The following is a 288,358-nucleotide window of genomic DNA, read 5'->3' on the forward strand; positions in this document are numbered from 1 at the left end:
AGAATTCTGATTTGCTTTTGTTTGCTGACAATGCAAAAAAAAAATGCAAATTAATTGTCCACTTCATTGTTTAAAACTTCAAGAAGATTTACATCATCTGGAAAAGTACTGTATTCAAAATCGGTTGAAACTTAATCATGAGAAATATAAAATGATATCATTTTTTTTAAACAAGAAGAAAATATCATTTCAGTACAAATTTAGTAATAACAACAGTCTAACTCCCATTTCACAAGCTAATGACCTTGGTGATTTATTGTTATAACCTATCGTTTAATGAACATATTGAAAATATTTGTAAGAAAGCATTTCAAAGATTGGGTTGCATTACTAGATATCTAGAGAATTTTCAAACTTAGCTTCCTATCGATTGCTGTATGTGTCTATGGTACGCCCTATACGAGAATACTGTACACCTGTTTGGAACCCTTCTCATCAGACCTCTATCCATACATTAGATTCAGTACAACATAAATTTCTTCATCTAAATTCATTTAGAGCAGGATTCTCATATGATAATGTTGATTATACATCCCTACAACAGTCCTTAAATCTGCATAGCCTGTCACAAAGCCATGAATTATTGGATACACTCTTCATTTTTAAATTGCTTCATTTCTTGGTGAATTGTCCACAACTCCTTGCAAGAATTAATGTACCGGTACATGTACCAGACAGATGCACAAGGTTCAAGAATACATTGTCTACAAATTGGCATAGAATTAACTACGCATTCAATGGGCCAATTGAACGAATGTCAAGATCTCTAAACAAAGTGGATATTGATATATTGATATATATTAACTGATCATTGTCAAAATTTAGAAATCACTTACATAATCTCCAGAATTGACTATTACTTTCCTGTGCTTACTTGTAATATAACCTGTGTATATATCTGTACATATTTTTCTACTTATACTCCATTTATTGTGTTTTGTTTTGTTTATTCTTCTCTACTGTTATGTAAAATGGTATTACCATTAATAAAGTATTATTATCGTTAGAAGAACGAGAGAAGTGGTTGAACAAGTGGAGTGATGAATTGAAAGTGGATGTTAATGGTAATAAGAAAATGTTATATGGGATGATGAAAAATAGAAAAAGAGATAAAGAACACTCCAAATACCTAAGAGATGATAATGAAAATCTAATCACTGAAGATGAGAAGATCAAAGAGACTTGGAGGACTTACTTTGATGAATTACTAAATGTGAATTGCATGCAGCCTACACAAAAAGACAGTACTGGTACTATCTCATGCAAGTCTGCCTCTGATAATGGGTTAGACTTAACATGTAGTGATGTAGAATATGCTGGCAATGCATCAAAACTGGAAAATAAGCTAGTGCTGATGAAATTAATGGAGAAATGATCAAGGCTATGGGCATTTCTGGAAAACATTGGATCTACAGACTCTTTCGTAAGATCTGGAAAGAAGGGGACATAGGTACCAGTCGATTGGAAAACAGGCATCATAATTCCAATTTTCAAGAAAGGAGATAGAAAGAAATGTTTCAACTATAAAGGCATCACTTTAACATCTCAAGTTGGTAAACTTTATGAAAGAATTATAGAGCGTAAAATCAGACCCTTATTGAAGAGAACCTCTTCGAAGAACAGTATGGATTCAAGAATGGGAGATCAACAACTGATTTAATCTTTACAGTCCGTCAGTTAATGGAAAAATACCACGAACACAACTGAGATTTGTGGTTAGCCTTTCTGGATGTCAAGAAAGCATTTGATGCTGTGAACAGAGAGAAGGTGTGGGAAACACTGAAGAAAACTAGAATACAGGATGACATGATACAAAGGATCAAGAATTTGTATGAAGACACCCGAAGTAAAGTCAAAACACCTGTGGGAATGACTGAAACCTTTGATATAAAATCTGGGTAAAGACAGGGTGGTGTTTTGTCTCCTCTTCTTTTCATCACTGTGATGAACGAGATTCAGAGAAAAGTTCACCAAACCATTGGAGGTAAGAAAATGAAAGTTATCTTTTTTGCAGACAATATATGCTTATGGGGAGACTCTAAAGAAGACCTTCAAGGACAAATAAACTCCTGGACAGAAGCTGCTAAAGAATATGGACCCATCCTCAGCCAAGAGAAAAGTGAGGTTATGGTCATGAAGAGATACAGACAACCAATGGGACACATTGAAATGGAGGGGAAACAGCTACAGATGAACCTTCAATTCAAATATCTTGGAAGTGTTATCTCTGATACTGGTTCTATAGACAAGGAAATTTCCCACAGAATTCAGGCAGGTAGCAACTTTTACAAAATAGTTAAAGACATAATATGGAACAAGAAAATACCAACAAAATGTAAGAGAGTCATATATGAAACCTCTTACGTACGATACCAATCCTAACCTATGGTTGCGAAACATGGACCATGAGAAATAAAGATGTTAGTAGAATCCAGGGAGCAGAAATGAGATTTGTCCGTAACATGATTGGTAAAACACGGAGGGACAGAGTCCGTAATGAGGAAATTCACAAGCAAGCTCAAGTTGTAAGACTGCAGGACAGAATAACAGCGCAGCGACTGAGATGGTATGGACATATACGATGCATGGGAAATAACAGATTACCGAAAAAAAAAGTATGATCTAAAACTTGAAGACAAAAGACCAAGAGGGCAACCAAGACTCAGGTACAAGGACATGGTGAAGATTGACATTCAACAGCGAGGACATACTTTGAAAAGCATCGAAGAAGGGGGGAAGTTCAGAGACCGCAACTGGTGGAGAAGCCTCATTCGCCGACCCATCGCTTAAGATGGAACGACGTGGGATATGTATGTATGTATGTATGTATGTATGTATGTATGTATGTATGTATGTATGTATGTATGTATGTATGTATGTTGTTGTTGTTGTTTGAGTCATCAGTCCATAGACTGGTTTGATGCAGCCCTCCATGCCACCCTGTCCTGAGCTAACCTTTTCATTTCTACGTAACTATTGCATCCTACATCTGCTCTAATGTGCTTGTCATATTCATACCTTGGTCTACCCCTACCGTTCTTACCAACTACACTTCCTTCAAAAACTAACTGAACAAGTCCTGGGTGTCTTAAGATGTGTCCTATCATTCTATCTCTTCTTCTCGTCAAATTTAGCCAAATTGATCACCTCTCACCAATTCGATTCAGTATCTCTTCATTCGTGATTCGATCTATCCATCTCACCTTCAGCATTCTTCTGTAACACCACATTTCAAAAGCTTCTATTCTCTTTCTTTTTGAGCTAGTTACCATCCATGTTTCACTTCCATACAATGCCACGCTCCACACGAAAGTCTTCAAAAACATCTTTCTAATTCCGATATCAATGTTTGAAGTGAGCAAATTTCTTTTCTTAAGAAAGCTCTTCCTTGCTTGTGCTAGTCTGCATTTTATGTCCTCCTTACTTCTGGAATCGTTAGTTATTTTACTACCCAATTAACAATATTCATCTACTTCGTTTAAGACTTCGTTTCCTAATCTAATATTTCCTACATCACCTGCCTTCGTTCGACTGCACTCCATTACTTTTGTTTTGGACTTATTTATTTTCATCTTGTACTCCTTACCCAAGACTTCATCCATACCATTCAGCAACTTCGAGATCTTCTGCAGTCCCAGATAAAATAACAATATAATCGGCAAATCTCAAGGTTTTGATTTCCTCTCCTTGGACTGTGATTCCCTTTCCAAATTTCTCTTTGATTTCCTTTACTGCCTGTTCTATGTAAACACTGAAAAGGAGAGGGGACAAACTGCAGCCTTGCCTCACTCCTTTCTGGATAGCTGCTTTTTTTTTTCAAAGCCCTCGATTCTTATCACTGCAGCCTGATTTTTATACAGATTGTAGATAAATCTTTGTTCTCGGAATCTGATCCCTATCATCTTCAGAATCATAAATAGCTTGGTCCAATCAACATTATCGAATGCCTTTTCTAGATCTATGAATGCCATGTACGTGGGCTTGTCCTTCTTGATTCGATCCTCTAAGATCAGACGTAAAGTCAGGATTGCTTCAAGTGTTCCTACATTTCTTCTGAAGCCAAACTGATCTTCTCCCAACTCAGCTTCAACTTGTTTTTCCATTCTTCTGTAAATAATACATGTTAAAATTTTGCAGGCATGAGATACTAAACTAATGGTGCGGTAGTTTTCACACCTGTCAGCACCGGCTTTCTTGGGAATAGGTATAACAACATTCTTCCGAAAATCAGATGAGACTTCTCCTGTCTCATACATCTTGCACACTAAATGAAATAACCTTGCCATGCTGGTTTCTCCTAAGGCAGTCAGTAATTCAGAGGGAATGTCATCAATTCCAGGTGCCTTGTTCCTACTGAGGTCACTCACAGCTCTGTCAAACTCTGACCTCAAAATTGGGTCTCCCATTTCATCAGCATCAACGGCCTCTTCATGTTCCAGAACCAAATTATCTACATCTTTACCTTGATGCAACTGTTGGATATGCTCCTGCCATCTTTCTGCTTTGTCCTCTTTCCCTAGAAGTGGCTTTCCATCTGAGCTCTTAATATTCATACAACTAGATTTCCTTTCTCCAAAACCGAGCTCGATAGCTGCAGTCGCTTAAGTGCGGCCAGTATCCAGTATTCGGGAGATAGTAGGTTCGAACCCCACTGTCGGCAGCCCTGAAAATGGTTTTCCGTGGTTTCCCATTTTCACACCAGGCAAATGCTGGGGCTGTACCTTAATTAAGGCCACGGCCGCTTCCTTCCAACTCCTAGCCCTTCCCTGTCCCATCGTCGCCATAAGACCTATCTGTGTCGGTGCGATGTAAAGCAACTAGCACACACCTTTCTCCAAAGGTTTCTTTGATTTTCCTGTATGCAGCATCTACCTTTCCCAGGACCATACAGCCTTCGACATCCTTGCACTTCTCCTTCAGCCATTCTTCCTTAGCTAGCTTGCACTTTCTATCCACTTCATTCTTTAATCGCCTGTATTCTTTTCTGCCCTCTTCATTTCTAGCATTCTTGTATTTTCGTCGTTCATCAATCAGGTCTAGTATCTCCTGAGTTATCCACTGATTCTTAGTTGATCTTTTCTTCCTTCCTAACATTTCTTCAGCAGCCCTACTGACTTCATTTTTCATGACTCTCCACTCTTCCTCTATAGTGTTTCCTTCAGCCTCTTCATTTAGTCCTTGTGCAACATGTTCCTTGAAACAATCCCTCACACTCTTTTCTTTCAACTTGTCTAGATCCCATCTTTTTGCATTCTTTCCTTTCTTCAATTTCTTCAACTTCAGATGGCATTTCATGACCAACAAGTTGTGGTCAGAGTCCACGTCTGCTCCTGGGAAAGTTTTGCAATCCAACACCTGGTTTCTGAATCTCTGTCTAATCATAATGAAGTCTATTTGATACCTTCCAGTGTCTCCAGGTCTCGTCCACGTATACAGCTGTCGTTTGTGGTGTTTGAACCAAGTATTGGCAAGGACTAAATTATGATCAGTGCAGAATTCAACCAGCCGACTTCCTCTTTCGTTCCTTTCCTTTGTCCCAATCCAAATTCTCCTACTGTACTACCTTCTCTTCCTTGGCCTACCACTGCATTCCAGTCTCCCATCACAATTAGATTCTCGTCACCTTTTACATATTGTATTAAATCTTCTATCTCCTCGTACATTCTTTCGATTTCTTCATCATCCGCTGAACTAGTAGGCATATAGACCTGCACTATTGTGGTGGCATTGGTTTGGTGTCTATCTTGACGACAATAATTCTTTCACTATGCTGGTCATAGTAGTTTACCCGCTGCCCTATTTTCTTATTCATTATTAAACCAACTCCTGCATTTCCCCTGTTTGATTTTGTGTTGATAATTCGGTAGTCGCCTGACCAAAAATCTTGTTCTTCCTACCAACGTACTTCACTTATACCAACTACATCTAACTTTAGCCTATCCATCTCCCTTTTCAGATTCTCTAACCTACCACAACGATTCAAACTTCTAACATCGCTCCGACTCGCAGAATGTCAGTATCCATCTTCCTGATGATCGCCCCCTCTCATGTAGTCCCCACCCGGAGATCCGAATGGGGGACTAATTTACCTCCGGAATATTTTACCCGGGAGGAAGCCATCATCAGTACATCATTCATACAGAGAGCGCTGCATGTCCTTGGGAGTTAGTTACGGCTGTAGTTTCCTGTTGCTTTCAGCCGTGTAGCAGTATCAACATAGCTAAGCCATTTCGATGAACCATTCGTTAGTCTGATCTCTCAACAGATACCCATCCGATATGGTTGCACCTGCGGCTCAGCTATCTGCATCATTGGGACACGCAAGCCTCCCCACCGCGGCAAGGTCACATGGTTCGCAGAGGAGGGTATCTATGTATGTATGGGTTATTCCAAACTTAGTCTGTCATAGTGCAGAGCTTCTTTCGTCAATAGGAGTACGGTAGTTATGTCTGAAAGAATGTGGGTTTCCCAACCTGTTCCAATAATAACCATCCCTTTCTGCCACTCACAACAATCAACAAGGCTTTTGAAGTAATTAGCCATCTCTGAGAACCCAGTAGTCAATGAAGATGCGATAACAAAGACATCTTCCTTATCTAAACTCTAAATACTGTAGTTTCGTACCGGTTTATAACTCTAGGCAGTCAGTGTAGCTAACTAGGCTTACAATGGACGGTTGAGTTGTAAATTATTAGGTCCTAAAACGAGATTATTTCTTAATATTGTGACAGTCAGTGTGTTTTCGTTACTATAATTGGAATATGCATTCGTTGTGTGCGTGCGTGTTCATACCATATAAGTGTATTTTTTAATTCCTTCAGATTTGAAAACTAAATTGTGCAACTTATTATTATTATTATTATTATTATTATTATTATTATTATTATTATTATTATTATTATTATTATTATTATTATTATTATTATTATTATTATTATTATTATTATTATTATTATTGTTGTTGTTGTTGTTGTTGTTGTTGTTATTATTATTATTATTATTAATATTATTATTATTATTATTATTATTATTATTATTATTATTATTATTATTATTATTATTATTATTATTATTATTATTATTATTATTATTATTATTATTATTATTATCATCGTAGTCATTACTGTTCATTGTAATAATATACAACATTGTTCTACGAAATAAACTTATAACTTTCCTTATTAGGAAATGAGGGAGGGGGAGTTTCTTGGTGCCTCTACTGCCTGCGTCTCTTCGTCTAAATGAAGAAATAAGCCAAAATTTCTGAGGAGAAGAATTTCTATCATTTGTATTCTGAGTAAAATAATGCAGCTAAAAATTTGCATTTGAATGTGACATAACAAATAAAAATCGTACCCAAATTATCAGTTGATATGTTATCTGGTTCGTAAGCAGAGTATTTATCACTGTCATCTATTTTTGAACCTGCTACTCCAGATAAAATATCCAAGATATCACTATTATTGAGCTGGCGTGAGGACATGTTTGCACAGTAACACAGCTGACAGCGCGACATATTTGTCACGCTCAGCACCCGGCACATCGAATGCTTCGGTAGAGGTCACGGCAAGGAGAAACAACCCTTTCTATTGTTTCAGTTTGAACTTCCCAATAACTGATGCATTCTAGTGGACACTAGATAAACCTCCAAGCAAGGGACGGGAACTGTATGGGATAAATGCAGCTGCATATAAACATGTGCGAAAATCATGCCCGTATGGCATACAGGCGCCATCCACAACCATGAAAAGAGTGTGCCCGTATCCCATACTCAGCTCACAAATGCTTCTTTCGATAGTAGTTCACAACAAGCTTGCCTCGCACCCAAGCCTAGGACAGATGTATGTGCAAATCAATCAATCAATCAATCAATCAATCAATCAATCAATCAATCAATCAATCAATCAATCAATCAATCAATCAATCAATCAATCAATCAATCAGTTGCCATTGATCTGCATTTAGTACTGTCACCCAAGTGGCAGATTCCCTATCAATTGTTTACTTAGTCTTTTCTTAAATGACTTCAAATAAGTTGAAAATTTGTCAAGGATCTCCCTCGGTAAATTATTCCAATCCTTAACTCCTCTTCCTATACACAAATATCTGCTTCATTTTGTCCTCTTGACTGTGTATGGAACTCAGCAGACGTCTGTGTGTTACCAATAGGAAGAAACACTGTGCAGTAAGTTGGTTCTTGTCCGTCCCCGCGGTGTACTGTAGGTGGCAACGCGTCCACCTGTCACCCGGCAGCCCCGGGTTCAATTCCCGGCCGGGTGAGGATTTTTAATTGTAATGATTAATATCCCTGACCTGGAGACTGGGTGTTTGTGACGTCCTTAATCTTTCTTTCCTCACACACAACATTCCACGCTATCACCATTCCAATTACACGCAGATTCATACAATATGGTGCCAGTAGGGGCAAAAGATCCACATGGGTCGATGCCCCGAACAAATAGCATTTTGAAAAGAAAGAGAAAAAGAAGTTGTTTCTTGGTTCAAATGCTCTCCCTGTATGACACTATGAGCAATAGTTTCCAGACTTTGACTGGAACACTTATTAAAACTATTCTGAAGTTACTATTCTCATATTTCTATGGCTTTCATTCAGCATTGTCATTCTGTAAGATTACCATGATCATTCAGAATTTGCCAGATGTCAATTGGGAAGGAAATGCGAACGACAGGAAGCATGACCAACAAATGGCAAATAAGTTAATATGGGAAGGACAGCTGATTCAGAAAGTGATGGAACCAACCAGAGGGAAAAATATCCTGGATGTGGTGCTGATAAAACCAGATGAGCTCTATAGGGAAACTGAAGTAATAGATGGTATTAGTGATCATGAAGCTGTTTTTGTGGTAGTTAAAAATAAATGTGATAGAAAGGAAGGTCTTAAAAGTAGGACTGTTAGGCAGTACCATATGGCTGATAAAGCAGGCATGAGGCAGTTTCTAAAAAGTAGCTATGATCGGTGGAAAACGGTAAATAAAAATGTAAACAGACTCTGGGATGGGTTTAAGGTAATTGTTGAGGAATGCGAAACAGGTTTGTACCATTAAGGGTGGTAAGGAATGGTAAAGACCCACCTTATTATAATAGAGAAATAAAGAGACTAAGAAGGAGGTGCAGACTGGAAAGAAATAGAGTTAGAAATGGCTGTGGAAGTAAGGAGAAATTCAAGGAACTTACTAGAAAATTGAATCTAGCAAAGAAGGCAGCTAAGGATAACATGATGGCAAGCATAATTGGCAGTCATACGAATTTTAGTGAAAAATGGAAGGGTATGTATAGGTATTTTAAGGCAGAAACAGGTTCCAAGAAGGACATTCCAGGAATAATTAATGAACAAGGGGAGTGTGTATGTGATGATCTTCAAAAGGCAGAAGTATTCAGTCAGCAGTACGTAAAGATTGTTGGTTACAAGGATGATGTCGAGATAGAGGAGGAGACTAAGGCCAAAGAAGTAATAAAATTTACGTATGATAACAATGACATTTACAATAAGATACAAAAGTTGAAAACTAGAAAAGCGGCTGGAATTGATCAGATTTCTGGGGATATACTAAAGACAATGGGTTGGGATATAGTACCATATCTGAAGTACTTATTTGATTATTGTTTGGTCGGAGGAGCTATACCAGATGAATGGAGAGTTGCTATTGTAGCCCTGGTGTATAATGGAAAGGGTGATAGACATAAAGCTGAAAATTACAGGCCAGTAAGTTTGACATGCATTGTATGTAAGCTTTGGGAAGGCATTCTTTCTGATTATATTAGACATGTTTGTGAAATTAATAACTGGTTCGATAGAAGGCAATTTGGTTTTAGGAAGGATTATTCCACTGAAGCTCAACTTGTAGGATTCCAGCAAGATATAGCAGATATCTTGGATTCTGGAGGTCAAATGGACTGTATCGCGATTGACCTGTCTATAGCATTTGATAGGGTGGATCATGGGAGACTACTGGCAAAAATGAGTGCAATTGGACTAGACAAAAGAGTGACTGAATGAGTTGCTATATTTCTAGAAAATAGATCTCAGAGAATTAGAGTAGGTAAAGCTTTATCTGACCCTGTAATAATTAAGAGGGGAATTCCTCAAGGTAGTATTATTGGACCTTTATGTTTTCTTATATATATATAAATGATATGAGTAAAGGAGTGGAATCGGAGGTAAGGCTTTTTGCGGATGATGTTATTCTCTATAGAGTGATAAATAAGTTACAAGATTGTGAGCAACTGCAACGTGACCTCGAAAATGTTGTGAGATGGACAGCAGGCAATGGTATGTTGATAAACGGGGTTAAAAGTCAGGTTGTGAGTTTCACAAATAGGAAAAGTCCTCTCAGTCTTAATTACTGCGTTGATGGGGTGAAAGTTCCTTTTGGGGATCATTGTAAGTATCTAGATGTTAATATAAGGAAAGATCTTCATTGGGGTAATCACATAAATGAGATTGTAAATAAAGGGTACAGATCTCTGCACATGGTTATGAGGGTGTTTAGGGGTTGTAGTAAGGATGTAAAGGAGAGTGCATATAAGTCTCTGGTAAGACCCCAACTAGAGTATGGTTCCAGTGTATGGGACCCTCACCAGGATTACCTGATTCAAGAACTGGAAAAAATCCAAAGAAAAGCAGCTCGATTTGTTCTGGGTGATTTCCGACAAAAGAGTAGCGTTACAAAAATGTTGCAATGTTTGGGTTGGGAAGAATTGAGAGAAAGAAGAAGAGCTGCTCGACTAAGTGGTATGTTCCGAGCTGTCAGCGGAGAGATGGCGTGGAATGACATTAGTAGACGAATAAGTTTGAATGGCGTTTATAAAAGTAGGAAAGATCACAATATGAAGATAAAGTTGGAATTCAAGAGGACAAACTGGGGCAAATATTCATTTATAGGAAGGGGAGTTAGGGATTGGAATAACTTACCAAGGGAGATGTTCAATAAATTTCCAATTTCTTTGAAATCATTTAGGAAAAGGCTAGGAAAGCAACAGATAGGGAATCTGCCACCTGAGCGACTGCCCTAAATGCAGATCAGTATTGATTGATTGATTGATTGATTGATTGATTGATTGATTGATTGATTGATTGATTGATTGATTGATTGATAGGGAACAGATAGGGAATCTGCCACCTGGGCGACTGCCCTAAATGCAGATCAGTATTGATTGATTGATTGATTGATTGATTGATTGATTGATTGATTGATTGATTGATTGATTGATTGATTGATTGATTGATTGATTGATTGATTGATTGATTGATTGATTGATTGATTGATTGATTGATTGATTGATTGATTGATTGATTGATAGGGACCCTAGATGTCCAAAATTCCCAGGACAGCTCCAACTTTTTTGTATTTTTGTAGTGTTGCCCTGAGGAATTATATCTGAGATGTTAAAAGTCCCAGTATACGAACCTATCAAAATGGAATAAAAATCCAGTTAAGTACAAGCAATGAATTTCATTATTAAGCCTATATTGATGGATATGACTTATTTTCTTAATTAAAGTTTTATTGACCACCTAATAAATACAATATTTTTTTTACTGGGACTAGTTTCGGCCAATGTAAATGGCTGTCTTCAGCTATTCATAGCAAGATAGTATAAAGAAGGACATAGTGTCATTAAAATTGAATGTCTTAATACAAACGTCTAGTAGAGCTAAATCTTAAAAAAGCTATGATCGCAAAAACACACAATTAAAATATTTAGTATGGTCCATATACAAGGATTTTTTATCTTGATGAACAATTGTTAATAAAAAATGACATTAATCTATGATTGTCCGTTGGTGCTCATAAAAAGAGTAAATTGTGAACATGAGAGGATGTAATAATGCACTCTCGTGAACACTGAAACTGCTGCATTTAAATTATCACAGTGTTGAGCTTGAATAATGAGTTTCAACTATATATGAAGGTCTATCAAATATAAATAGGATTTTTGTTCCTGAACATCAACAGTCGGTAGGACTGGCCCCACCCTTCTGCTATACTTAGGCGGGACCATTAGGAGTGGGGAGAGCATGCTGTTAGATATTTCCTGCTGTTTCATCAGTAACGCTCACGATGTTGGAGCAACAGGTGCACCCCTCCACTGCGCAACGCATAATTATAAAATTTCTTGCTCGTGAAGGAGTTATATATGTTGTATGTTGGGTATTCAGCCCAAAGGCTGGTTTGATCTTCTGCAACTCTGCCAACAGTTGTCATAAATAGCCTAGGCGTCACTGAAGAGGCGTACTAGGGAAATGAGGAGTGGGGTAGTTTTCCGTTGCTTTCCTCACAGAGCCAGCCGTTGCTATTACATATCAGTCTGCCAAGCCCACTGAAATGCATGCACCAACCGACCCTATGAGTGATATTTTCACACCATTCATAACAGGGACTGGCTGCATAAGGAATGGTATTACTAGCATCACTCATACCTCAGTCACTTTCATATTGTCAAAGCCAAGGATGAGACTGAGACAGGTCAATGAAAGTAACAAATTTGATATAGCCCATACCAGAAGACACAGTGCACAGTAAACACTACATCTCACCAGCAAAGGCATGAAGGAGTTACAGTGGCGGAAAATTGCCAGAGATTAACCGCACAGTTTGCTTGTCAAACATTGTCAAGGACGCGTGTGTTTACCTGGCATAAAAAGTTCAAAGAAGAACGAGAACGTGTGGAAAATCAGCAACATGATCGCCGTCTTTGGACCAACATTACAGATGAAAACATTTGTGCGGTTAAAGACATTATTGGCGACGATCGACGGGCATGAGCTATGCACAATTAATGCTGCTTATTACTGCGAGCTGTTGAACAAGGCGAGGGTTGCATATTGCCGCAAAAGATGAGACCAACCTATTCGACAGGTCATACTCCTCCTTCATAATGTGCAGCCCCATGCTGCAGCTCTAACCGTCTCCAAACTACAGGAAATGGACTGGACTACATTTGATCATCCTCCTTACAGCCCGAACTTATCACCCTGTGATTTCCATTTGTTCGGACCACTTAAAGAAACTCTAGGAGGGTAAGGATTTAAAGATGACGAGACTGTGGAAGACTTTGTGCACAACTGACTGGTGACATGACCTTGTTCTTTTTACGATGAGGGCATCAAAAAGCTGCTCATATGCTGGAATAAATGCATTTCCAAATCAGGAAACTATGTGGAAAAATAAATTGTAATTGCTTTGTGTTTTCAATAAATGAATTTAAGTAAAAAGTAAAATCCATTTTATATTTGATCCTCCCTCATAGGCCACTGAAAACACTTACAAATATGCAGTGTGCTGTACATGTGAATGAATTACTTTGATCAACCTTCTTTTTTTAAAATATAATGTTGCTGTATTAGACCGAGGGTTATCCTGATGTTTAAGAAATTAAGTCAAGTCCGTCCGTAAGGAGGATATCCTTTGAGGTTCTGGTGGTACACCTTGTGCAGCTGTTAGGCTCTTCAGACTGCCAAAACGTACTTTGAGTAAATATAATTAGAAATATTCTGCAATATGTACTGCACAGTCCTGCTGAGTGAATTGTTTGGGTATACTGCTTACGCTACCCATGTATCTACAGGTTCTAAAAATGGTAGCAAATAAATCTTACTTCAGAAACAAATCACAATGTATTAGCGGTAAGGTAAGGGTGTGTTCTGCCCGAAGGCCGGTCCGAACCTCCGCAGAGGTGTACCTGAGCCGGAGTTTACGTACGGTAGGGTGACCAGTTCCTTTCCGCACCTCTATTCCCTTACCCCCCCCCCAACCAACAGCGCGTGGCAACCCATCCACTTCTCAACCATGCCCAATGTTGCTTAACTTCGGAGATCTCATGGGATCCGGTGTTTCAACACAGCTACGGCCATTCAATGTATTAGCAAGATTAACATTATATGTATTAATTACATAGGAAGCAATTTATCTTCTATCCACAGTAACCAACGAGTATACAGTGACAGAAAAGGTCTATAGCAACAGTAACAAAAGAATATTGTGAATCAATAACATCACATCTTCCCATCTTGATATGTTGGTGGACAAATCAAAAAGTACAAAACAAACAATACATAAAATACAAATAAAATATGGGAAGAGGAAGAAGTACAACAAAATTGACAAACTTCTTGGACAACATCCTGACTAATCACAAATTCAGATTTTTGGGAACTTTGATTTGCCTGCCACTTCTGATGCTCCTTAGTACTCCTTCCCTCAAGGAAGGACCAGATGATTCAGCAATCTTATTAGGTACCTTTATCTCGTCCATCCATTCAGCAAAGACTTCTAAAGGATTAATGAGCCTTCTGGATCGGTCTAAGCAAACGCACTAGGAGAGTAACATTATCCTCACTTGCCAAAATCTGAACAAACCATCCCAATGACCAATCTATCCGTTCTGCATTGTCACTTGTTATTAGGACTATGTTAGCCTGTCTGGTGGCCATGATTGTTAAGATGTTGAGGTCTATGTGGTCTACACTGTGATTAGTCGGTTTGAGTCCTGTTGATCAGAAAAAATTTCACCATCAGAATGTCGGCCGGCAGGGTAGGGGAGGTGGTGTTATACAATTTCTAATCACTTGATTGCATACCAAAAGCCTGGATTAAATTCCAAACCTCTCCACAGTGCTCATATGGAGTGAGGGCATATGGCGCTGTTGATGGTGATTTGTCCGTCAGAAGGAGACGTAAAATTTTGACCAGACCCCTTGGTGTTATTCAACAGGAGTAGGCTACGTGCCAACACTGGTTTCACCTTCTCCCTGCCTCATTACCATCATCCCACATCCAGATATGCAAGTCGCCAAAGGACATCAAATAGAAAGACCTCCACCAGGCGAGCCAAACATGTCCTCGAACACTCCCAGCACTACGATAAATAAAAAATTAAAAAGAGACTATTTCCCTTGTTTTTATTTCATTTCTACTGCTTTTACTTGTGACCTCTGGATTAAATGGCCTAAATACTCTGATCTGAATCTTTTTGCAGAGATCTGTCCTTATCTTCTGCCTCTACGGCAATCTCTTGTTGAGGCAATTTTCCTCAATTAAATCACACTTTGACACTTGACTTTCAGAGATGTCATGCAAGAACAATGCTGGTTATGGTGATGAAGCAATTCTCCATCAGTCCCAAAAATATAGGTTAATGGTCTGGAATTTACAAGTGATTCTGAGTTAGAACAGTGGGCATTTCTTCATAGGAATGCAAAACTTTACCTATAAATTTTTGTAGAATGTGCTCATAACTCCAATTAACCTTTCCAAAATCCACCCAACTATGGACTTGCAGGGGGAATAAACTTCCATTCAATTTTTCTAAGCTACTGTACTGCACAATACAATCCCAGTCAATTGATTCAAGCTCATTTGAAGCTCAAGCAAAATTTTTACCATTATCTGAGTAAATCACTGCTGGTCTCCCACAGTGAGCAATGAATCATCTAAGGGACTCCAGAAAGTTTTCTGAAGACAGTAACAACAACAACAATTCAATATATACTGCCCTACAAATTGCACAAATAAATAAAGCAATCCTGGTTTTTGCACCACCTTTCAGATAATAGGGGTCCAGCCAGGTTAATGTCAACCCCTTAAACACAGCTGAGCCTTTGATTCAGCCTTATGGCAAAGGTGCTATTTAAATTATGCCCTACTTGTCTCAAACAAATTACACATTTTGACAGTAATTTTTTTCACCCTGGCTTTCAAAATCCATTATCATTCCCTCAAAATATTAAACAGGGGTCTGGATGTCCATATGTAAATTATTTTTGTATCCGTTCTTAATCGATACACTGTCCGGCTCCATGGCTAAATGGTTAGCGTGCTGGCCTTTGGTCACAGGGGTCCCAGGTTCGATTCCTGGCAGGGTCGGGAATTTTAACCATCATTGGTTAATTTCCCTGGCACGGGGGCTGGGTGTATGTGTTGTCTTCATCATCATTTCATCCTCATCACGATGCGCAGGTCGCCTATGGGAGTCAAATCAAAAGACCTGCGCCTGGCGAGCCGAACCCGTCCTGGGATCTACTGGCACTAAATGCCATACGCCATTTCATTTTCATCGATACACTACAGGACAAGAGGACATCAGAATGACTGGTGCATAAAAATACTCATTGTCTTGCCTGTTGACTAGTTTTGTCTTCAACCTAAGAATGCCTTCTTCATGCTCGAATACACTTAGGCTATGTAAATATTTGTCATCCTGTAATGAAATTTCCCCTTGTACAAGCCAGACGACTAATTTTGCAGCCAAGCAAATTTCTTCACATTGTAATTCTCCACTTCGTTTTGTAGACTTTGTATTCTGGGAATTATGCACGACGATTCATTGTCCACTGTGGGAGACCATCCACACAAACATTAAAATCATTTTGTCATAGCTCGAGAAATATCTGCACTACCAACTAAGATCATGGTATTCACACTGTTCACTGTACTTTTCCTTAGGACTGTTTCACCAGTAACAGGTAAACGACTCCATCACAAGACAACTCGGGCCAATGACCTTAGATGTTAGGCCCCTTTAAACAACAAGCATCATCATCAACAAGACAACTCAATGAGTGTGACGATTCATTTACTTCTCAGGAGATCAGCTGTTCATCCACTAGTACCTATCCCTAGGGCCACTCTTGTACAGGTTTTTTCTCAAGCCAGTCTAGTCACTCCCACCATTTCATTGTCAATAGCTTATCTGCCTGTCATCCTCTTGAAGCAAGATCCACAGGGTTTTGGTGGCCAGGCACATGCTTCCACAATTCAGGCCAACTAAACTGCTCCTATCAGCACTCCTGTGAACTAACAACAAAAGAGCATCACCCTTCATCGCCACTCTTGTCACGGAAGAAGAAAAGAGCATCACCCTACACCAAGTATCCATCTCTACTGTCTGGTGTCAGTTTCCTACAGTTGTAATAAAAAGGGTATTAACAATATTTTCACAGCAGTGTCTTCTTCTGTTCATAGTAATCAAAACTTTGCAACATTTTTGTAGCGCTACTCTTTTGTCAGAAATCACCCAGAACAAATCAAGCTTTTTTTCTTTTGATTTTTCCAGTTCTTGCATCAAGTAATCCTGGTGAGGGTCCCGTACACTGGAACCATACTCTAGTTGGGGTCTTACCAGAGATTTATATGCCCTTTCATTCATATCCTTACTCTTCTTCTTCTTCATCCATTCCCTTTTCCAGTTCTCTCTGGGTAGGGTAGTGTACCAAAGCCCTCCACCTTACTCGATCTTTCCACCACTTCTCTTCTAGTACTTTATTGCTATCGACTCCTCTATTTGCAATACAGTCCACAACAGAGCTCCTCCATCTCATTCTAGGCCATCCCCCTAGGCCTCTTTCCAGTCTCTGTATCCATGAATGTTCTCTTTGATATTCTCTCTCCTGGCATTCTCATCATGTGTCCAAACCATTTTAGCTTTGCTATATCAATCTCTTCTTGAAGTTTACACACTCCTATGCTTCTCCTTATTTCCTCATTTCGTATTCTATCACATCTTGTCTTCCCTGTATGCTCCTCAAGAACCTCATTTTAGCTGTTTTTATCTTACTTTGGTTCCACTTAGTCAACGTCCAGGCTGCTGAAGCATAGGTCAGTATACGTTTATAATAGGATGAGTATAAAACCTTCTTGCACTTCTTTGGCACATCTTTGTTCCATGCAATGTCTCTCACACTCTGGTAGAAACTTGCAGACTGCTGTATTCTTAAAACAATTTCTTCATCCAAATTTCTATCTTGTGACATCACGCTGCCCAAATATTAAAAAATGTTCACTACTTCAAGAGGTTCATTTCCTATTTTTATCACTCCCCTGGATTTTCTGTTACCTCTCGTCATGATCAAAGTCTTGCTTTTCGCAGTACAGATCTTCATTCCAAAATTAATTATCTCCTCATTCCATAAATCAACTTGTGTCTGTACTTCCTCTTCATTATCTCCCCAAACTACAATGTCATCAGCAAAGAGCACAGACTTTACTTGCTCACCCATCATCTTCTCCTTGATGTTATGTAGAATTCTATCCATGATGATAATGAAGATGGCAACCCTGTCAAGGCACTCGGAAGCAGTGGGTTAATCACTTGCTCTTCTTAAATAATCTGATTATAGAAACCGATGCGAAATTACAAAACCGGACAGATAATCTGACGATGACCTTTGGCATGAAGAGGATAACAAAAATTGGTTTCTGGAATGTGAGGACCTTGAGGGAGAAAAGCAGACTAAAACAAGTGACACGAGAAATGAAGAACTACGGGCTGGACATTCTGGGATTGAGTGAGGTGAGGTGGCCAGGATTTGGCGAGATACAGACAACAGATGGAATTACATTTCTATATTCTGGTGGTGACGGTGAGGACGAAGAGCACAGGGATGGAGTGGGGTTGCTGCGCAGTAGAAATGCAATGAGAAGTCTTATGGAGTGGAAGCCAATTTCCAGTAGGCTATTGACTGCTAGATTCTCAAGACCAAGATCAGGAATGTGACCATTATCCAATGCTGTGCACCTACAGAACAATCGGAGTTGGAAAGAAAGGAAGAATTCTACCAAATGTTGCGAGATGCCACAATGAAAAAAAGTAAGAAGGATATTCTCATAGTTATGGGAGACTTCAATGCGAAGGTTGGCTCAAAAAATGAAGGATTGGAACATATCATGGGTATACACGGTCTTGGCGAGATGAATGAAAATGGGGAAAAGTTTACGGAATATTGCGCCAGCCAAGACTTGGTGATAGGTGGCACGGTGTTCCCGCATAGGCGGTGTCATAAGGTCACGTGGGTTTATCCTGATCAAGTCACGGAAAATCAAATTGATCACATTGCGGTGAGCAGGAGGTTCAGAAGGAGTTTGGAAGATGTTAGGAACAAGAGAGGGGCGGACATTGGCAGTGACCATCATCTTGTTGTCGCCAACTTCCGTATAAAGATCGTGGCAGTCCACCAGAAGTTCAACACTCGGCACTAGAAGTTTGATGTTGGTAAGCTAAAGAATCAGCAGATGTTGGAACAAATTCAACTGGAACTTAGCAACAGATTCCAGGTGTTGGATTCCGAGATAGAGAAGGATGTGGAGACTGTATGGAGTGAGGTGAAGAACATCTTTGTGGAAACAAGTGAGAAGCAGCTCGGGTACAAAAACTACCTGCGGAAGGAATGGATATCTGATCAGACCTGGGACAAGATAAATTATAGGAAGGAGATAAAGGCCAAACTAAATATATGCAAAACTAGACAGCGGAAGGCTCAAACACAAGCTGAGTATTCAGTGGCAGATAAGGAAGTAAAGAGGAGTGTGCGAAAGGATCACAGGAAGTGGATTGATGAGCAGGCAGAGAAAGCAGAACAAGCGGCAAAAACGGGGGATATAAAGGAGCTTTATGGTATCACAAAGATGCTTTCGAAGAAAGGTTTCAATAAAACTAGGCCCGTGAAGAGTAAGACAGGTGAGATCCTCACTACGTGCGAACAGCAGCTGAGTAGATGGAGGGAACACTTTGCGGAGATTTTTAATAGAGATGTGGGACTGGAAAATGAGCAGAAAGGAGAAGAAGGTGAGGAAGAAGCAGAAGGTGATCCAGGCATCGGCCTTGACTCTCCAACCCAGGGTGAGATACGGACAGCATTGAAGCAAATGAAAAATGGGAAGGCACCAGGTCTGGACAACATTCCAGTGGAAATACTGAAAGCAGACCTTGATACTACAATCAAATTGCTGCACCCACTGCTGGAGAAGATATGGAAAGAGGAAAAAATACCGACCGACTGGAAGAAGGGGCTGATAGTCAAGTTACCGAAAAAAGGGGACACAACAAACTGCAACAACTGGAGGGGTATCACCTTGCTCTCCATTCCAAGCAAAGTACTGTCGTGAGTCATCCTGAATCGCATAAAGGATTCAATAGAAAGAAGACTCTGTAAGGAACAGGCGGGATTTTGACAACATCGTAGCTTTGTGGATCTCATCAATACACTTCGGATCATCATAGAACAGAGTGTGGAATGGCGGAGTATCCTCTACCTCGCATTCGTGGACTTTGAGAAAGCCTTTGATTCTGTAAATCAAAGAATTATGTGGAAGACCCTCAAGGAATACAGAATTCCATCAAAGATTATCAACATCATGAAAGAGATGTATGAAGGGTATGAGTGTCAGGTTCTTCATGAAGGGAAACTAACAGAAAAGATAAACGTCAAGTCTGGAGTGAGACAGGGGTGTGTTCTTTCTCCCACTCTGTTCCTGCTGGTCTTAGACAGTGTGATGAAGAAGGTAATAGGAGGACGGAAGAGGGGTGTTCAATGGGGGATGAGAGACAGGCTTGAAGATCTTGACTTCGCAGACGACATTTGCCTTATGGCGCAGCGGTACTGGGACATAGAAGATAAACTGAGTAGGTTGCAGAAGGAAGCAGAATGTGCAGGTCTCATGATCAACACAAATAAGACCAAAGAGATGAGGATAAATTCGGATATCATGACCAGCTTGACAGTAAATGGAAAGGAAATTGAGCGAGTTGAATCCTTCCTCTACCTTGGAAGTATAGTTACAACGGATGGGGGAGCAGAGGAAGATGTTCAAAGCCGTATCCGGAAGGCAAATGGTGCGTTTGTCCAGCTCTATCCCGTGTGGAAGAATAGAAACATCTCCAGGAAGACTAAGCTTCGCCTCTTCAACAGCAATGTAAAGTCGATTCTTCTATACGGCTGTGAAACGTGGAAAGTTACAAAACAGATCAATAACCAGCTACAGGTGTTCATAAATAGATGCCTGTGACGCATAACAAATGTGAGGTGGCCAGACATAATCTCTAATGAAGATCTTTGGACCATGACCAATCAGCAGCCGATTGACATCCAGATCAAGGAGAGGAAATGGCGCTGGATCGGCCACACATTAAGGAAGCCGGATGGAGCTGTTGAGAGGGCAGTGCTGGACTGGAACCCTCAAGGTACCAGAAAGCGAGGTCGGCCAAAGAAGACCTGGAAGAGGACGATCGAAAAGGAAATTGCAGAGGTTGACAAGACCTGGAGCGAAGTGAAGAGAATGGCCAGGAACCGTACTGTGTGGAGAAATTTCGCCAAGGCCCTATGCTCCAGAGGGAGCAACAGGAAATAAGTCAAGTCAAGTCACTTAGTGAGATAGCAATGACATTTCAGGTACAAGACTTAGAAAAATCCAAGATTTCAGCCCCTAGTTTTTAAAATTTTTGAGCTCCCAGCTCAAATTTTACAGACGAGCAAAAATTTGTTCAAAGGGCAGAAATTCCCTAAATTCATGGAGCACTTGCTCCCAAGATACAATATCTAGCCTTCAAAAGGCATACAGTAATCTTACTTTGGAACAGAGCTAACAGGCTCTCAGTTTTCAAGCCTACTCTAGGCAACACCAAAAATATCTTACACCTTTTGGCCTTCCATGGCCCAACTTACAAATTGAAACAGGGGTATCTCGTACCCAACCTATAGGGCCTACGTGTAAAAAGAAATAACAGTTAAATAAATGGCCCAAACACAAAATTAAAGGAGGCGAATGCTTGCACTCCTAGATATGAACACTTAAAACCTAAGGGGCAGTAGGCCGAAGAAACAGGGGCTATTCCCAAACTATGGAGGTGACTCGTATAAGAATAAATTAAGACATTACGAAAGGGAAGAAAACCAGTTACAAAACGTAGTCACCTCAAACCAGTATGAATGGGAGCTCGAGAGAGTACATCACTCTCTATCCCCGATTTACTGTTAAAGATTTTATGAAGTTTTTACATTAGCTAGCAGAAGTTACATCTGTAGGAAAACTAGGTTACATAGTTAAAGATTTGGACATTTCCCTCAGGTTAAACTGCGGAGCTAGCAAGAAATAAAGATGTTATGTGGCCATTACTTTGTCGGTGTACTGCTGCCTGATGAAAGAGGCGCCTCCTGCTTGACACACACACTAGGTTAGATAACGATCAATTGGCCAAGAGACGTGAAAATCCGCAGTTTATAAACCCTCGGAGCAAGTTCAAGACCTTTCACAAATAAACCAGCCACACCCTCTCAATTTATTGGTTGATTTAAAGGTTACACTCAAAATCGAAGAAGAAGGCTGTGATAGGTTGAAAATTAATTACAGAAATTTGGGATTCGCTAGATTCAAAACTGGCAGAAAGAAAAGATCAATATTGCCAACCCAAAAATAAATGGACATCAATTAGTAAAAAAAACACTTATGAATACCAAACTTCTTTAAATCAAAAGTTCTTTCACTTCACACCAGGGTGCATGATCATAGTTTTTTTGCAGTGACATCTTGTGAGTAAAGGTTTAAGTAGGTCTAGTTTCAAGTTCACAGTTCCTCCAGAAGAGGAGTTCTTTTAGGTGCAAGATTTAAATGTGCGGTGTAGAGGTGTACCTCCCAGTACAATAATAACTGAATATCTATTTATTTTAATGAAATCATTGAAATTATGAAATATTTTCGCTGAAGAAGAGAATTATATGTTCTCAAAACATGTACGAGTAATTAACATATATCAAATCATTTTTTTATTAGTATTGACAAGGCTGATTCTTTATCTCCTGTTTATTCAATGCAGTAAGTTTACGAATGAGAGGGTGTCAATTTTCCGAAATGTCGAGTTTTATGGAATAAGGGGTGAGTTATTCACAACTCATAATATTTTACTGCATATTACGCTAGCCAGCCCCGTGGTGTAAGGGATAGCATGCCTGCCTCTTACCGAGTGGCCCCGGGTTCGACCAGGTCAGAGATTTTTATCTGGATGTGAGGGCTGGTTCAAGATTCACTCAGCCTATGTGATTACAATTGAGGAGCTATCTGATGGTGAGATGGCCGCCCCAGTCTAGGAAGCCAAGAATAATGGCTGAGAGGATTCATCATGGTGACCGCACAACACCCCATAATCTGCAGGCCTTTGGGCTGAGCAGTGGTCGCTTGGTAGGCCATGGCCCTACAGGACTGTTGCACGGGGTTTGGTTTGGTTTTGGCATATTACTCTAATGAAAGTTCTAGCACAATACAAGAAATAGAAAAGTACAACATATCCTAAAATTGTTTTAAAAAATCTACACACAAAACTGAAGAAATTACTAGTTCTTTGTAGGCTAGTGCAACTATTTCACTATCTAAAAGTTCACAGTTTTCATCCTGCCCCATCCATTCAACAACATCACCACCAGTAACATCTTTGCAGCCTGGGGCAAGTCCACTATTTCACTATTTTCTGTCTGTTCTCTGCTTTCTTGAAACTCGTTTCCTGAATGGTCCAGCAACTTTTTCCAGGAATGAACGAGGCTTATATGCTCAATTTCATTCCAAGATTCAGATATCCACCCCACTATGGCAATGTAAATTTAAATCTTATAGCAGTTGTATAGTATTATTTGAAGTATATGAGTTGATTATGTGTGTAGGTACAGAAGATATTATGAGTAGAATTGTGTAAATAATATAAATTTATTAAGGATGAGCTGTGTGTTTAATAGAAAAATTGTTAATGTAAACTGTATAATACTGTATTTTAGGAAAATGTCTTCTTTTCTTTTTAATTTAAAATTTAATGCTTGAGATTATGTATTTTTGTGTATCATTTGCCACCAAGACAGACACCTCATTTGCAAATAAAGTGATTTTGATTTGATTTTGATTTCAAAAGCTTCTTCTCCTTCTTTCTGAATTAGTTATTGGCCATGTTTCACTTCCATATAATGCCATGCTCTAGACAAAACTCTTCAAAAATATCTTTCTAATTCCTGTATCAGTATTCGAAGAGAAAATTTATTTTCTTAAGAAAGGCCTCCCTTGCTTGCACTATTCTGCATTTTATGTCCTCCTTACTTCTGCCACTAATTTTAATGATTTTATGGTAAGAGGAGTGGAACTAAATGAGATCACAGATTTCGTCACATTGTGTCAGCTGGAAAAGTGATTATGATGACGACGACGACGATGATGATGACGATAATGATGACTTTCACTGTCAGGGTGAGTCAGTGAGTTCTAATAGTTAATCCCTGAGTAAAGAGATATAGCAGTGAAGAAAATTATTTCAACAAGCAAGCGATTTTCTGCCATTCGTCTCTCTTTTTTTTGACAAAATATCTTAGTACAAACATTAACTGCAGCTCTTTGCTTCCCTATGAAATGCTGGAAGTTCATGTACTTTTAGTTTTTAAATGCCCTTTTTCCAGTTACAGTATCATGCTTCAATGTGAACCATAGTAAAAATAAGTTAAGGAGCGTATCCCTATAGTATGATATGGTTTTGTGATAGTGCCAAAATGATATACTGTGTATCACATTGCATGTAATAATAAAGCACAGTAATAGTAATAATAATAATAATTAACAAATCAGTGTACTACGTACCGAGCGTCATGCGTTAACAATTACGGGTAAGTTATAAATAGAACCCAGATTATATGTAATATAAACAAGAGAAATATGTACATAAATATGTAGCTAAAATTGACAAAATATGTACCGATAGTTAAATATACAATAAATAAAAAATATGTCACTTAATATCTAAGGAAACAAAACCGAAAAAAGTTAAAAGTGCAGATGTTATTCAACCCTACATTTTATTTGGAGGCACAATTAATAACTACAGTAAGTAGTTTTCCAAATGTTCTGCAGTCATGGAATGCCTTCTGTCTGTTGGGATGTTCCTATATAGAGAAAACGACCTTTTGACTTCACACGAAGTCACTGGCGCGTATTTCAAATTGCCCGGCAAAGAAATATTTAATTGTACACTTGCTCAAGCAAGGAAAGTCCTTATTAAGCAAGAAGAAATTTGATCTCATCAAACACAAATATGCTTATTAGGAAAAAGTTTCTGAAGACTTTTGTGTGGAGTGAAGCATGGGCAATAACTGAACAAGGAAGATAGAAAGAAAGAAAGAAGGAAAGAAAGAGGCACTTTTGACATATGGCATTAAACCGAGGAATGGCGAAGGAATCACAAAAGAAGAGTCACTAAATCTGAGAGGAGAACAACGTGACAAAGTTGTGTACGGGAAGATTGATAGACACAACTCGAGACACCCAAGACTTGCATCGTCAACATAGCTAAGGAATGCGATTCTTTGACAGAATACATTTTAATTTATTAAACTATTTTTAGATGTTAGAGATGTACAGGATTTTTAAACTATTTTCAGGTGTTTAATTAAAAAACTCAAATTGATGTAAAATTAGTGAAAAAAAGTGTGTTTTCTTTCAAATGTTTAATATCCTTCAAAATATTTAAAATATGTACTATTTATCAAAATATTTATTATGCATCAAAATGTGTAAAAATATGTAACCTTAAACTCCTGGAATAAAGGTCCTTTTAGTGTGATTTGCCAACATTTTAGTTTTTCTTGTTGCTACATATATGCGAACAGAATATGTAATTATTTATAATCCGGGCTCTAGGTGTAGTTAATATTTAAAACAACTGTACACTGTATCATGTTTTGTATAACAGTGGTGATTGGTGTTTTACAGCAAAAAAACCAATGTTTTGTGTAATGTGGAAACTTGTCTAATTTGGAAAAAAAAATTGATCCCTTGTGATTCCGCATTGAACAAGTTTTACTGTACAAAAGAGCACATAATTATGGGATGAGGTATACAACATTTAACACCGATTCCTCCATACTAGAGTCCATTCAAGGTTGAGAATGTGACCATTTTCATGCATTCACTTCTTTTGTCTTAGAATAACGATCATGATTTCTAAATATTTTAATTCTCCGTATCAGAGTGGCGGAACGAAATAGAGCTTTTAGAATGAGAGATAAAAAACTGGTTAAGGTTTAGAGTTGATTGGTTTATTTATCATCAAGGGAGTCAATATTAATACAGAACTATACACCAGTAGCGGCGATTGGTGGAGGAGGTGGGTGGGGGGGGAGGAGTGGTAGCAGCCCCCTCCCTCCTTTGTGGAGAAAACATTACATTTTTATTCCATTTTAGTCAGCTGAAACAAGGAATTGGTGAAAGTTGTATTGTATAGTATTGAATCAAAATCTAAAAAAACTATTATTACCTATTGCCCTTTAAGTTGCTAAACTGTCGACATTACCTCCCCGTCGAAATTTGCTCAGAGAGCTTAAAAATTTACCATTTTGACGCTTTTTTATCTTTTTCAGTTTTGATGTATATTACCCCTGTCCCCCGTCCCCCTCTGCTATATCCCACAAAACCCAAGTACTTTCTGCTGTCTGTATAATTTTGCCCCCACCTCACAATTCTAATTCCTAATCACCGATTCTGCTATACAGTGCAAAAATGTTTGGAACATCAAGGATAGAACAATAAAGATACAGAAGGTTGTGTATTGTATCACAGAGAGACACAACCTGAAAATGAAAACTTTTACAAACTGAAATGTTCTTGTCCAACCGAGCTGGATAGCTGCAGTTGCTTAAGTGCGGCCAGTATCCAGTATTCGGGAGATAGTGGGTTCGAACCCCCCTGTCGGCAGCCCTGAAAATGGTTTTCCGTGGTTTCCCATTTTCACACCAGGCAAATGCTGGGGCTGTACCTTAACTAAGGCCACGGCCACTTCCTTCCAACTCCTAGCCCATCCCTGTCCCATCGTCGCCATAAGACCTAACTGTATCAGTGCGACGTAAAGTAAGTACCGGTAGCTAGTTTTTGTCCAATACCGGTATTTGATGCAAATAAACAGTGATAATGAAGAGGTTACAATTTGTGTTAGTTTCTAGGTGTATACTAATTAAGTCAGAAGTGAGAGGTGAGGAAGTAGTCTATTTACGATGAGATTTGTATCAGAGAGGATGAGAGGGTTGGCAGCCATGGCCTACTAGGAACTATTCCGGTATTCGTCTTAGTGCAGGAGAAAGGAAAACCATTACCAGGACAGCTGACGGTAGGGACCAGCTCCGCCTCCCGAATAAAGAGACGTAGAGCCGTGGCCACCCCTCCTCTTCTCTGTTCGCCCGTCGGAGTGCAGAACTGTCGGACCACAGACCAGCCGAGGCCACTTGGGGGCCGAGAACCACTCTGCAACCGCCGACCTTCTATCTGGACAACACTATAGTGTTCTAATGTAAAGTAGGCCTGCTATAGTAGAAATGAGGCACGACCAACTCGACAGGTTATATCAATGAGGTATAGAGTAGGGAGTCCGGCTCCATGGCTAAATGGTTAGCCACAGGGGTCCCGGGTTCGATTCCCGGCAGGGTCGGGAATTTTAACCATAATTGGTTAATTTCGCTGGCACGGGGGCTGGGTATGTGTGTCGTCTTCAACATCAATCCATCCTCATCACGACGCGCAGGTCACCTACGGGAGTCAAATCGAAAGACCTGCACCTGGCGAGCCGAACATGTCCTCGGACACTCCCGGCACTAAAAGCCATACGACATTTCATAGAGTAGGGAAAGGAAAATTACAACAAAAGTAAAAACCACAGGCTTGATTTTGTAATATTCGCAACTTATTGATGAAGTACAAACTCTTATTTAACAAACATACGGGAACGGTATTTATTTGTGTTACCGGTACCTGAAAAGTCGATAATCTTTCACACATCACTATAAAATAGCGAGAGGAAACTTCGTTATTGATATAGTTGCAAATAGTTCCCCGGAATTAAGCTCAAAAGATGCTGCGGTACGGTACTGGTATTTTTAAAATTTGTTTTATTATGAGGACGCTGTTCTAAGAAAAATAATATTTCTCCAATAGTTCGCTTCGTGGTAAGCGTTGCATCGTCTCTAAACACTTAACTCTGTTGACGAAATATTGACTACTTCGTTTCTTACGATGTTGTGCAGTTCCTCTACTTTTCGCGGGCTTGATTTGTAAACTTCGTCGTTTTCCGCCATTACTGATTATTTCGTCCAGAACGGCCCTAGCGAGTACCTCTAGGGGTACGTGTACCACTGATTGAGGAACGCTGGACTCGATGAGATGAATGCCACCAGTCACACGCAAGCTGACAAGCGGTATCGTTTCCCTTACAACTTTCTGTTCTTCATTTTCTCCGCGCTACACATCTATTGTGCGGAGAGTAACCAAATACGAGCAGGCCTAACTGAGCGATCTTTCGGGGATCGGTCGTTCGTACTATTTTCTTTTATCGAATTGTAATTTATTTCAATGGGAAGAATGGAAGATATGGTTATAATAAAAACAAGACCGCCGTATAACCACACTCCAACGGTTGAATCACAGTAGGGGGTATCATGTGACCATAACCGGAAATGAAGACACATTCTCTATCATGGCCTTGACGATCCTGCTTGCTTCATGAACATGAACAGTTCAACAGTAACTATAGCGGCGTAGCCAGGATCGGCCGATGGGGCGATGAGGGGGTTATGGTTACAAAATGATGACAGAGACAGAACATAATGGAGACGCTTGTGCGTGTGTGGTGCGCGCATACATGAGTGTCATTATAAGGTCACTGATATGAGTGAATTATGTTGATATTCAGATTGCAGTACACTGCAAAACCTTATATTAAAATACAGAACAAGAAGAATATGATCAAGATCAACAGTTTTAAAGCGATTGGTATATAAAGATTAAATGTAAAATCCAACTTTCGAGGCTTCCTAGAAAATATAATCAAGAGCTGTGTTGGTTTTATAATTATATCTCTGTGAATGTTCAAAAGATACAGCCCATTCAGTCGACTTTCGTTTGTGTGTCCGTTTCTCTTTACTTTCTTTTTTTTTTAACTCCATGGCGGTGGAGGGATGGGGGATCTAACCCCCAGTAACCCCTTCCTGGCTACGCCCCTGACCAGCTTCAATAATAAATCTACTCCGGTGTGCAGAACATGTAGAGGCTGAGGTGAGACTATTTTCCCCTGGCTGTGTGGTCAGCCTGGGCCGTGTAGGTATTTGTTCTGTCCCCAGAATCCCTGTAACTCACTCACAATACTATCCTCCACCACAATAACGCGCAGTTTCCCATACCGTACACGGCAGAGACTGCCCACCCTCATCGGAGGGTCAACCCCCAAGTCTGCATCCGGCTGTAACAGGGACGTAGCCAAGAGCGTAGGGGAGGGGGGCAATAGGGGTTCTTACCATTGGCGATCATGGGCCCTTGTTTGAGACTGGCATTGCTGTCAATTTCTTGTGTGAGGCTTCAGGTTCCTATTCGATCTTCCTTGGTCAGTACCGGATTTGGAAATCTTTCAGTTTCACAGCCTTCCCTTTCCTTTGTCGATACCTTCATACAGTGTTCTGTGGAAGCTGAACCACTGAGACGTTACTTTCCACCTCGAAAATCTCCCTTGAATGGAATGGGATTCAAACCACAGCCACCTAAATGAAAAGATAGCTATATTCATGCGAAGTCCAGTCCAACTTCTTGGCTGAATGGTCTACGTTGTGGCCTTCGGTTCAGAGGGCCGGGGATTCGATTCTCGGCCGGGTCGGGGATTTTAATCGCTTCTGATTAATTCTCCTGGCTCGGGGACTGGCTTTTTGTATTTTTCCCAACATTCTCATCTTTATATTCAGACAACACACCACACTACCGACCACTACAGAAACACGCCATGGTGATTACATCCCTCTACATAGGGTTGGAGTCAGGAAGGGCATCCGGCCGTAAATAGGGCCAGTCGCACCCGTGACCCCACAGATGTGGGAAAAGCGCCAGAAGAAGAAGTCGTGCTAAGTCCATCGGGTAAGTTTATTTTCTGGTATGCGCATTAGTGTCTAACTGGGGAGGAAGCGTCCAAAGAGATTACAAAGAAGATGACATTGACCTATCTAAAGCATTTGATAGGGTAAATCATGGGAGACTACTGGCAAAAATGAGTGCAATTGGACTTGACGAAAGAGTGACTGAATGGGTGGCTATAATTCTAGAAAACAGAACTCGGAGAATTAGAGTAGGCGAAGCTTTATCTGTCCCTGTAATAATTAAGAGGGGAATTCCTCAGGCCAGTATTATTGTACCTTTATGTTTTCTTAGCCGGCCCCGTGGTGTAGGGGTAGCGTGCCTGCCTCTCACCCGGAGGCCCCGGGTTCGAGGTCCACTCAGCCTACGTGATTAGAATTGAGGAGCTATCTGACGGTGAGATAGCGGCCCCGGTCTAGAAAGCCAAGAATAACGGCCGAGAGGATTCGTCGTGTTGACCACACGACACCTCGTAATCTGCAGGCCTACGTGCTGAGCAGCGGTCGCTTGGTAGGCCAAGGCCCTTCAAGGGCTGTAGTGCCATGGGGTTTGGTTTGGTTTGTTTATGTTTTCTTATGTAGCCTATATCAATGATATGTGTGAAGAAGTGGAATCAGAGATAAGGCTTTTTGCAGACGATGCTATTCTCTGTAGGGTAATAAATAAGTTATAAGATTGTGAGCAACTGCAAAATGACCTCGATAATGTTGTGAGATGGACAGTAGGCAATGGTATGTTGATAAACGGGGTTAAAAGTCAGGTTGTGAGTTTCACAAATAGGAAAAGTCCTCTCAGTTTTAATTACTGCGTTGATGGGGTGAAAGTTCCCTTTGGGGATCATTGTAAATACCTAGGTCTTGATATAGGTCTAAGGAAAGATCTTCATTGGGACTTTTAAAACTGCGTGGATATAGATATGGTTTAAATTTCTTACATGTAAACATTCTCAGATATTACAGTATACTTGCGATGCTTCTCTCCAGCAAAAAAGAAAGCCCTAAAAGCATAAATACGAGAGAAATGCGTGATAAAAGAGGACGATGTTCAGGTGCAGTTAAGTGCCACAAAATCAATATACTGTTCATATTAAGTCTTCTAACAACATAGGTTTAGAAGGAGGGCACGTATATTTCGCTATCTTTCGTGTAAATGACCAGGACTTTAGTATAGTTCTGCCCAACGACCGAAAATGTCCTCTCTCGTACGAAGCGGATGAGCGAGTTTTTAGGCCTAAAAGCGTTGGCGAGATTTTGGGATAAAGTAGAAAAAATATTTGTTATCGCTGGTTTAGATGCTGGCTTTCTAAACCCAAGTTGGCATCTTCGAGCCTGGCTCAGCCCGATGATACTTGAAGATGCTCAAATGTGTCAGCCTCTTGTAGATAGATTTACCGGCTCATGAAAGAACTCCCGTGGGAAAAAAATCTGACGCCTCAGCGTCTCCGAAAACCGTGTAAGTAAGTAGTGGGACGTAAAGCCATTATTATTATTATTATTATTATTATTATTATTATTATTATTATTATTGTTATTATTATTATCGATGTTTTCTAAACGCGATTACAAGTGGAAATATGACACTCAGTTGTGGTTTCAGCCTATTATGGAGTTTCTGTTTAGCTTTTCCTGAAATGTATTAATTGCTTTAAGATTTTAACTTATAACACGATTTCCGTTAATGGAAAGGGAGAGTGGGAAATTATATGGTTGAAGAGAACAGAAAAAGTACTTATAATAACTTTTACAATTTGTTTTACATCGCACCGACACAGATAGGCCTTATGGCGATGATGGGATAGAAAAAGACTAGTAGTGGGAAGGAAGCGCCCGTGCGCTTATTTAAGGTACATCCCCGGCATTTACCTGGTGTGAAAATGGGAAACCACGGAAATCCATGTTCTGGGCTGCCGACAGTGGGGTTTGAACCCACTATTTCCCGAAAGCAAGCTTACAGTTGCGTGGCCCTAACCGCTCAGATATTTACATGGTGTAGGACATCTAGTCTCTAAATTTTAAAATCTGGTAAGGTATAAATGGGGATTGCTACACGTATTGTGCGAAGGGAAAGCAACAAACTGTACCGGTATATAGAGAAAATATATTCAATACCTTTTAATGCTATAAATACACACAGAAAGTGAAAAATGAAGCACAATTCCAAGCTACCATGCACATCTTATCTTATTTGTACCAATTTGCTTTATGTCGCACCGACACACATAGATCTTACGGCGACTATGGGACAGGAAAGGGCTAGGAGTGGGAAGGAAACGACTGTGGCCTTAATTAGGTTCCAGCCCCAGCATTTTCCTCGTGTAAAAATTGGAAACCATCTTCAGGGCTCCCGACAGTGGGGTTCAAACCCACTATCTCCTGAATGCAAGCTGACAGCTATGTGACCTGAAGCCTACAGCCACTCACTCGGTATCATGCACATGATTTTTCTGGATATTCGCTTCCAGTGAAAGGAAAATGTCATCCCTTATATTTCCTAATACATTAATTTCAGTCTTCAAGGGAAGATCCAAAGAATCTCATTCACGCCGACAGGGGAATCACTCGCGAAGTCAGCCCAAGTAGGCCAATTCATGACAATAAGTGTCAGGCAAAGTATTATTTTATACGCACGGAAATGAATTTCAAGGAAACGTACCTGTGAAATGATACGCCACTGCCCTTTGTGAACCTCTCTATGCAGCCATAAGCTGCACAGGAAACTAGCATTTTCCTTCAGAGAAGTATATACTTGAATTTAGCGGGAAGCTCCAGTATTGACAGTGCCAAACAATCCACCTTTTGCCAAACAGCGCGCTCGTTCAACTTCGCACGCGACTGCAGCGCCAATGCTACCTCTAGTGTATTATTTACTAACTCTATGGATGGCATCAGGTATCAATTGTAGCAATCTATTTATATAAAAGCAAGTCGGTCTGGAGCGATGTATATATAAATATTTAAAAATGAAAAAAGACGTGAATTAATGAGGCACTTCCAGAAATCTCAGAAATTTGAAACTTGGTACAGAAGAAGCTGATGACCCCAGGATCCCTAGAAAAATAGAAAATTCTCAAAATTCCCTGAAGGGGGCACGCTGGGGGGCCTCAAATTTTGGGCTCAGCATAAGAACGTAGTCGTATAATTTATCCAAAGCAACAACCTATGTTTCGTGGGCTTAAACATTTTCAAGAATTTTCCACTTTTTATCCCCCGTTCCCCAAAATCAAGATGACGGCACAACCTGCCAGACGAGGTAGAAAATTGAAATTTGATGAAATTATAGCTTTTGGTCCCTAACCGACGTAAAAATTCCAAGATGTTACAATTTTTTAACTTTTTACTCTCAAAGATATCGAAATATGGAGACAATTTTAATGACTATGCAGACATTCCTTTTGAGCTATTTGTTGGCTAAACGGTAAGTCGTATCACAAAACGGATGGCACAATCTCCCCTCAATTCGGAGTGATCTACAACTTTGGTCCTTTGACATTTTGTCGTATCTCTCTCCGTTATACGTTAGATTTGGCCGTGTTTCTGGATTGTTCGTAAATTTGGTGATTTTTACAAGTATATTTCATTGTTTTACACACTTACAGGAAAGATAGGATCATCAAATTCTACTCGAATATTGGCCCACCCAGTAGCCGTATTTGTGCCAATTTGTATGTTTTAGGCTGTTACATATCTGAAAAGTAATTCTATATGTGAAGATCTTACACCAATTTCACCCTATTCAATTTTTCTAAAACAATCTTACCTTTAAATAGATGAGATAATTGAACATATCATAGGCCCACACACTTAGTTCGCTAAATGTGGCCAGAAAGTTGCGTCTTATTGTACAATCCGTTTTTCGATTTGACGTGCCGTTTAGCAGCAGTTATTCTGTAAATGAAGGTAAACATCCATATACTTCCGTATGACGACTATATTCTTTCATTGACGTCGATTTGTGGCTATCTAGAAAGGGTTTGTCTGCCATTGTTATTAAATACTTTGCAAATCGATAGTGACTGTCAGAAGGAGGGCGTCTGCTATTGTAATCCCTCCTCCCCACATCGTTTTTGACAGGCAATATGAATGGGGTCGTACTCCATCTCTTGTGCACTATTTTAATGCATAATTTCCTTCTCGATTCGACTAGCAGAAGACAAGGGAGCGTGCAATTTTGTTCAAAACTCTTTTACCTGATCCTGTTTGTCAGTAGGCAAGGGTGTCTTCCATTATAACAAATTTACCCATCTAAAATGTGACTGACTTTAGGCATAGTGGCCTGCTCTTATAATGGAAACTCACCAACTCAGTGTGACTGGCAGTAAGCTGACTGGCATTAGAAAATGCGTCTGCCATTATAATGATAAGAACGCAACTCACTTTTGACTGGCAGTAAGGAAGGTCCTTGCAAATATAATAAAAGTTCCTCAACAGTAATCTATCTGAAAGTAGGAAATGGGGTCTGCCATTGCAATGAAAGTGATTTTGGCAACGAACTAGGCAATGGAGCCTGCCGTTAAATGAAAATTACCAACTTCTTTGTGAATTGCAGTAGACAAGTGGACTTGCCGTTATCATCGCAATTCCGCACATCACTCTTACGTACATTGGAAACAACGTCTGTGGATTTCACAATGCTGTTTCTCGGATAAAGCCAAGACACATCCAATTTAAAAATCTTATTCACTTCATGTGCAGTAATTTAATTCGATATCCATATACAATGTAGAGTACCGTAGCGAAGCACGGGTACATTTGCTAGTGAACTATAAAGGCTTCTATCTAGCTAGCTAGCTATCTACCTATCTATTGTACAGATGTGGTACGGTACACTATCTATCTATCTATCTATCTATCTTTTTACCGGGCGGGCCTTTTCTTCTCCTGCTTCTGAATTTCAAACCCCCTTGGGCCTCCGTGTAAATGTCACTGTTTGACATACCCATGCTTAGTAATTTCCTGAAATGTTTTGCGCTCCATGCAAATGTCAACACATTCCATCTCTGTACAATCGCGATGACAAGAATTCCGGGTGGAAAAGGAAACAGGTAACGTTTGGGCGACCATTTTGGCCAACCCTGAGGATGAAGGAGAAGTAACCAAAGCAACGTCACATGTGTTCGTCTTCCAGGAGATGTGGCTTGCGACGTTGCGACAGAGGCCACTTCCAGATAGAGGAGGTGACTAATACTAAAGAAGTATTAAAATTTACCTATGACAGAAATGTCATTTACAGTAAGATAGCCGAGCTGAGTCGCTCAGACGGTTATGGCGCTGGCCTTCTAACCCCAACTTGGCAGGTTCGATCCTGGCTCAGTCCGGTGGTATTTGAAGGTGCTCAAATACGACAGCCTCGTGTCAGTAGATTTACTGGCACGTAAAAGAACTCCTGCGGGACTAAATTCCGGCACCTCGGCGTCTCCGAAGACCGTAAAAGTAGTTAGTGGGACGTAAAGCAAATAACATTAATTAATTATACAGAAAGATACAAAAGTTCAAAACTAGAAAAGCGGCTGGAATTGATAAGGTTTCGGGGGATAGGCCTATGCTAAAGACAATGGGTTGGGATATAGTACCATACCTGAAGTACTTGCTTGATTATTGTTTGCATGAAGGAACTTTACCAAATGAATGGGGAGTTGCTATAGTAGCCCCTGTATATAAAGGAATGGGTGATAGACATAAAGCTGAAAATTACAGGCCAGTCAGTTTAACATGCATTGTATGTAAGCTTTGGGAAAGCATTCTTTCTGATTATATAAGACATGTTTGCAAAATTAATAACTGGTTTGATAGAAGGCAGTTTGGGTTTAGGAAAGGTTATTCCACTGAAGCCCAACTTGTAGGATTCCAGCAAGAGATAGCAGATATCCTGGATTCAGGAGGTCAATTGGACTGTATTGCGATCATGGGAGACTACTGGCAAAAATGAGTGCAATTGAACTTGACAAAATGATGATGATGATGATGATGATGATGCTTGTTGTTTTAAGGGGCCTAACATCGAAGGTCATCGGCCCGACTTGACAAAAGAGTGACTGAATGGGTGGCTCTGTTTCAAGAAAATAGAACTCAGAGAATTAGAGTAGGTGAAGCTTTATCTGTCCCTGTAAAAATTAAGAGGGGAATTCCTCAAGGCAGTATTATTGGACCTATATGTTTTCTTATATATCAATGATATGTGTAAAGAAGTGGAATCAGAGATAAGGATTTTTGCAGATGATGTTATTCTGCACAGAGTAATAAATAAGTTACAAGATTATGAGCAACTGCAAAATGACCTCGATAATGTTGTGAGATGGACAGTAGGCAATAGTATGATGATAAACGGGGATAAAAGTCAGGTTGTGAGTTTCACAAATAGGAAAAGTCCTCTCAGTTTTAATTACTGCGTTGATGGGGTGAAAGTTCCCTTTGGGGATCATTGTAAAATACCTAGGTTTTAATATAAGGAAAGATCTTCATTGGGATAATCGCATAAATATAATTGTAAATAAAGGGTACAGAGCACTGCACATGGTTATGAGAGTATTTAGGGGTTGTAGGAAGGATGTAAAGGAGAGAGCATATTTGTCTCTGGTGAGACCCCAACTAGAGTATGGTTCCAGTGTATGGGACCCTTACCAGGAACTGGAAAAAAATCCAAAGAAAAGCAGCTCGATTTGTTCTGGGTGATTTCCGACAAAAGAGTAGCGTTACAAAAATGTTGCAAAATTTGGGCTGGGAAGACTTGGGAGAAAGGAGACGAGCTGCTCGAGTGAGTGGTATGTTCCGAGCTGTCAGTGGAGAGATGACATGGGAAGATATCAGTAGACGAATAAGTTTGGATCGTGTCTTTAAAAGTAGGAAAGATCACAATATGAAGATAAAGTTGGAATTCAAGAGGACAAATTGGGGCAAATATTCGTTTATAGGAAGGGGAGTTAGGGATTGGAATAACTTACCAAGGGGGATGTTCAATAAATTTCCAATTTCTTTGCAATCATTTAAGTAAGGCTAGGAAAACAACAAATAGGGAATCTGCCACCTGGGCGACTGCCCTAAATGCAGATCAGTAGTGATTGATTGATTCCAACTCCATTTTTTCGGGAACTGATTAAGATGTACCTATGGTTAAACATTCTGGCTATTCTAGCTTTTCCTAATCAAGGAAAACAATTAATTAACTGTAATTCAATTGCGATGTAATCCCACCCCAATATGAAAATGAAAATAAAAATCCACAGCCTGTTTTCAGTCATTCGACAGGTTCAGGAATGGAATTAATGAAGCCCCATCTAGCGGCGAGGATAGGAATTGTGCCAGCTGCCGAAGCCTGTCGCACTCCTCTGGCCACCCTAATATATGGCATTTGATTGTTTGATCAGTGCTGACAATAACTTCATAGGAACTGTTTTCCAAATGCACATGCGTCTCTGATAATCATAATTATTTAATGCCAGATTATTTTTACTTTGGTTTTTGATGATAACAAGTATTATTGCTATTGGTGGTAGTAGTAGTAGTATTTAACAGGGCCTATATTGACGAAAATAAGGGTCATTCTTTCTTACAGTGGTTGAGCGTGATGCCATTTGATAATGAAGTCATAGTCGAGACCGCTAACATTTCAGCCAGACCTCGCACACAAGAATTACAAAGACACTGGAGAATTTGACTCTCAATGAGTTGACATACAGTACACATTACGTCTGGTTGCCTTGAAGGAGGCGTGTGGTTCCTCCCTTCGTTCCCCTCTCCCTTCATTGTCGAGCCAGTGGGACGTGTGGGCAGGCGCGAAAGCAAGTACCTTCCCCTCCGCGTGTGTTTCGTTCATGCTAGATATCTTCGTACTTCCGTTTTTTCCACCTCCCCTCACTCTTCAGATGTGTGCATGTGTTACCGCGTCTGATGGATCTGACCAATGAGAGAGAGCGTGTAAGCAGGTACTGGGTGGTTCTGAGGGCTGTACTGATTTATTGCCTGAAATGAATATTTCTGGCCACGAGATACTAAAGATTTCGAGTATACAAGTGTCACAACTTCCTTGTGGAGGTGTATCGCCAACCACAAACATTTCCGAGCAATTTTCCGCAATCTTGCTTGGTCAGTATTGCCGGAAAATGTGTTTCCGGGAAATATTGAGGCAAGTTTAAGAGTACTGTACATATTTCCCGAGATTGTTGCCTGTCTAAATGCGCCTTTATTCCACCAAGGCAACAGTTTCCCCGCCCGACTTTGACGAAGGAGGACGTCTTTGCAGACTAAAAAGGTCTATTTAAACTTAGTAGTGAGGTGAACGTGACGTGTCCGTCACGTAATCCCACCGCCCATGATCTCACAGTGATTTCCATTCACACTACAAAAACATGGCATGATCGGTATCAGTCAGTGTTTTCTATAGTAATAAGTACCACGGAAAATGGCGAAATTCTCGGAAGCTGATTTATGGATGATTGCTCTTGTTTTGGATGAGGAGGATGAGCAACAAGTAAGAAAAAGGAAATGGGTACATCAGGTCTGTAAAAAGAGAAGAACACAAGGGGAATTTGCCATTTTTTTAATGAGGAATTGATGGACGATGGAACAAAGTTTCACGAATACTTCAGAATGACAGAAAATGCATTTAACATATTGTTGAGCAAACTGTAATTCAACCTGAAAAGAAAAAAAAATAATAAAGAAAAAAACAGGACACAAAACGGAGAAAGGCCATTTCTCCGAGGGAACGGCTCGCAGTCTGCTTGAGGTATTTAAGGTAGAAGAGCATTACAGTAGCCTATAAATTTTTAATTTATATTTTGAAAAAAAATACATTTCAACTTAGACTAAGTTTACAAATATTTTCACATTTTTCTATTAAATAATTTGTTTTAAACTTAACCTAAAGTGTTAATTTACAAATACTGGGCAACATAAATTAGTATTTTAATAAAGGTTTACGAAAAAAATTTCATAATTTAAAACAACTCGTCTGTAAAAATGTATTTTTGTTCAACTTCGATATGTATTTATTCCTGTGCCAAATTCTCAAAATGCTGTTGCACTGAATAGTTTAGGGAAGTTGTCGGTTGCTTTTGACCAGTAGTTAAATCTTGATTTTCATTCACTACAACACATTCATTGTAGATTCCTGCAGGAGAATACTGTCCAGATTATGTTGGAGTAGAGTAATGAGAAACTGCGGATGATCCTCCCATGAGCATTTTAAACTCGTACTTTTGCACAGCGGCAAATATATCTGCTTTAGCGCAATGCCAGTAACGTGGGGGCAGCTTTTTCAATGCTGGAGCTATTCCTGATAAAAATGCGTCAACAGGATCTGGTGATTGGATTGAAGGAGAGCCCATACTTCCTTTTTCTTTTATAATATACTCCATAACAGCAGTAGCGGTACTTTCAGGAGGATTCTTTTTTTGTGATGACAGTTTTAGTTTTTTAGATTGAGTAGAGTGCCGTAAGGAGGCTGTCTGTGTCGGAGTAGACAACGTGTGACAATGCGACTGCTCATTCACTGGACTGTCGACTTTTGTAGCAAGTTGTTGTGTCTCATTATTTTCTGTACTATAATTTTCTTCATCTCCTGACAGTTCCTGGTTTCTTACCTCGTCACCATTGTTGCTCCTGGTCTCCCTCTTATTGAAGAATTCTTTCAAAAAACTCAGCTGCTCTGAATATTTGTAGAATTTTCTAGATTTCTCCTTCTGACCACTCACAGTAGCATGTTTCTTTAGAGACTTCCTAAAATTGTCCCTCAGGTTTCCCCATCTGGTTTTACAAGACTGTCCTGAAAATAAAACCACTAGTTATATTGATTTATATTTAGAAAATCGTAATCAAATCTATAGGTTCTGTTGTAGGAAAAAATGCATCGAGCTGTACAAGTATATGAATTAGAGAACAGGAACACAGTAGGCCTAAGTATAATTTTTATTCCACTGATAAATATTTTTATTGTTATTGTTTCTTTTTCAGGCATTTGGTCACTGGGGGATGCGCTAATCACGATTTCCTTTAGCTATCGCATTGGCCATAGTACAGTTTACAAGATCGTGCGAAAAACCTGTAAGATTATTACTGAAAATCTTATGGCAAAATTGTTGCCTACTCCAACACCAGAAATGCGGAAGAACATAGCTAGTGGTTTTTATGATGTATGGAACTTTTCTAACTGTATTGGTGCTCTGGATGGTAAACACATTGCTATCCAGGTCCGTCCGCACTCTGGAACATTATTCTATAACTAGCAAATGTACCCGTGCTTTCGTCCCACTCCCCTCGACTCGTCCATCACGGCTTGCTGCTGTATGTCGGTTAGGAGGGGGGACCGGGGATATAGTTGTCCTTTAGCCTTTTTTTTTTTTTTTTTTTTTTAGCATTTTGGCATTTGGTCCGTAAGACCATGCTGCCAGCTCTGTACATTTAGAAAACAGGAAAGTCAAAGAGCAACATCTTTACAACATGGGACCGTTAATGGCATTGTGACTAATTGGTGATGGAAAGCCACGGTACAGGAACTCTGGTTGGATGAGAACAGTTTAACTACAGACTACAGAACAAACGTATCACAATGTTAAGTTGGCTTCACTTAAAAATTTGGCTATTGCTTGATATATACGGATGTCATAGCTGCTGAACAACGACGAAACGGAAGTGGGAAGTGGAACTTTCAGTTGTATAAGTGTTTGATATAAATTGGTCACTTGTGGTTTGTATCTAGTGCATCCTAAAATTGTATGGTTGAGGTCTGCTTCTTGATTGGGGTCAGAGGGACAATTTGGGGAGTCTATGACTTTGAGTCTGAACAGATGACTGGGGTAAGATGCATGTCCAAGTCGCATTCTGATAATTGATGTCATATGGCGGCGAGTTAAGAGATAGTAGACTGAACCATGGTCTCTGTGGGATGTGTCTCTGGATAGCGGCGTAATGCTTGCCTTTGATGCGTTGAGTTGTTGCCCAGTAATTTGACCATTCTTTGTAAGCCTGTTCCTTGATGTGGCTTTGGAAGTCCGTGTATGGTAGACGTAGTGCTTGGAACTGACCTTCTGTAATGCTCTGCTTTGCCAGTTGGTCTACGGTTTCATTGTGTATAATTCCAGTGTGACCTTTGATCCACATAAGATGAACTTCTTTTCCGTTTTCCTTAGCTTGGTATATGCAACTTAGGATGTCCATGATGTATTTATTCGAACGCGTGTTCCTGCATGGGTGTTCTAGTTTTTGAAGTGCACTCTTGGAGTCCGTGAGAATTAATATACTGCTGAAGTGCTGGACACCGTACGTGATGGCTGATTTAATGGCAAGTATTTCAGCTGTGAATATTGAAGCTTCGTGTGGAAGGGAGAACATTTTGCTAGTGTTGAGTGCAGGGCAGTAGTACGCATATCCGACTCCTTCATTGGTCTTAGACCCATCTGTGTATATTTGAGTATAACTGCCCCAATAGTCCTTTAGCCTTCGATCCGTCATATCGGCACTGCTATCAACCATGCGTTACTCATCGTATATACTTCCTCTCCTCATATTTCTGACTTAATTATATCGATAACAGAGTGCTGGTATTTCACACCCGTCTACTTCTACATCCTTGTTAGAAAGACACTGCAGGGATGATGATATACATTAGCAATATCATTTTCTTTTAATTGGTAGATCTGCTAAAATGAAATGCAATCTTTCAGGTTTAGTGTTCTTTCTTGTTGGTTGAAATCGAACCCGTGATCATGGGTCGGACACCACAACTGATCTCCCGAGGAAACTAATTAACCAGTGAATGATGGGTACGACCGCTGTAAAATTCAACATTTGTATTTAATAATAACAATAATAATAAGAATAGTGCATGGAATCTGTATAGGCTTGTGGTGACCTAATGAGAATAAAATGAATGGCGAAGACGTCATAAACGCCCAGTCCCCAAGCCAGGGGAATTAATAGTATGAGGGGGTTGATTCTGAAAATTGAACCGCGGCCATCGGACCAAAGGCAAGCATTCTATTCATTTTGGTACAAAGTCGGACTTTAATTCGCCAAACCTTAGGCTACTATCTCCATTGATCAGGGGTTGAGCATTGACAGTAGCAGACGCCAGGGCAGTAGCTTGTGAAGCAGCCTTGACAACACAGCAGGCTTCTCCGTTGGCTATTGACTGCAGCTCAAAACGCTGAAGGCTTGCCGTTCACTAAACCAATCATCGAAAAGGTGTAACGTAAGTCTAGTGGTAGCCCACGTCTTGATCCCAGCATACGCCACTGATTGCATCCATATTCCGATATTTTCCTGGGCCAAAAGTTATACATTTTCATAGCTTGGAATATTTCCTCAAAGAAAAGAGTGCCCAGGTTTCGGGATTAGCACTCGCATACATACTGAGTAATTAAGGAAGAAAGTAATACAGTTGAGAAAGTTGAAATTAATAGAAAATAGGATTATAACTGAGGACAGCCGGATGAGGACAAATATGTAAATACCAAGTGGATGTACTGGAAAATCAAATGGCCCTCAATAAACAATGATGGTATGAGTTACGGATATAAGAAAGCGGTAACAGAGGAGAAATTTGGGCGCAGGGATTCTTAGGTAAACAGATAAGAAGATGACTAATGGTGTTATTACTTAAGCTATTCGAGGATGGTTATAACCTCCAACGATATTCCGCCAATATCCCGCAGAATGGCCGATTGACGTCTCTGTTGCATTCTACCCAAGGAACAACCACGAATTTACAGGAATGATGACGAAAATGACAATACGTTACTTCCCTGCTGGCAAGCAGTCAGAGACGTTGCCATGGTAACCTGTAGGTTCGTTGTCTGTCTGTCGGTCACTCAATGCAGAGCATGATACCCGCGAAAATAACAATTTTTTCCGTCATTTGAAGAGTAAGGTAGGTAAATTATGAACATAACAAAAGTTGTTTATAATGAAGGGACGTTTCATATACAGTCTACGGAGTTTACAGAAAAGCAATAGTATAAGAGAAAATGGAGGAAAACCGTTCTGGTTTTCCTATAAACCCCCCGTATATTCAAAGATTTTAAAATGATATGCATATCAAAACCTTCTCCGGGATAAGTATACATTAAATACACTGACTGACAGAGCAAATGCAACACCAAGAAGGAGTGGTTCGAAAGGGATGAAAGTTGGGGAAAAAAACAGAGACGGCACGGACGAATAATTGATGTTTATTTCAAACCGATATGCAGGTTACACAATGCGCACGGCATCGACTCAGTAGGATGTAGGACCACCGCGAGCGGCGATGCACGCAGAAACACGTCGAGGTACAGAGTCAATAAGAGTGCGGATGGTGTCCTGAGGGATGGTTCTCCATTCTCTGTCAACCATTTGCCACAGTTGGTCGTCCGTACGAGGCTGGGGCAGAGTTTGCAAACGGCGTCCAATGAGATCCCACACGTGTTCGATTGGTGAGAGATCCGGAGAGTACGCTGGCCACGGAAGCATCTGTACACCTCGTAGAGCCTGTTGGGAGATGCGAGCAGTGTGTGGGCGGGCATTATCCTGCTGAAACAGAGCATTGGGCAGCCCCTGAAGGTACGGGAGTGCCACCGGCCGCAGCACATGCTGCACGTAGCGGTGGGCATTTAACGTGCCTTGAATACGCACTAGAGGTGACGTGGAATCATACGCAATAGCGCCCCAAACCATGATGCCGCGTTGTCTAGCGGTAGGGCGCTCCACAGTTACTGCCGGATTTGACCTTTCTCCACGCCGACGCCACACTCGTCTGCGGTGACTATCACTGACAGAACAGAAGCGTGACTCATCGGAGAACACGACGTTCCGCCATTCCCTCATCCAAGTCGCTCTAGCCCGGCACCATGCCAGGCGTGCACGTCTATGCTGTGGAGTCAATGGTAGTCTTCTGAGCGGACGCCGGGAGTGCAGGCCTCCTTCAACCAATCGACGGGAAATTGTTCTGGTCGATATTGGAACAGCCAGGGTGTCTTGCACATGCTGAAGAATGGCGGTTGACGTGGCGTGCGGGGCTGCCACCGCTTGGCGGCGGATGCGCCGATCCTCGCGTGCTGACGTCACTCGGGCTGCGCCTGGACCCCTCGCACGTGCCACATGTCCCTGCGCCAACCATCTTCGCCACAGGCGCTGCACCGTGGACACATCCCTATGGGTATCGGCTGCGATTTGACGAAGCGACCAACCTGCCCTTCTCAGCCCGATCACCATACCCCTCGTAAAGTCGTCTGTCTGCTGGAAATGCCTCCGTTGACGGCGGCCTGGCATTCTTAGCTATACACGTGTCCTGTGGCACACGACAACACGTTCTACAATGACTGTCGGCTGAGAAATCACGGTACGAAGTGGGCCATTCGCCAACGCCGTGTCCCATTTATCGTTCGCTACGTGCGCAGCACAGCGGCGCATTTCACATCATGAGCATACCTCAGTGACGTCAGTCTACCGTGCAATTGGCATAAAGTTCTGACCATTCCTTCTTGGTGTTGCATTTGCTCTGTCAGTCAGTGTATGACGTTTGGTCGAGATCTGTCCAGCCGTTTCGCCGTGATGGTGGAACAGACAAACAGGCAAACAGACACGAAAAATAAAAACCACCTATTCAGTCTCGAGTTGACCTAAAACAGATGAATATCTGAAAAATTGGCAAAACAAACGAAATTACAGACAGCGGACCCCCTACAACTTTATTTATAAAGAATACAAAAAAATCATTTTCTATTGTTTGACAGCACAAACACCTGTGCTATTGAAATAATGCACGGAGTGAGGCAAAGCTGTGTTCTCCCTCCACTCCTCTTCAATATTTACTGTGAAAGGGTATTTTCTGAAGCATTAGAAGGAAATCAGGAAGGCATCGTTGTTAATGGGATCACAATACATAATCTGCGATATGCAGATGATACTATTCTGCTTGCAAGAAGTGCTGACGATCTGCAGACATTACTAAACTGTGTGGTCGAACACGGTGCTGCAACAGGTCAGCGTTTAACTACGAAAAAGACCAAAGCTATGATAATAAGCAAACATGTCATTTAACCTGTTAACTTGACAGTAGCTGACACATCACCGGAGCATATCCAACGCTTTAAGTATCTCAGCAGTGTACTTGATCACAGCTAGAACAATGCTGTTGAAATCAGGTCCCGGATCGAACAGGCAAGGACTTCATTCAAGAGAATGAGCAAACTTCTCTGCAACAGGGACTTAAGATCAATCTCCGTCTCCGTTTACTTCGGTGTTGAGTATTTTCTGTCTATTTTTATGGTGCCGAGACTTGGGCCCTAACAGAGAACAACACCAAAAAACTTCAATCTTTTGAGATGTGGTGCTAGCGACGTCTGCTCAGAATATCTGGGTTGACAGAATACGTAACACTGAAGTACTCCAACGCCTGAACAACGAGCTAGACGTCAAAAGGAAGCAACTTGTGCACGTTGGCCAGATCATTCGAAATGATAAATATAGACTCCTTCAGCTTATCTTACAAGGTACAATTGAAGAAAGGAGAAGTGGGGGAAAAAGGAGAATATCTTGGCTACGGAATCTACAAGAATGGTATGGGCTCAGTACTCCCACTCTGTTCCGAGTTGCTGAGAACAAGAACCGGATCGCCCTGATGACAGCCGACATCCAATGACGATATGGTAGAAGCATAAAGGTTATTCCACTGAAGCTCAGCTTGTAAGATTCCAGCAAGATATCGCAGGTATCTTGGATTCAGGAGGTCAAATGGACTGTATCGCGATTGACCTGTCTAAAGCATTTGATAGAGTGGATCATGGGAGACTACTGGCAAAAATTAGTGCAATTGGACTTGGCAAAAGAGTGACTGAATGGGTGGCTATATTTCTAGAAAATAGATCTCAGAGAATTAGATTAGGCGAAGCTTTATCTGACCCTGTAATAATTAAGAGGGGAATTCCTCAGGGCAGTATTATTGGACCTTTATGTTTTCTTATATACACTGACTGACAGAGCAAATGCAAGACCAAAAAGGAGTGGTCAGAACTTTATGCCAATTGCACGGTAGACTGACGTCACTGAGGTATGCTCATGATGTGAAATGCGCCGCTGTGCTGCGCACGTAGTGAACGATAAATGGGACACGGCGTTGGCGAATGGCCCACTTCGTACCGTGATTTCTCAGCCGACAGTCATTGTAGAACGTGTTGTCGTGTGCCACAGGACACGTGTATAGCTAAGAATGCCAGGCCGCCGTCAACGGAGGCATTTCCAGCAGACAGACGACTTTACGAGGGGTATGGTGATCGGGCTGAGAAGGGCAGGTTGGTCGCTTCGTCAAATCGCAGCCGATACCCATAGGGATGTGTCCACGGTGCAGCGCCTGTGGCGAAGATGGTTGGCGCAGGGACATGTGGCACGTGCGAGGGGTCCAGGCGCAGCCCGAGTGACGTCAGCACGCGAGGATCGGCGCATCCGCTGCCAAGCGGTGGCAGCCCCGCACACCACGTCAACCGCCATTCTTCAGCATGTGCAAGACACCCTGGCTGTTCCAATATCGACCAGAACAATTTCCCGTCGATTGGTTGAAGGAGGCCTGCTCTCCCGGCGTCCGCTCAGAAGACTACCATTGACTCCACAGCATAGACGTGCACGCCTGGCATGGTGCCGGGCTAGAGCGGCTTGGATGAGGGAATGGCGGAACGTCGTGTTCTCCGATGAGTCACGCTTCTGTTCTGTCAGTGATAGTCACCGCAGACGAGTGTGGCGTCGGCGTGGAGAAAGGTCAAATCCGGCAGTAACTGTGGAGCGCCCTACCGCTAGACAACGCGGCATCATGGTTTGGGGCGCTATTGCGTATGATTCCACGTCACCTCTAGTGCGTATTCAAGGCACGTTAAATGCCCACCGCTACGTGCAGCATGTGCTGCGGCCGGTGGCACTCCCGTACCTTCAGGGGCTGCCCAATGCTCTGTTTCAGCAGGATAATGCCCGCCCACACACTGCTCGCATCTCCCAACAGGCTCTACGAGGTGTACAGATGCTTCCGTGGCCAGCGTACTCTCCGGATCTCTCACCAATCGAACACGTGTGGGATCTCATTGGACGCCGTTTGCAAACTCTGCCCCAGCCTCGTACGGACGACCAACTGTGGCAAATGGTTGACAGAGAATGGAGAACCATCCCTCAGGACACCATCCGCACTCTTATTGACTCTGTACCTCGACGTGTTTCTGCGTGCATCGCCGCTCGCGGTGGTCCTCCATCCTAGTGGGTCGATGCCTTGCGCATTGTGTAACCTGCATATCGGTTTGAAATAAACATCAGTTATTCGTCCGTGCCGTCTCTGTTTTTTCCCCATCTTTCATCCCTTTCGAACCACTCCTTCTTGGTGTTGCATTTGCTCTGTCAGTCAGTGTATATATACATGATATGAGTAAAGAAGTGGAATCAGAGGTAAGGCTTTTTGCAGATGACGTTATTCTGTATAGAGTAATAAATAAGTTACAAGATTGTGAGCAACTGCAATGTGACCTCGATAATGTTGTGAGATGGACAGCAGATGTTGATAAACGGGGTTAAAAGTCAGGTTGTGAGTTTCACAAATAGGAAAAGTCCTCTCAGTTTTAATTACTGCGTTGATGGGGTGAAAGATCCTTTTGGGGATTATTGTAAGTATCTAGGTGTTAATATAAGGAAAGATCTTCACTGGGGTAATCACATAAATGGGATTGTAAATAAAGGGTATAGATCTCTGCACATGGTTATGAGGGTGTTTAGGGGCTGTAGTAAGGATGTAAAGGAGAGGGCATATAAGTCTCCGGTAAGACCCCAACTAGAGTATGGTTCCAGTGTATGGTACCCTCACCAGGATTACTTGATTCAAGAACTGGAAAAAAATCCAAAGAAAAGCAGCTCGATTTGTTCTGGGTGATTTCCGACAAAAGATTAGCGTTACAAAAATGTTGCAAAATTTGGGCTGGGAAGAACTGGGAGAAAGAAGACGAGCTGCTCGACTAAGTGTTATGTTCCGACCTGTCAGCGGAGAGATGGCGTGGAATGACATTAGTAGACGAATAAGTTTGAATGCCGTCTTTAAAACTAGGAAAGATCACAATATGAAGATAAAGTTGGAATTCAAGAGGACAAATTGGGGCAAATGTTCATTTATAGGAAGGGGAGTTAGGGACTGGAATAACATACCAAGGGAGATGCTCAATAAATTTCAATTTCTTTGAAATCATTTAAGAAAAGGCTAGGAAAACAACAGATAGGGAATCTGCCACCTGGGCGACTGCCCTAAATGCAGATCAGTATTGATTGATTGATTGAAGAAGGAGATTGTTTTGTTGGCTCTTGTAGACGTTCACTGTAACTGCGTTGCAGTTGATGTAGGGGCATACGGTAGTGAGGGGGAATCTTTGCTAATTCAAATTTAGATCAAGCACTTCAACAAAGATCTTTGTACCAGAAAATTCTGTGATACGAAATACAGGTATTCAAGTTCCATACGTTATTGTCGCTGATCTGATGAGGCATTCCCGCTTAATTACTACATGATGTGACCTTATGCGAGGGGTAGTTTGGATGATCGTAAGCGAAACTTAAACTATCGTTTGAATCGCACGAGGAGGGCATCAGAAAATAGTTTTGGTATTCCGGTTCTACAATAGGCGTATTCAGGCTTACACAGAAAATGTTAACGTAATTCTTGCCACGTGCATATTGCATAACTTTGTTAAAAAATATGACAAAATGTGGAGTCGAGGAATGAGGAGAGCACACTATAACATTTAGAATTCCTAAGTGAGAAAGCTTCGTCACATGCATTTCGGGTCAGAGAGTTATTCAGAGAATACAGTACTTCAATTCTGAGATGGATCCCTCTCCTAGTTACCAACTCTCTAAAAGAGAATAAATACATATAGGTGGATCTAATAACTGTTTTCATGGATCTCATAAGTTTGTATGTTAAAAAACATTAAATTTACTGTAAACATGTAGGTATGTTTACTGTAAAATATAATAAATTTAATTAAGATAGTATTTACTTACCGGCTGTTTCCATTTCCTCTCCTATTTTACTCCATATATTATTCTTAAAATTCGTGTCCATGTACTTGGGGTTGGACGGATCATACAGCACAGGGTAATTGCGCACTAGTTCAATAAGGTTCTCATCATTCATGTTTAAGTTAAAAAAAATTAAAAAACCTTTGAAAATTAGCTTTAACTTTGAAATAAGCCAGTGTCACGGCCATGAAATGATATGAATATCGGCGGGGACTAACCTGACTGTCACTGTACGGAGTCGGCGAGAGCACTGACTGGCTGCACTGTCACGGCCAGGCACCGGGCGAGCACGGTACGGCACCACTCAGTTTCCTAGAAGAATATTTCAGGCTCGCCGGTAGAAGCACGTGACTATCACGCTACGGTGACGTCACTGCTATGTGTAAGTACGGTAGACCTTGTAGCAGCAGCGTGCATTCTTATTCAGCATGCTCATAGGAGAAAACGGCCCCCGTGGTAGAGGCGAGAATTATTCATTCAATAAAATCAAGTACAGCATGAATTGTTTGAGAAGTTGTTGGCTGACGACAAAGCGCATTTCAAACATTTTACACAGATAAGCCTGGAATATTTTGAATTTTTGTTAGAGAAGGTTCGACCGATGATCGCCAAGTCCGATAGCAATTTTCGTGAGACAATACTGTTGTTGATGGTGCTGGTGATGGTGATGGTAATGCTTGTTATTTAAAGGGGCCTAACAACTAGGCCCGTCATTCCCAACTCTGTGGTCCGGGAACCTCTGAGCGAAATTTTATTGTACACACACAATTCATAGACCATTATTCTAAAATTAATTTAGAACAAGTCTTTTTTTTTTTTTTTTTAGAATTTGTTTTACGTCGCACCGACACAGATAGGTCTTATGGCGACGATAGGATAGGAAAGGGCTAGGAGTGGGAAGGAATCAACCGTGGCCTTAATTAAGGTGCAAGCCCCAGCATTTGCCTGGTGTGAAAAAGGAAAACCACGGAAAAACATCTTCAGGGCTGCCGACAGTGGGGTTCGAACCCACTATCTCCCGGATGCAAGCTCACAGCTGCGCGCCCCTACCCGCACGGCCAACTCGCCCGGATGTTTTCACTGTGGTATAACTTTCTTTTTTCTTTTTCTATCGCTTTGCTCACATCTGTGAAGTCGCGGGTGCGAATTGTGTCGCAAAAGTAGATTTGGCCCTGTTTTACGGCCGGACGCCCTTCCTGACGCCAACCCTGTATGGAGGGATGTAATCACCATTGCATGTTTGTAGTGGTTGGTAGTGTAGTGTGTTGTCTGAATATGAAGAGGAAAGTGTTGGAACAAATCCCCGGGTCAGAAGAACCCGGGACCCTCTGAACCGAAGGCCTCAACACTGACCATTCATCCAGAGTCGGACACTGTTGTATAACTTACATATAGTATATGTAACTCTTGGCCGACAAATGGTACAAGTTGGGAGTATCTTGTGAAGACCTTGTATCACAACTCCACATGTATGATCGACTTTTGGGTCCATGACATCTATACTCTACAGTTTCTAGAAAGAAATACTGCGTGCAATGCTTTTCGTGACAACATATCTGTGTGAGTATACCATTTCTGCTCTCACACAAATGAAAACGAAGCACAGAAACGGAACTAATGTTGAGGCTGATCTTCGGTTCACCCTGAATGAAATGGTAGTTTAGGGGAAGGCGCCTAAAATTGAATTTTTAAATGCCTATGTTATTGGTCCTATTGAAAAATACTACTTAACATAAGTTACAGAGAATACGATTTCCGATCATTTGTGTTTTATTTAGTTTAACCGTACCGACTATGATAAGAGTGGCATTTCAGAGTCGGAAGAAAAGTAAATGTGAAGGCCTCCAATATAGAAAGCTCGTAAAATTGATAAACAATAACATTACACTGACCATTGTTTGTTGTGATGTTCTTTGTCTCTTCTGCTGCCACTCACCTCCGATAGATCGGATTACTGCTGCGTACCAAGTATAACAGCCTGCCTGAATATTGGCGGGAAATAGCTGGAAAATTGGATAACTTTCTTCTTTAGCGTACCATTTCTCTGGTTCATACGTTTTCTGATACTACTGGTACGTAACGCATTGGTCCATCATAGTACTCCAGCTATTCGATCCCTACTCTGAGGCACTGATTGGAATGAGCAGTGTGCACACTTAACGGCTGTCTGCTGTTATTCCAGCGTTGGAACTTTGGACTGTTAGATAGGCAGCATAGTACTGTTCGTTAAAACTGAGATAAAGTGTTTTCTTCATTTGATCGAGCATTTCATATTATAGCATTGCTTTTCATCGCGACATTCCTACTGACGGCATTGTAATGACCTATGTTGATTTCAGTTGGGAAAACCACTGATGGTGTAAAAAGGCAGGTGGAGAGTGAGTGTCTGCCATTATAATGAAAACTCCCCAACTTGATCGTGGCCGATTGTAGGCAAGAATGCCTATCATTACAATGAAAATTCCCTAATCCAGCATTCACATGAGAAAAGACATATGGTGACTTCCCCGTCATGTTTCTGGGGTAACATTAAGACCTATGCAATTTAATACAATCTTACTCACAACGTGTACACTACTTAACCTAGAATTCTGTATACAGTGTAGAATTCCGTAGTGAAGCACGGGTACATCGGCTAGTTACTTACAAAACTAAATTTACCTGCTTGTTCACATTAATATGCACAAGACTGTATCTATGATTTGACCCAGTTTCACGGCCGGATGCCCATGCAGATGACAACACCATGTGAAGGTATATAAACAATATTGCGTATTTCTGTGGTGGTCAGTAAAGTGGTGTGTCTGTGTAGATGAAGATGTGTATTGAGCCAAACACAAACACCTAGTCCTTGAGCATAGGAATTAACAATACACAGTTAAAATTCCTGAACCGGCCAGGAATCGAACCCAGGGCACTCTGAACTGAAGGCCACTAAGCTGACTGGTCGGCCAAGGATTCATACAAGACTACAAACAAACAAACAAACAAGTAAACAAAAAACAAACAAAATATACTAGTAAATACTAGTATATGCGAGTATATATTTACTAGCATAGTATATTTTAAATATTTATATCTACATATCCCGGTCGAATGACGGGAAACAGGCTGTGGGTTTTAATTTTGTTATCATTTATAATTATTTTCAGATAGTTACGAGAGTTTTAAAGACAGATTAAATGAAGTTATTTAAAACATAAGTTCTGCACTGTCAGCACCTCCTTATCCCGTAGATAGTGTATCACGTGTGAGAAGCAGCGCGACCTCCCACGCTGACGACGACATGCTTGCGGCTACAACCAGAGAAGTGTGAGCTGCAGTGATGAGTCATCTACAGGCCAAACAGTAGCGGCGATTGGCAACTAGAAGTGGAGGCGGGCGCACAAAAATGTATAGAGAACAAAAAGTACCGGGACTCTGGGGGATACAGGGGTGGGGGTTAAACAACAAAATTGAAAAAAACAAAGCGCTACAAAATGGTAAGTGTTTGATGCTCTCTGAGCGAATGTCGACACAGAAGTAAACGGTTGACAGTTTACCAACTTAACTGCGGTAATAATATTCTTTTTGAGATTTTGATTCTTTCTTCTTTTTTGCTATTGGCTTTACGTCACACAGACACAGATAGGTCTTATGGTGACGATGGGACAGGAACGGGCTAGGACTGGGAAGGAAGCGGCCGTGGCCTTCATTAAGCATTTGCCTGGTGTGAATAGGGGAAACCACGGAAAACCATTTTCAGGGCTGCCGACAGTGGGGTTCGAACCCACTATCTCCCGAATACTGGATACTGGCCGCACTTAAGCGACTGCAGCTATCGAGCTCGGTGAGATTTTGATTCTATAGGCTACAGTACAATAGAACTTTTACCAAAGGAACAATTACAAATACACATGTATTACACTTAAAGAGAAGTTCGGCGTGATTTACAATAGGAAGATCATTATTAGTATTTGACTACACGCTGAGTATCAGGCACTAGATGGAACTACATAGACATTACACACATTGAATGAGTGACGCTGCCAAACTGACGAATACGCACGGCAAGTGACAAAAATATGGCAAAAGCATATCCCTGCAACCTTTCATCACAGCACATGCTAGAAAGCTAGATGTTGCTGCGCGAGACTCCACTAATTGCTGGGGCGCTGCACGAATCGGTTAACCGCGACGCATTTTGTGCGTATTCCGCTAAGTAAATGATTAATTAAAGAAAATATAGAAAATAATCAGGTGACAAGCCAACAGGGTTTGTATATTTTTAATTCCTAGTTTTAGGCGACTAAAATGAAACAAGTTTTTTTGTACCGAAAATGGAGGAGCAACAGTCCCCCGCACCCCTACCCCTCCTAATCCCAACCACTGAGGCCAAAGACTTCAGTATTGGTGCTGAAATCGTCTGATCGACTTGCACTTCGCCGGAACAATGCAAAAACAAGAAGACATGAATATAACAACTCGGGAGCGTAGGTTGGTGATCACGGGTTCTCTAGGTGAGACAGCTATTGTCTCCACTTGTGTCGGACTCATTTTAAACGTTCCTATCCGACCTCTCTTGGTCAACTCTTGTTCTCTTCCGATCCCGACAATATTCAGTTTTAAGCCCTCTCCTTTGTTTTGTCGATAACGTCATTCTTCGAAATTCTGGGCATCTTCCACTTTCCCTCAGGATAGGATGGCATGGAAGGCTGCATCAGACCCGTCTTCAGCTTATCCCAATTATTTCTGGGGTCGCTGGAGCTACCCAGACTCTTTTTTTTTTTTTTTTTTTTTTTGCTATTTGTTTTACGTCGCACCGACAGAGATGGGTCTTATGGCGACGATGGGATAGGAAAAGTATAGGAATGGGAAGGAAGCGGCCGTGGCCTTATTTAAGGTACAGTCTGGTGTGAAAATAGGAAACCACGGAAAACCATCTTCAGGGCTGCCGACAGTGAGGCTCGAACCCACTATCTCCCGATTACTGGATACTGGCCGCACTTAAGCGACTGCAGGTATCGAGCTCGGTATTTTGGGTTTTGGCAGGGGTTTGTAAGTCGAAAGACATTCCTGACAGCACGTGATTTTGAGGTAAAAATTTCAACCCAGGATCGACCGGGAATCGAACTTCCGCCGTTAGAGTAGAACGCCAACAGCTAAGCTGCCGCTATAATATAATATAATATAATATAATATAATATAATATAATATAATATAATATAATACAATATAATATAATATAATATAATATACAAGCAAGACTGAATTTCGGTAGAGAATTAAGTGCGTTAATAATAGCTTTCTAACAGACTGATTTAATACTATACAATAAAACTTTCACCAAAGGAACAATAATTACACACGTATTACAATTAAGTCGAAGTACGGCGTAATTATACAATTTAAAATGATTTAGTATTTGACTACACACAAAGTAACCGACACTAGACAGAACTGCACACACACACATGTACTGAGTGAGACTGCCAGACTACTACTACTACTACTACTACTACCACCACCAAAAACGCTCTCACTCCTCCCCTGATGGGGGAGGCGGGCCTCTTAGACGGTAACGCCGTCTCTCAGGCCGGTAGATTTGTTATGGTGAAGGAGAAGCACGGAGAAGGGGAGAAGGTGAGGGGTTTGGCGGCCGTGGCCATAGTATAGGAGAATGGAAAACCACGGAAAACCGTTCTCAGGACAGCCGACGGTTGGGGCCAGCCGTAAGGTCCAGCCCTGTTCCCTCTCCCGAATGCAGAGGCGTAGAGCCACGGGAGAGCCGTGGCCACCCCTCCTCTGCTCGGTTAGCCGGTCGGAGTGCAGAGCTGTTAGACCACGGAGGACCAGTTGTTAGAGCTGGGAGCGGAGCGAGTAATCATCATCATCATCATCTGTTTACCCTCCAGGGTCGGCTTTTCCCTCGGACACAGCGAGGGATCCCACCTCTACCGCCTCAAGGGCAGTGTCCTGGAGCTTCAGACTCTTGGTCGGGGATACAACTGGGGAGAATGACCAGTACCTCGCCCAGGCGGCCTCACCTGCTATCCTGAACAGGGGCCTTGTGGAGGGATGGGAAGATTGGAAGGGATAGGCAAAGAAGAGGGAAGGAAGCGGCCGTGGCCTTATGTTAGGTACCATACCGGCATTCGCCTGGAGAATAAGTGGGAAACCACGGAAAACCACTTCCAGGATGGCTGAGGTGGGAATCGAACCCACCTCTACTTAGTTGACCTCCCGAGGCTGAGTGGACCCCGTTCCAGCCCTCATACCACTTTTCATATTTCGTGGCAGAGCCGGGAATCGAACCCGGGCCTCCGGGGGTGGCAGCTAATCACGCTAACCACTACACCACAGAGGCGGACGGAGCGAGTAATACCGATGAGTAGAGCCCGGATTTCCATGCAAATGCATGTTTTTAAATAAGCTGATTACAATTCTCAAACTTCGCAAATATACGTTTCATGGCTTAACGATTCCAAATACCCGTTCTTTCCCGTGCATGTTTGCATGTTTTGGCCTTTTTAGGACAAAGTTCATGCATGATGCATATTTTGAAGATTTTGGATTTAATAGCGAATATTTGGACGTTTAATATTGCATAATATGACTTTTCTTGTGACTTTGGCGCATATATAATGCTAACTTGATAGTGCCTTCTAGGAATGTTGGTTTGCAGAATTTGGGGCCTTTTTTCCACGTTGTACAGAATGTCTATTACTGAGAAGCTGAGAGAATGTATTCCTGGCATCCTACATGACAACCAAAATTAGTACATAATCCAATTAACCAAAAGCGTTCTTATCTGCAGCTTGAGTAAACATTGACGTAAGCCGGAAGGCCCCACGTCGATCTGTGTAATTCTTGGGACTAAATTGTCCCAGTTATACATTGTTATAAATCGAACCATAAATTGTGCATTACTCATTGACGGCTCATTCTTTCGTCTGTGTTAGACGAACAAAATAAAACTTGTATCGCATTTCTGTGACGCCGCGTTACTGAGCTAGCAGCTGGTTTTGCACAGAACCCTCTTCCGTTCTTATCCTGGATTTTCCTACCGGGAACTGTCACTCGTCACTTTGTTATCGCAGCAGGCAATCAATGTCAGTTATTGAGGAGATACAAATGTGTCTGCCATCATTCCACGGAGAAGTATAACTGCGGCAGCTAGATACAAGTTCAAAAAGTGATCCGTTCAAATCCTGATTTTGATTCGTCAAGCTTATATAAGACGTATTGTAGTGAAAATGTAAAAGACGTACAATTTGACCTCACTTTTTGTGACGTAGAACTTCTGTGCTTAAGGATGTGCTGATAGATAAACGAACGAGCTTAAATCAAGGCAATTTGGAGAAATTAGTTGTTGTACAAATGTTTCAAAAGGACGTGAATTTTGATTGTGCATATTTCCAGTTTATCGTGCATGTTTTGATAGTGCATGAATGCATGCATATTTTGAGATTTGATAGTGCATGGAAATCCGGGCTCTGCCGATGAGTAATCCGGTTGTAGCGGTAGAGCGCACCACCGTTCCCCTCCGCTTACAACTGCAAGTACTCGCGGAGGACCAGAGCAGTGTAGTAGAGATGGGGAATCTGATTCTTTTAGAAGAACCGATTCATTTGAACCGATTCACTAAGATGATTCGTTCATTTGATTCGTTCATTTAATTCGTTCATTCCAATACCGCGTGACGGAGAGCCGAAAGCGAAACCATGGACTCAGATGAACCATTCCGTTATGTTCTTTATAACTGCTACTGCTTTACATGTTTACAGGTTACAAGAAGTGAAATGTTCAAGGTATAATAATAATAATTGATAGCATTTTAATAAGAGTAATATCCTTTTTAGAGGTTACAGTTGAGAAATGCTACACAACTGTCTGACTAATCCTTTCCAAACTTAAGTAGGCCTAGCTACCATTCGAAACTATACGAGAATCGAATTTGAAATTTATAGTAGATATGAACATTTTTGTGGCCATGTTTCACACGTTACTTCACAAGAACAAGAACGTGAGCGGGAACCTTGAAGTAAACTTAACCTAACATTTCGTCACGAGCTGAAAGTTGAGTGTAGCTTAAAGTTCCGAGAAGTGTGTGACTTGAAACTATGTGATAATTTCTTATTTAAAAAAATATATTTTTTCCTGTAAGGTTAGGTTAGAGTATTTGACTTGTGGACAGGACTTTTAGTTCAGGTTAAATAAAAAATAACAGAGTCGTTCTTCACAAGTAGTCATTGATTCAAAAATGTTGGATACCCGATTTGGCGATATGAATCAGAACGAACGAGGAACCAAGGAACGAGTTGCGGCTGCCATCTCTCGATTCAGATTTCGATTCACAAACGAGTCGATTCATTTCGCTCACTGAATCATGATTCAATCGTTCAGTGCTATGATTCGTTCATTTTGAATCACTCGTTCAGAATCTCCCCATCTCTACAGTGTAGCGCACAACACATGTTTAACAAGGGGAGACCACAACATTCGGGTCACGGATTATCTTCAAACGTTGTACACTTTTAGTAGTCCATTAGGACAACATAATGTGCAAGTAGTAAGGCGTACTACGTAGGCGTTTTCGAGAAAATCGCAAGAGAATTTTCGCGTTGAATATGTACCGGTGCATTGCGGTAATGTGCAGGAGGTGGCGAAGGGCGAGTGAATAGCGTTCAAGCTTCGTAATCGCCAGGTCGCTGGATCGAGTCCCGCTCATCGCTTTTTTTTTTTCAACACTGGTCATATTCTTTCATATAGATTGCAGGTCAAAGCGTCCAGGTGCAAAGCGGTTACGGGTACCTTACCCGATTTCACTGTCAGGTATGAGGGATTTCGCAAATCACAACAGGCATACATTTTCAGGAAAACTTTATGCATTGGGTCGTTTACTTGTTCGTTCGTTCGTTCGTTCGTAATCTGTTAAACCACGGAAAACCACTTCCAGGATGGCTGAGGAGGGAATCGAAGCCCCCTCTACTCAGTTGACCTCCCGAGGCTGAGTGGACCCCGTTCCAGCCCTCGTACCACTTTTCAAATTTCGTGGCAGAGCCGGGAATCGAACCCAGGCCTCTGGGGGCGGCAGCTAATCACACTAACCACTACACCACAGAGGCGGACCGTTTACTTGTTGATAATTGTAAATAATATACTTTTTGTAGCCCGCCTCTGTGATGGAGTGGTTAGTGTGATTAGCTACCACCCCCAGAGGCCCGGGTTCCAATCCCGGCTCTGCCACGACATTCGAAAAGTGGTACGAGGGCTGGAACTGGGTCCACTCAGCCTCTGGAGGTCAACTGCGTAGAGGGGGGTTCGATTCCCTCCTCATCCAGCCTCGAAGAGTTTTTCCATGGTTTTCCACTTCTCCTCCAGGCAAATGCCGGGATGTAGAACCCTACCTAACGTAAGGCCACGGCAGCTTCCTTCCCTCTTCCTTGCCTATCCCTTCCAATGTTCCCATCTCTCCACAAGGCCCCTGTTCAACATAGCAGGTGAGGTCGCCTGGGCGAGGTACTGATAACCCTTCCTAGTTGTATCCCCGACCCAAAGTCTTGCGCTCCAGGACACTGCCCTTGTGGCGGTAGAGGTGGGATCCCTCGCTGAGTCTGAGGGAGAAACCGACCCTGGAGGGAAAACAGATTAAGAAAGAAAGAAATTTCATGTAATGATAAAAGTTAGTAAACAGCCAAATAACATTGGAAATCCAATAAAAGTTCATGCAAGTACATTTCTTCATTATATTACTTTTGAATTGTAATATATATGAAAGAATATAACCAGTGTTGTGAAACAAAATGACAAGCGGGACGCGAACCAGCGACTACGGAGCTTGAACGCTAACCACTCGACCAGCGCCGTTTCGTGCTCGCCATCGCAACGCACCGGTACATATACGACGCGAAAACTTCTCTTGCGATTTTCTCGAGAACGCCTTAGTGGTACGCCTTACTACTTGCACATTATCTGGTCCTAATGGATTACTAAATGTGTAAAAAGTTTGAAGATACTCCGTGATCCGAACGTTGTGTAAGAGTATGGTACCTGTATTCAGTCTGTGTTTATTAAATTTGCGTCTATATTTCCTCCGCTTGTTGTGTTTTGTAGATAATGCAAACTCCAGGACACTGCCCTTGAGGCGGTAGAGGTGGGATCCCTCGCTGAGTCCGAGGGAAAAACCGACCCTGGAGGATAAACAGATTAAGAAGAAGAAGATAATGCAAAGTATATTAGATAATAATAATTGTAGTATTAGTTTGATATTTAATCCCATTTTTAGATGGTATTCATGTTTTAGAGTCCGCCTCTGTGGTGTAGTGGTTAGTGTGATTAGCTGCCACCCCCGGAGGCTCGGGTTCAATTCCCGGCTCTGCCACGAAATTTGAAAAGTGGTACGAGGGTTGGAACGGGGTCCACTCAGCCTCGGGAGGTCAACTGAGTAGAGGGGGTTCGATTGCCACCTCAGCCATCCTGGAAGTGGTTTTCCGTGGTTTCCCACTTCTCCTCCAGGCGAATGCCGGGATGGTACCTAACTTAAGGCCACGGCCGCTTCCTTCCCTCTTCCTCGTCTATCCCTTCCCCTCGTCCCATCCCCCACAAGGCCCCTGTTCAGCATAGCAGGTGAGGTCGCCTGGGCGAGATACAGGTCCTCCTCCCCAGCTGTATCCCCGACCCAAAGTCTGAAGCTCCAGGACACTGCCCTTGAGGCGGTAGAGGTGGGATCCCTCGCCGAGTCCGAGGGAAAAACCAACCCTGGAGGAAAAACAGATTAAGATAGAAGATTCATGTTTTAGAATGCTTAAAGGAATTTAATATTTTTTTACACAAATGTGTACCACAAATGCCACAAACAGTCTGATCATGGCAGTTCTTTGAAATTACTTATGATAAAACTCAGAAAAATGCAAATTTTGCGGCCGCATTTACGCGACGGGTGGTGGCGTATCAAATTTGAGGGATCATATCAAGAGGCATCACAAGGATGAAATGAGCAGGTCGGTTTCTGCAGCAGAAAACAACATTACTGTATTAAGCAAAACAGTTATGTTGTGAGAAAAGGGCGGGTGAAATACCTTTACGTTGTCATACCAATAACGTGTTTAAACGTCCCGCTACAGGACATTTACTCGTTAGTTCACTCGGTACAACCGGGTGATGACGTCACAACAACTGCTCCGCTCCGCGCCGCTCCGTCCCCGCGGCTACCAGTCGTTGCTACTTCAGGACCGAGACCCACTCTGCATCTACCGACCACTGCCATTCTGACGCTAAGTGGACTGACGAATGCACACGGCAAGCGTGTGAATCATACCTGTGTCCATGACCTTAGCAAAAATGTACCCCTGCTTCCCTCCCTCATAGCACAGTACTCGCTGGCTTTGCGAGTCCCCAACACTTGCTGTGTCATTGTACAAATCAGTTAGCAGCGACGAACAACATTTCGTGCGTATTTCCGCAAAGTATTTTTCTTAATAATAAGAGAAATTAAATTAAAGAAATGGCTGAAAAGACAACAGGGTTTGTACAAATTGCTTTATTTTATTTCCTAGTTTCAGGTGGCAAAAATGGAACAAAATCTATTTTTTCTCCACAAAGCCCCACACCAATCGCCACCACTGAAGTTCCAGGAGTGACATTTTTTGTTATAATTTATTTTTGTTACCGTACGTTTATTGAAAAACAATTTCTTTTTTCTGGAGTCTTGTTTCTATGGATTTCTTTTCATTGCGATTTTCTGTGATCCATTCACCGAGGTATTTGAATTCTTTTACAGGAGAGATTTTGCTGTTTACCGTGCTGAGTGGCTGAGACGGTTGAGGCGCTGGCCTTTTGACCCCAATTTGGCAGGTTCGATCCTGGCTCAGTCCGGTGGTATTTGAAGGTGCTCAAATACGTCAGCCTCGTGTCGGTAGGTTTACTGGCACGTAAAAGAAGTCCTGTGGGACTACATTCCGGCACCTCGGTGTCTCCAAAACTGTACAAGTAGTTAGTGGGACGTAAAAATAAATAACATTATTATTATTATTATTATTATTATTATTATTATTATTATTATTATTATTATTATTATTGCCGCCTCTGTGGTGTAGTGGTTAGCGTGATTAGCTGCCACCCCCGGAGGTCCGGGTTCGATTCCCGGCTCTGCCACGAAATTTGAAAAGTGGTATGAGGGCTGGAACGGGGTCCACTCAGCCTCGGGAGGTCAACTGAGTAGAGGTGGGTTCGATTCCCACCTCAGCCATCCTGGAAGTGGTTTTCCGTGGTTTCCCACTTCTCCTCCAGGCGAATGCCGGGATGGTACCTAACTTAAGGCCACGGCCGCTTCCTTCCCTCTTCCTTGCCTATCCCTTCCAATCTTCCCATCCCTCCACAAGGCCCCTGTTCAGCATAGCAGGTGAGGCCGCCTGGGCGAGGTACTGGTCATACTCCCCAGTTGTATCCCCCGACCAAGAGTCTGAAGCTCCAGGACACTGCCCTTGAGGCGGTAGAGGTGGGATCCCTCGCTAAGTCCGAGGGAAAAACCGAACCTGGAGGGTAAACAGATGATGATGATGATGATTATTATTATTATTAGGCCTATTATTATTATTATTATTTTGTTGTTGCCAATTTTGAGTTCATTTGATGTTATTTTGATCTCTGACATGAATTTTTAGGTACATAAAAGTCGAAAATATGTTAATTTCAAATCTTGTCTGTCTGATTGATTGCCACGATACAGCGAGACGTAGAATGGTTATTTTTTTTAAATATAGGTGCCATAACCACTACATTCGGATAGAAACAGCTGATATTGGTTTGTTGACTGTCCTGCTCATAAGCCTTATCTATCATGAGATGAAATTACGATAGGCTATATAAGAAAAAGCGAAGTCTCCATTGTTCATGAGGGGATGTACCGATTTTCATTGAAAGATATAAATGGCCGATAAAGAGAGTGGCACACTGTGACTGCAGGCACGCAGTGTTGTTATCTATACTGATATTATAAAGATAATAAGTTTGCAAGTTTGCTTGCACTGTACATGTAGGGCAATCACCTCCTGGGAACCACTCAACAGATATCGGGATTTCTTCCACCATTGTAACGCTCATTTCCTTCAGACAGGCTACATAGGCTACACAATTATACTACTGTCGTGGATAAAAATGTATAGGCAACCGAAGTAAAACGTTAATAAAATATTTATCCTTTGTCCCACATAGAAAGAAGCTACATCAACATTTATCTTGTTTTATTCTACGTTTAATTATGTGGAGTAGAGATTTCCATCGTACCCAGCTAAAAACAAAAAAGTCCACAGTCCTCTCAAGCAAGCAACTCAATGTTGAAAACATCCGAGGGATATGAGCTACGAGTTTTAGGTAAATAAAATATAATAAAATGTAAAAAATGAAATGGCGTATGGCTTTTAGTGCCGGGAGTGTCAGAGGACAAGTTCGGCTCGCCAGATGCAGGTCTTTTGATTTAACGCCCGTAGGCAACCTGCGCGTCGTGATGAGGATGAAATGATGATGAAGACGACACATACACCCAGCCCCCGTGTCACCGAAATTAACCAATTATGGTTAAAATTCCCGACCCTGCCGGGAATCGAACCCGGGACCCCTGTGACCAAAACAGCCAGCACGCTAACCATTTAGCCTTGGAGCCGGACTATAATAAAATGTGTGAATATACTATTTACTATTTATTCCTAAGAATTACAATCCTTTCCTTAATCATTGTTATCTGGTCGATTAGATTAGTAGTTTGCCTTTTTCTACCACTACGAGCGCTAACGTGAGTCAATGCAGAGTTTCACTTGAGCCCCTATAACTACATTCGGTGTGGACATTTTTCAAAAATCAAAAAGCGCCTGAAGGTATTGAACCAAGGAACGCATTACAGAAATAATTATGTAAATAAGTTAATTTGGCTAGGATTTGAATAAAAAGAAAACGAGTAAAGAAACAGGCGATTTTAGGCTGTTTTTTCCGGAACTGCATTTAGGCCAGAAGTGATTTTTTTTAAAAATAGAGCTATTCAAGTCTCACAAGTGGAAACCTTTCCGGGCCTTTAGCCGTGGAACTTCCGGAACAATTGAGTAAATTGCTTAATGTTACGTTTTACGTGGTAAGGGGAAATCTACTAGCCGGCCCCGTGGTGTAGGGGTAGCGTGCCTGCCTCTTACCCAGAGGCTCCGGGTTCGATTCCCGGCCACGTCAGAGACTTTTACCTGGACCTGAGAGCTGGTTCGAGGTCCACTCAGCCTACGTGATTATAACTGAGGAGCTATCTGACGGTGAGATAACGGCCCCGGTCTAGAAAGCCAAGAATAGCGGCCGAGAGGATTCATCGTGCTGACCACACGACACCTCGCGATCTGCAGGCCTTCGGGCTGAGCAGCGGCCGCTTGGTAGGCCAAGTCACTTCAACACCTGTAGTGCCTGGTATTTTTTTCCATGTCCAACGGAGCGCTCAATTAGAAAGTTCATGGCTTTAAAAGTATTGATCTGATCGCTATCAAAATTTAATGAGTCTTAAAGGAAATTGTTGATCTGTATACAAATTTTTAATTTCATGTGATATTTGTGAAAAAAGTCCGCCTCTGTGGTGTAGTGGTTAGCGTGATTAGCTGCCACCCCCGGAGGCCCGGGTTCGATTCCCGGCTCTGCCACGAAATGTGAAAAGTGGTATGAGGGCTGGAACGGGGTCCACTCAGCCTCGGGAGGTCAACTGAGTAGAGGTGGGTTCGATTCCCACCTCAGCCATCCTGGAAGTGGTTTTCCGTGGTTTCCCACTTCTCCAGGCGCATGCCGGGATGGTACCTAACTTAAGGCCACGGCCGCTTACTTCCCTCTTCCTTGCCTATCCCTTCCAATCTTCCCATCCCTCCACAAGGCCCCTGTTGAGCATAGCAGGTGAGGCCGCCTGGGCGAGGTACTGGCCATTCTCCCCAGTTGTATCCCCCGACCAAGAGTCTGAAGCTCCAGGACACTGCCCTTGAGGCGGTAGAGGTGGGATCCCTCGCTGAGTCCGAGGGATAAACCGAACCTGGAGGGTAAACAGATGATGATGATGATTTGTGAAAAAAGTTCTTGTAAATTTTGTGAAACAACTTTTTCTCATTACTGGGTGATCATAACCGTAAAAAAATCGGCTTATTATGAAGCTCATGAGAATGTCAGGCTAAAATTGTTTTGGCTACATGTAATTGTTGATTTTATATTGATTTATATTTAATTGGGTGGTTGTGTGGGAAGAAAAAACCGTACCGGCAGAGCGGTATTGCCAGTTGGCCCAGTAGCTTATCAGGGAAATAGTTATTCAGTTGTCATCATGTCACCACTCATCTGCCTTTAGAGCTGTCGCCCAGGTTGCAGAATCCAAATTAATGATTTACCTAGTATTTTCTTAAATTACTATAAAGAAGGTGAACATTTATCGAATATCTCCCTTGATGACTTATTCCAATCCCTAATTCTTTAACTTCCAATTGCTTTTTTTTAGTGATTGTTGTAGATTGAGTGTGTGTGATGCGTAGAGTGTTTTTCGTTTGATTGCTGTTATATCTATTTATACTAATTAGTAAAAATGGAATAATGTCTGTCTGTTTGTCACGAATAGGCTCGAAGACTGCTGGACCGATCAGGCTGAAATTTGTTAAGGATATAGCTTGAAATCCCGAGTCACGTAAGGCCCTCTACACACGGAGCTACTCATTAGAAACGTGACTGGTTTGTAACCGGGGTCACAAACTGGTTAGTAACTGAATAGTAACTCGGCTCCACACACGAAGCTACTGTACGGCGACGGACACAGCGCTCGCCCGTCCTGTTGACAGGTATTACCACTACAGTCTAAAATGGTCATAACTTCTGAACCATTCATGCAAATAATGTCCTGATAAGGTTATTGTAATCCTTATAAAATACTGGAGGAGGTCAAACAATTTATTTTGGTGAGAAACTCAAGGATAATATCGAAATATTTATTTAATTGTAAGGAGTTATATTTTTTACCGCGGGCTATAGCATAAAATCGCTTCTAGAGGGCAGCCGGTTGGAAATAGATATGTGCCACCGCGGACTTTTTTGTAGAGGTTTCTATGCTCTACATTTCGTCCGCTTACACTTGGGGTCTATCGTTGATGGTTCACGCAGCGTAAGCCAAGAAAGCAAGTGACTTACCGACCGACATTTTTGTTTTTTTCTACGTATTTACTGTATATCGGATCACGGATACATAATATTTTTATAGTGGTTCACTACGTGAACAGTGTTCGTGTTGTCAGTATCTGAAGTAGAACCACTGTACTGATTAAAATGCAGTCAACATATTATGGAAACGTGTGTGGCGCTATAAATTGTTGGCACGTGAAAGAACTCCCGTGGGACAAAATTACGGCACCTCGAGTGTGAAAATGGTAAACCACGGAAAACCCTCTTCAGGATTACCGACAGTGGGATTCGAACCCACTATCTCTCGGATGCAAGGTCACAGCTGCGCGACTCTAACCGCACGGCCAACTCGCCCGGTGGTGCCATTTGACAGCGAAATACAAATGTGAGAGAATGTGTGAGTGCTGAGGAAAGTGTGCTAATAACTCTCAAGTAAGAAAAGTGAACTTCATTTTTACAAACAACAAAAAAAAAATAATAAAAAAAGCTTAGGAAATAATTCTATGCTTTCTCCGTAATGTCCTTTCTTGCGTAATCCTTCAGCGTACAATTGTACAGTACGGGGTGTTTTTCATACTCCCACTAACTTTACGTTGAAAACTTGTTCGCTCGCCATCGTAAAAAGGCACTTGATCACTGGGAACTGAGAAACTAAACTCGCTGGTGACTGGCTCCGCGAGTCACCTGGTACTGATTACAAACTAGTTACTAACTGGTGGCTTTCCAGGAAATACACAGGAAGTGTCACTCAAGTACGCGGCCGGAAACTTCAGTTACCAATCAGTTACTAATGAGAAGCTCCGTGTGTAGATGGCCTTTTTAAGGCTTGCTTTCCACGCCACGCCACTCCACTCCACTCCACTTCTCAGACACTTGCCGTCCACTTCCGTCAACTTACCGGCAACTTCTCGTCCCCACCTCATATTTCCGTCTCGGTTTGAATCTGGCCCATGGACGCGCACATTATCCTTGGGATTTTTATTCTTCCGAAAAGAAGGTTAAAGAACAGTACTAAGGTTCATTGGGTCCATCCATTGAATTCATATCGCCTAGAACGAGGAACTCATCGTTCTTCTAGATGAACGTACCAATGATCTAAAAATGTTCCTTAATTACTTTCGTATGAGTGGGAATTTGTTTGAATTGTTGTCAATCCTTGAAGCAAGTTTACAGCGTCAGGGCACGAACATGAGAAAATGTATTCCGCCGATATTTTGAAACAAAAACTTCAAACTTGTGACGCACACAATGTTGACCGTTTGAACGACAGATTTAGTGAGCTACCAGTATGGCCTTGCTACCTACACCTACCTTCTGTAAATAAGACTGGTAGTTCTCACGAATAAGATTTTTTTTTTTACAAGTTGCTGTACGTCGCACCGACACAGATAGGTCTTATGGCCACGATGGGACAGGAAAGGGCTAGGAGTGTGAAGGAAGCGGCCGTGGCCTTAATTAAGGTACAGTCCCAGCATTTGCCTGGTTTGAAAATGGGAAACCACGGAAAACCATCTTCAGGGCTGCCGACCGTTGGGTTCGAACCCACTATCTCCCGCATACTGGATAATGGCGGCACATAAGCGACTGTGGCTATCGTGTTCGGTCCGAATAAGAAAATGTTATTATGTAATTTAATTGGAAGCAGTTCTTTTGAAATGAAGACTGTTAAAAGGCTTGATTAATTATTTTTCAATGACCCATGTTATTGGAATATCGAAAATTGTTAACATATAACACATATAGCCTATTACTGTAGATATCAACTTCTCTCTCTTTGGAGTTGTCCAGTTCGGCAGAAAGTGGAATCCCTTCATGGGAAACTTCATTCCACATTTGAAGCCTTTTATTTTATTTGAATAGTCTGTCGTTCGTTAATCCCACTGACAAGGCCGATTTTGTATTTCTATTATTAACTTTTCTGTATCTATGAATGGAACCGACATTTTGAAACGAAATCTTCGAACTTGTAGCTCATATGTTGACTGTCTGAACGAGCTAATCTGATTCAGTGACGAGTGAGCTTCCGGTCGCCCAGTGTGGAAGACACTTCAGGCCGGTCGACAGCAGCCTGCTGTTGACGAGAGTGGACGGAGGTTGCGCTACACGAAGTGTCTCGTGTGAACGCTACCGGCCTTTTACCACACCTCTGGTGGAGTGGAGTGGAGTGGCGTGGCAAGCAGTGGATCGTGTGAAAGGGCCCTAAGGGATACTTTTGATTTTGATATGTTTTCACCGTTTCGAACTAGTGAGGGATTTTACAGGGGCATGTCCCAAATATGGGCAAGTTTTGCTCTACATCAACTCCCCCCCTCCCCCTTGTGGGTCGGGACGGTAGAATAACAGCAGAATAACACCCACGGTATACCCTGTCTGTCGTAAGAGGCGACTAAAAGGGGCCCCAGGGACTCTTAACTTGGAAGCGTGGGTTGGCGATCACGAGGCCCTCAGCTGAGTCCTGGCACTGCTTCCACTTGTGTCAGGCTCCTCACTTTCATCTGTCCTATCCAGCCTCCCTTGGTCAAATCTTGTTCGTTTCCGACCCCGACGATAATAGAGCACTCGAGGCCTAGGGAGTCTTTCATTTTAACGCTCTTCGTGGCCGTTGTCTTTCTTTGGCCGATACCTTCATTTTCGAAGTCTCGGCACCCTTCCATTTTTTTCTCTCTGGTTAGTGTTATATAGGGGATGGTTGCCTAGTTGAACTTCCTCTTAAAACAATAATTACCACCACCACCATCTCCACACAACTAAAATAGCAGGCAAACGGTTGACCCTATCGAAAATAAGTACACCGCGTGATTTTAAATTAAAATTTTCATAAGCATTTTCTTCATAACTGTAACGGTTTTCGAGAAAAATCAACTTTGTGATTTTGGTTGTGGTCGCTATCACTCTACCTACCTTGAGGTTTACCGACAGAACTTCTGTGGGACAAAATTCTAGCACAAACAATGCACGTTAGTGAAAACGCGGAAAAAAAGGCTTCCACTACGTGTAATCTTGACACTATCGGACTGCAAGTGAGGCAGAATGGTTAACTCTGTGACTACCCGTCTTTGCCCGTAAAGGCTAGGTCACACTTGGACTTGGAGATTTTATAGCAGCGAGTCAGCTAGCAACGAGTACTCGCTGTTTAAATCGCTCAGTATGACTAAAAAAGTCGCTACTCGCCGTAAGCCCAGCGAGAAGGAAAATCGCTGCGAGAAGAGTTGGACATGTTTAACTTTTCTCGCTGCTAGCTAGTCACGTGATCATCACGCAGTGACTCATCGTCTTGTGTGTCAGCGTAATCGCTGAGACAGGAAGTGCACAGTAGTGAGAAGTTTTAGCTTAAAATACCTTATAAATATACTTTCCAGTGTTATCATTTAAAATTAATACAAAGTGGTCAGGTGATCAGATAATACCATTTCTGGAGGTTTTACGGAAGTATGAGGCCCTATGGGACGTTTCGACCTGTGATTACATAAAAGGAGATCTTAGAGACAGTGCTTGTTCTAAAATTATCAGTGAATTAAACGAGTTGGGATTTACGGTTACGCTAGATGAGGCCAAGAAGATAAAAAACCTAAAAGACGCATACAGAGCAGACATTAGGCTGTCACCACTTCCCAAGCATCGTAGTGTTATTTCCAATTTTGTCCTGCATGAGATCGCCATACGCAATTTCGTATTTTGCTTTACAATAAGTGGTGTAATCATTTCAAGCAAGTCATCGAATTTGCGAGGGCTCATTTTTAGAACATTGCGGTACGCTTTCGGATCTTCTGTAAAAGCTCTTGCATTAGTCTGTTGGAGGCTCCAAGATGACCTCTCCTTTCTATCCAGTCTCCCACCCATTCACGTTTTCTTGTTTTTTTCGTCAACACTATCAATAATTCGCGACTGACCTCATGCACTGTAAGTCTCAACAAACGTCTTGTAACATTACACCGCAATCCAACAGACAACATTATTATAAAACGCCACGAAAATTACACAAAACTCAGCAAACTAGTCTACTGAAACGCAGAAACACAGTGTTATCGCTGCTTGTACCTCTATCTACTACCTCGCTTGAGTCTTTGTAATGTGACATAAATTCTCGTAGCGATTTTACTATCAGCGAGAACTCGCAGCTAGAACTAGCAACGAGAATATCGCCAAGTGGGACCTAGGCTTAAGATGTTATCTCGCTGCTATCCAGTGATTTAGTTGGAACAAAATATTTACAGGAACTCACCTTATAAATTCACCAATTTCCAAATGGACTCGTATTGGGTGTCAAAATCAGCGGCCTCATGCTTCCGACAGGTTCTTTCATCAACTGAACGTCTCCCCTTTCGTAGCCATGACTTGACATATGGTTGCGGGTTAAATATATGCACAGGAAGTCCAACGCTGTTCATGAAAATAAGTCCGCTTGTTCTTGCAACCAGCAGTTTATTTCTCTTTTCGGTGTGGATCTCATTCACGGTACTGAAAGCTCTTTCAGCTTCCGCTGAAGAGATAGGAATGGTTTGTACAGTCTTGATTAAAGGCATCGGCTCCACTGGAGTTTCCTTGGTCTCGACATAATTTCCAAAAGCATTAATGTACTTCCTCTTGTCCGACATGTGCAAAAAGTTACAAAGGTTGCCAACACTCTCATCGCCATAGCAGGTATCCAAAGTAGAAGTGGAGGGCCAATTATTTTTGTACAGTATCTTTGAATAACTGATAACTTTTGTCATTCTCATGTCTCTGCTGACTAGAGCTGAAACAAAGATGAGATGATGTGGAAATATTTTCCATAAGCCTGTTATTTAAATTGTTCACAAGACTTCTGAAAAACGGCTTTCTGTCAATTTTTACAACTTTTTTAGAATCATGCAATCCTATGTTTCTAAACTTTTTGTTTTCTGCTGCTTTAAGAACTGTTCTGTAATATTCTCTAGAAGCTGAGTTACACATAAATTCAAACAATTTTATAGTGCGCTTGATTGCATTTTGAGCCTCTGTCAGATGCATCATACAATAATTGCAATATTTTCTAGAAATTCTACACATATTAACATATTTTCTAGACTTTGGAATTTTTCCCTTTCTTTGGAGTCTCTCTGGTGGTCATTTTTGGCCTCACTAAAATGTTTTACTAGTGCACTATAGTTTTCCAAGACAACTTTTACAGTTCTCTGGCTTGATGCTACCCATCTTATTGTAAATATTTTCCAAACATTCTTAACTCTTTGTTCCAGTGAAGCAGCACAAATGTTGAGTTCCCTTTGATTTTTGGGAAACATGCTATATAAAGAATGCAATTTGTCACAGAAAGAATAGAAGTGGTTAACACCTGTAACTTCATTTCTTGTATCAGAAACGGCCAATTCCAAGTGATGGTTTAAACAGTGCCAGATTGATATATCTGGAAATAACTTTAAAAACTGTGCTCCAAATCCACTTTTTCTTTCTAACATTACAGAGGCCCCATCACATGCTAGACCAACTAAATGTTCTGCCATATGAAGAAAGATTCTTCAAAATCTCTCGATTAATAACATCTGCTGTAGTTGATTCAAGTTCTGCCAAGTCCCAGAAAAAAAGAAACAACTTCAGAATTATCTGAAGGAGCACATCTCAAACAAAATACTGAAACAGATTTTATACTAACTGTTGTTGATTCGTCAATCATAATACTGATTCTCCTCTGATTTTCTGTTATAGATTTTGCTACTTTATTTCTCACTTCCTGTAAATGTGTTCAATAATATTAGCACAACTAAAATTTGTATGAAGAACTCGTCCCCATATCTAAACCATTTAATTGTTGAAGTTCAGCATAAGCCAGTAGGTCTATTTTCTTTTCGCAATTGAGTGTGCTGTTCAAAATACACGAACAGTGGTTGCTATGTGTTTGACATTCATAGTGTCTAAGCAACTTTCAAATATCTTTTTACCGAGCTCGATAGCTGCAGTCGCTTAAGTGCGGCCAGTGTCCAGTATTCGGGAGATAGTAGGTTCGAACCCCACTGTCGGCAGCCCTGAATATGGTTTTCCGTGGTTTCCCATTTTCACACCAGGCTGTACCTTAATTAAGGCCACGGCCGCTTCCTTCCCACTCCTAGCCCTTCCCTGTCCCATCGTCGCCATAAGACCTACCTGTGTCGATGCGACGTAAAACAACTACAAAAAAAATCTTTTTATTAGATTCTGATTCTTCTAACATAGATTTCTTGTGAGATTCCGAATTTTTGTGCTCAAATATTTTTTACGAAGGCTTGTTTGTTGTTGATTAATGTTATTTCCGTTGGGATGAATCTGGCATTCTACCCATACTTTCATTAGCTGAAGTCCTGCCCCTTTAGAAACTCCTAATCCTAATTTACTTTCCTCATTACATATATTGCAGCCTAAATTTTTATTTTCTGCAAATAACCACTTGTTCGCTGACAAAAAATAACGGTACTGAGACTTGCTCTAACAGTCTGGAAAATCTTGTTTTAGGTAGCTGCGTTCTTGAATTTCACAGTCGATGGTAGAAGGTGTAGAACCATAATCTAGATTCTCCCTTGAATCTGCATCACACGTTTCAGCAACATTTAACCCAGGCTCTGTCTTTATACTCACGTCTTTAATGAAACTAATGTTCTCAGAACTCCATTCAGTTTCGTTTTTACTTGAGCCATCACGCACATTTTTAGTATTATTTGATTCTTCATCTTCGTCCCCAGCACGCTTTTTTTGAACCCAGCCACTTCAGTGAACTCATGGTCACACTCACAACTCACTTTCACAGCCGCTCGAAAACTTGGAAGGTACTACGGGGCTACTGATGTTCATTAACTACAGAGAGATTCATAGCAACACACTGAGCAAAACATAAAATAAAACTTGGATTCACACAAACATAACGAGTGGAAGAAGGTTGTTGTGCTCACTTCCCGCTCTCCGAATCCAATATCAGTGTAGCCAACTTTAGAGAACCAGAAAACCGCACAGGAGTGTAAAAGCGACCGTATCTTATGAACATAAAACCGTAAGGTTATATTAGTCCGCTAGAGTACACCCATGACGTTTCAGCGCTATGCATAGATTATAAGATTTTCTTACTGAATGTAAAAATGTTACGTCATTCTAAAGCGGGAAAATATTTTCCGGAACGGCGTTCCGGCCCGTTCCGGTCCAACTAAACCACTGCTGCTATCTATAGTTTGCAAGAAACCAAAGCCGTTTCTAGGACATTTCGTACCACCGGACATTTCGTACCACTTGATCGGCTGATTACCCGCGAAGTGTCAGCTAATGACTTTAAAATATTGAGGAGAGGACATTCCGACCACTTGAAAGAGTGGGGAGTATTGCGAAGTAAAAACCATATCCTAATAATGTATTCATTTGTATATCCATTATCCATTACTGGCGCAGAAGCTACAGCACGGTGCGACTGCTACTGATCTTGATGATGCTTGTCGTTTAAAGGAGCCTAACATCTAGGTCATCGGCCCATTACTACTGATGTTAATCCTCCGTCGGACGCATCTGATCTGATTGGCACACGTGTTAATTCGGTTATCTCGTATTCGTCATTCTCGGGTTCGACTCCTCAGCTGAATGGTCAGCGTTGAGGCCTTCGGTTCAGAAGGTACCCGGTTCGATTCCCGGCCGGATCAGGGATTTTAATCACGAGTGATTAATTCTACTGGCTCCGGGACCGGTTATTTGTGTTTGTGCCAACATTCTCCTCATCATAATCAGACAATACACTGCACTACCAAACACCATAGAAATACGCAATAGTGACTACATCCCTCGACATAGTGTTGGTGTCAGGAAGGACATCAGGTCGTAAAACAGGGCCAAGTCCACATGCGCTACACAGTTCGCACCCGCGACTCCACAAGGTGTGGGAAAAAGCGGTAGAAGAAGAAGAAGATTAGTAATTTGCAGGGACCTAGCAACATCCACCTTGCAGTAGTTTCCTGTTCCCGCGTTGACCTTCAAAGCCCATATCGGCCAGTTCATCAGAATATTTTATTTTACTTGCTTGATATTGAAATAATGAAGTAGTTTATAAATATTCACAACAGGCCCTATCCTTGTGCTCGTCAGGCACATTTCGCCCGAACACGATGTACATATATTTCTATTGTATTACTTTGGTTCAGTATTTATACTTAAAAAATCGACTTTCTTATGATAATATTAGCTGATGTACCCGTGCTTCGCTACGGGATTCTCTGAATGACTGTCTTTGTGGCTTTCCTAACTGAAGTCAACTTAGGCCGTTACAAAAACGTCAGTAGGAATGTAGCGATTATAAGCAATGTTACCATATAGGCCTAAAATACTCGTTCAAATGAAAAACCGCACATTTTCTCACTTTTAACGAACAGTACTACGGTGCCGATCTAACAGCCCAAAGTTCCAGCGCTGGAATGACCAGGCCGCAGACAGCCGTGAACACACCTCTGCCATTATTCCGTTAAATATACACACTGCTCATTCCAATCAGTGACTCAGAGTAGGGATTGAATAGTTCGCATGCTATGATGAACCAGTTTGTTACGTACCAGTAGCATCAGAAAATTTATGAACCAAGGAATGGCATGCTAAAGAAGAGAGTTTACTAAATCCCCAGCTACTTGCCGCCAATATTCAGACAGGCTGTTATACTCGGTTGACTGGTCGAGACGGCCATGCGATTAGGGGCGCGCTGCTGTGAGCTTGTATCCGGGAGGTAGTGGGTTCGAACCCCACTGTCGGCACCCTTGAAGATGGTTTTCCATGGTCTCCCTTTTTCACAGCAGACACATGCTAGGGCTGTACAATAATTAAGGAAAGGACCGCTTCCTTCCCACTCCTAGCCCTTTCCCATCCCATCGTTGCCATACGACCTATCTCTGTCGGTGCGACGTAAAGCAAATTAATGCAGTAGTAATCGTATATATAGGAGATGAGGAGCAACAGAGACACAAAGCACATCACCACAAACAATGGTCAATGTAACGTTATTGTTCTGTATTGTAGGCCTTCACATTTAGTTTTCTTTCGACTCTGTGATATTAGGGGGTCTTACAAAAAATTTTATAGCGTAGACTGTAGTTCCTTATTCCCCGACTTTACATACCGATTTTCTTCTTCTTTCCTCGATGTTGGCCATCTAAGGACCACGGAAAGTAACCATGCGCATTCATCTTAATCCTTCTTTTCTTGACTTCCAATAGTTCTTCATCCTTTCACTTTGCTGTTTCCTCCTCTCTTGTGTCCAGATATTATTATTACCTTTCCTCTTTTCCTTCTCTTGGAAATCATTGAAATTTTGTATCAATCTTCTGAAAGTCTTGTATTATATACAGATTTTCATTGAATTCTGTTTACCCATTTTCTCGTCACTCGACGCTGGTATGGACTTAGCAGCAAAAATCCAAATTCATGAATATCTCTGTTATCATAGCCGGTACGATAAAAGTGTAGAAGACATAAATAATCGGAAATGTAATGCTATATAACTTTAGTTATGTAGTATTTGTCGACATTACCACTAATAACACAAATATTTGAGACGTAAATTTTAAGCCTTCCTCTAAACTACCATTTTACGCATCGTTAATAAAATTATTTATAGTCTAGATTGTATCAACTTATTCCCCGACTTTTCGTACCGATTTTCATTAAGATAGGACCTCTAATAACATAAATATTTGAGAATTAAATTTTAGGCCTTCCCCTAAACTACCATTTCTCTCAGCGTAAATACGATTATTTATAACCTAGATTGTAGGAACTTCTTTCCGGATTTTACATACCAATTTTCATTAAGATAGGACCACTAATAACATAAATATTTGAGAATTAAATTTTAGGCCTTCCCCTAAACTACCATTTCTCTCAGCGTGAATAATATTATTTATGGCCTGGGTTGTAGCGGCCTATTCCCGGACTTTACATACATACATACAGACAGACAGACATACAGACAGACAGAAATTACGGAAAATTAAAAAGTGCATTTCGTTGTTACTATGGACACGACCGATACAGAAATACCATCATTTTTAATTTCTGACCAATGTACAGACAAAACTCTTAACATTGATCAACAATAACATTACATTGACCATTGTTTGTTGTGATGTTATTTGTCTCTTATGCTGCCTTTCCACTCCGATAGATGGGATTACTGCTGCGTACCGAGTATAATAGCCTGACTGAATATTGGCAGGAAATAGCCGGGAAGTTAGAAAACTTTCTTCTTTAGCATGCCATTCCTCTGGTTCACACCTTTTTCCTGATACAGCTCGTACGTAACACACTGGTTCTTCATAGTATTCCAGTTATTCGATACTGGAATACTGCAATGTGCTCTTTCGAATGAGCAGTGTGCATACTTAAGGCAGAGGCTGATTTAGTAGTAGTAGTATGGCCTGATCTAGAATAACAATTTAGTCCTATTCCAAATTATAGCACCACAATTCACTAAATAACTCAAAATTCAACCCTGAAAAGAGCCGTTTCTTTAAAAAGCTTTTTCCTCTTCACTTTTATTAAATTCTACACTCACTTTATTTCAAATTATCAGTGAAGAGGGGGTTTCTCCTCTGGCTTGGAGGAAAAATTTGCCTCAAAGTCAGATAGATTTTTCCGCCGCCAGTGTAGTAAATTGATATTTTCCGACTCATCGGGTACTCCTAGGAAACAGATTGGTAAAAGGGCATAGTTTTTGCCCTGGGAGTCTCCACTATTCGACCCTCTCCTCGCCGAAAAACGACGAAGAGTGTTCACGAATCACAGCTGTCTGCAGCTTGGTCATTCCAGCTCTGAAACTTTGGACTGTTAGATCGGCAGTGTAGTCCTGTTCGTTAAAAGTGAGAAAATTTGTGGTGTTTCATTTGATCAAGTATTTCATATGACAGCATTTCCTTTAATCGTGCCATTCCTACTGACGTCATTGTAATGTATGTTCATTTCTGTTTGGAAAACCACTAAGACAGTCTTTCTGAGGATGTAAAAAGGCAGGTGGAGAGTGAGTGTCTACCATTATAATGAAGACTCCCCCAACCTGATTGTATGCAAGCGGGTCTACCATTACAGTGAAAATTCCCTAACTCAGTCTTCATATGAGAAAAGATTTTCGGTGACTTCCCCGTCGCATTTCTAGGGTAACATTAAGAGATATGCAATTTAATACAATCTTGCTCTCATCGTGTACACTAGAATTCCGTAGCGAAGCACGGGTACATCAGCTAGTATATATATACATATATCATCATCATCATCATCATCTGTTTACCCTCCAGGTTCGGTTTTTCCCTCGGACTTAGCGAGGGATCCCACCTCTACCGCCTCAAGGGCAGTGTCCTAGAGCTTCAGACGCTTGGTCGGGGGATACAACTGGGGAGTATGACCAGTACCTCGCCCAGGCGGCCTCACCTGCTATGCTGAACAGGGGCCTTGTGGAGGGATGGGAAGATTGGAAGGGGTAGGCAAGGAAGGCCGTGGCCTTAAGTTATGTACCATCCCGGCATTCGCCTGGATGGCTGAGGTGGGAATCGAACCCACCTCTACTCATTTGACCTCCTGAGGCTGAGTGGACCCCGTTCCAGCCCTCGTACCACTTTTCAAATTTCGTGGCAGAGCCGGGAATCGAACCCGGGCCTCCGGGGGTGGCAGCTAATCACGCTAACCACTACACCACAGAGGCGGACTACATACATATATAATATGGATATTTGTTTCGGATTTCTAAAGTGTGTCTGTCAAACTCATTACGCCCGCTGGTGTGGAAATGGAATTGCAATTTGACCTCAAGTGGTACGGATTGTCCTGGCGTAAATACTTGGGGATTACGGGAAAACAGTTCGCAGGTAGATAATGACCTAGGTGGTACGAAATGTCCGGACACCGAAAAGCCAAAAATGGATAAGTGTTTCAACAAAATAACTTCAGTTTTGAATAAAGATGAAAGGGGGCCATTTTCTCTTTATTTTTTAAGCTCTTTGAGCGAATTTCGACAGAGAGGTAAAGGTTGACAGTTCACCAAATTAAGAGCGGTAATAATAGTTTTTTTGTGATTTTGATTCAATACTGTACAATAACACTTTCACCAAAGGAACAATAGTACACATATATTACAAATAAATCATTTACTATTTGACTACACATTAAGAAACTGTCAGACTGAGGAATGCGCGCGGCAAGCGGGCGAAACATACCTCAGTGTCCATGACTTGTCAAAAAAACGTACCCCAGCTACCCTTCCTCACACCACATGCAAAGTCTCCACTACTTGCTGTGGCGCTATACAAATAGGTTACCCGCGACGGACGATATTTTGTGCGTATTTTCGCTAACAATTTCGTTAGAAATTAAAGAAAATAAAGGAAAGAATTAGCTGATAAGACAACATGGCTTGTACAAATTGCTTTTTTTTTTTTTTTAATAATTCCGGTTATAGTCGGCTAAAATGGAATAAAAATATAATGTTAAGGCCGCTACTGTGTCGCACCGGCTCAACTATAACACTGCGTTCTTCAATAAGTGGTAATCCTTCTGAATGTTCAAATAACCTGTGACTGGTGGGAGGGGAGGGGAATCGATCCCACATCCTAACCAGAATACGCTTTTCGGGGAGCTCCCTTTTATGGAAATGATTCGTGAGCAGCTTTTATCACAATTTCAGAGGTTGGCAACGCGAGATACGAGCAGCAGGCGCAGAATGCGATAAGAACGAAACGTCAACGTTAGCATGCAGCTATAACAACAGATCTTAAGTGCACAGCTCTTGGTGTTGTGACACTTGCTTACAGGCGAGTTTTCTCTTTCAGACCTTGACTTCTGTCCTGAGGAGTGGATAAACATTTGGCAGTTAGGAGGATTGTTCTTCACATTCAAACCTAAGTTATTACATGTAAGTACATTATTTGTACTATACTAATATCGTAAGTACACGTCCGCCTCTGTGGTGTAGTGGTTAGCGTGATTAGCTGCCACCCCCGGAGGCCCGGGTTCGATTCCCGGCTCTGCCACGAAATTTGAAAAGTGGTACGAGGGCTGGAACGGGGTCCACTCAGCCTCGGGAGGTCAACTGAGTAGAGGTGGGTTCGATTCCCACCTCAGCCATCCTGGAAGTGGTTTTCCGTGGTTTAGGGTTTCCCACTTCTCCTCCAGGCGAATGCCGGGATGGTACCTAACTTAAGGCCACGGCCGCTTCCTTCCCTCTTCCTTGCCTATCCCTTCCAATCTTCCCATCCCTCCACAAGGCCCCTGTTCAGCATAGCAGGTGAGGCCGCCTGGGCGAGGTACTGGTCATACTCCCCAGTTGTATCCCCCGACCAAGAGTCTGAAGCTCCAGGACACTGCCCTTGAGGCGGTAGAGGTGGGATCCCTCGCTCAATCCGAGGGAAAAACCGAACCTGGAGGGTAAACAGATGATGATGATGATGATGTACAAGTACACAAAAGTTTACAAATAATCAAATGGAAATATCCAAATTTGACAACCATTCCAGAGCACATGGTGTCACTTGGTGTAGAGTCTTCAGACCACCGTCAAATGCAAGTGGGCACTCCTGGTTTGGTGTTATTTGTACTGAATATGAGGAATGAATGCTAGATTTTTGGAGGAGTGGGTGGCTCAGACGGTTGAGGCGCTGGTTTTCTGACCCGAACTTGGCAGGTTCGATCCCGACTCAGTCCGATGGTATTTGAAGGTGCTCAAATACCCTAACGCGTAAAAGAACTGCGGGACTAAATTCCGGCACCTAATTTCCGAAAAACGTAAAGTAGTTAGTGGAACGTAAAGCCAATAACATTATTATTATTATTATTATTATTATTATTATTATTATTATTATTAAATAAATTCTTTTATGACTTTTATGTTCGCTTTGGTGTAAGTAAACAAGTTGTTCAGGGCGTAGGTCTCCATTGAGGGTTTAAGAAATCATTACACTTCGCATTAATAGACTATGCGTCCGGCTCCATCCCTAAATGATCAGCGTGCTGTCCCTTGGTCGAGAGGGTCCCGGGTTCGATTCCAAGCTGAACCGGGGATTTTAATTTTCACTGGTTAATTCCGACGGCTCATATCCTTATAGACGCGCAGATCGCCTATACGGCGTCAGCTTGATAGATCTGCACCACGTCTCCTCCGAGGCAAGGCCAACTAGACAGACAGGCCCTAAGGCTCCCCTTCCACTTCGGACGCTACGTCGCACAAGTCGCCAGCCGCTTCACTTCTCGCCAGTGACTTGTAGGCTGATCTGAACCTCGCAGCAGTGAGGCTATCGATGGTATTGAATGATTTAAACGTTGGTGAATATTGTGAATTATGGCCACGCCGTGTTGTATACCTGGTTGTATTTCAGTGTTTAAATTTCCTACTGACTTGTTTCGGAAACAAAAGTGGATCATAGCCATCCATCGAACCGAATTCGTCTCTTCAGCAAGCTCAGTTGTGTGCATAAAACACTTCGACGAAGTTTCGTAATTAGGGACGATTCTGTTAAAAGACCTGATGAGTCTATTTTAACTGTAAAACCTAACCATTTAAAACTCTCAAACGACGCTATTTCTAAGTTCGAAAATGTGCCTGCCTATCTGTCTAAAAATCTTCCAACACCGAGCAAAAATCCTATTCAAGACAAGAAGAAATTGAAAAACGGGAAGAGGAAGGAAAAAAGAAAGCTGAGGAAGAATATGACTAGATCAAGGACTTCGATGACGTTCAGGGTAATTTCAGTATTAAACGCAAATTAGATCTGGACCAAGTTTTCGTCAATTTTAACAGCCGAAGTCTCTGTATTTTGAAAATGTATATGACTGAGGAAAATATTCCGAAAATTGGTACTTCCTTAACATTAAACGAGGCTCTTGATTTTAAAGCCATTAAACATGATATTTTCATGAGTGATAATCCTGATATACGGTACGTGCATTAGGTGACGGGGGCAAGTTATTAAAATGGTCATACTAGAAAAGTATTTATAACTTCCTGTTTAGACCTGCTTGTAACTCAAAAGTGACTGTCCACGACAAAATAGAAGTATAATTTTTTAAGAAACAGTTAAATATAGCCTTTGCAAAGAAAGTATCTTACTCCTGTATACTAATAACATGGCTCACTTCAATATTTTTCGCATTTCCTGGGGCGTAAAAGAAGATAAGACAGTCAACGTTTCTTACAATGCCTCACCCGGTTATTCACAGTCTTTTATTGCAAAACTAGGCACGGGAAATTCGGGTATTGATGATTCACATTGGAATTACTTGAAAAAGAAACTAAAATTGTTAAAGGAGCATGAAAGATTTTGTAACTTGTTGGATGGAGTCTACGTAAAACGTGAGCTGAACTATAAAGGAGGAAAGGTTTTATTTTTTGTTTTTATTTTTGCTAGTGGCTTTACGTCGCACCGACACAGATAGGTCTTATGGCGACGATAGGAAAGGCCTAACAGCTGGAAGGAAGCGACTGTGGCCTTAATTAAGATACAGCCCCAGCATTTGCCTGGTGTGAAAATGGGAAACTACGGAAAACCATCTTCAGGGCTGCCGGCAGTGGGATTCGAACCCACTATCTCCCGATGCAACTTCACAGCCGCACGCCCCTAACCGCACGGCCAAATCTCCCGGTAGGAGGAAAGGTAGAGGGAGTTGCTTTTAGTAGTAAAAGCGGAGAAAATAACACTACATTAGCTACAACTGCACGAACTTTTATGTTGTCATCCAGTCTTTAAAAAAATAAAGACGTTGTTGATTTGTTTCCATGTAAGAACCTAACGTGACATTTCTTAGAAGAACTAACTTTGCAAGTCTTTAAAGTATTAACAGATAGGCCTATAGCTTATAAAGTAGCATGCATAATTTCTAATAATAACAGTGTTAGTAGGAAAATGTTTGAAAAGCTGTGCAAGAGCAATTTACAAACCACTTTTCAAAACCCATTTGACGAAACACAAAAAATAAATAATTATTTGATACTGGTCATTTATTTAAAATCTTAATAAATAACTGGCTTAATTAAGCTGACAACTTATCCTGACTTTGACAACCCTGAGTCAGTCAAAAAAATGTCTATCTGATTCTATCTAGTGCGCCCTTGGCTTGCTCTTGCCCTGGACCAAAAGGTGTTGTACCAGACTCTTTTAGAGCTGCAAAATGTAAACCTGTATACTAATGTTTTTACCTGAGGATTCTCAGAGAAAAATTCTGATTTCGCTTGTCAACAATGTTCTGGAAAACGAAAACGTCATGTTTAAAACATGCAGTGATTAAATAAATAGTTTTAAACATTTCGTTGACAAATTTATATACATCTTTTGTAATATATTATTGAATAACAATAGAAAAGTTACCGTAGACAAACTCATGGCTAAGAAGAAGAAACCCTCAGGAAAATAAAAAATGTATAAACTGAAACCTTTGGAATTGTTAGGTAAGTTTTAAGTTGAAGTTTAATTTCTAAGAAAGGTTTCAGACTATTGTTGTGAATTGCCATAATGTATTTTCCTAGTAACATTACAACTATGTGTATACGTATTATGCGTCCTAATCTTTTACATGACGTCAGCATAATTTTACGTAAAGAAATGTACATATACTGCCCAGCCAGTTTTCTCCCCGCATAAAACTCGTATAGTATACACGCCTAAGTAAAGCCACAATTGAAGGAGTGTTCAATTATTTCGTTAAGGTTGAATAGATGAACAATATCATGGTGAAAGTGAGATCGGGCCCTTCGCTGCCATGCTGAACGCCAGCCACTCTCGTGACGTCACGGCCCGAGCCTTCTGGCCTGTCTATCTAGTGCGGCCCTGTCCGAGGCCACACGCCATTAATTAAATAGACTATGTAAACCACACCGTAAATGTTGGATGAAAACCAGAGTGGTTTCGGCCACAGAGTGACTGTCAGGATCAGATTGTCAGTATGCGCCAGGTAACTAAAAAACGCGTGGGTGGGAACAATGGCAGGAAGATACTCGGAATGAGGAGATATAGGCTAAGTTGGGAGTGAACTCGATTGATGAACCAACCGTGCAGGCTATGTCTTATGGTTGGCGGCCATCTGAATTAGCTGTACAAAATGTGTGACGTGATGTTACCTAGCAACCGTTGATGGATGGCAAGATCGAGACACGTATGTCGTATTCAAGATCAGTCGATTTTCGCAAAGGGAAAAGTTTTCTTTCGTTTTTTAAAAAGTGGTTTATATCGCCGAAGTCACTCGAAATCAAGAACTTTTGCAAATTGAAATATATATTTACCTTTTATTTTTTTGTACATTTTCGGGAACTTCAAAGCTGATAGGACATGGAGAGAGAGAGTGACACATAGGTAGGATTACTTCGTTTACGCGACCAGAGTGGGCTTCGGCTGGTCCGACAGCTCTGCACTCCGACCGACCAACCGCGCAGAGGAGGGCTGGCCGCGGCTCTGCCGTGGCTCTACGCCTCTACATTCGAGAGACGGAGAGGGGCTGGTCCCCACCGTCGGCTGTGCTGAGAATGGTTTTCCATGGTTTTCGATTCTCCTGCACTAAGGCGAATGCCGGGACAGTTCTTAGTATAGGCCACGGCCGCCAACCCTCTCACCTTCTCCGCACGTCTCCTTGACCGTAACAAATCTCCCGATCTGAGACGGCGTCACCGTCTAGGAGGCCCGCCTCCCCCTTCAGGGGAGAAATGAAAACATTTCTGTAATAAGTAAGTAAGTAAGTAATATGTTTTATTTATCCTGGCAAAGTTAGGGATGTACTCCCTTTCTTACACTTAACCAGTCTTAACCTAGAACACTTAATAATAACTACTGATGACAATAATATGATAATATGGACAATAGTAACAGTAATACCATTAACAAAAGTAACCACACTTAAAAAAAATATCATATCATCTATATAATATAAATCGTACGTAAATGGCCGCTAGCTGCTAGTCGCGCGCAAACTTTCTCTCGCAAAAATTGTAAATTGCAGGTGATATAGTGCTTGAAGTGATAAAGAATTACATTCGTGCTGAAGTTCAACGTGCTTGAAGTGATAAAGACGTTATTACATTCGTGCTGAAGTTCAACGTGTGCAGCTAACTACAGTAAACTATCAGTGTTATACTACTAAGTTGTCATAATGGCTCCTAAGAAGCTTCCCCAAGCCAGCCCGCCGCATGGCGCCAGCATACAAGAACTCGTTAAGCAGGCCGTAGCCGTAGCCGTAGCCGAACAGTTACAGCCCCTAATGTTGCAGCTCCAGGAACTAAGAGCGGAATACAAGGAAAGTGTCAAACTATTACAAGATCAGCTTCAGGCTAAGGACAAGGAACTTGTAAAAATTAAAAGCGACTTTAAAAACAAGCAAGATGAACTGGAGCAATACCAGCGCCGGCAAAGTATTCGTATTTTCGGCATTCCGGAAAAGGAAGGAGAAGATCCCGATGTCATCGCAATAAGCATCGCAAGAGATCTTGGTGTCGACCTTGACCTTCGGGACATTGACAGGAGCCATCGCATTGGAAGACGACTGGGTGCGAAGCCACGACCTCTGATAGTGAAATTCGTTTCCTACCGTAAGCGGAGTGAAATCTTCCACAAGAAAAGAGGCCTTAAGGGAACGGCGGTCACAATAAGAGAGGATCTGACTGCAACAAGACTCGCAGTCCTCAAGGAGGCAATTTCGAGGTTCGGTGTACGCCAGGTATGGAGCATTGATGGAGTAATCAATATAAAAATAGGATCAAATAAGTTTAAAGTGTGCACTATGGAACAGTTAAATGAACTAAAGTGATATGCGGGAGAAATGATCACAACATTTTGTTACTTTCTATTGTAGTTTAATTTTAGAGTTAACCTTGTAGTATACCGTAATTTTTAACTTTAACTCTCTATTAGAACGTAATTAGTAATATAGCTTACTTTTGCTTGCCGTAGTGGTAGATTGGTGTTAGTAGCGGTAGACTGGGTTCAGTGCCTTATTTTTGTCGTGTTTATTTCCACTTACATTATTGACACATTGCCATTATCGTATTGATCGCTGTAAATTGTTATTTCCATTTCATTCCCATTATTGTCATATTCATCTCCAACTTAACGGAGAACAACGTAATTTACAGTCCCCCTGATAACGAACTTGAGACAAACGAACAGGCTCCCCTCTTCCTTGCAAACATTCCTCAAAACCTTTCACTTACTCCACCCTCCCCCAATGTCGCTGGAACCAGCTGTGCAGGCAACATACACCTATTGTCATCTGAGCTTTCTTGCCATTCCCAGTCGACAAGGGACATCATTAACCACCAGCTTTCTCCGTACAGTAATGCTTTAAAAATTTGCCATATAAACGCTCAAAGCCTCCTTGCGGAGGAGCGAATGGACGAAATAAAAGCCCTATTTATGCCTCCCAGTTTCCACGCAATATTAATCTCTGAATCTTGGTTAAAACCACATCACGCAATAGAAAGACTGCAGCTGGCGGGTTATACATTTCTTAGATCCGACAGATTAAATAAGCCCTCCGGGGGTACCGCTGCGTATGTTATGACCAGCTTACGCCCTAAAATAATCTGTAGGTCTCCAGGTCCGTACGAGCGAAAACCTGAGTTCATGTTCCTGGAAATAACTGTGAGTGAAGTTAAATGTCTTCTGGGTGTAGTATATAAGCCACCGAAAGCGGGTTTTTTATGCGATCTAGAGACTCAAATACAAGATTTAGTCACTGATTACTCAAATATAATTATAATGGGCGACTTTAACATAAACCTTCTTGAACCTAACTCTCCTCAGACAACCCAACTTTTAACATCATTTAAAGCTTGCAATTTAACGTTTCTCCCTCTCAACGCTACACATCACACAGACACATCACACACCTTAATTGATCTCATTGCCACTAACCAACCTGAATTAGTTCTTCATCACGGTCAAATTAGTGTCCCGGGTATATCGCGACATGATGCTATATTTATGGCCTATTCTATTAAAAGTCCCAAGTTCAAATCGAAAATAATTTCATATAGAGATCTACGAAGAATTGATAAGATTAAACTTTTACAAGACGCAGTTGCAGTGCCATGGCATGACATATTTAAACTTAAAGACATAAATGACAAAGTAACTCTCTTCAATCAACATATGACTGAACTGTATGATAGACACGCCCCTGAAAAGAAGGCTCGAGTTACGCGGAAGCCAGCTCCCTGGCTCTCAGATGAGATTAGAGCACTAATGGCTGAACGCGATGCTACTTATAGACGAGTTAAGAAACATTGCACTCCTGACAATCTACTGAACTATAAGAGGCTGAGAAACGCTACGACCCAACAGATTAGAAATGCGAAACTACGACACGCCCACAGTTTAATTCAACCAAATGTTTCAACAGCTGTGTTGTGGAAATCCATAAAGAGCTTTGGAATTACCAAAGGACGAGACGATGACGAAATAAATATACCCTTGGAAAAACTGAACGATCATTTTTCATCTAACTGCACATTAAATGCAGCGCTGAAACAGGAAGTTCTAGACGGGAATTATGCAAAGACGCGAACAGATAGAGAAAACTTCTACTTCCGTCCAGCAACCCACTCACAAGTCAGGTTTGCTATAAATCGGATAACATCAACGGCAAAAGGAAATGACAGGATAGGAATAGAGATGATAAAAATTATTCTGGATGTGATATTACCTGCACTAATTAACATATTTAACTCTTCCCTTGTAGACAGCACATTTCCCGAAATATGGAAAGCGGGCATTATACGTCCTCTAAAAAAAGTAGCTTCCCCTTCTGAACCATCTGACTACAGAGCCATCTGCATACTTTCTGCTTTATCCAAAGCGCTAGAGTTCATCGCTCATAGACAAATAACAGACTACATGACGACTTACAACTTATTTGACCCACTACAATCTGGTTTTCGTCAAGCACACAGTACTACAACGGCACTACTGAAGGTCACAGAAGACATCCGAGAAGCTATGGACAACAAGGAAGTGACAGTTTTAATACTCTTAGATTTGAGCAAAGCTTTTGACTCTGTTGACATTGACATCTTGCTCTCGAAATTGTATTCCCTCCATTTCTCGGACAGCGCCCTCCTTTGGTTGCATTCCTACCTGCATGGCCGTCGGCAGTGTGTTACAGATAGAATAAACAAATCAACTTGGCGGTCTGTGCAGTGTGGTGTGCCCCAAGGGTCAGTGTTAGGACCCCTTCTTTTTTCCATTTACATTAATGATGTCTCCCAAAACCTAACGCATTGCAAATACCATATTTATGCTGATGATGTACAAATGTACCTCCATACATCTCCAAATCTAATACTTTCCGCCATAGACAAAATCAATCAGGATCTAACATCATTTTCTTCTTGGTCTTTGAGATGTGGGCTTAGGTTAAACCCAGCTAAAACGCAAGCCATCATCCTTGGATACCCAAAACTACTCACGAAGGTCAATCGACCAGAGATTCCATCTATAAGGTTGTGTAATACTAACATACCATTCACGTCATCAGTAAAAGTCCTAGGCATTACTTTCGATGATGACATGTCATGGAAAACGCATATCACGAACATCACCCAGAAAATATTCTCTGCATTGCACATGCTGCGCGGGTATAAATACTTATTTCCTGAAAAACTAAAAAAAATGTTGGTAGAAAGTCTGGTTTTCCCTCATTTCGACTATTGTGACGCGATATATAGAGACGCTCGAGGCAAGTTATTGAGCAGATTACAACGTGGTCAAAATGCTTGTGTGAGATACGTCTGTAACCTACGGTACTATGACCACGTAACTCCTTCATATAACCATCTATCTTGGCCCCGACTAGAGATCCGTCGCACTGTGCATTCCCTATGCCATCTCCATAAAATCCTTCATTCTTCACAACCATTTTACCTTACTTCATATTTCAAATACTTATCCTCTTATCACAGTCTTAACACCAGATCCACTAATAATTCCATCCTTGCTTTACCTACCCACAGAACTGCCATCTATGATAAATCATTCACAGTAATTGCCTGCCGTGAGTGGAACCTCCTTCCCGAAAATATCAGGGGGTTAAGCGCTATTCACACTTTCAAGGAAGCACTTTGGAGACATTTTATGCACCAGTAAGGATCATCTGTAAACTTGATGCTGCTACTTACAACCATTCTATTGTTATGGATGTCCTGGTAGAGAGTCTAAAATTTTTATCCGATTTGTCTTTAAAATCAAATGTTATGTACTTTTTTTTTTATATGTAGGATATTAGTTTTAAGAATTTATCCCTTTTTATGTCTGATTTATTTAATCTTAATTTAATCTTAACTTAATCTTAATTTATTAATTTAATCTTAATTCATTTCATCTTAATGTAATCTCACCATTCTTGTATTATTATTAATTTAATTTGTATTAGACGTAGTTATTGTAATACAATGCAACATATGTATATTTCAGTTCCTGGTTAGATGGAAGAGAAGGCCTGAAGGCCTTAATCTTGCCAGGTAAAATAAAACATTACTAAACTAAACTAATTATGAATAATGAGTACTAAGAGTATAACTATGAATAATGAGTACTAAGAATATAACTATGAATAATGAGTACTAAGAATATCATTATGAATAATGAGTACTATAACAACTACTTAAGAAAAAGTTTAGAAAATATATACATTTCTACAGTACACCGAAATATCGCCTTCAGTTGAGAGGTGAAGAGAAGGATTAGTAAGAAGTAGAAGAAGAGGAAGAAGAAGAATATCTGTGAAAGGAAGAGGGAAATGATGATGAAGAGGCGGTAGGAGTAGGTGTTTTCAGGTCATAATTTGATGATTCATGCATGTTTACCTAGTATTTCGACACAGGCATGTTTAAAAGCTAAGCTGCTGGACATGCTTCTGACGTCCACTGGTAAGAGATTCCATTGTCGGGCTGCGGTAACGGTGAATGATTTCGTGTAGATTGCTGTTCTGTGTACAGGAAGGGATAAACACATGGTGCTATATACAGTACATGCGATTATTCTGTGCATGCCTTGTGTTGTGATAATAGACGCCATTTACCATCTGTATACTGCATGCTTCTCTCTCAGCAATACCCCGCCAGAACAATGCTATGACCGGGCGAGTTGGCCGAGCGGTAAGGGGCATGCGGCTGTGAGCTTGCATCCGGGAGATAGTGGGTTCGAATCCCACTGTCGGCAGGCCTAAGATGGTTTTCCGTGGTTTCCCATTTTCACACCAGGCAGATACCTACTGGGGCTGTACCTTAATTAAGGCCACGGCCGCTTACTTCCAACTCCTAGGCCTATCCCATCGTCGCCATAAGACCTATCTGTGACGACGATTTCTATAATAGGTGTTAGAATGGGGAGAATAGGGCTATGATGATAATCATCATACAACATATTGAAATTACTGATCATGTGATCACGGTACTGTCATTTAGCATTTACGAGTACTTAAATGAGCAACTTTTGCAGAAGTTTTGGTATATGTAATATGTTTTATATTTAGGTAGATTTTAAAAATGAGGTATGCAAAAGGGGCACCATTTCATAGTAAATAGTTACGTACCGTTATATGGTTTATAGTACTGTTCTGAGCTGGAAAAAAATGTACAACATGTTATACAACAATTCTACGCTACAACTGTTATTATAACATGGCAAAAGTGCAACTTGAAAAGCTTAAGACAAACAAAAATCAAGTCTTCATACGTTTACAAGATTGTGGTAGGTATCTCTTCAAATTGCACTTTTATAGAGCGACTGCTGTTCTTGTCAGTAACCTGTCAAGGTCACTGCTACACACTTTGTCGCTTCCCTCCCAGAAAGATAATTTCCTAATAAACTGAAAATGAACACCTACAACCTGTTTTCCAGTCATTGACCGGGTCAGGGATGTAATGAATGAAGCAGATATAGGCTATTAGTACGATGGGGTCGCCACTCCCAAAGTGATTTATTAATGACTGATAGATGCTATGAAATGAGAATGGAGAGTGTTGCTGGAATGAAAGATGGCAGGGAAAACCGGAGTACCAGGAAAAAAACCTGCCTCGCCTCCGCTTTGTCCAGCACAAATCTCACGTGGAGTGACCGGATTTGAACCACGGTATCCAGCGGTGAGAGGCCGACGCGCTGCCGTCTGAGCCACGGAGGCTCTTTCCTAATAAACTACAGATAATAATTGCCATGTGTCGTGTGATTATTATCACCCTATTCCTACATTTCCTATTGGCTATCACGGAAATCGTCGTCTAAAGTTCTCGACTTCCAACTTGTCCACCTCGTAAACTATTACAATTTGTATACTGGATTAAATGTATATACAATGGTGTGCATTAATTTACGTCCACTCTGTATTCAAGTAAGTAGCGATATAGATGTGCCACACTGAACTGGACAATTCAGACAGATTTACAGGTATGTACCGGTACTTCAGTTTACGAGCAAAACAGTCACGTTCTGGTACTGTCTTGTATTAGTGCTGGAATAGAAGAATCTACAGTGTGATAGTTACTGTTCGTTAAACGCACTAACGCAGTGCTGTAGTTAGGCTAGTAGGCTACAGCGTACCGGCTTATAGAAAACAACATGCGCTTGGCGCACCGGTAAGATTTTTATTATTAATTTTTATTTTTACAATTTGCTTTACGTCGCACCGACACAGATAGGTCTTATGACAATGGGATAGGGAAGGGCTATGAGTGGGAAGGAAGCTGCCGTGGCCTAATTAACATTCGAAGTGGCGGTCATTTGTCCTGTAGTGGCAGGGATATTTTACCGGTGTTGCAGACTCTTGGTATAAATTATGCGAAAAATCGTTGACATGCTATACACACGGTACATAAAACAGTGCACCCTTTTGTTCGCAAAAGTACAAGGAATAAGAAGATGATTATACTAAATCAATCATTTAAAAACGTAAGACCAAAAATATTTTGAATTTGTTTATATTATATATTTTTGCAGAAGTTTTGCTATATATAATATGTTTATAGTTAGGTACATTTTTAAAATGCCGCCTCCGTGGTGTAGTGGTTAGCGTGATTAGCTGCCACCCCCGGAGGCCCGGGTTCGATTCACGGCTCCGCCGCGAAATTTGAAAAAGTGGTACGAGGGCTGGAACGGGGTCCACTCAGCCTCGGGAGGTCAACTGAGTAGAGGTGGGTTCGATTCCTACCTCAGCCATCCTCGAAGTGGTTTTCCGTGGTTTCCCACTTCTCCTCCAGGCGAATGCCGGGATGGTACCTAACTTAAGGCCACGGCCGCTTCCTTCCCTCTTCCTTGCCTATCCCTTCCAATCTTCCCATCCCTCCACAAGGCCCCTGTTCAGCATAGCAGTTGAGGCCGCCTGGGCGAGGTACTGGTCATACTCCCCAGTTGTAGCCCCCGACCAAGAGTCTGAAGCTCCAGGACACTGCCCTTGAGGCGGTAGAGGTGGGATCCCTCGCTAAGTCCGAGGGAAAAACCGAACCTGGAGGGTAAACAGATGATGATGATGATGATGACATTTTTAAAATGAGGTACCGGTATGCAAAAGGAGGACCAGTTCATACATAGTAAATAGTTACGTACCGGTAGGCCTATACAGTTTATAGTACTGTTCTAAACTGGAAAAAATGTAGAACACAGGCGATTGTTATTGTGCGGCAATTTTTCGAGGGCATGAGTGGGGCCTCCTGCATGATATTTTGCCCTCACAGCCGAAATTGGGAACAGTTCATTCAGCAATCCTCTAACTATACTGGCCATGAAGTCTCGTCTTGGTGTTCTTCATATACAGGATGTGTGAATCAAAGCTAGAAGATTTGAAAAAAAAAAAAAAAAAAGGTGCTCTCATTACCTTCTGGTCGATCTGGAACAGGTGGCATGGTAAATGCACTTATCCTTATTATCTACACCTCCGATAAAGATATTGTACTTGTGTGAATCAGTAGTTGTTTCAGCCCTTCATTTCCCTTTCGCCTCCTTACAACATTGTCCTCAGCTTGACATCCAGTTGTGAGACAATAAACTGGTTTTCGTGGTTTTTTCTTCTCGAACCAGGAAATGTATCAGTATTGCTAACACGAGCGCATATCAACACTTCATGTTGATATCAGAAGGAAAATTGGCTGGCTCAGCTGACGGCGAGACATACGACCGCTGAGTACGCGCGGGATTATGATGCTACTTTGGCAACGTTTTACATTCCATTAGTACAACACGCTTTTTTTCTCATATTCAATATCTTATTCAGCCTCCCTGAGGAGGTTACAAGTTCATGTCAAATTTACTTAAAGAAACCTACATATTTCTGCCCTTATTTATGCACCATCTTCAGCGGACATTTTTACTGGACACGTTGTGTTGTACTGAGTTGAAAACAGTCTAGACATAGTATAAACATTTTCAATTATGATGCTCTACATATTAAAATTCACAAATAGTGGAATTAAAAACATGTTTGTAACAAATCTTGCGTTTGGATATAACAATCGTCAAATCTTGCTAAACTCTAAACTGAGTCTTATAAAAATGAGATTGGAGTCTTATTCAAAAAGGATTAAAATCATATGATCATTTTTCGTGCATTATACCACAATTTATATTAAATTTTTGTGTACCGGGCGAGTTGGCAGTGTGGTTAGGGGCCGCAGCTGTGAGCTTGCATTCGGGAGATAGTGGGTTCGAGCCCCACTGTCGGCAGCCCTGAAAGTGATTTTCCGTGGTTTCCCATTTTCACTTCAGGCAAATGCTGGGACTATACCTAATTAAGGTTACGGCCGCTTCCTTCCCAGGCTTTTCTTATTCCATCGTCGCCATAAGACCTGTCTGTGTCAGTGCGACGTCAAACAAACTGTCAAAAAAAAAAAAAAAAAATGTGTGTTCTGACAGTACAGTAGATTCACCGAGCTCGGCAGTTGCAGTCGCGTAAGTGCGAGCAGTATCCAGTATTCGGGAACCCTGAAGATGGTTTTCCGTGGTTTCCCATTTTCACACCAGGCAAAAGATGGGGCTGTATCTTAATCAAGACCACGGCCATTTCCTTTCCACTCTTAGCCCTTTCCTCTGTCCCATCGTCTCCATAAAATCTATCTGTACCGGGCGTGTTGGCCGTTCGGTTAGGGGTGCGCAGCTGTGAGCTCGCATCCGGGAGATAGTGGGTTCGAATCCCACTGTCAGCAGCTCTGAAGATGGTTTTCCGTGGTTTCCCATGTTCACACCAGGCAAATGCTGGGGCTGTACCTTAATTAAGGCCACAGCCGCTTCCTTCCCATTCCTAGGCCTTTCCTGTCCCATCGTCGCCATAAGACCTATCTGTGACGGTGCGACGAAAAAAAAATAGCAAAAAAAAACGAGACAGAGAGAGACCTATCTGTGTCGGTGCGACGTAAAGAAACTTGTAAAAAAAGTAGATTCAGTTTATTCAAAACGGTAATTTGAGAAAACGTGTCCTCTTATCTTGCACTTAAAAAAATGATATGGCGTATGGCTTTTAGTGCTCTGACTGTCCGAGGCAAGTTCGGCTCGCCAGGTGTAGGTCTTTTTATTTGAAGCCCGTAGGCGTCCTGCGCGTCGTGATGAGGATGAAATGATGATGAAGACGACACATACACCCAGCCCCCGTGCCAGCGAAATTAACCAATGATGGTTAAAATTCCCGACCCTGCCGGGAATCGAATGCGAGACCCCTGTGACCAAAGGCCAGCACGCTAACCATTTAGCCATGGAGCCGGAATCTTGCACGTATATTTGATTGTATAGAGAAACATTTTTTGAGTGCGTGCAGACAATTCTTGATACTTGTTCTGAAGGTTAAAAAGCCTCAGTAGAATGGAGGAGGTTTCTTCAGAGTTAATACAGCACTGTCAATGTTAATGATTCCGCGTGCATCCTTGTCTGTCATTAGATCTGCCTAGGCCTCCTGTAGCCTGTAGTAGAACGCGTGATGATGGGAGACCTACTGCTGTTCGTGTTTGTACGTCTTTTTTTGCCAATGCAACAGATTGTGGCTAAATCTTACCCATCTAAAGAATTAATCAGTCTTAGAATTTCTTCACCTTTGAGTTGAAAATATTGTTTTAGCTATTACATTTAGGGTTACCAGTCGTACTCATTTTCAGGATGTCTACTTTTTTATTCTCTCCTTTTTCAGCAGAGTTCTCTTTTGTACTCTTCTCTTACGCTAAGTATCTTAACTGACCGACAAATTAAAACTGAAGGAATATATGGAGGAGGTAATGGAGTGATTAAAAGTAGTCTATGAATGAAATAATGTAATGAGATATTCTGACATCGAAAAAAATTATTAAACACTTCAGCCTATTTAGCACATCCATTGAAATGTTTGTTTTTCCATTCTTGAATCTTCAAACTTGTGTCATATTGTTTCACACATACAGACATATTCACCGAAAATACTGTCACACTCTATGGAATTTCTGTAGTATCAACAAAATCTCTAACGACTGGGAAACATTCTTCAAATTAAATTCCATTGACTTTCTTTCGACACGTGCATCCGGTTTACCTTCCCTGTCCTCTTTAAGTATTTGAAGCCGGGTTGAGTGTCTCAGACGGTTGAAGCGCTGGCCTTCTGACCCCAACTTGCCAGATTCGATCCTGGCTCAGTCCGGTGGTATTTGAAGGTGCTCAAATACGCCAGTCTCGTGTCGGTAGATTTACTGGCACGTAAAATAACTACTGGTGGATTAAATTCCGGCACCTCGGCGTCTCCGAAAACCGTAAAAGTAGTAGAGGAACGTAAAGTAAATAACTATTATTATTCTTATTACCGGGCGAGTTGGCCGTGCGGTTAGGGTCGCGCAGCTGTGAGCTTGCATCCGGGAGATAGTGGGTTTGAACCCCACTGTCGGCAGCCCTGGGTTGCGTTCACAAAGTACTACTCTCGAACTCCGAGTAAACTCATAGTTCACTCTATCCGTTCACAAAAGTAATGAATAATAGATAATTTTAATGTTATTTGCTTTACGTCCCACTCTTTTACGGTTTTCGGAGACGTCGAGGTGCCGGAATTTATAGTCCCGCAGGAGTTCTTTTACGTGCCAGTAAATCTACCGACACGAGGCTGACGTATTTGAGTACCTTCAAATATCACCGAACTGAGCCAGGATCGAACCTGCCAAGTTGGGGTCAGGGTCAGAAGGCCAGCGCCTTAACCGTCTGAGCCACTCAGCCCGGCCAAAAGTTAAGAGGTAACTCTGCAAGGTGTTCAGAAAATGCATTCGAGTTAATTCAGATTATATTTTTACTGAGCGTAAATAGGTGGGTAGATTTAACTCGACATGCGCAGTAATGCATTCGTTGGTGGCGGTGAAAAATATTAAAATGCGAGTAAGTAGTATAATTGGACAGTTCGGCCGCCTCCTCCTCCTCCCGCCGCCTCCTCCGCCGCCGCCGCCCGCGGGAAATTTGAATTTTGGCGGGAAATTTGAATTTTGGCGCGAGATTTGTATTTGTAAACAAAGCCACGTGCTTTTTGACAGCTGTCATCGACAACAACGCATTGCTAACCTCACTGCTGCCATCTTGACGGGCCTAAACCTCACTAGTGCCAACTTAACCTAACTAGCGTGAGGTAAACAAAGCCACGTGTTTTTGACAGCCACGTGCTTTTTGACAGACAACAACGCATCGCTAACCTCAGTAATGCCATCTTGACGGGCCTAAACCTCAGTAGTGCCAACTTAACCTAACTAGCGCGAGGTAAACAAAGCCACGTGCTTTTTGACAGCCACGTGCTTTTTGACAGATTTGTAAACAAAGCCACGTGCTTTTTGACAGACAACAACGCATCGCAAACCTCAGTACTACCATCTTGACGGGCCTAAACCTTAGTGGTACCAACTTAACCTAACTAGCATGAGGTAAACAAAGCCACGTGTTTTTTTGACAGCCACGTGCTTTTCGACAGATTTGTAAACAAAGCCACGTGCTTTTTGACAGCTGTCATCGACAACAACGCATCGCTAACCCCAGTACTGCCATCTTGACGGGCCTAAACCTCAGTAGTACCAACTTAACCTAACTAGCGCGAGATAAACAAAGCCACGTGCTTTTTGACAGCCACGTGCTTTTTTGACAGCTGTCATCCGCCATCTTTAAACTACAGAGCACCGTGCTGCCCTCTTTCATCACCTGTCATCGGCAGTGCTGCCATCTTGACAGACCTAAACCTTAGTGCTACCAACTTAACCTCACTAGCTCGAGATAAACAAATCCACGTGCTTTTTGACAGCCACGTGCTTTTTTGATAGCTGTCATCCGCCATCTTTAATCTATAGAGCACAGTGCTGCCCTCTTTAGCTACTTACCTTTGAAATGTGGTGGCGGATAATTTGAAAAATGCTTTTCGACAAGCAGCCATCTTTAATCCAGAGAGAACAGTGCTGCCCTCTATGTGGTGGCGGCAAATTGAAAAATTCCACGTGCTCTTGTTTGGAAACAAACTCACGTGCTTTTTCGACAGCTACCATCCGCCATCTTTAATCTATAGAGCACAGTGCTGCCCTCTTTAGCTACTTACCTTTGAAATGTGGTGGCGACAAATTCCACGTGCTCTTGTTTAGTAAACAAACTCACGTGCTTTTTTGGCAGCTGTCATCCGCCATCTTTAATCTATAGAGCACAGTGCTGCCCTCTTTATCGTAGTAGATGTAAATTCGTCACAGCTGTCATCCGCAGTGCTGCCATCTTAACGGGCTTAAACCTTAGTGCTACCAACTTAACCTTACTAGCGCGAGATAAACAAATCCACGTGCTTTTTGACAGCTGTCATCCACCATCTTTAATCTATAGAGCACAGTGGTGCCCTCTTTAGCTACTTACCTTTGAAATGCGGTGGCGGATAATTTGAAAAATGCTTTTTGTTAGCAGCCATCTTTGAGCACCGTGCTACCCTCTTTTGTGGTGGCAGGCAATTCCACGTGACAGCAGCCATCTTTAATCATGAGAGCACCGTGCTGCCCTCTATGTGGTGGCGGCAAATTCTACATGCTCTTGTTTGGAAACAAACTCACGTGCTTTTTTCTGACAGCTGTCATCCGCCATCTTGCATCACAAACCTCAGTGCTGCGCTCTTTAGCTAGATACCTTTGAAATGTGGTGGCGGCAATTTGAAAAAAATCTATGTGCTCTTGTTTAGTAAACAAAGCCACGTGCTTTTTATGACAGCTATCATCCACCATCTTTAATCAATAGAGCACGGTGCTGCTATCATGCAGGCAATTTTATCACCTGTCATCCGCCATCTTTTAATGAACAGAGCACCGTGCTGCTCTCTGTAGTAGCGGGCAATTTGAAAAGTTCTGTTAGCTGTCATCCGCCATCTTTAATCAAGAGAGCACCGTGCTGCCATCTATGTGGTGGCGGCAAATTCTACGTGCTACGCGCAGCTGTCATCCACCATCTTACATCGCAAACCTCAGTGCTACACTCTATGTGGTGGCGGATAATTTAAAAAGAAAAATTCTACATCAGTCCTCTCTCGACGCTAATTGCACAAGATGGTGACTATACATGACTCCTTAAAGGTGCTTATGCAAGATGATCGCTATACATAGACGCCCTTGGGATGCTTGCGCAAGATGGCGGTTATACAAGGCTCCTTATGAGGGATGCTTGCGCGAGATGGTGGTTGCTCTTATGAGGCGGCTTAAGGATCCATGACTAGAGACGCCCTAAGGATGCTTGCGCAAGATGGCGGATGCAAGATGGCGGCTATACATAGCTCCTTATGAGACAGCCAGTACTCGATACAACATGTGATCAGAACATTGATTGATGTGTTCAGAACACTGTACTCGATACAACATGTGATTAAAACATTGTGTGGTGTGTTCAGAACACTACATAAGTAGAATCGAACGCTGTATTAGGGGATACCTTTGTTTAGATTGAAACATAACAAGACTAGAATTGAACACTGCACATTGATTGATTGATGTGTTCAGAACACAAAATAAGTAGAATCGAACACTGTACTCGATGTCGTTAACTTCAACATGTGATTAAAACATTGTCTGGTGTGTTCAGAACACTACATAAGTAGAATCGAACGCTGTACAACATGTTAGGGGATACCTTTGTTCTAAGAAGATCAGATTGAAACATAACAAGACTAGAATTGAACACTGCACTCGATGTCGTTACATGTGATCAGAACAATGATTGATGTGTTCAGATCACGAAACAAGTAGAACCGAACACTGGACAACATGTTAGGGGATACCTTTGTTCTAAGAAGATCAGCTTGAAACATAACAAGACTAGAATTGAACACTGCACTCGATACAACATGTAATCAGAACATTGATTGATGTGTTCAGATCACGAAACAAGTAGAACCGAACACTGTACAACATGTTAGGGGATACCTTTGTTTAGATTGAAACTAACAAGACTAGAATCGAACACTGCACTCGATGTCGTTACATGTGATCCGATACAACATGTTAGGGGATACCTTTATCCTAAGAACCGAACACTGTACAACATGTTAGGGGATACCTTTGTTTAGATTGAAACTAACAAGACTAGAATCGAACACTGCACTCGATGTCGTTACATGTGATCCGATACAACATGTTAGGGGATACCTTTGTTTAGATTGAAACATAGCAAGCCTAGAATCGAACATTGTTTGATGTGTTCAGTACAACTTCAATGATTAACACACACTGTGCACATATCGCATAGCTAAAAACACACTGTGCACATATCGCATACCTAACACTTCAAATGATTTGCTTAGTACGAAAATAAAAAAATATATACCGCGTAGCTAACTCGTTCATCACACTGCTAAGACGCTTAGTAATTGTGAATACACTCATACGAAAATCAAGAAAGCACACTGCGTAGCCAACTCGCTCGGCTCACTCGCTTAGTATTTGCAACACACACGGATAAGAATGTTCCGAGATACTTACATGTTTTTTAAGGGAGGGTGAAAGATCATAAATTATATGTACACATGTTGTCTCCTCCAAGTTGTAAGATGAAATAGACGCAGTACTGCGAGTTTCCGCTCTAGCTGGCGAACGGAAGTAGCATGATATCTCAGCAAAAAATAATACGCGTGAGCTTGCAAGTCAGACAAAATGATGGATACCGCGATTCAAATCCTGGTAACTTATGCCGTCGGGAAGGGTATCCGGCGAGCATCTAGCTGTAAATCCCCGATTCTCGACAGATTCTTAATCCCAGTTCTTTGACGTCAGGAAGGGCAACCGGTTGAAAACAATTATCGAACACGCATCGTGAAGGCAAGATTGTGCAGCGATATGCTTGTTTAGACTTGCAGATTACGAAAGAAACATAACAAGACTTGAGTCTTAAAACAAATTCTTGCGATTTAAAATCTTAGTCAGGAAGGGCATCCAGCAGTAAAACAATAGTTCGTGATACTGCGATTTAAAATCTAGCAGTAAAACCCCCGATTCTCGACAGATTCTTAATCCGAGTTCTTTGACGTCAGGAAGGGCAACCGGTCGAAAACAATTATCGAACACGCATCGTGAAGGCAAGAGTGTGCAGCGATATGCTTGTATAGACTTGCAGATTACGAAAGAAACATAACAAGACTTGAGTCTTAAAACAAATTCTTGCGATTTAAAATCTTAGTCAGGAAGGGCATCCAGCAGTAAAACAATAGTTCGTGATACTGCGATTTAAAATCTAGCAGTAAAACCCCCGATTCTCGACAGATTCTTAATCCGAGTTGTCAGGAAGGGCAACCGGTTGAAAACAATTATCGAACACGCATCGCGAAGGCAAGAGTGTGCAGCGATATGCTTGTTTAGACTTGCAGATTACGAAAGAAACATAACAAGACTTGAGTCTTAAAACAAATTCTTGCGATTTAAAATCTTAGTCAGGAAGGGCATCCAGCAGTAAAACAATAGTTCGTGATTTAAAATCTAAGAAGTGCATCTAGCTGTATATCCCCCGATTCTCGACAGATTCTTAATCCGAGTTCTTTGACGTCAGGAAGGGCAACTAGTTGAAAACAATTATCGAACACGCATCGCGAAGGCAAGAGTGTGCAGCGATATGCTTGTTTAGACTTGCAGATTACGAAAGAAACATAACAAGACTTGAGTCTTAAAGCAAATTCTTGCGATTTAAAATCTTAGTCAGGAAGGGCATCCAGCAGTAAAACAATAGTTCGTGATACTGCGATTTAAAATCTAGCAGTAAAACCCCCGATTCTCGACAGATTCTTAATCCGAGTTGTCAGGAAGGGCAACCGGTTGAAAACAATTATCGAACACGCATCGCGAAGGCAAGAGTGTGCAGCGATATGCTTGTTTAGACTTGCAGATTACGAAAGAAACATAACAAGACTTGAGTCTTAAAACAAATTCTTGCGATTTAAAATCTTAGTCAGGAAGGGCATCCAGCAGTAAAACAATAGTTCGTGATTTAAAATCTAAGAAGTGCATCTAGCTGTATATCCCCCGATTCTCGACAGATTCTTAATCCGAGTTCTTTGACGTCAGGAAGGGCAACTAGTTGAAAACAATTATCGAACACGCATCGCGAAGGCAAGAGTGTGCAGCGATATGCTTGTTTAGACTTGCAGATTACGAAAGAAACATAACAAGACTTGAGTCTTAAAGCAAATTCTTGCGATTTAAAATCTTAGTCAGGAAGGGCATCCAGCAGTAAAACAATAGTTCGTGATACTGCGATTTAAAATCTAGCAGTAAAACCCCCGATTCTCGACAGATTCTTAATCCGAGTTGTCAGGAAGGGCAACCGGTTGAAAACAATTATCGAACACGCATCGCGAAGGCAAGAGTGTGCAGCGATATGCTTGTTTAGACTTGCAGATTACGAAAGAAACATAACAAGACTTGAGTCTTAAAACAAATTCTTGCGATTTAAAATCTTAGTCAGGAAGGGCATCCAGCAGTAAAACAATAGTTCGTGATTTAAAATCTAAGAAGTGCATCTAGCTGTATATCCCCCGATTCTCGACAGATTCTTAATCCGAGTTCTTTGACGTCAGGAAGGGCAACTAGTTGAAAACAATTATCGAACACGCATCGCGAAGGCAAGAGTGTGCAGCGATATGCTTGTTTAGACTTGCAGATTACGAAAGAAACATAACAAGACTTGAGTCTTAAAGCAAATTCTTGCGATTTAAAATCTTAGTCAGGAAGGGCATCCAGCAGTAAAACAATAGTTCGTGATACTGCGATTTAAAATCTAGCAGTAAAACCCCCGATTCTCGACAGATTCTTAATCCGAGTTCTTTGACGTCAGGAAGGGCAACCGGTTGAAAACAATTATCGAACACGCATCGCGAAGGCAAGAGTGTGCAGCGATATGCTTGTTTAGACTTGCAGATTACGAAAGAAACATAACAAGACTTGAGTCTTAAAACAAATTCTTGCGGTTTAAAATCTTAGTCAGGAAGGGCATCCAGCAGTAAAACAATAGTTCGTGATTTAAAATCTAAGAAGTGCATCTAGCTGTATATCCCCCGATTCTCGATAGATTCTTAATCCGAGTTGTCAGGAAGGGCAACCGGTTGAAAACAATTATCGAACACGCATCGTGAAGGCAAGAGTGTGCAGCGATATATGTAAGAGGTTAGATACTGCCAGTTTTGCGTCAGGAAGGGCAACTCAACAAATTCTTGCGATTTTTTTTTTTTGCTAGGGGCTTTACGTCGCACCGACACAGATAGGTCTTATGGCGACGATGGGATAGGAAAGGCCTAGGAGTTGGAAGGAAGCGGCCGTGGCCTTAATTAAGGTACAGCCCCAGCATTTGCCTGGTGTGAAAATGGGAAACCACGGAAAACCATTTTCAGGGCTGCCGATAGTGGGATTCGAACCTACTATCTCCCGGATGCAAGCTCACAGCCGCGCGCCTCTACGCGCACGGCCAACTCGCCCGGTTCTTGCGATTTAAAATCCTAGTCAGGAAGGGCAGCCGGTCGTAAAACTATGGTGTGAGGCGGGGTGTGCAAAAAAGCCAGCATTAAGTAAGGGCTGTTGATAGGAGGCGTTAAACCATGTGCACGCTCCTTCACCAGGAGAAGCCTACATGCCGGTACCGTGCAGGTTCTTTCGATAGGAGTAGGCACTGTGTGTGTTTTAACCTCTCCGTACAATCATGATATTTTACGTTAGGAACTTACATAGACTAAATGCTACACATTCCGTGGCAGAGCCGGGAATCGAACTCGGACCTCTGAGGGTAGCAGCTAATCACACTAACTACTGCACTACAGAGGAGGACTATTTCAGAATATTTTACAACCTTAATTGGTACTGTGTTTTAAGAGCTTGAATGGTACTCAGCTAAGAAGACGTTCGCGAGTTACAAGCCGCTTATCAGCATGTAGTGTCATGGTTCAAGGCCGAGCCGGAAGATACGTGTACAATTTCAGCTAACACACGCATTCCGCTGCTCGCTCTGCGCTGATACGACTTCATGGACAGTAGAACAAACCTATAGCCTACAGTATGCATGCCTCTCACCCGGTAGTCTCGGGTTCGATTCTCTTGGGAATAAAAATGTGTTTAAATCGCATGAATTTGTTGAGTTGTCCTTCCTGATGCAAAACTAGCAGTATCTAACCTCATACGCTATAGTTTTACGACCGGTTGCCCTTCCTGACAACTCGGATTAAAAATCTGTTTTGTTTTAAGACTAGTTGTCCTTCCTGATGCAAAATTGGCAGTATCTAAGCTCTTACATCATACGCTATTGTTTTCGACCGGTTGCCCTTCCTGACAACTCGGATTTAGAATCTGTCGAGAATCGGGGGTTTTACTGCTAGATTTTAAATCGCAGTATCACGAACTATTGTTTTACTGCTGGATGCCCTTCCTGACTAAGATTTTAAGTCGCAAGAATTTGTTTTAAGACTCAAGTCTTGTTATGTTTCTTTCGTAATCTGCAAGTCTAAACAAGCATATCGCTGCACACTCTTGCCTTCACGATGCGTGTTCGATAATTGTTTTCAACTAGTTGCCCTTCCTGACGTCAAAGAACTCGGATTAAGAATCTGTCGAGAATCGGGGGTTTTACTGCTAGATTTTAAATCGCAGTATCACGAACTATTGTTTTACTACCGGATGCCCTTCCTGACTAAGATTTTAATCGCAAGAATTTGTTTTAAGACTCAAGTCTTGTTATGTTTCTTTCGTAATCTGCAAGTCTAAACAAGCATATCGCTGCACACTCTTGCCTTCGCGATGCGTGTTCGATAATTGTTTTCAACCGGTTGCCCTTCCTGACAACTCGGATTAAGAATCTGTCGAGAATCGGGGGTTTTACTGCTAGATTTTAAATCGCAGTATCACGAACTATTGTTTTACTGCTGGATGCCCTTCCTGACTAAGATTTTAAATCGCAAGAATTTGTTTTAAGACTCAAGTCTTGTTATGTTTCTTTCGTAATCTGCAAGTCTATACAAGCATATCGCTGCACACTCTTGCCTTCACGATGCGTGTTCGATAATTGTTTTCGACCGGTTGCCCTTCCTGACGTCAAAGAACTCGGATTAAGAATCTGTCGAGAATCGGGGGTTTTACTGCTAGATTTTAAATCGCAGTATCACGAACTATTGTTTTACTGCTGGATGCCCTTCCTGACTAAGATTTTAAATCGCAAGAATTTGTTTTAAGACTCAAGTCTTGTTATGTTTCTTTCGTAATCTGCAAGTCTAAACAAGCATATCGCTGCACAATCTTGCCTTCACGATGCGTGTTCGATAATTGTTTTCAACCGGTTGCCCTTCCTGACGTCAAAGAACTGGGATTAAGAATCTGTCGAGAATCGGGGATTTACAGCTAGATGCTCGCCGGATACCCTTCCCGACGGCATAAGTTACCAGGATTTGAATCGCGGTATCCATCATTGTGTCTGACTTGCAAGCTCACGCGTATTATTTTTTGCTGAGATATCATGCTACTTCCGTTCGCCAGCTAGAGCGGAAACTCGCAGTACTGCGTCTATTTCATCTTACAACTTGGAGGAGACAACATGTGTACATATAATTTATGATCTTTCACCCTCCCTTAAAAAACATGTAAGTATCTCGGAACATTCTTATCCGTGTGTGTTGCAAATACTAAGCGAGTGAGCCGAGCGAGTTGGCTACGCAGTGTGCTTTCTTGATTTTCGTATGAGTGTATTCACAATTACTAAGCGTCTTAGCAGTGTGATGAACGAGTTAGCTACGCGGTATATATTTTTTTATTTTCGTACTAAGCAAATCATTTGAAGTGTTAGGTATGCGATATGTGCACAGTGTGTTTTTAGCTATGCGATATGTGCACAGTGTGTGTTAATCATTGAAGTTGTACTGAACACATCAAACAATGTTCGATTCTAGGCTTGCTATGTTTCAATCTAAACAAAGGTATCCCCTAACATGTTGTATCGGATCACATGTAACGACATCGAGTGCAGTGTTCGATTCTAGTCTTGTTAGTTTCAAGTGTTCGGTTCTTAGGATAAAGGTATCCCCTAACATGTTGTATCGGATCACATGTAACGACATCGAGTGCAGTGTTCGATTCTAGTCTTGTTAGTTTCAATCTAAACAAAGGTATCCCCTAACATGTTGTACAGTGTTCGGTTCTACTTGTTTCGTGATCTGAACACATCAATCAATGTTCTGATTACATGTTGTATCGAGTGCAGTGTTCAATTCTAGTCTTGTTATGTTTCAAGCTGATCTTCTTAGAACAAAGGTATCCCCTAACATGTTGTCCAGTGTTCGGTTCTACTTGTTTCGTGATCTGAACACATCAATCATTGTTCTGATCACATGTAACGACATCGAGTGCAGTGTTCAATTCTAGTCTTGTTATGTTTCAATCTGATCTTCTTAGAACAAAGGTATCCCCTAACATGTTGTACAGCGTTCGATTCTACTTATGTAGTGTTCTGAACACACCAGACAATGTTTTAATCACATGTTGAAGTTAACGACATCGAGTACAGTGTTCGATTCTACTTATTTTGTGTTCTGAACACATCAATCAATCAATGTGCAGTGTTCAATTCTAGTCTTGTTATGTTTCAATCTAAACAAAGGTATCCCCTAATACAGCGTTCGATTCTACTTATGTAGTGTTCTGAACACACCACACAATGTTTTAATCACATGTTGTATCGAGTACAGTGTTCTGAACACATCAATCAATGTTCTGATCACATGTTGTATCGAGTACTGGCTGTCTCATAAGGAGCTATGTATAGCCGCCATCTTGCATCCGCCATCTTGCGCAAGCATCCTTAGGGCGTCTCTAGTCATGGATCCTTAAGCCGCCTCATAAGAGCAACCACCATCTCGCGCAAGCATCCCTCATAAGGAGCCTTGTATAACCGCCATCTTGCGCAAGCATCCCAAGGGCGTCTATGTATAGCGATCATCTTGCATAAGCACCTTTAAGGAGTCATGTATAGTCACCATCTTGTGCAATTAGCGTCGAGAGAGGACTGATGTAGAATTTTTCTTTTTAAATTATCCGCCACCACATAGAGTGTAGCACTGAGGTTTGCGATGTAAGATGGTGGATGACAGCTGCGCGTAGCACGTAGAATTTGCCGCCACCACATAGATGGCAGCACGGTGCTCTCTTGATTAAAGATGGCGGATGACAGCTAACAGAACTTTTCAAATTGCCCGCTACTACAGAGAGCAGCACGGTGCTCTGTTCATTAAAAGATGGCGGATGACAGGTGATAAAATTGCCTGCATGATAGCAGCACCGTGCTCTATTGATTAAAGATGGTGGATGATAGCTGTCATAAAAAGCACGTGGCTTTGTTTACTAAACAAGAGCACATAGATTTTTTCAAATTGCCGCCACCACATTTCAAAGGTATCTAGCTAAAGAGCGCAGCACTGAGGTTTGTGATGCAAGATGGCGGATGACAGCTGTCAGAAAAAAGCACGTGAGTTTGTTTCCAAACAAGAGCATGTAGAATTTGCCGCCACCACATAGAGGGCAGCACGGTGCTCTCATGATTAAAGATGGCTGCTGTCACGTGGAATTGCCTGCCACCACAAAAGAGGGTAGCATGGTGCTCAAAGATGGCTGCTATCAAAAAGCATTTTTCAAATTATCCGCCACCACATTTCAAAGGTAAGTAGCTAAAGAGGGCACCACTGTGCTCTATAGATTAAAGATGGTGGATGACAGCTGTCAAAAAGCACGTGGATTTGTTTATCTCGCGCTAGTAAGGTTAAGTTGGTAGCACTAAGGTTTAAGCCCGTTAAGATGGCAGCACTGCGGATGACAGCTGTGACGAATTTACATCTACTACGATAAAGAGGGCAGCACTGTGCTCTATAGATTAAAGATGGCGGATGACAGCTGACAAAAAAGCACGTGAGTTTGTTTACTAAACAAGAGCACGTGGAATTTGTCGCCACCACATTTCAAAGGTAAGTAGCTAAAGAGGGCAGCACTGTGCTCTATAGATTAAAGATGGCGGATGGTAGCTGTCGAAAAAGCACGTGAGTTTGTTTCCAAACAAGAGCACGTGGAATTTTTCAATTTGCCGCCACCACATAGAGGGCAGCACTGTTCTCTCTGGATTAAAGATGGCTGCTTGTCGAAAAGCATTTTTCAAATTATCCGCCACCACATTTCAAAGGTAAGTAGCTAAAGAGGGCAGCACTGTGCTCTATAGATTAAAGATGGCGGATGACAGCTATCAAAAAAGCACGTGGCTGTCAAAAAGCACGTGGATTTGTTTATCTCGAGCTAGTGAGGTTAAGTTGGTAGCACTAAGGTTTAGGTCTGTCAAGATGGCAGCACTGCCGATGACAGGTGATGAAAGAGGGCAGCACGGTGCTCTGTAGTTTAAAGATGGCGGATGACAGCTGTCAAAAAAGCACGTGGCTGTCAAAAAGCACGTGGCTTTGTTTATCTCGCGCTAGTTAGGTTAAGTTGGTACTACTGAGGTTTAGGCCCGTCAAGATGGCAGTACTGGGGTTAGCGATGCGTTGTTGTCGATGACAGCTGTCAAAAAGCACGTGGCTTTGTTTACAAATCTGTCGAAAAGCACGTGGCTGTCAAAAAAACACGTGGCTTTGTTTACCTCATGCTAGTTAGGTTAAGTTGGTACCACTAAGGTTTAGGCCCGTCAAGATGGTAGTACTGAGGTTTGCGATGCGTTGTTGTCTGTCAAAAAGCACGTGGCTTTGTTTACAAATCTGTCAAAAAGCACGTGGCTGTCAAAAAGCACGTGGCTTTGTTTAACTCGCGCTAGTTAGGTTAAGTTGGCACTACTGAGGTTTAGGCCCGTCAAGATGGCATTACTGAGGTTAGCGATGCGTTGTTGTCTGTCAAAAAGCACGTGGCTGACAAAAACACGTGGCTTTGTTTACCTCACGCTAGTTAGGTTAAGTTGGCACTAGTGAGGTTTAGGCCCGTCAAGATGGCAGCAGTGAGGTTAGCGATGCGTTGTTGTCGATGACAGCTGTCAAAAAGCACGTGGCTTTGTTTACAAATTCAAATCTCGCGCCAAAATTAAAATTTCCGCCAAAATTCAAATTTCCCGCGGGCGGCGGCGGCGGAGGAGGCGGCGGAGGAGGCGGCGGGAGGAGGAAGAGGCGGCCGAACTGTCCAATTATACTACTCGAGTAACCTATATTGACATGGCAATGAATTCAAATTATTTTCTAGTTATTGACAAAGAATAAAGGAGATATTTTCGTTTAAATCAGGAAAAATAGGTACCGTTTTAATAATCGGCGGAAATAACATGAATTAATTTTTATAAGAATACCCAGATTATGAACGATCAGCTGATTTATTAACCTCATCTTTCTAAGATTTCCTTGGTAAATGTATAGATAATACGTAACTTTTTAAAATTTTAGATGACCTTCTGACTGAGACCATTTAATTATATGATCATAAATACCACACAGTGCATTTATAACTCTCACGAAACGGATCTGTATGAATCAGGTGCTAAGAGCCAAATTTCAACCAGAAGTTGTTTTCGTGTGTCTTGCAATGGTCTCCCCCGTTCCCCGATTTTGGATTTAGAAAGTTTAGGGCCAATGACTCTGAGTAGATGTTCGAATGCTGATCCCGGCAATCGGAAATGTTGTTTAAATTCAGTTTCGTCGTAGTTGTAAACAACATAATCTATACAACTGGTTGCCCTAAATGGCTTATCGTGCACCAGTGCGGAGCCGATGTATTGGTATTCATCAATGTAATCAGATTGTTCCTACGAGATAAAGAATAACGGGTACTGTTTTAAGGCACAACTTGGTGAGAAAAATAGTAACAACTCATATAGCACGCTGCTATGAAGAAACTCACCTGGAAATTAGACATTAAATTCCTCGCAAATGAGGTTATGGTAAAATAAATAACCTTCCTTAATTGATTAGCCATATTCTGTTACTCCGTATTCACTCCAAGCGTTTACAAATACCGTTACTCGGAGTTGACTTTACTAGTTACTTCGCGATACTCTACTCTACTCCAACTCTACACGGAGTTGTATTTTGTGAACGCAGCCCTGAAGATAGTTTTCCGTGACTTCCCATTTTCACAGCAGGCAAATGCTGGGGCTGTACCTTAATTAAGGCCACGGCCACTTCCTACTCCTAAGCCTTTCCTGTCCCATCGTCGCCAAAAGACCTATCTGTGTCGGTGCGATGTAAAGCAAATAGCAACAATAAAATATTATTATTATTATTATTATTATTAATATTATTATTATTATTATTATTATTATTATTATTATTATTATTATTATTATTATTATTATGTGTATGTTGGGTATTCAGCCCGAAGGCTGGTTTGATCCTCTGCAACTCCACCAACAACTGTCATAAATAACCTAGGCGTCACTGAAGAGGCGTACTAGGGAAATGAGGAGTGAGGTAGTTTCCCGTTGCTTTCCTCATCGAGCCAGCCGTTGCTATGACATATCAGTCTGCCAAGCCCACTGAAATGCAAGCAACAACCGACCCTATGAGCGATATTTTCACACCATTCATAACAGGGACTGGCTGCATAAGGAATGGTATTACTAGCATCACTCATACCTCAGTCACTTTCATATTGTCAAAGCCAAGGATGAGACTGAGACAGGTCAATGAAAGTAACAAATTTGATGTAGCCCATACCAGAAGACATAGTGCACAGTAAACACTACATCTTGCCAACAAAGGCATTATTATTATTATTATTATTATTATTATTATTATTATTATTATTATTATTATTATTATTATTGTTACCGAGTTTTTGTGGTAGTTAAGCATGAAAGAAGGTGCTGGGTGGTGAATAGGTCTCAAGCTACTAAAGAGAAATTAAATTTTAAAATTTAACAAGGTTATATTTTCTTTTCAAAATTAGGTAACAACAAATAGAACAGGTACTTAGTAGCCGAAATACAACTTGAAATGTACAATTACAGGGATTAAAGAATTTGGGCTTCGAGCCCTGAAAACACAATTCTTGAGCAACTAGCTCAACTTTACGATATACCAATTTTAACAAAAGGGGCAGAAGACCCCACTCAAACCCTGGAGCCTTTGCTCCAAATTACACAGCAAAGCCTCCTCGAGGCATACAACTCTCAGTTTTAGAAAAGAGCCACTCGCTCTTAAAGTTAAGCCTCTCCCAGGCCACACCAAACTCAACTTTCAAGTTGTCCTCAAAGGACATATACACAGGGGTAAAATACCCAACCTACTGAGGTCTATTAGGTGAGAAAAGATTAATACATGACCTCTAAAATACAACTTGAGAGGAGGCGAACTTGCACTCCTAATACACTTTGCTTTTAAAACCTAATCTGGCTCTGGGCCACTAACGCAAGGGCTAATCCCATACTACAGAGGTGACTTAGAGAAGAACACTTTACATTACATAAACGAAGAAAAGTTTGAGAAAATAAGTTCACCTCAAAACAAATGTGAGTGGGAGCTCGAGAGGGTTAGCACTCTCTATCCCAATATGTAACTTTACAAGAAAAAGAAGAAAAGAGTAGTTACATTTTAGGAAAAGGTTACATGATGGAAAACGCTTCGAACCCGCCGCGAGAGTTAAACTGCCGACCTAGCAAGAAAAGAAGATATTAATAGGCCATTACCTGGTAGTAGATCGCTGCCGAGGAAAGAGGCGCTTCCCGCCTCCTGCTATGTACTTAATACACTGAAAGATGGAACAGAAGTGGCCTGGAGACCCCAAAATCAGCAGTTTATATCCTCTCGCGGAAGATTCTAGGCGTTAGGGGAAATAAAACACCCTCCCACAAAATCTTTATTGGTTCGGGAAAAGAAACCCCTACATAGAGGAAAAAGAAACACATTATTGGTGGAAAATTAATTAAAGAAATTCGGGATTGGCTAGATCCAAACTAAGGGGAAAAAGAGGGGTATACAGCCAACTTAAACCATAACAGAAAGAAATTTAACAAGAAACAAACTTTTGAAATAAAAATTTCTCCAACAAAATAGTTCTTTGATTTCGCACTAGGTTGCACTATTGTAATTCTTCAGTAGTGTCCTCTAGAAGAGAAAGTTCCCACTTCTTACTTCAAGCGAAACAAAAACACATCAAAAGTGACACAGTTCAAAAACTCAAAATTTTCCACGTGGTGACATCTTCTGAGAAAGTAGAGAATTAATAGAATAGATAAAGTTCAACCTTCCTCCAGAAGAGGAGTTTCAACTGGCGCAACTTTTAAATAAACAGAGTAGAGGTGTACCGCCCGGTACAGACCTCCCCCCCCAAAAGTTCCTCCAAGGGGTAACACAGAAGAACATAAGCTTTGTTTCCAAAATAAGGTCCAAGTTTTGATGTTGATATTAAGATTAATTGCGGAAGCATTTATAAGATTTTAGTAATTTGGTTGGTTGCAATTTCAAAATTTTGTTGTTGCCGGTGCAGTAAAGTTTTTATGTTTGTAGAATTTGTATTTCTGAAGATAAACTTTTAATACTTAAAGGTGAAGAAAAATTTTGCAATGTCCACCAAATATTGTTGTTAAATTCCCAAATGTAATTATTGCTTATGGTGACTGTCCATGTAGTTGATGTAGATTGAGTCGGATGGCCAGACCGGCCGTTGCAGCTTGCGTCCAACGGAGGCCGCTCGGACCCCTCAAGTACCCTGAGATACCGCTCGCCCGCACTATGAGGGGAGCAGAGGTGTTGAAGTACGCCGCGCCCGCGGTGAACAGATACAGGCTGCGGGCATGTAGCAGGTCGTGCGCCGCACATCAGCCTTGGCCGGGAGGAGAGCTCCGGCTCGCCGTGCACATGTCGTCCTCGCTGGAGAGGAGGGGGCCCATCCCCCTCCCCAGTCGCTGCACGGCGCTGCGCGGCTGCGGGGGCGCTGAAACATTAAAGCTAGGCGGCAGAATTGTGTTGGACAATTATTTTCTTTGAGGGTACAGGCTTGTAGAGAGAGTGAGGGGCCAGCGGCGTGCAGATATTCATGGTATTCATTAAGCCACTGTGTAGAGTGGAGCAGGAGACGGGAGCGTGGTAATGGCCGTGGCAAGAACAGGATGGCAGTTTAACGGGTCGGGGCAGGTTTTACATAAGGCTTACATCTAAAACCAAAATATTACAGAAGGGGCAGAATGCCTTAAAAGTGAAACTCAAAAAAAATATAACCTTCATATCCTTTCAAAATAATATGGAGCAAGTTAACACAGAAATTACACCGGTTTCACCTGGGACAGGTGAACTCTAAATATCCTCTCGGTGGCTGGATTACTTAGCAATAAGGTAACCGGCGTAAGAAAATCGAGAATGATACAAGGCCCATGAAATCTGGGGGCAAGCTTGCCCGCGGGAACAAAATTTTTGACCATAACCTGGTCACCTACCTTCAAAGTGGTGGGTCTCCGTCCACGATCATACCTTTCCCTAACCTTTTCATGAGACACTTTAAGATTAGCTTTAGCCTTCTTCCAAAGATCTTTAATGTTGTCCGGATCTATTGTCTCGGGCAGAATGTCATTCAGAGACCAGAGGTTAGAGAGCGGCGTGTTGGGAACGAACTTAAACATCAAAGAAGCTGGAGTAAATTTGTGAGATTCATGAACCGCCGAATTCAAAGCAAAAGCTAACCAATGCAGGGACGTGTCCCACCTAGAATGATCTTCATGATGATAGGCAATAAGTGCGGACCTGAGATTGCGGTTAACCCGTTCAGCCAGAGATGGTTGAGGGTAATAAGCAGATGTAGTTACATGAGAGATGGACAAGTCAAAACAGAATTTACGAAACAGATTTGATGTAAAAGCTTTAGCATTATCAGATACAATGTATTGGCACGGACCAAAAGAAGCAAAAATAGAATTTAGGCAAGTAATGGTGGACTGAGCGGTAGCCAGCTTAGTCGGAAATAACCAGGAAAATCTTGTAAAACCATCTACACACACAAAGATGAACTTGTTGGCATTACCCTTTGACTGGGGGAAGGGTCCCACATAATCGATATACAGGCGTTCCATGGGGCGCGACGCTTGATGAGAAGACAAAAGGCCTACTTTAGTGGACATGGTGGGTTTACTGATCAAACAAGATTTACAAGCTTTTACAAGTTCTCGAATTTCACCGTCCATACCTTTCCATATGAACATTTCACGAATCTTTTCACGAGTTTTAAAGATTCCCAGATGCCCCCCCAATGGGGTCTCATGATAGTATTTGAAGATCATAGGTACAAGAACCGCTGGAACAACAACTTTCATCAACTTATCATGCCTCGAAGGGCAACATAGAACACCATTCCTCAGAACATAAGGGACAACATGTTCCCCAGAAGAAAGGGTTTCCATTATCGGAGCCAGCGTCGGATCTTCACGTTGGTATTTCTCAATATCCCTAAAAAGCATGGGAGCATCTGTTAAGATGGCATTAACACCAGATAGTATGGACTCGGAAGGTGATGAACTGTCGACCGGTTCGTGGGTCTCTACGTCGTTATGAAACATACGGCTGAGTCCATCGGCAACAACATTTTCAGTACCTCTGATATGCCGTACATCGAATTGGAAGGCAGAAATACGGATGGCCCAACGGGCTATACGACCAGTACGACGCGGCCTACCTAAGACCCAGCTTAAGGCTTGATTATCTGTCTCCAGGTCGAATTTGACATGTTCCAGATAGAGACGGAACTTTTCTAAGGCGAATAAGACTGCCAACCCTTCGAGCTCATAGATGGAATACTTGGCTTCTTGAACCGATAGAGTCCTAGATGCATAGGCGATGGGACGCCTCCCTAGTTCAGTCTCTTGAAGAAGGACTGCAGCTACAGCTGACGACGACGCGTCCGTTTGGACGATGAATTTCTTCGAGAAATCAGGCATAGCAAGTACTGGGGCATTACAGAGAGCTAATTTAAGATCTTCGAAAGCGGCTTGTTGAGAAGGTCCCCACTCGAATTTGATGCCTTTCCTACGAAGAAGGTTTAAGGGCGCCGCTCTATTAGCGAAGTTAGGAATAAACTTCCTGAAGAAATTCACCATACCAATGAATCTAGCGATACCTTTGATGTCCTTAGGAGGTTTAAAATCACGGATAGCCTGTGTTCTAGAATGATCGACTGCTACACCATCAGGTGACACAATATGCCCTAGGAATGACATAGAGGGCTTAGCAAAGGCAACCTTGGACAACTTAACAGTTAACCCAGCCTTACGAAGGCGATTGAGAACTTCTCGCAAATGATCTAGATGTTCTTCAAAGGTTTCGGAAAATACGACGACATCATCCAAATAGTGATATAAGTACTCAAATTTGATGTCGGAAAAGACCCTATCTAGTAGCCTAGTGAGCACAGCTGCCCCCGTGGGGAGCCCGAAAGGCACGCGGTTGTATTCATATAAATTCCAGTCCGTGGCAAACGCTGTAAGATGTTTAGACTCTTCGGCAAGGGGAATTTGATTATAGGCCTGATTCAAGTCCAAGATGGTGAAGAACTTGGCCTTACGAAACCATGAAAAGCAAGAATGAAGGTCGGGAAGGGGCACAGATTGCAACACCACCTTCCGATTGAGAGCCCTGTAATCAATGACAGGCCTGAAGCCTCCTTGGGGTTTCGGGACTAGAAAAATAGGCGAAGAATACGCTGACTTAGAGGGCCTAATAATACCATCCTTCAACATCTGATCGATGATTTCTTTCAGAGCCTTCATTTTAGGTGGAGATAGCCTATACGGTGGAAAACGGACAGGAATTGAATCCGTGACCTCAATTTTGTATTCAATAAGGTCAGTAACACCAAGAGTATCAGAGAACACCTCGGGAAACGACTGACACAGTTTCCGAATACTATCAGCCTGCTCCTCAGGTAGATGTCTAAGGTCTAACAACATCTCATCCTGGGTAGGCGAAATAGATGAACATGATACAGAATTACACTTTAACAAGGGAATTCTACAATTGGACGCAAATTTGAATATGCACGACCTACTCTGGAGATCGAGCACAAGACCAGTGTGAGAAATGAAGTCCGCTCCCAATATGATGGGGCAAGACAAACGCTTGGCCACAAACAATTTGATCTTCCATGTAAACTTAAAAACCCGAATTTTGACATGTATGGAACCTAGAATTTCTAATGGAGATGAATTAGCCGAAACATATTGAACAGGAGAAGAGACATAGTCAGGGAGTTTACAAACAGATTTCAATTTAGAATACCAATCAGCCGAAATAATGGAACAAACACTGCCTGAATCTAAGAGAGCTGTTATAGGCTCGTTATTTAACTCAATCTTAAGAAAAGGAACAGGTGCGGGGGTATCCGCCGCAATCCTAAGACACTCTTTAGGGCATTCAAAAGATGAATTTGAAGGCTGGTCGTTCTCTGCATTTACAACCTGTTTACTAGGGGCTAAGTCTCGGGAAGATGGATTAGTCGGCTCAGCCGACGCCACTAGTCACTTTTTATTATTGGAATAGCTGGAATTTGCACCAGAAGTTGAGCAGGAGGGGGTGCTATTTGAGTTTGGGCAATTCTTGGCGATATGTGAGAAGGCCCCACACTTAAAACAGCCTTGTGATGACCCTACTCCATTCCTTGTCCCACTTGACTTGATCAGAGGACACTTATTCCGCAGATGGTCAGGCGACCCACAAGCATAACATTTACGGGGATTGACTGGTCGGCGAGGTGGAGGCCGAGTGTTACTAAAGGAAGGCGGGGGTTCTTTCGCCACACGCAAGGAATCGGCATACCTAACTCCTTCCGCAGAGACGGCTAATGCTTCCAGTTCAGAGAAGGTTTGCGGGCACGCCGCGAAACACAAATATGACCTGTAGGGTGGTGAAATCCCTTCAACAATAGCTTGCACGATCTGATCCTCAGGGAAGTGGAGAGCAAACACCCTAGTATAAAACTTAATATCTTGGATGAAGTCTGCCAGGTTTTCATCCAAGCGCTGTACCCGATAATAGTATTTCTGAATAAGGGAGGACCTGGCCCTAGCCGGGATGAAGTTAGCTAGCAAATGGGCGTGGAAATCCTCAATAGAAGATTGCTCGACAATGGCTCTAACTATTTTGTCAGATAGAACACCAATAGCATAAGGATAGATAATTTGCAAAATTTGACATGGGGAAAGAGAAAACACAAGGGCATGATCCTGAAATTCCACTAGAAATCTTAAAAATGAAATTACGTCACTGGTGGTGTTGACGGAAAACTTAGAGATACCTCTAAGCAACATTGCCAATGGATGAGGCAAGCTGCTGAACCCAGGTGTCATAGTCGTTAAAGGTTTCAAGGGCAAGGAAGTTAATTCAGAGCGGATGTTACTCAATGACGCACGGCGTTCAGATTCGTTGTTCGATGGGACAGAGATAGTTTGAGCAGCAACGGTTATCCTATTGACTTCTCCCTGAGGAGGCTCTTCCTCGTTACCTACATTCACCGTGGCGGGTTGATCAGTTTTGGGAGGAGCTTCGCCGGTTAGCAATTGAGTGACCTTATTAGACAATTCAGAAATAGTTTCAAGGAGCGTATTAGCTTGCTTCCTCTGAACGTCATTCACCTTTAGAGACAATAGATCATTAACTCTATTTGCAAAGTGATACAGCCTGCCTTGCACACGCTTAATTTGATTAGGAGATGGATCGTTTTCATCAAAAAAGCTGACTACCGATGCTAGCCCAGTAATATTCTCGACAATCGTGGAAAGAGAGTCGTCAATTTCTTTCTCTCCCAAATTGGGGATGGAAATGGGCAAATCAAGGGACTCTCTAAGCTTGTTAGTGTCTATTGCAACCGTGCCTCCAGATTGAACGTTTCTGATAGTTAACTCATATATCAACTCCTCTTTGCGCAAGTAGTTAAGGAGGAGAACATCGCGAGGGCCGGGCATGATGACAGAACAATTTTGAAAAACTCAAAAAATTCCAGCAACTGAGAAAATTGTTAGAGTTCGAATCAAAGCAATGTTTAGCCGTCAAAAGGGGCTAAATTGAGACCCATTCAACCACGCTCTGCTACCACTTGTTACCGAGTTTTTGTGGTAGTTAAGCATGAAAGAAGGTGCTGGGTGGTGAATAGGTCTCAAGCTACTAAAGAGAAATTAAATTTTAAAATTTAACAAGGTTATATTTTCTTTTCAAAATTAGGTAACAACAAATAGAACAGGTACTTAGTAGCCGAAATACAACTTGAAATGTACAATTACAGGGATTAAAGAATTTGGGCTTCGAGCCCTGAAAACACAATTCTTGAGCAACTAGCTCAACTTTACGATATACCAATTTTAACAAAAGGGGCAGAAGACCCCACTCAAACCCTGGAGCCTTTGCTCCAAATTACACAGCAAAGCCTCCTCGAGGCATACAACTCTCAGTTTTAGAAAAGAGCCACTCGCTCTTAAAGTTAAGCCTCTCCCAGGCCACACCAAACTCAACTTTCAAGTTGTCCTCAAAGGACATATACACAGGGGTAAAATACCCAACCTATTGAGGTCTATTAGGTGAGAAAAGATTAATACATGACCTCTAAAATACAACTTGAGAGGAGGCGAACTTGCACTCCTAATACACTTTGCTTTTAAAACCTAATCTGGCTCTGGGCCACTAACGCAAGGGCTAATCCCATACTACAGAGGTGACTTAGAGAAGAACACTTTACATTACATAAACGAAGAAAAGTTTGAGAAAATAAGTTCACCTCAAAACAAATGTGAGTGGGAGCTCGAGAGGGTTAGCACTCTCTATCCCAATATGTAACTTTACAAGAAAAAGAAGAAAAGAGTAGTTACATTTTAGGAAAAGGTTACATGATGGAAAACGCTTCGAACCCGCCGCGAGAGTTAAACTGCCGACCTAGCAAGAAAAGAAGATATTAATAGGCCATTACCTGGTAGTAGATCGCTGCCGAGGAAAGAGGCGCTTCCCGCCTCCTGCTATGTACTTAATACACTGAAAGATGGAACAGAAGTGGCCTGGAGACCCCAAAATCAGCAGTTTATATCCTCTCGCGGAAGATTCTAGGCGTTAGGGGAAATAAAACACCCTCCCACAAAATCTTTATTGGTTCGGGAAAAGAAACCCCTACATAGAGGAAAAAGAAACACATTATTGGTGGAAAATTAATTAAAGAAATTCGGGATTGGCTAGATCCAAACTAAGGGGAAAAAGAGGGGTATACAGCCAACTTAAACCATAACAGAAAGAAATTTAACAAGAAACAAACTTTTGAAATAAAAATTTCTCCAACAAAATAGTTCTTTGATTTCGCACTAGGTTGCACTATTGTAATTCTTCAGTAGTGTCCTCTAGAAGAGAAAGTTCCCACTTCTTACTTCAAGCGAAACAAAAACACATCAAAAGTGACACAGTTCAAAAACTCAAAATTTTCCACGTGGTGACATCTTCTGAGAAAGTAGAGAATTAATAGAATAGATAAAGTTCAACCTTCCTCCAGAAGAGGAGTTTCAACTGGCGCAACTTTTAAATAAACAGAGTAGAGGTGTACCGCCCGGTACAATTATTATTATTATTAACGATTTTAACAGAGTGTCATAAATGGTGTTGACGTCTGTCTACCCCTAATTCCCATTTCGTAATACGGGGTCGGGGATGAGGTGAGATGAATTTATGTGACATGTTTTTACGGCCGGATGCCTTTCCTGACGCCAACCTCAGTTGAGGAGCTAATGAAGATGAAATATGGTGATGAATGAAATTGGGTATGTAGGTGGAAGGAATCGGCTGTGATCTATAAATAGGAACTGCCCCGGCATTTGCCTGGAAGCGAAAAGGAGAAACCACAGAAAGCCATTCTCAGGACAGCTGACGGTGGTGCTCGAATTCACACGTCTCTTGATATAAAAGTTGCTGACGTGTTTTTTTTTTAAATTTACTGTAGTTGAGCTACCGCTATCGCAAATTAGAGAATTATAATCTATATTTTCTGTTATTCCTGTTGCGGCCATAATAAAAAACTATACAGTCTTCAGGTTCTTGCAATATATTGTCTGTGTTACCAAATGTTTATATTTAATATACTTTTTTTTTTTTGCTATTTGCTTTACGTCGCACTGACACAGATAGGTCTTATGGCGACGATGGGACAGGAAAGGCCTAGGAGTGGGAGGAAGCGGCCGTGGCCTTAATTAAGGTACAGCCCCAGCATTTGCCTGGTGTGAAAATGGGAAAACACGGAAAACCATCTTCAGGGCTGCCGACAGTGGGGTTCGAACCCACTATCTCTCGGATGCGAGCTCACACGTGTGCGTTCCTAACCGCACGGTCAACTCGCCCGGTATATTAAAATTCATCAGTGGAAATAGAATAAAATAAAATATAATATACGAATTCCAATGTTCAGTAACAATTAAAAAACTAACAATTTCATTTTAATATAAAAAATAACATTTGCACGAACGATGTTTCGCCAATAATTTGAACAAGGTACATGAGGTAATTGAAATTACCATATATCGAAAAACAAAGCTGCTTCAAGTCGTGCGTTGAAGAAACTTCTGCGCCAGCAAGAAATCTGCGTCCCCCAGTGGGTGGGGGCGGTAGAATAATGCCCACGGTATCCCCTGCCTGTCGTAAGAGGCGACTAAAAGGGGCCTCAGGGGCTCTGAACTTTGGAGCGTGGGTTGGCGACCAGGGGGCCCTCAGCTGAGCCCTGGCATTGCTTCCACTTATTTATGCCAGGCTCCTCCCATTTACTCATCCTATCCGACCTCCCTTGGTCGACTCTTGTTCTTTTCAGCCCCGACGATATTACATATGGAGGCCTAGGGAGTCTTTAATTTTCATGCCCTTCGTGGTCCTTATCTTCCTTTGGCCGATACCTTCATTTTTCAAAGTGTCGGAGCCCTTCCATTTTTTCTCTCTGATTAGTGTTAAATAGAGGATGGTTGCCTAGTTGTACTTTCTTTTAAAACAATAATCACCACCACCACTATACCACCACCACCACCACCACCACCAAGAAATCTACAATGATCTCGCGTTTATAGCAGGGTTTCTCAAACTTTTTGTGTCAGAGGTCCCCTTAGTATATCGCATTCATTGTCCACAGCCCCCCTAGCCACAGAACATAATACTGAATTCAATGAACAAATAACGGCATTTTGTAATGTTACCATGTTTGATTGTACCTAATCGTATAATTTTGGGTTAACATTTACTTTCCTTTAAATTTAAATGTAACTTCATTTACATAAATATACTTTATGTATGCATAGAAATTATAAAACATTGTGACAACAGTCTGGATCTGGAAACTTACCAGAGAAAATTCACTTGGTATAGTTGTTGGATTATTGGGACGGATGGCGCTGTTTTCCAAAGACCAAGCGTTTTACAACCGTAGTCACCCGAACCGAAGAGCTTTTATTTTTGCTAGTGGCTTTACGTCGCACCGACACAGATAGGTCTTATAGCGACGATGGGAGAGGAAAGGCCTAGGAGTTGGAAGGAAGCGGCCGTGGCCTTAATTAAGGTACTGCCCCAGCATTTGCCTGGTGTGAAAATGAGAAATCACGGAAAAGTCAGGACTTGCCAACAGTGGGGATCGAACCCACTAGCTCACAGCTGCGCGCCCCTAACCGCACGGCCAACTCGCCCGGTCTGCCAACTTGTACCATTTGTCGGCCAAGAATTACATATACTGTTATGTAAGTTATACAACAGTGAAGACATATTTCCTAAATTTAGAATAATGACCTATGAATTGTGTGTGTACAATAAAATTTCGCTCTCTAAGTACTTACAAATTAGGCCTACATTATTATTGTGGACCCCTTGGATAATCTTCGCGCCCCTCTAGGGGTCCGCGGACCACAATTTGGGAATGGCATGGCAGCATTATTGTGTTTACCGACCGCAATTACCAAGCTGGAGAAAAGAGGCGAGATGTCTGGGAGATAGTTGGCAAGCCTGTTTAATGCACTTACTACGGTGAAATACCGATGATCAAGAATATCCATTACCTTATGAGAGCATCAACATAATTCGCAATTAAAATTGAACTAAAATATCGTTTCCTACGATCTGTATTTCTTTTCGACTCATTTTTGTCGAAGCAATTCGTATCACTAATGCTTCTGGTATAAAAGTTCCTCTCCTTCAGTTGTCCTTTTAGTTTCAAATGTTTCAAGAACTGTTAGAAAGGATTGTATAACATTAAAAATACTGTTGAAACTATTCCGATGAGTATGCTATCTTCAGATATTACTGTGTTCTGGCATGAGCAATCTTATTAAATGCTGACATGCGCGCTGTGGACGGTTACTGCCGGTACTTCCCCCCAATGACAGAATTGGAAATGATTGCTTTGAATTCATTGGTCGAGTGAGGTTCACACAGATGCAATAGGCCGCAGTGCCATTACTCTCTGGTGCTGCGCGTTCCAAGGTTGTGGTGTCAATACAGGATAAGCTGTGCACTTTGTATTGGAGGGAACAGGGAAAGTATGTGTTGCGTCATTAGCGGCAAAGCATGTGATAGCGGATAACAGGTGAAGAAGGCTGGATATTCATTAAATTATCAGTAAGTGAAAAAGGATGTTTTATAAAATGTTATAATCCCAGTGCTTTGTTATTGTGTATCTGTTGTTTTTGCTATTATTCTATGATTGGAAGAGTGTAACCTTGATTTATCAGTGGTTATAAATATTGGAATACGACACCGTCGCAGATTCACTAGATAAAACTCTTACTGAGTGTGTGATATTGGAGTATGGTACCGTTACCTCAACACTAAATGAAGGAATAGGCCTACTGACGGAGGCTACTTGTGGTTGGCTTGTTCATTCATGCCATGTGGGCGAGAGTTCTTGGCAATTTGATTTGGGGATTGATGGTCTTGACACCGATGCTGCTAAGAGTGATCATTCAATCCATCAATCGCTACTGATGTGCATTTAGGGCAGTCGCCCAGGTGGCAGATTCTCTATCTGTTGTTTTCATAGCCTTTTCTTAAATTCTTTCAAAGAAATTGGAAATTTATTGAACATATCCCTTGGTAAGTTATTCCGATCAGGGGGCGCCCGTATGACAATTTGTGTGTGTGTGTGTGGGGGGGGGGGTTGTAGACCTGGGGGTATGTAGTATTTTTAAAATTTTGAAGATGAATGGTGGTAGAATAACACTCACGGTATCCCTTGCCTGTTCGTGGGGGGGGGGGGGGGTACTACCACTTCTACGTAATACTGACTTTTAAATCATTTTCTTGAAAGAAAAACACCTGTCTACATTAGACTTTTGCCTTTCCCTATGAGCTATTGGTGGTGGTGGTGGTGGTGGGGGGATTCGCGGCCCCTTCTTGCCCCCCGGGCATGGGCGCCCTTGATTACAATCCCTAACTCCCTTTCCTATAAACTAATATTTGCCCCAATTTGTTTTGTCCTCTTGAATTCCAATCATAGTAGCCTACCAGTACTGTAGGTACCAGTACCATAATATAATAAAATACGGTACTCTTTCCAAATGACTATCGAATCTGTAAGGTAGCAGTTATGGGGTAGCGACGATACCGTTATTTATTTATTTAATACATCAGAAGCTATTCAGCTTTAAATCTCTTGATCATTACGGACGGTACTGGTAGGTACTTATATACTTTGAACATTTAATCACTTGACAGTTCGGTGTATGTTTACACAACTTATTTGCATTGTGATCAGTTTATTGTCAGATCAGGTGTTGCATTAATTCATTCCTTGAAATGCGGTATAAGGACAGTCGTGTAAGTTGGCTACTTTAGCAGACCCAGAACAACATGCGCAGTGCTGGGTCTATAGTTAATTTTTCTCACAAGGAACTGTATTTATACACTACTGACTACACATTTTTTTAAAACAGGTTGTCAGATTTGTGTGTTTTGTCTCCCAATTCTTACTCAAGTCGAAGGGATATGTCTTATTTTATTGAGGTTATGCAGTTGTCATAATGTGATAATCTGAGAGAACTGTAGACATGAAGGTTATGTGGTTGTATAAATTAGTATGGCACATTTATGTGAGCGTTTTTTTTATAAATTATGTTTAAAGTTTTCCTTTGAACATGCAGGAAACGTGATCCCAATTTCCAAGCAAATTGTCTTATGAGGAATTTGTTTAATTCTGCTGGTACTGTATGTTGTCCTCACTGCCGCTCTTTTGTTAGATTCTTTTGTTGTACTCTTGTCAGTACTATTTATGGCATTGACTTTTATTTTCCTCTCCATGGTCACTTTTGGAAACCGCCACTTCAGTTGGTTCATCAACTGAATGAAACCTTTCTTTAAACCCAATGGTGTGCAGTAAGCACCATGGGCACCCATAGGATAGCTTGTAGGGGGAGGGGCTAGACCTGGGGGTATGTAGTATTTTTAATATTTTGGAAGATGAATGGAGGCTTGTATTCCACGGTAGAATACCACCCATGGTATCCGCTACCACTTCTACGTAATACCAACTTTTAAATCATTTTCTTGAAAGATAAACGCCTCACTATATTAGATTTTTTTCCTTTCCCTGAGAGCTGGGGGGGGGGGATGTTCCCCCTTTCCCCCGAGTATGGGCGCCCTTGGTAAGCACTAAGATTATCCATGCAGCATTCATGCAGACTGTCATACTTAAGTACCTAGGGCCTAGTCTTGCCATAAGTTTTGTCCCTCGTACAAAGGTAGCTAGTACCAATACATTGAGAAACAACAACTTGGACCGGGCGAGTTGGCCATGTGGTTAGGGGCGTACAGTTATGAGCTTGCATCCGGGAGATTAGTGAGTTCGAACCCCACTGTTGGCAGCCCTGAAGATGGTTTTCTGTGGTTTCCCATTTTTACACCAGGCAGATGCTGGAGCTGTACATTAATTAAGGCCATGGCCGCTTCCTTCCCACTCCTAGGCCTTTCCTATCCCATCGTCGCCATAAGGCCTATCTGTGTCGGTGCGACGTAAAACAAATTCCAAAAAATGACAACTTGGCTACAACTGCGTGTATGTCAGTGGTAGCTTCAGCTTTAGCTTAAGAATTGAGCCTTATCAAAATTGCTGAACTTCTCTTCCAAATGAGTACTGCATATACAATTCAAATATTTGCCAAGTGGATCTTTCTGCTACAAAGTAATCTCTATGGTTTCAGCCTTACTTCAACAGAAACTCTCCACTTCTAGGAGTTCTATGAACTGTGCCAAGTCTTGGTTTGTACGGCTGGAGCCTACCTTTAGCTTATAGAATATCAGTAGGAGAAAATCCTACGTGACGTGCTGTCATAAGATTGTCATTCATGTCAATCTTCGGCTGGCGCAGGCTGTTCGCTCAGGTAACCAGACTGTCTACTGGGCTTTCCACACTCACTCAACACTTCATTAAAATAGCAGAAATTGCTTGTAGATGGCAGATGGTTATGATGTCGTACTTGTAGAAAGTTTGCTTTAAATGGCTTCAGGGAATGAGTCCACAGATTCACGGTACTCTTAATTAGTTTAGTTTTTGGTTGATTACATGAAATTAGTTTTTTTCTTCTTTTTTTTCTGGTGCAGTGAGTTAACCATAAATAGTGTTAGTATTTGGTAAAACTTTGCTAATAGGGGTGCAAAAGAGAGGTTAGGAATCAAACATGGTACGACTTGCAAAACATCATAACACGCTGCTAGTAGGAATTTGTTGTTCGTTCTTTATGTGGGTGGCAGTATTTGAGCAAATGTTCTACCAGGTAGCTGATGAAATGGTTTTTCTTCCACCCTGATGTGGGTACATTCCGCAACTTCCTCTCGATTGTGTTTGAGTGCACTGCTGGATCTTTGCCCAGTGAGATGCTTTTCGTTCAGTTGATACACATGTCCACTATCAACAGTGTCCAGAAATTGTTACTTGTAGGATGCTGAAATCCCTTGTCCTGGAGGCAGTTGTAAACCATCCAGTAGTCAGGTATTGTTGAAATCCTGGTCGATATGTATTTCTTATTAATTTTTAGTAACCTTGCGCCATTGCTGGATTCCATGGGCATGAGAAAGAACTTTGTATTGCTTTTCCATGAATTGCGTAAAATCCAGTCCACATATTCTTCTCTTTAGTAAGAGAACCTTACTGAGCAAATGGCTTAAGTGGTTTGAAGTGTAGTTATCAGCTTGCAGTCGGGAGATAGTGGGTTCGAATGACATTGTCGGCTACCCCCTGAAGATGGTTTTCCATCTTCACACCAAGCAAATGCTGTGACTGTACTTTAATTAAGGCCATGATCGCTTCCTTTCCACTGATTGTCTTTGCCTATCCCATCATCACCATAAGACCTATCTTTGTCACTGCAATGAAAAAAACAAAACAAACAAACTAGTAACCAGTATGCTACGAACCATATAACATTTACAGGGGAAAGGTTCCCCTTGAAATAAGTATCCTTTTTGGCCGAGTGCTTGAACTTGCAGGCATGTTTCTGCACACAAAACATGACTTCCCAACACTTCAAATTTGAGATCTCTGCTGGAAACTCCTCAACAATTTGGTTGGTTAATTAACCTATGACTAATTAAAGAATCTGTGAATTTCACTTTTCGTTTACGTAATAAATTAATGCTGCGGATACTGCAGTTGCACCCGGCAAATGAAGACACGTTACTTACAAACTTTGTGCTTTAATTATTTTCAAAGAACGTGACAGCCGTGGGCCACACGATGCAAGCTCTATCAGAGATCGTAGAGTAGCTAAACTGCTCTCCAGCCAATAGTAATACAGAAAATGGTTGCATTTTGCAGTTTGACATGCAGTCTTCATTTTAATTTTTCTGTTAAGTAAGAATTTTTATAGAGGTGGGTGGGTTGGTCCCTGGCAAGCATAAAGGAAGGATCTCTCTTCTCTGCTACTCAAAGTATAGTTTCACATAATTTTTGCATGATTTTCTCTTTCTTGCGAGTAAAATGCTTAATTCAGCAAACCATTTTCAATGCTGTCGTATGAAGACAAAATTAAAGTTAGTGTTAGGTTGGTCTGTGCCTAAAGGCATAATTTTTTTTTTTTTTGGTTTACGGTAACGATAAACACGACAAAACATATTTTGAAGTGATTTTGAAATATCGGCAAAAATTCAGAACAACTTATTTCTCTCTCGTTGATCGTGCGGTGGACAGAGCTGCCAACTGTTCATATAAAGAGCTAGTCCTAGTGCAGCAGCGCTACTTTTGAATTTACGAATCTCGTGACAAAGCCATTGGTCTGGATAGGTTGGGCCATTGGTCTGAATCAAGCAAAGGGGATTAGAAGCCCTGAAACGGCCCTAGGCTTCTAGTATCCCGTGTGACACCTCCATTGGTCTGGATTGGTTAGGGTAGGTTAGTGACAAAGCCATTGGTCTGAATTGGTTAAACCATTGGTGTGGATCAAGCAAAGGAGGTCTGGGGGCGTAAGCCCCGAGGTTAGAAGCCGCGAGCGGTCCTAGGCCTCTTAGTATCCCGCGGGACACCTTCATTGGTCTTCTCACAACACAATAGCAAAGGGGCAAGAGTGTTAGCACGACCTGGGATAATAATAAACAAATAAAATAATATCAGAATACCTACCTATTATCCCGTAAGAAAGGTCGTCGCCGTTTGCGGAAGCAAGGGCGCAAGAGGTCGAGTGAATCAAATAAACAAATAATTAACTAATTGGCTGAAATAATAATTCCTTGATAATTTGAAGGACAAACTTTAATAGGACAAATCATTTAAGAACATCTGACCTTCATAATAATAATAATTTAAATTTCCGAGCAATTAATAAATGAAAAATCAATTCAAAATATAATATTAAAATCAACCTTTAAGAATGAGTGCAGAAAATCTTTCAGAACAATTAATCAATGTAGTTGAATTGAAAATTAAAAATCATTTAAGGTAACTACCACTATCCAATCTGTAATTCAATTCTGAGCACTTAAGAAATGAGAGATGCACTCAAAAATAAAAACTTGAATCAATTATCTCAATATGCAGGCTGAAAACTTCTCCAATGGGTTATCTCGGTTACCACAAACGGAGTAAGAAACAGTTGTAACCCAAAACACACATTATTTCAGGAATCCGGCAGAAATTATGCAATGACATGCAAATAATTCACAATTAGAGCAATTAATTAAATATCCCACAAAGAACAGTAACTTCAATCAAACCAGTCACAAGACCTGGTTAACAATCCTTCCCAAAATCAGATGACAGTCAAGGTATTAATAATAAGCAGACACTCTTGTGTCAAATACAAGGAGCAACGCCCCCTTTACGTTTGCACTCTGTTACACCGAGTAACAGAATGACAACCGCCATGATCAAATTCCTACATAAGTACTGAGTAAATCATCAGAAAGGCTTTCATCCTAAAACTTATTCTTTTCTTTTACTTGCTCGGAAGGCTTGAAAATATTAAAATACTAAAATAATTATTATGATTAAAAGAGGAAATGAAATTAAACCACCATAAGCTTACACAAACACTTCGTGTATAATACTTAGTTGGGAGCTCCGCAACGTAAATATACTTTTACTAACATGGAACCTTAAATAATTGCATTAAGGGAAACATCAATATCTTTCATACCATCGAATTGAAACCCCAAAACTATGAGTATTACATAATGTATTACATAGATATGATGAAGACCAGATTTTTTTTATTCTTAAATTTTTAAGCTCGGAAAGTCCGAAGGTTCAGCAGTAGAATTTCTCACATATCGTAGCGTTTAGTACTGTTCATGTCTCTTAACACAAATAAATAGCAGCTTTCGATGGGGTAGATAAACCAGTATACATATGCTTGAAGTTACTTGCAAGGTCAGGCGCTAGAAGAAATGAAATCTTTTAAAAACCAAAGCCGTTGGTCTAAAGTTATTTCTTTACAGATTGCATTCACTTGTGTATTTATTGTGCAGTTGTGTATTTCTTGTGCGCGGGTTGGTAACGGAATTCATTTACTTCATTGCTAGGCGTGACGTCGTATCCCATTGTGTCTCACCCAATGGAAACAATCTCAGAAGAAACAGTGGAAGCAAGTAAGGAGTTGCTTAGTGCTATAACCTCCTCAAGACAAGAGAGATGGTGCTCTCTAATAGAATATCTGGATATGAAACAAAATAGCCGATGTTCATGGAAAATGGTTAAGAACATCAGCAATGATCGAACTTCACCTCAGGTACTTAAGAGTGAAGTTACATCCAATCAGATTGCTCATCAACTACTACTTAATGGTAAAAGTACCAGGCGGACAAAAAGACTGGAGTTTCAACATGAACTTTTAAGATGAACACCACTCACTTAATACCATTTTCACTGGCTGAACTGCAAGAAGCGATTCACCACATGAAGAATAATAAGGCAGCTGGTGTGGATGAGTTGAGAACAGAACAAGTAAAACATTTTGGGCCTGAAACATTGAAATCGATCCTCTGTTTCATGAATAACTGCGTCACCACTTGCCAGGTTCCAAGGCTATGGAGGAACACTCATGTCGTAGCTATTTTAAAGCCTGGCAGGGAGCCAAATGAACCTAAATCAACCTGTTTCTCTATTGTGCCATATTTTCAAAATCGTTGAGCGAATGGTACTGAACCGTATTTCACATCTTGAAGGTGAAGCTGTTATACCTGAACAAGCAGGAATTAATTCTGGAAGATCATGCTGTGGACAAGTTCTCAATCTGACACAACATATAGAGGATGGCTATGAGCAGGGACAAGTGACTTGTGTTACCTTCACAGACCTTAGCACAGCTTATGATACCATTAGTCATAAGAGATTGGTGTATAAAGTGTATCAAACAAGGGAATATGGTTTTACAAAATTTGTTCAATGCATTCTTCAGAATCGTTTCTACGTCTCTCTTCAAAATAAGAACAGCCACTGGAGAATTCAAAAGAATGGATTACCCCAAGGAAGTGTTCTTGCACCATTATTCTATAACATCTGCACTAATGACCAACCAATTCGTGCCAAAGTCGAGCAGTTTACGCTGATGACACAAGCAGTGAGAGCTTAGGGGAACACATTTGAAGGGGTTGAAGAAAAGCTGACAAAATATCTCGAAGAACTTGCTACATACTGCGAGAACAATAATTTGAGACCCAACCCCAGCAAAACTCAAGCTTGTGCCTTTCATCTATGTAACAAAAAATCCAGTAGAAACTGCACGTGGAATGGATTGAGTATTCCTTGAACACTTTTGTACACCAAAGTACTTTGATTTGAAACTGGACAGAACATTATCTTTCAAACAACACAAGGTGTGAACTAGGAATAATATTATTAGTAAAACTAACAGGCACATCTTGGGGGTGCATACCCTCATGTTCTTTGCACATCTGCCCCAGCCCTCTGCATGTCAACTGCAGAATATGCATCAACTGTATGGAGAAACTCTGCCCATGCTAAGCAAGAAGGTATTGCTGTGAACGAGACTGGTCGCATAATTACAGGGTGTCTGAGACCAACTCCAACAGAATATATCTATCCTACCACAGGAATCGCCCCTCCTCACATAAGAAGGGAAGTAGCAGCAGAAGTTGAATGTCGGAAGCAATCAACTGATCCATGTCACCCCCTTTATGGCCATCAAATGCAGCCTGTTAGACTCAGGTCAAGGAAGAGTTTTTCAAGAACAACCATACCACTTGTTGATACTTACATCAGAGAAACGAAGGCATGAACTGTGGTAACAGCAAGTACATAATCCATCCCTGAGTTTAAAGTAAGAACCTTCTGCAGGTTTTTGCCTTCCGTATCTTGTCTGGAAGACCCTTAAACTACTGTGGACAGTTGTTTCAAAGCGCAAGTCTGACCTAGTTAAGTGGGGCTATGTACAAGGAGACATGACCTGTGATTGTTGACTACTACATGATGAAGAACACCTGGTTTGTCAGCATTTACCATCACCGTGCACAAAGGAAGATATTTTGCAGGTCAATGATAAAGCTGTCCCTGTAGCCGAATGTTGGAAAAACATAATTTAGCATTGTATCTGGGCACGGAAATAATATCAGGCCATAACATGTTGAATTTTAGTGGCTGCAACTGGTGGGAAGAGTGAAGTAGGATGATTACGACTGTAATTCCCTTTTCCTGACAATAATGTATTTTCAATGAAATGTGTCTTTAATGGTTACCCAGTGTGAATAGGACTGGATCATAGATAAATTCTTCAAGTGCTTGAGCCAATGGAAAAATAATTCTTCATTAATCCATCCATTTTTGGAGTATGTATAAAATGTTCTAATAGACTCGCCCTTCTGCAGCTGGAGATTCATGGGGTTCAAGGACAAATAATTGTGGGTGGAATAAACTTACTATAGGACCTCGACGTCAGCAAACTTTGAGATGAGGCACGTACTAACAAAACTGTCTATACATGGCTTCCGTCATCACCTCAGCAAAAACAAGATATACCACTTAAATTCTAAAGGTTTGGAGGTGATGAACTACAACACAAAAATAAACTTCCTTCTATTAAAGTTATTTTTTCCAACTCATGTCCATATTTCCATGGAATTACACTACTTTGTAGCCATTTTCAGCACATAACTTAAGGACAGTAGTGGTAATGAAAATCACTTAAATTCCATAAAATTGTCATTATCAGTAGATCATTTAAGAGGTACACATGTCTCATGGTTTTAGGGCTGATTTTAAAGTTTTTTCATGATAGCTTTTATATTTGTGAACTTGCTGTACTAATTAGCCCATTGTTTATTATTTCAGGAGTTCCAGTATCATCTAGAAATGGCTTACTGGGTTCCACCTACACAAGTAAGTTTCCTCATAATAAGTTGCTTGTAAGTTGAATGTACCGGTATTTGTTTTGATCATAACTTCCATTAAGATAAGTACCATTGTTAATATATGTTAACTATTGTTGAGATATGGTAACTTCGATAATTGCCTTCCATTTATAGAAGTTATATGTTGTAAGTAATTTGTCACCAGTCCCGTGGTGTGGAAGTAATATATCTGCTTCTGTTAACTGGTTTTAGTCGTTCATTGGTTCTGCTCTTGTATTGAGTTTAATGCCTTCAAGTGTTTGTAAGATTCAAAGCATGTCCTTATGTCAGGTTAGCCACCTGAATATGCCTGGCTATTGGTAATGACTACTGCCATTTATTTGTCTGTTTTAGAATGTTGTACAAATAGCCTCGGCTTCGTCTAGTTTTTCATATGAGGACAATGTCATTTGCCTTTTTTTTTCAAGAGACTTTTCACTCATAGCAGAACAAAACTGCTCAGCAGAACAAAACTGCTCAGTCTTAACATGGTTCTTTTTTCCAGTCGCCAATGGTTGCTTTGCCGACACCAAATTCAGTTGATAATTGAGTGGCACTTTTGCCATTGTTCAGTCTTTTTAACACTTCAAGTTTTTCTTTTAACGTATACGAGTTGTGTTGACATTTGCTTGCCACAATGAGAGACAGCAGGGACTAGGAACAGAATGTAGAACAAACTCAGCCCTCACGAAACAAAGCATACACTATTACAGTAGGCACACACATTCCGGGAGATTGCACTAGACACACTGTACTGAGAGTAAAAGGAGGAGTAGGAGGAGTGGGGAGCTCTCATGCTCGTTAGTTGAAGGTCACTGCTTCCATTCTGACTTTCACCAGGCTGCTCGTGTTAGGTAGACACCAACAGTGCTTATAAAAACATTACAGTACAGTAATTGGATTTTGAGCCTCAGAATGTAGTTGTAAAATAAATTACAGCATACTGTTCTAATTTCCTACTTTCAATCATTTTAATACTTAACACATAAACACTAAAAGTCAATATGTTGGTTGTATTTGACGAAAATCCACCTATTCCAAATTTTTGCTAATCTGAACAGGGTTCGGTCCCAATTAGTTCAGATTAGAGGGACTCTACCGTATTTATAATTGTTTACCTAGCTATATCTTAAATATTTTCAACGAACTTGAAAATTTATCGATTGTTTCCCTTGATAATTTATTCCAATCCCTTATTCCTTGTCCTATAAATGAATGAATTATTTGCCCCAATCTGTCTTCTTGAATTCCAACTTTATTTCCATATTATGATTTTCCCTACTTTTAAAAGCTCCACTCAAGCTTATTCTTCTACTTATGTCATTCCACGCCAACCATCAACAGCTCGAAACATACCGCATAATACCAATATAGTTGATCCGTTATTGGACATTATAAATTTTCCAATTAACTCACTCGTGGTTGCCAGCGTTTCGCCCCAGTGTGCTAAGTTTGGCCCAACTTCATGGTAACTTCATATCCTTACTACAATCCCTAAACACTCTCGTAACCATGTGAAGAGATCTGTAACCTTTCTTAAGTACCTCGTTAATATGATTACCCCAATGAAGATCATTCCTTATATTAACACCTTAACACCTTACATTGTTCCCCATGAGGTACTATCACCCCATCAACACAGTAATTAAAACTGAGAGGACTTCTCCTCCTGGTGAAACTTACAGTTTGACTTTTCATCCCGTTTACATTCATACCATTGTCTGCTGTCCATCTCACTACATTGTTTAAGTTCCTCTGCTGTCGCTCACGATACTGCATCTCGTTAAGTACTCTATAACATCACCTGCAAATATCCTTATCTGTGATTCCAGATCTTTACGCATATAATTTATATATATAAGAAAACGTTAAGGTTTAATAATCCTGCCCTGCGAGACCCCCCCCTCTTAATCGTTAGGATCAGATAATGCTTCACCTACACTAATTCTTTGAATTCTGTTTTCTAGAAATGTAGCCACCCATTCAACCACTCTTTTGTCTAGTCCAGTTGCCCTCATTTTTGTCAGTAATCCCCCATCATCTACCCTATCAAAAGTCTTGGATAGGTCAATAGTGATACAGTTCATTTGACCTCTTGAATCTAAAATATCTGCTACCTGGCAAGTTGGCCATGCAGTTAAGGGCGTGCAACTGTGAGGTTGCGTCCGGGAGATAGTGGGTTCATTTTCCATTGTCAGAAACCCTGAAAAATGGTCTTCCATGGTTTCTCATTTTCACACCAGGCAGATGCTGGGGTTGTACCTTATTTAAGGCAACAGCTGTTTCCTTCCCTCTCCTTAGCCTTTCCTATCCCATCGTGTTGGTGCGTCATAAAACAAATTGTAAAATATTGCTATATCTTCCACAAGTGGAATAAATAACCTTTCCTAAACCTGAACTGCCTTCTATGAAACCAGTTCGTAATTTTGAAAGACGTGTCTTAATATAATCAGACCTTACAAACTACACATCAGGCTGACTGGCCCATAATTTCCTGCTTTATGATTGTCACCCTTGCCCTTGTACAGTGGGGTTACTATTGCAACTCTCCATTATTTGGTATACCTCCTTCATGCAAACAGTTATCACATGAGTATTTCAGATATGACACTATATCCCATCCCATCCCATAGCCTTTAATATATCCCCAGAAATCCTATCAATCCCAGCTGCCTTTCTAGCTTTTAACTTTTGTATCTTTTTATAAATGTCTTTATTATCATAGGTAAATTTCAGTATTTCGCCATTGTTAATCGCCTCCTCTATCAGGACATTATCTTTATATCCAACTACCTTTACATATTGCTGACTGAATACTTCTGCCTTCTGTAAGTCCTCGCATGTACACTCCCCTTGTTCATTAATGATCCCAGGAATGTCCTTTTGGGATGAGCCTGTTTCCGCCTTAGGTATCTATACATATCCTTCCGTTGCTCCCTAAAATTCATTTGGCTCCCAATTATGTTTGCCATCATGTTATCCTTAGCCAATTTTTTTGCTGAATTCTATTTTCTAGTGAGCTCCTTCAATCTGTTCCTACTCTTGCAACCATTCCTAACTCTATTTCTTTCTAATCTGTACTTCCTTTTTAATATCTTTATTTGCCCGTTATAATGTAATGGGTCCTCTTCCTGTTGCTCTTTTTCCCCACAGTAACCTGTCTTGTTTCTGCTAATATGTATTCCTATCCTTCTGTGTTTGGTTTGATTTGTTGTTTGTTTCTTTTCATTACTTAGTACTGACTACTTCAGATTCTTTTCTCCTTCGGTATCTTTGCTGTGTTTAAGAGTGCCTTGCTACTATCTGTATTCATCGTTATTACGGTATCTTTTATTCATTCCATTTTTCTTCATTTGAGGCTTTCAAATTAAAATCCTGACATTTCTGCTCTTTTCTCATGAGTTTTTCATATTAAAGGAATCTCGGCATTGAGATCTTCCTTTAGACATGTCAGTAAGTAACATATGCTGACAATTCCTTAGGATTTGGGTCTAAAGACAAGTTACAGTAAATTGAAACCATGACAATTCGTCATGGCTGTGAAATGCAGACTGTGACATTTCCATTGTAGACACAATAAGTTGGGCTAGATTATGAGTGTGGGATTTTGATAAAGAAGAAAAGGATTACAAGAGTTATTAATTGAATTTTAAAAACGGCAGTAGTTATTATGTACCCATACTCAAGAAGGAGTGTTATCTAGTATTTCCCACTTATATATGTTAAAACATTTACTAAAATAACACGCTGCAAAATTACTCGCAAGAGACAACCATATATATATTTTTTTTATTTTTTTTATTTTTTTTACATAGGTCCAAAGCTACTAAGGGACAAACTTTAGCTCACTTCTTAGCTTAGATCTGAATTAGTAAAGAAGTTATACTGTAAGTCAATAGAATAAACAAGAGGAAATTTAAGATGGCGGTGGACATAGGTAAACTGCATCTGAAACATTAGGGAGTCCTGGTTCACTAAAGAGAAAATAGCCTTATTTACGATAGTGGAAAATACGATTAGTTTGGAATTTATGCAAGTGAAGGTTATGTTATTAACACTAGTATTTTAGTGAAGTGGGTTGTAAAGTCGTAATACTGTGAACGTTTATTTGACTGGCTATTAAATTAACTATCTTGTGCAGATTTAACATATTCTATGACCAAAAAGAAGCTACTACAGCGCACACTTGTGACATGGTTTTGTAGTTCAGCAAAGTAGAAAATCAACTCAGATTTTTTTTATGGTGACGTTTTCATCACTTGTTCTTTAAAACATTTACAGGCGAAATAATTTAGTCAAAAATCTTACATCTGTGAATGTAAGTTGATAAGTTTGCAGTTATTCATTACCAATATATGATCTCAGAATAACAATGATTAACTTATCTTTAAAATTAAGCTATTGGCTTCTCAAATTATTTAGAATACTACTGTGTAGCTGAAATTATACTCCTGTACTTTAAGCTAACGAAGTTCCTCTGTTCAGTCTTGACTAAATTAGGAAATTAACTAAGAAAATTGAGCTTGTGGAACCTACATGATACCGCCGCAAGACAACGAGAAGGAAATTGTATAGGGTAGTGTGAAAACGACAGAATCTTCCGGTATAAGAAGAACCCTCTACCAAGTGCCAACAGTCTCCTAGAGGGTGGATGAGCGGGTAGAGGTTAGGGCACTCTGTTGTACTTGGGGCAGGAAATGGTCCCAAAAGGCTGCACCTAGCTAGGCATACACTAATAGTGATGTCCTTAAATAAATGTTTCGTGCAGATGTAAAACATACTGTTGAAGAAGCGTATGGAGTTATCAAATCTAGAACTGATACATTTGATGCAATCCAGAAAAGTCTGCAGTGCTCTGGAGCTGAAAGCTACTTGGATTGGAAAGGAAGCAAGTTCAATAAGACAAATGTTGACAAATAGGGGGTGAAGAATCCCATTGAACTAGTTGTCGGTGCCATCTTGCCAATATTTAATGTTCCAGACAGTTGCTGCCGTGGTAAAGAGACTGTTGCATCTTGTATCCTTGGACAGAATGTGGTTATGTTCCTCGCATCTTGGCCATATGTATTCTGAGTGAGCCTGTTAACCCCTAGAGGTGGCGTACAGAAGGCGTCTGTACTCCAGTGGAGCAGCCTAGAATAACACCTTGCAGTAGGTGTAAAATGATTTTGGGAGTGGCGACCCCATCGTAATAATAGCCTATTATACGTGATATGGTACTCGTAGATCAGCCATGGAAAAGGTTCTCAGGGTACTGGGGGAACTATGAGAAATGGGTGACCAGTAACCAACATTAAGATAGGAAAAGTAAAACTTATGACTGACAGGAAAGGCGGAGGAAGTAGTATACTTCATGGTGAAGGTGGAAATAATGGGGCTGCGTGAAGTGAAACGGAAAGGTAACGGAAGGAAGAAATTGAGGAAAGGCTACACATTATACTGGAGTGGTGACCAAGAGCCAATAAACGAAGTGGGGCTAATCATTTCGAAGCAATTGGAGGAGTATGTTGAAGTGGTAGAATGTGTGAGTGACAGAATAATGAAGATTAGACTAAAGATGAAGAATGAAGTGATGGACTTCATACAAGTGTATGCACCACAGATGGGACACAGGGAAGAAGATATTGAAGGATTCTTGGAGAAAGTAGAAAGATAAATTTCAGGTGTGGAAATGGTTATTATGGGAGATCTGAATGCACAGGGCAGAAACAAGAGACAAGAAAAGGAAGAAGTCATTGGACCATATGGATATGGGAAAAAGAATTGTGAAGTAGAGGAACTAGTGGACTTCCGTGAAAGGAATGGACTTATAGTGGGGAATATATGGTTTCATAAGAAAAACAGCAGGAAAATTACGATATAGGTGGGGTGGCAGAAGAACAAAATTGGTAATTGACCACATTTTAGTGGAAAGGACAAATCTCATGAAGTTGATGGATGTGACAGCTTTACCAGGAGAAGCAATTGTGGGGACCATAGAGTTGTGGTGGCAAAATTATGGTTTGGAAAAATTAAAAAAACTAAAAGAGACAAGAGAAAGTAAAATAAAAGTATGGAAATTGAAAGACAAAAAAGATTATTTTTCAGGAGAGATTGAAGCAACAAATCCCAGTTACCTACTGAAGTGGAAAATGTAGAAGAGGAGTAGGCCAATTTTAAAAAGGCGTTTGTTAGTGCAGCAGAGACTGCTTGTGGCAGCACATCTACAAGAGTGAAAGGATAGGAGACTCCGTGGTGGAATGAGGAAGTGAGGAAAGTGGTGAAAGAAAAGAAGACACCTTGGCGAGAATGGATCCGAGATCAAACAGAAGAAAGCGAGAGGAAGTATCTCAACAGCAAACAGAGATGTAAGAAGGTGGTAGGAGAAGAAAAGAAGAGGAGTTGGGAAGAATTTACACAAAAGATGGAAGTAGATGTAAGTGGCAGTAAAAGCATGCTGTATGGACTTATAAGAAATAAGAGGACAGAAAGTGTTATCACAAAGCTAGTGAAAAAGGAAGATGGAGAATTGTTAACATACCCAGAAAAGATAAAGAGAAGATGGAAGGAATATTTTGATAAGCTATTCAATGTGAACATCTTTACAGGGGGGTGGGGGGGTGGGTGGATAGAAGCAATGCAGTGCAAGGATAACAGTGCTGGAAGTGGTGTTAGTGGTACAAAAGATGAAGATGGGAAAAGCAACAGGGATGGATGAAATCAGTGTGGAAATGCTAAAGGTTGCTGGACCTGTTGGTATGTAATGGTTGTACAGACTATTCAAGTGTATGTGAAAACATAAATGGGTTCCAGAAGACTGGAAAAAAAAAAAAAAAAGGCATAATAATACCAGTGTTTAAGAAAGGGGACAAGAAATTTTGTTTTAACTATAGAGGAATCACACTTATATCGCAGGTAGGCCTAGTTAGAAAGAAGAATGAGAAGAAAGATTGAAGGAGAGTAACAAGAGGAACAATATGGCTTCCGGAGTGGAAGATGTACAGTGCACCCAATCTTTAGCATGAGACAGCTGATGGAAAAGAACTGGGAATATGGAAAGACCTGGTCTTGACTTTCCTAGATACAGAAAAGGCATATGGTAGTGTCCCCAGAGAGAAGGTTTGGGAAACCATGGTTAAAAAGAGACTTGGAAGAGAAATGTTAGAAATGGTGCAAGCAATGCACAATAACTGGGTTAGCAGGGTACTGACCCCAGTTGGAAAGACGGAATGGTTTAGGAATAAGACTGGACTGAGACAGGGGGTTGTGCTGTCACCTCTTTTGTTTATTATGATCATGGATGAAATTGTGAATTAAACAAAGGAAGCCTGTGGAGATAAAGAGATGAAGATACTGCTATTTGCAGATAATGATGTGAAACTGGGGAAAGAACAGCAAAGAAGTGCAACAACAACTAGATGTACTGAACAAAAAAATTGAGAAGTATGTCATGAACTTCAGTAAAGGTAAAAGCAAGAATATGGTGATGTCGAGAGGGGAAAGGCAAGGAAAGGGCACTGTGAAAGCAGGAAGTCCAGAGTCTGGAAATTGTGGGCAGCTTTAAAAACCTAGGAAGTGAATTAATGCAAAATGCCAGGGGGGACATGGAGATTAGCAGGAGGGTACAGCAGGACAATGCATTCTACAAAAGTGTAAGAAAACTTGTTTGGAGCAAAGAAGTACCAAGGAAAAGTAAAGAGATAATATACAAAATGTACTATGAACCCATACTGACTTATGCAGCTGAGACTTGGGACTTTGACTAGCAGGCAAGAGAGTAGAATTCAAGCCAGTGAGATGAAATGCCTAAGAAGTATGATAGGAAAGGCAGAGTGAGAAATGAAGATGTCAAGAAGGAAGTTGGGATATGAAAGCTAAATGAAAGAATTGAAAAGAATATACTAAGGTGGTTTGGACATGTAAAGAGGATGGAGGAGAATAGAATTCCAAGAACAAGGTGGATTGAATCAGTGAAGAGTGGCATAAGAAGACAAAATTTAGACTGGGACAAGATCGTGGAAGAGGAATGATGGAAGAAAAGAGGAAGAAGGAGAAGTGCCATATATACCCCAACCAGGGGTCGAAAAATACCGGGCGCCCAGTCACCATGGCGCCTGAAAATTTTTACCTGGCGCCTGAATTTTCAAATTCGGTTTTGAAAATTTATTTTTTGAAATCCGGAGTTCCCTTACATGTACTTTCCCATTGCTTTACAAAGTAACAAGTCGTGTGATGTTTCATGTTTTTTTTTCTGTAGCTTATATATTCTAATACGGTATGTGCAACAAACATTTTCTGTGCTTCTGGCAAAGTCTTGAATTCTGTAATTGCTCTTCGTACCTTGGAACTGGACATTTCAGTTCTGCACGGTCAAGTCTAGCGGTCATGGGAGATATCGTTGTAACCCGTCAAACAAGTATCCTTTCATGTGGACGTATCGTAACACATCGAGTTCTATTACAGATGATCAGCTATCGGTAGCCGAGTACAAAGATCAGACCAGAGTTGTGGAGAAATGCAGAGACCTACTACGTTAAATAATTCCACAAACACTACATTACCGCCATCCTTCCCGTGACTAGCCGTTCCTCAACTATTGCCGCCAAAGCAGGGCTGATAAATTCCCGTGGAATTCATTCTTTGTATTTAGAACATACGGAATGACATGTTTATCAATTCTTGTATTTTCACCGAACAATATTTATACTTTTAATTTAATTACAGCATTTTGGTATTGAACAGTTTGCACCTTATAAATACTGTTGTTTTTATTCCTGTGCGTTTAGGGAAAATTGGCAACGTAGCATCAGACATCGAAGCCCGCGAACTCGGAAGCCATTTAACGCTGATGTATTTTACGTTTCTGGGCTATACTTGAGAAAAGCGGCAAAATGAAACGAACAAAACCGCACAAATTGACTGATGCGAGTAACAAACAGTGTACTCTTTCAGATTTTTTTTCGTAAGTAGGGCCCGTAAATGTAACACAAAGTGATACAGAAGGGAGTGAATGTGAGAAAACATTTGATGGAAGTGCCGACTGTAGAGTTCAGGACGACAATGACCAGCATGGAATTTATGGTATTTAAGACAATGATAGGTCAAACATCAAACATACGTCAAAATTTCAATTTTCAGGCAAACGGAAATTTCAGCACTTTCAGCGAAGTGTGTAAAGAAAATGAATGCTAATATGTCACAGCATATGAATGCGTTGCTCATGGCATCTTATCATATTGCAAAAAATAACAGTCCCTACACTGATTTTGAAAGTTTGGTGGTTACATTGTTAAGCAAGCTGAATGTTAGTGGTTCAGAGAAGTATGAGAATGATACACAATGCAGAGAATCGTAGCTTGAATGACTACCGTGGCTGTGCTATGAAGAAGGAATTGCGAAGTGTAAATTATGCAGTAACTTTCGTAGTATTGCCGATAAACATTTTAAAGGTGTTTCCCAGGGTGCGAAATCGCAGGGGGGGGGGGGGGGGAGATTTCTCCCCCACCGACGATTTTATCTCAAAGGTTCCCCCCCACTAAAATTGCCCGGGGGGGATTCTTTCATTATAAAATTATGAGGAAAATGTAGAACACATATAATTTTGGACTGAAATTAATGATTTTTTTCTGCACATATTTTTATGAAAACATCAGCAATAATTCAAGTGACTGCCAGACCTTCAGCAATAAAACAACGCAGCAGTGGCAATCCGGACCTGCAACCTATTGTTCATATTTCACTCTGACAAGCCCATCTGATACTCGGAAAAAATATAAATTACTTGAAGTTCTCCTCCTTTGTCATTTCTCTAAGTAGCTCGAGCTTACACCACTCTTGTACTTCTTGGAAAGGGTGTGTTTCCGCTAAGTAGTCAATAGGACAATATTCACTTAAGCAGTGTACAAACCGACAATTTTTTTCAGTCAAAACAGCCCTGATAGAGGAACGTTCCACTAATAAAGCAATAAATCTGGACAAATCGCGCCTCGTCTTTCGAAACTTCTCAGCTGATTGGAATGATGTTCTAATGTTTATCATTCTCGTTATAACAACAAAATTCAAACAAAAAGATCTACAATTTACATTTGTCTGGGGAGGGAGGGGTAATTAAATTACAGGAGAAATTTAACCCCCCCCCCCCGAGAAATACTGCCTGAAAAAACACTAGTAGTTAAACCCTATGTCCCTTCCGCCACCCCCCCTCCCATTTATTTCTGATTTCGCACCCTGGTGTATCCGGATTTTTAGGACCATTTAAACTGGAAACGTTTAAAACATACGAAAAATCCTATCCTCACTCGAAGTGTCAGGAGGCTGAAAAAATGGCGTAACAGCCCCAAAGGCCTTGGCCTACCAAGCGCCCGCTGCTCAGCCCGGAGGCCTGCAGATTATGCGGTCAGCACGACGAATCCTCTCGGCCGTTATCCTTGGCTTTCTTGACCGGGGCCGCCATCTCACCGTCAGATAGCTCTTCAATTGTAATCATGTAGGCTGAGTGGACCTTGAACCAGCCCTCAGATCCAGGTCATATTCCGTAACCTGGCCGGGAATCGAACCCGGGGCCTCCGGGTAAGAGGCAGGCACGCTACCACTACATTGCGGGGCCAGCAGAATATTGAATGTTTCATGAAAAATCCCGAATGTGCACTTTCAGCGAGGTGCGTCAAGAAAATGAATGCTAATATGTTACAGCATATGAATGCATTGTTCATGGCATCTTATCATACTGAAAAAAAAATATGACCCTGCACTGATTTTGAAGGTTTGTTTGCATTGTTAACCAAGTTGAATGTTACTGGTGGGAAATCAAACAGGCACATGTAGTGTAATTTTAAAAGACGCTGATCTTGAAAGTGACTGGTGATTATTTGGGTTAGTATCTCTTAAAATATACATTTCCATTCTTATATGAACTGAGACTATACTACTTAAGGCTACATTTCAAAAATAAAACGTAGCTTGATCATAGTCTAACCTGTGGTGTTCATAATGTATATTTGCAAAAAATGTGCTGGCTCCTGATAAAAAGGGGCTGGCTACTGAATTATTTCTATTTTTTTTCTACCCCTGACCCCAACCCTAAAGGAGCTGGATAATGGTAAATGATGATGATGATGATGATGATGATGATATGGTGACTCGTAGCAAGAAATGCATCATCGCTTGAAGAAGCTTGAAGCAGTTTTTCATGAATGATATGTTGGAACTCATTGTAAACTGTACAAATCTGGAAAATGAACAAGTCAAAGGAAATTATATTCGCATACAAATTACTTATCACAATATGGATTGTCATGAAGAGTATAATTATTTCCAACAGCGTGATTATTTTGGAAGCACCCTTCCCCGTCACCCAGGGATATACTGCAGGAATAGCATTACGTAGTTAGCAGAATTCAGGAAAATACGGTGTTTAATAAAAATTATTCCTGTGCATGACAAGTTTTTACTTCTATAACATTCATATGCTCTGAAGCTAATTAGTACTTGATATATATACACTTATTTTGTTAACATGTCATGCTATTTAGTTATTAAACCTAATACATCAATATATGATACATAAAAATTAGTAATTTTGTTATTAGACCAAGTTCAGTCGTGGTCAGAAAGTACCCCACGCCATTCCTCACGTCGCATCAACGAGCGCGACCTGTCCAGGTTTAATGTTAATAGTCATGTCCTAGTTCGTGAACCATAGACAACGGCTGAGTGGCCTAGTAAGTGGTCCTGAGAGTCGGGATACCAGTTGCTGTGGAATGGGAGTGGGCACCTCGGACATATTCTAAGTCATGGCCCTCCTTGTGTTCAGGTGGCTAGGACTATACAATCCACCAGTGGTCCCTAACTCGTTAGAGGGGAGATCCTCACTTGGACTATGTGTAAGGAGGGTAGCATCCTGCTTCACAAATTTACCGAGGTCAGAACATTTTCAGCAAGCCTCTGATCTATGGGAGTAACAGAGTCCCACTCTCATTTGACAGGCGAGGGACTCCTTGGAAACAACTTGGCGAACGAAATGGGGTTCAATGGGGAGTTGTCAATATGAATAGGGCTTATAGAACAAAGAAAGTAGAACTGGCTGAGTCAGCAAAGAGGATGCATCTGGATGAGCTAGTATAAAGTGATATTTGGGTAAGGGAGATAATGAAGAAGAGATTATAAAGTGCACTTGACGGGTGTTAAAAAGGGAAGGGCAGAGTGTGGGGTAGGGCTGTTTAACAGGAATACTATTGCATGCAACATAGTTTCTGTTAGGCACGGAACTGAGTGAAAGCTGTGGGTAGATTTCGCAGTTGGAGGAATTAGGACGAGAATTGTCTCATTGTATTCACCATGTGTGGTTGCAGATGAGAATGTTGACTTTTTTATGAAGCGTTGAGTGGCATCGTAGTCAGGGTCAACAGCAAGGATAGGATAGTGCTTAATGGGCGATTTCAATGTGAGAGTTGGAAATAGAACTGAGGGATACAAAGGGTGATTGGTAAATGTGGGGAAGATATGGAAGCTAATGATAACGGGAAGCGTTTGCTGGACTTCTGTGCTAGTATGGGTTTAGCAGTTATGAATACATTCTTCAAGCATAAGGCTATTCACTGCTACACATGAGAAGCTAGTGGTACAAGATCCATTATAGATTATATCTTAACTGACTTCGAATTCCGGAAGTCTGTTGGGAATGTACAGGTTTTTCAGGGATTTCTCAATGATACAGGCCACTATCTGATCTGTAGTGAACTAAGTATCTCTACGCCTAGGATAGAGAAATTGAAATCTGCCTGCAAACAAATAAGGATAGAAAATCTCCAGGGTGAGGAAATTAGAAGTACATGGATATGATTAGTGAGAAGTTTCAAACAGTGGACAATAAACAGGTTCAGGATATAGAAAGAGAATGGGTGGCATACAGGGATGCTGTAATAGAAACATCAAGGGAATGCCTAGGACCGACTGTGTGTAAAGATGGGAAAAAGCGAACATCTTGGTGGAATGATGAAGTGAGAGCAGCTTGTAAATGTACAAAGAAGGCTTATCAGAAATGGCTCCAAACAAGGGCCGGTGCAGACAGGAAATTGTACGTAGATGAATGAAACAGAGTGTTGAATCCAAAAAGAAATCGTGGGGAAGATTATGGTAATAACCTGGAAAGACTAAGTCAAGCAGCAGGGAAACCTTTCTGGACAGTAATAAAAAATCTTAGGCATTGAGGGCAAAAGAAAATGAACAGTGTTCTGGCTAATTCAGGTGAACTCGTAATAGATCCTAGGGAATCACTGGACAGGTGGAGGGAATATTTTGAAAATCTTCTCAACATAAAAGGAAATCTTTCTGGTGGCGTCGCGAATAACCAAGCTTATGGGGAAGCGGAAAATGATGTTGGTGAAATTACGCTTTAGGAAGTGGAAAGGAAGGTAAATAAACTCCATTGTCATAAAGCAGCAGGAATAGATGAAATTTGACCTGAAATGGTGAAGTATAGTGGGAAGGCAGGGATGAAATGGCTTCATAGAGTAGTAAGATTAGCATGGAGTGTTGGTAAGGTACCTTCAGATTGGACAAAAGTAGTAAGTGCACCTATCTATAAGCAAGGGAACAGGCAGGATTGCAACAACTGTCAAGGTATCTCATTGATTAGTATACCAGGCAAAGTATTCGCTGGCATGTCGTGTCTGCCCCAGTTTGAGCTCAGGACTATCACTCTTCCGAGGATTGAACCTGTGACCGGGAACGTAGAAAGAATAGTGCCATTGAGACATGAGTTGATATTGTAAGGGAAAATATGAGTAAATATTCTTATCTGTGTGATGGTGGTGAGGCCAAAGTAATATAAGTAATATTAGAAAGAGATTTTACGTAAAAATAAGAACCACAGAGGTATTGAGTTATGAAGGCATACAAAATGTAGAAAAGTAACAAGTTGTGCAATTAGAAGAAATGGCTTGGTTGAGCTGTGGTGAGTCATGAAGCAGGAAACTGCACCCTGCTAAATGCGTAGTATGTCTTCAGAAAAGGTGGATAGTTGGAGAACAAAAAGGGGAGTTTTTGTTCTGGATGACTGTGACCAGTTACCATAGGCAATAGAACTTCGATTCCTTTCTAGAAGGAGGGCGTATCGTAGAGAGAGTATAAAACCAAGGTACACACCTTGGAGGGGACTTTTTTTGGAAGGATTCTACCGGGAGGCGAGCGGAAGCTCTGTCAGTCAGATCTTTGATGATAATAATAATAATAATAATAATAATAATAAGGTCCGAGTCAGGACTTAAGAGTACTCACTACTGATAGCTGACCACGCCAAGTCTTCGAAGTCATTACTATTCGAGATTGAGGAGAAGCTTGTATATACTGTATATATTTATATATTAATCGGTCTGCAATTAAAAAGGAGGTATTTGGGAAGCTGTGGACTTCGTCTCTTTCACACGTAGCGTATCCCCCAGGCCCTTTGAAGTAAAACCAGCACACTGCTCGGGGAGCAATCTGACTTATCATCACTTCACGTCATGAATATACCTGTGTCACGACAGGCATCTTGGAAGGGAAGGTGTGATCAGTACTTGAGAGGAAGTTGGATGAAAACCAGTGTGGTTTCAGACCACAGAGGAGCTGCCAGGATCAGATTTTCAGTACGTGCCTGTAATTGAAAAATGTTACGTGAGGAATAGACAGTTGTGTTTATGTTTTGTATATCTAGAGAAAGCGCATGACAGGGTACCAAGGGAAAAGATGTTCGCCATTCTGGGGGACTATGGGATTAAGGCATTTGTGTTGACAATTGGGCTGCAGTGAGAATTGATGGTAGAATGAGTTCTTGGTTCAGGTTACTTACAGGTTTAGACAAGGCTGTAATCTTTCACCTTTGCTGTTCCTAGTTTACATGGATCATCTGCTGAAAGGTATAAAGTGGCAGGGAGGGATTCAATGAGGTGGAAATGTAGTAAGCAGTCTGGCCTATGCTGATGACTTGGTCTTAATGGCAGATTGTGGTGAGAGCCTGCAGTCTAATATCTAAATAGGTGCAATGAGTATGGTATGGAAATTAGCCTATCGAAGACCAAATTGACGTCAGTAGGTAAGAAATTCAACAAAATTGAATGTCAGATTGGTGATACAAAGCTGTAACAGGTAGATAATTTTAAGTATTTAGGTTGTGTGTTTTGTCAGAATCTTGATATAGTAAGTGAGATGGAATCAAGGTGTAGTAAAGCTAAGGCATTGAGCTCGCAGTTGTGATCAACAGTGTTCTGTAAGAAGGAAGTCAGCTCCCGGACAAAACTATCTTTACATCGATCCATTTTCCGACCAACTTTGCTTTACGGGAGCAAAATCTGGGCGGACTCAGGATATCTTATTCATAAGTTAGAAGTAACAGATATGAAAGCAGTGAGAATGATTGCTGGTACAAACAGGTGGGAACAATGACAGGAGGGTAGTCAGAATGAGGAGATAAAGGCTAACTTAGGAATGAACTCGATGGATGAAGCTTCACGCATAAGCCTGCTTCGGTGGTGGGGTCCTGTGAGGCGAATGGAGGAGGATAGATTACCTAGGGGAATAATGGTAAGAGAAGTAAAGGGAGACCAAGACGACGATGGTTAGACTCGGCTTCTGACGTTTTAAAGATAAGAGTTATAGAACTAAATGAGGCCACAGCACTAGTTGCAAATAGAGGATTGTGGTGACATTTAGTAAATTCACAGAGGCTTGCAGACTGAACGCTGAAAGGCGTAATGGTCTATAATGATAATATATGTATGTATGTAAGAATTTTTTGTAACATAGAGATGAGTGGTAAAATCTGAACTTCCTTGCCTTATACATTTTTTTTTTTTTTTGTAGTAGAAAGTTTGCCATCCTGATGCTTATGTATTGTTTTGTCCCAAAGCGGGCCACAAATCAAAGTGTGCACAATGCCCTGTCGAGGGGAGTTGGCTCACCGAGTGAAAACAACCTCTCTCTGAACTTTGTCTGGGAGGTGCTGAAGTGTTATTTAACTTTTTTCCTTATTTTGCCATTCCTCTGGTTCGTATATATTCATATAGGCACTGGTATTTGATGTACTGGTCCATTATGGTATTCTAGCTGTTCGATCCATACAGTGGAGACACCGATATGAATGTGGAGTTTACACACTGATTGGAACACAACAGAGTGCTGTCTGTGATAGGTTATTCTAGTGCTGAAACTTGGCATTTTCACTCCATTGCTTTTCTCCATTTACTTCAACCACTTTTATAACTGACCTATCAAAGACAGGTATGGCAGCTAGTGTATACTAATATACTGTTTATTCATTTCAGAATTCCCCTGGCTCCACATCTAATGCAGTTCCTGTGACTGGGGCTAATCTTAGTCCTCGTTCACAACGACTTAACCGAGGTGAAAGAAGATTGCTTCAGCCAGGTGCCAGCGTCAGTGCCTTCTGCATGCAGAGTTTGTCTCCACATTCTTCTGGTGGTTTTCTACAACCAGAACGTCAAGAAAGAACTAAGAATGAAGATGTTGAACATCAGTATATGAAGTTGTTGGATATGTTTCCAAATGCTGACACACTATTCCTTTGGAGAGAATGCAAATTGAGAGCTGGAAATAAACAAGCTATGGATAGCTTTATAGCAGAATTGCGTGAAAATAATTGTAACAACAATACTCTCCAAGCAAAGATAGATGATCCAGTACAAATTCAGCATCTAAAACTATTGGAAATATTTCCTGATGCTGATCCGGACTATCTGTGGGACCAGTGTTCTCAGAGAATTAATGATGAAAACAGTTTGCAGGAGTTCATCAATGATGCTTTGACTCACCATTCATACCCTAAGTATAAAGAAAACAATAACATGCCCAGCCAGAGAGGAGGTAATAATTCATCACATGTAGAATTTGAAAATCATCCAGATAACTCTAAGCCTAAGGATATCATTGATGGAGTTGAAGACTGTCTTCAAGAAATAGTTACATTTCAGTACCACTACATGCTGGAAATGCTTCCAAATGCAGATCCCCTTTATTTGTTGGAGAAATGTAAAAGCTTTGCTGGTAATGAAGAGAAATTGCAAGAATTTTTGTCTGAAGCACTTGAAAAACAAGATTTCCCAACTGTTGAAGATCATATTGAAAAGCAAAAGGCTAACATGTTGCAGAAGAAATACCTTGAGGACTTTTTTGCAGAGGACTTTATGAATGTATTCCCAGATCCATGGCATTATTTCTTGGTAGAAAAGCCTGGCAGTAAAGAAGCGTGTCCTTTTGCCAAGGAATACCTAATGAGACGTTACACAGATGTTAGTCCACAAATTATCGACAACGCATACAAGAAAAACAATCACAGTTTGGCACGAACTTGTAAGGAATTGGATCGCAGTCATCCAGTTCCATCAGGGAATAGGAAAAATATTCTGTATGGTCTCACAGACCTAACCGTTCCCTTTGTTCAGGAGGTAAGTAAAATTTTTCTGTATGGTAAAACGATCTTTTTGTTTTTAGATTGATTCTTTCACGGCCTGTAATTGTAGATATGGTATAAGTTTTTTTGCCGTATCAGAAAACAAGGTGAAAATCTTAACCTTTCGCGAGAACTTTGCTTCGCGTGTTCAGAAGAAAATCTTGTCCGTTCACGAGCGAAGACATGGAGCAAAGTCTTCCGGGAAATGTAAAGATTTTCACTTTGTTTTCTAACACGGCAAAAACCCCGAGCTTATTATCAGAACGTTACATAGTTGCTAAACATCACAAAAATGAAATGTGTATAATTATAATCTTACAAACACTCTAAACCAAACCAAGCCAAATCCAATGGGCCATTGCCTACCACCTACTCAGTCCGAAAGCCTGCAGATTATGAGGTGATGTATGGTGAGCGTTACGAATCCTCTCGGCCATTATTCCAGGCTCTCTAGACAAAGTGGCCATCTCACCATTAGATAGCTCCTCAATTAAAGGTAATCATGTAGGCTGAGTGGATCTGAACCCAGCCTTCATGAAAATGAAAACCTACAACCTGTTTTCCAGTCAGTGACCAGGTCAGGGATGGAATTAATGAAGCCCTACCCTTGCGGCGAAGATAGGAAGTGTACCGGCTGCCGAAGCCTGTCGCACTCCTCTGGGGCAATGATTAATGACTGACAGATTAAATGAAATGATAGTGGAGAGTGTTGCTGGAATGAAAGATGATAGGGAAATCCAGAGTACCCGGAGAACCACCTGTCCTTCCTCCACTTTGTCCAGCACAAATCTCACACGGAGTGAATGAAACCAGTCTTCGTATCCAGGTAAAAATGCCTGGCTGGGTATCGAACCCGGGCCCTCCGGGTGAGAGTCAGGCATGTTAGACCACGGGGCCGGCTTCAGTAATTAATTACCAGTACGTGCGTTAAAAATCTAGATACTTTAACATTCAGTTTTACCGGGGAAACTTGGTCAGTTTCACTTCTTTTACTTCAGCAACATTGATCAGCCAAACTCTTTGAAAAATCTAATAATGCCAAGCCAAACAACAATCGACCACAAGTAGTTTTTAATTCTCTAATCTAATAAAATAAAGTGCATTAGATACAAAAGTGCCCAACATGATGGCAAAAACCCTTCTTTTCTTACTCTTCCATTATAATTTGGTCACTGGTATACTGTTTGTAGTCAGTTTCTCGAAATCTTGCACCGCGTAAATTAGGCCTACATTGACTTCTAAAAATAATGTTGAATTCGAGAATACAGTTTCGAATGTAGGTATCGATTCTCAAAAGTTCTCGAATGGAATATTATATTCACTTCTGCCCGTCGCTAATCACAATCAAATAGGAAAGAGAAAAAATATCTAAACTGCAGAAATGATGTTTATTCGTGACCTTGTGCTCAGCTGGAAAGCACACTCGCTGCACAAGTCAGTAAGATTGGGAAATTTTACCAACTTTTTAAATGTAACGTGTGCTAATAAGACGACTGGTTTTTGACATTTTAACTCAAAAATGTAAAATTTCCCATTGCTTTATGTATGTAAAGGTGTAACATCTGTTGTGGTGTTGATAACATAATTAGTATACGATAATATTAACATGCTAGATTTGTGTTAAGAAGGAGCAGTTTCGATTCCTGCCTGAAAGCCCTACAACTATACAATACCCTGAGGGAAGTGCCAAAAACATGTTTGGCGATACAACCAAAAAAGTAAGAACATAAACATCTAATCCTGGACATGACGTATGACGGTTTACAAGTACGAACATTAGACGGAACTCATTCATCTTCAAGTAGAGCTGTCGAAATGCGCTCTGTCTCCTTCCAAGTGTTGTGGGCACTCTTTGCTTTATGATTTCGGAGGATTCTGTAAACAATACCACCCGAACGCGATGCTAAGATGATTCCTTATGCAAGTTCACTGCAGATCGCTTTTCCAGTATGGTACAGTACTTACTCTAATTAACGCAAACGCTTGATCGAGGATTTAGCGTTGATGGGACTGAAGTTTCTGGACGGTTGATCGGGGAAATAGTTTCTTCGAGGAACGGATAATGCACGATTTTTTACAATGTGGTTTAATTAGGATGCTCACGGGACCATGCAATTTGAACGAATAATCCGGGAAAACGTAGTTTCCAGGAACGGATAATCGAGGTTCCACTGTATTTTCAAGCTAAAAGTACACTGACTGACAGAGCAAATGCAACACCAAGAAGGAGTGGTCAGAACTTTATGCCAATTGCAGGGTAGACTGACGTCACTGAGGTATGCTCATGATGTGAAATGCGCCGCTGTGCTGCGCACGTAGCGAACGATAAATGGGACACGGCGTTGGCGAATGGCCCACTACGTACCGTGATTTCTCAGCCGACAGTCATTGTAGAACGTGTTGTCGTGTGCCACAGGACACGTGTATAGCTAAGAATGCCAGGCCGCCGTCAACGGAGGCATTTCCAGCAGACAGACGACTTTACGAGGGGTATGGTGATCAGGCTGAGAAGGGCAAGTTGGTCGCTTCGTCAAATCGCAGGCGATACCCATAGGGATGTGTCCACGGTGCAGCGCCTGTGGCGAAGATGGTTGGCGCAGGGACATGTGGCACGTGCGAGGGGTCCAGGCGCAGCCCGAGTGACGTCAGCACGCGAGGATCGGCGCATCCGCCGCCAAGCAGTGGCAGCCCCGCACGCCACGTCAACCGCCATTCTCCATTCTTCAGCAAGACACCCTGGCTGTTCCAATATCGACCAGAACAATTTCCCGTCGATTGGTTGAAGGAGGCCTGCACTCCCGGCGTCCGCTCAGAAGACTACCATTGACTCCACAGCATAGACGTGCACGCCTGGCATGGTGCCGGGCTAGAGCGTCTTGGATGAGGGAATGGCGGAACGTCGTGTTCTCCGATGAGTCACGCTTCTGTTCTGTCAGTGATAGTCACCACAGACGAGTGTGGCGTCGGCGTGGAGAAAGGTCAAATCCGGCCGTAACTGTGCAGCGCCCTACCGCTAGACAACGCAGCATCATGGTTTGGGGCGCTATTGTGTATGATTCCACGTCACCTCTAGTGCGTATTCAAGGCACGTTAAATGCCCACCGCTACGTGCAACATGTGCTGCGGCCGGTGGCACTCCCGTACCTTCAGGGGCTGCCCAATGCTCTGTTCCAGCAGGATAATGCCTGCTCACACACTGCTCGCATCTCCCAACAGGCTCTACGAGGTGTACAGATGCTTCCGTGGCCAGCGTACTCTCCGGATCTCTCACCAATCGAACACGTGTGGGATCTCATTGGACGCCGTTTGCAAACTCTGCCCCAGCCTCGTACGGACGACCAACTGTGGCAAATGGTTGATAGAGAATGGAGAACCATCCCTCAGGACACCATCCGCACTCTTATTGACTCTGTACCTCGACGTGTTTCTGCGTGCATCGCCGCTCGCGGTGGTCCTACATCCTACTGAGTCGATGCCGTGCACATTGTGTAACCTGCATATCGGTTTGAAATAAACATCAATTATTCGTCCGTGCCGTCTCTGTTTTTTCCCCAACTTTCATCCCTTTCGAACCACTCCTCCTGGGTGTTGCATTGTCACTGTCAGTCAGTGTAAAAAGTAAGCATTGTTGTTGAAACAACTTTACAAATTTTGTATAACCGTTCTGCTCCTCACTTCTGCGTTTCAGCTGTCTCCAGTTGTCAGTTCTGTCCCATGCCCATTCCCTTCCCTCATTCTGTTCTTTTCTTTGGTACTTTGCAATTTCAGTGACTACAATATGTTCTCTTTCCATCCGTCAATATCCCTCTCTTCTGGCTCCCTCACGTCGAGATTAAAGCACTTCTTTAGCTTTTCTTTCAGCATCCATACAATGTGGCCAAACAATTTGAGTGACATTTTAACATCATCCACTGCATATGTTGCCCCAGGCTCTTCTCTTATAGCTTTGTTCATTTCTCCTGGTGTCTGGCTCCATGGCTAAAGGGTTAGCGTGCTGGCCTTCGGTCCAAAGGGTCCCGGGTTTGATTCCAGGCCAGGTGGGAGATTTTAACCTTAAATGGTTAATTCCCTTGGCTCAGGGACTGTGTGTTTGTGCTGTCCCCAACATCCCTGCAACTTACTCACCACACATAATACTATCCTCCACCACAATAGCACGCAGTTACCTACACATGGCAGATGCCACCCACCCTCATCGGAGGGTCTGCCTTACAAGGGCTGCACTCTGCTAAAAATAGCCATACAAAATTATTATTATTATTATTATCATCATCTCTCTTGGTCTTGCTGACAACTCAGTGTACCTGTTTCATTTCTGAACTTGTTATTCTGCTGTCGTACAACCTGTGACAATAAAGTTCGGTGAATGAAGTCAGAACGGTCGATCCGGTAACACTGGCGACGCGCAATGCTGCACGTGCGTAGCAGCAGGGTTTTGACCACCTGTTTCCAATGTTGCTCAGTTGAGTATCGTTGTGTGTGCCGTGTAAGACCTGCTTGACACATTGTGTGTTTAGTGCGTTGGTCCTGAACTGCGAACAGGAACATAAACGGCCGAAAGATCAATGTACAGTTTTATTTAAGCTTGGCAAGACACTGAAAGAAACGCATGCGATGCTGGTATCTGTTGATGAAGATCAGGCACTGTCCTTGAAGTGCGTGTACGAGTGGTTTGCCCGTTTTCGAGGAGACCAGAAAAGTGTTTCTGACAACCCCCGTAGCGGAAGACCGGCGACCGCCAGCAGTGACGAAAACATTGAGAATTTGAGGACATTAATCACGAACGATCGGTGAATAACTGTGCACATGAGAGCGGATGAACTGCAGATTAACCGTGAATCCGTGCAACAAATCATTACCCAGAAGTTAAGGAAGATGAAAACATGTTCTCGTCATGTGCCACATCACTTAACTGACGATCAGAAGCAGGCACGTTTAGAGGCTTCACAGGATTTTTTCGAAATGGCGGATGCGACACCAAATTTTTCCTATTCCCACGACTCAAACTTGCTTTGAAAGGAAAGAGATTTGACGTTATTCCTGACATCCAACAAAACGTGACGAGACTTTTAAACACCATCCCAAAGGAAGCATTGTTGCAAAATTTTCAGGACATGTATTGCCGATCTCAGCAGTGCATAGTTATGGGAGGGGACTATTTCGAAGAACAGTAAGGTCACTGTCGTGCATTGTTCATCTATGTTGAGAGTACAGGACTATTCACCGAACTTAATTGTCACAGGTTGTACATCTTTGTTCAGGACTAAAAGTTTCTGAACTGTGCAGTCAAGTGGACTTGAACATGGTGTAAAAGATTGTTTCTTCTGCAATGTTTCTTTCTTGCTGAGTTAGTAATAGATGCCATTGTCTTTCTGAGCTCTATTGTTGATTTAATGAATCTTGGGATCCTCGGAAATTACTGTGTGCAGGTTGGTTTAATCCCTTGACCGACTGTTTGATTTCGAAAAAAGAAAAAGTGAAAAATGTCTTACTGCTATGGAAATGCAAAATATATTGATGTTTCACACACATATTAACAATTCTTATCATACTTTCTTGGTTTATCAGCTGGTTTATATATAACACTAGGGGGGTTTTTGAATCTTGGAAGTTTCCAGATTAAGTCCTCTTCTTCATTTCCATGAATTGTATATGATAATGTTGCCAGTGCTTGTGTATATCTCATATTATCGTTTGACACTTGCTCCTCTGACCTTAAATCAGATTCACTTTCATCACTTATCACTTGAAGATGAATGCTTTTCAGTTTTAATATTCTCATCATCACCCACAGCATCACTTTTTTCAGGTGAATCACAAATATCGTCATCCTTACCACTCGAAGCAGCTGCAATTTATGTTTAATAGATGACACCTACTCAAGTGAAGGTAGTCGGGTGCATTTCATTTTCTGCATTTCAGAGGAGAGTTACTCTTTCAAGTTTGAAATAAATCACAAACTATCCACTTCTTTGATTGTTTGATTGTTAGTTTGAAATAAAGTTTGAGTAGCTTCTTCCTTATTTTGGCACCATTCTGAAACTAGTAGAAAAGCCTTGCTGGGTTGGTACCCGTAAAAATGAATCTGTACGTAGAACGTGCGCTCTGACGGATGTCTGCAAATTATGTTCCTGCCTTCCAATTGTTGGGTGGAACCTTCTATCAAAGTATGGCATAGCATTTAAGAGTTGAGTTACTTCAACTGCTCTTCCTTCCAGTTGGTGTTACTATCTTCTTCCTTGCCCCAACCTTCACCACATTGCCTTTAGAAGTACAGTAGAACTTCATTAATTCAGTCTAATGGGAGGATAAGTCGACTGGATTAACAATATTTTGAAATAATGTGAAAACTATGAGGTGCATTCTAAATTTCTAATTACAGCATTATCATGTTGAACACTGTCCGAGTGTTGCTCAGGTTCCCTTATTTTGGACTGCCATGTATGTTGCCTGAGCTGATTTTCTTAACTAATAAATCACTCGCTGGAAATATTTTCGTATCTCTCCTGATAAACATGAATGGAAGTGTTACATTTCTATATATGGCTACTAGATGGAACCACTGACCCTTGCTAAGAGTTTGCAAAGTCTGCACGGAAAAGTCATTAAAAGAGACTGGAAAACAATAGATGAAAGACATGTGATAGTATTGCAAAAGGTGTAATATGCCTCTCTGCTTACCCAAATGTTTCAGATTTTATCACACAAATGGCCAGTTTCTGGAATGACAGTTATATTAGATGTGCATATATAAATAACCTGTCTCTCGAGATCTCTCGACAAATGGTACACAAAGAAATGACAGCTCACAGAAGCTCTTTTCAGAGCCAATCAACTAACTATTTGCCCAAAATGTCATTAGAAAATAACATTGATTTAATCTGTGTTTAAGAAACTCATATCTCTGATGAGTCACCACAAATGCACTCTCGTACGGTTCTGCGACCTATTTTTGCAACTCCATCACGGATGCTCATCTAGTCTCTTCACACCATGAGAACAACATTTTTTACATTGTGACTTAGGTTAGCATATTGGCAGTTGTGAACACTTATAAATCTCCAGGCATCCCATGGCCTGATAATGTTCTTCCAAACTTTGTACATCCTGCTGTCTATGTGGGTGACTTAAACAGCCACCACAGCCAATGGGGATACAGATCAAATGATCTTTGTGAAGAAAAACTTACTGAATGGTCACACTTGTCCAATATTCAGCTCATCTTCAACCTAAATAAAAAAGGCTCTTTTAAATCAGCAAGTTGGAACGCAGAAACCAATCCTGACTTATGTCCTGTGTCCACTGATCACCAGGGATACAGTTTACCTGTTATTCATAGAGTGCTTACAAACTTCCCACACAGTCAGCACCGTCCTGCTCTTTTGGAAATAGGCACTCAGATCCACATTATTAGATCTTCTCCTCTTCCATGGTGGAATTTTGTCAAAGCTAAATGGGACAGTTTCTCTGCTGATGTTGATAGCAGCATAAGATGGAATCCTCCTGTTGTTAACAACTACTGTCGAGTTGTTAAAGCAATACTTGTCGCTGCAAAAAGACACATTCCTAGATGAGTCAGAAGGAGTATATACCTGGATGGAATGAAACATGTGGAAAACTCGACAGTGATTTTCAAGAGAATGGAAAAACAGTTGTTGCTGATGAACTCATGAATAACTTACAGTAGATGAAGCCAGACGGAACAAGTGGACAGAAACTATGAAGATTATGGATTTCAAACATTCTAGCAGGAAGGCTTGGAGCCTCTTAAACAAGTTGGGGAGATCACCTCACATTCCACAGCCCAAATCTGCTGTATCATGTGATCAAGTTGTCAAACTGATTGCTGGATTGATTGTCTAAAGTGAAACCCAAGAAAGAACTCAACTGGTTAATAGTTCATCAAATATTTCTGCCCCTTTCACCAAAGAAGAGCTCTGTCTGCTGTGAAGATAACAAAGAACCGAAAAGCTCGTGGTTTTGATGGCATTCACCCTGAATTCCTCAAGCATTGTGAAAAGAACACTAGGAAATGATAATCACGGTTTTTCTCAAATATTCTGATTACAGGCAAACTTCCTCCAGAGTTCAAACAAACCAAGATTCTGGCTATTCTGAAACCAGGTAAACTTTCGGATTGTCCTGAAAGTTACCGTCCATTTGTTCTAATGAATGTTTGTTACAAACTTCTGGAACGGCTCATCTACAATAGAATAAGCCCTCTAATTTTACGATCACTCCCAGCAGAACAAGCCGGTTTTAGACCTAACCGTAGTTTTGAAGACCAAGTTCTTGCGGTTAACGACCCACATTGAGGCAGGTTTTGAAAAACGACTGAAGAGTGGTGCTGTGTTCATTGACCTTACAGCCACTTATGATATGGTTTAGAGAGAGGGAGTTGTTGGATGCAGAGTAATGTCACAACTCGTAAACAACATGCTGTCATATAGAATCATCCAAGTAGTTATGGATAACAAACATGGTAAAGTTAGTTAGAAAGCTCAACAAGGATCTGTGCTGTGAATGAGTTAGAAGGAATTTTAAACAGAGAACTTGACATTTCGAGCGAGTACTTTGATAAGTGGTGTTTGATACCTACCACCAGTAAAACAGAAACCTGTCTCTTTCACCTTAATAACAGGCAGGCAAACATTACTTTGAATGTTTCTCTCGACAACTCTCCTCTACCACACAATCCTAACCCCAAGTATCTTGGAGTAACTCTTGATTGGACACTATCCTTCAGGAAACATTTAATGAATATCGCTGCTAAACGGAAGACCAGGAACAGAAACTTGCAGGTTCTACATGGGGAGCATCAGCATCCACTCTTAGGTCGTCAGCATTGGGACTGATATGGATTCTTTCTCCACATGCCTGACAAGTGTCTTCAGACTTTTTATGACTTTTCAGACATGTTCAAGGTGAATAAAATGTCCACCATTTGTGCGATATCCATATAGGCCTACATGTCTAGATTGTAGTCTATTTTCACTTCAGTTTGTTCAACCTCGCTGTTACAGTCAGTCGTCATCCTCATGCTCCTAAAATTTGATAGGTAATGATTAGGGAGAGAATTTTTGTTGTTGTTTGAGTCATCAGTCCATAGACTGGTTTGATGCAGCCCTCCATGCCACCCTATCCTGTGCTAACCTTTTCATTTCTACGTAACTATTGCATCCTACATCTGCTCTAATCTGCTTGTCATATTCATAGCTTGGGCTACCCGTACCCTTCTTACCACCTACACTTGCTTCAAAAACCAACTGAACGAGTCCTGGGTGTCTTAAGATGTGTCCTATCATTCTATCTCTTCTTCTCGTCAAATTTAGCCAAATCAATCTCCTCTCACCAATTCGATTCAGTATCTCTTCATTCGTGATTCGATCTATCCATTTCACCTTCAGCATTCTTCTGTAACACCACATTTCAAAAGCTTCTATTCTCTTTCTTTCTGAGCTAGTTATCATCCATGTTTCACTTCCATACAATGCCACGCTCCACACGAAAGTCTTCAAAAACATCTTTCTAATTCCTATATCAATGTTTGAAGTGAGCAAATTTCTTTTCTTAAGAAAGCTCTTCCTTGCTTGTGCTAGTCTGCATTTTATGTGCTCCTTACTTCTGCCATCGTTGGTTGTTTTGCTACCCAAGTAACAATATTCATCTACTTCCTTTAAGACTTCATTTCCTAATCTAATATTTCCTGCATCACCTGCCTTCGTTTGACTGCACTCCATTACTTTTGTTTTGGACTTATTTATTTTCATCTTGTACTCCTTACCCAAGACTTCGTCCATACCATTCAGCAACTTCTCGAGATCTTCTGCAGTCTCAGATAAAATAACAATATCATCAACAAATCTCAAGGTTTTGATTTCCTCTCCTTGGACTGTGATTCCCTTTCCAAATTCCTCTTTGATTTCCTTTACTGCCTGTTCTATGTAAACATTGAAAAGGAGGGGGGGACAAACTGCAGCCTTGCCTCACTCCTTTCTGGATTGCTGCTTCTTTTACAAAGCCCTCCATTCTTATTACTGCAGACTGATTTTTATACAGATTGTAGATAATTCTTCGTTCTCGGTATCTGATCCCAATCACCTTCAGAATCTTAAATAGCTTGGTTCAATCAACATTATCGAATGCCTTTTCTAGATCTACGAATGCCATGTACGTGGGCTTGTCCTTCTTGATTCGATCCTCTAAGATCAGACGTAAAGTCAGGATTGCTTCACGTGTTCCTACATTTCTTCTGAAGCCAAATTGATCTCCCAACTCAGCTTCAACTTGTTTTTTCATTCTTCTGTAAATAATACATGTTAAAAATTTTGCAGGCATGAGATACTAAACTAATGGCGCGGTAGTTTCCACACCTGTCAGCACCGGCTAAAAATGTCAAAAATATTAATTTGTTTATTCTAAAATTATTTGATAAAAGTCCAAAATATTCTGCTTTAAATATCACATAACCACTCTCATTTAAGAGGTAAATAAGTAGGCCTATCTTCTTTTCATACCACATTCTCATTGGATGTCGGCTGTCATCAGGGCGACCTGGTTGTTGTTCTCAACAACTCGGAAAAGATTGGAAGTACTGAGCACATACCCCTCTCGTAGATTCCGTAGCCAGGATATCCTCCTTCTTCACTTACTTCTCCTTCCTTCAATTTTACCTTGTAAGATAAGTTTATGGAGTCTACATTTATCATTTCAGATGATATGGCCAAAGTACTCAAGTTTTTTTTCTTTTTGATTTTGTGTATGACTTCTAGCTCTTTGTTCAGGCATTAGCCCTTTCAGACCTGAAAGAAAACTGGAGGTGTGAATTTTTGTTTGTATGTCAAAAACTGACTAAAATGCTCCTCAATACACATATTGATAGTTTATTTTATAAAATAAAAACTAGCATCCGAAAAACAGGACCCACACAATTGTGCGTATCAAAATTCAAAATCTCGTATCACATATGATGATGTATCTTCAAAATTTACATTCACTAACCAATGTACACACTTCATTGAATATATTCCGATATTCAGTAAAACTTCTAGATTAATATAAATGCAATAAATAAATACTAACTTTTGGCACTACTGCTTCCCGCCATCTCACCGATCAACTGTGCTTTTTAAATTCTTCTTCCTTCGTCCTGGCGGTCGAGCACATTCTAAAAGCAATTGAAATACACGCCATGTGTCCCGCACAATCACTGCAGTCTGGTCTAGCGCCGAAAAAACATCAAATACGGTCAGGGATAACTAAAATACGAACCAGCACAAATGTGCGTACACGATCTGAAAAGGTTAGAGTACTTCAGTTTTTATGTATTCTGTCAACCCATGATATTCTGATTAGGCCTATAAAGTATTGAAATATGGTGCTAACAAACGTGGTCCTTAAGGCAAATGTATGTGTATGTAAAAGTACAGTGTTATATTAATTTTTGATGTGCCAGAGAAGATATTATGGTGTTAAAAAAAAAAAAAATTAACCTTTTCCACTCCTATGCCGAGTGGGGTTAGACATTAAAATATTAGACTTGTGCTCTGATGTCGAGTCCTCTCGACATGACAATACCTTGTACTTGCAGTGTTCGTATGACGACTGTGCTGTATTCCTGTATTGCAAAGCTATTTAACGATCTTCGAAAGAACACCTTTCTCTATTTAATATAGCTCGCGGGAATCGCTATGACTTTGTAACCTCGTGTTATTCTCGAATGTTTATGAAAATTTACTGATGACAAAGATTGAATGTAAACATGGCTTCTGCTTCATCTTGGCTCACGGAAGTTAATATTTTAGAACAGTTAGTTGACAATGATAGTGACGTTAATGAAGCAACAACTGACTTGGATGATTTAATAGTGAATAATATAACTGAACATGAACAGAGTGATAGTGAAAATGAAACTGGAGGTGGTGATGCTTCTCCAAATCCATGGTGCGAGTGGAGAGCTGGTGATCCTGATTTACCTGCGATCTTATTCTCTGAAGCAATTTCTGGATATAAGGCATCTGGTAGGAACAATCCTTTAACACAACATAATATTATTTGCGTTGGACAGTTTTGCAGTGTTCACTTCCTACAGCTGTTCATAGTATCAAAATCAATTAGGAGTGCAGCAGGAAGCATACGCTAAGGGCAATGGAGTTCAAAAGGTTAAATATTGCAAAAATAACCTGTTATCTTTGAAAAATTTGTACTAGTTCATACTCCGCAGTCACACGCTGGTATATTGGTAGTCTCAGAATTGCAGTGAACGACAAAGGTCATCTCGAAATTGAGCATTACAAATGCATGTCGATTATCTCTAAAGAATGCATTCCACAGCCAGTTTCCAGTCATTTGACCGGGTCAGGGATGGAATGAATGAAGCCCCTATCTAGCGGCGAGGATAGGAAATGTGCCGGCTGCCGAAGCCTGTCGCACTCCTCTGGGGCAATGATAAATGACTGATAGATGAATGAAATGTGAATGTTGCTAGAATGGAAGATGACAGGGAAAACCGGAGTACCCGGAGGAAAACCTGTCCCGCCTCCGATTTGTCCAGCACAAATCTCACATGGAGTGACCGGGATTTGAACCACGGTATCCAGCGGTGAGAGGTCGGCGCGCTGCCGCCTGAGCCACGGAGGCTTCTAAAGAATGCATTATACTGCAAAAACAATTGCTCCGCATCACAGAATGTAAAGCTTGCATAGTTAAAGACAGGAATGTCACCAAAACTAACGCCATCAATTTCATCAACATGAGTACCTGCCAGTACTTTAGCAACTTCACACAATTTTAAAACCATCTGTTTTTGTAATTTGTAATCTTCCTAATTTTGGTATTTGACCTTTAACAGTCCCTGTACCTGCGAGACTGATTATGAGAGTGAATCTAGCACGTACTTCCTTTACTACTTTGGTCAACAGCTTAGTTGATTTTTTTTTACATATGTCTGTGGTTTTACACAAGAAACTTAGATTGGCAGATATAAACACCAAATCATTTTTCAAGGAGATGTCTTTCAGTTAACTCTTGAAGAATCCTACTTGACAACCTGTCGTTTTTATCAAGCCGCATTCACAATGGATGGGAGACTTTCTAAATTGTCTCTGTAGTATACCACAGCTATAAGCCAGGTACCCCACCATGTGACAATAGGCAAAGAAGGAAGCTCAAGCCCTGGGCTTTTCTCTTTAAATAGATTGATTCTTGAGGGCACATTTTGCAACATTTTTGCCATTACACTAATATAAACACTTGGCATAATTTTTTTGCTAGTGGTTTAACACATTGAAGGTTTTTGACGACTGAGGATGGGGAATGAATGGGAAGGACTAGGATTGGGAAGGCTGTGGCCGTAATTAACGTACAACTCCGTCATTTGCCTGGTGTGAAAATGGAAAACCACGGAAAAACATCTTCAGGGCTGCCGATGGTGGCATTCAAACCCACCATCTCTCGAATGCAAGCTATATGACGCTAACCACATGGCCAACTCGCTTGGTCTTTAGGATACTGAGCCCTTGCAGTTTCACATAACCTATGTAGAGCGTGAAGAATGCAAGTTACTTGTACTGTATCATTTTCAGAAAGCTTACAGAAAGAACTTCAGCTGCCTTTCTCATGAAAGCTGCACTATCAATAACTACAAGCACTACGTTGCCATTTTTTATACCTTTTGGCCAAAGTAAGTGCATGGCTTCATTAAACAACCTAGATACAGTGGCATGGTTTGGAGCAGGTATTCCTTTCCACACTAGCAAACAAGGATGTTCACAAGCAGTTTTGTAATTCTTCAATACACCAACAACATTTCTTAGTTTTCCGTCACTTGAGTAATAATTGGTTTCAACACGGCTTACCCCCAGTTTTTCGCTATCATATATGGCCCAAATTGTTTGTAAAGTTTCTTCATAACATTTTGGCAGATAGTTTTTTGTTGATGTGAATTCATCTGGAGGCTCAAAATTAATGTATTTTTTAGGAAATTTCCTGTCTGAAATAATTTAGTTTGCCAAGAGGAATATCAGGGCAAAGAAATGCTCTCTACATGCATGTAAATAACATTGGGGGTAGGCCTATTTGGTTCATCTGTTAGTAATTGTTGCGAACAAACACGCGAAGCAGCAACAATGTGGTTATTTCCACACAAATGCTGGATTACTTGAGATTGTTGATATGCACTTTACTGTTTTATCACACGGTTGACAAAATAATACTTTTGCATCAGTAGAGAGAATATTTTAATTTTAAAAGACTCGATCTTGTACTCAACTTTACTTTTTGGCATTGTTTTGCGGGTTAAGACGCATTTACGGTGAATCGCTGTTTCAGTAAAAAAGAATGGCACTAGACCCTGAAGGAAATATTTCTACTTTTTCGTAGAAATTGACACAATCACACGACCACGGGAATGATATGTGGACCCGAATAACTAACCTTACGGGTGACACGATCCCACTGCCTTCTGTTGGGGGAATATCTTTTCAGTGTATAGTTGAATCTACAATATTTCCAGTCACCTTATTTCTCCGTGATTGTGTTTGGCTGGTATTCTATAAACAAAATCTGTGCAGGCTGGCTAATACAAGCAAGTTAGAATGCTATCTAACTCAGGGAGGGAAACAACTTGTGCAGCATATCAAATCACTTTCTAAAGGCAACGACATAGCCAGTGACAGCAACTCTTCAAACTTCCGGATGGAAGTCCGTAAATAGCCACTACATAATAAAATATGATGTTGGATACTCTGTTAAAAAAATACCGTAATTGTAAAATGTGAATAAGAGCATCATTTTATAATATAGAAGCATTTTAAATATTATTGAGTTCCATATATTGTCGATTTATGTGCTTATTATGGATTTTATTTAATTAGATAATTTTTTTAGAAAAATTTGCGTTCCTTTGAAATAAGAGTAGGTTTATACATGTGGGGATGCACAATAGGAATAATAAACTTTGTAAATTGTGGTAAAACATATGCAAGAAAAATATGTAATAACATAAAAAATTACTCCCTAGTGTAATGATGTTCAGTCCTAGGTGACATCAGTGGCATTAAGTGTTCATATGCAACAACTCCATGTTGTTGGCTTTTGAAACATTAGAGAACTTCTTTCAGACAAATTTCCAACATCCTAGTGTCTTAAAATCTGCACTAATCTGAAGTAATGTCATTAATCATTATAGGTTTAAAAAAGAAAAAACAAAAAAAAAAACAAAAAAAAAACTTTTTTTTCATTCCTAAAAATAGGCTGGGGATATTTTTGAATTTTGAGAATTACATCTGTCTCAGCATTTCCAGTGTTAATGAACTTTTTATATTTCCAGCATATCTGAACTAAACACATCTCTTCCATTGTTTCCAGGTTGCTTTCATTGAGAATGAGGCAAAAATTAAAGATTATATCGAGTTCCGGAAAATGATCAGAGAAAAGGCCTTTGCGAGGGTAAGAGTGTTATTATTCATATTTAAGATATAACATATAACATACAGGGGTGTATCTAGTTGAATTTTATTTTGTTAAAAAGGAAGCCATACTGTTCACTGTCGACTCACTTAATGTAACTTTATATTTTTTTCAGTTTATCAAACTAATCTCATATTACGGTGCCTATAACACTATAACCTACCTGAAAAAACCTCCCACACTATTAAACAAACATTAGTTGAATTTTAGTCCTAATTTATTTGTTTATTGATCTAGAAAAGGTGTATGAAGGGGTGCCTTGGCAAGAAGCTTGAAGTGTACAGGAGAGGAGGGAGTCCCAGAAGAGATGTCATCTGATGCAAAACCTGTATGACGGGGCCATGGCATAAGGAGATGGACTGTGTACCGCTGTGAGTAGGTTTACACCATGAGTCCACACTTAGTCCGTACCTCTTCCTCCTGATAATGGACATCTTATCCGAGGGAATCGGACCTGACACCCTGTTCATGGTACGGCTAGAAGTTGCCAGCAATGCAAAACGAGGACATTTAGAGCCATCTAAGCTGTTGTCAGGAGAATTTGATGTAATTCACTCTGCAAGCAAAGAATTGTGTAATAGGAAATGAAACTCCTACCAGAAAAGGTGCCATTCCATCATTAAAATGATTGTTAGCTTGGAGCATACCATAGCAGCAAGGGAAGGCAAATGACAGTTGCTTCACATCAGATAAGAGCCACAAGAATAGTGAGGTTGTAGGGGAAGCTCGAAATGGCAATCGTCATCAAATTCTCTTCATAGAAAGTGGAAAGAGGTTACTGCCCAGCATCTGTGATGGTTTTGTGGAAAGTGCTAATGAGGTCATCACATCATGGCATTTTTGCAAAAGGTGGATGAAAACGCAGGCCAGCAAATACAAGAGCAACATTCAGGAAAAGTATGTGAAATCCCTCAAAGCACCACGTTGTGTGTGGATGTCCAGTGGATATTTCGGCAGGACTTGCTACCCACCCACAAGGTACTGTGGACATATAACACTGGCTGAAACCCAATGTGCTAAGAGTTCATAGTCACTGTGGATCGCGTATTGGAAAGCTTCTGCAGGACTAAAACTTCTTAAATATTTTAGAGGGGAAGCTCTTCTTAAATCCTCACTGAAGCATTGAGCTCTTAAAAGCAAATTGGATGAAGGTAGCATTCTCAATACTGCTAGAAATAGTGCATTCTGTAATAAAAGAGTAGCCAAATTTTGAGTAATTTGTGTATAGTACACTGCTTGTAGTATCATTGGATCAAAGAAATTCAAGAGAATCTCAAAACAGTTGGACTTGAAATTACAGATGCAGAGAACAAGAATAAAATTATCATCCTTCTTAAGAATCACAAATTTTCAACAAAAATGGTGCACAGAAGGCCTGTAGAGATTTCAGACGAATTAAGAACACTGTGATCGGAAGGAATGAAGTACTGGGCAGATAAGAAGAATCAAACTGTACAACCTTCAAAGCATCAGTGCCAAATGACATTACTTTTTAGCTTTATTGCAGCAGTTGAGTGTTTTGTTATAGATATTTATTACCACTCTAATGAAGTCTGCAGTAAAAATCCTTTCTTACTTTTCATCATTATGGCTCTGCAGAAAATGACTCAATGCAACTGATATTGCATTTGAGCTGGAAAATATATCTAAATAATGATAGAGAGGAGGCGTTTTCTGTAGAGATTCATAATCCTGAAAAGCAACAACAAATTTTTACTGCAGACTTTGTCAGAATGGCAATTTATATCTAATTAATCAGCTACTGGGTCAAGATCAAATAATTTTGCTACAGTTACTAGTACTGATACCGATATATATGGTCCATTATTGGACATTATAAATTTTCCAGCTAAAGGTGCGTTTGTAGCCGCAACGGCGATTGTAGCCGCACGGCGACAGCAGTTTCCATCTCCGCGCATGCGCAGTTTGAATTTGGTCTGCGACTCGCTGCGATTTTGGCTTGAGCCGCCACACTGGTGCAGTGAGCAGTGCTGGCGGTCGCAGTCGCTGAGACGGAAGTGACTATTGCTCAACACCTCCTCCGCAAGCATTCTCCTCTGTCAATCAAGGGCCGATAAGAGCCGAGCCGTGCTCAGATGTAAACAGTCTTGATATCTTGTCAAGATTACTGGGTCATAATTAATAGGAATGAATATACAGTATAATATGTACTTTTAAATAAAATGCAAATCCCACTCTGCATTATCATTTTTATGCATTTTTATTTATTCCTTCATTCCCTAGATTACACCGATGGAATGGCATGTAAATAATTGACATATTGGTGCAATTAATGTTGTGTCTCTCAATTAAGTTGCAGGTTTGTTAAACTTGAAGTTTACCGGGCCAGTTGACTGTGCTGTTAGGGGCGCACAGCTGTGAACTTGCATCCGGGAGATAGTGGGATCGAATCCCACTATCGGCAGTCCTGAAGATGGTTTTCCATGATTTTTCATTTTTACACCAGGCAAATACTGGGCCTGTACCTTAATGAAGCTACAGCCGCTTCCTTCTGGCTCCTAGGCCTTTCCTATGCCATCGTCGCCATTAGACCTATCTGTGCCAGTGTGGCATAAAGCCACCAGCAAAAAAATATTGAAGTCTATTACGACCACAGATTTACTGATCGTTATGTCTTACTGTAAAAACACTTATTCAGCTGAGCTAAACACTGTTAAAATAAGATTAAAATGTCTGTACCTGAGAGTAAGTGCAAGTTTATCGGCTGGGCTGATAGGCTTCTTGTACCAATTGCACGGGGTTTTCAAAATTTCGCTTTTTAAAATTTAGAGAATATAACTAAACACTCGGTGTGAAATACTTCCTGAACTTTGTCTCATCACTTAACCCTCTTGGAGCCAAGAACCGATCTGGTCGGCCGCTCCCCATCAGCTGGAAGAGGCCAGAGCTCCGCCTCCACTCTACTACTGTAAAGTGCCAGGCCGTTTTCAGTGGAAATACATGTATTTTAAAATTCGCGTATATCTACCGGTGTATAGCAAATACCGGCATGAAATTTTCTACATATCGACTACGTAGAATAAGACGTAGAATAAGAAACTGGTTTGGAATGATATAAAGAGTCAAAGACGTTTTATTGTTGATTTATAGTTGTCGATAACGTTTATTTTTAGGAAGAGAAAAATATTTTCGCACTTTCTCTCTCAATATCTACTTTGAAAAAAGAATTTACAATACAAAACAATATACGTAATTATGTATAATGTATTTCTAAATACAATTCTATAGAATAACTAATTTGAACGAGAAAAATAAAAACGTAAAAAAATAAAAATTCAAACATATGTCACTAATAAAAACAAGACAATTTTACTCACCGATAAAATTCGCGTGTATGTATCTATGTTTGGCAAATACTGACAACAAATTTTCTACGTGCAGACAACACAGTATTAAAATAATTCTGAATTATTATATAAGTAAAAAAATAGTAGTTGATATTATAGTTTTTTGTTTTCAGAAAAAATAGTTTCTCGTTTTCAGTTGTAGTATATATTAGAAAAGTAATTTTACAATACAACAGAATTTACGAAATTAAGAAATGTATGGCACTAAAGCCGGGATTTGCTTTGACCTACTAAGCGACCGCTGCTCAGTTCGGTAACTGCAGTTTACGAGGTGAATCATGGTCAGTGAGACGGATCCTCTCAGTAATTTTTCTTGGTTTTCCAGACCGGGGTCGCCCTCTCACCCTCAGATATCTCCTCAATTGCAATCACTTAGGGTCACTTAGATTGAGTGAACCTCGAACCAACCCTCAGGAGCAGGCGAAAATTCTTGACCTAGGCGGGAATCGAACTCATGACCTCCGGGTGAGAGGCAGGCATGCTACACTTGGCCCGCGGAGACCAGCATTTAGGTAATGATAGAGGACTATATGTGACTATAAGGTTTAGCAGAGGGTAAGTGAAATATAAATTGAAGTGTGATATGGGCGGAGAATCAGACGGTAGGGCATGTTTAGGTCCAAGAACTTCATTGAAGGAGACAGGAGGTTGAGGAATGTTGTCGGGTTCAGTGGGACAAATTTCCACAAAATGGTCTCCAGAGACATCATCATCATATTCGTTATCACTAGTTTCATCTACCACCATATTCAGAGTAGATTTAGTGCTCTTAGACACAATTAAACGTCTCTTCTTTAGCTGCGGTGATTCCGCGGACGTGTTCGGTATAATTTCGTCACTACTCTCTGAACTAAATTCCCTATCGTTATCCGATAAATCATCCGCGTTAACTTCGCAGTTTTCTAAATACTGCATTAATTTATTGTCATCAATACCTGCTGAAAAATTATCACGTGAACAATATGACATTTTCGTGTCACAAATTCACTCACTGCAAGGAGCAATCTCTTACTGACCGGTTAGCGGTATTTGTAAACACAGGAAACGACTCTTGTGAAAGGTATAACACCCTCTTAGAACTGCCAAAGCAAGGCCAGGCATACAATAACGTGCAGCCCCTTTACTACAGGTTGTAACAAAAGTATGCTCGTCACTATAGGTTGCCTCAAAATTGTGTATATCACAAAATTTTAAGCCGGCCGATGTAATCGGCTCTGGCAACTTCCGACTGGATTGTTAACGGCCGACCAGATCGGCTCTGGCAATTTAAAGGGCGGATGCTCGCACTACCGCCTGGCACCAAGAGAGTTAAAAGATGCCTGTTAATTCAATTGTTATAGCGTCCTTCCTCGTAGTGCGATGCAAATATACTGTTGACTTTACTTCTTTTCGGGCCGAGTTACCACTTAACAATTCTTCTTCTTATTATTATTATTCCATTAAAATGTCAAGGAAAGCCCAGCCACTAACGAAATCGCCCGTGCTCTCGTCCATTTCTGACGGACTGGACTGGCGGCCGGAGACGTGTCTAAGAAAACACCCCACGTGCCCGTCGCTTACGGCTGCTGTCGCCAACGTATATAGCGACCCCAGTCGTTGCGGCTCTGGCCGCTGTGGGGGCTACAGTCGCACCTTGGAAAACGCACCTTAACTCATTCCTGGTTGCCAGCATTTCGCCCCCGTGTGCTAAGTTAGGCTCATCAGTTGGTACATAGTACACCCACCAAGATGCATGGCTAGTGCATACCGTGGAGGCCACTGCACAGGCTACTTGGAGCCACCGGCAGTGCCAATACTCTTGAGAGACTTTTGTCTCATTACCAAAAATTGATGCCTGCTTGGCCATAAATTTACTCATTCGGGACAAATATCTCAGGGTCCCTATGGGAATCAACATCTATATTGTGCCGTTTCACAATTCTTTATAAGAGCTAGAGCAACAAAGATGGAGTCTCTGCGGTCAAAATCTCAAATAAAATACATTTAACGTCAGTACGGGCCAAATTATAAGTCTTTTCGTCAGTCGGTTACGGTAATAGCCGCGTTTAGAAGGCGCAGAAAAAAATGACAGATGGACATTATTTGAAACCATTATTCAAGAAAAAAGATGCTCATCTTTTATTATCTAATCTGACTTCGGTGTATTAAGAAGACGTAAAACTCATTTTAAAGGAATTATCCAGCGGAGCGATATATTGGAGATTTGGAAACGAAGATTAATTCCCGACTACACGCTATTTTGCGGAGATCAAGATTTAAACGCCACGCGGGAGATTTAATACGAGAAACAATAAGAGATAAGATATACTACTGTGGAACTACGTCACGCAGTGACGCAAGCCCTTGATGAAATTTGCCCGACACCGTTTAACATTGAAAGACACTTACGGACCAGTAATTGAATGCATTTAGGCTGATAAAAGATGGCGGAAAGAAATTTATTTACAAATCAGAATATACCGAATATATGTCTTAGACAATTCTGGACTATTTATTGATTTAACTGTGTCCCAGTAAAAACCTATGCAATCTGAGCAACGCAAGAGCTATAGTACTTGGAAGATGTCAGCAATGAGTCAAATATTCTATCATTGTTCTGTTCCATACGCACGAGTCTTCACCATGGGTCTGTAAGGAAGCAAGGCGATGCTGCTTGGATCCTGACGAGGCGAGACGATGTTGGCTGTCCCGGATGACCAGTGAGCGATGATGAGAAGCCACGATGTACCCGACCACTTGTGGAGGAACCAGATGACCGGTTCCTAGTCTCAGATGACCGGAGAGGAGGAAACGCCGAGACCATCTTGAGCAAAGCTAAGTCCAATATCCAAGTCGTTTTCGTAAGTAAGAAGATATTATTTCTTTATTTGCTTGGTAATATTTATTTGTGCGAACACAGTGCGTAAATAAACATCTAGCTAAATTGATTGGAAGTAGGTACTCATCCGTATGAAACGTCAATTCCATTTGTAGGCGTGGTCACCAAGTGATGTCCCGATCGTAATGTTTTCCAGAGATATGCGTGAAGAGATCGCTAAGATTATTATTATTATTATTATCAGTGATGTGTAAAGAATGAAGTAGGCATTTATATCCGCGTGTCCTAAACTTAAGCAACGTCAAATTGTTCGAGATCATGCATAGGATTTGTGTTATGAAGGAATGGCAGTAGACTACTCCAAGTTACGTTAAATTTGGCACTATGACTGTAGTAAATAAAGTAGGCATTTTAGTAATGTCGCGGCACGTTGATGTGCAAGTCAAGGTAATGAATTACGTGATGAAGTGATAGTGTGGTTATATGAAAATAGAGTAATAATTAACGCGTCATGGATATGATATAGAGTTGTTGATGATGTATGATGGTTGTAGTTATTGTTTCTTCGAGAGAGAGTCATAGTTGCATGAAATAAGGTCTCGTAACTTCAAATGTTATAATTGAGAAGGTCACTGATTTCTCGCCAATTCCACGCAATGATTCTAAGCCTACGCATTTTATCTAGCTCAGGACATGATCTCGGGACGTGTAGTGCAATGTTTCTTTTCTCCATATTAAGTTACCTGGAGAAGCATATGCTTACTCTGGATAGATTTGAGCCTTCACTGATTCGCTTAGGAAGATCTCGAGAACTCTCACTGAATAATTACATTTTTGTATAAATTTCAATCTATAAGCCGATCACTGGTGACCTAGGTTTTCGAAGGAGAATCATTTTCTTTTAGCTGGAGATAGTGTCATCCGATTAAGTAGATTTTCAATTGGTAGCATGTGTTATTATAACCCTGTATAACCAGTGTGATGACGTTTCTTGCTACTTCGTACGCACGTAGTCTTATGTCAATAAGATAAGGTCATATTACCTTAAATTCATGAATTAAATCTTGCGAAGATGTTACTTATTGGATGATTACGGCTTACAATGGACGTAGCTTAGCTCATGATGTGTAACACAAGGAAATATGAGTGTCTAAGAAGCGACTAGATAGGCAGAGATCAATATTTAAGACGTAAAACATATACGTGTGTACTTGTCAGAACAACGCAAGAAGAGTTTATAATAGCCTTATTGATAGTCTTAAAACTACAGACAGCCAATCAGACAGTGAAAATTTAAGTAATGTGACAGTTTTTAGAATAAATATCAAGTGTTAATTACCATAATCTAATGCGATTTCCAAGAATGGTTGACTTAAACAAATGGAACTCCATTTCTTGACTGAACATTAGCTCAGAAATTCCATATGCGATTCTTTATTTCTCAAAGGAATACAACTAGAAAGACTGTAAATAATAGTTGATAGGAGTTTTCTTTTCTTTTCTGTGGATGCATCCTACATTTTTAATGTAAATAATTTTCATGTTTTATTTTCTTGCCAAGAAGGCACTTGTAAATACTATTAGCTGTGTTCAATTTAATTTATTTACTCATCACCCAACTCGCTAGGTGAATTGAAAGAGAAGGATAGGGCAGTTTCTTTTTAAGAATCTTCCCACATGTTACATGTCATTTACACTATTAATTGATGATCTCGGAGATGAATGAGTACTAAGAAAGGAAGCTGTTTAAGCCGAGAAGGCATTCAATCATTTAGGGTGAAGTCGAAAGACGTGATTTTTCCAAAGTTATCGACGGACATGGATTACTAGGTCGACAATGAGTCACTCATTACAAAGGCTACTTCATTAGTAAAATTTTGAAATAATTTCTTGAATATCTGATTTAATATTTAAATAAATTTTGAATGGTGAAACCTAAAAACTCTTTCTCTGTGTTCTTAGCATAAGGATTAGTTGTAAGACTGTAGTAGTAACGATCGACGACGATTTCCTTAAGAATTAATGAGAATGGTACCTAACTAAATACGAGTAAGAGACGTCTTTCTGCGTTAGTTAGAGAATACCGTTGATTGACCTGGACGTTTTTCTGTTGCGGAACTCACACCCGTAGAACTCAGTCACCGGATTTGTTGAAGTTAGAGCTAGTCTGGATCTCTTGTGTCCTTGCCTGGACGCGGGAACTGCGCAATATAGTACTGTTACTGCGAGAGTATCATTGTAGTATCATTGGATCAAAGAAATTCAAGAGGATCTCAAAACAGTTGGACTTGAAATTGCAGATGCAGGGAAAAAGAATAAAATTACCACCCTTCTTAGGAATCACAAATTTTCAACTAAAATGATGCACAGAAGGCCCGTAGAGATTTCAGGCGCATTAAGAACACTGCGATCAGAAGTAATGAAGAAGTACTGGGCAGATACGAAGAATCAAACCGTACAACCTTCAAAGAAAAAGTTTACATGGAAGACTCGAGTGGTCCAATGTGGCCAATAAAGTTAATAATAATAATAAAAATAAAAATAAACATTTGTGCATTCAATACACAACTCAGTCACAGTTAAAAATTGTAAGTGTCCCTTTTTCAGTACCAGAAAAAGTTATTTAATCTATGTCAATAAAATGCTGTACATGTTTCAAGAACCTCTCTTATTCTCTTCTTCAGGAACAAAGCATTCCACTAAATAAATTTGCAGACTTGATACCTAACCTCCTCCACCATATACTCTAGTAGAGTTATGATTGAAATACAAGAAATGTCGTCTGCATAATTTACCTTACTGTAAATACAATTAAAATAAAAGACTTGTCAACTAAATAAAATATTTAAAATTACATAAAAACAAAAAATCATAAAATACCGAGCTTGATAGCTGCAGTCGCATAAGTGTGGCCAGTATCCAGTAATCGGGAGATAGTGGATTCAGAACCCACTATCGGCAGCCCTGAAGATGGTTTCCCATTTTCACACCAGGCAAATGCTGGGACTGTACCTCAAACAAGGCCACGGCCGCTTCCTTCCTATTCCTAGGCCTTTCCTATCCCATCGTCGCTATAAGACTTATCTGCATCGGTGTAACGTAAAGCAAATAGTAAAAAATAAAAATGAAAAAATCATAAAATGAGTTATAATTAAAATACAAGACGTCAACTAAATGAAATATTTAAAATGACAATTTTTTTTCATAAACTAAACATCTCCTTAATATGTCAGTAAAAACTAATTTTGCATTTATAATTTAAATTTTTGTTTCAGCTCCTTCTGTTTGTAAACTTCTTCTGAATGACTAAACTTTTTCTAGTTGGATGTGATTTAGCTACTGTACACTATAAAACAAAAAGAACCACCAAGAAAAAGATTTTTGAATTAATGACTAAGTTTTGATTAATATAAGACTTACTGATGTAGGCTGCTTGTATACTTATCAGTTCTTGCATTTCAAGTGTTGTTATTGATAACATTTCTATTGTAGCCATTATTGATAGCAATATTCTAAATACTAATTTTGTGTAGTTATTATTAGATAATGGTATACTTAAAGGTGTATGGATTAAACTGGAAAAACTGCTTCTTATGGCTACATGGATGCTGAGAGTCCTCTCTTAGGCTATTACTGTATATTTGAAGTTGAAGTGGCTTACCTGAAAATGTCATATGTAAAACTGTTGTCATTCATGGTAATTGTGAGATTCAAGTAATTAAGGGGTCTGTTAATTTCAGAGTCCAAAGTAAATTTAATAAAAGGGTCTAAAGAATTTAAACACTTAAGTAGAGTGTCACCACTAGTAAATTGGTGTTAAAGTGAATATGTCATAAACATATCTTGTCCAGAAAATGGTACGTTTGTGCTTCTTGACTATTTTAGTGTTCTTGTAATTATCTAAATAATAAATATCTGCCAAAATACCTGAATCAGAAGAGCCCATTACTAAACCATTTTGTTTGTAAATAATATTGTTAAAAGTGAAAAAAATATTTTCTGAATTAAATTTCAGTGAAGAAAAAAAGAATTATTTAAATTTGACTGAGTTTGCTTTATTTGTTTAGATTGTTATTAATTAATTGAAAAGTCTCATTTAATGGATATTTGAATACATATTCATTAAATCAAAAGAATGAATTGAGTGGTTTTTTTAATGTGTCTCTGTCAACTTATTAGTTTATCAGTTTAATGTATAACAGTGTATTAAATGTTAAACTGTCAAACCGGGTCTAGCACAAACTTGATCTTGAGCGTTGGAAGGCAGATTTTAATGTTCCAGTATTAAATCTTGCTCTGTTTTCAGGCAAAGGCAGCTGGAACCCTTTTGGAATGTGCCTGCTGTTTCAACAATGAATTGCTGCCAGAAGATGTGACAACCTGCAGTTCAGGTCATCTTTTCTGTGTTGAGTGTGTGACAAGGTACAGTGGTATTCATATAGCCGTGGGAACAAGTGCAAAGACACACAAATGGATAAATATAATGACAGACCAGTGTGGGCAAGGATGCAACGGAATGGAAAGACAAGGCTAAACTTGAACAAGTGTTTATCCTTTTGTGTGTTCTTGTCCTTGTCCTTGTTCTTAGGTGGCTTTAATGATTTATATTCGTACACTTTATGTACTATTCCTCTTCTTCTCGTTGTGCCATATCTGTTGTCAAACATTGACAATCATGTTTGCTATCGTAAATTGTTCACTTGATGTCCTTAATGATTGCAGCAAGTTCTGCAAGCAATATGTTTGATGTCTCCCTGTTCCTCACTTCCCTGCTATCTTCCCTTGTAAGATGAGATGCAGCAGGTTGAATGTTTCAGAGTACCTCATTACTTGACCAAGGTACAGGAGCTTCTGAACTTTTAAATGTTTTTCAGAACTTCTCTCACCTTTCTCAACATACCCATCCTAGAGCTCTCCTTATGGGGAAGCAATACTAATATAATCGATTTTGAATCGCAATTAATGGCACATTGGAATAATTAAAAATATAGGGACATGTTCACTCAAAGCATGAGGACATTGGGAATACCGACACGTTATTCCGAGGTCAGTAAATCTCCGGGATAGCAATAAAAATGAGTGTATAATAACGGCCGACAAATATTAACAGATGCTGAATACATGCAATTAACGATCGGTAATACAATATGAGTGAAAAACAGTTTCTCGAAACATTGCTGTAAATCTTATACTGCATGGCACGAAATTATGCATTCTGAAGGGGAGGTACCAATCCATCGGAGATAATTATTTAGAACTAAACAGCTGTTCTGAAAAAGGCTACATATTTTTCACACAAACTGTGTTGCGGTATTACAAATTTGATAAACCTGGGCCTAGAAACCGTAAGATATGATTGATACAACTTGAAACCTTTTAATATTAGGGTAAGGTATTGCTTCAAATGATCAATTATCTGAAAAAATGATTTATTAGTATCGTATGTGTTCATTTCTCCAATTTTTCGACAGCATGGACAATGTATATCAAGTTGCCTATTATCTTTAGAAATGAGCCTTACACCTAGAATTTCATATTTGTCCTCTTTAACTTGTATGAAGCACGGTTTCACAACAATGGAACTGTTAATCGACATAAAATGCATTGCTGTGGATAGGGACGTCCTCATATGTACCGATTAGTACGAGAACTATTATATAGTGAAGATAACTCCCCCAATTCGTAACAACAAAGCCTGAAAGAACGTGTACAAAATTCACACTACTGTTCTAACAACAAGCCATTGCTTGAAATGGCAATTCCTGCAACATACCACAAGAAGCAATGATACCAACTGCCATACATTAATCCCCAGAAAACTTGTACATTCCTTTTGAGGTATTTGGTGGCTAAACGGTAAGTCGTATCACAAAACGGATGGCACATTCTTCATTGAATTAAGAGTGACCTTCAACCTTTGTCTTATGACTTTTTGTCGTATCTGTTAGGTTATGTGTATGTTTATGTGAAGTTAAGGTGAAATAAATAAATACCAACTGACAGCATCTTGTGTGAACTTACTTCGTAGGAAAGGCGTCAAACTTTAAAATGTATGTAATTTGCTATTGTAATTCTTTCTGATCGCCCTTCAAAATGTGACATTGACTTGTAACGTGGAAAAGACCGCTCATCGCAGGATGTTGTTGGACCATATCTGAAATACATCAAATCATTAGAGTTCAATCGAGGCTCACTATTCTGTCGCTTTATACATGTCTGTCCCTTTCTATACAGCTTACCCTCCTAATTTACATAAATATATATTTAAAGGAAAGATAATTATAAGAAATTAAAATCTGCAAGAACTCCTCCGAGAAGGAAAGCAACATTACCTCCTCTAAAAAGGTCAATTCAGTTCCAATGGAAGAAAATTTCGTTATCAACCTAACTTAACCTAACCTTGTCTTTGGTAAGGTTTGCAGACTTAGCATTTGTGTATTCTTATTGACTTACGGCATATATACATGTAATATATATCCGTGTGTGTATTATCACAGAGTGGTTTCTCTTCAGTCCGACAAGTAATAGCAAATTTCACAAAGGGCCCCCAGTATGTAGTGTGCTTAGTCTCGTCCTTGAAGTGAAGAAATTTACATATGCAGACATGCCAAGTATCCCGATTTGAGTGGGAGACTCCCGATTTTTCATCGTTTCTCCCGATTGCCGGGACCGATCTCCCGATTTTCAGAGCTGTTTCAGTAATTTTTGTATTATTTTAAACTCTCGCACGTTTCCTTCTATCGATATATGGCTGAGTATGGCTGATGGATAGTAGTTCTAATAACAACAACCAGATGGCAATATGGGGCACTGGATACTACACCATCATGTGCAATGGAGGCCATCCTATGCCTTCCCCCCTTACATTTATATGTTAAGGAGATAGCGGGAATGAGTGCTTACCGCCTCTGGTCACTCGGAGGATGGTCTTTCAAGAATCCGAATAGAGGTCATGGCTGAATGGTACTCAAAATTAGTCTGTCTGTAAATTTCCTGATTATTGTTCATTTTCTGTTCAGTGTGTTTCGGCTAACTCCTCTAAACCTTTCCAGGTTATTACCAAAATCTTCCCACAACTTCTTTCTGGATTCAACAACTTTTTGATTCGCTTTGTTTCTTTCATCTATGTACAATTCCCTGTCAGCATTAGTGCTTGTTTGGAGCCATTTCTGATAGCTCTTCAATTCTAATCATGTAGGCTGAGTGGATCTCGAACCAGCCCTCAGATACAGGTAAAAATCCCTCACCTGGCTGGGAATCGAACCCGGAGCTACATATAAAAAGGGAGAACAACTTTTTAAATAATTATCTTAGTGCAGGGCACCTTTTGGAGGTAACCCCCTCAAAAAGACTTCTGAGAAAGGGTGCCCGTCCTAAATGTGAATACTCTAAGATGATGCGGAATAAATGAGGCAGCCCCCAACATAGAAAGAGCCACTAAACTACATAAGGCGGTGCAAACAGCATTTGAGATTGAAGCAACGACTTTTGAATGCATGCGTTCTCGCGCCTATTTACGACCACGCCCCCTGTGCCAGCGGCATCGGTTACTAACAGCAAGATTTGTTCTCGCTTAAATTCACCATCCCACAAAAGCTTCATGGCACTGTCAAGAATTACTGCAATTATGGAATAGTTAGCTGCATCTAGGAGACGCTGAGTTGCTGGAATTTAGTCCCGCAGGAGCTCTTTTACGTGCCAAACATTTGTCTGATGTAAAAATGGGAGACCACAGAAAACCATCTTCAGGGCTGCCGACAGTGCGGTTCGAACCCACTATCTCCTGAATGCAAGCTCACAGCTGCGCGCTTCTAACCGCACGGCCAACTTGCCCGGTAGAGGATATAAAAGGTTCTTTAAATCTTGACAGAAAATTAATCGAGGCTTGTTGTAACACACATATAAGAGTAATGTTAAGTTTCCTTTGGGGATCATTGTAAGTATCTGAGTGTTAATATAACGAAAGATCTTCATTGGGTTAATCACATAAATGAGATTGTAAATAAAGGATACTGATCTCTGCACATAATTGACATCACATCTCACGTGGGATGTAGCCTATTTTTAAGTGTTTATTACTGTACATTTACAATGAACGATTTCGTAAGTGGCATTTAATAGGTTTCAAATTGTCCCTCTTAATACAGTAATGGCTACCACCTCTCCCCTTTCCAGGCATGGTAAATTTACTTTGGTTGTGGTGGTATTAATGCACGGCTCATTAGTCTAGCATGGACATATAAATATTACAAATGACATGTCCTGTGAATAGGAACTTCCTACTCACGTGCCAGTAAATCTACCGACACGAGGCTGAAGTATTTGAGCACCTTCAAGTACTACCGGATTGAGCTAGGATCGAACCTACCAAGCTGAAGTCAGAAGGGCGGCTGCTTGGTAGACCAAGGCATGAATCATATAGAACCTAAAAATATAGATTGCCAGGCTGAGTGGCTCAGATGGTTGAGGCGCAGCCCTTCTGAACCCAAGTTGGCAGGTTCGATCCTGGCTCAGTCCGGTGGTATATGAATGTGCTAAAATACGTCAGCCCCTGCGGTTGGATGTCTGCCACTGGAAGGCCACCATGTTGCTCCCCTCTCCTTGGTTCCTAGATTGCAAGAGCTTTCTTAGTGGGGTGATCTTCATCTCGACGTTGTACATGTCTGTACCAGCGCAACTGCCAATCCTCCAATATCTCACTGCTAGGGGTTGTACTAAATCATCCTCGTATATGCTTATTGCGCACTCGGTCTGAGAAGGTGACACCAGCTGACCATCGCAGCATCCGCATTTCCGTTACATGCTTTTGCTGATCATATTTCTTTTCCCATGTCCAACACTCGGAGCCGTAAGTGACAGCAGGTTAACAACAGTCTTGTATATATTTCCTTTGAGCTTCATTTTCTCTGCACATCAGTTAAGCTTGAGGAGAAAGCAGAGACTGCTAGGGTCAAAATGTGGAAGGAAGGAAAGAAAGAATCAACCACCTTTCCAACTGCATAGAGCTGAAGTAAAGTCTTCCATTTGGACACCAGGAGAAGTGGACACTCTGGAAAGCCCTTAACATACTCCGTACAGAAGTCAGCAGAACAAAAGTAAATTCAATGTGCACTATGAAAGACTTGATTGCAGCCTCGCCCAATGCTATTGACGTCGCCCAGTACTGGGCAAGAATCATCTAGCTCTCAAATTGTTTCTTTAATTGTAGAAATGAGTAAAACTCTTGTTATGACTGGAGGGAAGAAAGAAGGAAAAGGTCAGATTAGACTTGCAGACAAGCCCCTGGAAATAGTGGAGATGTTCAAATATCTGGGGAGTCGAATTAATGGAGAATGCTTGACTGGATGCTGAGATTAGTAAGAGGATTCAAGCTGGAAGCTGTTTCTATCATAGTGTAAGAAACATGTTGTGAGGCAAAGATGTGCCAATGGAAACAAAGGAAACTATGTACAAGATGTATTACATACCTATAACAACTTACAGAGCAGAAACTTGGACAATGACAGAGAAGGATGAGAGTCGAATGCAGGCAGCTGAAATGAAATTCTTGAGGAGTATGATACAGAAGAGTAGAAGAGACAAAATAAGGAATGAGAAAATCCAGGAAGGAATTGGAGTGGAAAAAATGAATGATAGAATAGAGAAGAGCTGACTAAGAAGGTTTGGGCACATAAAGAAGCGAATGAGTGACGAAAGAATGCCAAACAAGGTGATGGAAATGCAAATGCAAGGAAGGAGAGGCTGTGGACGACCACGATTGAGGTGGAAGGACACAATCCAATGCAGTATTATAGAAAGAAACCTGGACTGGGACACCGTGTTGGAGGAAGAGTGGTGGAAAGACCGAAGAAAGTGGAGAGGAACCATATTTGCCCCTACCCGGCCTCAGCTGGATAAAAGGAAAAGAATAATAATAATAAAAACGACTAGGAAAACAGGATTGGTGGTGGTGGTGGTGGTGGTGGTGGTGGTGGTGGTGGAAATAAGAACCATAATAAGTGTATGTCTTTATTAAAAAGGAAGCAGATGACCGTAAGAAGCATTTATCTATAATTTTAGAGGTTTGGAGGGAAAAACAATATATACAAGTGTACAAAAAAGCAATTTGGGTAGATGGTTTACTGATCTAGCAATTGATAATGTCCCCACAGTAATGTAGAAATATTATCATTAAGTACACACCGTTTGTCATCATCATCAGAGAGTGTGATATTTTTCCTTGACACTGTGTACGCGTGATGTAGGCAGGAACGAATGGAGTACTGTTGATTTATGAAGACAGTCTTTATAATCATGCATAGTGAAAGGATCGTATTGTTTAACACCTTTTGCTTTGTTAAGGAATTGCACTCGGTTTTGAGAGCATACATTTTCACTTGAAGACCAATGAATTTAGTGATAATTTCACCTTACATTTCATCTTTCATGTAACCAATTTCTTTGTGATAGCATTGAGGTACACATCGTAAGTGTGAACGAGTTAAAGCAAACTGTCTCTGTGTAGCAGAGAACGAGTTGTCCTTCATGTGGGTACTTCAGGTTTATATAATCATAGTGGAAAGAGGCTCATATAAGTTATGCTAAGTCGAGAATAGTCATACCAACATACCTGGGTTTTTCACTTTATTAAACTTGAGCCTTTCCATTTCAGTGCCAGCACAGTGCTCATTGAAAATAACCCTCTTTTTAAAGATTGGGTTTAGCAATAAGGCTTGCTGCTCCATACCGACCACCTCACTGTGAAGCGAGTTTTACATCTCGAAACTTATGCACTTTCATTAACGTGCGCCTGAAAACAGAGTTGTTAATTAATTTGTAGAAATTAGATGTGAACTTTGATGTGATTTGTTTACGTTTTTCTGTGTTCAGTTCGATGTAGGGTCGCATCCAAGTGGTTAAAAACATATCAGATGTAAGGCTTTTCAGGCGTTTGCTCTATTAACCAGCGTTTCGTCTGAGGTCTGACACTAGACTCGTCAGAGTGGGATGTGTCAGACCCTACCCACTGACGCTGGGTGTATGCAGGTGAGCTTATCAGAAGCCTATATATGAGGCACAGGATCCATTCGGAATTGCTAGGCGGGCAATAATTCCATTGTGGAGATTTATCACCCGTATGCAGTTATCAGAGCAAACGCCTGAAAAGCCTGATATGTTTTTGACATGCTCTATTGGTGAAAAATATCTAATTCCCTCCATGGGAATTTAGAATTTTCCATCCAAGTGGTTTGTTTAAACTGCAGTATTCTGTGAATATGTGTACTTTGCAATCCATATTGAAGACATTGCTTCAACGTTCGATAGTGTAGCATGTACCACTCTTTATTGTACAGTGTACTCGAGAGCTTCAGAGAAGATCCTGTAGATGATCTCATCTGAGTAGGACAAAGCAGCAAGTCTTTGTATGTATCGTGAATGTCTTTTGGATAGAGAAGGTCAACCTCCAAAATGAAACCGAATTCGGCATGATCATCAACCTCGTGACATCAAAATTGTCTGAGTTCTATACTCGCGAGAAGTCACTGATGGGAAGAGGCTGCATCATAGCCCACCCGTACAAGTTATTCACATCGAGATATAAAAGGTAAGAATCAGGTTGACTAGCATCATAGGTGCTCATGTATTTGTTGTTAGCTCGAGCATACCTTTGGGAGAAGAAAACTACACCCCCCCCGAATGGTTTGTTCAATAAAATTAACCCTGTCTATGTCGGTGAGAAGCTCTTATTGCACGTTTGTTTTCTTAAGCAGAGCATCCCAAGACAGACTAGGTTCTGTAATATAATGAGCTGAATCTAGATAGTAGGTTTGTTTGTATAGAATGCAAAAATTCTCAAACATATCTGCGAGAAGTAACACATCTATTTTTAGGTAGAGATGCAAATAGTCACCAAAAGTGTGACAGTGGATTGTTCCCCACACACACATTTTGCTTGCTCATCTACTCGACATCGAAGGTTTTCTTTGTGAGCAATCTGTAGAAAGCGTGTAGAGGTGGCAGTTGTGTTTCTTCTAGAACACCTAGGTTAGTGACATGCTCGTATGGAAACAATCCTTTTTGATGCACGAGGCTTTACTCAGATGGATTGGGAAAGTAAGATCGCATGATGTGCAAGTCTTCTTGTTTTAAATACGAAATGTGCTCTTTGAGAGAACAGTGGAGAAAATTGAATGAGTCGATGAAACGCTGTTGCAGGGAGTTAGGTATGTGTTTCATAAATGACTTGTACCGCTTTGTGTTTGAGGGAATGAGTGTTCCATTACCAGGGTTCTGCAAGGTTGTGCACCGTTCTGCAGCCATCTTTCGCAAAGAGCTCTTATAAGAAAATGGCTATCATAACCGCAGAGGTTGTGAATGATAACAGGCACATAGTTCGGAAGCTTATACAGAAGGTTGTATGATCTATGTGCTGGTCCTCTAAACAGTCCCGTCAGATGACAGTGATCACGCACTTTATAATCTTCACTACGATCGAAAGACTGTTCGCAAATATGGTATGCAGTCTCCCCATTATAATAGTGCTTTTGTTCATCGGTGTGTAGTAGCCTGGGACAAGGTGAAGAGTAGTAGTCAGTAAGAGTTTTGATATTGTCACACAGTTGATTGAGAAACCATTTGTAACAATCGGTACCACGGTAAAGATTAAAACGGCAGTACTCTGAGTTGTAGCCAGCCACACGGTGTAGGGATAGCGCGCCTGCCTCTTACCCGGAGGTCCTGGGTTCGATTCCCGGCCAGGTCAGGGATTTTTACCTGCATCTGAGGGCTGGTTCGAGGTCCACTCAGCCTACGTGATTACAATTGAGGAGCTGTCTGACGGTGAGATAGAGGCCCCGGTCTAGAAAGCCAAGAATAAGGGCCGAGAGGATCCGTCATGCTAACCACATAACACCTCATAATGGGTAAACCTTTGGGCTGGGCAGCGGTTGCTTGGTAGGCCATGGTCCTTCGGGGCTGTTGCGCTATGGATATATATATCAGTAAATATGTTGGAGGATGGTCCGCCTAGTCAATACTATTTATTTATTTACCTTTCACCTTAACATCTGGTACATGTTTCGAGAATATTATGCATTCTCTTCCTCAGCTAGTAGATTAAAATTCAGTATACAATAAGACCTAACTAAAATAGGGGGGCCCCCATTAAAAATTCAAAACAATGAGTATTACAATGTAACACTTAAAAATTGGGATAGTACAAACATAGAATTAAAATCCCATTTTGTCAAGTACAAATTAAAAACACAATATAGTAATGTCTAATTAAATACAACGTCTTGTGATGATATGAATTCACAGTGTCCTTGAAGTTGCCTTGCGTAGTTCAAAAAAGTTGAGTTAGGAATGAATGAAATTGTATTAAAACTTGAAGTCCTGCCGATATCCACCGTTAATGGGTGTTAAAATGATGTCTATTTAAATTAAAATATTGGACACAACGTCGTATAATGATGTGAATTTACGGTGTCCTAGGAATTGTAATACTATCTTGCGTAGTTCAATTGGATTTGTACAAGAATAAATGAAGTAGCGTTAAAACTTGGGAGTCCTGCCATTATCTTCAGTTGATAGATGTATTATGCAGCCAGGTTGAAAATAGGTTAAAATGGTCTATAAAAAGGAAATGAAATAGAAATTAACAAAAAGGCTCCGACATGAACAACTGAGAATACAACGGGGTAAAAATATTAAACCTTACCAGTGTGATGATGTAAATATTACGTGTGGCATGCATGTGTTAGATAGATGTGAAGGCACCTGATGTTGTATGGCAACTGGTTACGGAATTACATTGGGTTGCGTGGTGGATGGAAAGAGGGGTGGAAGGAACCACCCCTGATACAACAGTCATACTTCCCCCCTTACACGCTTGACATCATTTGGCCTCTTACTAGGGTATTGGGTTACCAATTTAAACAACTGATTGTCTTCTGCAATGTGTTCATTTAGGCTGTTCTCATTATCAAATTTTTGCAATTTGTATATTTCTAATTTCTCTAGGGCATTCATTTGTTTGCCTTTGCTTAATGAATGTAATGAAGTCATATCTCATTCAATATTTGTGAAATGAGGGTTGCTTTCATGCATGTGTTCACACATTGCAGAGTATCTAGAATGTTTTCGTGCATTGACATGCTCTCTATACCGTACCGCCACACTTCTACCTGACTGTCCGACATATTTTTTCCCGCAATCTTGGCATGACAGTTTGTATACTCCTGACTTACTGAACCTACTGTTGGTGTTTACGCTATTCGAATTGAACAATAAATTATTATTATTATTATTATCTGTCTTAAAGGATGCATGGATATTGTGTTTCCTAAATAGTTTAACCAAACTGTATGATTGTTTATTAATGTTAGTGAATGTAGCAAATTTCTTTTTTTCTTCCTTATTTACAAGTAGAGTGTTCGGTCTGTTCACGACCTTACTCTTTATCCTATTGACATAGCTTTTGGGGTAACCATTTCTTTTGGCAATATCTTGTATAATGTTTATCTCTTTATTAAAATCATTTCTGTTTAATGGTATTCTTACTGCTCTATTGATGAAGCTGTAAAATGCCGCTTTCTTATGTTCTCCTGGGTGGTTCGAGTCTTTCCTAATAACAACATCTGTGTGTGTAGGTTTTCTGAATACTTGGTAAATCAGGTTTTTATTGTCTCTAGTTAATGTTACGTCTAGGTAGTTTAGACTTTTATTATCTTCCGACTCGATTGTAAACATTATATGTTTATCAAGGTTATTTAATTGGTCTAACAGTTCGTTTGGCTTGAGTTCTTGTTCGTTAATGATAGCGAACGCGTCATCAACAAACCTTAACCATAAGTCTAATCCTTTTATTTTACCGACTATTTTATTAGATTCCATATGGTCCATAAATATATCTGCAAGGATTCCAGACGCTGGTGATCCCATGGCCAACCCATTAACTTGTTTGTACACGTTGTTGTTGAAAGTAAAAAAAGTTGTTTTCTAATATGAACTTTAATAAGTTGATGAATTCATCAATTTCTACTGTACCATTTCATTGCCCTGGTCATTTAGAATCGCGATATTAAAATCGCCGTTTTGCCGTGAATAGCGATAAAGTGTCGGAAATCATGCGGCAGAAAATACGACTTGTAATATTCAGGCGTGCAGAATTAAATAGGCCATGAATATCTTAGAAGAAAGTGCAGACATGTGGAATCCAAATGGCCGTGATTTAAATGAATGCAGTGACTTTTAATTGGAAGAAACAACAATAAGAACGGGTGAACATCGCATGAAGTCGCCAGGAAGAGATTTACGTATGAATTGATAGGCAGCTAGAACAGAAGAATATATTTTTCGTAGTCGTAACGGAAATCTCAAGCAGAGTATCAAAAAAAAAAAGGGAATAAACAAAGAAAATAGTGGAGCGCAGGTTCCGAAAAAACTAGCGAAAATCGATCAATTAATGTGTCTAGTGAAGACACAGCAACACTTAAGATACCTCTTAAGATCATTCAAATTATAATATTGACATTTGTTACATAACCTACTCTGCTCAACTTAAGTATAGTTTAAGGAAGCTAATGATGTCTTCAAATATGTGTTCTATGCATGTCTTCGAGAGCTACGTGATGACCGGCTAAACTGAAGATGGGACGAGAGTCTGACGGTAACCCGCCAACCATTCCTACGGACCCGAGGATCGTGGCCGCAGCCCGGTCATGATGCAGCGATAACCCGGAGATGAACGCCCTAGGAGAACCAGGAAGCAGCCATCCCAGTCCAGAAACGCAGATGGATTAAGTTAAGTTTCACAAATTTCTTTTCTTAAATTGTAGTTATATGGTGATATCAAGTTGTCGATGGTGATTGTACGAGAGCTAGGTCGATATATATCTTCGAGAGGTGATCTCAATATCGAGTTTCAGCGCGAATGTACCAATGTTGATGTTTAACTGATGGATTTAGGTAATCTTCCAAAACTAATAAACACTCCCATGTGTAGGAAAGATAACACTCGCAAATGATGTGCTTTGCTTGCAATGTTTAGTTTTCTTTCAAAGAATATTGCCGTACATAATGTGAAATGAGATATTTCAAACGAGAATATAGTATATTGAATTATAGGTTAACGTACGGATACGACGTCAACTTTTACCTAATGTAAATTGGTACAGGCCTAGTATCTTCATACTTTAATGAGAGAAGTATGCGTCTATATAAATGATAGTTGTTGATCCATATAATGTGAATTCTGATGAGATATTGAATATAGTGAATTGAGCGGTACTTTGAAAAGAATTAATGATGTTTATATTTACGGTGAGCTCATATACGTCGGGAATATTGAGGTAAGACTTGTCAATGTTATAAATAATATATGCATTGAGATATTAGGCGTGGAATTGTGATTAATACGACTACGAATAAGGAATTGATGTCCGTTTATTTCAAGCAGCTATGGATCAGGATATATTTGACGCATATAGGGATATGTAACATGGCTTGTCTTATTATTTGAGTTATTGACATTTGGTTAGTGAACTTGCAGATTGGTAATAACGTACGATCCTCAAAAATAACCCTAGATAACCTATAGTAGAGTATAATGACGGCATTTTCTAAGAAAATTTTACATGTTACTCAATATTTAAAATGACTTAAGTGGGAACAGTAAATCATTGACAGTAGTGTCTTCATACTGTTATGTTATTGCTATTTGCGAGTGTGAAAGTTTCATCAACGGTAGCCCTTGACCATTAGCACTCAATGATTGGATTTATAAAGCATTTCGACCTTTATTTGACCTAGACATAAACTTGTTGAGATTTTATTGAACAATTATTACATATTTCTTAGGGAATATTTTGTATATGTCCAAGTATGATCAAACATATATAGGTATATATATATAAATATTTTTTTTTTATGTTCATTGGTATATCAGCCTAGGTAGCAATTGAAAGCTACACATGTGAAACATTGCTTACTCCATCTACGTTATTAATGATACAGTTACAAAAATGAAATAATGTTAGGATGAGACACCAAAAAGAAGCATTCTTTAAATACAAGGCCGAACAAACCTTTTAATAATTACGTACATATGTAGGACATAATATTATGTAATTATTCAAGATCTTGATAAAAGTTAATAACAAGTTAGAATTTGATATTTAAGGAGAATTTGAGAGTCCTATTCTCAGATAATTTCATGTTAGTTCATTCTTAATATAACAGTTCATTAATTTTGAAGTAGCCAAAGGAATCATAGAATTATTTTTATGGTAGTTTAGTGGACTGATCATTTTAATTCTTTTATATATGAGACTGAGGAGATATAGGAGGTAATCCATGTCAGGTCAGGAGAGCTTCCTGAAATAATATAATTCCCCAGAGAAATTGAGGAAGATAATTCTGGAGTGGAGCTGGGGGGCGATATATATGCCAAAATGAAAAAAAATAAAAAATAAAATCGTGGGAAATTAAAGAAAACTATATTACGTTGAAACTGATATGTTTTACTACATTTTGACAATTTCAAGGTATCATTTAGGTTAAAAGAAAGATAATGATATAGAACAGTGTAGTACAGTCCTGCTCATTGAGACACAGAAGTGCAACAAATGTACAGTTTTCGGGAAGGATATAGGTGCCATGCGAAATGTCTTTAGAAAGTGATACAAGTGTGAGGAGCACGGAGCACGATATCGACAATGAATATTATTGCACTGAACGGCATTTATTAAAGAACGTATTATATTATGCAACTGATGACAAATCTATGAGACAGCGAAGTAGGTCTAATATTGTTCATTCATAACATTTCTTACACAAAGGTTCCTTCAAATATGCCTGGGTGTTGGACAACTGAAGGCTGAGCGTGAATGTGGTATTATAATCGATATTGCTCTGTGGAAGTTCGAAACTAGTAAATATTATGTTACAATTATTGTCGCTCCTGGACACAGAGATTTCATCAAGAACGTGATTACGGATACTTCGTAGGCTGACGGTGCTGCACTGATTGTAGCAGTTGGTATGGGTGAATTCGAAACTTGTATCTCGAAGAACGGTCAAACCCGTGAATATGCTCTGTTTGCTTTCACCCTGGGTGTCAAGCAGCTGATTGTAGATGTTAACAAAAATGGTCTCTACTAAGCCCCCTTACAGAGAGGCTCGTTTTGAGGAAATCAAGAAGGAAGTAAGCAACTATTTTAAGAAGATTGGTTACAACCCAGCTGCCGTGGCTTTCGTGACAATTTCTGGCTGGCACTTGTATCACTCCCTACAAAAATGCCGTTGGACTTGTATCAGGCTTTATCCTTCGGAAAGAGTTTGAACTACAAAAGGGAGGTTGGTTCAACTTACATCCTTTTCCATATTATTGGCAACGGCACATAGATCAATTTTAGTGAAAAAACCGCATTTTTCATTTTATGGCATTTGTACCGTTTCCCGATTCCACTCCACAATTGATTATCAGAATAGACGAGACCGTGGATGTTAAAAAAAAAAAATACTAATAATGTGAATGAAATGTAAACCAATAATGAGAGTAATATCTTCAAGTCAATATTTTTATTTTTTTTATTTTTGATGAGATACCTGCATGTACATAAGAATCATTTAAATAACAGCTTATTAATACAAAAATAATTTTTGAATAAAATTAGTATTTAAGAATTTAACTTATTAATATTATTTATAGGATATAAGAATAATTTAAGTTAATTTCATATGGAAATAATGGAATTTAAGATTGATCGTATTTTGAATTATTGACCTGTTAGTCAGGCAAACATGATGGATATATTCGAGGTGCGTATCTCAGTCGAATTCACGTTAAAAAAGGAAAATACAACATTTTAGTTTGAAATAGGATAATCCCTGAGTTGTGTGGCATAGCTAGCTGGAGATTTTCTTGAACGCCGGCGTGTTGTTGATTGGAAGAGAGACTGACATCACAGTGAAGAGTAAGTCGGTTCACTACTTTACTCAACGAACTATGTGTGTTTAAGTTGTTCTTAACAATGTTGATAGTCTCCGTGATCGGGATATTCGAATACATATCTTTCTCATCAAAGCTATGGATAGTATTAAATTGCGATAAAATTAAATTTTTTGTCCTATCACAAAAATCTATGGTATTGCGGAGACTTGTATCTACATTAAATCTGTAATGTTTCTTTAAAAACATGTGTACAAATTTGGCCGTTTTATATGTAGGACTGTTTCAGAAATTTAATGTAGATACAAGTCTCCGCAATACCATAGATTTTTGTGATAGGACAAAAAATTTAATTTTATCGCAATATAATACTATCCATAGCTTTGATGTGAAAGATATATATTCGAATATCCTGATCACGGAGACTATCAGCATTGTTAAGAACAACTTAAACACACATAGTTCATTGAGTAAAGTAGAAATTGATGAATTCATCAACTTATTAAAGTTCATATTAGAAAACAACTTTTTTACTTTCAACAACAACGTGTACAAACAAGTTAATGGGTTGGCCATGGGATCACCAGCGTCTGGTATCCTTGCAGATATATTTATGGACCATATGGAATCTAATAAAATAGTCAGTAAAATAAAAGGATTAGACTTATGGTTAAGGTTTGTTGATGACGCGTTCGCTATCATTAACGAACAAGAACTCAAGCCAAACGAACTGTTAGACCAATTAAATAACCTTGATAAACATATAATGTTTACAATCGAGTCGGAAGATAATAAAAGTCTAAACTACCTAGACGTAACATTAACTAGAGTCAATAAAAACCTGATTTACCAAGTATTCAGAAAACCTACACACACAGATGTTGTTATTAGGAAAGACTCGAACCACCCAGGAGAACATAACAAAGCGGCATTTTACAGCTTCATCAATAGAGGAGTAAGAATACCATTAAACAGTAATGATTTTAATAAAGAGATAAACATTATACAAGATATTGCCAAAAGAAACGGTTACCCCAGAAGCTATGCCAATAGGATAAAGAGTAAGATCGTGAACAGACCTAACACTCGACTTGTAAATAAGGAAGAAAAAAAAGAAATTCACTACATTCACTAACATTAATAAACAATCATACAGTTTGGTTAAACTATTTAGGAAACACAATATCCATGCATCCTTTAGGACAGATAATAATAATAATAATAATAATAATAATAATTTATTGTTCAATTCGAATAGCGTAAACACCAACAGTAGGTTCAGTAAGTCAGGAGTATACAAACTGTCATGCCAAGATTGCGGGAAAAAATATGTCGGACAGTCAGGTAGAAGTGTGGCGGTACGGTATAGAGAGCATGTCAATGCACGAAAACATTCTAGATACTCTGCAATGTGTGAACACATGCATGAAAGCAACCCTCATTTCACAAATATTGAACGTGATATGACTTTATTACATTCATTAAGCAAAGGCAAACAAATGAATGCCCTAGAGAAATTAGAAATATACAAATTGCAAAAATTTGATAATGAGAACAGCCTAAATGAACACATTGCAGAAGACAATCAGTTGTTTAAATTGGTAACCCAATACCCTAGTAAGAGGCCAAATGATGTCGAGCGTGTAAGGGGGGAAGTATGACTGTTGTATCAGGGGCGGTTCCTTCCACCCCTCTTTCCATCCACCACGCAACCCAATGTAATTCCGTAACCAGTTGCCATACAACATCAGGTGCCTTCACATCTATCTAACACATGCATGCCACACGTAATATTTACATCATCACACTGGTAAGGTTTAATATTTTTACCCCGTTGTATTCTCAGTTGTTCATGTCGGAGCCTTTTTGTTAATTTCTATTTCATTTCCTTTTTATAGACCATTTTAACCTATTTTCAACCTGGCTGCATAATACATCTATCAACTGAAGATAATGGCAGGACTCCCAAGTTTTAACGCAACTTCATTTATTCTTGTACAAATCCAATTGAACTACGCAAGATAGTATTACAATTCCCAGGACACCGTAAATTCACATCATTATACGACGTTGTGTCCAATATTTTAATTTAAATAGACATCATTTAACACCCATTAACGGTGGATATCGGCAGGACTTCAAGTTTTAATGCAATTTCATTCATTCCTAACTCAACTTTTTTGAACTACGCAAGGCAACTTCAAGGACACTGTGAATTCATATCATCACAAGATGTTGTATTTAATTAGACATTACTATATTGTGTTTTTAATTTGTACTTGACAAAATGGGATTTTAATTCTATGTTTGTACTATCCCAATTTTTAAGTGTTACATTGTAATACTCATTGTTTTGAATTTTTAATGGGAGCCCCCCTATTTTAGTCAAGTCTTATTGTATACTGAATTTTAATCTACTAGCTGAGGAAGAGAATGCATAATATTCTCGAAACATGTACTAGATGTTAAGGTGAAAGGTAAATTAATAAATAGTATTTACTGTTACTAAGTCAATACGGATCCAATCCCGACCATCATGGTCAAGATTATTAATAATGGATATATATATATATTTTTTTTAGTTGTACGTACAGTGAAGGTAGTAGGCAATGTGGTGTGCTACATGTTGATGCTTGTATGCTGTAGATAGTGTAGCATCAGGTTGTTCTGCAACATCTACCGGTTTAAGATAACTCTCTAAATCAGCGTAAATAAGGAATGGTACTCGTTCTTTTCATTTAAAAGCATCAAACTGCATTATTTTATCCGTTTCAGTGGGCAAAATCAGAGTAGCTAGATGGAACTGTGTGCAAGACACCATGTGCTGCTCCAGTTTGGTCTGAGAATGAAAATGGGACAAACAACATTCGCACACATGTATATGATGTTTATGGATAGATACTTGTGTAGGAATAAGATGAGATATGTTTTTAATCCATGCGAAGTGGTAAGCACTCGTGTTATTTTCACTCGTCTGAAGCAAAAGTAAGTTAATGTGTTGCGTTGGATGATGATGTGGAGTAATATAGATAGGCACTAGTGTGAAAGAGCTTTTTCTTTCCACATACCCACTACACAGAACCCAATCACCATTGTCGTACTGAGCACCATAAACGTTAAGACATAAGACTATTTTGTTGTTCGAACAGAGCTAAATGTTGAAGTTCCATTGGCATTAGTACCCCTTGTTAATTTAATACTGTTCTGTAGTGTGGATAGCAGCGCACTCGTTCTACATGTTTTTTCGTAGGATAAAATGCACTCATAATAGACCAAGCGAAACTGCCTGGAGTAACTGCCTGTAATTCAAATCAGGTATTGGATGGTGGTAAGTAGCCAGACTCTCTAAGAAGACCAATGACTTTGGGTGGATGAGCCCTTTGGGTGGGGCTGATGGCCTCCTCAGTGCTGGAAATGACTGGAAGCAGTCAAGCTCTTTTTTTTTTTTTTTTTTTTTTTTTATGTATTCTTTTTTGTCCTGATGGCAAAAGATTCGGAAGAGGAACGTTCACTATTCAGTTCCCAATGGTCGTGGTTGTGGGGGTCACGCCAGGCGGACTGGCTTTGAAGATGCATCTCACAATCAGCAATATTTTGAATTTGTGGCAGTCCATTGCAGTCCCAGTGTTCAACCCTGTATGTCTCATTTCATGTGTGCCGCAGGATTTGCCTCCGAGATCGTAGCATGTTGGTCTCTCTCCGGCAAGTTGGAATCCACCTTAACAAATTCATGCCAAGTGGCACTTTTTCCTGCATATCTTCCCTCATTCTTTGATTGAAGTTCAATGGTGATGGGATAAGGATAGTAGGACTAGGTTTTGGCTGGGAGCATCTAGTCTTACGTCTAGTCTTACGAGTTGTCTTTCTGAGATCTGTGACTTCTTAGGAATTCGGTCCTGCATCTGTCTGGGCAAGACTGTTTAGGAGTACCGCTGCCCACCCCACATGGGACAGGCCCTAGAAAATGTCTGCCAAACATTGGTAGTCGCACTTTTTGCTTGCCTAAGTGGCTGCGCTCAGTGGGTCACCCCACTTGCGGTCAGAAAACTAATCAGTTGATTACAATTTAAACATGGGAAATCAGAACATCCCTGCATATAAGAAATCACTTCTTTGTTTGGATGCCACATCCTTAGCTGTCGTGTAACTAACTAGCTGCAGGTAATTGAATTCATAGTGCTCGTATGAGCTGTTTTAGGACATATCTTCATCTGTATCTCCCGAGTTAATTGACATTGCCTCATACAGTGTATCCTGTTACACAAGTTAATTGACGACTATGAATTCTAATGAAAATTCTGGTGGTATGGATTATACACAGAAAGAAGCAATCCTACTTTATGTTTGAATTAATTTTTCTTAAATATAAAGTTGATAGTCTAGATGTACTGAAAAGGTTAAATAATTTATTTTAAAGAAACATTTTAATATTGAAAAATTGTCAAGTCAGTACCGAACCCATTATGATTTGTCACGTGGTAAGTTTGAATTATCAGTCATTATAAGAATTTCATCCTCCTGAATCGAACAAACTTGAAATATTTGATGAATCTAGTTGGACTTAAGATTTAGAAATACAACACTTAAGTTCAGGGAGGCAAAGCAAAAGATTTGCATTTACACGCCATCTCTTCCTGGGGCGTCCCAGAGATCTCTTCCCACCGGGGCAGTAGTTTGACTGCTTTGGGGATCCTGCTTCTGTCCATCCTGTTTAGGTGTTCTAGCCAATTTCTCTGGTATTCATAGATGTATTCCAATAAAGGTCTGCTTTTAAGGTCATTCAGCACATCTGTATTTCTTTTGTGTTCCCACTTAGCGACTCCTGCTGTTCGCTGCATGTATTTCATTTCAGAAGTAGTTATTCTTCTCTCATCGCATCTCCTCAGGGTCCACTCTTCACTTCCATAGCAAAGTACAGATCTTGCCATAGTTTTGTAGATTCTTGTACGGGTGTGTTTTTGAACTAATGATGGTCTAAGAACTTTATTGATGATTCTCAGACTTCTGTTGAATTTGGAGATTTTCTCGGGTATGTCCATTTCTTCAAAGAAAGACAGTTTGTTGCCGAGGTATTTAAAATCATTTACTCTTTCCAAAATGTTGTTATTTAAGCAGATCTTGCCTCTTACTGGTTCCTTGCCACAGAAAGCCATTATCTTAGTTTTCTCGGGATATTTCCATTGAGTACTTTTCTGAGACTAGGTTTAGGTTATACATTGAACACTGTAAATCATCTTCTGAGGTGGCGATCACCACTAAGTCATCTGCGAATAATATTGTGTCCAGCTGTAGATTTCTGTTAATTGCTCAATTAATCAGTTGGTGAAACTGCTTCCTTCCGCTCTAATGTAGCTAGCACCTGAATGATCGACACACATTCCATTCTAAATTTCTTTCTTTTTTAAATTTGTAGCAGTTACAATTGCTTCTCTAAAAAATTCAACTTGTTCTCTTGGTAATGCGAAACTCAAGTGATGCCTGTATTTGGTCCACTATCGTCAACCAGTTACAATAAACCAACACTAGTGCTCCTGTGTGGAAGTGCAATTGTATTTTGAATATGTGATATTGGTTTGTTCTTAGAGACTTCAGAATTCAGGCACTTCTCATTGGCCCACTCCATCTGCTGCAAGACCAATTTTTGTTCACTGCAGTGGCTTGCACATTGTGTTACAGAACATTCTTGAAGTATGATGCATGCATAGCTTGCAAGATATCTGAAGTGACTACAGTAACAGTTACTAGTTACACTAGTGTGCGTGTGTCTTTCGGAAATAAGATAATGCGTTTCAATATTCTTTTGTTCGGTAGGATTTATTCTTTTCATTCTATATATTTTAATTGTGCTTGTTAAACCCGTTCCTACCTTATGAATAGATCAATCTTATACCACTCTAGAATCCTTCCAGGGGTCGCAGTGAAATGGGGATGGCAGCCACTGAATCCCAGCAGAGTCTGATATTGCTTTCACTTATTTTTGTCAGTCTCATCTTGTTCATAACTAATATACTACTACTTGTTTTCAGAGGTGCTGAGGCTTGGATAGGGGAAGGTAGAACTAGATTTCCTTGCTACGTTGAGTGCACAGGAGAGTTCTCCCTGACAACACTACAGGTAAATACAAACATTTTTCATGTCCTGTTCACTGTATTTCTTGATTAATTAGCTGTACGAAGACTGCTGTATTTTCTTCTCTACAACATTTTTCCAATATTTGATGTAATTGTCTTTATTCCTTTGTCGAAAAATACATTTTCCATTTTATAGTTGTCTATAAAATGGTGCATCTCGCATGTAACTCTTTAAAAATGAATTATAATTTTCACTTTGAAAATTGAATTTGTGATGAATTTTGCCAGGTCATGAAATAGTTAAATTTCCTATATGTGACCTGTTGCTTAGAAAGGGACCTAAAGTCGGCTTTTTAATGTTTGAGAATTTTGTGGTTCTAAATTTGGCATAAGATAACTGAGCATTTCAGAAAAGAGATCATGCGTCTAGATGATATTAATTATTGACTGTTGCTATTAAGAAAACTGCATTTGTCTCAAAATACTAATTTTTATACCAATTGTACAAAATGTTCATGTCATCGAGTGGCAAAGACCCGAACTGTTGCTTAACCTAACTCTTAAGGAGGCAGAATTTAACCCTTAGCCCTCCTTTTCTTCTGAACACTGCTGCCTCTCCAGTTCCATTTAAGAATCTGCTTGCAGAGGGATAACAGAGAGCACAAACATATTGACAGCATATTTATAAAAATCAGCGAAAGTAAACACAAAATAAATATAATACAAGTACAATACAGTATTCAGGTGGAATTTTTAGCATTTTCAAACCTAAAATTATCTCAGACAGTCACTTTTTGTCTGTAATAGTGCATTGTGTGAAACTTCCCAAAACACTCGCCGGGATGTAATCCAGGCTTTTTTCTGCAGGTATTGCTGAAAAAACCACTCTCGCATCGTAATTTAGGCTTACTGTTCATTGCCACATTTAGGATTACGCCTAAAAATGCTTTGAATTCAGAAAAAGTAACATCTATCCACGACCCCCTAATAGACTCACGTGTGAGGGGCGTAACCTTTTGAATGTTTACACTAGCATACCGGTTAGTCTCGCGCACAATTTCCGACAATAACTCGTCAGTCAAAGGTAATAATTGGAAAAAGTCAAGTTCATTCAACCATGCGGTTGTTTATAACCTGACGTACCTGTGAATGAGCTTTTGAAATCCAAGTCAGTGTCGCGGTATTTCCTCCATCCATCAGAAGAGGTACCAGCATTGCCATTCATCATAATTTTCTCATTATCGGGATTTTTATCACTCAACTCACCAACACAATCTCATTCCGCAATATCTTTCTCTCCATTTAATTGAAAATCACTCCCCCTATCGCTGGAATCAACGTTACTTTCACCTAAAAGTCTGGCGATTTCTTTCTCACGCTGCACGAACGACGCCATGTTGCTAAGCAATGTTTGTTTACAAACTCACATGGTCTGCAAAGAATCTGCACAAAGCCTGATTTCAGAGAGATTATAGCTATACATGGCTTCAAATTTTCGTCGAATATTTGCACTACCTTACTGTACATGTAATTCATGCACGCGTAATCCGACAAAGGAGTTATATACGGAAGAATGTCATGTCGGGCATTGCTCGACATAGGACCTATGCGGGATATTCTCGTTGTCGGGCATGGCCCGCCGCGTGAGTGCTAAGGGTTAATATATTAAATCCCATAACAAGTTGCCCGTGAGCGGAATTTTAACACTATGAGCCAGGACGGGTCAAGATAGTATCCCTACCCTGTGCCGGCGTGATTTAAACTGTCAGGCAAAAAAATCACAGTTTTTGCAGTATAAATAAACAAATTTATATACATATTCTAGAAAAAGTGGACTGTCACATTAAATCAATTCAAAAATGCGTACATTCAGCATTGGAACTAAAATCAGGCTACAATATTGGTACCTTCTGTTTTCCTTGTTCACGCACTTGAATTTCTAATTCACTCAGACAAGTTTGATAGTTTTCAGTCACTGAACAACAGAATTACACATTGTTATTCCCAGTACCTACCTTTGGTATGACAACACTCAAAACATTTTTCCTATACAAAGACCTACGTCATATTTACGGCAATATACGGTCGTCATTTTCTTCACAGCATGGTCGGTGTTGTGTTTGGACTTGTCAGAGCAAACCTTGCACGTATGCTGCGAGTGTCCTTCCTTCTTCACGCCCACTGCAGTTATTCTGCGTGGAAAGTAATCACTACCTTCTAACCTTCTCGCAGATGATGCTTGTGATTCTTCAGTAATTTAAGCAGCAGCAATACACACCAAATCATCTGCCAAATGTTAACAAAATTTTGATAGGGGAAGAATAAACGGGCCTATTCACAGGAGCAATTTCGTGTTTCCATTGTGTTCCCGTGCTTCTCACCTCCCTTCGTCTTTTTGCGACTGAGCATTTTAGAAAAGAGATCATGCTTCTAGATGATATTAATTATTGACTGTTGCTATTCTTCTGGTGATCCTGAGGAGCTTGTAGATTTTAATTTTCTTCATACAGATCAGAATACAAATCGTTTACACGTTTCGTAATAATCTGTTCACTTAACTGTGGGCTGTATGCACTTGTACTACTAGGTTTGGGATCCATATCTCAATATACAATATAAATCGACTACTTGAGAGATGATTGCAGACTGCTGACTCACTAGACTTTCATTTTAAATCTGTGAAGTCATATAATCCTTCATTAGAACTTGTACGCATAAATTTGAGCTTATCGAACCAGAGCATGTGAGGAGTATGTATGTCAGCAATTAGGTAAGATCTAGCTGAGAGCACATGGCTACGAAACTTGGTCCCAAGGTTGCACCACCTATCACTATCGATCAATAACACCACCTATCAATGGTAAAGGAAGTCGACAACACGTTAAAACGAAAACTAATTCGATAACATGAATAGCTTTCGAATGACTGAATTTCAAATTTCGTGGTAATAGTATTACTAACAGCGGCACTCAGGTGCACGTCGCGTGGTAGTAATATTACTACCGCCGGGCGCATAGTATTAATATATTAAGTGGTCAGAGATCCAGCATCACCAGCGGATGTAGTAATAAAAAAACTCAACAGGTGGCAGTAAACGACACTTATAGGTCTGGCTGAAAGGGGAATCCTCGAATATCTCCCTGCTATACAGTTAAGAAATGTGTTCCACCTATCAATACTTATTTAATATAAATGGATTTACATTAATACCGGTTTCGGCCTTCCACGGCCATCATCAGCTAGTACATTATTATATTACAGTCATTAGACAATATCACAAAGATGTTGTTATGTTTAGATCATCCGGATGTCTAATGGGGATGAAAATAAAATATATATTGTAGTAGTGTTTTGTCTGTGTGGGGTTAAAATATCTATGTTCAATGTGGTAATGAAGGCTACAGTAAACTAAAACCTATCGAGTGTACATTGGACATACTGAGTACATTAATAAACATATTAAAATACATAAAGCACAGTATAAAACACGTAGTAAGCACATTAAAATATGGTACATGTATATTAAAGCACTCGTTAAAATTTGAGAGTTCGTGTTGCGTGGAGTTCCTTCTTCAATCTTCTTTATAGTTCTTGTGCTTCTATATCTATGTTAATTTAGTTGCATAAAGTGATCTTCGAGAATATTCAATGGCCGATATATGTCATATTGATTCGTGGTGAAAACCCTTGTCGTGAAAATTTTTAAGTACTGTGTATTTCAACCGTTGATATACTTCATTAAGTTTTATGACAGACTGCATGTCTTGAGTTTAAATTTTGATTAAAGGAGCTGTTGGTGGAGACACCTCTCTCTTGCCTGTATTCGTGTTGTAGTTATTATTGTTGTTGTGGAGGTTGTGTAGCGTTATGTTTGGAAGCTTGCTGTGTTGGCTCTTTGTATTGAATAGGTGGATATTAAAAAAAATAACACTTGTAACATACTTTGTATTTACGTACATTTCAATACGGACCTAACATGAGAATTTAACGTGTAATGTAAAAGCCAACCAGGCCTGTTATATGCTAAACAAATTTCTCAACCTGAAGGTTAAGGTTAGCAGTTTAAGTATCCTCTTTTTACGACTTGTAAGAACAATCAGGATCCTGATTTTTCACCATACAGGTTTGAGTTTGAGGCTGACGATGCCCTTAATATGGGTGAAACATGTCCCTTAACATTTTATAATAATATTTAATTCGAAAAAAGATCTCTTTGTGGTCCCTTTTCGCGCAACGGGTCACATGGTGAACCTTTAAGTCATCATCATCAATAATGTCCCACTCCAGTGCCCGGGTGTGGTTAACAAGCCTCCTCCACTCCTTTCTGTCCTTCCACTTTTCTTGCTCCATTACTTCCACCACATCCAATCCAGCTTCTCTAATGTCCTTCCAAATCTGATCCATCCACCCTCTTCTTGGTCTTCCAACTGGTCTATTTCCCTTATCTTCTCTTTCCAATTCCCTTCTTGCTACTCGTTCCTTGCATGATTGTATACTAAAATTGCCAAGCCTATCTCCATCAAAGGAAGAGTGTTGGATAAATTTTCATAATTTCTTAACTATTAAAATCAGCCACTTGATTTTTCAAATATATATATTTTTTGCTGCTGCCCAATATCCTGTTCTCTCTTTTAGTATTCCAGAAATCTTAATATAATTAGTGACAAGTAAGTTTAAAAAAAAAACACACTTTTTCTTCTGAAATGTATTTTCCTGTTTGTTTTTCGTTATTTATATGCTCACCAGCATATCAGGCTCGACTCAACTCAATATAATTTTATGTCCAATTAATTCTACAGAATATGATGAACATAAATCTTGGCATATCTTCTTACAAGCACCTAATAACTGTGATACTTCTTCAATTAAATCAACGTAATTAAATTAATAACCTTGTAACACAGCTTTTTACCAGTACCCAGTCAGTAATTATTATGCATATTGAATGTATTTTTGTCACTGCAATGAAAGAAAAAATAAAGGAGACAAATATTTCCTATTTCTTCTAACAGTTCCTGTTATATAAGTACCGAGAAGGTAGAGATGGTGCAAAAGTGGTACAGACGTGAATAGTCAACATGGTAATCATCCAGCATCCAAAATTTGATCCCCCAGCGGTGATGTTTGTTGGGCAGGTACTGGAGAACTCTGGTTTTAATTTTAGTTCCTACAAGAGACTCATCAATGCTAATCTGATCTGATGTATAGTGGTGCCTAAATACCCTGTTGGCATGCTCCACTAATGGTTGATACTTTGTACAGGGATCTCATATCCTGTTTCTTCTGGCCCTGGCAATCCCTCATTGTTGACAAGATGAAAGAAACGCAGCAAGTGGGAGAACCTATGTTTAGTAAACATTTTAGGGAACCATGGATTGAACTGAGAAGGCAATGTAGACCAGTAAGATGCAATGGTTGATTTTCTGTTGATACCCATGTTAAGAAGACATGCAATAAATCCTTTCATTTCAGACATCGTGTTCCTAACCTGATTCTTTAGAGATGCGGGAAGATTATCTCTCATACTTGTGATGAATTGCTGGGCATATCGATTAGATTGTCACCATAAGAGAAAGAATAAAATATTTGAAAAACAAAGTGATGTAGGCTATTGGAAGAGACTCAGGAGGTGGCATGTGTTTGGGCCCAGATAATTCATGAAACTGAGATAGGAGGGGGAGAGAATTTTCAGGTGACAGAATCTCCCTGTAGTCTTCATCATCATCACTGTCAGATATACTGTGAGCATTTATTAGGGTTATGTCTGGAGCACTATTATCACTATCTACAAAATCCAAATCACTCTTGGCTATAAAGTCACTGTCATTGTCTAAAGCATCTAAATAATCCAAGACTTCGGAATTATTTAGCCTAGAACTTGGCCGAGCCATTTAAAAAAAATAGGCCTACTCCAGGCACGAAAATCTAATTACACGAAATGTTAAACTAAAATAGGCTTGGGAACACCGATAACTGTTGAATATAAACAAAATATTACAAACGATAAATTACTATTAAAATGGAAACAATATAATGAAGGAAAACATGTATTTTGAAGCTTAAATAAGACTATGCTTGCAAGCAGCACACTTCAGTTTGCCATGCGGTAACATACACGGTTTGATAACTTCCTTTGTTTCAAAGCCCACCTCTGTAGCATAACGGTTAGTGTTACTAGCTGCCGTCCTCGGGGGCCCAGGTTCGATTCCCAGTTGTGCCAGAAATTTAAGAATGGCAGGAGGGCTGGTATGTGGTTGAAATGGTATATGCAGTTCACCTCCATTGGGTGTGTGCCTGTAAAGAGCTGCACCACCTCGGGATGAGGACACGAGTTTACTATTTGTTTCAAACAGATGAGCTTAGTGTCTCTATCTCTCGAGAAAAGTGTAAACTAAATCCAAAAGCTACTATTGCTGTCTTTTTCTGACATCTGGGAGTCCATTAAGGTACTAATACAGCCATACGAACATACAGCCGATAGATCGGGTCGCTGAGCGTATAAGAGTTAAAACCTTACGACACTATAAACAACTTCACACTTAAGTGGAACATCTGCCTTCCTCTTTTGTTCCTCATTTAAAATCATCTTTTGAGCCTTGAATCAACTTGAAGTTTTATGCTGCCCCTCACAAGAGATACAACTTAACTTCCTTTCCTTATCCATATTGGTTGTTAATAATTCATCAGCAGTGATCGACTCGTTGGCTGAACGGTCAGCGTACTGGCCTTCGGTTCAGAGGGTCCCGGGTTCGATTCCCGGCCGGGTCGGGGATTTTAACCTTAATTGGTCAATTCCAATGGCACGGGGGCTGGGTGTATGTGCTGTCTTCATCATCATTTCATCCTTATCACGACGCGCAGGTCACCGACGGGTGTCGAATAGAAAGACCTGCACCTGGCGAGCCGAACTTGTCTTCGGACACTCCCGGCACTAAAAGCCATACGCCATTTCATTTCATTTGCTTGCTGACAAATTGATAAAAAAAATTGACTTTTGGGGATATTATTGAAATCAAAACCTGAAACTGCTAAGTTAATCCATTCCTCAGCTCCTCATTTTTCAGGAACTTCATTAGGTTATCTGACTTACCTTTTGAATCACCTGTGTGCTTAAAATTAGAGCTCCGCTGCCAAACTGTGAGGAGTTCTTCTAGAATACCGGACTCTTCTAAAGGATATAACATAGCCTGCACATTTATCTGTGGCAACACCCAATACTTCAGATGATCGTATCTTAGACTCTAAATTATCATATAAATTACGCGCTGAACTTGGGTTACTTGTAATGGCACCATTTTTCAAAATAAAAATTACAATTCCCTCACATACATCATCAGTTCCTCTTTTCCAGCTGACCCCGGTGCTGGGAAAACATGGTTCCTCTCCACTTGGTCCTCTCTCTCCACCATTCCTCATCCAACACTTTGTTCCAATCCAGGTTCACCGAGCTCGATAGCTGCAGTCGCTTAAGTGCGGTCAGTATCCAGTATTCGGGAGATAGCGGGTTCGAACCCCACTGTTGGCAGCCCTGAAGATGGTTTTCTGTGGTTTCCCATTTTCACACCAGGCAAATGCTGGGGTGTATCTTAATTAAGGCCACGGCCGCTTCCTTCCCAGTCCTAGCCCTTTCCTGTCCCATCCTCGCCATAGCCAATAGCCAGTAGCAGTCCAGGTTCCATTGTCCTATGCTGTTCTTCAATATCCATCCATCCTAATCTTGGTCTTCTTCGTACTCTCTTCCCTGTAATTTATCTTTCCGGTGCTAGTCTTGGCAGTCTTTCTTCTTTTATCCGCTTGACATGTCCACCTCACCTGAATTGTTCTGTTCCAGTTTGTCATTTAGTTTTTGCACATTTAGCTCTTTTCATATGTCTTCATTTCTCACACTATCCCTCCTTGTCCTCTGTACCACACTTCTTGGGAATTTGATTTCAGATGCCTGTACTCTACTCTCCTCTCTCTTGAGAGTCATTTTTCAGGTTTCTGCTGCAAATGTCATAATAGGTAAGTAATATCCCATGTGCAGTTGACACATCTTTATCTCCATACCTGGTGGTAAAAGGCATTCCCCAGTTGTATTCTTCTACTAATTTCAGTATCCAGTCTTCCATTTTCTGTCAGTTCACTTCCCAAGTATTTGAAGTGTTCTACTATTTCCAGTTCCTTGTCTTCAATTTTCATAGCTCCTTTTCCGTGTTTACTTTCTCTAATCATTACTATTTTCTTGCTCTTCCCCAAGTTGATCCTCAGTCCCCATTATTCAGTCCCTCTATTCAGTACATTCAGCTGTTGTTGTTGTTGTTGTTGTTGTACCTCTTCATCTTCTCCCCAGATGATATCATCTGCAGATATCATTACATTAATTCTTTTTCTTTACGTCGCACTGACACAGATAAGTCTTATAGCGACAATGGGAGAGGAGAGGCGAAGGAAGCGGCCGTGGCTTTAATTAAGGTACAGCCCCAGCATTTGCCTAGTGTGAAAATGGGAAACCACAGAAACCATCTTCAGGGCTGCTGACAGTGGGGTTCGAACCCATTATCTCCCGGATGCAAGCTCGCGCTGCGCGTCCCTAACCACACAGCCAACTCGCCCGGTCGTTAATTCTTTCCCTTCCATCCTCTTCCCTTGCTGCTTTTACAATGTCATCCATCACCATTATGAAAGGGGGGTGTGTGTGTGTGTGTGTGTGACACACACACACACACACAACACATTGTCAGATTCAAACCATTTTGTTCTACCCACTGTTGTCTTCACACAGCTGTATAACAGCTATCATGTATTGCTTTTATCATTATTATTATTATTAGTTGTTTGCCAATGCCCATGTGTCAAGTTTTCCCAAACTTTCCCAAACTTTTGATCTGCAGATGCTGTTGTATGCTTTTTCTAAGTCTTAAGTTTATAGAAGTTGTATTCTTCTTCTAATTTCCATATCCAGTCTTCCATTTTCTGTCAGTTCTGTTCTACTATTTCTTTCTACATTCCCAGCTCTTTTCCATGATCTGTCTCAGAATGAAAATGGGTTCTACTGTTGACCTTCCCCTTCTGAATCCAAATTGTTCCTCTTGCAATGGACTTTCTTCAAAAAAACAACTGAACAAGTCCTGGGTGTCTTAAAATGTATCCTATCATTCTATCTCTTCTTCTCGTCAAATTTAGCCAAATCAATCTCTCCTCACCAATTTGATTCAGTATCTCTTCTTTCGTGATTCTGTCTATCCCATCTCACCTTCAGAATTCTTCTGCAACATCACATTTCAAATGCTTCTGTCCTCTTTCTTCCTGAGCTAGTTATTGTCAATGTTTCACTTCCATACAATGCCATGCTCCAGCCGAAAGTCTTCAAACACATCCTTCTAACCCCTGTATCAATGCTATTACTGACCTTCCCCTTCCGAGTCCAAATCATTCCTCTTGCAATGGACTTTCCCCAAAAAACAACTGAACAATTCCTGGGTGTCTCAAAAATGTGTCCTGTCATTCTTTTCTTAAGAAAGGTCTTCCTTGCTTGTGCCAGTCTGCATTTTATGTCCTCCCTACTTCTACCACCGTTAGTTATTTCTCTACGTAAGTAACAATATTCACCTAGTTCCTTTAAGACTTCATTATCTAATATAATAATTTCCTGCATCACCTTACTTCGTTGGACTGCACTTCATTACTTTTGTCTTGAACCTATTTATTTTCATCTTGTACTCCTTCCCCAAGACCCTGTCCATATAATTCAGCAATTTCTCCAGATCTTCTGCAGACTCAAATAAAATAACAATATCACAAGCAAATCTCAGGGTTTTGTATTTCCTCTCCTTGGGTTGTGATTCCCTTTCCTTACATATGCAAAGTAAAATACATGTATGTTGAAAAACATATTGTGTTTCCATCCTTGTTGGTTAGTTTTTATTTGCATACTCAATAGTAAGTTTTCTTGTTAAGCATGTTCTCTATCCTTGTATACTGCAGAAACTTAACGAGTTTTTACTGTATCTGTGTATTCCCCCCACCCTGTATTTGCCTAATTTTAAATTGGGCCTGCAGGGGATTCTGGTAGAAGTATTAATTGGACTCTAAAGGGTAAACTAGGTGTGAAGACAAACCTGAAATTTAAAAAAAAAATCTTCATAAATTGTAGTTGGTTCTGAAAAGAACCTTTCGTGATCTGCATTCTCAGTATGAATATGGGGTTGACAGACAGACAGACAGACAGACAGACAGACAGACACTGTTCAGCACATAGCTCAGGAGTGCTCTACACATGTTTGCGTTGGAGATCCGAAAGAGTTGCTGTTTTTAACACCTCAGAGTTCTGATTGTAAATTTAAAATGTAGTTATTTTATTATGCATGTAATTTTTAAAAAAAAATTATTATTATTATTATTATTATTGTTGTTGTTGTAACTATCTTCATTCTTAGTAAAGGGACACAATAGTCAAGTGACATTATCGCTAACTCACTGAGGTTCAAATTCCAGCCTAAGCATGTTGGATTTGTAAAATAAAAAGTTACATCTCTGTGGTTTGTAATGTATGTAAAACTGGAGGACTAATGTCTATGATTGTGACATCATTTGCGTAAATGTATAATCTTGCATCTCTGTAGGCAGTCCTCTTCATCTTGTTGCATATCTGTGACAAGGAGTTGGATATGTGAGACACATCTATATTTGTATGGTAACATTTGTTTTAGTGTTAATATATATTTTTTTAAATTTGATGAATCTGTGAGAGGGCTAGGACTGGGAAGGTGTCGATTATAGTCTTAATAAAGATACAAATTTAGACCTATAGGACCTATGTCACGTCAATTTGCTTGGTATTATTTATTCTGTTATATAATTATTCATAGCACATGCCGTTTTCAGTATTGTTTTGGTACCTAATTTTATTGTTTGGTCTACTTCAGTGTGTGCTGAAGCCAACGGTCTTTTCAAGCCTATTATTGCGCAAGCAATTGATTGAAGTGACTGAAGCTGGTATATCTGATATTGAAACCTGCCCTTTCTGTGACTTTGTAACAATACCACCAGAGGGTGCCAAGGTTTTTAACTGTCTCAATCCACTCTGTATGAAGGATTCTTGCAGGTAGGTTAACAAAATAGTTCTTCTAAGAAAATAACGAGATTTCTTTCTTTCTTTCTTTCTTTCTTTCTTTCTTTTTTTCTTGAGAGTGCAAATTAGTGTGTTGTGATCATATTTGTTTTTCCTTAAGTGATTACTTAATTTTCATATAAAAATGACTTCATTGCTTTATTGAGACAGTATTAAAAAATCAAGGTAAGTTAGCACAAATAATTTCCAGCGTGAAAGAGAAGGAGAAAAACACCAATGATAAAAATTTCACAAGAAAACACAGAATGACACAAATGCTAGCTATCCTTTCACTTACCTTAGTCCCAGTAGATAAAAGACATGAAAATAGATTGTGGAAGAGATCCATGAAGTAATGAATAAAGAGGGGTGAACACACTTATTACTACGCAGCACTTGGAAATCACGTTGGTTGTGAAACGAATGTTCCAAGTAAATAAGACATATAACAGAGGTGCCAACTATTATGGATTATCCATAATTATTGCGTATTTCACATAACGATTACGGCATTACGGTCAAGGGGGATATTATTATGAAAAAGTGACAATATCACAAAAACAAATTTCTACAGGAAGAAAAAGGAAAGGGAAAAAATGAATCATTTTGAGCGTTACTGCTTAACCCTCCTCTTTTGAACGTTTGTGAGTTGGCAATGATACTTCGATCGTCACTTCCGTTTGCTACCTGTGAGTGTTGAAAGTTCATTGTGATTGAAAGAGCTCTTCTCTTTTATAAAACTCTCCTACAGAAAGCATTTACAGTGATGATAGTAAAAATTGGAGGGAATTCAGATCTACATTCAGCACATCTACAGTTCACTGGAAACTCTTATGGTTCAGAAGACAAATATTCCATCACAGGGGGAAGGATGCTTCAAGGAAATCCACACTGAAAAGCAGCTGTTGGGTGTGAAACAAGCTACAAAAAATATTTTTTGACAGAACTAACATCATCTAGGTATTCTGCCTTATGGCAGGTCTTGTCATGGGATGAACCTCTTCCACGGTTGCCTGTCCTGCGCCAAGTTTTTCATGTCTGAATATTTATTTCGTTGGATATTGTCCAACTAACTGGTAATGGTGCAAATTTTGCAGTGTAATTTGAAAACGAATACTTCAGAATAGATTGCTGTAGGGAACGGCAAGAGGATGTCATTATCGTAAAGGTAGGTGATACATTGGGTTTGACTCGAAAATTTCCAGGGTGAAGGGGCATTACTGAAAACCCACTTCAAAGGTTGGCACCTCTGCATACAAAAATATTTTTTTTAATGAACTGTTAGAAATCTTTTAAAGTACAAATCACCCAAGAATAATTACAGTAAAATCTTTTCAATGAAATGCTAGGAAGCATTTGAAATACCAGTTCTTAAGTAAGTTTTCTTTGTCAGTTATTAAAATATATGAATACTTAAGTAACCTGTATAATAGAAGCTTATTTAAAATGATCAACTCCATTATCTCCTTCTTATCACCCAATGGGAGAACGCCCACTGTTGCCTTCAGAAGTCTCAACAAAGCCGACACGATTGTTAACTTCCATTCACCTACCAATTATACTAATAAAGAGTGATATTGAAAGTATTGAGTGCTTTTGGGAAGAACTGGAAGAGACAATCGATAACATTCCAGAACACTACGTGGTCATCTTGATGGGGGACTTCAACGCCCAGATTGATAAGGAGCACAGATTCAAGAACATAGTCAAAGAATACCCGGCCCACAAGAGAACCAATTCTAATGGTGATAGGCTGATCAGTCTGTGTAAGAATCACAACCTTGTTCTAAAATCTACAGCATTCAGACACCTCCCACAAAAAGCCAAGACCTGGCGATGTCCCAGTTCCTTCCTAGGAGAGTACCAGCTAGACCACGTTGTCATCAGTATAAGGAATAGTAAGGAAATAATGAATGTCAAGGTATTGAGAGGTGCCAGTATCGATTCAGACCATTACCTATCTTTGGTCAAAGCAAATTTCATTCCACTCACGAAGTGCAGGTCCTGAGTCCCAAAATTTAATCCAGCCCAGTTGAAAGACAACAACTTTACTAAGGTCCTAAGTAATAATCAGATTAAAAAAGGATTAGCCTAATCTACTGGGGCCGATTATCTTAGATGTTAGTCCCCTTTAAACAACAAGCATCATCATCGTCCTAATCTACAGAAGGCACTGATAGACAACAACAGAAACCATCCTTGCAACCAAAAGGAGTAAACACCCACAGTGGATGCCAGCATGTGATAAGGCAGTAGAGGAGAGAAGGCAGGCATGGGTGAAATGGAACTGCAACAAAAGCATGGAAAATCATATAGCCATCTTAACAAAGACACGGCCAAAACCATTAGAAATGCTAAGAGGCAATAGAACGACATCATAGTTCAGGCAGAGAAAGACTTTCAAAGGAACAACATCAGTAACCTATACAAAACTCTAAAATCTCAGACAAACGCTTATCCACCTCCAACACGTTACCTTCAAGGACCAGACAGTGAACTGAAAATGAACAATGAAGATTGCACTACAGCCCTTGCAAAATATTTTGATGACCACCTCAGTGAAGGAAACCCGAGGAAAGAACTACAGTTTCAACCCAAGAATGTTATTAACCCCTGACTCCCTTCCTCCTACCAAAGAAGAAATCGAACAGCTCATCTCTGAACTGAAATCCAACAGAGCAGCAGGTGAAGACAGCATCATTGCAGAATTATGGTAACATGCAGATGAAGAGTCAATTGACAGTATCCACAGGATCATAACTGACATTTGGGCGACGGAAACACTACCAAGGGATTGGACTTCAGCTTACATCCACCCACGGCACAAGAAAGGAGACAAGTTAGACCCTAACAACTATAGGGGGATCTCTCTCCTATCAGTGACTTAGAAAATCTTCTCCAAAGCATTGCTTAAAAAAGTGGAGGCACAATTAGACTCCTGCATAGGAGAGTACCAAGCTGGATTTAGGAAGTCAAGGTCATGCACAGAGCAGATTCTCAACCTCAAAACTATCTTTACCTACAAAATCTCAGCACCCCACCCTATGTAGCAATTTTCGTAGAGTTCCAGAAGGCCTACAACTCGGTCGACAGGCAGTCCCTCTTTGAGACAATAACTGAACTGAGACTAGATAAGAAGACTTTGAATCTTGTGAAGGCTTCTCTAATGAACACAATGTCCAAAGTCAAATTCAGAGGAGTACTATAAAGAATCTTCAAGATCAAAATAGGTGTTAGACAAGAAAATGGTTTGTCCTCCATCCTGTTTAACTGTCTGCTGGAGAAGGTCATTCGGGAATGGACAAATACACTAGCTGGCAACTCTGGTTTAAAAATCTGCTAAAAAAAAAAAGTCAAGTTAACAGTCACTTGCTTAGTCTTCGCGGATGACCTCACACTCTTAGCTTCAAGTATGGAAGAAGCTACATACCAGCTATCCTCCCTAGCTTCAAGTATGGAGGAAGCTATGTAACAGCTATCCTCCCTCGAACACATAGCTAAAGTAGGGCTGAAGGTTGCTGTCAACCAGACTAAGTTTCTGACCAACATCAGAGTAGCACCCAGCTTCATTTCTTTGGGGGACAAAATAATACGAAAGGCCAACTCATTCAAATATCTTGGAGAATGGATAACCCCAAATATCAATAAGGACCTTGCAATGAAGAGTAGATGCACCAAATTAGAAAGAGCTTATCATCTTTGTAAGAATATATACAAATCTAAATCCCTCTCCTTGAATCTTAAACTTACACACTACAACACCATAGTAAGACCATCTGTACTGTACGCCTCAGAATGCCTAAGACCCAGGAGGAACAACTCAGAAAACTGGAATGGAAAGAGCGAAAGATCCTCAGAAGTATTATGGGTTCCATTAAAGGAGGATATGGGTACAGAATCAGGCACAACAGGGAACTGTACAGTAAAATAGAGAGCATTACAACAGTTGTGAGGAAGAGAAGACTAATGTTCAATGGTATAGTCAGGATGGACAGCCAGAGACTCACTTCAAGGATCTTCAACACTGTATCTAGAGGGAAAGCAACAAATGCTAAATGGACGGATTTAGTTTGGAAAGACCTACAATATATAAACATACATCACACTAATATTTACAACTGAGGTAAGTTCAGAAAGTTAATCAAGACATTTGACCCTCTCAGTCCAGGGGTAGGAGTGAAATGGACTCATGAAGGAAAAGATATACATAGCTCTGAAGAAATACTACCCAGAGAGAATCTGGAAAAGGGGAATGAATGAATGAATGAAGAAGAGGAGGAGGATAGCGAGGTTAACAAAGGAATGACTGAAAGTTTAACACTAATTTCCAGCTGAGCTCCCAAAATGTAGGCAATTACAGATTAAATACACATTGAAGTTATCCTTCCAATTAGATTCCACATAAACCAAGAAAGAATTAATAATAATTCCAGTTGAAATCCAGAAATAAGGCACAAATTCAATGCAGAAATCAATATCTATGCCACACCTAGGCAAAGCCCCATAACAACACCCCTAAAAAGAAAAACACATACCCTGAGACAATGGGGGTAGAAAGTAAAATTATGATACAGTAAAATTAACGAGGTGATAGTTAAGTAAAATCATGAATCAAGGAAATGAGAACATTAGCCTTCAACTTCCACCATAATATGTGATAAATACTTTGTCTTATTTGAAATAGACTTATTAACTGACTATTATTAGGATGTGTCTCCTGGAAAAAATCTCAGGAGTTTCATGGGAAGGAACAGAAATACAGACCTCAAGAAAGAAAAGAAACATAGACCCAAAGAAAGTAAAAATCCCACAGAAGGAGAATAAAAACAACTGCAAAGCCAGGATATTTCATGCTAGATGTCTTGATAAGTCACTCAAATGTCCAAAAGTTATGACAAGGATGAAATTTTTTAAGTTTGCAAGTACTTACATATTTGCAGCTGGTTTATGTAGCAGTAGAATAAACATGAATAAAAATGCAAACCCATGACCCGCACAAGGATAAGGAGCATCATTATAGAGCAGAGCAACCAATAGCCAGAAAGGTGAACGTGATAAAATTGGGACAGAATATAATTACCACTGAAAATATTGTACAAATAAAATATCAACTCAGCCCTCATGAACGTACATAAACCTTCTAATAGACACATTCCTGTTAATCTGAAAATTAGTTACCAGGTTTTATACATTCCCAGTACTGTATTAACTACAAGAAAAATAATTAAGGAAGCATAAATTATTAAATTGAGGAGAAAGAAATGATACCAACTTGAGCTACGCACTGTAGTGAAGATAAAATTGAAGGACAAGGAAAATAAAGTCAGCGCACTTCAAAACTATTAATAGGAATACATGAAAGAGTGATAAAACATTTTCTTTCAATAATAATAAATAGTGGCAACACTGCTGTGGAGACGCTATGCAACGGAATCTGATATTGTCGCTGATAGCACATGTTGGTTACATACCTACCTTACCTCAGAGCAAATGGACTCGCCCTTCCCACATTACCTGCATACACACAAGTGAGGGAAACACAGTCACTTGTGAGCTAGCAGTCTAACGTAACGTTGTCACTATGTTTTCCAAACAGGAACAACGGAGTTCGATCAAGATTGAATGTGCCAGAGGTCGTACAGCACGACAGTGTCATCAAGGTCTTCAAGAGGCTTGCGGGGAATCTGCATTGCCTTACAGAACAATCGCACGTTGGGTAAAATCCTTCAACAATGGTCGGCAAACTGTGGCGGTCATTCATCGGGCAGGTCGTCCTACGAGCATTAGTGAAGAAAAAGTGCATGTTCTTGCCGCGATACTGGACAGTGATCAAAACCAGACGATTCGTGAGCTCGCCCAAGAAACCGGATTAGTGCATATGACTGTGCTTCACATCCTGAAGGAACGCCAGGCAGTAGACCGCTCCATTCGCACCACCATCAGAACAGGCTCTGCTAAAGGTATACTACGACTTTCACATCGCTGGCAACGGGTTATATACAACGCTGGTGACTACATTGAAGGACAGTAAAAGTTGCTAACATGTAACTCTTTTGTATCTGTTGTAAATAAATAAAAACCAAACCAAACCCCATGGCACTACAGCCCTTGAAGGGCCATGGCCTACCAAGCGACCGCTGCTCAGCCCGAAGGCCTGCAGATTACGAGGTGTCGTGTGGTCAGCACGACAAATCCTCTCGGCCGTTATTCTTGGTTTTCTAGACCGGGGCCGCTATCTCACCGTCAGATAGCTCCTCAATTCTAATCACGTAGGCTGAGTGGACCTCGAACCAGCCCTCAGGTCCAGGTAAAAATCCCTGACCTGGCCGGGAATCGAACCCGGGGCCTCCAGGTAAGAGGCAGGCACGCTACCCCTACACCATGGGGCCGGCCTTGTAAATAAATAGTTGCCACTATTTAAGTTCCAACCTTCATATAATAGAATTGATTTGAAATTAATAATTCAAAAATGATACAGAAGTTCATTCTTATCCAAAGGCAAGGATTCATTGAAGTACAACAGGTAGAAATCAACATGATACTGAATGTAGGAATATTCAATATTGAATTTCATGTTTAAATTACAAGACATGAATAATTTATATATATATGGTTCGTGGTGTGGGTTACTGTAGTCGCGTCCTAGTTCGTGAACCATGGGCAAAGGTGGAGTGGCCTAGTAAGTGGTCCTGAGAGTCCGGATACCAGTTACTATGGAATGGGAGTGGGCATCTCGGACATATTCTGAGTCATGGCCCTCCTTGTGCTAAGGCGGCTAGGACTATTCAATTCACCGGTGGTCCATAACCCATTAGAGGAGAGATCCTCACTTGGACTATGTACAAGTAGGGTAATATCCTGCTTCATGAATTTACTGAGCTCAGAACATTTTAAGCAAGCCTCGGACCTATGGGAGTAACGGAGACCCAGTCCCATTTGACAGGCGAGGGACTCCTGGGAAACAACTAGTCGAACGAAATGGAATTCGATGGGAAGCTATCAGTATTAATGGGGCTTATGGAAGAAAGAAAGTAGAACTGGCTGAGTCAGCAAAGAGGATGCATCTGGATGTGCTAGGAGTACGTGATATTCGGGTAAGGGGAGATAAGGAGAAAGAGATAGATTATAAAGTATACTTGACGGGTGTTAGAAAGGGAAGGGCAGAGTCTGGGGTAGGGCTCTTTATCAGGAATACCATTGCACGCAACATAGTTTCTGTTAGGCACGTAAATGAGCGAATGATGTGGGTAGATTTGTCAGTTGGAGGAATTAGGACTAGAATTGTCTCCGTGTATTCACCATGTGAGGGTGCAGATGAGGATGAAGTTGACAAGTTTTATGAAGCATTGAGTGACATCGTGGTCAGGGTCAACAGCAAGGATAGAATAGTGCTAATGGGCGATTTCAATGCGAGAGTTGGGAATAGAACTGAAGGATACGAAAGGGTGATTGGTAAATGTGCAGAAGATATGGAACCTAATGGGAATGGGAAGCGTTTGCTGGACTTCTGTGCTAGTATGGGTTTAGCAGTTACGAATACATTCTTCAAGCATAAGGCTATTCACCACTACACATGGGAGGCTAGAGGTAACAGATCAGTAATAGACTTTATCTTAACCGACTTCGAATTCAGGAAATCTGTTAGGAATGTACGAGTTTTCCGGGGATTTTTCAATGATACAGGCCACTATCTGATCTGTAGTGAACTAAGTATCTCTAGGCCTAGGATAGAAAAAGTGAAATCTGTCTGCAAACGAATAAGGGTAGAAAATCTACAGGACAAGGAAATTAGACAGATGTACATGGATATGATCAGTGAGAAATTTTGAACAGTGGACAGTAAGCAGGTTCAGGATATAGAAAGTGAGTGGGTGGCATACAGGGATGCTGTAGTAGAAACAGCAAGGGAATGCCTAGGAACAACTGTGTGTAAAGATGGGAAAAAGCAAACATCTTGGTGGAATGATGAAGTGAGAGCAGCTTGTAAACGTAAAAAGAAGGCTTATCAGAAATGGCTCCAAACAAGGGCAGAGGCAGAAAGGGATTTGTACGTAGATGAAAGAAACAGAGAACAAATAGTTGTTGAATCCAAAAAGAAGTCATGGGAAGATATTGGTAATAACCTGGAAAGGCTATGTCAGGCAGCAGGGAAACCTTTCTGGACAGTAATAAAGAATCTTAGGAAGGGAGGGAAAAAGGAAATGAACAGTGTTTTGAGTAATTCAGGTGAACTCATAATAGATCCGAGGGAATCACTGGAGAGGGAATATTTTGAACATCTTCTCGATGTAAAAGGAAATCATCCTGGTGGTGTTGCGAACAGCCAAGCTCGTGGGGAGGAGGAAAATGATGTTGGTGAAATTAACACTTGAGGAAGTGGAAAGGATGGTAAATAAACTCCATAAAGCAGCAGGAATAGATGAAATTAGACCTGAAATGGTGAAGTATAGTGGGAAGGCAGGGATGAAATGACTTCATAGAGTAGTAAAATTAGCATGGAGTGTTGGTAAGGTACCTTCAGATTGGACAAAAGCAGTAATTGCACCTATCTGTAAGCAAGGGAACAGGAAGGATTGCAAAAACTATCAAGGTATCTCATTGATTAGTATACCAGGGAAAGTATTCACTGGCACCTTGAAAGGGAGGGTGCGATCATTGGTTGAGAGGAAGTTGGATGAAACCCAGTGAGGTTTCAGACCACAGAGAGGCTGTCAGGATCAGATTTTCAGTATGCTCCAGGTAATTGAAAAATGCTACGAGAGGAATAGGAAGTTGTGTTTATGTTTCGTAGATCTAGAGAAAGCATATGACAGGGTACCGAGGGAAAATATGTTCGCTATACTGGGGGACTATGGAATTAAAGGTAGATTATTAAAATCAATCAAAGGCATTTATGTTGACGATTGGGCTTCAGTGAGAATTGATGGTAGAATGAGTTCTTGGTTCGGGGTACTTGCAAGGGTTAGACAAGGCTGCAATTTTTCACCTTTGCTGTTTGTAGTTTACATGGATCATCTGCTGAAAGATATAAAAGGCAGGGAGGAATTCAGTTAGGTGGAAATGTAGTAAGCAGTCTGGCCTATGCTGACGACTTGGTCTTAATGGCAGATTGTGCCGAAAGCCTGCAGTCTAATATCTTGGAACTTGAAAATAGGTGCAATGAGTATGGTATGAAAATTAGCCTCTTGAAGACTTAATTGATGTCAGTAGGTAAGAAATTCAACAGAATTGAATGTCAGATTGGTGATACAAAGCTAGAACAGGTCGATAATTTCAAGTATTTAGGTTGTGTGTTCTCCCAGGATGGTAATATAGTAAGTGAGAATGAATCAAGGTGTTGTAAAGCTAATGCAGTGAGCTCGCAGTTGCAATCAACAGTATTCTGTAAGAAGGAAGTCAGCTCCCACACGAAACTATCTTTACATCGGTCTGATTTCGGACCAACTTTGCTTTACGGGAGCGAAAGCTGGGTGGACTCAGGATATCTTATTCATAAGTTAGAAGTAACAGACATCAAAGTTGCATGAATGATTGCTGGTACAAACAGGTGGGATCAATGGCAGGAGGGTACTCGGAATGAGGAGATAAAGGCTAATTTAGGAATGAACTCGATGGATGAAGCTGTACGCATAAACCGGCTTTGGTGGTGGGGTCATGTGAGGCGAATGGAGGAGGATAGGTTACCTAGGAGAATAATGGACTCTGTTATGGAGGGTAAGAGAAGTAGAGGTAATCCAAGAATACGATGATTAGACTCGGTTTCTAACGATTTAAAGATAAGAGGTATAGAACTAAATGAGGCCACAACACTAGTTGCAAATCGAGGATTGTGGCGACGTTTAGTAAATTCACAGAGGCTTGCAGACTGAATGCAGAAAGGCATAACAGTCTATAATGATAATGATAATGTATGTATGTGTATATATATATATATATATATATATATATATATATATATATTTTTGGTGTCTGTAATTTATCGTTGAAGAAACTCCGAAAGAGAATATAGTCCATTTGGAGGTCACATTAAATCAAGCTAGATTGGAATTTGAATAGGATGCCGAGGGAACTTGCAGCGGTTGCCATTATACAATTTTTATATTATTTTACTTCACACTTACATTGTACTGATATTTCATGCTAGATGTCTTAATAAGTCACTCAAAAGTCCAAAAATTATGACAAGGATGAAATTTTTTAAGTTTGTAAGTACTTACATATTTGCAGCTGGTTTATGTAGCAGTAGATTTGTACATACGTGCATGAAATAAACTGGAAGATCACGGCATGCTTACCATTGTGAAAATATTTAGCTTACTTACTTGAACTGGAATCACCAATGAAATCAGAAGGTATTAAATCCAGTAAAAACAGTCTGGATTCGCATACTTGAAAAGCAGTAGCACAAGATTAGCCTGCAAACTAGTTACAGAAAACATTGTGTAGCACGCTACCATACCAGATGGCTCTCCAAACAATACTACAAGGTCAGCCGGAGCTCCCCTGCTGACATGTCATGATTCCACTAGCAAGGGAGCTATAGAATAACACAAGGGGTAGTTGTTGGTCTGGCCTGTCAATGTTTAATATCCATCATTAATTCAATATTTAATTTTCATACATGTTTTGAGGACTGCCATTCGCTTCCTCAGTGAATAAACATCGCAAGTATTTCTCATAGTCTGGGAAACGCTTAAATTTAATTACATGAATATTGACATTAAAACATGAAATCATTACACATATGACATTAAAAAGTTTTCTATGTTTACAAAGGAAATCCAAAAGACTTCCTCTTTTTTTAACACCTTAGACAACATAATGTGTCCAGAGCTTAAGTTTTAAATTGTAGTTATTTTATATATGTATCGATAAGTCATATGCTTAATAATAATAGTTCAGTTATGCGTAAGAGTCCCATAATTTTATCATTGTCACTTCATCTGAACTATTCTCTTTCTTGTAATTTCCAGGTTACATCTCTAGTAACCTGAACATTTTAACAATATATTCTTGTTCCGATGCAGTGTTCTGATGTATAATTATATATAAGTTAATTGTTTTTAATGCTGGTCGTTGTATAGAAAAATACAGTTCATGTTCTTGGAGTAATGTTTGATAACAATCTTCTTTGTAGGGCTTGTAAGGAGCCAAACCATATTCCTCTTCGTTGCAACGAAGTCGAAAAGCCTGAAGAGATTCGCATGAGACAGTACATTGAAGATAAGATGACCCAAGCACTCGTCAGGTAAGAAATTAAATATTACCTGTTTAGCTCAACTATGAAGACAGTTGTCAAAGAAATAGAAAGCGAGTTTATGGGGTGTCATTCACCAGAAAGTTTTCTCTTTTGTTGTAAAATTTTCTGTGGTACCACTATACTCCGAGTGAGTTGGCTGTGCAGTTTGGGCACTGTCGGCAGTCTTGAAGATTTTCTGTGGTTTCCTATTTTCACACCAGGGCACTGTCCCTTCCATCCCAATCCTAGCCCTGTTCTATGCCGTCATTGCCACATGACCTCTCAGAGCAGCATAAAGCAGGTCGAGAAAATGACTGCTCTAAAGCACGTGCTGATGTGACACAAGTCTTGAGGTGACAGTGTTCTTCAGTTCAAAATAAATAGGCTTTTCATAAAACAGGTCATTTAGCTTTAGTAGTTCTGTATAAAACTTTCTCCAACTTATCCCATTTATTTCTGGGGTCACTGAAACCACTCGGGCTCATTTTTGATTTTGGCCAGTGGTTAACCCTCTCCCGCCCATAGCGTAGTAATGCGTAGCGCGAAAGCTTAGGGCCTCCCGCCCATAGCGTAGTAAAGCGTACTTGTACTTCTAGTCGCATGTATGAGCCAGCTATCGGCCGATAGACAAATATAACTTACTGTTACTAGCATGTGCACTTCCTAGAGACCAAAGATATTAGTTTTCTTCTTTTAAAACCTTAGCAGGCGTATTAGAACACAAAATACGGAAGGCAGTGACTTATTGTAAACAAACATATCGACACTTAATTTGCGTGAAAATATGTGATAACGACATTGAACGTTTGGTGAACGATAATTCTGACCGTGAAACTGTTAGTAGTGGCTTAAGTGAACTCGGTGAAGTGGAAAGTGAAAATGAAAGTGACGATATTTCAGGAAATGACGACGTAGATCGTAGGCCTAACTTTCAGTGGACAAATACATTGTCTTACGTCGAACCGGCGGACTTTACTGAAGAGGTAGGACCTTGCCATTCTCATCCTATGGTTAGTACAGCATTAGAGTATTTCTCCCTTAAATTTGATGAAAACATTTTCGATTTAATTCCCTAGAAAACGAATGAGCATGCTGCTTACATGTCTGCATTATCATAATGAAGGCTGAAAAGAATTGCTTTAATTCTGGGGAAAACGTGCATTTTAATATGGGCAGGAAAGGGTTAAGTCGGATGCCCTTCATGACGCTACATGTTTTCTGAGATGAAAATCTCAGCCCAGAATAGACCAGAAGTTGAGACTCAGCCTTCAGGGTAGGAAATCAGCAGCTAAATAACCTATTGTATGAAAGCCTGTGTTGCCTGAAATTCCTATGAACTCTTGAACACCTCAAGACTGTATCACAATCAATTACTGTGGTTTAGAGCAGACCGTTTTTTTCCTAACATCGTACTGACACAGTGAGAGCTTATGGTGATGATGAGATAGGACAGGGCTAGGAGGGGGAAGGAAGTGACCGTGGCCTGAATTTAGGTACAGCAACCAGCTTTTGCAAAATCTGACTTATCTGAAAAAATAACGCATCAGAATTATTAGCATATTACACGAATAAATGTGGATGGGTAATAATAGATATCTGATCAGAAAACCCAAACATGTATCCCATTTAACATACCTTTCAAGCTCAAAATCTTGCATACAGTCCCAATGTTTTTACTCTCGCACACCAGCGATAACAAAATTTAACAACAACATAAGATAACACAAATGCAGATTTGTAAAATTATAAACAAATACTACTACACATAGGATGATAACTTTCTTCACCGAACAAGTTGGCCATGTGGTTAGGGGCGCACAGCTGTGAGATTGCATTCGGTAGATAGTGGGTTCGAACCCTGCTGTTGGCACTCCTGAAAATGGTTTTCTATGGTTTACCATTTTCACACCAGGCAAATGCTGGGGCTGTACCTCAGTTGAGGCCATGGTTGCTTCCTTCCCACTCCCAGCCCATTTGTATCCCATTGTCGCCATAAGACCTTTCTGTGTTGGTGCGACATAAAGCAAATTGTAAAAAAAAAAATCTGATCAACCTATTGAACATTATCAATATGATGCATAAACAAAAATATATGATCTTCAGGCTACGGATGTAAACAAGAAAACTAGATTCTATGACATATCGGTGACTAAGTCAAAGACCAAGGTGGTCGTGATAATCTCGCTGCAAGGCCTGTCTTTATCACTGTCCTTGATAGGTACCCATTGGAACAGGAGGATAAAGCAACATTTTTGTGCCAAATTGTGGGGGTTATTTGGGTTGTGCACTTTTGAATTTAACTCTCCCTTTGAAGCTGATTATGCTCTCATACACTGAAAATATATGGGCCTGATGAATAAAACAAAGAGCATTTATGCCGTATTCTATACATGACATTGCCGGATTGAGTAGCTCTGATGGTAGAGCTCTGGCCTTCTGAGCCCAACTTGGCAGTTTCAATCCTAGCTCAGTTTGATGGTCTTTGAAGGTGCTCAAATACATCAGCTTCGTGTCTGTAGATTTACTGGTACCGGTACATAAAAGAACATTTGCAGTACAAAACATCAGTAACTATTGTTGTTGTTGTTATTATTATTATTATTATTATTATTATTATTATTATTATTATTATTATATATAATTCGCTGGGGCCATCAAGGACCACATTAAGTCTTGTTGCATTTGACACTGAACTTGGCCTTCTTTAGAGCCCAAATTTCCCTCATTCTATGTGAGTGGGCCTGCTTACGCTCCTCTGTCCAAGGGGCACCGTGTCTTCTCTTTGGTTGCTCGTCTCGGTTTAGCCCGTTCGTCAATATTTTCTTATGGAAGAGATCTCTGTTAAGGGCGTCTTCATTATTATTATTATTATTATTATTATTATTATTATTATTATTATTATTATTATTATTATTATTATTATTGCAGACATGATAATAAGTTTTTGGGCTTTTGTTATGTCAGGAAACAAGGTGAATTCTTTACATTTCGCAGATAAATTTGTTTCACGTCTTCAGAAGAAAATATTGTGTGTTCATGAGCAAGACTTCTCTAATAATGAAGGTTTAAATTTAAGAATGCTTTACAATTGGTCTATAGTAAGTGGTACCCTCATTCATCACCACTTTCTCTGTGAAACGTAAAGTATTTCACCTTCTTTTCTGACACGGCCAAAGCCCAAATCCTTATGTCTATGATTAAGGATCATGAAAGCATCAATCTAAATATCTAAATATTGTTATCCATGACAAGCATCATGAATTCACCCTTGCATAATTTTCTATTCCCTTCAGCAAGGGGAAATTTCAGAATAAAAGGAGAAATTCTTCTTGTGGAAACAAGTCTGTGAAAAGGAGAAATTTTATCTACCCAGCCAGTAGAAAAATAATCTTTGATGTTGGAGGTGGAGTGAAGACTCATATTGATCACCACACCAATAAATGCTTTTATGCTTGAAGCACTTGGGCAAGATCATAATGCATTTCATGGCCTTTTAGTTGGGGGTGTTTCTTTCTTTTGCTTTCTTCTTATTTGTGTTTACCTGAAAACAGGTTTCATTTGTAATTATATCAAAAATCTTATCATCAGTGTCTTGCTCAGAATGGGGCTGTAATATAGGTAGGTACTGCTGAATATTGAATATTGGAATCATTGATCATGGTCCAGGATTAAAATACTTATCTGTCCTGGCAGAGCCTAGTGCATGTGCACTATCTTCTATAGGGTCACTTGTGCCACTTACTTTCATAACTGTTGCCAGAAGAAATCAAAGGACATTGACCTTCACTGTCACTAAATGGGAAATCTGAGACCAGTGCCACTTTCCTTTATTCTCTATTGCCTCTATCTCATCACTTGTGATTTCTTTTCTTTTAGTCATTTTGCTGAAAACGCAGGAGAAAATGGAAAAAGTAAACCATAGTATTCTGCAATCAACAGTCACAGTTAATGAACTTAACTGATAGCTCACAAAGAAACCTTGCTAAGTCGCAATGCCAACATCCCACTTGAAATGTTCGGAAGAACAGCTTATGCCATCTATTGATCATTCATGTAACTGCTAGAACTCAGTGAACCGGTAACATTTTGAAGTATTGTGCAAGCCTATGTATGGGTTTCTCTACATGCGAATAAGGACAGGTAACTTACTGTACATATGGGATTTCACCCAGATAAGTTCAGGATAGGGTTTCCTGGAGGCAGTTGCTTATATATCTCATGTGGTTTTGTACAAAATTGCACTGTTTGGTAGATCCTTCAGTTACAATATTGTTTGTTGCAGGGAGTGCTGGAAGTGCAAACGCAAGTTCATCAAGCAGGATGGGTGTAACAAGATGACTTGTACATGTGGTGCCCGTATGTGTTACCTATGCCGTCAACCAGTCGATGATTACAGTCACTTCCATAGAGGCGCGTAAGTCATGTATTCATTCTCTCTCTCTCGAATAGTGGTAAGACGATGACATTTTAAAATTCTGATTAAAAAGTATATAGTGTTTAGTTCCACTCTTGCTACCCTTAAATTAATAAAAACAGCCTGACTTTCATTGCCTTGTTCTCCCTCTGCTTCTCTAACCCTCTATGGTAGAGTCCAATTTTCTCCTAGGTAACCTGTCTCTCTCCATTCACATCTCATGACTTCCCACCACCCGGTTCATATGTACATCTTCATCCATCCAATCCATTCTTCACTTAATTTAATGTCTTCATTGCATGTACAGTGACCCAGAAAATAACAATGCTTCTGCTTTCCAGTTGTTGTGAGTGCCTGCGTTAAGACATTAAGGCGAAGGTGGATCTGCACCGTTAATTTAATGAATTAGGAGTAGATGTATGGTAATTGTACTACAAATCCTTGGATAGGCTCTTTATTTTAATATTGTCATTTAACTGGCCATTTCGTTATCTGATGCAAGATCCAGTCCTGAACAGGCCGGTGAAGAATGCCACAAGATGTTATTGGGGCATATTTAAATGGTGATAACTGCTCCACAGAAAGAGGCAAGTCTCTTGGTGTGACAGACGGTTTTTCTTCGAGAATGTCTCAAATTGCAAGTGACTAATCTCAAGTTTTAATCCGTATTGAAATGTGTTATTTGTAATAACAAAGTTTTTATTCTAATCCACCTGTTCAATACATTATAATGTTGTCACTTTACAAAAGAAAATATTTATAAAATCCTCCTATCAATACAAGTCAAGTCATCTGTTAGATAAGCTAAGTCTATACATGTTTCAGCCTAATCTCAAGGCCATCTTCAGTAGTAAAACAATGATTACATAATAAACAAACAAATTAAAAATCGTAACGATGTGAAGTGACAGTGATCATGATTAGTGAGTTAAAAACACATTGAGGTACAAAGTCCTCTCGTCTCATAGATCTTGCTGAATGTTAAATAAAAACACTATGCTGAGGAGTGTAGTGAGACCGTCAATACTACGAATAAAACGTGTATAACATCTGTAATGAGAAAAAAAGGAATATATGAGTGGATGAAGAACAAGTTAAAATGATGTACAAAAAGAAAACTCATATGACTTACTTGTAACTAAAAGTTGTCGTCTCGAATGGAGATGACCTTGTCGGTCTCAAGTCACATTGACAACTATAGCCTGTGTGTGGCTTCCTGTGTATCTGTGCCGATGTGGTTGGGTGGGGTAATGGAGGGGGAGGGGCAGGGAGGGAAGGACGTTGTGATTCGCGGAAGGAGGGTGTTGATGGAAGGGCGGGTCTTGTTCTAGAATGTCGGTAGTGAAACTCTTTTTTTATTAATGAACTGTTCGCAGATGAGCGGGACAAAGGTTTCCAATAAAATATTTTTCTTTTCGTTGATTTCATTTAAGTTATAGACGGGATTGTTATATTGGTCGATATCTATATATATATATTCTCTAGTATATTAAGTAAGGGACCTTTCTGTTCGTAATGCAGGATCTTTAAGTCTTGATCAATTGTTGTGTATTTATGATTTTTCTCTCTACAATGTTCGCTCATGGCTGAGTAGCGATTATACTTTAGGGCATTAAGATGTTCGGAATATCTTACATTGAAACTGCGGCCTGTTTGCCCAATATACATTGAAAGACATGATTGGCATTTTAATTTGTATATTCCAGAGTTAGAAAATTTTTTGCTGTTGACAGTATGAGAACTAAAAGACATTTTTGTATTGGTGGGAACGGTCTTGAAAGCTAGGCTGAAACCTGTATAGACTTTGCTTCATCTAACAGATGACTTGACTTGTATTGATAGGAGGATTTTATAAATATTTTCTTTTGTAAAGTGATAACCGTCAATACGGAATGAGATTCATAACTTGCAATTATAATGTTGTCACATTTAAAATATCTTCATTAATTGACAAGTTATTTGTGGGACATGTTTCGCTCCTTTACAGAGCATCATCAGCCAGATATGAATCTCGAAGAATGGTTTTGTTCGTAAACAATGACTCCAGAACTATTGAAACAGTTTTTCACAAACTTAAACCTACTCTATTAGAATATCATAAAATACATAAACTTTGATCATGCCTTAATAACATGGGCTTAGTAGGAGATATACATTAAAATTGTGGTAGAATGAGTCATTCTAAAATACTTAAAACAAGTAACATGTTTAACATCTTTGAAATAGGTGAAATTCAATCTTAAGAACTAAATTTGGAATTTTTTTTGCAATGAGATCTGGTAAAAATGTTTTATATCCTTTAAGGATAAGACTCTATAAAGATTCAAAGATCTCGTCGATTTGATAATTGGACTTGTGACAGGATCAACTAAATCTGAACCTCGAAGAATGGTTACGTTTGTAAACATTGACTCAAGAATTATTAAACCATTATTTCACAAACTCAAACTTCATTTACTAGAGTATCATAAAATTCAGAATCTTTGGTGACATATTAAAATTGTGGTAGAATGAGTTGTTCTAAAATACTTAAAACAAGTAGCCTGTCTAACATCTTAGAAAGACTTGAAATTCAATCTTAAGAACTAAATTTGAAAATGTCTTTGCAATGAGGTCTGATGAAAGAGTTTTATATCCCTTAAGGCTAAGAGTCTATAAAGATTCAAAAATCTCGTCGATATTATAATTGTACTTGTAACAGGATAATATTGATCTTCATGAAATTTAAATACTTGTTATCATTTGACCACGGCGAGCAGTGTTGCCAACTTAGCGGATTTTAGGCTAAATTTGGCGGAATTAGAAGACTGTCGGCGGAGAAATATATCATTTAGCGGACAGCGGACTTTTTGGCTGAATTCTAGATTTATTACATTGGAATTTAGTGTTATATCCATTTTATGTTCTTTTTAATTTGTACTCCAGTCTGTCTCCGAGCTATTCCGGATTTCTTGTCGGGAGCTAGCAGTCACATGGGGAAAACATGTTACTTGGATCTGATGTTATGAGATCTTGGTACCATAAATTTGTAATGCATGGGGAAAGGTTACTTATCTCTTAGTTGACGAATGACGACTGATAATGAAACTGTGAGAGAGTAGCATTTATTTTGCTACTAGCAGTTGTACCCGTGCTCCGCTACGGTATTCCAGATTGTATACGGATATCAAAGTAAATTACTGTACATGAAGTGAATAATAATTTTTAAATTGCATGTAAATTTGCGTTATCCGAGAAAAAGCATAGGGAGGTCCGCAGACGATGTTTCCAATGTAAAGTGTGAGTTGTGGAGTTGTGATGATAACGGCAGGTGCACTTGTCTACCACAATTCATTATGTTTTAGAAACGTTGAATAGGGTGACATTTGTGTAAGATTTTCACACAGTGAATTACTTTTCAGATACTTATGCGACAGCTTCAAACTTAGAATTTGGCTCACATATGACTACTGGATGGGCCAATATTCGTGTAGAATTTGATGATCCCATCTTTCCTATAAGTGAATCAAACCATCAATTATATGTGTACAAAGTGCAAAATTTAGAGAAAAATTTAATGTATAAGGGATAGAGATACGACAAAAGGTCGTAGGACCGAAGTTGTAGATCACTCCAAATTGAACGGAGATTGTGCCATCTGTTTTGTGATACAACTTACCGTTTAGCCATGAAATACATCGAAAGGAAGGACTGCACCATCATTAAAATTGCTCCCATATTTCAATATTTTTTGGGCGTAAAAAATAAAAATTTTAAACATCTCATAAATTTTCCGTCGGTTACATGCTAAAAGCTATAATTTTGCAAAATTTCAATTTTCTAACTCGTCTGGGAGATTGTGCTGTGATCTTGATATGGGAGAGTGGGTTAAAAATCAGGACTTTCAGGAAACTTTTAAGCCCATAAAACCTGTAGGTTCTGGATAAATATCACGGACTGTGTTCTTATGTATGCTTGAGAATTTGAAATTTTTCTTGGGATCCTGAAGTCAACAGCTTGTCTGGTACCAAGTTTTAAATTTCTAAGATGCCTAGAATGGTCTCACTAATTCACGTCTGTTTTCATTTTTATGCCATAATTTATATATACAGTATATATATAGTACAGTATATATAGATCGCACCAAACAGACTTCCATTTATTAGTGTGGATTATATTTCACCCGCTTCCGTAGTGGTTCTAGGAGCGTCTTACTCCCACAGTATGTTTTCCAGGTAGTAAGTTATACTTGAAAGTCATACTGGAACATACACTTCCATTATCTCGGTCATTTCTGACAATTTATTTTTTCACCCTTTCTCACCCCCTACGCCCAAGGGGCTGAAGTGAGACTTTAAAAATCTGGAATGTTAGTATTCATGTCAGCAACCCGGAAAACTATGGAATCGGCAGTATATTCGATTATTATTATATCTCGCTCCCCCCTCCCCCGCCCTAAAGGGGGCTAAACTTTGAGTTTTAAAAAATCGGAATGTTACTGTTCATCTTAGCGACCCTGAAAAGTATGGATTCAACACTACTTTCGATGATGTGTATATCTCAGTCCCCTTGCCCCCCCTCCGACACTAAGGGTTCCTGGGGTGTTTACCCCCATGTGGTTTGTCTCCCTCTCTAAAGAACCAGAGATACAAGGAAATCCCATTTGGTCCTTGTTTCAATGACGGTGAAATCCTGACATTCACTTCCCCGTGGTAGAGAGGGGGCAACGACTGCATATAAAAATTATATTTTATATGCAGGCGGCTAACGAATGAAGGGACTGATTATCTCCGGTATAAGGAGATCCCCTATACCAAGTGCCAACAGTCTCTTTGAGAGTGGATGAGCGGGTATGGGTAAGGGCACTCTGTTGTCCTGGGGACAAGAAATTGTTCCCAAAGGCGGAGTAACCAGTTTGGTCAGCGGCATTAGGATGCAGAAGGCAACGGGAAACCACTGCATTAAAGATCCTGAGAGATATTCCAATAAATTCACATGGCATGGCTGCAACGTCAAGATCAGAGCTGGCTGTGTGGATCGTCTACCTCCGTTTGGAGACGACGTCTTAAGAAGAAGGAGGTTTGTCTCCTGATATTAAAAATTCGGAGTGTCACTATTCATCTCAGCGACCCCGAAAACTATGTATTCGACACTATTTTCTATTATTTCTGTATATCACTCTCCCATCGCCCCCCACCACCACGAAGGGGGCTGAACTTGGACTTTAAAAAATTCCAGAGTGTCACTGTTCATCTCAGCGATCCTGAAAAGTATGGTATCGATGCTATTTTCGATTATTTTTATATCTCAGCCCCCTCCCCCCGCCCCCCTGCCCCTAAGCGTTCTGGGCTGCCTTACCTCCATGTGGTTTGTCTCCTGATACTAAAAAACCGGAGTGTACAATTCACCTCGGCGACCCCGAAAACTATGTATTCGACACTATTTTCGTTAATTCGTTTATCTGACCCCCCTTGACCCCCTCCGCCCCTAAGGGATGCCCTCATACCATATAAGACCAAACACAGCTTCCTACGTCCTGGACGTAAAATGGCTCCTTCAATATTGTGTTCTCTGCCTATCTTATGTACGTTGCCTAGCGACAGCGACTCTATGCATTTAATCTTGGTGACAGCACGTTGGATTGTCATATCCCAGTGCACGTTTTCTGATGGTTTTTCGTTCATAACTCACCAACGAAAGCAAAAATGAAAATTCCAGCTTCGAGGTGCATTCGGACCCCCTTCTATCTACCCATGTTCAAAATTTCAGATCTCTGCGTGCTGTAGATTTTGCTGGGCATCTCGCACACACAGACAAATACTTCCTTTTATAATTATAGATGAAGGAAGACCGTTTAATGAACTGGCCTGTCCTGTGTGTGGCCCTTGAGGTAGGGGATTCACCTAGTTTGCACCCGGCAGTAAAACGCCTACAAGTTTTAGCTAGCCGGCTCGCAGGCAGGGGGTTAATCCCAGTGAAACTCACAGATCAGGTGAGTGCAGACATTTACTTATTATTATTATTATTATTATTATTATTACTGATTGCTCATTTTCATTGCTCGTTATTTGAGATCGGATTTCTTGGCGGAATTTTAGCGGATTTTTAGTACTATTTAGCGGATCTTGAAAATATAAGTTGGCAACGCTGTCGGCGAGAGCTGTTGAATAAATAGCTCTTGTTGATGTCGGTGACAATACGTTGAAATTGCAGATTTAAAAAGGTATGGTTGAAAGGGATGTAAATCGTGGTTAAAAGTTGTTTAGTAGTTTATCTTGTTGTATTTCCCTCCAACCGCCGTTTGGCCAGGCCAAATTGACAAACGGCGGTTAGAGGGAAATACAAGAAGATAAACTAATTAACAACTTTTAACCACGATTGTCGATTTACATCCCTTTCAATCACACCTTTGTAAATCTGCAATTTCAACATATTGTCACCGACGTTAACAAGAGCTATTTATTCAACAGCTCTCGCTGTGGTCAAATGACAACAAGTATTTAAATTTTATGAAGATCAATATTATCCTGTTACAAGTACAATTATCTAATCGATGAGATTTTTTAATCTTTTTAGACTCTTATCCTTAAGGGATATAAAACTCTTTCACCAGACCTCATTTCAAAGACATTTTCAAATTTAGTTCTTAAGATTGAATTTCAAGTCTTTCTAAGATGTTAGACATGCTACTTGTTTTAAGTATTTTAGAACAACTCATTCTACCACAATTTTAATGTGTCTCTCCTACTAAACCCAAGTTATTAAGGCATGTCGCCAAAGATTCTGAATTTTATGATACTCTAGTAAATGAAGTTTGAGTTTGTGAAATAATGGTTTAATAGTTCTTGAGTCAATGTTTACAAATGTAACCATTCTTCGAGATTCAGATTTGGTTGATCCTGTCACAAGTCCAATTATCAAATCGACGAGATCTTTGAATCTTTATAGAGTCTTATCCTTAAAGGATATAAAACATTTTTACCAGATCTCATTGCAAAAAAACTGTCAAATTTAGTTCTTCTTCTTCTTCTTTTATGACCACACAGGATCACTTTAGTCAGTCTGTCGTTCAGGTCTCTTTGAAGGGATTGTTCGGGCTTTGCGGTCTTCCCAGTACTTCTTCAGACGCTCCAATCTGCGTGCCCTTTTCTCAGTTGAAAATATGCATGTTGTTGGTTTGTTTTGTGTAAGGGTAAAGCGGAGGTTTGTATTCTTGAGTTTTGTATTCAGTTTTACCTTATTTGTGGTGTCTTCTGTTGTAAGGCCTATTTCCTTCAGATCCTCTCTTACTTTTCTGATCCATTTACATCCTGTTGTGGTATTTTTTGAGACGAGATTGTGTTGTACTAGTTGTTTCAGAAGTCTCGAATCCTGAATCCTCAGGATATGTCCAAAGAATCCCAGTCTCCTCTTACGCATAGTATCTGTAATGGGTTCTAGCTGTTTGTACACGACTTTGTTAGGTATTAACCGCCACTGTCCATCCTTCTGGTATTTTTTGTTGATGCAGGTTCTTCCAATCCTCCTTTCAATTTTCTGAAATCTGTCAGTCTTTGATTGTTTATTCAGGTGAAAAAGTGTTTCTGCTGCATATGTAGCTTCCATTTTTATAACTGTGTTGTAGTGTTTTATTTTTGCATTTATTGATAGGCATTTCTTTTTGTAGATATTCCATGTTAATTTTTGTGCTTTAGCTAATCTGTTCTTGTTTGGATTGAGATTTTTCATTTAGGTTATGTGTTATTATTTCTCCAAGATATTTAAATTGAGTTACTATTTTGATTTTATTACCATTTATGGTAACTTCTCTTAGTTGTATTGGTTTTTGGGGCATAATTTCTATTTTTTCAAATGATATTTTGAGGCCAATTTTATTTGCAATGTTTTGAACTTCTGATATCTGGGCTTTTGCTTCTTTTATGTCCACTGCTAGTAATGCTAAATCGTCAGCGAAACCCAGGCAATTTGTTTTAATTTTTCGGCCAATCTTTATTTTGGGGGACATTTCCTAAACCATTCCCTCATTACCATTTCTAGAGCACAATTAAGTAATAGTGGTGAGAGCCCATCTCTCTGCTGTAGTCCAGTTTTAATTTCAAATGTCCCTGATGTTTCACCCCTAAACTTCACTTTTGTTTTGGTGTTAGAGTTAATTTTATCATGTTTATTAATTTGGGGTGTAGTCCAAGCAAATTTGACAATACGTTACTGTAACAATGCCCTACGCAAGTCTTATGCAATGTACTAACTTCAGGCCCATGTTGTCGAGTGTATTTGGCAAGAAAATGTTTTAATGTGGCGTTATTAATTTTATACAAGGGAATATCAGCAGCTAAAAATGCTTAGCACAAGTCGTAAGAAAATTCACTAATCCTACTTCCTAAACACTCTGATAGTTGTTTTTGAACAGGCTCTTTATTTGCGAGTTTGCTAGTTAAATTCTCCTTCTGTTTTGCTGTGTTTATGTGTTGAACTATTTGAAATCTTTTTTTTCACTCCCTATAGTTTTCTCACACGCTCCACAGAACAGTACCCTGTTATCTGCAGATATCAAGTCACCTGAAAACTCCTTCTGTAAATTAGTTAATCTATAACTTGAAGTTGCTCTTATTTTCAGCATTTATAGAACTTTTTAACGGACACTTTATACGCGAAACATAGTTTGGTCACAACCTGTTCACAACACCGATACACGACTCAATGGACAGCCAGTCGACCGCTAAGCACAAAACGTGAGTGTAGATGATGAAACAGGGGATTCAGTGCGTGACATCATAACTCCTCGCCACATGACAAGTTGCATCATCATGCGTAACATTACTGCCAACATCAACCAGATGAAAAAGCTGTTTAAAAAATAATAACTTTTAAACTGATAGAAATATGCCGTATAGGCACTAAAATATTAAAATATGATGCATTTATCCAAATCATGAAAATATGCAGTTATATGCACCATAAAAGCATGTTCAAATGACTGAAAATTCCAGAATTTGTACACAAAATGAATAAGCATACATTTTAACCCCTATAAAAAATATGCAAATGCATGAACTTCCGAGCCCTATTTATAACAATATATAATACTAAAGGTTATTAATACATTCGTTGAGCAAAATACTGCATAAGAATGTTACAAAGAGTTAAAAACATTGTCTAATGCCCGGTTTCTGGAATGATGAGATATCTGTCAGACGGCTATTGATTTGTTACAGTTGTCGACTCGATAAATATTCGCTGTGTTGCACAGAGTAAAAGCAGCTAACTTATCAAACTCTTAACTATTGGTTTGTTGATCAAGTTTCATAAATACACACTAGATGCCAACCTTCGCACTGCTTTGTTTTTGTGTATTAGATGTGTTCCGAAGACTGTCAGGCACATGCGCACAAGTAATGCATCGTAATTGAGCTTTCCATGCAACTGCTATTATATCCTCTTTGCCATGCAGCAAGAAATGGTATTCGACTAGTTCTTGCAGACGTGGGGGTTGGTTTCGTAGTATTTAAGGACAGTCGGAAGAATTTGACATTGTTCGAGGATTTCTAATGAAATGTGCACACCAGCAACACGTTACGCATGATCCAATTTGCACTGAGCCTTATAAATTAATATACTATATATATTCCCTGTTATTCCAAAATATGAACATTGTTTGACCAGAGTATAACAATAAATATTGGGTAATTAACATATATAACCTGTTAGTTCCTTGTAATGTGATATCTTTAATTTAAAACAATCACACAATTAAAGTATGTGCCCACTCCTAAAGCAAGTAGCTACGATAAATGTGTAATTATCTGTTATACTCGGTTACTGGTACCAGTGCTTTTATGGACACGAATGCAGTCGCAGATACAAATATGATAAGACTCAGTAGTATTAAAGGGTATCGTAATTGTTTAATCAACAGGGGGGGGGCATTTTGTATACAGAAGCCACAACAGGGTTTTAACAAGTTAAACGACTAACACAATTTCTTTTATCACACTCCGAAGAGCAATTCTCGGAAGTTAAACAGTCAACACGGCCTTTTAACCACAAGAATATCACTCAAGGAAGTTGTTAAATATAAACAATAAATACCTGAAGACTGGTGCATCTGACATAAACTTTCATTCAAGCACAAGTGTTTTTGAATAAGTGCCTTACCATAAACACTTTAGAATATTTTAAAGTATGTTTATTAAAAACAGTGTTTAACAGCACCACAGATGTGAATTTTAATTAAGTTATTATTTTTTCACAAATGCCTGAAGATTATTACAAACACGAACTTTTTATTCACGCCACCTAATTTTATCAAAAAGAATTTTACCATAGACGCTTTTAAATATTTTAAATATGTTTTTCATCATTTAAGTTTTTTTAAACACAATTGTTAACGATACTGTAATTTAAGTATCATTCACATAAATCTCCTTACCCCCCCCATCTTCCAATTCATTTAAAGCATCTAGAACAATAGTTTTTGGATTCCCATGGGATATAGTTTTAAGATCCAATGTGCTTGCTTTTAAATGTTATCATCTAAGATTTTTTATATACAGCTGAAGATGACCACTAAGTGGTCAAAACATGTACTGTGTTTGTTATTGTATTTTTAAGTTTGCCAAAGGCAAAAGAAATAAAGTATCGATTAGGTGGCTTTTTAGATTAATTTGTTCAATGAACCTACCAAGTTAACAAGTAGATATCTCCTGCTCAGGGCCCTCTAAGTTAGCAGGCGATTTATCGAACTAATAGATGTATCTTACTTTCGTGCAGCGCTAAAACACAAGTTAACCATTCAATACCGCTATATGGTTGATATCTCGTTTTCCAGAAAGCGGACATAAGAAACCTTTTTACAGATATATCAGGAACTGGTGGGGAAAAATTTACATTACAGTATTTGAGGTGCCCTAACAAATTGTTTCTTTAGATGGCATTTAGTGAACGATAGAAAATTAAATGAGCTTTGGTTTGTTTTGTTTGGCATTTATGAAGGTATCCTTCTGGTGATGTTGTTTTAAACTGTTGAAAACAACTTCTGAATTTACCATGTCCAGTCAGTCATAAACTGTGCAAGTATAAAAGTGGGTTCAAAGAATTTTGAGATTAAACATAGATGAACGGTTGGAAAGAACATCTGCATGACATGTCACTTCATGCTATTTGTCCATACAGAGTTCCAGCTCTCTTCCACTTCACTGCTAAATATCTTCTTCACACGAGATACGGGGCACGTGGAGAAGCTTGAAATCTTCAAGCGGAGGATCATGCTAACTTGTCCGTCCTATCATTTCTAATAATTCCGGCATGACCTTTTACCCAACTAAAGCAGATATGCAAGATGCTGATTAAGATTAAACTAGCAGTTTCCCGCTGGCTCCGCCCGCAATGTACAGAGTATGGTGTTGTTCGTTATTATCCTCATGGATGTATTTGCAAAGTTTTGAGTTAATGATATAAAGCACATGATCTGCTGTGGTAATATAATGTAATATTATGTCAACAAAACACTTGAAAATGCATCACACAAAGAAATTGAATTAAACGTTCCTAGGAACAACACTACGCACCGAACTGTTAAAATCCTTCAAAGATCTTCATCATGGAGACAAATGTACTTATAACTTTTCTCAGAATCTACAAATTAAATAGTTATTACCGCAAAAGAAAGCGCTTGATCCACTGAGTGTTTTTAGACCAAAACGAACTGCGTACCTCAATTAGGACGAAAGATATGATTGCTTCAAAGAGAAAAAATGTTGAAGAAATGAGACGTCAAATTGAATGTGCACTCATAACTTTCCTCAGAATCAACCAATTTGAATAGTTAAGAGCTTAAATGAAAGAGCTTGATCCACTGAGTGTTCTTAGGCCAAAACGAACTCCGTACCTGAATTAGGACCAAAGATGTGATTGCTTTAGAGAGACAAAAAATTGAAAAAATCAAATAATTTGAGGAAGGTGGAAGTTAAGTGATTTATAGTACATGTTGACAAATCTGTGCATGAATAACTTTCAGTTAAAAAAAGAATGAAGGAAATCGCCCGGACAGAATGGCCAGACTGACTGTCTTTAGAATTCATAATTTTTTTAAATATATAGATTCCTAATGTTTGATGATGATGATGCTTGTTGTTTAAAGGGGCCTAACATCGAAGGTCATCGGCCCCCTAATGTTTGAGGCCAGTGGGTGTAGAGTATATTGGTCTCTTATGCCAATGTTTATTAATTACTAACTGGTTGTTATATAGTGTATTCCAAATGTTTGCATACACCATCCTAATTTATTACACCCACCTGGCAGCGGTGATCATTAAGACATTGAGTCTATGTGGTCTGACACCAGGGTTAGCCGGTTTTAGTCCTGTTGAAAAAAAAAACTCTCCATTAGAATGTTGGTTGACAGGGTAAGAAAGGTGGTGGTATACAATTTTTAGTCACCGGATAGCCTGCCAAAAGCCTTAATTCAATTCCAAACCTATCTTCAGTGTTCATATGGAGTGAGAGTATGACGGTATTGATGGTGATTTGTCCGTCAGATAGGGACGTTAGGCTTTCAGCAGCAGACCCCTTAGTGTTATTCGACAGGAATAGGCTATGTGCTGGGACTGGGTTTCACCCTCTTCCTTTTTACCATCATGTTAACACGTCATTCATTTCATCTCGTTAACTCTGATGAGGTTAATGTCAGTAAAGACATTCAGTTGCTGAAAAAAACCCTTTCTACGAACATTCACCTCGCTTCATACCCGACCCCGTAGAGAAATGGGACAAGGGTTGGACATGCACACCATACTAATTTATTAATTTCTTTTTACAACCCAGCAATATCTTCTGAAAAATATACTGTTACTCGATATTTTCAGTGTATCTTGCCTAACCCTGTTCTGCATACGTCAACCACTGACAGCTTGTGGATTGACAGTGAACTACAAGTAATAAGCTTACCTTTGTAGTGCTATTCCAAGAATTAATCAATCAATCAATCAATCAATCAATCAATCAATCAATCAGTCAGTCACTACTGATCTGCATTTAGGGCAGTCGCTCAAGTGGCTGATTCCCTATCTGTTGTTTCTTAGCCTTTTCGTAAATGATTGCAAAGAAATTCAAAATTTCTTGAACATCTACCTTAATAAGTTATTCCAATCCCTAATTTCCCTTCCTATGAACGAGTATTTGCCCCAATTTGTCCTCTTGAATTCCAACTTTATCTTCATATTGTAATCTTTCCTACTTTTAAAAACACCACCAAACATTATTCGTCTACTAATGTCATTCCATGCCATCTCTCAGCAGACAGCTCGGAACATACCACTTATTACAAATTATAAATCTCATTGTTTGGTCCGTATTGAGCAGCAACATATACTTTTCTGAAAAAATGTTTCTTGAGTGTCGACCTTTTTAATACATTATGTTTTTTATTAATTTGTATAAAAATTGTTTTATCATTAATATTTTTTAAAGTGGTACATGTTTTGCCTATTTGTTTAGGCTAACATGAATTGCTCTGTCTGAAAAGTTGTGCTTACAGATTAATATTCATTTTATAAAAATAACCTTGACATGATAGTTACACTTTAAAACTCGATTATATATTAGTTCATTCCAAAGTTACATATGCAAGTGAAACCATCTTCAAAACGACTAACAATACACAAATTGACAAAATACTCAAGATAGAGAGAAGAATCATTAGAACGTGCATCAACAAATCATACCAAAAAGATTGACACTGGAGAGTAGCATCTAATGAAACAGTCTACAAGGAAATAGAACCAGTAATGAGCTCAATCAGGAAGAAACACATTTCATTTTTTGGACATTAATCAGGACATCAGGAGAATAATAGAAAAATTATGGAATGCAACTTTAAGTGGATTACAGAAATCCAGGAAGATATAAACTACAAATTACAGTGGAAGACCTAAGAAAAAAACCTGACAAAATCAGGAAACTCGCAGACAATCAAACCAGAATCAACAGACAATAGGAAGGGTGATTTCTGATGAAGAAAGAAAGATAAGATCCAAGAGAATGAAAGAAGTATTGGGCTGACAGGAAACTGAAAAATTCTTTGTATAAAGTTGGCTAGAGTGGTCCTATGAAGGCCATAAAATGTAAATAAAATAATAATGACGTTGGGCTGGCGTGGGTTGTTCAGTCTATAATGTCCAACATGTGTGCAACCAATGGAAACTTCACTGACTTAATTGTCACTTTTTTTTGCAATGTTCGTTTTTGAGATAAAAATTCAATTGTTTCGTGGGATGTTGCTGTGGTCAGTTGTCTGTTCTTCTTCTTTATTGCCTCATGATGATTCAATTAGGTAAAACAGGGCTGCCTGCTATTGTGTGGGTCCAGAACTCTCAGCCCTTTAATGAGCAATAAGGTCCACAACAACTGAAAGAATGATCTTGAGAAGTCCCCTCCTCCGACCTATTCGAAAGAAGAATTAATAAATATGAAGAATGATTTTTTTTTTAGTAAGTCATCATCATCATCGGTTTGCCCTTCCAGCGAGCCGGGTAGGGTGTTTGAAAACGAGCGTCTTCCAAAGTTGCCTATTCAAAAACATTTCGTTGTCCAAGACAGATTCCCAATTCCATCCTCTTCTCTCCACGTCTTCCCTCAGTTGGTCCATCCATCTTCTTCTTGGTCTTCCAGCTGGTCTTCTACCTGTTATTCTCTTTTCCAAATAAGCACATGGTAACCTTGTGCTATTCATTCGTTTAACATGCCCAAACCATTTAAGTCTAGATGACCTAAGTCTTTCCTCCATCGATTCATTTAGACCTAGGTTAGATCGGATCTCATCATTTTTCACATGATCAAGTCGGGTCTTTTGGAGGGCAGTTCTAAGAAATTTCATTTCACAGGCTTGAATCCTACTATAATCCTTTGATGTTAGTGTGCAGGTTTCCAGAGAATATGTAAGGATAGGAATGAAATATGACTTGTACAGGGTCATTTTTGTTCTTTGTGGGACTTTCTGATCCCATAGTAGGTGTCTAACGATGCTGTAAAAGTTAGAGCCTTTGGTTACTCTGTTTGTTATTTCTCTCTCAGCTCTGTTATTACTAGCGATTACGCTTCCTAAATAACTGAATTGGTGTACTACTTCAACTTGGTGGTCCTGTATTTTTATGTTGCATTCTGTATAATGTCTGCTGATTTTTAATGCTACTGTTTTTGATGGGTTCAATTTCATTCCATAGTCATCAAACTTCTTACACCATGCATTCAGATTATTTTGCACTCCCTCCTCTGTTTCATCCCATATTGCCACATCGTCTGCAAGTAAGTACCGTTTTTAAATATGGCCGCTGATGCACTTCAGTCATCGTTCAGAGCATGTGCGCTCTGTACGTATATCTGTAGGCTAGCCACAAATGCCATTATGGAAGCATTTGCCTGTATTTAAGTTTGTTTTTGCATATTGAAAATGCCTCTTGACAGTTAAGTCTCACCATGTGTGAAGTACACTCTGTGATTTGTTTTGTAAATGGAAGAGATGTGAAAGCTGTTGAAATTCATCGGCTGATTAGTGAAGTGTATGGAAAATGCACTATGAGTGAAGAAATGGTAAGAAAATGGGTTAGAGCATTTAGAGAAGGCCGTACTAATGTTATTATTGAAGACTTGGTGCAAAAAGTTGATGCATATATTCAAGAAAATGGACGCTTTACGATTTCATCATTAAGTTATGAGTTGCCTGAAATTTCAAGGAGTGTTCTTTACGAAATTGTATCAGGGTGCTTATATCATCGGAAGTTCTGCTCACGTTGTATACAGAGGATGCTGTCAGGTGCACAAAACTAGGTGCGTAGACAGTGCTTTGACTTTCCTTGAGGGGCCAATGACCTTAGATGTTAGGCCCCTTTAAACAAAAAGCATCATCATCATCATCACGAATTTCCCTGAGTGGTACAGTAATGAAGGTGATGCGTTCCTAAGTCGAATTGTCACCGGCGACGAGACGTTGGCGTTTTATGTTGCGCCGGAATCAAAACAGGAAACCATGGAATGGTGACACTCATCACCCAAGAATGTGAACTGCAAGCAGACAATTTCGTGAACTCATGTGCACTGTGTTTTGGGATAGGCAGGGTGTGTTGCTTGTGGATTTTTGGCACCGGGATAATAATAAGTAATAGTACTGACTTAGCGCCTAGTGACTACCTCTTGTTCACGCACTTGAAAAGGCATTTAGGTCAGCATGACTACGATGATGATGGCCTAAAATGAGCATGCTACAGGGTGGCTGGCACCTCAAGTGGCAGATTTCTATGAGGATGGAATTCAGAAGCTGGTTTCACAATACGACAAGTGCCTTAATATACTTGGAACTTATGTTGAGAAGTAATTTAAGGTACAGGCATACATGTAAAAAAAGAAATTGTTTAAAAATTGCATTTCTTTTGTACATAAAAACTGTACTTATTTAAAAACATGCGTCGTATGTGTTATTAACATCCACCGCCCACTGTGAGATTTCCCAGGCATAAATACAATGCCAATTATAATGTGACCAAAGGACTTTGATGCATAGCTGTGAGCTTGAATTCAGCAGATGTTGGGTTTGAACACCACAATTGGCAGTTGTGAAGATGGTTTTCCGTGGCTTCCAATATCCCCACCGGGCTGCGTGATTCAGATTATGTAGCTGTTGGTTGGCATTCAGGTAAATCGGGCCCATTGCTGCAATTTAATGAAGGAAACTGTCTCTTCCTTCCCATTCTTAGCCCTGTCCTAGGCCATCTATCATCACCATAAGATCTAAGTCAATGCAACATAAACCAAGAAAAAGAAAAGAGAAGACAAACGATGGGTCTGTTCCATAAGGCTATGGCCACTTCATTCCAACTTCTACCCCTTTATGTCCCATTGTTGCTGAAAACATAATCTGAATTAGTGCAATGTTTAATGGTAGTGTTAAGATCTTTGTGTGCATTCACTGTTTGGAAAATCTTGGGATTCTTTTTTTTTCTCCATTAAATAGATACCTTTACACGAACTTTGATCATATCTCTACACTACTCTCCACTTCATCAATCAATCAATACTGATCTGCACTTACGGCAGTCGCCCGGGTGGCAGAATCCCTGTCTGTTGTTTTCCTAACCTTTTCTTAAATGATTTCAAAGAAATTGGAAATTTATTGAACATCTCCCTTGGTAAGTTATTCCAATCTCTAACTCCCCTTCCTATATATGAAAATTTGCCCCAGTTTGTACTCTTGAATTCCAACTTTAAAAGTAGGAAAGATCACAATATGAAGATAAAGACGCCACTCAAACTTATTCGTCTACTAATGTCATTCCATGCCATCTCTCTGCTGACAGTTCGGAACATACCACTTATCAGATCAAACAAACAGCTCGTCTTCTTTCTCCCAATTCTTCCCAGCCCAAACTTTGCATCATTTTTGTAACGCTTCTCTTTTGTCGGAAATCACCCAGAACAAATTGAGCTGCTTTTCTTTGGATTTTTTCCAGTTCTTGAATCACGTAATGTTGGTGAGGGTCCCATACACTGGAACCATACTCTACTTGGGGTCTTACCACAGACTTATATGCCCTCTCCTTTACATCCTTACTACAACCCCTAAACATCCTCATAACCATGTGCAGAGATCTGTACCCTTTATTTACAATCCCATGTATGTGATTATCCCAATGAAGATCTTTCCTTATATTAACACGTAGATACTTACAATGATCCGCAAAAGGAACTTTCACCCCATCAATGCAGTAATTAAAACTGAAAGGACTTTTCCTATTTGTGAAACTCACAACCTGAATTTTAACTACGTTTATCAACATACCATTGCCTGCTGTCCATCTCACAACATTTTCGAGGTTACGTTGCAGTTGCTCACAATCTTATAACTTATTTATTACTCTATAGAGAATAACATCATCCGCAAAAAGCCTTACCTCTGATTTCAATTGTTTACTCATATCATTTATATATATATAAGAAAACATAAAGGTCCAATAATACTGCCTTGAGGAATTCCCCTCTTAATTATTACAAGGTCAGATAAAGCTTCGTCTACTCTAATTCTCTGAGATCTATTTTCTAGAAATATAGCAACCCATTCAGTCACTCTTTTGTCTAGTCCAATTGCACTCATTTTTGCCAGTAGTCTCCTATGATCCACCCTATCAAATGCTTTAGACAGGTCAATCGCAATAAAAAGTCCATTTTACCTCCTGAATCCAAGATATCTGCTATATCTTGCTGGAATCCTACAAGTTGAGCTTCAGTGGAATAACCTTTCCTAAAACCAAACTGCTTTCTATCGAACCAGTTATTAATTTTGTGAAGATGTCTAATATAATCAGAAAGAATGCCTTCCCAAAGGTTACATACAACACATGTCAAACTTACTGGCCTGTAATTTTCAGCTTTATGTCTATCACTCTGCTATAGCAACTCTCCATTCATTTGGTATAGCTCCTTTGACCAAACAATAATCAAATAAGTACTTCAGATATGGTACTATATCCCAACCCCATGGTCTTTAGTATATACCCAGAAATATTATTGATACCAGCCGCTTTTCTAGTTTTCAATTTTTGTATCTTACTGTAAATGTCATTGTTATCATAGAAATGAGTTATTTATAAGGTTCAACCGATTCAATACTAATTACATGTTGTATAGATGTTATTTACTACATTTATTTAACATGGGATTGTTTCGACATTTAAATGTCATCCTCAGCCATAAACTAGTATTGAATAACTCATCTCTGTGATCTCAGTTCAATATGGAAACAACAATGAAGCTTATATCTTTGAATTGTTATCATATGTAAATTTTAATACTTCTTTAGCATTAGTCTCCTCCTCTATCTGGACATTATCCGTGTAATCAACAATCTTAACATACTGCTGACTGAATACTTCTGCCTTTTGAAGATCCCCGCACACACTCGCCTTGTTCATTAATTATTCCTGGAATGTTTTTCTTGGAACCTGTTTCTGCCTTAAAATTCCTATACGTACCCTTCCATTTTTCACTAAAATTTGTATGACTGCCAATTATGCTTGCCATCATGGTATCTTTAGCTGCCTTCTTTGCTAGATTCAGTTTCCTAGTAAGTTCCTTCAATTTATCCTTACTTCCTCAGCCATTTCTAACTCTTATTTTCATCCACGTAGACATTGCTATTTTAAATTGCCAAACAAGCAGAGTTGATGACAAATCTACTGTATGAAATTATATTTTTCTCTTTTAGATGCCCATTGTACAGTAAAAATGAAGAACTACATGTGAAAGCTGTGATGAAAGAAGGAATAAAAGCAAAAGAAACAGTCTTGTCTGCAAACCCTGGCTTCAAACTCAAGAATGACCCAACAGTGATACCACCAAAGTAATCAGAAAGTTGCCCATGTGAATTGCTGCTACTACCTCTACATGTGTACTGCCGTATATTGTGTTAAAGATGTCGACAAAGTAGTTGGAAAGTTGCCTATGTGTATTACTATATTTTGTTAAAGGTTACTTCGTGTATGATATAATGTATAGTTATGTATAGCAAGTGTATAGTTATGTTCTGGTCTAGTTTTATTTTTACATTAGTGTATGACTTAATTTTGTGATCTTTTGTGTAGAATAGCAGTTTATTTACTTGAAAACTGTTGAATACTTTATATTGAAGATTACTTTGTGTGTTATTTTTCTTTTGTTTGTAGTCGGTTAATTATTTCTTTTCAGTGTGCTGAGATTTTAATGCCTCATTAACGAATCATAGAAATTTTTTATCTTTCCCTATATCAGTTAATGAATTGTTTTACATACCTAAATATACCTTTGTTATTTTGTCTATTCCCATCTTTCATTTTTAGACACCTTTGGTTTTTCTTGTTGGTGTCCCCTGTCCTCTTATCTCAATTTGTTTTCCCATTATTTATACAGAAAGTGTCATAGCAAAAGATTTCTCAATGGAAAAGACTTAATCATCCACTTTATTATTTTATTTTTTAAATTTACTGGTTCTGAAACATTGGTGAAATGAGTGCTATTATAATGTTAAGAGAGAGTTTTTTTATATATATGGAGGGGTGTGAAATTATAGCATTAATTTTTTCTGTTTATAGCAATAATAATAATAATAATAATAATAATAATAATAATAATAATAATAATAATAATAATAATGTTATTGGCTTTATGTCCCACTAACTACTTTTTTTTTTTTTTTGAGGTACCGGCATTTAGTTCCGCAGGAGTTTTTTACGTTTATGTAAATTTACTGGCATGAGGCTGACGGATTTGAGCACTTTCGAATACCGCCAGACTGAGCCAGGATCGAACCTGCCAGGTTGGGGTCAGAAGGCCAGCGCCTCAACCACTGAGCCACTCAGCCTGGCACAAAAATAGTTTTAAAAGTAATATTTTATAGAATTATTTACTCCAAGCAATATAATTCATTAGCAGGCCGATAACCTAAATGTTAGGCCCTCTTTAAGCAACAAGCAAGTAATTTATTAGCTATAAGTTGTTTTGCTATTTTATAATTTACTAGCTGATGTACCCGTGCTTTGTTACGGAATTACTGTCTTTGTGGTTTTCCCAACTGAAGTCAACATAGTATACCCTACAGGGCATAAACAACAATGCATAAACGAACTTACCTGCTTACTTGTTACTAAATAACTGCACCAGCCTAGCTGCAATCGGCAGACAGTCGATTTCTGGGTTCTTGCGACGAGAGTATGGGGGGTTAGGAAATTACTCTATTACTTTAAATTACGAAATGAGGAACTCAGTTATAATTCATATTTTTACTAGACAAAGCATATTCGATTAATCAAATAAACAAGAATTTTGTTATCACAATATCATATTTACAATGGATTGCACTCGTAGTGCCAAAAACAGCTGCCATAAAGGCGCATATTCATAATTTACAAAGTTGCATCCAGTGATGACTCGGTGCCGGAGAATAAATCTGTGAACCAAACTTATATTCCTCTTTAAGGAATAGCCATCGGACCTATAAAAATAAAAACATGATGCCAGGATCAGAACTGTCTCACAGAAATAAAGCTATTGCAAGGGGTCCCCTCACATATTGGGGAGCACACACACACACAAATAGCAAGTCCGTCTGTTACAAACTACGACTAAAATAAATCTACCACTACAGCCATATCTGTCCCTACCACGCGTAGAAGTATGCGTATGGATGCGAACTCATGTCCATTAAGCAATCATTGTATTTACAAGATAGACTAACACTACTAATTCCTTAGTGTCGAGATATCATGTAGAATACACCTGTATTGACAAGAAAGAAAAAAAAACAAAAGAAAGAATCACTGTCACAAATACGTCTTTGCCTGAAAAAGAAAGAATCCCTTACAACCATGGCTTTTAAAAATGGCTGCGGCTCCCTTGGGTTACAAGATGGGCCATTGACCGCCCCGTCTAGCTATGCAGGTCACTCTCGCTACAAAAAAATGTAAACACGGCAGCCAGCGACCCCTGGCCTAATTTCCGTGCACTCAGAACTAACTTCACAAAAGGGCTTTTATCCTCGCCTACTCATGACAAACCAATAGCCACATAACAAGTGAGGAATCCCTTCTCATTCTATATATCCGACTCAACTAACACACCACCATGGGCTTCATTTATATCATATAAAGTATTTTGCTGTATTATTCCCACAAAATCCATCCATATGACCGTGTTCCTGGTAACCTTTAGGTCTAAGGTTCAAGCCCCTATTTGGCAGAGCAAAACGGAGTCACAAATTTTAATGACAGAGCCTACGGTGTGGTTTCACTTCATCCATGGTCGATTAAATAAATACAGGCATTAAAAAAAATCCAGTTCAGGCAGCATGCACACTACGTTACGCAGATATATTCATCCTTCCCAATAGAGAGAAATGATAAACTACTGAGTAACCCTTAGTTACAAGGAAAATTTTATCCGACGACTGACACTAAGGAATATACTAATCTAAGGCACACAAACAAGCTCCCGTAATACTAGACACTCTTCTTCTTATCACGTAACCTAATTTATGTCGTTGTTTGCTACATAATAATATATATATATCTTTACACATTAACATTATAAAAACCATCTTAATAAATAGCCTGATAGGCTACAATCCCGTCACCTACTAATATTTACAAATTTAATTACTGTATTTCTGTGTAACAACCCCCCCGATCCTAACACATGCTTACAAGTATGGTTCACTTATCTATCATTTTGGAGACCTCCTCATCTCTCCGTCCGGGTTGAGCTGCGCCTGCCTAGCACATCATGGTAGCGAGGTGGTCCTGGGTTGATCCTCTAGGTCCAGTCTCCATGGGTAGCTCGTTCCTGATGTCGTCTTCTGGAAGGATGGCTCGCTGGTCGTCTTCTTATGGTTGTGGCCGGAAGGTCTCGTATCACACATCTCTTGCACACATCACAGGTCTTTACTAGAATGAAATGCCTAATTTATTCACAGCATATCATTTCCTGATATATTTTATTCATTTTTGAAATAGAAGTCGTAGTGGCATTCCTCGACGTCAAAATCCTTGTCCCCTTTTATCTGTATATCCGTGCACTAATGAATACAAGCAATATATCTACTATCAGACATCCACAACTGAATCATTCGAGGCACTTGTTATTATTTCATGCTCAACTGATCCAGTCTCATAAGTCTAGCAGGAATAACACCGATTGCTTTAGTTTATTATTAGCGCTTCTTTTGCACCTCGCAAACTTCACCCTTACCGCTTCATAAAGTCTATAGATACGGCATTCTTTACCGTGAACTAATTAGACACTCGCGGCCTCACTGCAAAGCGCCTAAATATTATCATACACTTGAATTACTACCGGAAAGTTTATAGATCACCGATCCACTGAATCAAAGTTAGCGCAACTGCACTCATTAATCACAGTCTTTGTCCTAAACAAAGGTTTCTGGTGCAAAAACAGACACGCGCGACACGTACTAGCAGCGGTCTTATCGTCGAATGAACCACCTCCTTCGACATCTCTCAGATCTTATAGGAGGCAAAAAGCCAAGCAACGCCAGGGAAAGTCCCCTGAAACACCCTTAAGTTTGGTATGCAGCCAATAAACAGTTTCCCACGGTGGTCGGATTATTATGTAGTTATTAATCTCATTATTTGTTAACAGCATTAAACGTATCATTGGCTTCATAAAATTCTGGAGATAATTTCCATCGTTTTATTATCCTGGAAAACCTTCAGATAGAGGAGATATCGCTCAATTCCCGTGATGTGGTGAACCTGACTGCTCCCGCTTAAAATTATTGTTAGGGTGGTATGGTGCTTCCCAAAACAAATTCTTATCTCTCTTTCTTCGTCCCCCATATATTCTGTCTCACTTGTGCATAACCACACCCAGCCTAGGGAATCCCCTCCTGAGTTCCCGCGTTCTATATGGCATCACGCCCTTACAGTTGGCGTCATGTTGCGCAATATTATTTCTGTGTTAAATATCGCTTATTAATGACTGAACAGAATGGTATAATAGGTCATTACAGTGATGTCAGTAGGAATGTCGCGATTAAAAGCATTGTTATCATAAAATACTCAATCAAATGAAAAACCACATTTTCTCATTTTTAATGAACGGTACTACGCTGCCGATCTAACAGCCCAAAGTTCCAGAGCTAGAATTACTGCAGTAATGTTATGTATGGAGGCGTAGGGAGACTTTCATTTTCACACCCTTCGTGGCCCTTGTCTTTCTTAGGCCGATACATTCATCGTTCATTCATTCATTGAAGTGTCGGACCCCTTCCATTTTTCTCTCTGATTAGTGTTATATAGAGGATGGTTGCCTTGTTGTACTTCCTCTTAAAAATATAATCTCCATCACCACCAATCTTATCATAATCAGTACGGTAAAACTGAATAAGACATAAATGATCAGAAATTGTATTCTCTATAACTTTTGCTATGTAGTACTTTTGGACAGAACCAATAGCATAGGTAATTAAAAATTGCATTTTAGGTTCCTTCCCCTAAACTACTGTTTCAACCAGGTTGAATAAAATTATTTATAGCGTATATTCTAGTTCCTTATTCCCTGACTTTACATACCGATTTTCATGTAATTCTTGTGACTCGGCGCTGATATGCAACAAAAATTCAAATTCATGAATATCTCTATTATCATAACTTGTATGGTAAAAATTTATAAGAAATAAATGATCGGAAATTTAACACCAATGTTAGTTATATAGTATTTATCGATAAAACCACTAATAACTTAAATATTTGAGAATTAAATTTTAGACCTTCCCCTAAACTATCATTTCAATCAGCGGGAATAAAATTATTTATGGCCTAGATTGTAGCAACTTATTTTCCGACTTTACATACAGATTTTCATTAAATTCTCTTCAGCCATTTTCTCGTGATGCGTGTACGTGCATACGTACGTATGTACAGACAGACTGACAGAACTGACAGAAAATTAATAAGTGCATTTCCTTGTTACTGTGGACACAACCAATGCAGAAATACCATTCTTTTTAAATTTTGAGCAATATACAGACAAAATTCTTTTATATACAGATTGTCTGTAACCTGTTTTGATATGTTACACCTATTTGAGAGGGGTAAATGAAACCAAAATATTAAACCTATATAAATGGATATACATAACCTATAGTGCTAAAAAGAGAAAGATGTTCCACCTTTTCAATACAATAAAACTGTTGCAAGAATCAATGTAGCAACATATTTAATTTATTATGGGACCAGTTTCGACATCTGTCCATGTCATCATCAGCCTACACAAAAATGGCAAGAAGTCAACACAATTGCAACACTTATGACACTTTTCTTGAATTAAAAATAGAAGTTCATGTAGAGGTTCTTGAGCACTCTTGCAGATCTTGAGGTTAAAAAAATGATGATTCTCAAGAACTTCTACATGAACTTCTATTTTTAATTCAAGAAAAGTGTTACAATTGTGTTGACTTCTTGCCATTTTTGTGTAGGCTGATGATGACATGGACAGATGTCGAAACCAGTCTCATGATAAATTAAATATGTTGCTACATTGATTCGTGCAACAGTGTTATTGTATTGAAAAGGTGGAACATCTTTCTCTTTTTAGCATTGTAACTATTAGTTCAATACGGATCAGTGATGAAGTTTTTAACTTTAAATATACATAACCTAATCAATATTACAATGTTCTGTTAAATAACTGGACCTATTGTAGTTTCAATAATGTACAACAACAAAAAAACAGAAGCAAATAGAAACCATGATATCACGAAAAGATATGAGTTATAGCTGCAAATGCTTGGAATTTGATTTTTACATCGCACCGACATTGATAGGTTTTATGACGACATGGGATAGGAGTAGGAAGGAAGTGGCCATGGCTTATTGCTTGGAATTTTGTTCATAGATTTGAATTAAAGGATACAGCTGCACAAGTTTCAACATTCTTCCTTCATTGCTTTCCAGTATAACACCAAATGGACATTCATGTTCATATTTAATGACAACCCATTATTGTAATTTAAGAAATCAACAGACAAAAAATATTAGAAATTAGAAACAACAGTGCCTTTGTATCACTGCCTCCCTTCACTTCTCCATATACTCTGTAGCTGACGAAAATAAAGATCAATAGTGCGCATGCATGGTTTACGGTATCTCGCCTGTCTCCATGATTAAGTTTCCAGTCATGTCTTATATAAAGAACTAAATAGTCTGAAATTTTTTTCCCAAATTTAAATTATTTATATATTGCTAGCAGTTTGCTGAAAATACAATTTATCATTGTAATATCCACTTGTAACATTAATTCACAGTAATGGATTGGCTCCAAAGGTTTGCAATTATGATGATATGTAGACAAAAGTGATAGAAAAAGGTGCAAAAATCATGCTTTTTATTTTCATTGAATTTATCATAGTTGTAATATTTTCAAGCTTTTAGCTGTTTATAATTACTTGTATGGTAGCTTATCAGAAGAGAGGTAATTTGTCTTAAAGTCGTGCGGATCAGAAAATGTGCAGTTGAGACCCTTACGAGCTGCTACACACTGCCTACCCATTCATTACATGATTATTACATTCTTATATTGTGCCACCGTACAGTCACTTCAAGAGATAGTGCAAGTTCAAAATAGAATAACAGGTCATTCAAATTAAAAGTTCACTTAAGGTCTTGAAATGTATAACTGAATCAAATTTTAATTGAGAAAAGTGACTGCCTTAAATACTTGGTTAACCAAGCAAGTGACTGCGTGGTTTGGGTTACATAGCTGTCAGATTGCATTCGGGAGATAGTGAGAACACCCCTTGGCAGCCCTGAAGATGATTTTCCGTGGTTTCCCATTTTCACACCAGATATGTGGTAAGGCTGTAACTTAATTAAGCCATGGTCGCTTCTAGCCCTTTCCTAAACTATCACCACCATAAGACCTAACTGTGCTGTAGTGACATAAAGCAAGTTGTAAAAATATATACAGTAAAACCTCGTTAATTCAAAGTCGTTGGGACTCAAAAATCAGACTTCGAATTACGTGATTTTGAATTAACCGCCAATTCGCAATTCAGAAATACCAACCCTTGCCGCGTTACAAAATATTCTAAGGCCCGTTACTGCATGCAGTTAACCTTGATTCACAGTTTATACCTTTCAAATGCCATGAAAAAAAAAAAACTATTTCCAAAATATATCCAAGAAGGTGCATTTACAGTATTCAAATAATGCACTCGGATATCTCACTGGTAAACATAACCTCACGCAGGAAAGGAAGAAAAAAAAGCACGATTCAAAGACGAGGAGAAATTTATGGTGCCTCCCATGTGCAAGTGCTTTATTAATTGGATTACTATACTGTATGCATTTTAGATGCCTTGTATTTACACAGAAAGTACCCGATGCCCTTAAAATCGAACTATCCTACGACTCTATCCTTGTACGATTTCCCGCCATTGCACTTCTCTCGTACTTCAGAAATGTAAACACTTGCTGCGTCACAAATTATTCTAAGACCCATTAATACATGCAATCACCTCGAATCACAGTTTAAACCTTTCCAATGCCATGGAAAAACTATTTCCGAAATGTATCTAACAAGGTGCATTTACAATGTTGAAATAATGCATTTGAATAAATCATTGACAAACATAACCTCATGCAAAGAAAGGAAAAAATCGCACAATTCAAAGACGAGGATCAATTATGCCGGTTCCCCGTGCAAATGCATTATTTTTAGGATTTCTGTACTGTTTGCATTTTTAGATGCTTTGTACTGGCATGGAAAGTGCCCGACACCCTTAAAACATTGTAGCTTATCGAACTTTCCTATGACGAGGGGATAATGTATTTCACGTCCATGTGCTTTGCAACGCACTACTATGACCCCCATCCCTCACCCCTGTACGATTTCCCGGCTGGCAATTTCTCCATTAAAACCATAAGACCGTTTGGGCTTGCATTAAAATAAAGCAATGCAGTTTCACCGGCAATGACAATATTGTTTGGTGCCTACGAATTTATTATATGAGCCACGTTTTTTCGTCAACTGTCGGCATCGCCATTGTTCGCGGATTCTGTTTTCCCGCACACTGCATGTTGCGTGATATTACGGCGTTCCTTAAAAGGTTGAATACAAAAGAATTCCGGTTTCATTCAACTTAGCAATCATGAAGCGCACTGTAGACCCACCAAAGTGAGTGGAAGTGCGGAAAGCTACCCCTCCACGTTCCGGAACATGCGTTCTATTATGACGCGGAGCGGGTAAGTTTTGAGTTGAAATTACTCTGTAACATAATATTGTTTTAAAATGTAAAGGCAGTTTCGAATTAAAAGTCTGAATTTCGGTAATGGGGCCGACATTGTGCTTCGAATTACAAATTATCCGTATTTCGAATTAAACAATTGAAATAACATGCAAAACTGTATCTCATGTTTCCGGGAACGAGAACTTCTTCGAATTAGGCGGGATTTTGAATTAACCGATTTTGAATTATCGAGGTTCTACTGTATACTTAGCATATACCATATATACATGAATAATCCTTGCATATTTTTTTTTTTACAAATCTGGTGGTCAAAATTCAAGGTACAGTTACTATTTGCATCAAGTTTGGTAAAGTGTTCTTGACGTACAGAAATGTGGAAGTTTGTATTTTTCTGTCTACTCTGTTGGCAACTCATTTCTCTTCTTAACCCATTTGCCTCACATTTAAATACCATAGGAGTGCACTAAGAAATCACATTTAAATACCGCTCTACGGCCGTCGTCATCACACTATTATTTAGAAAATCATACAAAACCAACCAGTAAATATTCCTTTCTGAAAATTTGCATGCATGATAACAAAGTAATAAACTTACCAATGCCGCTATTTTAGTACGTCTGCTGGGTGTGGTACACCTCAAATCATTCTTCTAAGTGAAGAGGTACGCCACACTTTTTGCACTGCCAGCAACTTTCACTTCTTTTACCCCAACTAGCACACAACACACCTTCTTGTGACTTTTGATTGCTTCTCTGTAGGGGGAATACGAATGGGAAAGTGGGCCCATGATTTAGCTTGTAATCTGGTGGGAGTGGTGCTCGCTGAAGGTCGACCTCCAACCGAGTACTCCGGCAACTGAACAGTCTCTAGTAGCTGCTGTGCAGTGCTAGTTCTGAAGTCCGTGTAGCTTGTCTTTCTATTAGCAGCGATATTGTGATACACAGTGAAGGAATTGAAAATACACATGTCTAGGAGGTAAAAGAATATTTTCCTATACCCTTTCACTGTGCGTCGCATGACAGGGAACAGAGCTGTAACTTGATCCTGAAGGTCAACACCACCCATCCCCTTCTGGTATTCAAGGCCACACTTGGGCTTTATCACTTCTTCCCTAGGGGTTTGTCCTCTCTTTCGTCTGAGTTTGCTTGTCCCTGTCATGTCAGCTGATTTGTGTTTAGTGGTGAGAAAGCAAACATCCTTGTTATCTTTCCACTTCACACACAACATACTGTTGGCAGCCCACGTCTCATACTCTCCATGTTTGAGTTTCGTCTTACTGATATCGTGAGGTATGTCTTCGGTTCTGTCTAACAGTTCCAATTACATTCATCTGCTTGTCGTGTAGCCTTTTGAATAAATCTGGGGAAGAATACCAGTTATCTAAAAACAGTGTATGCTCTCGGCCTAACAAGGGTTCACACATGTTGTGCACAACGTTTGTACTTGCTGGCAGACTTGGATCCATTACATCATCACCTACATAAATTTTGAAAGACAGACAGTAGCCTGAACTTGATTCACAAATTTTGTAAATTTTTATTCCAAACCTAGAACGTTTAGACCTATTACACTGGACATATGAAAGGCGGCCTCTGAATTTCATTAGACTTTCGTGTAGAGCAATGTCTTGTGAAGGCAAATATAATTCTGAAAATTTGGAGCAGAAATGTTGTATTATAGGCCTAATCTTTCTTAGTTTGTCACTACTGTCGACTTGTTCATCGTCAACAAAATGTAAAAATCATGAAATTATAATAAATCTTCCCATGCTCATGGTTTCATGAAAAATAGGAGTGTTTATACACCTGTTTTTACTCCAGTATAACTGTATTCTTGACTTCCGCACTTGTGACATTAGTATAACTAACGCAAAATATACCCTAATTTTGTCGGGTGTAGTCTCAAACCATTTGTCATTGTCTTTCAACTTTTTTCTGTCAGGATTGCTCAACTGTTTTGCTGCATATGAATTTGTCTCGACAGATATTTTGTCAAACAAAGGGTTCGTGTATTCACAAAAAACTGAGAGTTCAGATAGTGGCTGCGTATCAAACTTTTTCAATAAGTTTTCATTAACCCCACTGTATTAACTAAACTTATGTACAACAGGTTTATTGTCACTTTTTGTCTAGTTCCAGTCAGTCAAGTTCATCTGTGCCGAGGTACGAGCTTGTTTCGAAAGACTCGGCACACCATCGTTATTTGCATCCCTTTCTGTGTCATCAGAACTATTATACGCATCGCTAGTACTCGAACCAAGGACTTCAGGGTCTATTTCGTCGTCACAAACATCACTGCCTTCAATATCACTCTCTACAACACTATCTATTAGCTTCCGTATTTGTTTTTCATGAACACCAGCACATCTGGTTGACGCCATGATGGCAACTGACAAGAGTGATATAATATGAAAAAAGATTCTCTTACCTCTTGTTCCAGAAGGGTGTGAGAACCTGGTGAAAGGGAAAAATCCGAAGCCACATGTGTAAACTTCAGCTCAGAATGCATACAAGTGGCAACTGTGGGTTAGTGACTGAAATACATGGATTGATGTACAGCTGTGCATCGCGGCGAGCAGAGCTCATCATTTGATTCATATGCCACGAATAACAATGACGAGCTAGGGTCGTCAAATGATGCGATTGGGTTAAATGACAGTCATACCGGTTCTAACAAAGAAATGTGATTTGTGCTGACACAGACTGCGCTTTTATTACTTACTTGAACTGTTCCTGCCACAACCGAGAAGTGTGCTGCGTACATATCGTGTCATTTGTGCAGCGTCAGTTTACAAACTGTTATAACATGTTTTTAGGATGGCTGGTGCGAGTTCTCATAAGTCATTCACGGCTAAAGAAAAGCTCCACATTATTGGAGAGGTAGAGCAAATTTATAATTATGCTGTAGAAGGAAGGTACGATGAGGACGAGAGTTGTGGTTATTGTACATGATTGGAGGAAAAATGAAGCTTGTCTTGAACAAAGGGTAACTGCCAGGCATTTCATGGACAAAAAGCAAAGTTCCCAGAATTTAAAAACATGATATGCAAAAATGTGACTGATAAGAGACGGTTTGTATGTGCGGCCACGAGTGAAATATTCAAGTTGAAAGCATAATTATGGATTATAAGACTTGCTGCGCAGTGTCTCCCGGCTGAATATGAAAAAATTGTAGTAAATTTCTACAGATATGTTATCACTTTGCACCAGAAAAATTTTCATGTACTCTAGCAAATGTTTCAGTTGATAGCTTAATTACAGGTTGTAAGGCTGGCCTTGGACGTCGTGCATGTTTTTGAAGGAAATAACTTCAGTTTTTGTAAGTAAACATTTTGCAATGTCTCCTGGCCAATAATGAAGAAAATATAGTAAATTTCTACAGGTTAAAAAAAAAATCTATTTGCACCAGAAAAATTTGTATCTACTCTCGCAAATTGGCTGTGCAGACCAGATGCCATTATATTTTGATATGCTGCTGGAGTATAGGCTATGAAACTTACGACGAAAGGAATTCTTCTTCATATACTTTTCCTATACCGTTGTGGGGTCGTGAGTGCAAACTGTGTTGCACGTGTGTATTTGGCCCTGTTTTATAGCCGGATGACCTTCCTAATGCCAACTCTACTACTGTGCGTGTTTTTTTATTGGGACTAATGCGAATACCCATTCCCCAAACCAGATGACTTGATTATACGGTATGCAATAAAAATCTCTGGCCCAGCCGAGAATCAAACCAATGACCCTCTGAAACGAGGGACTCTGCATTGATCCCTTGTCCAAGGATACGAAGCAATGAATTACTTCCTTATTTGATAATTTATTGTACTGTAACATTTATAGATTAAGAAGTACCATATATCTTATATAGGCTATTATTATGGTGGGGTCGCCCCTCACAGAGGCATTTTATACTTACTGCCAGGTGTAACTTTGGGCCGCTTCTGAGGAGTACAGTGTCCTTTTGCAACCGCTTCACGTAAGTACCGACGTTGCTGACAGGAGAAAATCCTTCCGTTTTATCTCCCATTGGGACTGGGGTCCTCTTCGTCCGTCTAAACCGTTGACTATGTTCTTCTTTGCAGAGAATTTGTGTCATTTCCTACACAAAGGCTTTACCTGGTCTCCTCCAAAGGGAGAGCTCCTCCACCCGTAGCTGTTTGTCCCTCCCTTTTTTGTGTCAAGTTTGGTAATGGGAAGAATTTACACAAAAGATGGAAACAGATAGAGCTGGCATTAAAAGAATGCAGTATGGAATTATATGAAACAATAAGAAAGAAAGAGTTTATACTAAGCTGATGAAAGAGGAAGGTGGAGAGTTGACAATACATCCAGAAGAATATAAAGAGAAGATGGAAGGAATATTCTGATAAACTGCTAAATGTGTTGCACTTTCCATCCTTCATTGGTTTTTAAGTCGTGCTAGGGAAGCGACGAGGTTCGGGCACTCGAGCGATTTCTTGGCCTTGGCGATGCAGGAATCTTTTGTTTCATCCAAGTCATTGACAACATTTTTTAATTTCTTCTAGGTGTTTGGCATAGTAAATAGCAGCAGACAGCCAAGTTTCCCAGCGGGTAAGTATAGCCTCTGGTGGAAGAGGTGTTGCCGGTAGTTTCTCTTTGAACAACTGTATACGTGTTGGGGCTTTTTAACTGAAGAAACCATGCTGTACACGTCACTGAAGTTGCTTCTGATCTTCTCCACAAGGCGGTGCAGGCCGTGGGCCAACCATGTAACGTGTAGTGTGCTCAGGTAGGACTGTAGAACCTGCCCTGCCTTTCAACATGTAGGCAGCATTGTCTGTCACTAACAAAAGGAACTTACTATCTTGATTCTCTGCTGGCCAAAATATGCGTAAAGCATCCCTCACTGGCGCAGGCTATTGTGCTGTTGTTAGTTTGTTCTATTTCTTTACAAAGAATTAGATGAGGAGTACCTGGTTCATTTTGATCCGTCTTACCTACTACTACATTCACAATTAAGCGACTGCAACTGTCAGTTGTTTCATCGATGGAACACCAAATATAGTGATTGCCTATATCTTCTCTTATTTCATCTAATGTCTTCTGGTAAACAGGATCCAAATAATTCTTCTTTAAAGTGGATTCATTAGGAGTACTGCGGCCACTGATGTATCCCAAGAATGTTTTCATGGTCAGGTTACTTAGCACGTTCCATGGGACGTTTGCAGACACCAACACCTGACATAGGCAGAAGTTAGTTATCTTCAGGCCTGCCAGCTGTGGAAGAAATAAGCGTTTGCTTACTGTTGCTGCTGGACTTCCTCGCTACACTAGCCATGTGAGCAGCTGCAGATTTATGCTGCTCAAGATGGGATTTCTGCTCACATTTAACCTGAAATAAAGAATCCAAATCCTAAGAACTCTTCAGTAAGCGAGCTAAGGTATTACAATGCAGGTTATAGGTCAGTTACGGGAAACTTACTTCTTTGGAGCATGCCTGACAGAAGACTACTCGACCATCCGTAGTGAAGTGTCCATCTGTAGCAATCCAGTTTCTGAATAACTGCGATTTAGGCATTGTTTCGCTATACAACAATTACGGTTAGAAAATACTGCAGGAACCATTCACCACACACTGCCAGCTGTACTCTCTGTGGACGACTGGAGGCGAAACTGTTTACGTTCCTTCTGACCTATCAGGTGCATCAAGGAGCCACCAGCTGTCACATGTGTAGTGGAAAGCATGGGACATGCTGCATTTAACGGTAGTAACCTGAAGTATCTCCGTCCTACTGCTTGTAATCATGGTGGAAATAATTTTACAATGCATTTCAATGGGGAAATAACATTCTTTATTTGAAGAAGGTAAAACAGCTATTTAGGTTATTTTAGGTGTCGACCCCTCATTTAAGATTTTTTAGGTACAATGAAATTTACATATTCTGCTCCAGAAAGTGGATCATATGTTCATGAAAATGAATCATTTGTACCAACAGGACACTCTCAGACTTCGCTGAGCTATAAACCTTTTAGAATTGAAGGCAAGGTGTAACTCCTATTCCACTCATGATAAATTTGGCAACTTCTGGTACATGTTGCAACAGACTAAATTTGATGAGGTCTTTCTGCATGCTTATATGTTGGGTAACATGAGACAGTTTTAAAAAAATGCTTTTATTTTATTTTATGTACATTTTTCTATACATAAAAATCTTGAAGAAACAACAAAATACAAACTACCACCACTGGTAAATAATAATTTCTATTATCACTCCTTGAACCACCAGTAACATTGTTTTGCAGTTTCATAGATTTAGGTTTGATACTATTCAACTAGTATGCTCTGAAATACCAAAAAATATGGAGCGCAGAAAATTTAAATGAAAGTTTTACTTAAGAAGCTCCATAATCTTCATTCTCTTCATCTTCCTTCAGTTTCCCTTCATTTCTCTTCAAATTCCTAGTCTTCTTTACCATTTGTTGAACCACCAGATTGGCTTTCTAGATACGTAACTTGTCCAAACCCTTTAAGATGGTGGTCGTGTTCAATCCAGGTTTTACGCCTAACATGTGTAACACTTTTCTTCTACCTAAATTTCTGTCATTGAATATTATAATAGCATCATGAAGTCCTGATTTAAGGGTTTCTGTCTCAAACACAGTTTTAGGTATTCTACACCACAGAACATTATTGAATGCTTCATTGGAATTTTTCATTTTCATGTAAACTATTTTTCAGTAGATCTGTATCAGATAAACCTCTATAAATGGTACGATTTCATTCATGACAGCCTATGGTAGTCCATGGTATTTACAGGCTGGTTCACCTCTGTTTTATTTACAGCACGATTTGTCACGTTTCAGACAGAGCCGATGCTAAGGTTTGCCATCAGCTGACAATTCGTGTGAGTAAATGGCCCATACTGCACATCGCATACCATCTAAATTCTCAATATTATAGCTTGGTCATAATAACTTTGACAGATAGTGTTATCGACAAGTTACAATCTATTTGCACTTCCAATACCCTTGCCATCACAATTTCTTCCCTGTCAGCTCTCTCTTCAGTCTGCGCATTCAACAAACCATTCGCTTTTGAACATGGTCTATGCATTCAAGTGCTTGGCTTCGCTTGGCTTTATATGTGGTAAGTCTGTTCCATATTTAATTATTTGAAAATAATTTAAAGGGGTCCATTATGAAAAAGAGTACCTGAAGATATAGCTATGTAAACTGTGTATTAGGTTTTTTTAAAATCTAGGTGGATTCAACCTGTATTGACATGTGTAAAAGGCCACAATCATGGTTTCTAAATATGCAAAACCTTTGAAACATTGTTAGGACAAGTGTGTTTATGATAGTTTTAGCAAACTCTAGATTGTATACAAGTGTCAACAAAAAATTTGTGGTTGGTCTGTCTGGTTCCTTTTGTCATCTCCTTATGGATTTTAGTAAATACTGCAGAAAATTGAGCTCGGTATTGTATTAAACAATATATTGAAGTAAAATGTGGCTATTACAAGAAGTTTTCGGTGCTATCTCTGTAGAAATACTCTGATAGTTCAGTGTGTGTTAGAAACAAAAAGTGTAATTACAGTAAAACCTCGTTAAGACGCTTCTGCAGAGGACAACAAAAATGAACATGTTAAAACGAGAAAATGTACTAAATATATGAATAAAAGCTATCCAGCAGGGATATGGAAACACTAGTTTTGATTTTTTCTGACATGAGTGCATTTTACGTTGTATCTGGGGGTGCACTGAAAATTATATATCTACCATTTCTAAAGATAGTAAGTAAAGTATTAAAAGGCGCAAAAATACGAGAGAACATATATGAAAACCTTCTCTGCTGGGGTTTATAAGAAACAAGTGCACTGAAAGGTGTGAAAAACACCAAACAACAAATATGAAAACATATGCACAGGGGCCAATAAAAACATCCAAGTATTATTGCAGATCACACTCTTTCAAAAACAAATGTTAGTTGAAGCCTTTTATTTCAGAGCAGTGGGTTATTAAACATTTTCTGGTCACACTCTTAGACAATGAATTATAGGTTAAACTCGACCTTCTTCTTCTTGATCGTTATTGGACTCCGCATAAATAGCCTCCGTCCAGCCACTGAATTTTTTTGACGAATACAAATACTTACATTAAAGGTCGTCTATATATATATATATATATATATATAAAATATATAAAATATATAAAATATATAAAATAGGGGGTGTAATGGAAGTGAGATGCGTCGTTGCTGCCCATCTAGCAACAATAATATAAGAACTCGGCAAGTTTGAGTTCTCTAGCCTCTCTCACTTCAACTCCAAGCACGTAACCTACAAGAGGTGCCCCTGTTAAGCCGAGCAACCCAGTGGAAGGTTGGGTATCCAACCCCAGCGGGAAACTGGGTCGGCGAGCCGATCAGTGCGGGAGGATCACCAATCCGTCATTGAAGCAGGCGTGGTGATTATGCTTCATACCCTTTAAGTCAATCATGATGAGTGGCATTAACGTTAAATCTTCCGGAGGTAAATTAGCCCCACAGTCGGATCTCCGGGTGGGTGCAACTTTGATGTCCGAAGCATTAAGAAATGTTGGAAAGAATTCACAGATATTCCAGATCTGTACATACAACTGTCGTTCTCTATTAGGCAATGACAGACTAGAAGAGATCGAGAAAGAACTTACAAAAATCAACTGGAGTATTGTTGGTTTAAGCGAAGTGCGCCGTAAAGGGGAAGACTGTTTCCGTTTGAAATCTGGCAACTTGTTCTATTTTTGTGGTGATCCGGAAGGGAAATTCAATGGAGTTGGCTTTTTAATTAACAAGAACATTGCTGATAGAGTATCAATTTTAGAAGGATCTTCCAGCAGAGTAGCTCGAATGGTCCTTAAGTTGTCGAATAAATACAAATTGCAGATCGTTCAGGTGTATGCTCCCACTTCAAGCCATCCAGACGAAGAAATTGAGTCCTTTTATGAAAGCCTTGATAACACCTGCAAAAAGGGAAGTGATTGCCACTTCCAGATGGTTATTGGAGACTTTAATGCAAAAGTCGGTACCAAGAAACAAGGTGACACTGTGGTGGGTAAATATGGAATTGATGACCGAAATGATAGAGGTGAGAGATTAGTCCAGTTTGCTGAATACACCAATATGTCCATCATGAATACATTCTTTAAGAAACATCCTGAACGAAAATGGACGTGGAGGAGCCCTAACTTCAGTGTAAAAAATGAGATTGACTTTATTCTGTCGAATAGACCGCATATTGTAAAAGACGTATCAGTGTTAAACCGATTCAGCACTGGGAGTGATCACCGTCTTGTGAGAGCAAGAGTTGAACTTAATGTAAGATATGAAAGGAACAAACTCATAAGAAGGAAGAGCAACAGAATCAATCTCAAAAACCTAGAAAACAATTCGGAATCATTCCGGGCAGCTCTTCAAAGTAAGTACCATGTAACTAAGGCTGAAGATCTAGCAGAAATGATTGTTTCGTGTGCTCAAGAAATCGGGGGCATATGTAAGGAAAGTGACCAACCAAAGAAATTCAGTGACAAAACTAAAACCCTGCTAAAGCGAAGGAGAGAAAAGAAAATTCAGACTGATCGTGACATGATAGAATATTCTGAAATATGTAAGGCAGTACGAAGAGAAATGAAAACTGACTTACAGAAATTCAGGGAAGACACTTTAAGAACAAGCTTAGAGAGCAAGACGAGTTTCAAGACAGCCAAACGAAAACTCATAATTGGTAAAAAGCAGCTAATTGCTCTAGATGGAAATGATGGTCGAATTACTGAAAAGGAGGAAGTTTTGAAATTCATCAGAGACTTTTATTGCAATCTGTATAGCAAACCAAAGGAAGCCCTGAATGGACCTAAACTAAATGATATATCTAATGTTCCAGATATTCTCCCTTCGGAAGTCAAGTGTGCTTTAGATAGTATGAAAAAGGGAACTGCGCCGGGTGATGATGAGCTTTGTGTGGACATCCTGAAACTCACAGGGGAGGAGACAATAAATCACTTGGCAAAAATATTCACTTCCTGTGTGCACTCGGCTTCAATTCCAACATCATGGAACAAAGCAAAGATCATACTGATACATAAGAAAGGAAATATTCACAGTATCAAAAATTATCGTTCTATCAGCTTGCTCTCTATTTTGTATAAACTTTTTACAAAGATCTTGTTAAATCGAATCAGTTTCATCCTTGACTCAGCCCAACCTATTGAACAAGCAGGTTTCCGTAGTAATTTTAGCACAATAGACCACATACTGGCTGTAAGAGAAGTGATAAGCAGAGCAAATGAATATCATTTGCCTCTCTGCATTGCCTTTGTTGATTTTGAAAAGGCATTTGACTCTGTCAGCCATACAGCTGTCATGCAAGCTTTACATGAGCAAGGAGTGGAAGCAGCTTACATCCAAGTGCTCAACAATATCTATGAGACTTCTTCAGCTTTCGTTAATATCGGTAAATCAACCCCAGAATTCCCCATCAACAGAGGTGTCAAACAAGGTGATCCCATCTCCCCGAAACTATTCTCAGCGGTCCTAGAGATGGCTATGTCTAAGCTGAGCTGGGAAGAAAAGGGAATTAGAATTAATGGGAAAAGGCTAAATAACTTGAGATTTGCAGATGATATTGCTTTACTGGCAAACGACTTCGAAGAGCTCCAGACCTTAATTACAGATCTTGCATTAGAATGTCAGTTGATTGGCCTAAGCATAAACCTTTCCAAAACAAAAGTTATGTCCAACGAATGGGTTCAAGCTGGAAATGTGAATATTAAGAACATGCCATTAGAAGAGGTCAGTGATTACATCTACCTTGGCCAGATTATAAATATGACAGGTGATATAAGACCAGAAATCTATAGGCGCATCAAGCTCGGATGGCAAGCATTTGGAAGGAATTCTTCAGTATTAAGATCAAAAATGCCAGCAAATCTGAAGAAAACAGTATTTGACCAATGCATCCTTCCTGTGCTGACTTATGGCTGTGAGACTTGGACTCTGAACGAATTCACAAAAGGGAAACTTCGGACCGCGCAGAGAGCCATGGAAAGGTCAATGCTAGGCTATACAAAGAAAGATAGGAAAAGAGCTGATGACATCCGGTCTGTTACAAAGGTTAAAGACATCTTAGAGAGAGTACGCTCCTTAAAATGGCAGTGGGCTGGCCATGTTGCACGAAGAAATGATGATAGATGGACAAAACTAGTGCTGGAGTGGAGTCCGAGAGAACATCGAAGGCCTAGAGGAAGACCACCGGACAGATGGGACAAAGATATCAAGAAGATCGCTGGTACCACTTGGATGAGATCTGCCCAAGACCGTTCTACTTGGAGAAGACTGTTGAAGGCCTACCTATACCCACGACTTAAAGAGGCCACATCATTTTAATGATTGAAATGGCTGATTGTAAAAAAATATATAAAATAAGAGTATTGTCTGTACATTGCTCAGAATTTGAAAAGAATGGTATTTCTGTATTGGTCATGTCCACTGTAACAAGGAAATGCACTTTTTACTTTTCCGTAATTTCTGTATGTATGTATGTATGTATGTATGTATGTATGTATGTACACGCATCACGAGAAAACGGCTGAAGAGAATCTAATGAAAATCGGTATATAAAGTAGGAGTATGAACCACTACAATCTAGGCTATAAATTATTTTATTAATGCTGAGCGAAATGGTAGTTTAGGGGAAGGCCTAAAATTTAATTCTCAAATATTTATATTATTAGTGGTCCTATCGATAAATAATATATAACTAAAGTTATATAGAAATAAATTTTCGATCATTCATGTTTTATACATTTTACCGTACCTACTAACACAGATATTCACGAATTTGTATTTTTGTTGCTAAGTCCATATCAGCACCGAGCCACGAGAAAATGGGTTTACAGAATTTAATGCACATCGGTATAGGACTATAGAGTTGGGGAATAAGAAACTATAGTCTAGGCTATAAACAATATTATTCACCCTGGATGAAATTGTAGTTTAGGGGAAGGCGCCTAAAATTTAATTTTTAAATACCAATGTTATTGGTCCTATCGAAAATTACTACATAAAAGTTATAGAGAAAAGTACAATATCCGATCATTTGTGGTTTATTCAGTTTTATCATACTGACTATGATAAGAGTGGTATTTCAGAGTTGGATGAAAGGTAAACATGAAGGCCTACAATATCGAAAGCGCATAACATTGAGCAACAATAACATTACATTGACCATTGTTTGTTGTGATGTTCTTTGTCTCTTATACTTCCACTGAACTCCAATAGGTGGGATTACTGCTGTGTACCAAGTATAGCAGCCTGACTGAATATTGGCGGGAAATGGCTGGGATGTTAGAAAACTTTCTTCTTTAGCATGCCATTCCTGTGGTTCATACATTTTCTGATACTGCTGGCACGTAACATACTGGTCCATTATAGTATTCCAGCTATTCGATCCCTACTCTGACGCGCTGTTTTGAATGAGCAATGTGTCCACTTAAGGCAGAGGATCAATTAGTAGTAGTAGTAGTAGTAGTAGTATGACCTGGTCTAGAATTACAATATAGGCCTATTCCAAATTATAGCACCACAATTCACTAAATAACTCAAAATTCAACCCGGAAAAGAGCCATTTCTCAAGAAAAGCTTCTTCCTCTTCACTTTTATTAAATTCTACATAAATTTTATTCCAAATTAGCTCTGCTCTGGCTTGGAGGAAAAATTTGCCTCCAAGTCAGATAGATTTTTCCGCTGCCAGTGAATTGAATTGAGATTTTCCAACTCATCGGGTACGCCTAGGAAACAGATTAGTAAAAAGACATAGTTTTTGCCCTGAGACTCTCCACTATTTGACTCCTCCCGCTGAAGAAAGACGAAGAGTGTTCACGGATCATGGCTGTCTGCGGCTTGGTCATTCCAGCTCTGGAACTTTGGACTGTCAGATCGGCAGCATTCGTAAAAGTGAGAAAATGTGTGGTTTTTCATTCGATCGACTATTTCATATGAAATCATGACCTTCTGATATTATAATGAAAACTCCCCAACCTGATTGTGACTGATGGTAGGCAAGCGGGGCTACCTTTACAATGAAAATGCCCTAACCCAGTTTTCGTATGAGAAAAGACGTTTGGTGAATTCCCCGTCGCGTTTCTAGGGTAACGTTGAGATCTATGCAATTTAATACAGTCTTGCTCACAACGTGTACACTACCTAACCTAGAATTCTGTATACAAGGTAGAATTCCGTAGCGAAGCACGAGTACATCAGCTGGTATGGAATAAATGATTCTGCTAGGGAAAGGACATAACCATGTGCAATCAGGAGGAATGACTTTGACCGCCATTTTGAAAACCTTTGATCAAGTCGAAACTCGAAGGTGCGAGTTCAACCTCTTCTCGCTTAAGGATGCGGATGCCAGTCCACATTATGAAAGATTTTAATTTTGTCTTCATTAGTACGGAATTTCACAACTTTTTTTCATATCCATAACTACGCTATCACAAGACAAATATGCACCACGCTAGTCAATTTCACACGATTATGTTCCTAATCCAGATGTAGGCTACCGTATCATGTGACAAATATTCGCTACACTTCACTGTAAATTAATTTCTAACTTCTGAATGGAATGCAAAATACAAGTACAAGTTGATTCACTGTTATTCAGCTAACTGGCAAACAAAACAACATTCCTGTGGCTGACGGCTTGCTCCCCAAAGGTGCAATTTATCCTGTGAAGTTCAGGAATGTAAGGCCTTTTTCTGTAATCACGCAACTGTGGCGATGGATCTTATCCGAGTTGGAAATCATGTTTGTTTCACAAGGGATGACAACATTTGCAGGGCTAGGAAAAATGTGATCATACTAAGATGTAATAGCAAAAATTTGTGATGTGAGGTATTTTTATATATATTTACAGTAATACGATGAGAATCGGGACTTCAAATTTACGACACGCTAAGCGGGAAACGTGTTAATGAGGAACGTACTAACAAGGTTCCATTTACTTGGATTCTGAAGTATTGGTGATATTTGTTGACTGAAATTCCTATGAATGATAATGTACCTGATTGTTTAACTGAAGACATAAATATGTTTTCAGTATTATTCTTCAGTTTCTCTTCTTGATTTTATATTCATTTCTTTAGTGAAGAATGGATTATGTATTTCAGAAGATAGTGAAACCTCCCATTTGCTGACTTCGAGGGAACATCATAATTTTTCCACATTTGGTTGGATGGTGTCCTTTATTGGGAAGGAGGTTATCTAGTCTAAAACATGCATGATATAAACACAATGCAGTCAACAGTAAGACCTTCAGTTTTTGGAAATTTTTATTTTTCCTCATATAATTTCCACACCACTACTTTAATATTGGGATGGGTTTATCAGAATCCGTAAAAATATAATCCTACTCAGAGGTAGTATGTTTTACTGTTATATACAGATATAAGTTGACTCACGTTTGACTTTTCCTCTCAACACAGATTATACTCACATTTGTAACCAAAACCACAGCCCGGTGGCACATGGAACTCCTGTTCTTCAACACACTTTCCACAGCGCAATATCATTCCAGGAAAATTCACAACTGACACACCTCACTGAACTCTGCATAGCTATTAGACATTCTTGCTGCCAGTGAATGACTTGCTAGGGACTCGCGGTAGTCTCATAAGTGCTTACATTAATTTGCCGAGGACTGACTTACAGCTGGCTCTGGTCTGAATGCAAGTCCATGGAAGTTTTGCATAATTTCCATTTCCAGTGCATTCTGGGGAAATTATTAAACCAGCTTCCAACTTTTTCTAAGGAGATTTTCTTATTGCGAGTCTCAGTTCGCTGGCAGTGTTATTTTGCATGCTGCTGCCTGCTGCTTGTATTGCAGTCATTCTGTCGCAAAATCATACTAGTTTATCTGCAAGCATATGACTACTACCTCAGTTTTATCCACACTTGATAACTCCAACTTTTTTTTTTAACAGTTTGTCAGACCTTTATGTTTAGGTGCCATAACACTTGAGACGAGATGACAACTGGCAAATGAGGAGAAAGATAGTTACAATAACAGTTGAATTGATCACAGTAACTTAACTTTGGCCTCATCAACTGGGCAACATTTTAAGACTTTCTTTATTCACCTGCTTCCTACTAATGGTACTGGAGGGTTAAGACAGCTGGATTAGTAGGTACAGTACTACTACAGACCTTTGTAGCCTTCTTGTAAATACTGTACATTTCCATATAGTCCTCTAAACTAATTTTATCATTCTTGTAACTCTCAGTACCTAGTTTATTATGCCTGGAAAACCCAGTTTTGTCCATTATAAAAAAAGATAAAGAAAATTTTATGTCTATCAAAATAGGTGCCTTATCTCAGTGTGTCCATAAAGGAGTGTTGATTTTTGTAAATACTGTAATTCTTTTATTTCAGTTGGAACATAAAAGTCTGTCTGTATTTGAGAAGTTGCTGTAAGGAGAGGTTTCACAGTACAGAATTTATAGCAGATGTGACTATTTTAGGTTAATCCTTTGTTTGTTGCTGATAATTCTCTATCATATCATGCAAAGTCATAATAACTACAAAGAACATTTCGCAGAAACCTGCTAGATTCAGTGATTACAATGTGAAAAGTCTTTTAAAAAATAATGCTTTACAAATTGAGAATTTTGCTGTTAGAGGATAATTTTGGGTGCTTTCTGGAGGTATAAAAAGGAACTTCCTGTAGCCTCTCTGATAAAGCCTTCATTCAGACCTATGCAGTTATTATGGTTATGCACTTTCCTACTTTGAATTTTTTAGATTGATAGAAATTTTATACTCATTTTTCTATTCCATTGTGTCTCAGATTGTATTTGCAAATGCAAAATAAAGTTTATTTATAAATACCTTCTCAATTTAATTTGATGAATAAAAAGTGCATGTCATCCCATTCCAAAATGGGAAGGTCAAAGGTACAAAACTGAACACACAGTAGTGCGTTATTGTCCTTAATCTCTTTGACAATTTTCTTATCGTTTATCAGTAATTGCATAATCATACTGTGTGTCTTTGTTATGCTTTGTCCCTGTGGAAGCCTTGAGATTATTTTCAGGAAGCCAATAAAATAAAATACGAGTGTCATACTGAAATGAAAGAGCAAACCTTTTTTGAAGTCTGATTTCATCATTCTAATGTAACTAACAGCTCATTGCAATCCTGTACACAACCCACTGATGTATTGTCATTATTAGTTTCAATAGGATGAACGTGCAGTTGCTACAAAACGGCTGACCAAAAAAACTGACTTCACCGTCAAGATCGTCTCCTTATATATGTCCTGGCCAGGCTTTCAGAAAGGTATGTTACAAGAAATATCTTCTCAAAAGCTTGAGAGTGCGTAATACATAGATTATAATGTACAGAATGTTCTCAATCGTTCTAGTGCCTATTACCATTCTGGAAGTTACAGTGTGTTTCACAATTATGGATTACAATATATATATATATACAGGTAAGAATAAATTAAGTTATAATATTAATTTACAGGCATTTACATTAACTGAACTCATATGAATATTTATGTATAGCACATGTTTCACGACATAACCGCACAAACAGCGCAATCATATCATATGTACATATGATATAATAATAATAACCATAATCGTAAAATAATAATAATAATTCAAGCTCGATATTTGCATTAGTTACCCATGGGTGAGAGAATATTGTTTTCAAGTTATACCTCTCATCGCACTTGCGTCAACTGCTAATTTGAGAACAGTATTAAATTACTGTAAATTACTTCTTCTGGCTATATTTGTTATTTTACTTTATTACCTTTAAAACGCTGGCATCAGATTTTATCATGGCATGAAATTCTTGATGTATTTTCATATTTGTTGAAATTGGAAGTTAATTTTTTTATGAGGGACCTTGGACATCTATTTCTGTTTTCAGTCCGCTTGTTTGCATCATGAAGAATATACGTTCAACAAATGCATTTGAACCAGAAGCACAAAACACTCTGTTTTTCAACTTCTTTAAGTTTATGCACTTCATAATGCTTTGTGAACACTTCTACCCACTTCTTGATGAATCTTCACTACTCTCCAGGATGTTCAAAGGGATGTCTTCAAAAATGCAGAACAGTCCTTACACATCAGCCTCCTCAGTTAGTTGAATACATTCAACTACGTTTTTCAGATAAATATAAACACTTTTCTTCAAAAGGAATAGAGGAGATATTTTAGAGTTTCATCATAAAATTGCACAACACTGTTAATTTTTTCCTTTCTGAATCACTTGTTTCTTAAATTTTGTTACTGAAAAATAAAGGATGATAAATAATACAGAACACGTAATTTTCACCTTAAATAAGGACAGATGGTAACCTTAATGAGGCCTGGAATGGGGTTAACTCAGCCTTGTGGAACCAAGTGAGGAGATGGGACGTATGATGCAGTGGACCCAATAATGAATGCCAAAAACACAGCTGGGGATGATATCGTGTAGATCACATGGTGCTCCAACATCTACAGGTCATCAGGCAGTTGTCTAAATCTACCTGATAAAATTTGATCCCACCTATCTCCTGTGTCACATTGATACTTGCCATCAAAACTTCCGTAGTTCCTAAAACTAACATTGAAAATTGATTTATTAATTTATTCTAACTTAAGGATACAATAGAGTAAAATAATATATTATTATTGGTCCACCTTTTCAATACAAAATGAAAATTACATAGGGACTAGTTTCGACCTAGTAATAGGTCATCATCAGCCTGAAGTAAGTCAAAGATCGAAGAAAACATAAACAATGTAAACACAAGTACAGTCTCTTTAAAGGTACATACCAAGTGGGAAGTTGAGTAGAGATATATTAAAAATAATAACTCATCCAAATTGACGAAGCACTGAGCGGAATTTATGTAAAGTTCGGTGCGCCGTATATTATAAAAGACCACTGTGCACTAAATGATGCAATAAAGAAGAATAGTAGGTTGAATGCTGGCTTCTTCTTAGCTGTTGTATAATCGAAGAAGATTACGTCGTGTTTTATACCTTATACCTTTATACCTTATAAAACACGACGTAATCTTCTTCGATTATACAACAGCTAAGAAGAAGCCAGCATTCAACCTACTATTCTTCTTTATTGCATCATTTAGTGCACAGTGGTCTTTTATAATATACGGCGCACCGAACTTTACATAAATTCCGCTCAGTGCTTCGTCAATTTGGATGAGTTATTATTTTTAATATATCTCTACTCAACTTCCCACTTGGTATGTACCTTTAAAGAGACTGTACTTGTGTTTACATTGTTTATGTTTTCTTCGATCTTTGACTTACTTCAGGCTGATGATGACCTATTACTAGGTCGAAACTAGTCCCTATGTAATTTTCATTTTGTATTGAAAAGGTGGACCAATAATAATATATTATTTTACTCTATTGTAATCACAGTTCAATACGGATCTATCATTATGAAACTTATTTCTTTTAACTTAAGGATAAGTAACATACTGTAGCTCCCGAGTTTAGCGGTTAGAGCCTTGTTCATTAATTTTCTTGTTGCTGTAACATCCACAAGTCCGGCTCCATGGCTAAATGGTTAGCGTGCTGGCCTTTGATCCCATGGGTCCAGGGTTCGATTCCCGGCAGGGTCGGGAGTTTTAACTGTTCCTGGTCTAGAAAGTCAAGAATAACGGCCAAGAGGATTTGTCGTGCTGACCACACAACACCTCATAATCTGCAGGCCTTCGGGCTGAGCAGCGGCCCTTCAAGGGCTGTAGTGCCATGGGGTTTGGTTTGGTAACATCCAGAATGTGGAGTGTAACTTTTTATTTTATCAGGCCCACCTGGTGACCAAGAGCACCAAGTCTATAGGGTCTGACACAGTGGTTAGCCCATTAAAATAGTCCTGTTGGCAGAAAAAGAAAATTCACAGCCAGTATGTTGGCCAGCAGATTGCAGCTCAACTGCTCACCGGCCAGCTCCAGGCAGCTAACCAGTAAGTGAGCCAAATAACTGCCCTGGGCGAGATAAGTGACTGAACAGCAAGATCGGGCAGGTGTTCACCCCAAAAAGCAACTTGGGATAGACTCCTGCGCCTAAAATTCTCATCATTAAACCTGCATTGGAACATAAAGTAAACTTAACAGACTTTTAAAAGTTAAAAAAAGAAATGAAATATTTTAAACGTTTAAACAAGGGTGATTTTTTTTAAGTAAAACTATTTTTTGTCTTCCAAATTCAAGCCAAAATTTTGATATTTCAGATTTTAACACATTTATACTGTAAACAAAAGTAATTATTGTGTCAAACTATAAATGTAAATTATATTTTACCCCACTACATTGAAAATAAAATTCCAATATTTTTGAATTTAACATAAATTTTTAAAAAGATTATTATATCAAAGTATAAATTATTTCTAACTCACAAAACAATTAAAAACTTTGTTTCAGAATTTTAAACAAGAGAAATTATTTAAATAAATATCTAAATGGAGATGATTTTATCGCACAAATTCAAAAGAAATTTGATGTTTTAAATTTAACACAAACAAATGTATTAGTTTGAAAAAGTTATTTTTCTATTTCACATAAATCCAACCAAAGTTTGGGTCTCTCTGAACTTAATACATCTTTCTTCATCTCTTTAGCTTCAAAATAAGTGTGATTCTTTCATCACCGACAACTCACGTGCTTGGTGTCATAGTGCCGCCTATGCTTTTTGTTGTAAGCAAGATAAGGTTTACAAGAACACAACTTATTTATTTGCTTCACACAGAATACTACAGTATGTACAGGAATAAAACATAAAATTGTCTTGAAGCAAAGTAGATGATTAATCTTGAGAGAGTTTCTGTTTCTATACACTATGTACACTCTGAATGTATTTACACTCACTGCTATCTTGAAAAGATAGTTCTTGGGAAAGATATAGTTCGTGATAGTTGAAAACTATCATTTGCACTAGCATAGAATAGCTAAGAGAGTTCCTTCTAACTTGAAGTGTCTGAGTTCATAAGCTTGTACTAAATGAAAGCTATGTTCACAATTAGAGAATCTAATGTGTGTGTCGGAGCTTGAGTGAGCTTGGGGATGTGTGGCATACAACATCGGGGCTCGACATGGATGAAGGAATGGGAGAGTGGAGTAGTGACCTGAGGTGAAACCTCATACTACCAGAATTCCGTCCACCTGGTCGAGACACATTTTTAAGAGGAGTAGCCTCCGTGTTCGACGTTCAGTGTATTCTGGAGCAGGACACTGGGGAGAATCCTCATGAGTGACACAGGGAGCTCCTTATATACTGCACACGACGTAACAGACACGCGCACTGAAGACTGCGCGTCTGGTCTCGAATGATCCACGCTTGCGTGCGTGCGGCTGGCTGGCGCTGAGCGAAGAGAGCGGAGGACATACAACACTTTTGTTGATACAGAGTTATGACATACCATATACAGCATTTTTTTAATTCTCTGTTTCCTTCACAAGGTAAAGGTCCTCACACGAAGTGTTAAACATTACATCTGCGGTTGTATGTGCACCACTCTTGTTCGCCATTACTGTGTACGGTACTTGAGTCGCAATGTTTCCTACACAACTGCATTGGAATGCAATCTGCCATATCACATGGTATAGCTGTGCCAGCGATTAGCATAGTGAGCAGAGAGAGAGAGAGATTAGAAATGGCTAGTCAAGTGGTGGGGACTACTCTGAGCTGGCTCAGGGTGCTCTGCCTCAATGAGTGCAGGTTGGCAAGATGTGGGTTAGGAGAGATGGAAGTGTAAAATTCCTAATCACCAAATTGCATGCCAAAAGCCTGGGTGAGTTCAATTCTAAACCTCTCTGCAGTGATCATGAATTTAGGGTATATGTAGCTGGTGATGGTGATTCATCCTTCTGATTGGGATGTGAAGCCTTGAGCAGACCCCTTAGTGTTGTTTGACAGTATTGGGTTATGCATTAACACTGGGTTTTACCCTCTCCTCCTCTCCCAATCATCATCATCATCATCATCATCATTGCACACTAAACAACATATAACATGCAGTTTAGTTGCCTAGTTATACTTCCTCTTAAAACAATAATCACCCACCTCCACTACTCATCACACTGGACACATAAACATAATGGTGTTCATGGTGCACACTAATGTATATGAAGACAGCAAACGCCCATCATCACTAAAAATGGACTCTTGTTCATCTCTCGGCATTAGAACACATCAGTTCTCTTTGGATCACAAAATTTATAAATTTTGCTTAATCTTGCAATGTTGCAACCTGAAATTTTTTTAATGATCAAAGTAGAACTAAAACAGTGTGAATTATTTTGGCGATGAGAGGGAAAAATACAGTTTTATTGCCCCCAAGTTTACCACACATTTACAGTATTTTTACTTGTTTTTAATTTTTGCAATTTCTGTTATCCTTGTAAATCCTTCCTCCTTACACCTGTTCAGAATCCCACCTTCCCAGCAGAACAACGATATAACAGAGCCCATATTGCCACAAGGAATGTTGTCGAGAGACAATATGGTGTATGGAAAAAGAGGTTCTCTTCCATGTCTTTAGGACTTCAATGCAACATTCAAAACATGTCGGGCATTATTGTTGCCACGGCTGTGCTGCACAACATTGCTATTGCAGCTCGAGAAATAGATCCTCCCCATGACCCTGAAATTAATCTTCAATTACTAGAGTCATATTCTAGTTTCGAACTGGGACTCCGTGCTTCGCTTGCAATCGGCAGAAGGTTTTGACAAACTTATTCACTTGAGTCGCTTTCACTGCCTCCACTGTGGAGAAACCTCCTCAATACGTTGTACTCCTCTACGATCATTTTCCATCAAATCAATCCGATATTATCCCATTTCCTTTTCTTTGGAGCTAATTTTTCCTGAAAATGAAAACGCTTTTTTGTGGAAAGAACTCATTACAAACTCCGCTACGTTAATAGGATTTAAAACGTCATCCTCCGAGAAACTCATTTTCACTGTCTTGCTTTCTTTCAAACAACAATCAAAGACGTTACCGGTACTTTATTGCTGGATTTATTAAATACACATTAGCGCTCGTAGTGGTAAATGAAATGGCGTATGGCTTTTAGTGCCGGGAGTGTCCGAGGACATGTTCGACTCGCCAGGTGCAGGTCTTTTGATTTAACACCCGTAGGCGACCTGAGCATCGTGATGATGAAGACGACACATACACCCAGCCCCCGTGCCAGCAAAATTAACCAATGAAAGTTAAAATTCTCGACCCTGCCGGGAATTGAACCCGGGACCCGTGTGACCAAAGGCCAGCACGCTAACCATTTATCTATAGAGCCGGACTGTATGAATATTAATTTTGAGGACAGAAAATTATATTCGTGTTGTTATATTGTAAAGGCTGCATCATTTCTAACCATAGAGTTCTTCACACTAACTTCGTTAATAAATATAATTTATGTATTAGGGCATGAAGTATTTGTGTTTTTATTAAAGATGTGTGACAAGCCGCACATGCATACTTATATTACCCACTGTAGATATTCACTGCAAAACCGAGTGATGTGTCCTGTCTTTGTTTGCACCACATCACGCGGAATCTGCCACATACACTGTTCTCCACATAGGGCCTAACAAGCAGATGCACTGTAGGTCCAGCTGATCCTATTTCTTTTTCTGCTGTATATTTAATGGTACTGAGCGAATTGGCAGGGTTGCGCAGTTCTGACAAGGGAAGTATCAGGTTCGGTTAAGACAGGTCGAAACCTGCCTTGAATATATATATATTTTTTTTTTTGACACAGTCGTTCTACTACAAGAGAACAACGTGTGCAAAATCAGCCTCCACATTTAATTGCAAGTTTCCAAAATCATGTGTTGAATCTCTCATATACAGGATTACTCACCTAAGATGTTACACGGATATAACGTCTAAACAATTAAAGATATCGGTATTCTGTTTTCATATTCGTAAATTGTAAGTATTTTCAGAATCGGACAGTTAATTTTTGAGATATCGATAAAAACCGCAGTTGGGCTTTTGCGTGCCGCATCAGACAGCCTGCGATCGGCCAAGGACGTATTGGTACGCAAGTTGTTTCCTGGCATTGATTCCAGCCACAGAACGGATACCAGCATGTATTGTAAACTATCGTACACATAATGTGATGTACCGTCACATACCCTGGGTGTGTAACGTTATTGTACGAGTGGCGAACACACAATGGTGAAGGGAGATTAAAGTTTTTTGTTTGTTTGTTTGTTTGTTTGTTTGTTTGTTTGTTTGTTTGTTTGTTTGTTTGTTTGTTTGTTTGGAAATTCATGTGTAACAGGTTGCGCTTAGTTTGGCGTTTTCCCCCACGGATGGGAATGGGAAGGATTTGGAAAGGACGTCGGCCGTGGCCTGGTACCAAAGTATTTATTTTATTCCTTATAAAACATCAACTCTCCCTGTCCTGTCATGAGTTCGCCTGTCGTACACACTTTGCAAATTCATCACATGTGTACGATATGCTTACATGCCTGGTATCCATTCTGTGGCTGAAATCACACCCAGGAAACTGCTTGCGAGTCAATATGTCCTTGCCAGACTGCACGCCATCTGATGCGGCATGCAAAACCGCGCATGCTGTTCTTATTGATATCTCAAAAACTAACTGTCCTATTTTGAAAATACTTACATATTTGAACTTGTATGCAGTTGAACATTTAGGCCAGCTGTATGAATTTGTGCCATTGCATTTAAAAACATGGAATTAGTATCAATATCTCGGTTATTAATCACCCCATGAGAATAAGTAGCACATTATTTTACAAGCCCCTGGGTATCATTTACGAATATGAATATCGATAACTTTAATGGTTTAGACGTTATTTCCGTGTAACATCTTAGGTGAATAACCCTGTAGATCAATGGGATGCCATGCGAGGATTGTAAATGTTGGCTGGAGTGGACAGCCCTGGTGGCCGACGTACCCAAAGCCATACTCCATCTACCTTGCCCAAAGCCAGTGATAAGCACAAAGCAGAGCTGCGCGCGCTAGTCAGCTGTGGGGGTGTGAAGGAAAGTTACGAAATGTGTATCCCGTTCGCATGTTCAGGACGGAAAACAAAAGAATAAGGCTGCAAAAGAATTTCTAGAGACGGCTCGAGAATGATTCTCCATTACACTCCGTCCTCTACTTATAACACTGATCAAAGCGTGTTCGAGCGCGAAATGCGATCGAAAAGGATTATATTTTGTAGGTGAGAAAATCACGAGCATGATGCCCTAATCGGTTAGTTCACTCATATATTCATACACCACAATACCAACAATCAATGTGGATGGTTCTTTGTTCCCTAAATTATTTATTGTACTGCAGGAGCCGACCGGAACCTTCGGTTTATTGGTTTCAAAAATATGTTTAAAGCGGATAACATCGTTATCACTGCCACAAAATAAGGAAAAATGGGGAAAACAGAACTGAAAATATGTTTTAGAGAAGCCTTGTTTTCCCTTCTCTGAAGACAACTTTGCCGTGCTTTTCGATTTGTGGACCACGTTCAGTGGTACAACTTGTCATGAAGACGTCCCTCCACGCAAAACAATCGAAGTGCTTTATATGCCTTCAAGTACACGGGCATAATTCAACCGTTAGACAAATTCTTCTTCCGGCTGTGGAAAGCTTTTTACCGCCGATTGACAGAAATTCTGACTTTACATAGTGATGTTAAAGTTAATGTTCTTCGCAGAGACACAATCCTTAAACTGCAGTATTTCATACATTTTCAGTTATCATCTCCACGATTTCGGGATATCATAAAATATTTATTGTTTGCAACGAATTACATAAGAGAGTGACCTCCCGAGTTCGTAGTGCCACTAAACATTGTTTGGAAAAGAAGAAAGAAACGTGTGAAGAACAGTGCGACAATGTTCTAATTCGTTGTGCTATGTGTACAAAAAATTGTGTTATGATCATTCAGTTTATACCAGTCATTTCTGCTACGCTTTTGTGAGGGACTGACAAAGCTTCAGAGCGGGTCGAGAGCTTGCATGCATATACAGGCCCGCCACACCACATCTCCGAGGTGTGGCTCAGGGCTGTCCAGCTGCGCCACGCATCATGCTTGCGTACCAGGATTCGAAGTACGATTTCGGAGCCTTGCAGTTAAATCTGGAAGTCAATTCTGCGCACGCTATTCTCTTACAGTACAACGGTTGTGTAAAAACAATTAAATAGCAGAATATGTTTCGACCTGGCTTATTTAGGGTTGCCACCTGTCCCGTATTGTACGGGACATCCCCTATTTGAGGTGAAACGTTTGCGTCCCGGATTATGAACTGTTGCCCCGTAAAAACTAGCGTTTGACTTTATTTGTCCCTAAATATTTTAAAATCCGTATTTGATTTGAGCGCCATTAAAGTTCAAAGTTCAAAGAGCCTCAGAAGAAGGAAATCTCGTATTTCTAATAATGTTTTGTCATACCTAATGCATTGTACTGTATGCACTGATAATAGGGTGTAAGTTAGTTTCTTTTGCGAATTTCAGTAATTATCTTATTCTGTAAATGCATACAGAGCGAGAGTGCGGTGTGAATATCTCGAAAACAGTTGGTTTTAGGGCCTTACAACGTGGTTGTGCAAAAGGGCCCAAATCACGGTTCTGAACCCTTTGATATTCCGGGATGATAATAGCCTATGTTACCCGAAATGATGATATCTTTCAATTGGCAAAAGACATTTCGTCCGCCTCTGTGGTGTAGTGGTTAGTGTTTTTAGCTGCCACCCCCGGAGGTCCGGGTTCCATTCCCGGCTCTGCCACGAAATTTGAAAAGTGGTACGAGGGCTGAAACGGGGTCCACTCAGCCTCGAGAGGTCAACTGAGTAGAGGGGAGTTCGATTCCCTCCTCAGCCCTCCTGGAAGTGGTTTTCCGTGGTTTCCCACTTCTCCTCCAAGCAAATGCCGGGATGGTACCTAACTTAAGGCCACGGCCGCTTCCTTCCCTCTTCCTTGTCTATCCCTTCCAAAACTTCCCATCCCCCCACAAGGCCCCTGTTCAGTATAGCAGGTGAGGCCGTCTGGGTGAGGGACTGGTCATCCTCCCTAGTTGTATCCCCCGACCCAGAGTCTGAAGCTCCAGGACACTGCCCTTGAGGTGGTAGAGGTGGGATCCCTCGTTGAGTCCGAGGGAGAAACCGACCCTGGAGGGTGAACAGAAGAAGAAGAAGAAGATGAAGAAGAAAATACATTTCAAAATCGATGAGATTACCCGTTAAATAGGCACAAACTCACAGTCTCTCATCATCATCATCATCATCTGTTTACCCTCCAGGTTCGGTTTTTCCCTCAAGGGCAGTGTCCTGGAGCTTAAGACTCTTGGTCGGGGGATACAACTGGGGAGTATGACCAGTACCTCGCCCTGGCGGCCTCACCTGCTATGCTGAACAGGGGCCTTGTGGAGGGATGGGAAGATTGGAAGGGATAGGCAAGGAAGAGGGAAGGAAGCGGCCGTGGCCTTAAGTTAGGTAGAGGAGAAGTGGGAAACCACTGAAAACCACTTCCAGGATGGCTGAGGTGGGAATCGAACCCACCTCTACTCAGTTGACCACCCGAGGCTGAGTGGACCCCGTTCCAGCCCTCGTACCACTTTTCAAATTTCGTGGCAGAGCCGGGAATCGAACCCGGGCCTCCGGGGGTGGCAGCTAATCACGCTAACTACTATACCACAGAGGCGGACACAATTGTGAAATACGAAATGTAAACAGTATATAACATCATGGCTTGTATTCGGGAGATAGTGGGTTCGAACCGCACTGCCGGCAGCTCTTGAAGATAGTTTCCCATTTTCCCATCAGGCAAACGCCATGGCCGCTTCCTTCCGACTCCTAGCCTTTCCTATCCTATCGTCACCATAAGACCTGTGTCAGTGCTGCGTAAAGCAAATTGTAAAAAAAAAAAAAAAAAAAAAAAAAAAAGTACCTTGCGTTGGATTTTCAAGTATTTATGAACTGCCCCTTATTTTTGTGAAAAAATCCCGTATATTTAGCTAAATGTCCCTTATTTATTATATCAAAAAATGGCAGCCCTAGTCTTACCTGACACTTTCCTTCTTATACAAACCTTACTCTCTTCATTCTTAGTTTGGTTTTAACGATGTTAACCACCCTGAACACGTACTCGAATTCTGTATTTGAATGAGCGAAGTTAGGACAGAAAGAGCAAATGAGACCATTTCTAAATCGTGATTTTCTACTGCAGAATCTTCACAATGGATTAATTCTAGCCAGAATTCAGTCGTGGAGGACATATTTATCCATTTCTGAAAAAAGATTCCTCCATTAATTTTGAATTTTGTCAACACTTCTTTCATATCCAGGCTGTTTTTAAGTATTCACGCTTACTAATGATATTTTTAGGAAATTTCAAAGTTGCTAGGCAGCCGATTTTGAATTTCCTTTAACTAGTTTTTTTGTAAAATTTGCACACTTTCAATTCTCCGTGGCGTCGTGTAATAAACTGGAATTTTTAGTTCCATCTCAACTGAATAACCAAAATATGCTATGCAGACAAGGGAGACAAACATACGAGACAAGTTTAACCGGAATTGTGGATGGTGGTGTACGAAAGAGGAATATAATATTTCACAAAAGGCCCAAACTAGAAATATTAAAACTTTTTTTCTTTAACAATTTAGTCACGTCGCACCGACACAGATATTATGGCGACGATGTGATAGAAAAGGGCTGGGAGTGGGAAGGAAGCGGCCTTGGCCTTAATTAAGGTACATCCCCAGCATTTACCTGGTGTTAAAATGGGAACGGAAAACCTTCATCAGGTCTGCCGACAGTGGAGTTGGAACCTACTATCTCCCGAATGCATGCTCACAGCTACGAGACCCCCAAGCCACGCAGCTACTCCCTCGGTATTAAAACCTGTTACTACACCGTAAACCGTGATAAAAACATCCAGAGTAAACATGACTCGAAAATCCCGAGTTTGAAAAAGAAAGTGGCCAAATGCCACTAATGGCTTTTTTCGAAAATGCATAGCTAACCTAATACTCGAAATGGCCACATCTGTGGCTAAATTGGCAACCGTGACTCGAAGCCTAAACAAAAAAGGTAGTACAACAATATTTAACAGAGAGTAACTTTGGAAGGAACACGTGTCGGTGGGAGAGAGCGGGGCGAGAAAAGCCAAAAGCTCTAGCCCACGCGCTGGCGCGGCCATAAGGGGGGTTTCTTTGCAGGTGTGTTCAAGGTCACCTTCGAGGGTGACATTTCTATTATTAGAACGTAACCAGTATACGAGATGTGAGCGCCCTGATTAAAAAAAGAGAAACCTACTATACCTGTTCGTATAGCTCGTCTTCGTCTTTAATTTCCGCTGAATATACAGTGACCGGCAAAATTATTGGATCACTTGAATTTTCAAAGGAAAAGAGCATGTTAAAACAGACAGATTAACTTAAACATCACTCAGATATTTTTTCATGAAAATAATTGATGTAAATAATAAAACCAAAACTTCACAATTTAGGCTGATATGCTTTTTCCTTTGAAAATTCAAGCGCCGGTCAGTGGAGTAATGTACTTTCTATCCATTCTACCACCTTCAAAACTGAGCTCGATAGCTGCAGTCGCTTAAGTGCGGCCAGTATCCAGTATTCGGGAGACAGTAGGTTCGAACCCCACTGTCGGCAGCCCTGAAGATGATTTCCCGTGGTTTCCCATTTTAAGGCCACGGCCGCTTCCTTCCCACTCCTATCCCTTTCCTATTCCACCGTCGATATAAGACCTATCTGTGTCGGTGCGACGTAAAGCAACTTGCAAAAAAAAAAAAAGAACAAAAAAAAAACCACCTTGCCTTCAAAAGTTTCTTTCTACCTTATTTTTTTCGGTAAAATCCCACTCGCAACTTCCCCTCACCAGCAACTCAGTCAAGAATAAGTTAAATATTGGTCCGCCTCTGTGGTATAGTGGTTAGCGTGGAGGCCCGTGTTCGATTCCCGACTCTGCCACGAAATTTAAAAAGTGGTTGAGGGCTGGAACGAGGTCCACTCAGCCTTGGGAGGTCAACTGAGTAGTGGTTTTCCGTGGTTTCACACTTCTCCTCCAGGCAAATGGCGGGATGGTACCTAACTTAAGGCCACTGCCGCCTCCTTCCCTCTTCATTGCCTGTCCCTCCCAATCTTTCCATCCCTCCACAAGGCACCTGCTCAGCACAGCAGGTGAGGCCGCCTGGTCCTCCTCGCAGGTAGTACCCCCGACCCAATGTCTCGAGCTCCAGGACACTTGAACTTGAGGCGGTAGAGGTGGGATCCCTCGCTGAGTCCGTGGGAAAAGCCGACCGTGGAGGGTAAACAGATTAAGAAAGAAGAAAGAAAGAAGACTTAAACGTTGTATTTAAGCGGTCCGCCTATTCAGTACATATGAAAAATGTAAATCTACAGCCTGTTTTCCAGTCATTGACCAGGTCAGGGATGGAATGAATGAAACCCCTATCTTGCGGCGAGGATAGGAATTGTGCCGGCTGCCGAAGCCTGTCGCACACCTCTGGGGCATTGATTAATGACTGGCAGATGAAATGAAATGATATTGGAGAGTGTTGCTGGAACGAAAGATGACAGGGAAAACCGGAGTACCCGGTGAAAAAGCTGTCCCGCCTCCGCTTTGTCCAGTACAAATCTCATATGGAGTGACCGGGATTTGAACCACGCGACCCAGCGGTGAGAGGCCGACGCGCTGCCGCCTGAGCCACGGATGCTCTTCATATTATTATAATCCTTGTAAAATTGAATTATAATGAACGTAATTGTAAAATGCATTTCACGAACGGAATCAATCAATCAATCAATCAATCAATCAATCAGTGATCTGCAATTTTCGGTACGGTGCACCGCAAACCAGTGATATACAGTATATTAGCAAGGTTAAATTTTATGATAGAATGATAGGAATTATCATTTTTATCTCAGGATGGTGAAAATAATGCACTAAATTCACTTTCAATATTTTTTGTTATAACCAAGCAGAAATTGTTCTTATCCTTTTTTTTTATTTCCCCTGCACCATTTTATTTCATGTGATTGCCGTTCTTTCTCCCGTCTCTACTACTGGTAAGTTTTAGAGCAATGGTTTATCTTAGCCGCTCTCTAATTTATTAACATAAATATTATAGACTTTTCATCCCGCATTTATATAATTTCTAATTATCCTCTTAAAGTGAAAATTTAGACACAAATTTTTAACGCTGATACATTTTAAACAGTAAGTGAGGACGGGGAAATGTCCTTAAAGGGAGAAATTTAATATTCTCTACCCAACAATATTTTAGTTTTTTCCTAGTGGCTTTACGTCCCACCGACACAGATAGGTCTTATGGCGACGATGGGATAGGAAAGGCCTAGGAGTGGGAAGTAAGTGACCATGGCCTTAATTAAGGTACAGCCCCAGTATTTGCCTGGTATAAAAATGGGAAACCAGTGAAAACCATCCTCAGGGCTTCCGAAAGTGGGGCTCAAACCCATTATTTTCCAGATGCAAGCTCACAGCTGTGCACCCCTAAACCGCACGGCCAACTCGCCCGGTATTATTTGTTTAAAATCAGTGATAGGAAGAGTACAAGAAAAAAGTAATTTGGCTCGATTGCAATTACCTGAGAAATATTTTACTCGATTACAAATTACTCTTTCAAAAAGTATTCAGTAAAATTACAATTGCTTTACAATTATCTCAGGAGATAATGACGCCATGAAAAAGAACTGTATGTCTGATTATGAGCCCTTTGGTAATATCACTGATTTCTTTTTCGTCTGGGGCTGGAATAATACAAAAGCTTCCCTCGGACTCAACCAGCGATCCCACCTCTACCGCCTCAAGGGCAGTGTCCTGGAGCGTGAGACTTTGGGTCGGGGTTACAACTGGGGAGTAAGACCAGTACCTCGCTCAGGCAGCCTCACCTGCTATACTAAACAGGGGACTTGTGAGGGATCAGAAGATCGGAAGGGATAGACAAGAAAGAGGGAAGGAAGGGCCGTGGCCTTAAATTAGGTACCATCCCGGTATTTGCCTGGAGGAGAAGTGGGAAACGACGGGAAACCACTTTCAGGATGGCTGAGGTGGAAATCGAACCCTCTCTACCCATTTGACCTCCCGAGGCTGAGTGAACCCCGTTCCAGTCCTCGTACCACATTTCAAATTTTTCGTGGCAGAACCGGGAATCGAACGCGGGCCTCCGGCGGTGGCAGCTAACCACTATACCACAGAGGCGAGCATTGGTATTATCATCATGAATTAATCAAATTAATAATAATAATAATAATAATAATAATAATAATAATAATAATAATAATAATAATAACGTATTGCTATTCTGAACGTATTTTTTCTGCAATTTTTGTCAATAGGTAATTCTTTGTTATACAGGGTTATTCAGTTAAATTGTCACCGGGTGAATTGGCAGTGCGGTTAGGGTCGCGCAGCTGTGAGCTTGCATCCGGGAGATAGTGGGTTCGAATCTCACTGTCGGCAGCGCTGAAGATGGTTTTTCGTGGTTTCCCATTTTCACACCAGGCAAATGCTGGGCCTGTACTTTAATTAAGGCCGCGGCCTCTTCCTTCCCACTCCTAGCCCTTTCCTAACCCATCGTCGCCAAAAGACGGTGTGACGCAAAGCAAATTAAAAAAAATTAAGTTGTCCAATATTACCAAAGGGCTCATAATCAGACTTACAGTTCTTTTTCATGGCATCACTATCTCCTGAGATAATTGAATAATTGTTTTAAATGGAACGACACTGTTTTCTACACTTACCCTTAATACTACAAACATTACAAATTCAGTACCGTGATTATTTTGAAAATCGGACACGTAGCCTACTTCTCGAGAAAATGTAATGTATTCAAACGTGCTTCATTTGCTAGCCAGGGTACTGCCCTATTCGATTCGCGCTACGTACTGTACGTTTGAAACATGAGCTAGCTGTTCATATGCAGAATTCCTTCACCTCCTTCTGACAGCTGGGTATGATAAAATGCTGTTGGAAGTGAAAACAGAATTGTCTATACCTTGAACGGTTCTTGAGTTATTTGCGGAGGACACTACCTAAATAGCCCTGTATATTCGCATGTTTCTTAAACTGCATATATGAGTATGAATTTCTTCTTGTACACAGAAATAAATATAAGATTCACCTGCTATACTAAACAGGGGCCTTGTGAGGGGATCAGAAGATCGGAAGGGATAGACAAGGAAGAGGGAAGGAAGGGCCGTGGCCTTACATTAGGTACCATCCCGGTATTTGCCTGGAAAAGAAGTGGGAAACCACGGGAAACCACTTTCACGATGGCTAAGGTGGAAATCGAACCCTCTCTACCCATTTGACCTCCTGAGGCTGAGTGAACCCCGTTCCAGCCCTCGTACCACTTTTCAAATTTTTCGTGGCAGAACCGGGATCGAAATCGGAGACATCACAACATCGTCCTAAAAAAGCCCATTTTCACACCACGGCCGCTTCCTTCGAATTCCTAGCCCTTTCCTATCCCATCGTCACCATAAGACCTATCTGTGTCGGTGCGACGTAAAGCCACACACAGAGCTTCAAAAACCGAAACACAGGTGTTGAGGAAAAAATAATTGTCATTACGAAAATGTAGTATGACCCTGAAAGAGTCCCAAGCTCCAAAATAAGTTTCACCATTCAAGAAACGAGCTGTGTACAATGGAAAGTAAGAAACAAGTAGTGAAGTAAAACGTGTCTTGTCTATATAATTTACTCAAAGTCAAATTCGTTCCCTGTTGAGCAAGAACAATACAGTACAGTTCCAGGTTACAGAGCGTACGTTTACGGAAAGTGTACCCAGATAACTCTCAATCTCTTCATATTTAAACGGTGTAAGACGAGATATTATCTACTCTTCAGTGGAGAAGGCTATGCATAATGAAACATTTTCCTGTGATTTCTGTGAACTACAAGTCTAATAAGGCTCGTATTTGTTTCTTCCTTTTGACAAAAATATGTCTTATGTCTTGGGGTCATCCGAAAATTTGTATAACGTAACGCGACAAAGTGTGTGACGGAAGTGTAACCAAAGCGACTGTGCAGGCGGTGATGTAAGGTATGGATAGATGATCAAACAGCAACCATGCAGGTTGCCATCTGAAATTAGCAGCCGTTGATGGATGGCTATGACCGGGAGACATATCTGTACTAATATACAGTATAAGGAGGTAAAGTTTGTTTGTATGTAATGATTAATCTCAGAAATTACCGGACCGATTCTAAAAATTCTTTCACTGATAGAAAGATACATTATCCCTGAGTGCTATAGGCTATATTTTATTTTTAAAACAATTCGAGGGGGGGGGGCGACGTGGGGAGATATAAAAACACTAAGCTAATATAGGAGAAATATCGAATTTGTCGTACAATGACGAGACACAGCTCATTTTAAGCCCCTTGACGCAAATAACAAAACTCGGTGAGCCCTACGGGGCCGAAAACCATGTTTTAAGGCCCTACAACCAACCGTTATTGAGATACTGGCACCACACTTCCCCTGTTCTAGGAATCGCATAAAGAAATGAACTGCCGTAACCATGGCAACATCAACTCCAGTATGCTTACAGCAGCCGTAGCGTAACGGTTAGTGTTATTAGCTGCCGTCCTCGGGGCCCCGGGTTCGATTCCCGGTACTGCCAGGAATTTAAGAATGGCAGGAGGGCTGGTATGTGGTTGAAATGGTACATGCAGCTCACCTCCAATGGGGGTGTGCCTGAAAAGAGCTGCACCACCTCAGGATGAGGACACAACATGTTACAGACATAAAATTTGGTATTTGGAATCTCCTTTAAAATAAAAGAACACGAATTTTTGTTTTCAGAAAATCCACTTAAGGGGTGAGGGTTGAAAAGAAGTGAGGAAGGAGTTGAATTCTTTTATGAGGATACGTATATCTCAGAAACGGAAGATGTTACAGGCGTTAAAATTGGCAAGCCGTACTTGGAATCTCTTTTAAAAATAAATGAACGCACTTTTTCTGGAAAATCCACTTAAGGGGGTGAATTTTTTTAAAAAAGCGGGTGATATTTTTAAAACGAGTATCTTATCTTCTACCGGTTTTCCCACACCTGTGGGGTCGTGGGTGCGAACTGTGTCGAACATGTGAATTTGACGCTGTTTTACGACTGAATGCTCTTCCTGACGCCAACCCTATATGTAGGGATATAATTACTATTGCGTATTCCTGTTGTGGTTGGCAATGTAGTGTGTTGAGTGAATTTGAAGAGGAGAGTGTTGGGATAAACACAAACCACCTGTCCTCGAGCCAGAAGAATTAATTACTCGCGATTAAAATATCCGATCCAGTCCGGAATCGAAACCGGAACTCTGTGAACCGAAGGCCTCAACGATGAACTCTCAGCCAAGGAGTGGGTCAGTTTTTAAAATTAGTATATCTACAGTATATCTCATAAACTTAACATGTTACAGGCGCGAAAATTGGTATTTGTAATCTCCTTTAGAAATACTGAAACTTTTTTTTATACTGTTCCTAACTTGTAGAGTTCCATGTTGCATGTTCCAGATTTAGCTCTGCCAGTAGCTTGGTCATCTTAGCCCCAAAAGGCAATGCTACAAACGTGGTTCACAAAGAGGTTCTGGCGTAAATGAAATGTAATATTTCGGCGAGTTTTAATACTTTAGGGATTTTTAGATAATGTCTTATTGCAATACCGAGGAACAATTAATTTTTATAAACTTACGAAATCCTCGCGAGCAAAGCCGTGGGTAACAGTTGTGTCTGTTAGGTCATCAGCCCAGAGGCTGGTTGGATCCTCAAATAGCACCACCAAAGGTTATGCGGTTATAAGGAAACCCCCAAAAGCAATGGAAGCACCAAAATGACGCATATTAGGCAAGATGAGGAGTGAGGTAGTTTGCCATTGCTTTCCTCACTGGGTCAGAAAGTACTATTGCAGCACGACTGAACCTATGAGCAGCACCTTTCATAACACCCAGATGCACTAGTCGTGCTCCGAATGTCATTACTCAGTACTAACCACACCCCAGCAGCTTCCATATTGTCACAACCATGGATGTTGACTGGGACTAGGGTGGAAGCTACACTTTACTCTGGCCTGTGCCAAGAGATCGATGCAAAAGTACTGTATCCATCAAGAAATGTCAGCAGGCGGGAGGTAACAGTTAGTTTATGATAATTTGATTTTCGCAAAGTTTTTTTTTATTTTTCTAAATTTTTTTTAACGGTGACAATTTACGTACACGTACGTACTGTTGTCATTTGTTGTAAAATTAATAAGTGCTTTTATATTTCGTTATTAAAACGTTCTTCTTCTCAATTTAGCGATCGTCGTCGTGTGTGTGTGTGTGTGTGTGTGTGTCATTACAGAGACGGTTTTAAGCTTATATGTTTTAAATGATAATTGCTATGGTATGTTCTGTACTTTCATGGCTGCGCGAAGTGTAATTTAAATAACTTACAAGATCATAAAAAAATATAAAAAACTTCGGCTAACTGCCCCTTTTAACAATGAAGTCATCCAATCAGGAGATAGGAGTGCATTTCGATGACGTCGGTGTATCAGCCAATAGCAGCGCAGCTCTCTTCGGAATGACCTACCTACCTTAGAGAACACTGTTAGTCTCAGTGTAGTGTAACCAGTGTCTGTGTTAGCTGTGGTCGGGACATTTTCTTTTTCAGGTAAGTCATTCATATGGTTAACAGTTACTTTCTCTCAAAGTATGTTACCCTTAGTATCTGAAGCCCCTTTCTGTAAAAATCCTTTGAAAATTTACTATTACTTTAGAGGATTAGAAACTACACCGATTTTTCAGGGCGCATTATCGGCGGTCATGGATGGTGAAATGGCGTACTTTTTACGAGAGAACAATAATTTATCTTCCCCCATCAGTTCTATATTGAAATAACCATAAAATATATCATGAAATTATCTATTACTTCTATCAATGTGCGCTCAGTACTTCGAAACCATGAATAATTGTTTATTGAAACGTTTTCGGTTCTATAACACGAAACAACGCTTCGTTAAGGCGGTCGAATATCCCGCCAGTAAGCTATCATCTTCAGCTTCCGAACAGGCGGCGTGTGTTAATACGGTCTCCTATTTCAGGTATGAAGAGCTAAGTGATATTAAAATGACTGTTAATCTATCACAATAATCGCGTTGATAGTTATTTGCATTGAATACACAATATTCTAAAATTCATTGTGATTTTGGTCTCATTCTCTTGTGATTTCCATTTCTGGCTAGCGATATTGCAAAGCATTCGTTGATTTTTTCGAAAAAAATGGACATAAATTTCGTTTCTATACCGTTTCAAGGATAATTAATATAATAATAATAATAATAATAATAATAATAATAATAATAATAATAATAATCGTATGACTTCAGCTACCGGTAGTCATTTTACACCAGAATTTTAGAGTTACATAAAATGTGTGCCTTTCATCAAACTAGCTTAGGTCTATTTTGTTCAGGGCGGCGTTGGATTGCTTAGATAAAGGTGGCATGGCTTGTGCCTGTTGTACAATATAATTTATTTCTGCGTGACAATCTGTGTGTGTTGGAAAAGTGTGTTGTGGCGAAACCATTTTTGAAAAAAAAAAATACCGGATGCAGCCTAGTTGTATGGAATTCACTGGAAGTATTACAGCTGTCGGTGGACCTTTGAAGATGTCTACATTCTGTTTTCAATTTCAGTAATGTTACAAAGAGGCTCATAATCGGATTGTCCATAACTTTTGAGATAATGGTACCTACTAACTTTGCTTATTTTAAATGGAACTACACGGTTCTCTACTCCTAGACTTATACTTACGAATATTATGAATTCAGCACCGTGATTATGTTGAAAATCGGATGAGTACTTCTCTAGAAAATGTAACGCAATCAAACTTGCTCCGGCCATCGCTGCCCCATTCGATTCGCGCTACGTATGAAACATGAGTTAGCTGTTGGCATACACTCCTTCACCTAACTGCTAGGCATTCGCTCTACTGTGCCAAGAAATACACTAAATTGTTACCTGGTATCTAGTATCTTTAATATTACCGTAGGTAACTGAGAGTGATGGGAAAAGTGCAAAATAAAACTAATCGGTAAAATTAGTTACTTCAAAGAACGCGAGTCGTTAGGGAGTATCTGGCTTTTTTTTTTTCACAGGGGAATGTAATGATACTAAAGGGAAAATAACTTCATTTCGTGAGGATTTTTAGCGTACAGACGTGAAGTAGCTATTTCTAAGTAAGAATAAACTTTCAACATTTTTGCTCTCAAGCAAAGTTTTGATTACTTTAAGCATAACTAATTCAAAATACAATATTTATTCAAATAGGGGAACGGAAATTTATTCCGGCCCTATTCTCGACCACGCAACCTCTATTGGTGGGGTTGGTAAAATAGCGTCCATGGTATCCTATCTGCCGTAATGGGCGACTAAAAAGGGAGCAAGGGACTTCGCACTTGGGAGCGTGGGCTGACAACCCCTCTTCCGCTAGCTGTCTGACATTGCATACCAGTAGAGACGAGAATTATAGGCACTAAAAACAAAGTAGGCAGGCATATAGGCTTTCAAATGAGCCAAAATAGGCATGTACATAGGTACTAACGTGTAAAATAGGCAACAAAATAGACATGAAAACTTATTTAATAACACGCTCAATTATTATAAAAGGAATTTACAACAAGCAACGTTTCAATATTTCCCGGTAACAATCTTGTTTTCCTGTCGGAGAGAATGTTTTGTACTGAGTGAAATCTCCCAACATCACAGGAAGTGATTGTACAAAACTTAAATGAGGCCACTTCATCTGGTTTCAGTTCAACTGCTTCATCTACCTCACCTCGTAGCACCCTGGCTACTTTTACGCTAGTTTTCCATCATGGATTCTGCTGCAGGACTCTTACGGAACTTTTTGCTGACAGTGGCCATTTTCCCAGAGATTCGGTCAAAATTTCTTCTGACTTCTTCCACAACCCTAAATGACTCCTCCGGGGGAAAGCCACTAGTCTCCAACTCTGCGATTACTTCCAACAGCTTTAAGTTTGAAGATGCTCCAGTTTATGCAGGGGGATATTAGCTTCCACCATTGCAGTGCACAGGTCTATAGGAGATTGGTGTTGGTCGCTGTTCACAGTGGACTGGTAGATTCTATGTTCATCTATATGGTATCCTTTCACATTTGATCTGAAAAATAATAAAATTGACTTAAATTACAATGTTCTTATATTTCTACAGCTGGAATGATTGGTAATAATGCTTCGTATAAACATAATAATGGCGTATGGCCTCCGGAGAGGCCTGGTGCGGGTCTTTTTCTCTAGACGGCCTATTAGGCGACCTGCATGTCTGTGAAGATGAGGGCCCTACCTAGGAGGATTTCTAATGCTGAAAACGCCACACACACTCAGCCCCAAAGCTACTGGAATTAACCAATTAAGGTTAAAATCCACGACCCGACCGGGAATCGAACCCGGGGCCCTGTGAATCGAAGGCCAGTACGCTGACCTTTCAGCCAGCGAGTCAGACAGTATAATCATGCATTTGTTTCTTAAAAACAAAGAGAAATACTAGAAAGACTATTAGAGGTGGTGATTCTAGAAAAACAAATACAAGAAACAAGAGAATTCGTAATTTACGTAGAAATATGTCCTCAAATGTTCAGTTATAATCTGACAGTTTCCTGTTGAGTTCAGCGGGTGAAAAAATAATAAAAATGGCATGAAACAATACCTTAGTCGCGTAGAGGAGATATCCTTCCTATATGCTTGCCAGAGACTCACAAAGTTGCCTCTAGTAGTATTCTTACTTATATAGAAGAATTAAAACGGAAGCACTATAAATCTCAGATTTGTGAACATTTTGTTATTCGCCGGCTTTGGTCAGCCGGGTCAGCTGTCATGAAGACAATTTTCTGTTGCCTGCAATAGATCCTGCAACATGTGTGCCCACAAGGCTGCCACCCTCGTTGAATATTAGAACACAATTTAGCAGAACTCTAGATGAGATGCTAGAGCTTACGCACTCCAGACTTTCTTTGCTCCCCCCACCCCCCTCAGCACAACGGTTACTAACCGGACCTCACCAATCGAGACCAACGGTCTTTTCACTGGCCTGGTCTTGTAAAGATAGTATCTGTAGCCTTGTTAAACACGCTGTGACACTGTCCAAGCCGTGCCATCTTGTATGTCTAGCCTCTGTGACATCGTCCTAGCTGCACCACATTCGATCTTCAACCTATTTATTTTATTTATGTATTTATTTATGGCGACAATGTGATAGGAAAGGCCTAGGAGTTGGAAGGAAGCGGCCGTAGCCTTAAGGTACAGCCCCAGCATTTGCCTGGTGTGAAAATGGGAAACCATGGAAAACCATTTTCAGGGCTGCCGACAGTGGAATTTGAACCCACTATCTCCCGGATGCAAGCTCACAGCCGCGCACTCTTAACTACACGGCCGACTCGCCCTATGTTTCGCGAAGGTTTAGCGGAAGCGCAGTAGAGTTCACTACAACCTACACATAGCGCTGGTGAAAGTTCCTCACAATTTAAAAAATTGCATTTCAGTTGTAGTCCGCTTCTGTAGTGTAGTAGTTAGCGTGATTAGCCGCCACCCACGGAGGCCCGGGTTCTATTTCCGACTCTGCCACGAAATTTGAAAAGTGGCACGAGAGCTGGAACGGGCTCCACTCAGCCTTGGGAGGTCAACTGAGTCAACCTCAGCCATCCTCGAAGTGATTTTCTGTAGTTTGCCTCTTCTCCAGGAAAATGCTGGGATGGTACCTAACTTAAAGACGCGGCCACTTCCTTCCCTCTTCTTTGCCTGTCCATCCAATCTTCCCATGTCTTCACAAAGCCCCTGTTCAGCATAGGTGAGGCTGCCTGGACAAGGTACTAGTCCTCTTCCCCAGTTGTATCCCACGACCTAAAGTCTCACGCTCCAGGACACTGCCCTTAAGACGGTAGAGGTGGGATCCTTCTGAGTCCGAAGGAAAACCTACCGTGGAGGGCAAAGAGATTAAAAAAGAAAGAAATAACATATTTCAGTTGTAAATCTGTATTTTCACGGGAATTGAATCGAAGTTCAGAATATCGATTTTAAATTTTCATCCACTCTGTCAAGAGAGATCACCCGCGTTGTAACTCCTCGTTCAGTAATTAAATGATTATTCACATTTTAGCAATATCAATTATGGAAAGTTCGCGACTAATACAGCATTGCAACAAAACAACTTTCCACAATACGTACATTAATAGGCCTGTAAATGCTACAATGAAATGCGATCGTAGTTCAGTCACAAAAAAAGATAAAAGGAACAAACGAACTTAAGCTACCTGCTTACAGCAAGCTTGGCAGAAGACTACCTTTCCATCCGTAGTGAAATTGGGATCCCCTTTGATCCACCGCTTCGGCCAGTAGGGCTTCCATGATTTTTCTTCGCAATTACAATTTTTTTACGTCACGTCGACACAAATAGGTCTTATGGGGACGATGGGATGGGAAAGGCCTAGGAGTGGAAAGGAAGCGATCGTGGTCTTAAGGTACAGCCGCAACATTTGCCTGGTATAAAAATTGGAAACCACGGAAAACCATCTTCAGAGCTGCCGACAGTGGGGCTCGAACCCACTATCTCCCGGATGAAAGCTCACACCTGCGCGCCCCTAAGCGCACAGCCAACTCGACCGGTGATTTTTCTTTGGGCATTGCTACAGACACTTCTTCACAATAAAT

General features: G+C 40.0%; 1 protein-coding gene across 1 annotated transcript; it reads left to right on the top strand.

The window, feature by feature from the left end:
- The first annotated feature begins 77,621 nt into the window (after positions 1-77,621).
- Positions 77,622-239,930, top strand: LOC136880928 (E3 ubiquitin-protein ligase RNF216). The gene is made up of 10 exons (XM_067153457.2): positions 77,622-77,727; positions 128,974-129,021; positions 145,313-146,452; positions 161,824-161,904; positions 172,418-172,533; positions 193,069-193,156; positions 204,021-204,199; positions 215,343-215,453; positions 219,727-219,858; positions 239,087-239,930. The coding sequence occupies exons 2-10, from the start codon at positions 128,995-128,997 to the stop codon at positions 239,223-239,225; spliced, it is 2,013 nt and encodes a 670-aa protein (XP_067009558.2). The 5' UTR covers positions 77,622-77,727; positions 128,974-128,994; the 3' UTR covers positions 239,226-239,930.
- Positions 239,931-288,358: the final 48,428 nt, after the last annotated feature.

The sequence above is a fragment of the Anabrus simplex genome, chromosome 9 (genome assembly GCF_040414725.1).
Source record: "Anabrus simplex isolate iqAnaSimp1 chromosome 9, ASM4041472v1, whole genome shotgun sequence".
Lineage (NCBI taxonomy): Eukaryota > Metazoa > Arthropoda > Insecta > Orthoptera > Tettigoniidae > Anabrus > Anabrus simplex.

Coding starts and splice junctions, on each gene's coding strand:
- LOC136880928 (XM_067153457.2), top strand. CDS start 128,995: ATGGCTTACTGGGTTCCACCTACACAA. Junction 129,022..145,312: donor ACTGGGTTCCACCTACACAA/GTAAGTTTCCTC, acceptor TATTCATTTCAG/AATTCCCCTGGCTCCACATC. Junction 204,200..215,342: donor TGTATGAAGGATTCTTGCAG/GTAGGTTAACAA, acceptor TCTTCTTTGTAG/GGCTTGTAAGGAGCCAAACC.